Source organism: Apodemus sylvaticus, chromosome 4 (assembly GCF_947179515.1).
Source record: "Apodemus sylvaticus chromosome 4, mApoSyl1.1, whole genome shotgun sequence".
Lineage (NCBI taxonomy): Eukaryota > Metazoa > Chordata > Mammalia > Rodentia > Muridae > Apodemus > Apodemus sylvaticus.
The window spans coordinates 166,575,250-166,863,607 of record NC_067475.1 but is presented as its reverse complement, the minus strand read 5'-3'; positions in this window follow the sequence as shown (position 1 = coordinate 166,863,607).

The following is a 288,358-nucleotide window of genomic DNA, read 5'->3' as shown; positions in this document are numbered from 1 at the left end:
TAGGTGGATCAATGGAACAGGATTGAAGAATCAGAAATGATGCCACACACCTATGGCCACTTGATCTTCAACAAAGGAGCTGAAAACATCCAATGGAAAAAAGATAGCCTTTTTAACAAATGGTGCTGGTTCAACTGGAGGTCAATATGCAGAAGAATGCGAATTGATCCATCCTTGTCTGTTTGTATTAAGCTCAACTCCAAATGGATCAAGGACCTCCACATAAAGCCAGCCACTCTAAAGGTAATAGAGAAGAAACTGGGGAAGACCCTTGAGGACATCAGTACAGGGAGAAAGTTTCTGAACAGATCACCAATAGTCTATGCTCTAAGGTCAAGAATTGACAAATGGGGCCTCATAAAATTACAGTTTCTCATCCAATGGAAAAAAGATAGCCTTTTCAACAAATGGTGATGGTTCAACTGGAGGTCAGCATGCAGAAGAATTCGAATTGATCCATCCTTGTCTCCTTGTACTAAGCTCAAATCCAAATGGATCAAGGACCTCCACATAAAGCCAGACACTCTGAAGCTAATAGAAAAGAAACTGGGGAAGACCCTTGCGGACATTGGTACAGGGAGAAAGTTTCTGAACAGAACACCAATAGCGTATGCTCTAAGAGCAAGAATTGACAAATGGGACCTCATAAGGTTACAGAGTTTCTGTAAGGCAAAGGACACCATCAAGAGGACAGACCGGCAACCAACAAATTGGGAAAAGATCTTCACCAATCCTACATCAGATAGAGGGCTAATATCCAATATATATAAAGAACTCAAGAAGTTAGACTCCAGAAAACCGAACAACCCTATTAAAAAATGGGGTACAGAGTTAAACAAAGAATTCTCACCTGAAGAACTTCGGATGGCAGAGAAGCATCTTAAAAAATGCTCAACTTCATTAGTCATTAGGGAAATGCAAATCAAAACAACCCTAAGATTTCATCTTACACCAGTCAGAATGGCTAAGATTAAAAATTCAGGAGACAGCAGGTGTTGGAGAGGGTGTGGAGAAAGAGGAACACTCCTCCACTGCTGGTGGGGTTGCAAATTGGTACAACCACTCTGGAAATCAGTCTGGCGGTTCCTCCGAAAACTGGGCACCTCACTTCCAGAAGATCCTGCTATACCACTCCTGGGCATATATCCAGAGGATTCCCCACCATGTAATAAGGATACATGCTCTACTATGTTCATAGCAGCCCTATTTATAATTGCCAAATGCTGGAAAGAACCCAGGTATCCCTCAACAGAAGAGTGGATGCAAAAAATGTGGTATATCTACACAATGGAGTACTATTCAGCCATTAGAAACAATGAATTCATGAAATTCTTAGGCAAATGGATGGAGCTAGAGAACATCATACTAAGTGAGGTAACCCAGACTCAAAAGGTGAATCATAGTATGCACTCACTAATAAGTGGTTATTAACCTAGAAAACTGGAATACCCAAAACATAATCCACACATCAAATGAGATACAAGAAGAAAGGAGGAGTGGCTCCTGGTTCTGGAAAGACTCAGTGAAACAGTATTCGGCAAAACCAGAACGGGGAAGTGGGAAGGGGTGGGAGGGAGGACAGGGGAAGAGAAGGGGGCTTACAGGACTTTCGGGGAGTGGGGGGGCTAGAAAAGGGCAAATCATTTGAAATGTAAATAAATTATATCGAATAAAAAAAATTAAAAAAAATTACAGTTTCTGTAAGGCAAAGGACACCATCAAAAGGACAAATCGGCAACCAACAAATTGGGAATAGATCTTCACCAACGCTACATCAGATAGAGGGCTAATGTCCAATATATACAAAGAACTCAATAATATAGACCCCAGAAAACCAAATAACCCTATTAAAAATTGGGTACAGAGTTAAACAAAAAAAATTTCACCTGAAAAACTTCAGATGGTGGAGATACATCTTAAAAAATGCTCAACTTCATTAGTCATTACAGAAATGCAAATCAAAACAACCCTGAGATTTTACCTTACACAAGTCAGAATGGCTAAGATTAAAAATTCAGGAGACAGCAGGTGTTGGTGAGGATGTGGAGAAAGAAGAGCACTCCTCCACTGCTGGTGGGGTTGCAAATTGGTACAACCACTCTGGGAATCAGTCTGGTGGTTCCTCAGAAAACTGGGCAAGTCACTTCTGGTAGATCCTGCTATACCACTCCGGGCATATACCCAGAGGATTCCCTAGCATGTAATAAGGATACATGCTCCACTATGTTCATAGCAGCCATATTTATGATATCCAGAAGCTGGAAAGAACCCAGGTATCCCTCACCAGAAGAATAGATGCAAAAAAAAAATGTGGTATAAATACACAATGGAGTACTATTCAGACATTCGAAACAATTAATTCATGAAATTCTTAGGCAAATGGATGGAGCTGGAGAACATCATACTAAGTTAGGTAACCCAGTCTCAAAAGATCAATCATGGTATGCACTCACTAATAAGTGGATATTTACCTAGGAAACTAGAATACCCAAAACATAATCCACACATCAAATGAGGTACAAGAAGAATGGAGGAGTGGGCCCTTGTTCTGGAAAGACTCAGTGTAGCAGTATAGGGCAAAACCAGAACTGGGAAGTGGGTAGTGGTGGGTGGGAGAACAGGGGGAGGGAAGGGGGCTTATGGGACTTTCGGGGAATGGGGTGCTAGAAAGAGGGAAATCATTTGAAATATAAATAGAAAATATATCGAATAAAAAAAACTAAAAAGAAAAAAGAGATGTATCCACTAATTGTAGTTATTTACAGTACAGTCACTGAGTTTGATGTTTTTCTTTCCCTACATTTCTCACTGTATTTATTATAGTGCTGGTGTGATACAAGAAGTCAGAAGTATCATTGGTGGACACGTTTTGTGAAACAAGATTGGTATGTGGTTTATTGTAGCCAAGGAAAGAGCATGGCTTTTGGGGGTTTTCCAGTCTTCTGTATGAGGAATAGATCTTCTGAGTTATAAAATTTCGGAATATACATAGTGCTTCTACTGGACTCAAATAGAAAAAGGGTTCATGTCCTAGCTGGGATATTTTAGCTACATTTTTGTTTATTTTGTTTAGCTAACCACATATGATTTCACAGAATAGGTATCTCTTATGAATGCTCAAGGGCGTAGGGGAAAAAAACTACTTATTAACAAAGATCCAGGAAAAATAGAACACAGTTGTTTTTAATTTCTCATACTATTGACCTAGCTTCCCCATTTCTCCCAGCTTTGAACAATGGAATGGGACACTCAATAATACTTGTCGATGACCCTTCTTTGTTGTTGGAGGTTGAGTAACAAGCTCGTTATTTCTGAAGAGCATCAATTGATGTTTCCTCTCTATTTCCATGTAACCCCTGATAGTACCATTTGATTGACAGCTATAAGTAATGGGCTATTTCCATTTCCGTACTGATTAATTCCATCCTCCCATTTAAGTTTCTATTTGCCACCAATTCAGTCTTATTCTTTTCTTGCTTTTCTCTTGGTAAACGTTTAGCATAGGGAAGGTACCAATTTTTCTGAGTGATTTAAAAAAAATAATCAATCAGAATAGCATTTCATAATCTACAGATCTTACGTGCTTAGGATAAACTTCTCATTGAGTAATTCTGGGTTCCAAGCTTGTCAGTGAATCTGTAACCCTGTTAGTAACACTGTGTCACAGCTGATGGGCTTAGGCTTTTTCCAAGGTGAATGTTTTGCTTTGGGGATCATTATAATTTTATGGTTTAGTACAAAGTTATTGGTATTCAAACTATGAAAGAATTCTAAAGATGCTTTACAGTGTGCTTCAAATTCTTTGGAAAGCCAAAAGAGTGAGTATTAAATATTTGATAAGGTACAATCATTTAAAGAACCCCAATAAGCCCTTTAAGTCAAAGACTACAGAACTGTGATGGGTATTGCTTATTACTGGCTGACAGCATGTGTATACTCACATACTGGCTATTTTGTTGGAAACTTAAGCAGCAAGCACAGCTGTGCATATTGATGTTATTATACAAATCAAATATGTTTTAAGAAACTGGCTTAAAAGATCCTCAATATTAAAAGGCTAGGGTTGGCTTTTTCTCTTGGTCTTAATTTCTGTATCTCTTTATAACTGATTAATGCTCATTGGCATAGTATGTATGAATAATTAATAATTCACATAGCTGCTGGCTTATTAATTGTTTAATTTCAGAGAAAGTAACTATATATTAAGGAAATTCAAGTTGTCACTATGAGTAGCCAAGTGAATTATATACTTCGTTACTGCACATTTCAGATGTAGAGTATATCAAATACCCTGGGTTTCCTATTGTGCTTATAAAGAAATGCATTAACGAAATGTTGGCATCATTTTATAGGGACAGCAAGGGTAACTTGCTATACTTTGAGAAGGACAGTGGACTCTAGGGTTCATTCCCATTTTCACCCCCTTTTACAGTTCTTCTGTCTCAGTGATTCTATGTAATTTACCAATTAGAGAATGATGTTAATTGAATGAACTATGTTTATTCTTTGGAATGAAACATAATTAAATATGGAAAAGAAAGTTATAATTAGATATGTTATAATCTCTTTGGAGGATTTGTTAAGAGTTTAAATTCCGAGAAATAAAAGTAGAATACATGGTCTATCCACTTTCTGTCCTACAAAAATATGTATTTTTCTCATCAGAGTTTTGTACCAATATTCTTCATCTTTATGCTTTTGTACTGAAAGCTGATATACATATATATAAATATATGAATGTAACTTTCTACTACTCTTTGGCAACATGTTTCAATTCTTTTACAGTGAAGAATTAAAGGCATAGTTTTGCATAGGTTAAGTTGTATTTGATTTTGGGGTGAGGAGGGTGTATAATATCAACATCAACCTCCTTAGTTGTCAATTTGTTTAGTTTACACCATCCCATAGCCATTTACCCATGGTAATGGCAACCTACAGTGCTAATCTATGGGAGCAGCCCTGGCTTCACCATAGATGTGTTGTAAATATTGTTACTTTCCTGTGTTTTTTTTCTAGAGAAGTGGTGAGAAAAAAATCAAAACTCATAAAACACACGATCTTAGAAAATAGGATGATAAAAGACATGACCAGTATTTCTCTGTTAACAACAGGATCCATTATATGCTTGTGTCTCTGTCATCCTTCCTGGTCTGCCTTTAAGCTCCTCATAGGCATGGTGACCATATTTAATTCAACAATACAAAGTCCATATTATCACTTGAAAATGGAGTTGTGGATGACATTCTTCAATCTTTACAGTAATCTATCAACCTGATTCCTCTTTAGCTGGTGTCACATTCACTATCTTTATTGCTATTTTGTATCAATAGGCCTCTCAAAATCATTTATGTACCATGTCTTCTTGTGTACAGTAGTTCAAAGATGATCCCCTATGCAACTGAACTTATTTTTAAAAATATATGAAGGAGCCTCAAGCAATTTCTTAGTACTGCTTCCCTCTTTCTATTCATCCTACCCCTTTTAGTCTTGTGAGATTTTGATTAGATATTTGGTTTAAACTTTGGTAGATTACTATGATTTGATTATTTTCAGTTTCTTTAAGTTTTGAACATATTTGTCATTCTACTTTTCTCTAATATATATATATATTCTCTAATATATTCTCTAATATATTTCTCTAATAATATTCTCTAATATATTTCTATATATTTCTCTAATATATATATTATTTACTCATATTATATATATATATATATATATATAGAGGTTTTCCTAAACAGCCACAACAAACCAAACCAAACCAAAAAACTGACCATAAACTTTTGTTGAATTTTACTATCTCCAGGTTTTTTTTTTTTTGCTATTTTTCTACTTTCATTATGTAAGGATTTAGTATTCATGTATTTATTATTGTGTACTTGTGTATGAGAGATTCATGCCTATGTATGCCTGTGTACAGGTGTGTGTGTGTGTGTGTGTGTGTGTGTGTGTGTCAGAGGACAGTTTGTGTTAGGTCATCCTCTCCCCACTCTGTGTGGATTCCACTCAGGTCATGAACTTTGTTGACAAACATTATTTCTGCTGAGTCATCGTAATAGCTAACTTTGGTGCTAATCCCCTCCTTAGGCTTCATGTTCCAACTTGGTCTTTATGAATTTATCTTTTAAGTTCCTTATTTGCAGTACAATATTATTTGCCTAATAGCTCTCTGGATGCTATGAATGTTACTGTCCAATAAGCTGAGTGTACAGTGGAAGCTCAGGAACTAGTAGCTAATAGCATTACTGCAGTATCAACAAGGGGACCATGAACAATATTTTCTCCATTGCATCTACTAAACAATATCCTTATCATCTCAAACCCTTTGCAAATAATATGTGGAGGAAAATTACCCAATATGCACTCAGTGATATTTAAATTCAAGTTTTTCTTCTAAAATCTTGTAGTCTATAATACATGGTGATGAAATACATTTGCTAAGTTTAGAATATCTTGTGGTTATACTGTTAGAAGAACCACTCAGGCATTCATAGAAGTTTGATAATGATGGGTAGCTTTTCGTTTCTCTTCATTTCTTTTCTTTTTCTTTTTTTTTTTTCGAGACAGGGTTTCTCTGTGTAGCCCTGGCTGTCCTGGAGCTCACTCTGTAGACCAGGCTGGCCCCAAATTCAGAAATCCACCTGCCTCTCCTCCCAGAGTGCTGAGATTACCAGTGTGCACTGCCACTGCCTGGCTGCTTTTCTTTATTAATGTATTTTTAATGTATTCATCTATGGATGAATTATTTACTCATATTATATCAGTGAAATATACTTAAATATACAATAAATAAATAGATAGTAATTATAAAGGATCTGAGAGTTTATAAAGAAAACCATAGGTATAGATATGTTAATGAACATGTTCTAAACAAGGTCAACCTTATGAAGCTTATCTTTATTTTTGCCTATATATTTATAAATATTTGTTCATCTTGTTGATGTTTAAGTGTTTTATTTTATTATTAAGTGTGCATGTGTGTGTATGTATGTATGTATGTATGTGTATGTGTGTATGTGTGTGTGTGTTGTGTGTGTGTGTGTGTGTATTGTGTTTATGCACATGATTAGAGGTGGCTGCAGAGGTCAGGAGAAGGCCTCAGAAACTGTAGCTATAGGAGGGGTGAGCTGCCTGATATATGTGCTCAGAACAAACCTTGGGTCCTCAACAAAATAAATAATAAAAATAATAATGTGTGCTCTTAACTGCTAAACCATTTTGAGACCCTAGACTTTTGTTTTGTACTCAGGCTTATTACTTGGCAATGATTTCTCAATTTGCTTTGTCCATTCTATTTTGTTTCTGAGATTTATAGTCACATTGAATGGATACATATGTACATAGGTACAATTCAAGAAAAATATATATTATGGTTAAGCAAAATTTTTGTTTTAAAAAAATTTTTTGTCCCTGAAAGTCAGTCTCTACTATTTTCAACTGTCACTTCTGGAATCAGATGTATGTTAGAGGTGTAGAGAGGCATGAACTCTTTCTTTTTCATACAATGAAATAGAATTTTGCCTATATATTTATAAATATTTGTTCATCTTTGCAGCCACCTCTAATCATGTGCATAAACACAATACACACACACACACACACACACACACACACATACACATACATACATACATACACACACATGCATACTTAATAATAAAATAAAACACTTAAACATCAACAAGATAAACAAATATTTATAAATATATAGGCAAAATATATGAACAAATGAAATATAGTGACTGACTGGCTACCATGAGGTTGACTTTGAATCTAGGATGTGTCCATAGAGAATCAAGATCATTTACATACAAATCTAAGCCTTTAGTATAGTCCTCCAGCTATCCGTCCTGCCTGCTGCATTGTGTGAACTTTCTAGTCCTTTAGAGCAGTTTCTCAACTCAATATCTCCATTATTTATGCTATTTGTCTTCAAGGCCAAGTTGGAATTCCATATTTTTTATTACAGTACAGTATAAAGGCAGAATATCTTAATTAGGTCATCTAACATTTGTAAACACTTATATCCACATTTATACATTTTCCCAGATTATTTCTTCTTACAAGCATTATAAATTAATTCTAAAATAGATAAAAGACTAATACATATGTATATGCAGATTCCAAAGTTTTATTGTTTTTTAATATGCCTAAAATTAATTCAAAAATCTTAAGGATATATAAATTTTCAGTAGTTTAAGAAAAATTAGTTAACAAGGAGTGCTATGTTACAATATTACCATGAGTACTATATTATTATGAAAATGTGCACAACATTTTTATTTTCTCTCTTATGTTGCCTGTAAGAAAAACATGAATGAAGTAATCTCTTCTTTCACCAAACCTAAAACAATTAGTATGGAAATAATCCACATGGAAGTCATGCCCATGGGCTTAGTGATATGCTTATTTGAAAGCAAACTTTAATGAGTCCTGTGGCTTCTCTCAAGGCCTTCCAAAACCATCATGGAGCACAAAGAGATCTAAGAATAATAAAGGTTAAAAACTACAATTAGAAGCATATTTTAATAAAAATGGTATAGGGGAGCCCTGGGAGAGAAAAAAGGAAATAAAGATATGTTATAATTATAATTTCAAAAATAGGCAAATAACATATAGTTTATCTATATGTACTATGTACTGTCTGTAATAACAAACAAGGATGCATTTCTAAACTAAGTCAGTTTTCCCCATTATAATACATTTTAAATATATATATTAAACATTATATTACATTATAATACATCCTTATTAGATTCCAAAAAAATTTTATCTTGACACAATTTTTAAACTAAGAAATTGGGTTACTTTTAAAATGGCTTTTTATGAATTTTCAAGTATTGATTAGACAGCTTCTGTTAACTAAAATACCATTTGCTAGGTTCCAAGTTGATTTAACCTCATTAAATGTTATTTTTAAATCATCTTCTGTATTTGAGTCCTTATTTGGATATTCTGTTCCCTTACTGGGTTATTTTCCTATTTTATCAAACCATTTAAAAATGACTTCCTACTTGGCTAATAACCTGTTATTAGGGGCAATTTTCATGCAAATGAAAATCTGTAAAAGAAAATATAATTGCCTATAAAAGGACATTTTCATATTTAATGAGGATACTTCTGAAACTTTAAAAACTGATGAAAATGAATTAATATTCTTGCAGATCAGTCTGAATTTTTACCATCACAGTTGTACTATTCTTTGAGAAGTTAATAGCTTCCCCCACATCATGTTTTGTTGCCATGGGCATATTCTGTGATTCTTCTCATCAATATTCTCTCAGTGTGGGGGGACAAGGAGCTGAGTGACCCTGAGGGAAAGAGGCGACCTGGTGAGCTCTTCAGTCCTTGGAGCACCTGTTATCCATAGATTTCAAAGCACTTAATCCGGTTTGATGGCCCTGTGAGTTAAGAAGTGCTCTGCTACTAGGCTGTGAACTTGTCATAGGTCTACAGTAGATTATTGGAAAATATAACCTCTGGGCTATTTTCGTGACTCCCAGGTCAATGTTCAGCTCAAGAAACCATACTTAAGCTGTGGCTGACAGGGGGATTGGGTGCTGATAGCTAACACTGCTGGTAATTGATCTTATTTCCTGTTTACAAGCAGATACCTTGCAAAATTAAGCATCCTACACTACAGGATTTTTGTGAGTGGAGAATTATGATATTTCATAGAAATCTAAATAATTAAAGAAGCAAATGATTGTGCCATGAACAATTGAAGTCCACGAAAAGAAAAATGAAACTTTAAAAGCCTTCTCATAAGACATAATTTAGAAGAGTTGTATTAAGAGGTAGTCACTTGTGAGACATTTATCGACTTTGGCTTTGTAATGGAATTTTAGAATTGACCATGTTTATTAGTGAATAAGAATTCATTTTCCTGTGTTGAATGAACATTTCTTGGCAGGCTCTGTGCACAGCTACAATGAGCTTCAGTTGGAAGGTTTTTGAGTTCCCTTTCCACTGTGTTGAAAGCCTTCTTATGGTCTCTCAAGTGTGTTTCTTTCCCCACTGAGGTTAGTTTTGTTGAAAATTGCTTTCTCTGCTCTTGATTATTGAGTCAGGTTTCATACTGAGTTCTTCAATAATTCATTAAGTATTTTTAAAATTAAATATAATAAGTATGATTCTCTACTCATTTGATGTCCATACAGAATCCATTGTGTCTGAACTTGGGTTGGAAATTAGATGTTAGTTAACTAATCTTTCTCTTTTCCCTACAATATCTATAGCAATACCATCATCATTATCACACTTTTTCTTCCAATATTAACTTTTTATCTCAGTAGCCAGTCATCCCCATATCTTCTTTGAGTAAGGCAGATTTTGCATCCTAGAATCTTTTAGACCAAATGTAATTTTCTACAATTATCAGATAGCCCCATGTCCAATAGGATAAAAATTTAATCTTCTCTTCTTTCTTTACTCATAATTCAAATTAATATGTCCTTGTAATATTTATAAATTTTTAAGTTGATGTGTACTATAAATATGAAACCAAACACAGTATGCCATCCCATGTTTTAAATTCAAACTGTCTACACTGCATGAAATCCTAAACTTGCAATGCACTTCTATCTTCTATTTTTGTGATTTAGAAATATACAGTTCATTGGAAAAATGGACAAAATGCATCATACTAATACTTTTGTCAAATTGGACTCTCCTATTAAATTTTCCATCTTCTCAAAAAAAATTAAATGTAGTTATTAGATCATAAATTTAAAACAAAAGTCTTAAAAATATGTCTGTCTGTTTCTGTGTCCTCTCAGTTCCTAAGATTTGCTATCTGTAAAATGAAGACAAAGGTTATTGTCTTAAAAGAGTTTATCTTTGTTATGTATAGCCTACCCAGAAGTCTTATATTACTATTACTGAGAGATTATCAAAAATTGTTGAGCTCTTATATGTCACAAAATTTCTATTCTAAGAGATGTTGTGAAAGAGAGTGATATTCAAGTGGTACAGGGAGGTAGCTAACCACCCAGGAGTGTGGAGAGTATTAAAAGCATAGATAAGACCACCCCTACTGCTCAGAGAAACCTGTCCAGAACCCTCAGGTGGGAGCCTTCTGGTTTCTGTCTCTAGCAGACCATCTTCTTCCACAGAGCACCATATCCAGGTAGCACAGGGAGATAGATAAGCTCCCAGGATTGCAGAGAGGCCTGAGAGTGGAAGTAGGACCAGCCCTGTTGTTCAGAGAAACCAGCCTGAAATCCTGAGGACACAAGCGCCCAGGATCAGACTAGAACAGGAGTCTTCTGATTTCCACTTGGACCCAGAGCTAATCTGGGCCACAGAGCTACATACACAAATATCACCATAAGAGAGCTGGTTTCCCAGGAGTGCCTACATACCTGTATGTCCAAGTAAAACCACCAGCTCTCTTCAAATTCCTGGCTCAAGAGGAACCTACCCAGAGCCATAGGACACAAGAACCAAGGATCAGCTGGGGATAGGATCCTTCTGGGTTCTGTCTGCACACCTGAGTTGAGTCTCAGTCACAGCTCTTCATACTTAAATTCCTCTCAGAGAGAATGGGTCTTCTAGGAGTACACAGGCTTGTAGGACAGATAAGCCACAGTTAGAGACAGCAAGACCTGCTAAAACCAGAGATAACCAGATGGCAAAAGGCAAGTGCAAGAACATTACCAACAGAAACCAAGGTGATATGGCATCATCTAAACCCAGTTCTCACAAAACAAAACATGAGTCCTGGTTACACCAAAATACTGGAAAAGCAAGATTTGGATAAAAAATCACATCTCATGATGATGATAGAGGACTTCACGAAGGGCATAAATAACTCCCTTGAAGAAAAACAGGAGAAAATAGTTAAACAGGTAGAAGCCCTTAAAGAGGAAACAGAAAAATCCCTTAAAGAACTACAGGAAAACACAAACAAGTGAAGGAACTGAACAAAACTATCCAGGATGTAAAAATACAAGTAGAAACAATAAGGAAATCACAAAGGGAGAAACTCTGGAGATAGAAAACCTACAAAGGAAATCAGGAGTGATAGATGCAAGCATTAACAACAGGATACAAGAGATCTCAGGTACTGAAAATACGATAAAAAAAATTGACCCAACAGTCAAAGAAAATGCAAAATGCAAAAAGCTTCTAACCCAAATCATCCAGGAAATACTGGATACAATGAGAAGACAAAACCTAATGATTATGTGTAGAAGAGAGTGAAGATTTCCAACTTAAATGGCCAGTAAATAGCTTCTACAAAATTATAGAAGCAAACTTCCCTAACCTAAAGAAAGAGATGACTATGAGCATACAAGACGCCTACAGAACACCAAATAGGCTGGACCAGAAGAAAAATTCCTACCATCAAAAAAATAATCAAAACAACAAATGACTAAACAAAGAAAGAATATTAAAAGCAGTAAGGCGAAAAGGTCAAGTAACATAAAAATGAAGACTAATCAGAATTACACCAGACTTCACCCCAGAGACCACGAAAGCTAAACGTTTCTGGGAAGATATCATCCACACCCTAAGAGAACAGAAATGCCAGCCCAGACTACTATACTAAAGTGCTCAATCACCATAGATGGAGAAACCAAGATATTCCATGATAAAATCAAATTTACACAACATCTTTCTATATACATCCATCCCTACAAAGGATAATAGATGGAAAACACCAACACAAGGAGGGAAACTACACACTAGAAAAATCAAGAAAGTAATCTTTCAAGAAACCCAAAAGAAGATAACCACACAAACATTAAAATAACATTTAAAAATCCAGGAAGCAGCAATCACTATTCCTTAATTTCTCTTAACATTAATGGACTCAATTCCCTAATAAAAAGACATAGACTTACAGACTGGATACATAAACAGGGCCCAGCATTTTGCTTCATACAAGAAACACACCTCAGTGTCAACGACAAACACTACCTCAGAATAAAAGGCTGGAAAATAATTTTCTAAGCAAGTGGTCCCAGGAACAAGTTGGAGTTGCCATTCTAATATCAGATAAAATTGACTTTGAACCACAAGTCATCAAAAAAGACACAAAAAGACACTTCATACCTATCAAAGGAAAAATCAGCCAAGAGGAACTCTTAATTCTGCACATTTATGCTCCAAATGGAAGGGCACCCACATTTGTAAAAAAAAAAAAATTACTAAAGGCCAAAGCACCTATTGCACCTTAGATGATAACTGTTGGTGACTTCAGCACCCCACTCTCATCAAAGGACAGATCAGGGAAACAGACTAAACAGAAATACAGTGAAACTAACAGAGGTTATCGACCAAATGGATATAACATATCTGTAGAACATTTCATCCTAAATCAAAAGAATATACGTTCTTCTCAGCACCTCATGGAACCTTCTTCAAAATTGACCACATAATTGGTAACAAAATAGATGTAAACAGATATAAGAAGGCTGAAATAATCCCATGCCTCCTATCAGATTACTAAGACAAAAGACTGGTATTCTATACCAACAAAAATGACAGAAAGCCCACAAATACATGGAAGCTGGACAATGCTCTACTCAATGATACCTTGGTCAAAGAAGAAATAAGAGATGAAATCAAAGACTTTTCAGAATTTACTGAAAATGATGGGACAACATACCCAAACTTTTGAGACACCATGAAAACAGTGCTAAAAGGAAAACTCATAAATCTGGGTGTCTCCAAAAAGAAAATGGAGAGAGGATACACTAGCAGCTTAAGAGCACACTTGAAAGCTCTAGAACAGTAAAAAGCTAATACACCCAAGTGGAGTAGATGGCAGGAAATCATCAAACTCAGATGTGAAATCAACTAAGTAGAAATAAAAAGAACCATTCAAAAAATCAACAAAACCAGGAGCTAGTTCTTTGAGAAAATCAGCAACGTAGATAAACACGTAGTCAGAATAATCAGAGGGCACAGAGACAGTATCCAAATTAACAAAATCAGAAATGATGAGGGAGATACAACAATAGAAACTGAGGAAATAAAAAGAAAATCAGATCCTACTACAAAAGCCTATAGCGAACACAACTGGAAAATCTGGATGAAATGGACAATTTTCTAGTTACCAAAAATACCAAAGTTAAATCAAGATCAGATAGACCATCTAAATGGTCCCATAACCCCTAAAGAAGTAGAAGCAGTCACTGAAAGTCTCCAAACAACAAAAAAAAGGCATGCAACCACATGGTTTTAGTGCAGAATCCTATTAGACCTTCAAAGAAGACCTAACACCAATACTCTTCAAACTATTCCACAAAATAGAAACAGAAGGAACACGACCCAATTCCTTCTGTGAAGCTACAATTACGCTGATACCAAAACCACTTAAAGATCCAACAAAGAAAGAAAACTTCAGACCAATTTCCCTTACGAATATTGATGCAAAGTACTCAATAAAATTCTAGCCAACCGATTCCAAGAAAACATCAAATGATCTTTCATCACAATCAAATAGACTTCATCTCAGGGATGCAGGCATGTTTCATCATATGGAAATCCATCAATGAAATCCACTACATAAACAAAACCAAAGGGGAAAAAAACCACATGGTCATTTCATTAGATGCTAAAAAGGCATTTGACAAAATTCTGCATCCTTCCACATTAAAAGTCTTGGAAAGACCAGGAGTTCAAGGCCCATACCTAAACACAGTAAAAGCAAACAGAAAACCAGTAGCCAACTTCAAACTAAATGGAGAGAAACCTGAAGCAACCCCACTTAAATCAGGGACTAGACAAGGCTGTCCTCTCTCTTCATATCTATTCAATATAGTACTTAAAGTTCTAGCTAGAGCAGTTAGACAACAAAAGGAAGTCAAAGGAATACAAATTGGAAAGGAAGAACTATCACTACCTGCAGATGATAGTGATAGTATATTTATGGAACCACAAAACTTCCACCAGAGAACGCCTACAGCTGATAAACAACTTCAGCAAAGTAGCCAAATATAAAACTAACTCCAACAAATCAGTAGCCTTCTTATATACTCAAAGGATGAACAGGCTGAAAAAGAAATTAGGGAAACAACACCCTTCACAATATTCACAAACTATAAAGTATCTTGGTGTGACTGTAACCAAACTAGTGAAAGATATATATATATATATATATATATATATATATATATATATATATATATATATATATATATTTAACAAGAACTTCAAGTTTTTGAACAAAAATATTGAAGACCTCAGAAGATTGCCCATGCTCATGGATTGGCAGGATTGACATAGTCAAAATGGCCATCTTGCCAAAAACCATCTACACATTCAATGCAATCCTGATCAAAATTGCAACTCATTTCTTCATTGAGTTAGAAAAAGCAATTGTCAAATTCTTCTGGAATAACAAAAAACCCAGGATAGCTAAAACTATTCTCAACAACAAAAGAACTTCTGGGGGAATCACTATCCTAGACTTTAAGCAGTACTAAAGAGCAATACTGATAAAAAATATACATGGTATTAGTACAGTGACAGGCAGGTATATCAACGGAATAAATTTGAAGACATATGAACCCACATACCTATGGTCAACTGATCTTTGACAAAGGATCTCAAATCATCCAGTGGAAAAAGACAGTATTTTCAACAAAAGGTGCTGGTTCAACTGTTGGTTATCATGCAGAAGAATGCAAATCGATCCATTCTTATCTTCTGGTATAAGCTCAAATCAAGTGGATCAAGTACCTCCACATAAAATGAGACACACTGAAACTAATAGAAAAGAAAGTGGGGAAGAGCCTAGAGCTTACGGGCATAGGGGAAAATTTCCTGAGCAGACCACCAATAGCTTATACTCTAAGATCATGAACTGACAAATCAGATCTCACAAATTACAAAGTTTCTGTAAGGCAAAGGACATTGTCAATAGTACAAAATGGTAACCAACAAATTGTGAAATGATCTTTACCAACCCTGCAATTGACAGAAGGCTAATATCTATTATGTACAAAAAAGTCAAGAAGTTAGATTCCAGAGAACCAAATAACCCTATTCAAAATGTGGAACAGAGCTAAGGAAAGACATTTCATCTGAGGAATATCAAATGGCTGAGAAGCACCTAAAGAAATGTTCGATATCTTTAGTCATCAGAAACATGCAAATGAAAACAACCCTGAGTTTTTAGCTCATAGTCAGAATTGCTAAGATCAAAAACTCAGAAGATGACATTAGAACTCTGCCTCCCACCAGTCAGTTACGAGACACTCTCCACCATCTTGGCTTTCTGATGCCAGAGAGAACCACAGCCCAAGGTACATAGACTTAGCCCAAGGCCAACATCTCATGGGGTCTAAGCCCGACAGGTGTTGGCCTGCACTCAGGCCCTGCACTGTTCAGGGGCCCATCAGTGTGCCAACCAGGCCAGGAGGTTATCTGCCCGGCAGTCTCTGCCAGCACTTGTGCGCCGCAATTTTGGCTACAGGACGCCACAGAGTTCTAGCATGCAAAGCCAGCTGAGAGACATAGCCGAGGCTAACAAGCAGGGGTGGGGGTGGGGGGCGCTAAGCCCAACAGGAGTTGGACTGCACCCAGGCCCTGGGCTGTCCAGTGGCGCCCTCTGTGTGCCAACCCGACCAGGAGGCTGTTAGCCTGGCAGACTCTCCTGGCACTTTCAGGGAGCATGCACACGCCACCATCTTGGATACCTGACAGAACCAGTTAAGAGTCATAGCCTGAGGCGAATATTGCTCAGGCCTAAGCCTGCCAGGCTTTTGCCTAGTCTCAGGGCCTGAGCAGCTAGGCTAGTCTGGGGTGCACCAACCCAGTTGGGGGAGCAGCTTCCAGGAAGAGTGGTCAGTATTCTGCTGATCCCCACAGAAAAGGTCCTCGCAGCATAGACAATCAGAACTCCCTGAAGGAGCAAATGGGCACCATCTGGTTCACAGACAGAATCTGGGGCAAGGCACACTAGGGCTCCAAGGGTACCCAAGAGGAGGACAGCACATCAGCAATCTGTGACAGGGGAAACCCAGCCATCCAGTGTTGTGGAAATAGCCCTACAACCTCACAGGAGGCTCAAACATCAGCCAGAGACAAGACCAACTAACTCCAGAGATAAAAAGATTGGCAAAGGTCAAATGTAGGAACACTACTAAGAGAAATCTAGGCAACAGAGCAGCGTCTGAAACAAACTCTCCAACATCAGCAAGTTCTGGATACAACAACACTCCAGAAAAACAAGATTTGGATTTAAAATCACTGGTCATGACGCTGCTAGAAGAACACAAAAAGGACATAAATGAATCTCTTAAAGAAATACAGGGGAACATGAAAAAGTTAGAAACCTGTATAATGGAAACACAAAAATCACTTAAAGAAATTCAGGAGAATAAGGCTCCAGAGATAGAAGCCAATAAAGAAGAAACACAAAAAAGACTTAAAGAAATGTAGGAGAAATGAGTCAAATGGCAGAAGTCATGAAAGAGGAAACACAAAGATCTCTTAAAGAATTAAAGGGAAACACAAACAAACAAATGAAGGAACTGAGCAAAACCATCCTGAATCTAAAAACAAAAGTACAAACAACTAAGAAATCACAAAGGGAGACAACTTTGGAGAGAGAAAACCTTGGGAAGAAATCAGGGGCCATAGATGCGAATATCAACAACAGAATACAAGAGATGGAAGAAAGAATCTCAGATGCCGAAGATACCATAGAAACCATTGACTCAACAGTCAAAGAAAACGCAAAATGCAAAAAGCCTGTATCCCAGAACCTCCAGGAAATCCAGGACACAATGAGAAGACCAAACCTAAGGATTATAGCTATAGATGAGAGTGAAGATTTACAATTGAAAGGGCCAGCAATTATCTTCAACAAAATGATGTAAGAAAACTTCCCTAACGTAAAGAGAGAAATGCCCATGAATATACAAGAAGCCTACAAAACTCCAAACAGACTGGACCTGAGCAGAAATACCTCCCGTCACATAATAATTAAAACCCCAAATGAACTAAACAAAGAAAGAATATTAAAGGCAATAAGAGAAAAAAGTCAAGTAACATATAAAGGAAGACCTATTAGAATCACACAAGACTTCTCATCAGAGACCATGAAAGCTAGAAGATCCTGGGCAGATCTTATGCAGACTCTAAGAGAAGAAAAATGCCAGCCAAGACTATTATACGCAGCAAAACTTTCAATCACCATAGATAGAAAAAGAAAGTTATTCTTTTTTTTAAGTTTTATTCCATATATTTTTATGTACATTTCAAATGATTTCGCCTTTCTATACCCCCACTCCCCGAAAGTCCCATCAGCCCCTTTCCCTCCCCGTTTTCCCACCCAACCCTTCTCACTTCCCTGTTCTGGTTTTGCCCTATACTGCTTCACTGAGTCTTTCCAGAACAAGGGGTCACTCCTCTGTTCTTCTTGTACCTCATTTGATGTGTAAATAATGTTTTGGGTATTTCAGTTTGCTAGGTTAACACCCACATATTAGTGAGTGCATACCATGATTCATCTTTTGAGTCTGGGTTAGCTCACTTAGTATGATGTTCTCCAGCTCCATCCATTTGCTTAAGAATTTCATGAATTCATTGTTTCTAATGGCTGAATAGTACTCCATTGTGTATACATACCACATTTTTTGCATCCACTCTTCTGTTGAGGGATACCTGGGTTCTTTCCAGCATCTGGCTATTATAAATAAGGCTGTTATGAACATAGTGGAGCATGTGTCCTTATTACATGCTGGGGAATCTTCTGGGTATATGCCCAGGAGTGGTATAGCAGGGTCTTCTGGAAGTGAGGTGCCCAGTTTTCGGAGGAACCACCAGACTGATTTCCAAAGTGGTTGTACCAATTTACAACCCTACCAACAATGGAGGAGTGTTCCTCTTTCTCTACATCCTCGCCAACATCTGCTGTCTCCTGAATTTTTAATCTTAGCCATTCTGACAGGTGTAATGTGAAACCTCAGGGTTGTTTTGATTTGCATTTCCCTAATGGCTAATGAAGTTGAGCATTTTTTTTAAGATGCTTCTCCACCATCCGAAGTTCTTCAGGTGAATATTCTTTGTTTAACTCTGTACTCCATTTTTAAATAGGGTTATTTGGTTTTCTGGAGTCTTACTTCTTGAGTTCTTATATATATGGTATATTAGCCCTTTTTCTGATGTAGGGTTGGTGAAGATTTTTCCCAATTTGTTGGTTGCCGATTTGCCCTTTTGATGGTGTCCTTTGCCTTACAGAAACTTTCTAATTATATGAGGTCCCATTTGTCAATTCTTGATCTTAGAGCATAAGCTATTGGTGTTCTGTTCAGGAACTTTCCCCCTGTACCGATGTCCTCAAGGGTCTTCCCCAATTTCTTTTCTATTAGCTTCAGAGTGTCTGGCTTTGTGTGGAGGTCCTTGATCCATTTGGAGTTGAGCTTAGTACAAGGAGACAAGGATGGATCAATTCGCATTCTTCTGCATGCTGACCTCCAGTTGAACCAGCACCATTTGTTGAAAAGGCTATCTTTTTTCCATTGGATGTTTTCAGCTCTTTTGTCGAGGATCAAGTGGCTATAGGTGTGTTGGTTCATTTCTGGATCTTCAATCCTGTTCCATTGATCTGCCTACCTGTCACTGTACCAATACCATGCAGTTTTTAACACTATTGCTCTGTAGTATTGCTTGAGGTCAGGGATACTGATACCCCCAGAATTTCTTTTATTGTTGAGAATAGTTTTATCTATCCTGGGTTTTTTGTTATTCCAGATGAATTTGATAATTGCTCTTTCTAACTCTGTGAAGAATTGTGTTGGGATTTTGATGGGTATTGCGTTGAATCTGTATATTACTTTTGGTAAAATGGCCATTTTAACTATATTAATCCTGCCAATCCATGAGCATGGGAGGTTTTTCCATTTTTTGAGGTCTTTTTCCATTTCCTTCTTCATAGTCTTGAAGTTCTTGTCATACAGATCTTTCACATGTTTGGTAAGAGTCACCCCAAGGTATTTTATACTGTTGGTGGCTATTGTGAAGGGCGTCATTTCCCTAATTTCTTTCTCAGCCTGCTTATCCTTTGAGTATAGGAGGGCTACTGATTTGCTTGAGTTGATTTTATAACCTGCCACTTTTCTGAAGTTGTTTATCAGCTGTAGGAGTTCTCTAGTGGAGTTTTTTGGGTCACTTAGGTAGACTATCATGTCATCTGCAAATAATGATAGTTTGACTTCTTTTCAAATTTGTATCCCTTTGACCTCTTTATGTTGTCTAATTGCCTGAGCTAGTACCTCAAGTACAATATTGAAAAGATAAGGAGAAAGTGGGCAGCCCTGTCTAGTCCCAGATTTTAGTGGGATTGCTTCAAGTTTCTCTCCATTTATTTTGATGGTGGCTACCGGTTTGCTGTATATTGCTTTTACTATGTTTAGGTATGGGCCTTGAATTCCTGTTCTTTCCAAGACTTTAAGCATGAAAGGATGCTGAATTTTGTCAAATGAAAGCAAGATATTCTATAACAAAACCAAGTTTACACAATATATTTCGACAAACCCACCTTGACAAAGAATAATAGGAGGAAAACTCCAATACAAGGAGGGAAATTACATCCTGGAAAAAACAAGATAGTAATCTTTCATCAAACGCAAAAGAAGATAACCACTCAAATATAAAAATAACATCAAAATAACAGGAAATAATAATTACCATTCCTTAATATCTCAGCATCAATGGACTCAATTCCCAATAAAAAGACATAGACTAACAGACTGGATAAGGAAACAGGACCCTACATTTTGCTGCATACAGGAAACACACCTCAGTATCAAAGACAAAAACTACCTTAGAGTAAAAGGCTGGAAGAAAATTTTACAAGCCAATGGTCTCAGGAAATGAGCCGGAGTAGCCAGACTAATATCAGATAAAATTGACTTTCAACCTAAAGTCATCAAAAGAGACATGGAAGGACACTTTTTGCTGGTCAAAGGAAAAATCCACCAAAAAGAACTTCCAATTCTGAACATATATGTGCCAAATGCAAGGGCACCCTCATTTGTAAAAGAAACTTTACTAAAGCTCAAAGTACACATTGCACCTAACACAATAATTGTGGGTGACTTCAACACTCCACTCTCCTCAATGGACCAATCAGGAAAACAGAAACTAAGCAGGGACACAGTAAAACTAATGGAAGCTTTGGACCAATTGGATTTGACTGATATTTATAGAACATTTCACCCTAAAGCAAAAGAATATACCTTTTTCTCGGCACCTTATTGTACCTTCTCCAAAATCGACCATATAATTGGTCACAAGAGAGACCTCAACAAATATAAGAAGATCGAACTAATCCCATGCCTCCTATCAGATCACTATGGAATATGAGTGGTCTTCAATAGCAACAAAAACAGCAGAAAGCCCACATGCACATGAAGGCTGAACAATGCTCTACCCAATGACACCTTGGCCAAAGAAGAATTAAAGAAAGAAATCAGAGACTTTTTGAATTTAATGAAAATGAAGGCACTGTTGACAAGAGACGGGCAGCAGTAGCAGCAGCAGATGCGGCAGCAGCAGTGGCTGGTCCAGCTGAAGGGCCATCAGCAGTGGAATCAAGGTAACAGGGTCCAGGCAGGCCCTGTGCCCATGACCACTGGCTATCACTGGCCAGCCGGGCTGCAAGCAGAGGTGGATTTACGGTGCCTTTCACCACACAGAAGCTACTTCAGAACTCTGCCTCCTGCCAGTCACAGGAGACTCACCTCCATCTTGCTTCTTGGACACCAGAGAGATCAGACAGATTGAGGTATGCAAATATAACCCAAGGCCAACATCACAGGGGTCAAAGCCCGATGGGCGTTGGCCTGTATGCAAGCCCTGGGCTGTTCGGGGGACCATCGTGGTGTCAACCCAGTCAGGAGTTTTTTTTTTGCCCGGGCCCGGAGCTCTCGCCACCATTTTTCCTATAGGACACCAGAGAGTTCGAGCAGGCAAATCAGCAAACAGGCATAGCCCAAGGCTAACATAGCGGGGGTCTAGGCCCCAACAGGCCCTGGACTGACCCCAAGAACTGGGCTGCTCAGTGGGCCATCTGTGTGTCAACTCGCCCAGGAGGTTGTTAGCCCAGCAGACTCTCCTAGCACTTTCAGGGAGCGCGCACGCACGCTCACCATCCTGGCCACCTGACAGACCCAATTAACAGTCATAGCCCAAGGGGAACTTTGCTGGGACCTTGGCCTCCCAGGCTTTTGCCTAGACTCAGGACCTGAGCAGCCAGGCTAACCTTGTGTACAACAACCCGGTTGGGAGATCGGCTGCCCAGCAGAGTGATCAGCACGCAGAAAAGGTCTCTGTAGCATACACCCTTCAGCACTCCCTGAAGGAACAAACAGAAACCATCTGGTTCACAGAAACAATCTGGGGCAAAGCACACTAGGGCTGCAAGGGCACCCAAGAGGAGAACAGCACATCAGCAATCTGCTACAGGGGAAACCCAGCCATCCAGTGTTGCAGAAATAGCCCCAGATCCCCTAAGGAGGCTCAAACATCAGCCAGAGACAAGACCAACTAACTCCAGAGAACAAGATGGCAAAGGGCAAACACAGGAACACTAATAACAGAAATCTAGGCAATATGGCAGCATTGGAACCAAACTCTCCAAAATCAGCAAGTCCTGGTTATGCCACCACACCAGAGAAACAAGATTTGGATTTAAAATCACTGGACATGATGCTGCTAGAAGAACACAAAAAGGACATAAATGAATCTCTTAAAGAAATACAGGGGATATACCACATTTTTTGCATCCACTAGTACTATTCAGCCATTAGAAACAATGAATTCATGAAATTCTTAGGCAAATGGATGGAACTAAAGAACATCATACTAAGTGAGGTAACCCAGACTAAAAAGGTGAATCATGGTATGCACTCACTAATAAGTGGATATTAACCTAGAAAACTGGAATACCCAAAACATAATCCACACATCAAATGAGGTACAAGAAGAAAGGAGGAGTGGCCCCTTGTTCTGGAAAGACTCAGTGAAGCAGTATTCAGCAAAACCAGAACGGGGAAGTGGGAAGGCATGGGTGGGAGGACAGTGGAAGAGAAGGGGGCTTATGTGACTTTTGGGGAGTGGAGGGCCAGAAAAGGGGAAATCATTTGAAATGTAAATATAAAATATATTGAATAAAAAAAAAAACTCAGAAGACAGCAGTTGCTGCCAATTAAGTTGAAAAAGTGGAACACTCCTCCACTCCTGGTGCTATTGCAAGTTTGTACAACCACTCTGGAAATTAGTTTGGTGGTTCCTTAGAAAATTGGTCATAATACTGCTGGAGAACCCTGTTATACTTCTCATGGGGATATACCCAGAGTATTCTCCAGCTTGTAATATGGACACATGCTCCACTATGTTCATAGCAGCCTTATTTATATTAGCCAGAAACTGGGAAGAACCCAGATGTCCCTCTACAGATGAATGGCTACAGAAAATGTTGCATATTTGCACAATGGAGTACTACTCATCTTTTAAAAACAATTAATTCATGTAATTCTTAGGTAAATGGATGGAACTAGAAAAAATCATCCTGAGTGAGGGAACCCAATCAGAAAAGAACATACATACTATGCACTGAGTGATAAGTGGATATTAGCCTAGACGCTCAAAATACCCAAGATACAATTCACAGACAACATGAAACTCAAGAAGAAGGAAGAACAAAGTATGGATACTCTGGTCCTACTTAGAAGAGGTACCAAAATACCCACAGGAGGAAATTCAGAGACAAAGTGTGGAACAGGAACTGATGGAAAGACCATCCAGTGCCTGCCCCATATAGGGATCCATCCCATATACATTTACCAAACCCAGACACTATTGTGTATGCCAACAAGTGCTTGCTGACAGGAGCCTGATATAGGTGTCACCTGGGAGGCTTTGCCAGTGCATCACAATTACAGAAGGGGACATTCTCAGCTAACCACTGAACTGAGCACAGAGTTCTCAATGGAGGAGCTAGAGAAAGGACCCAAGAGGGTGAAGGGGTTTGCAGAGCCATAGGAGGAACAACAATATGAGTCACCCAGTACTCCCAGAGCTCCCAGGGACAAAACCACCAACCAAAGTGTATGCATGGAAGGACTCATGGCTCCAGATGCATTTGCAGCAGAGGATGGCCTTGTTGGACATCAAAGGGAAGCGAGGACCTTTGTCCTGGGAAGGCTAGATACCCCAGTATAGGGTTATGCCAGGACATGGAAGCAGGAGTGGGTAGTAAGTGAGCAGGGGCAGGGGCAATGGGTTGTTTGAATTGGAGGGGGGGGGGCAGGACCAGGAAAGAGGACAACATTTGAAATGTAAATAAAGAATATATCTCATTAAAAAGAGAAAAAAAAGTAATAAAAGAGTTTTTTGTCTTAGAAGACATCAGTTCAGCAGTCACTTGACTAAGTACTATTCTAGAGTCAGGAATGATAATGTACTCTGTAATCCTAGGATTTAGGAGGCAGTATAAGACAGGTAGGAAGATTGTGATTTCAAGCCGAGCATGTACTATATTGTAAGTCCAAATCTGGAAATAAAACAAGCATATAATCAATTTTATATTATAAAATTGATTAAAACACAGAGAAATATAGTTAATGGAAAATAAGGTGTAAGTTGGGCATGTGGTATGTTTTGTAGTCAATTCTTAGTCTTTAGTGAAGGAGAAACTTTTGATCAGAGATGGAAAGAATGATAAGATTAATCATTTTAGGAGTGAGGATGGCTAAATATAGAGAAAGAGCTCTTGATATTCAGGCACCTAAGAGAAAGTATGAAAATAGATCTAAAGGGCTAATGAAAAACATGGATTTAAACAAAAAATGCTAGAAATTGGAACAAGAGTTGGTAGACATTGACTTAATTCTCCTATCACTGAAGTGTATTTTCTCTCACTGTATCATTTTACCCTATTGTAGTATATGAATGAAGCAAAGGCTGGGCTTTCTCTGGTTTGAAGACAGTACAAAAGGTTTGAAAATGCGTTTGGAGACGAGCAAAGTTGGATGATCAATGAGTGTGATATGATTGCTACACAAGAATCAGCTTACCATCAATATTGGAAATTTGATTTAGGAATCAATATTTGCTCATTTCTGGGTATGCATGAGTGTGTGTATTTGTGTGTGTGTGTGTGTGTGTGTGTGTGTGTGTGTGTATGTGTGTGTGTTTGTGTGTGTGTATGTGTGTGTATGTGTGTGTGTATGTGTGTGTGTTTGTGTGTGTATGTGTGTGTATGTGTGTATGTGTGTGTGTGTGTTTGTGTGTGTATGTGTGTGTGTTTGTGTGTGTGTATGTGTGTGTGTATGTGTGTGTGTGTTTGTGTTTGTGTGTGTATGTGTGTGTATGTGTGTATGTGTATGTGTGTGTGTGTGTGTGTGTGTGTGTGTGTGTATACTCGTATTTGCATGTAAGTGTATAGGTGTGAAGACTAAATGTCCACTGTTGCCCTCCTTCCACTTTACTTTCTGAGACAGCTTCTCTCACTGAACCTGATGCTCCCTGGACTGCTTGAAGAGCAAACCCCAGTGATCCTCTTGTTGGTGTCTCTTCAGCTCTAGGCTTACAAGCACAAGCCAGCATATGCTATTGCATCTCACTTTTTATGTGGGTTCTGGAAATGGACTTACGTCCTCATGCTTACCTGACCAGCACCTTACCTTCAGAGGTTTCTCCATAGCCCACCACTGTTGTCTTTTAATATTTAACAGGGCCTAGCTGCCTGGAACTAGAGTGAGAAGAGAAAGATAATAGGGGTCATTCAAATTGTGATATTTTTTCAAGTAAATAAAGTGCCAAGGCAGAGAGGAAAAATATTTATGTTATAAATTCAGTGGTTGCAATCCTTTTATTTAAAAGTAGCTCTGGAGAGAGGAAGGAGTGAGATAGTGAAGTTACTAATTAAATAGTAGATAGCCCAACAAATTTGTGCTTCACATTGGGAACATTTTAAGGTATAGGCAGTGTGGTTAAATAATAGTAAAAATAGCAAGAACTGAAAGTAAACAAGAAAAAATGCAGAATCTTTGCAATAATAAAGGACCAGCTTGAACAGTTTGGAGGATAGCAAAATTCTGTGTTTGGGCAAGTATAAAAGCAAGAATTAGGTGGGGGGGGGATGGGCTGAGGGCTGGGTTGTGCGATGCACAGTGACGGTGGCTTTAACAGTCTCCTAGGGTGACTGAAGAAATTGTTCTTCAGGACAATTCCTGAGGAAAAAAATGTGATCTGAGTGCCAAGATTTTCAACAAATGTAACAGCTGGGTAGCTGGGCTCTTGACAGACATGATTGTGAGAATCGGAGTGGAATAGATCAGGCTCAAGAAAGAAGAGTTTCATTATAAAAGCATAAGGGAAAGATTGTCTGCAGATACTGACAGGAACAGTTCATAAAGGGAAAAGCAATTTTGTAATTCTTGCTTTTAAAAGAAAGTATGGTTTTCATGATCTTCTCATAATTTGTCATTAAAATACATTATTTTGATTTCCACATAATTAAAGGTAGAATGTCAGTTTTGGCTTCAGGCCTAAAATGTTCTTTTAAAACTTGCTTGCCTTTGGAAATTTTATTATGGAAAGAGCTTTATGTATAAATGCACACATATATATTTTCTGTAGGTATGAAAACCATCATTATATCATTATATGTCAAAATATATCAGTGTTTTGAAAGTACACTAAAACCTGAAACCAGTTAAAGATGAAGGAAGCATATTAAGACCTATATTGCTAATACAGAAATGTAATCTTAGGGCCTCAGAAGCTCAGACAGGAGGATTGAAAGTGTGGGGACTTATCTACATAGAAACTCCCTGTCTTCAGAAAAAAACATCCAGAGTAATATGTGATAACTGCAATGTTTTTGAAAATATAACAATTATGATGAGCTACATTGTCTATTTTCCTGTATTTGAGAGGTAGGTTGAGCATCCATTCCATGAATACTAACTTCTTTGATTGTGAAGCCAATAAGGGAATTGCCTGAAATGACTAAAATAGTCTGCTTTCTGGAAAGCATCAAGACCAAGGTTACTATGGTGATCTGTTTCTGTACAACAAAGGTCAAGGCAGGGGGACTTGTCAATTCTTAAACATTGTTTCACCTAGTATGAAAATGCTTGTAAGATATTTAGTTGCCTTTTTTATTTAATAGTAAAAAGGACACTCCTCCATACCTATTCTAATTATTTAACTTTAAAATATTTATGTTATAATTAAGTTTGTAATCTAAACTGAAATCCACATTAAGAATGGTCAGGATGAATGTTGCTGTTTCTTAGAGACTAGCTTCTGGTTGAGAGCCATATAATCTTTTCCTGAAAGCACAGGCAGGTGAGGAAGTGTATACACATTTTCATTCTAACTTAAGAGAGATTGAAGCTGTAATATGGTTTTAATTTTAAGAAGAATCATTCTGACTGGAAATCTTATTTTTATTCCACAGAGAAAAAGAGAAAAACAGGCATTGCATTTGTATAATAAAGTATCTCATAAATAATTAATCCCTTAAAATATGTCCAAAATTTGAGGGAATTCATATATTGCATTCCTCAGATAAATTTTGTTGATGCATAAAAGAAGACTGTACTAATAAATGTCTCTTCCATTACAAATGGTGTAAGAAAATGAAAACCTTTGGGTTATGAATCTTCAATTTAAAGAGGCAATCATCAAATATTTAACATGAAAATGCAGTAACACATGCTAGCTGTCATGTGTAAGTTTGGTGAATGTTGTGACAAGGATTTTTAAACATTCATAGTTGGAGTATTTTATGAAAATATTCATTAGTTCACACAGGCATTTATTTCTGGCAGACTGAAGCATGGTAAAACCATGAAAAAATGAGTGAAATATATAGCAATAATGTTTAAATTATATATTATACGACACACATATCTGTGTATATCATATTTTGTGTTGACTTTAATGCATAAATCAGATTTTTACATTAAAGATGTTGCCAAGAGTCACAAAGTATGACAAATAGGAATGGGCTCGTACAGATTATTTTGTTCAATAAATATGAGCATTTGTTTTATGTAAATTACTATTTTACTGATAAAATTTATATTCCTTTATTATACTACCTTCACATGATAATTAAAAAGTACCATATATTTTCCTAAAAAACATTATAAAGTGTAAATAATGCAACTTTAATATCTATAGAAAGATTTTATCATCATATTAGTTTTCAAAATGAAAGCATTATTGATTTCTGCAATAATTTTTATAATAGTGACATACTGAAGTTCTGTAACCACTAATCTCACTTTCTGCAGAAATCTCTGTGCATCCGAGCAGCATTTAAGCTTTGAAAAGGTTAAAGAATGAATTTTTGTAAACTGGGTTATGTATTTGCAGCAAGTATACTTTTGAATTAAAAGGCATATGTTATAAATTTAGAAGAAAAATTGTAAAGTTACTTCTCTTACTTAATTCAATTAAAAATTAAAATGACTTCACAAGTTAATTCACTCAAACTTGGTATTTTAATATTTAAATTAAGATCATTTAAAGTCCCTTGAGAATGATTGGGTTACAAGCAGTGTCTTGAATAATCACTTTCTTTGACAACAAATTATGATATCAGAAATGCTCTTTTCACAATTCTTTGTGATGTAGTTTGATACTAAAACTACAGTGTACTATGCTGTCATCAATAGAGATCGGGAAAGTACTTTCATGTTTCATCCATCTGTGAGAGATTGCTGGTGGTTGTTTGCTGGAGGGTTGTCATTTCCGTCAGTGGTATAGCTACTGTAAATTATCCTTGTTTGGATAAATAATAGCTTTGCCCCCACTCTCAGGCAAGAGATTCTAACTGAAAGCAGTAGATCATGTGAACAAAGACAATATGAAATCGGAGGAGTGCATTTTGAGAAGGGTTCCAGTGCAAGAGGGAGATGAAATAGAAATGAGGTTTGATGATCAGTAAAACTCATTATCTACATGTGTAAGGCATCACTGGTCACATCTGTCTAGCGCCAACCCATACTCTCTACAAGAGATGTGTCTCTTAGTTTTGCTGCACTGTCGTATTCTGGTGCTTGATGCAGATCATGATTTTTGTGCATGAAGCTCTTTCTCATGTGGAGAAGGCCTTAATTTCTGATTGAATTGTAAAGAAAACAAAGAAGTATGTCTTTCAGATGCTGAAAGATTGTCAGCGGAATGTATTTTATAGGTAGATATGTGTATAGACTTTTAGACCTGTTTTATCCAAAGGCCTATGAAGATAATGTCTAGCAAAACAAAAAAAGTGCCATTGTAAACATTAGGCAGCAGATTTAGGAATCATATTAGGAACCTGTGGAATCTTATCTAAACGAATGGTTCTGTGAAGCAGGCCTTATATCGTGCCACTTTTGTATTAATGGTGTATATTTTCATGACAGTTGTCGCTCTTACAATTTATCTCTCATGGCATCATTGCTTAATTTTCTCCCTTGGCACTGTACATAGAACATTATAGTACATGGAAGGTTACCAGTACAGGTGAGGTTTCCAGGTTAGTACAAGGTAGATTTCTTATGGCCCAGGGCTCCCTTATGTGGTGTCTTTACCAAGAGTGTAACTATTGGTTACTATTGTTACTAGTGTAGCTATTATGTTCTGGAAGTAAACAGGAACAATGGCAATAGTTTTCAATTTTTGTGGGGTGTTTTTCCAGCCTCTGCTCCTTTCCTTGGGATATCTGGGCACTGCAGTACACTGGGCTGGGGAGGGTGAAGTAGAGGGGTCAGCAGGATCTCAGGGCAGCTGTGATGAATGTGTAGGGGGGTGAGAGGGCGCGATTCTGCAAAGATTACAGTGTTGCACTTCTGCTTTATTTTCAGGAGAGTGAAACAATTCTTAAGGCTGTTTCTGTGAAACAGCAACTCTCTTTATGGGGTGGGGGTAACAAGGGCTATACAAACCTTGGGGAGTGGGTAAGGTTTTCTAAAGATAGTGTACTTTATTGGCTGAGGTGGTGGTGCTGGGAACGCCCTTTTTACATTAAGAGGAATCCCAAGTACATAAACCTGTAATTTAGCTCCGAGGCTAAGGGACTTCCTCAAGAAGGACTGGGAGAGAGGGGGCAGAGGGCAGAGGCAGGGGAGAGAGTCGTGAGCATGAAGTCTGAGAATAGGAGAACAGGGAGGGAACAATCTTTACTATTGCAGGTGTCAAGCTGAGATTTTGGTCTCAAGGTCAGGGTTTGGGTTCTTCTTGGCACTGCCTTTGTTCCTGGCCAGTTCCCTCTTGGCACTTGCCCCACAATGGGGTTCTTCAGGACCTCAGTGACAAACAGATGAAGAAAAGGTAGCACATACCTAACATAGGAATTTATGAACTGATAGCCTATGGTATCTGTGACAGGCACTGTCCTCTGCAATTACCAGATAACTCCACTAAATTCATTGGACATATGAATATGTGTATGTGTATAAGTATTTTAGGAATTTTCTACACTACTGTTTCCAGAAGACTTTTTTCAAGGTCTTTATTGTTTCTCCCATGCCATTCTCCCGTTTCTATCTGCACCTCCTATCTCATTTAACCTCCCTTATTCTATTGTTCCTCTTTCCCTTTCATATTATCTGTGCTCTTTTTTTATTGGATGTTTTATTTATTTAAATTTCAAGTGTTGTCCCCTTTCCATGTTTCACCACCAGCAACCCCATATGCCATCCCCTTCTTCCTGCTTCTGTGAGGGTGCTCACAAACCCATCTTCCTCCTGCCTCCCCGCCCTGGCATCCTCCTCAACTGGGGCATTAAAGACTTCCCAGGACACAGGGCTTCTCCTCTCATTGATGTCTGCCAAGGTCATTCTCTGCTATATATACAGCTGGAGCCATGGGTCCCTCCACGTGTACTCTTTGGTTGATAGTTTAGTCCTGGGAAGATCTGGGGTGTCTGGTTGGTTGATAGTGCTGTTTTTCCTATGGGGTTGCCAATCCCTTCAGCTCTTTCAGTCCTTTCTCTAACTCCTCCATTGGGAACCACATGCTCAGTCCAATGGTTGACTTTGAGTATCCACCTCTGTATTTGCCAGGCTCTGGTAAAGCCTCTCAGGATACAGCTATATCAGGCTCCTGTCACCAAATACTTCATGGTATCTGTAAGAATGTCTGGGTTTGGTGTCTGTTGTTATTATTATCATTGTTATTATTATTATTACTACTACTAAATCTTTTTTTTACAGTCCAGTCATTATCCCTTCCTGGTCCATCCTCTGACAGTTCCACATCCCATTCTTTCTTCCCTTTCCCTAAGAGGATGTTCCCTACCCCCATTACACCAGACTTCCGCATTCCATGGGCCCTCAAATCTCAGGAAAGTTAGGTGCTTCTTCTCTCACTGAGACCAGAATAGGCAGTCCTCTGCTGTATATGTGTTGGGATCTAATATCAGCTAGTGTATGCTGCCTGGTTGGTGGCTCAGCGCCTGAGGGATCTTAGAGGTCCGGGTCTTCCTGTGTGGTCACCCTCCTCTTCAGTTTCTTCCAGCCTTTCCCTAAACCAACCACAGGTGTCCCCAGCTTCTGTCCGTTGCTTGGGTGTAGGTATCTGCATCTGGCTCTTTCAGCTGTTTGTTGGACCTCTCAGAGGGAGCCATGCTAGGCTCCTGTCTGTAAGCACGGCGTAGTATTAACAATACTTGGAGTTTATCCCTTTAGCTGGATACCAGTTTGGGCCAGACACTGAACCTCCTTTCCCTTAGTTTCTTCTTCATTTTTGTTCCTGTTCTTTAGACAGGGACAATTCTGTGTCAGAGCACATCCCTCCACTTGATGTCCTGTCACATGCCCTCTCCCAGTGTAGGGCATTTCATTTAAGGTCCCTCCTTCTGAGTCCTGAGCATCTATCACCTCCTTTTGAATTCTTTGTATATTTTAAATACTAATGCTTTCTTGGGTATATACTGACTTTTATCGGGTTTTTACCAATTTGTAGCCTGCCTCTTCATTTGAATGATAGTGCCCTTCAGGAACTTGGTGGCATACTGGCTGCTTTGGACCATCTCATTTGTGGAAAGGGCAACATTTCTCCTTAGTTGAATAGATACTTGTTCAGGTTATGGATTTGCCACCATATATGTTTCTGCCATTCCACCATCCAAGACCTTGTAGAATGCCTTATCCACCATATATTTCACACAGCATTGATGTGACTAAGAAACTCACAGACAAAGAAGTGCAATGGTGGACCCAAACTCATAATTCACTGGCCACTCATAATTCACTTGTAACTCATAATTCATTTCACCCACCCCACCAACCTGAAACAGTTTTGAAGAAAATATCAGCAGTTATCTTAGTTAAGGTCTCATGCACTAAAAGAATATTCCCTAGCGGCCATTGTTACCTAAAATATATATTGCATTTTCAGTTCTTCATGTGATACTTATGACCTTGTTATTTTTTCTTTGAAAATTAATCATAACATAAGGAATTTGATTGTATGTCCGGTTAATAGAGGTAGAATTGTGATGACTAATCTTGTTTCTCATCTTACTACAAGTAAAATCAATGGAACTTTAAGAAGTTGGTCATGTCCTTGTGTGATTTTCTTGAGTGGATCATTTCAGGTCAGAAAATTCATCCTAAATCTGGGCCTTGACTTCTGGTGAAAGCCCATATAAAGAGACATGGGAGACAAAAAAATGTACTTCTTGCCCTCACTCTAACTGGTAAGTTCGTCTAATCCCTTCCTGAGACAGTCTTCTCCAGGCTTCCAAAACAGCCTGAAGAAAGGCATCTCACTAGAATTTCCCTGATACTTCAGCACCAGTTTCGTATTGCAGAAACATCAAATATTGTGGCTAGCAGGCCTACCAGATCATTAACCCTTTAGTTAGTTGCTGAATTACTCAGTCTACAGAGTATAAGGCGCGCACACACACACACACACACACACACACACACACACATACACACACACAAACACACACAAAATTTCTGTCAATTCTATTTCTTGAAAACCCTGACTAATTTAAGTTACTAGTCACAAGGTTTTTCCCCATTATCTTTAATATTTATTTTTATTTTATTAGATGTTTACTTTATTTACACTTCAAATGTTATCTCCTTTCCCAGTCTCCCCTCCAGAAACACCCTATCCCCTGCCCCCTCCCCCTGCCTCTATCAGGATGCTCTTCTACCCATCCACCCACTCCTACTTTCCAGCCTGGCATTCCCCTACACTGGGGCATTGAAGTCCCTCAGGCCCAAGGGCTGTTCCTCCTACCGATGTTCAATAAGGCCATCCTTGCCACATAAGTGGCTGGAGCCATGGGCTCCTCCATGTGTACTCTTTGGTTGGTAGTCCAGTTCCTAGGAGCTCCAAGAATCTGTCTGGTTGACTCTGTGCTCTGCACATGGGGCTGTAAATCCCTTCAGCTCCTTCAGTCCCTTCTCCAACTCCTCCATCCAGGACCCCACTCAGTCCAAAGGTTGGCTGCAAGCATCTGCTTCTGTATTTGTCAGGCTATGGCAGAACCTTCTTGGAGAAAGCCGTATCAAGCTCCTGTCAGCAAGCACTATCCAGCATCCTTAATAGTGTCTGGGTTTGGCAACTGTATATGGGATGGATCCACAGGTGGACCAGTCTCTGGATGGCCTTTCCTTCAGTCTCTGTTCCATACTTTGTCTTTATATTTCCTACTGTGATTATTTTGTTCCCCCTTCTAAGAGGCACCCAGGTATCCACACTTTGGTCTTCCTTCTTCATGAGCTTCTTGTGGTCTGTGAACTGTATCTTGGGTATTTTGAACTTTTGCACTAATATCTACTTATCAGTGAGTGCATACCATGTAGTCACAAGTTTTAATTGAGTTTTTTCTTGGTGTTTAGTTTTTGGATTATACTCTAGATATTAGCCCCTTATCATATAGAGAGCATGTAAAGATCTTTCCCATTCTCTTGGGTGCCTGTTTTCTTGAATGATGGTGTCCTTTTCCATACAGAAGCCTTTTAGTTTCATAAGATATTGGGTCAATTATGACTGGCTTGGTCTTAGGTCCTTAATAGTATTATTATGCTAAATAGATAAGGTAATAAGCTTCCTTCAAAATTCTCACTTTTATTACCCAGACATTAGTTTGTCTCTCAACCCTCATTAGAGAAGACTGCATTTGCAATAGATGGTTGCTAATGAAGAGATCCCCAAAGGTTAATGTGCAGAGAATAAAATATTATGGGGTATTCATCTCTTAATATGTTTTTTCACATACATCCTTCAAAACATGATAATTATGAAAGAGAAACCTAAAAGATTATAATAGTGAGAGTTATATATATTTCTGAAATTTCAGAAATACATCAGTGTTTAACAGGCACAACAGGGCCACTGAACATATAAACTCAAGACAGATATCCTAAACAGGATTAAGATAACCAAAACTCGATCATACATGGAGGAGAGGCCTATCAAAAATAATCTTAAAAATATTAAATAGAATGTATAGAAATAGACAAGTATAAATTTTAGTTGTGAAATGGGAACTAAGTAATAAAGAAAGCATGGCATCACATGTCTGTAACTCCAGAGCCGGTAGTGATAGGTGATTTGAGTTAGACATAGTAGGATTTCCTGCAGCTTCAGTGAGATTGATGGTATCAACAAATTAAAATAGGAGCCATCTTCCATTGACTCCCTCACCTCCATTTGCAAACATATGTGTGCACATGTAAGTGTATTTTCACATACACTTATGTAAACCAACACTCATGCCACAAACATAAGAATAAAATTAAACAAATTATGACATTAAACAAAACAAAACATTAAACAAAACACAATGTAGACTGTTTCCACATCTCTCCTGTAGAGAAGACATAGCTCGTCTGCACAGTCGTTAGGATTTCATATAATATTGAAATGATGAAGATGAAGAATGATGAAGTTATACAGTTATAGCAAACATTACTTGCGTATGTTTTCATTATAATTTGCAGCACTTTACACAGTATCCTTTTACATAACAAGCTGCTAATCAGTGGTTTGCTTAAGCTCCCATCCTGAGGAAAGACTTCACAATGTCTGAGAAAAGTTGCTGAAATAGCAGTTTGTCTTCAGGCCCAGTGTCTACCATTTTTGCACAGATTTCCTTTAAGTCAGATTCCTAATTTCTAATTTCACTTCCTTATTTGCATTATAGATGTTACATAATTAAATTGCTTCAGGCTGCAAACAGCTGTGTCCTCTCCATATGGACTCAAATACAAGGGACTGCATTCTCCAGAGATGCAAATCTGGAAAAGCTAGAGGTTGGTTTCATGTGTTCAAGAGTGTTCTTATCCCAGAACTTTTCTGTCATTCTTTTCTATGATTTTCTTAGCCATGAGCAGAGGATCTTCTGCTTTATTTGCCAAAGAATTATGGCAGCATCATTTCCTCACAATTCAATATTGAAAGGATACATACCCATCTGTTTTGTACACATAAAGTACAAAAACATAAGTAAATATGCTGAAGTTCTTTAACCATGTCTAAAGAGGAATTTGTCCACATACAGTGACAATTATATTCCCTGTAATTTAAGCCCCTTTGTTGATTGTTTATCACATTAAATGCTAATTAAAGCACAACTGGGTCTGTTAAGTGACTCCTCCCTTTATTTAACTTGCTATAAAGTAAAATATTAACATAAATGTATTGTTTAAGAACATTTAGCTAATTGACCCTATTTTCCATTTATATCAAGTATTACAGAAATTGTTCGTTTGAAATTAGACTAAATCTCAGAATGTAAGTCTCAAACAAAAAAAAAACATATAGAACATATAGATCACAAACATAAGTAAATATCTCCTTCACAGCAAGACCCTGTTATAAGTACCTCAAGTCACCTCCATTTTCAGAATTTTATCAGTTGGTGATTAGTAAGCTAACTACACATAAGAAAATTCCATCATCTTCATCCACAATGGAATAAAGCACCTTCTTTGAGCGCATATAGACAGAGTATGAACATTTTCACACAAAGAAATTTGCTGATGAGAAAGAAGGTATATGATGACCTGAACCCAATTTATTCTCTTCTATACCAACTTGTGCAACAGACAAGTGATGAATAAAAAGAGTACAAAACTGGGGAAAATGAACCTGATTTAAAATAGTTTTTGATTATGTTTCACCATGTAATGAAAGAGCTTAGTAGGTCCATGAAGAGATTAGAATACAGACCTAATTACTCTGTAGGTGCAAGCATTTAAATAACCCCCAGTCACTTAAATAAGTAATCAAAGTTAGAAACAATGATGATTGAGATATAGGAAAATTAAAAGTTCATGTGGGAAGTATGTAGAAAACAGAAATAGCTTAAGAACATTTGGCTAATTGACCCTATTTTCCATTATATCAAATATTACAGAAAATTTTCATTTGAAGTTAAACTAAATCTTAAAATGTAAGTCTCAAAATTCATTAACTTTGACGATGTCTATCTTACAGAAACTTCTATAGAAATTCAATCTTAAAGTATTTAAATCACAGACATACTGAAGATGATGAGTTGAAAACTGTTTAAGTTTTCTTTCAGTATTTGATTCCAAGGACACCAAAGACAAGTTTCTCAGAAACTCTGGGGAAATGCAATTTCTAAATTACATGTATTACTTGTTCCTCTATAATACCTCAATGCAAAAACCAAACCAACCACAATAAAGATATTAAGAAACAAAATACCAACTTACAACAGTATGAGTCAAACAATCATTTACTGTGAATTTACTTTGCAAAGTGCAATACCTTTATGCTAATATCTTATTTTGTAGCAAATTAAATAAAGGGAGGAGTCACTTAACAGGCCCAGTTATGCTTTAATTAGCATTTAATGTGATAAACAATCAACAAAGGGGCTTAAATTACAGGGAATATAATTGTCACTGTATGTGGACAAATTCCTCTTTAGACATGGTTAAAGAACTTCAATAGCTATTGAAACAGTTTTTAAGAAAAAATGACTTTGTTGTAATATAATACAGTATATTTACAGAAAACTTATTTTAAAATATAATATACTGAGATCATGTTACTTTACTTGGTATACTTTTTTCTTCGCAATGAACTTGATTCATTCATTTTAACGAAGATGGGCATATGAAATTCCTCATTTGATGTAGCCCTATATATTTTAGCTGGATATTTTCATACTGGTGCGTGAATAAGTTTTGTATAATGAAATGAATGAACTCTTGACGGATGAAGGGTTAAGGAAAACAGAGTAACTGTTGACAGTATGAGGGGAACAGCTCTGGACATGGATGTGAGTGTCCCTGCCTGGTTGGGTATAGATCCTTTGTTTCTACTCCTACGAATGTTGTTATTCTGTAGCAAAACTATTTTTATTTTCTGAGAAACCTGCACACTGATTTCCATGGTTTACAAGTCTATCAGTAGTAAATGACCTCTCCTTTTACCCCACACTGATATCAGCTGTATGCAAATGTTATGTAATGCCTTAATGAAATCAATTAATTTATACACTGACAAAAATTGAGCATAAAACCTACTCCATACCCATAATTTTACAGAAGAACAAGCAAAAATAAAACCATCAAAGACCAAATAAATGAAGCAAAGATAAAAGAAAACAGGGTCCTTAGAGATAGTCTTAGGTAAAGGCTAAGTGGAGTACAGCAGAGTCCTGACAGGAGAATGACACGTGCATGTTACCTGTGCTGCATTTCCACAAGTTCAGAATGAAATGAAGAAAATGTATCACCATTGAAATACTGTTGAAAACCAAGGCTATAAATGTCTAAGTTTAGAAAATTAAATTTACATGAAATCATGAATCTTCTGTGGTCAAGAGAGATTAGGAATATTTTCAATTTTTTATAACATATTTTTATTGATTATTTAGAAATTTCACATGATCTATCTTGGTCATATTCATGTTCCAATCTTCCCTATTCTACTCTCAACCTTGTGACCTTCCCCAACATAAAAGTTCTTCTTTTTGAAAAAGAAAAAGAAAACATAAAAAAATTACCAATTCCAACTTATTTCCAGTTTTCTTATGTCATATGCTGTCTTACACCCAACCTTTGGAATAGAATGGTCTCCCAGGTAGTGGAAGTAAGGATGTGCATGCAAAATCTGCATATGTCTAAGGGTTAAAGCTGAATGGGCATGGGGAGAGTCTTAGTACTATGGTTTTAATTACAAATTGCCAGTTTTCATGAAAAGGAAATATAATAGATCTCAAGGCAGCTTGGGACGATGCTTTCCAAACTGTATTTGGTCACTACCTTCAGGCATCAAGTAGACCCAGACATTGCTTGTGATCTTTGTCGTTATCTTTGGTGTCTGTGTAAAGTGACATTTATGCTTTCTTGCTTAAACATTTGTTTTTACTGTTTTTAATTAAATCTACTTGTGTCTTTTTGGGGTATGTGCATGTACGTGCACATGCCCATGAGGGGCAAAGAAAAAGATCCAGTTTATGTGGAGGTAAATGGAGTTACCAGTTATTCTCCCAGTGGTTAAGAAAGGAATCCAGGTCCTCTACAAACAGAGCAGACACCACCATTTAGGCCCCAATGTGTCTAACTTTAAAACACAGAGTATCCAGGCTTCATGAGATAGGAGTTGTTACCACAAAAACTTCAAAGTTTCCCCAGAAAGTCAGAGAGGAGTTTACATCAGGAGTACTGGTTTGAGAGCTTTCCATTGGACATGTATGGAAGAATTTAGCAATGGGGATACCAGGAAAACAGTGTAACTGCAGCTCACTAGTTCACTTGGAGAAGAGCAACTGCATAGCTTCAGTGAACACCCATTTGCATGACCAACAGCAAAACATACAATCTAAAAGCCCAGGGTTTCAGTATTCCTTTCTCCCTTATAGTATATCATAGAAGCTCAACTTCTGGAATTTAATATCTTCCTGTTTAGTTTTTATTTTGCTTTAGGTAAATCACATCTTGTTTCATGCCTTTGGAGTGGAGTGGTTTTCCTTGTACTTAAAGTAGATTATTTGGACCTCACAGAGTCACAGCTTTAAGGATGTTTCCTCAAGTCCTGACACTTGATATGGGGGTATCAGACACTTTGATTTTGACTTAAGGCTGGATTGCAATTTTCATGTTAGAACTCATGGGGATGGACTGCTTTACCACTTACCTATGAAAAGAATAGGAAATATACAGCCTGGGGACCATAGATATGTTGATGTCAGTGACTGTAATATGGCCAAATTTAGAGTCACCTAAGAGGGAATCCACTGAGCATGCTTGCAAGAATGTTTCCAGAGAGTTTTACTAGAGATGTGTAGTACCATCCTAGGCTGGGGCCCATAAGCAAGGAAGTGATTGAAACAACAGCATTCATCATTCTGTGATTACTAACTGCTGATGTACAATGACCAGCTGACCACACACCTAGTGTCGGGCATGCTTGTCCTGATACACTGCACTCTCAAACTGTGAACCAGAATAAACTCCCCTTTGCCTCTTATTTTTTCAATAATTTTGTAGTAATGATAACAAAAGTAGCTAAAAGAGATGACAAATGTTGGACATAATTTCTTTAACTCCATGCCAAAATGTTGAAATTCAACCCACATTGTGAATTAGTAGGAGAGGAAAGTCTTATTCTAAATATGGTATTTAGTATCACAGTTTTATACTATGATCAGAATTACATAATAGAATGATAGTGGAGTCTGCCTAATAGATCCTTGATAGCTTTATCAGCAAAGGAAGAAAGACTAGAGAAATGCACATATGTCAGGGGGTGATTGTACACTATGAAGTGATATGTTCTAGAGGGGCATTGACTAGATCCTATACCATTCTGCTAAAACATGCAAACTCCTTACCTGTGAATCACATTATCTTCTTTCTTTATACAGTACACCGTCTTGAGTATTTTATTATAGGTCAAAAACTAGTACCAAGAAAATTTAATTGGGATCTGAAATGACTACTGAATCTGTTATCTCAATATCATCTCAAATTAACAATTCATAGCTACGTTAATATAAGGAGAATCACCTGTCATTTGCTCCATTGAATGTGTCTTGAAAATTTCAGATGGTAATATTATTTTTAAAGGACAATATGTTTAGCATTCAGTAAAAAGCTCCCATTGATTTATTAATTAAAAACAGCACAATGTTATACACAAAGTATCTACACAGTTCCTCATCATTGGTTAACCTGCTGTATATATTTTAATGAATGTATGCATATTTAATCTTGAATAAAATAACTTTTGTGTTCTGCATACAATTCTGCCCTGGGTGATATATTTTTAAGGATAATTAGTGAGTGAATGCAATGTCAGATTAGAGAGAGGAAAACTGAGTCTGATGACAGAATAGTGAAACAACTTAAAACACATCAAATTCATAATCATTGCTATCAATATGACGACAATATATTTTATTTATCAAAGAAATGAATTTTAAGCACTTTGAATTGAGCTTGTGTTAAGGGTAATGTGAAGCTAAGTGGCATTTTAAAAAAATAAAAAGAAATCATAGTTTATCTCCATGATGAGAAAGATTATATGGTCTGTGATAGGCACCTGTAAGTCAGACTTGTAATGTTTCAAAGGTCTATGAAGCACGGAATGTATTTATGTTTTACTTTTTGTTTTAAGTAGTGCTTAACTTTTTCATGGTATAATTGTTTTCTTTAAATATGTTAGTTTAGCTAAATATTTTGTGTATTACAATAAAATTCAAATGAAACTCCCTGTTCTTGAAATGGAGAGAACACACATGGTTAACAAATTTGTTCAAATTTCTGGATTGTTTACAAATTGCAATGCAGAGAAATAATTTCTAGCCCACAGAGAGAAATATAGGATATTAATTCTTCAAAATATTACAGTGAAAAGTATTAAATACTACTGAATTCATTACTAGAAGAACACAGTCTTACTTTAATTTGGTTATGGAGTGACAGAAAATGAATGTCTATCTTCAGGCTGTAGACAGACAAGAACAGTGTATAACTGTGGAAACAAAAAAGAAAAAGAAAGGGAAAGGTACTTAATATTAAAGCTCACCCTGCTAAGCTCATTCTGCTTCTCTTTTATGTAGAATGAATCATCCATGGAGACGAGTTGTTCTATCCTTTTGACAAATGGAAATCCTGGGTTTTAATATTAATGTGCAAGCAAGTCTTCTGAAAGCTTTAGGAGCTATGACCACACTTCAACATTAATCAATTCCTGTGATTTAGGCCAGAAGACTTGAAGAAGTAATAGGTGCCCAGCCATGAACTTTGACATGTGAGTATGGATTCTGTTCCCTCCAAAAACTATGCCAATATTGCATTTGGAAATGTACATGTGTCTGAAGGACAGATATCACCTGTTCTATCTCTTATACAGTTCCTAGCTTCTAATTGTTAATTATGTGTTTCTAGGAAGAAGTACATAGGAATAAAAAGCGGGAAAGTAGAAATAGATCTATGAGAGAGATAAGAGAAAACATGACTTTAGAGGAAAATGGGAATAATACCAGAACATAGGAAGTATAAAAGAGGAGTGGGTATAATGGAGTAAAGGTACAGCTGTGAGGCATATGGGAAATGTTTCAGGGAGTAGCTGGAGGAGAAGAATAAATCAAAAGAAGCATGTATGAAAATGTCATAAGGAAAGATGTTACTTTGCAAGCTAATTAGAAAGGGATAATTGTACATAGACTTTTGCCTAGTTTCTCTCAGAAGATTATCAAAGTCTTCAGAGACAGAGATTGCTCCTCTGGCAATGCTTGAGTGCTCTTTGGAGACATCCAATGCCAATTTTCTCCTCTTTAAGAATCTTCCTCTTATCTCAATGCCTACCTAAGCCATTGTGTAAGTTTATTCCCCACCTCCTCTTCCCTCCAAATTCACTGTCCTTCTGTCTCTTATTAAAATGAAGTGTATTCTAAGAAATAGCAAGCAAATATGACAAAATAAAATATGAGATAAAGCAAAAACTTTCATATTGAAGTTGGACATAGCAACTTAACCAGAGGAAAAGAGCCTCAGAGCAGGCAAAAGAGAAACAGACTCACTTGTTCTCACAGTCAGAAGTCCCATAAAATTACTAAGTTAATAGCTATCATATATACACAGAGGACCTGGTACAGACCTATACCAGGCCTGTGCTTGCTGCTCTGGTCCTGTGGGTTCATATGCACTGTGCTAAGCTGATTCAGAGGGCATTTGTCCTCCTGGTTTTTTTTTTAATCCCTTCTAAGTGTTAAAAATCTTTCTGCCTCCTCATTTACAGGATTTTCTGAACTCTGAGGTTTTGATGGAGACCTCCAATTTAGATTCTCTTTGCATAATGCTTGGCTGTGGCATCTGTTCCCATCTGTTGTGGAATAAACCTCTCTGATCTACAAGTATAGCAAAATAGCACTAGGAATCATTTTATTGATATTTTAAACTTGGCCAGTCTTTCTTGCTTTTACCCTAGGTCTCTGGGATATCTCATCTCTGGTCCTTGTGTTGTTTGGGCTCCCTCTCATGGAATCAAATCTGATGTTGTGTGATTGCTTACACAAGCTCTATGCTACCACTTCCCTAAAATATTTTGCAGACAGGAGAGATTTTCGGTCAAAAGTATGGTGGATTGGTTAGTATACATGTTTCTCTTTTGATAGCCTGCAGAGTACCTTCCCTAACCAAAGAGACTAGATCTCCATGTAGGCACCAACTCAATTTCTCCATATTCGATGAGTTGTGTGTATGTTGTCCTCTGTAATGGGTCTTTGCTGTTAGTTTTCAGAAAGCAACACTTAGTCTCAGCATCAGTCTGAGTTGTTTGGAAATGTCAATGGGACCCTATTGGCCAACAACTTCATTGAATGCAACCCAGATCCACCTTTGGAATTCTTGTCTGGCTATAAGAGATGCCCCGTTGGCACTCCATATCCCTCATTACTAGAAATCCTCATTAGGAGTACCTTTGTAGGTTCCAGGAAATTTCCACTGAACTAAGTTTACACAGCACTCTCCAAATGTCCCAAATTCCAGGCAAAATTTCCAGGAATCTCTCCCTCAATTCTTCCACCCGATCCCTTCAATTTTCATCCCAAATCACCTGAGTCCACCCATAAAATCACTTCTATTTCCCTTTCCTATGGAGACTCATACACCCCCTTCTCTTTACCTCACCTTTATGAGTCTGTAGATCATATCTTCTACCTGTATCTTTTATATATCTCTCTGACAATGATTTTTGCTTCCCTCTATCTGATACTATATAGTTAATCCACAATATTCTATTATCTTATTTTGTATATATGCCCATTTTTCTTTGAATATCTAAACATTAAAGATAACTATGCTGCTTTCATGATATAATAGTTTAAATGAATGGAAATATTACTGTTATAGTGAGTTAAATTATGTCAGACCTCTTTTCATGCATCATGGGGGAAATAGCTATTGTCCATATTTCAGAATAATGTCTTTAAACGTTTTTTTAATATTTTTATTTTCCATATTCTTTGTTTACATTCCAAATGATTTCCCCTTTCCCGGATCCCCCTCCCCATATGTACCATAAGCCTTCTTTTCTCCATCCATTCTCCAATCACCTCCCTCCTTTTCCTCTGTCCTTATAGTCCCCTCCAATGCTAGATCAACTCTTTCCAGGATCAGGACCCTCTCCTTACTTCTTCATGGGAGTCATGTGTTTTGCCAATTGTACCTTGGGTATTCAGAGCTTCTGGGCTAATTAATATCCACTCATCAGAGATTGCATTCCATGTGTATTCTTTTGTGACTTGGTTACCTCACTTAGGATGATATTTTCCAGATCAAACCATTTGCCTAAAAATTTTGTGAATTCATTGTTTCTAATTGCTGAGTAGTATTCCATTGTGTAAATATACCACATTTTCTGTATCCATTCCTCCTTTGAGGGGCATCTGGGTTCTTTCTAGTTGTTTTTTTATTGAATACATTTTTCCTTTTCATTTCAAATGCTAAAACCTTTCCCAGTTTCTCCCCTCCCTGAAAATTCCCAATCCCTCCTCCCACCCTCTGCCTCCAAGTATTTGCTTCTCACCCCTCCCCCCCATTTCCCTTTGTTGGGGCATCTATTGAGCCTTCATAGGACCAAGGACCTCTCCTCCCATTGATGCCCAACAAGGCATTCCTCTGCCACACTTTTGGCTGGAATCATGTGTACCCTTCAGTTAATGGTTTAGTCTCTGGAAGTCCTGGGGTGTCTGTGTAGCCGACATCATTGGTATTCCCATGGGACTGCTCCTCCAGCCTACCCTCCAACTCCTCCACTGGGGACCCACGCTTAGTCCAAAGGTTGGCTCCTAGCATCTGCCTCTGTATGTGTAAGGCTCTGGCAGGGCCCCTGGAGACAACCGTAATAGGCTCCATTTGGTATGCACTTCTTGTAGTCCATAACAGTGTCAGGGTTTGGTGACTGTTTATAGGACACATGCTCCATTATGTTCATAGCAGCCTTATTTATAATAGCCAGAACCTGGAAAGAACCCAGATGTCCTTTAACAAAGGAATGAATGCAGAAATTTTGATATATATCCACAATGGCGTACTATTCAGCTATTAAAACAATGAATTCATGAAATTCTTAGGCAAATGGATGGAACTAGAAAGTATTATTCTGACTGCGGTAACCCAATCACAAAAGGACAAACATGGAATGCATGCATGGTATGCATAAATAGATATTAGCCCAAAAGCTCAAAATGAACAAGTTAAAATCCACAGAGCACAGGAATCTCAGGAAGGAGGAGGAAGGAGGAGGACTGAAGTGAGGGTGCTTTGGTTCCTCTGAGAAAGGGAATAAAATACTCACAGGAGCAATAAGGGAGACAAAGTGTGGAGCAGAGACTGAAGTAAAAGGCCACCCAGAGACTACCCTACCTGGGGATTCATCCTAAAAGTTATTTTAATGAGTAAAATAAACAAACAAATTAAGACAATGTTGCATATTTCCAGTCTCCTCCAAATTATTTCCTTCCTTTTAATTTTCCTCCTTATTGACATGCAAATTTGATAGTCTTTTGTGTGTACATATTTGAGTAGTAGATACACATGTACTTACTTAGGTTTCTATTGCTGTAATGAAACACCATGACCAAAAAGCAAGTTGAGGAGGAAAAGATTTATTCAGCTTATATTTTTCACATTGCTGTTCATTATTAAAGGTAATTGGTCCAGAAACTCATACAGGGCAAGACCCAGGAGGCAGAAGCAAAGCTGCTGTAGTGCCCGTGGAGAGGTGCTGCTCTCTGGTTTGCTTCACATGTCTTACTCATCATACGTTTTCATAGGACACGGGAGCACCAGCCTAGGAAAGGTACCATCTATAACAGGTTGGGTCCTCCCCCATTGATCACTGATTGAGAAAATACCTTACAATTTAATTTCATGGATGCATTTCCTCAGTTGAGGCTCCTTTTCCTTTGATGATTTTAGCTTGTGTCATGTTAACACAAAATCTACCAATATGTCATATGTCTTAAGTATTGGTTTCCTTTTTCAAAAAAAGATATAAATGTCATTTAATTGAGTAAAAAATTAACTTCATATAGTATTTCAAATTATAATTTTGAGATTCATAGCTTATAAATTTTACCTATAATTTTAATTTTCTGTACCTTTTAATGTGTATGTGTGTGTGTGTGTGTGTGTGTGTATGTGTGTGTGTGATATATATACCATAGAATATACATGGAAGTCAGAGGATAACTAGAGTGAATCAAGTCAGTTCTCTCTTTTCCCAATACTGGCTCCAGGAATCAAAATTACCTCTTGATTCTTTGTTTCAAAGGCCAGTAACTAGTGTGCCATTATTGTGACCATAACTTCTTTGGAAAAATTAAATTTTAAAAGTAGGAGAGGCTTCATTTACTTCCAAAATGCTTAATACCACCTTAGTAGCAGGACTATAGCTTAACATTATGGTAGTATGGTGTCAGTATAAACAAATTGATTTTTAGAAGGTTTTCCTTAACAATTGAAAAGCATGTCCTGAACAATTGATAATTGTCCATATATTGCATATTGTTCCTTAAATTCTGAATTAAAAATAGGTTCATTTTCTTATTGTAAATGAAGATTTAAATGAATAAAAACCAAATTTAGACCAAGATGGAAGTTAGAGTGGTTAGAATGTATAACCTAATAAATGATCTAAATTTTAGTAATTCCATGGGCTCTTTGACTTCTTTGTATCCCATTGAAAGTTCATCTGGGTGTGAGTGTAAAGAAATAACAACTATGTAAACAATTGCAGTAGCTGGCTTGGATGTACATGTTTATGCACCCATACTCACAGACACTGAGTATGCATATTGTTTTATGGAAAAACAGTGAGCTCAAGTAAGGCATATCTAATTAAATTGAAGTTCCCCAAAGAAATCTGCATAGTATTAAATTCTAGTTTTTCATATGTGCAATGAAAATTAAATAACTAAATTAGTATACATACTCTAGAGTTTATCCATCAAAATAAATGTTTTTCTTCCTTTTTATTACATTACTAATTAGTCTCTAGTAAGCAACTGACCTACGCTCAGCAGCATGTATGCATGGAGTGTTTCATTTTCCTTCCATCAAACATGGGATTTTTATGCTAATTCAGTGTTCATCACCTAGTCAAACCAATTAATATATTGATATTACAGAAGACTTTGGTAAATTCTGGGATTAGTATTAGTTGTCAAGGACACAGGTTCTTGGATAAAGTTCAAAATGAATCTCTTTAAAAAATTCATCAGCTCCATTCTCTTTATCCATGTAATAATAACTCTATTAACAAAACATTATCTTCTGTTTGAATGCAGTGTTGCCTGCCTAGGCAATGTGAAGATTATGGGCAGGAAGCTTATGGTTTTATACTGCACATATCTAGTTAAGCCTTGGTATCCAATGGCCTTGGCACAGTACTGTAGGCATTTTGGAAGGCATGGCTGGTTGTTGTGGGCCATCCTTAGGAGTTTGGAATGTTTAACACAGAATCCTTTCTTTTTTTATTGGAGGATACCAGTAACCCCTCTTCAACCTATTATGACCAATAAAATCAGCACATACACTGTTGCAGTGAATCATTCCTGCATGTGAAGCATTTTCCCAATTGAGAGTTACTGACACAGATAACAGACAGCATCATCTGCCACCATTTCTCTTACTGTCTGGTCAGAATTTTTATTTGTTAAACACTTTATGTTCTTTTTGGCCATGTCACCATGTATTAACTTGGGTCACAAATATACATGACATATATACAAATATACACATATATAAATGTGTATTTTTATGATGCTTAATTAAAAGTAAAACAGAAAGCCAAGTAGATTTTTATAATCCAAAGTCCCATTTCAAAACAATTAACTTCTTTTTCTCTCACTTTTCATATTTCTCTTCATATTTCTGAACACAGAACAATGGTTAATTCTAACGATATAGCTAAGAAACTGCTATAAAATTCTGCAAAGATATATATATATATATATATATATATATATCTTTACAGAATATATATATATACATATGTATATATATATGTATGTATATATGATATTAGAGATTAGTCTCTTCATAAAGGTGTTTCTGCTTGCTGCTTTTACTAAGTTGGCAGGGAACTGTATATTTTGGGTTCCTAAATGTATAAAACAAACAAAACCAACTGATTCAGTTTCACTGATTGAAAGAAGCTGATTCCTTAGCCAGTGGTATTTGTTGAATGGGCTAAATTTTCACCCAAACTTGCTGTTTCTCTGGTAGGGGCATAGGCAGAGATTAAAAGCTAGGACTTAAAAAGATCTAAATTTCCAGGTTTATAAACTATGCATAGAGTAGTTATGGTTCGTGTTTATGCCAACCTGGAATTGATCAGCACCAAAGTCACTGAATTCCCATTAAGTATGAGAAGCGATTAGATTAGCAGTGAAACCACAAGTTTGATTTACAGAGGATGTGATCAGATTGCCCCCCTCTCAAGGACTCTTAGTTTGCAAGAAAGATTGTTGGAAAGCAATGCATCTCTCTTCAGTGCTCACTCCAGTCCAGGTGCCAATAGCCATGCAACAGCTTTCAACATTGTGGAGGAATGGGGTTTTTGTGGTTCCCTATCAAGCAAAACATAAAAACCACAGTGACGCACCATATTATTACATTTTCCAAAGAGGAAAATAAATGCCAGCAATTTTTCATGTTGAACTCTCTATAATGGGCACACAGACTGGATGGAAGTTTTTCCTTATGTGTCATTAGCTCATAAAGATATACAGACAGAGCTAACAGTTCTGCCTACTGAACAGAAATCCTGCATCCTGTGTGAACCAACAGGATTGAATTTGAGAACACATAACAATGAATACTTCAGAGAACAAAATGACAGTCTCCAGTTATCTCTAATTCTGGACATGTCAGCAGGACATCTGGCCTTTGTAATGCTGGCTGTTCAATGAGCTATACTGAATGAGGATTAGAAGTCACATGGGCACTTTCTAGGATGTGCTCTCAAAGCCCCAACTGAGCTGCGTCTCCCAGCTTCCCTCTGGTTGAAAGGAAGATGAAGCAAAGAGTCAGGCTATGCAAGTGGAATGAGGACAGATCCCAAAGAGAACAGAGCAAGAGACTGAGAAGCCTTGACCTTGGTGACATTCTGAGTATCATGGGGAAGATAAATCACTTCCCTCTTAGAGACACTACTGTTAAATTTCTCTCTGTCATACTCAGCTAAATGATTTTTTAAAAATTCTCTGGATTATGAAAGGTTTTTTTTATGGTCCAGAGTTTGGCATATCAGTTTGTACCTCAGAATCATAAGCCAAAACTCCAATGGCCAGATCTTTGGGAGCTGTACTTCTGGTGGATACACACAAGTTTACCTTGAAAGGACTCTTCAGTCTTTTCCTGAAATCTGTGTATGGGGCTCCAGGCAGGAAATGTGACCACTAGCATTTGTGGCTTTTTGTGAAAACAAAGCTGGAAGCAGGCTGGCTAGTTTTTGTTTTCATTTTTTTTTCACATTTCTTTCAGTTTTAGTCTTCTATCTGAATGTAGTATTCTTCAGGCCATACCATCCCATTCTGTTCCTTCAGTTTTGCAATTTTTTTCTTATGTTGTTTGAAGAATGGAATTTTATATGATGCAGAGATTTGAAGCCATTCAAAGGACTTTCCTATTTTTGATAAGCCTAAGCATTCAGCTTCAGCATACGAGACTTCTCTAAATGGAAACATACAAGAAGAATGCCGGGAAATGTAGTTCAGCCTATCACGTTGACAGATTACAAATCCGCAATGGCAGATCAAAGAAAGCTAAATCTGTTATGTCTTGGGTGCTGGTTACTGTCTGTCATTCTCTGCATCTTTCTTTTCTCTAGGAAAACAGAAGACAGACACTACCATTGTGTCATGCAAATTGTCCTACTTTCCAGCTACTAGCTGGGCTCTGGCCAGGGGAGTGCTGCCACGAAGAACGAGCAAGCAGTAAGTCAGGCAGCAGAAGTTATTTCCCATGGTTTTTCTGCCTGCCTGTGATCTCTGCAGGACTGTGGTTCACAATATGTCTGCCACTGCTATCCAGATGATCTTTGTTCAAGTCCCCAGTTCTTTGCAAGCTAGGCAGATCATTATTTGAGTTGCCATTCAAGATGAGGATGATCAAGATCTACTACTAGAGCCACTTGAAGCCCATAAACCCTTGCTGTGCTGAGTTAAAGAGTGCAAATATCTGCTTTAATAAATTTGTAATAAAAACGTTTATAGAGGCAGGACAATCACTATTTATTTTGACTTCTTTCATTCTATTTTATGGTAACTTTCAATATGATAGGTTAAGTATATGATCTGAAAATTCTAGAAAACTTAATAAAGTATTTTTGGCAGTCACATATTTGAACTTTATCTCCCATTCCTGTTATGTTTTGTGTTATTTATCTGGTTTTAGATATATTTTATCTTAATCTATTTCCCACATTTTTAAATGTAGAAGATAATAAATCTTACCGATGTGCTTTGCATTGGTCCCAATTTTTAGAAAGCCAACAATTTTACACCCCTGTGGATCTTCAGGCTGCAGCTGTCCTTCTTTCCCAACCACCTTGATCAGTTCAAAACCTCAAATTATCCTCCTTCTGCATCACACACTTTCAAGGACTAGCATGCTTTGTTTATTGCTAATATTCTTTCCCCTGTTTCTTTCTTTTCCTTCCTTCCTTCCTTCCTTCCTTCCTTCCTTCCTTCCTTCCTTCCTTCCTTCCGTCCTTCCTTCCTTCCGTCCTTCCTTCCTTTCTTTTATTAACTGCATTTTCTCATGCTAAGGACTTTGTGTTATGTTTTCCATTTCTGTTTGAGACACTATGTATTTAATCAGTGAAGAAATGGAATTGAAACCTACTTTTTATTTCAGTTGTAAGATTTGAGGAGTTAGGATATCTATGCCCTTGGTCTTTGCTTTTATTTTGTTTTCCAAAAATTTATCAAACTGATTCACATGTTATGATCAAAGGAAAGTATGTCAGGCAAAGCAAAGGTCATGGAACACACACAAAATGTAAGGAAAGTAAAAAAGTGTCGTGAAATCTTTTGAAATAGTTTCTCATTCATTCCATGTGTCTGGGTTATAGCTGTTCTATCCTGGTTTGTTTGTTTGTTTTTGTTTTTTTATTTTTGCTTTTTTTCTGAATCCCTTTTACCCCACTCAGTGACACTCACTACACGTTTTATTGATAGATACCAGGTCTAGACAAATTAACCTCTATTTGTTCATTTCCAGGATGGAAGTATTTTGAGTAATTGAGACTTAAAATTGTTTTAAACAAATCAAGGACAATTATTAGTGTGTCACAGATTATTTTTTCTCTTTTACTTTTTCTAATTCACCCATTTGATTTCCTTTTATTCTAAGTATCATTACAATTGTTAAATGAGATTTAATGGCTAAATTTGACTCCATTCATTAAATGTACTGGCTGGTTTTGTGTGTTATCTTGACAGAGGCTGGAGTTATCACAGAGAAAGCAGCTTCACTTGGGGAAGTGCCTCCATGAGATCCAGCTGTGGGGCATTTTTTCAATTAGTGATCAAGTGAGGAGGGTCCCTTGAGGGTGATGCCCTCCTGGGCTGGTAGTCTTGGGTTCTACCCAATAGAGCAGGCTGAGCAAGCCAGGGGAAGCAAGTCAGTAAGTAACACCCTTCCTATGGCCTCTGCATCAGCTCCTGCTTCCTGACCTGTTTGAGTTCCAGTCCTGACTTCCTTTGGTGATGAATAGCTGTGTTGAAGTGTAAGTGGAATAAACCCTCCCCCCCCCAACTTGCGTCTTGGTCATGATGTTTGTGCAGAAATAGAAACCCTGACTAAAACAACTAGCAACATCTAGATTACTTTGGGTCATACTTTTTCTCTAATTAATATGATGGCTTGTCAATTTGACACACAGACATTAATGTTAAGTTATAAAGTTTTCCATTCTTGTTCTTTCTCCAAGATTATTAGTATAAACATTACAATATAAAAAATTCTCAAACTTTAAAAGGCCCCAAATCTTTAAAAATTCAAACATTAAAAAAAAACCAGTTGTTCAACATAGTCTCTGTAAAATCCTTTTATTTTTTCCATTTATTATTTATTTATTTTTTCCCTTTATATCCCAATCGCAGCCTTCACACTCCCAGTCCCCGCCATACGTCGTATATCCCCTTCTTTTTTGAGAAGAACTTCCCTCCCAATTTCAACCAGACATGGCATATCAAGTTGCAGTAAGACTAGGCACAACCCCTCTTATCAAGTCTGGATAAAGCAACCCATTAGGAGTAAAAAGTTCCTAAGAACAAGCAAAAGAGTGAGAGACACACTTCACTCTTGATGTTAGGAATCCCACGAGCAGACCAAGCCCCATAACCATAACATACAGTCAGAAGACCTCGTGCTGACCAGGATCTATGTAGGTTCTGTGATTTCCACTTACGTCTTGATGAGCCTCTATGAGTCCTACTTAGCTGATTTTGTGGGTTTTATTGTGTCATCCTTTTACCTTCTTCCCACTCATTCATTCACATCCCCAGGCTCTGCTTAGTTTAGCTGTGTGTCTCTTTGTATGCTCCCATCAGTTGTTGGATGAAGTGTCTCTGAAGAGGATTGGGTTAGGCTCTGGTCTGTAAATATAACAGTATATCAATCTAGAAATTATGTATAAATTCATGATTATATGCTAAAGATATACTACTAGGTTATTTTAAGAGTATGCCTAAAACCCGTCTGCAGGATGTGCATGTGTATATATTTATCTATAGATTAAGTTCAAGATCTGTGACAATCTGGAAAGCAAAGACTTTTTTTTCTTTTTAAATTTCTGTACTTGTTGGAAAATATGGAAAAATTATGAGGAATTTCAAAGAAATTGAGAAGTAAATCCAAGATTTGAGCTCTACCAAATTCTTATTATGAATCATTTATTCCATTAAAACATGTAAGTAATTTCTTATGTAGATATTAAGATTACCAATGTGATTTGTTCAACTTGCCTAAAAATACCTTAATTTCTTTTCTGATAATCTTGTATGTGAAATTGTTTGACTATGAAAGTCTGAATGAAATGTGAAACCCTTCATTAATTTTGAAAGCTTATACAATTATGTTATTCTAGTGCCTAAATTATTGACTGAGATCTCACCTCAGGGTTAGACTGTGTATATAAACCCTTCCTATTTTATTCTTTCACTAATGTTATCTAAAACAGGTGGTGTTTATACTAGTGTGATTTCAAAGACATCAAAACCAAGCAGAGCCTATGTTCTATCTAAGGCCTCAATAGATTGGTAAGGATCTTCTAGAGAGTACCATCCTTGCTAAGAACTCAACAAACTCAATGATTATCTCATATAGAACTTCTAATCAAATATGAAGAACAAACTAAAGTTTATCTAAATATCTGATCATCAGGTGACTCATGAAATAAACACATGAAAATGAATACCACACTGTACAGAACCATTACCTACCATACTACGATTGGATATTATCTGATTAGCCTGATATTTTAATCAGTATTAAAACATTCTGATTTTTTCTCCTTTTGAAATGCTAGATTTCCTGTTCATTTTTCTACAATTTTCTATAGGTTAAGAGGAGGAAGTCAAATATCACTGTATGCAGATGACATGATAGAATACTTAAGTGACCCCAAAAATTCCACCAGAGAACTGCTAAAGCTGATAGACAACTTCTGCAAAGTGGCTGGATATAAAATTATCTCAAACAAATCAGTAGCCTTCCTATACAGGCTGAGAAAGAAATTAGGAAAATGACACCCTCCACAATAGTCAAAAAAACAATATAAAATATCTTGGTGTGACTCTAACCAAACAAGTGAAAGATATGCACAACAAGAACTTCAAGTTTCTGGACAAAGAAATTGAAGAAATTCTCAAGTTGGAAAGATCTCCCATACTCATATATTGGCAGGATTAATACAGAAAAATGGCAATCTTGCCTAAAGTAATCTGCAGATTCAATGCAATCCCCACCAAAATTCCAACTCAATTCTTCATAGAGTTAGAACGAGCAATTGGCAAATTCATTTGGAATAACAAAAAAACCAGGATAGTGGAAACTATTCTCAACAATAAAAGGCCATCTGGCAGAATCACCATCACTGACCTCAGGCTATACTACAGATCAATAGTGATAAAAACTGCATGGTATTGGTATAGTGACAGTCAGGTAGATCAGTGGAATAGAATTGAAGACTCAGAAATGAATCCATTCAATTATGGTCACTTGGACAAAGGAGCTAAAACCCTCCAGTGGAAACAAGACAGCATTTTCAACAAATGATATGGTTCAAGTGGTGGTCACTTTGTAGAAGAATGCAAATCCATCCATTCTTATCTCTTTGTACAAAGGTCAAGTCCAAGTAGATCAAGGACCTCCACATAAAACCAGATGCACTGAATCAAATAGAAGGGAAAGTGGGGGAAAGCCTCAAACACATGAGCAAAGGCGAAATTGTCCTGAATAGAATACCAATAGCTTGTGCTCTAAGATCATGAATCTACAAATAGGACCTCATAAAATTGCAAAGCTTCTGTAAGGCAAAGAACACTGCCAACAGGACAAAATGGCAACCAACAGACTGGGAAAATTTCTTTACCAATCCTTCATCTGATAGAGGGGTAATATACATTATATACAAAGAATTTAAGAATCTAGACTCCAGAGAACCAAATAATCCTATAAAAAATGGGGAACTGAGCTAAACAGAGAATTCTCAACTGATGAAACACAAATGGATGAGAAGCACCTAAAGAAATGTTCAGCATCCTTAGTTATCAGGGAAATGCAAATTAAAAAACCCTAAGATTTTAACTCACACCAGTTACAATGGCTAACTCAGGTGACAGCAGATATTGGTGAAGATGTGCCAATAGAGGGACACCCCTCCATTGCTGGTGGGATTACAAGCTGATACAACCATTCTGGAAATTAGTCTAGTGGTTCCTCAGAAAATTGGACATAGTACTACCTGAGGACCCAGCTATACCACTCCTGGGCATATACCCAGTAAATGGTCTAACATTTAATAAGGAGACATGCTCCACTATGTTCATAGCAGCCATATTTATAATAGTCAGAAGCTAGAAAGAACCCAGCTGTCCCTAAACAGAGGAATTGATATGAAAATGTGGTATACTTACACAATGGAACATCCATTGTGTAAGTTACTCATCCATTAAAACCAATGACTTCATGAAATTAGCAGGCAAATGGATGGATCTAGAAAATATCATCCTGAGTGAGGAATCTCTGTCACAAAAGAAAGTAACATATGGTATGTACTCACCGATAAGTGGATATTAGGCAAAGAGCATGGAATACCTATGATACAACTCGAGGACCACATGAAGATTGAGAGAAAGGAAGACCAAACAGTACTACTTATAAGGGGGAGCAAAATAATCAAGGGAAGCCGGCAGTGGGAGGGACTAGGGCAGAAGAAAAGAAGGGGAGAGACGAAAGAGGGGAAGAAACTGGGATGGGAGGAGATGGAAGAGATTTACAGAGAGGGTCAGAAAATAGAACAGAGGTGGTTAGCAATAGAGGATTGGGAACTAGCTGTAGCAACCAGAAAGTCCCAGATTCTAGGAAAGCAATAGCTTCCCAGGACACACAGGGATGACATTGGCTGAAATAACCCACCAAGCGGAGGGAGACCATATTGAGAGGTTAAGTATGGCCTCCCCAGTTGAGGGATGGGGCCACCCACACATTTCCAAATTTTTAAGCCAGAATTGCTCCTGTCTAAAGGAAATACAGAGACAAAGAATGGCGCAGAGACTGAAAGAAAGGCCATCTAGAGACTGTCACAAACTTGTAAGGATGATGTCTTAGTTATGCTGTTGTTGTTCTTATCAAATCTAACCACACAACAATTGAAGATTAGAAAAGTCTTAAATAACTTAAAGATCACAGTCCATCTCTTAGGGAAGCCTATGCAAGGCTCATTGCTGGAAACTGGAGGCAGGAATTTAAGGGTGACCACAGAGGAATACTGTTTATTTGTATGGCTTGCTCATTTGGGTTTCTTATGCAAATTAGAACCACTGTCCAGGAGTGGCAACACCCACAGTGGGTTTGTCCTTCTTACAGCAATTTAAAAAAAAAAAGCCCAATAGACCTCTCTGCAGCCAACCTGATGGAGGTGATATCTCAGGTTGAGGTACTTGTACTTTCTTCTCAGATGTCTGTAGTTTGTGTCCGGTTGGCAAAAGTAGCAAACGGAGATTGTTAAATTAGGAGGTTTTTTTTAAAAACTAATTATTTCATTTATTTACATGAGAACTGTTCTCCCCCTTCTCAGTCTCCCCTCCATGACTTCCCAGCCCATCCCTGATCCCCTTTACCTCTAGGAGCGTGTTCTCCCACCCACCAACCCCCTCCATTACCCTCTAGCAACTCTCTTCTCTGGAGCATCAAGCCTCCACAGGACCAAGCACATACCCTCTCACTGAGGTCAGACAAGGCTATGTATGTAGCAGGGCCACTGACTGGTCCATGTATGCTCTTCACTACTCCTGACCTTAGGCTGTACTACAGAACAATAGTGATAAAAAATTGCATGGTATTGTTACAGAGACAGTTGTGTCGATCAATGGAATAGAATTGAAAACCCAAAAATAAACCCACATACCTATATTCACTTAATCTTTGACAAAGAAGCCAAAAGACATGCAATCAAAAAAAGAAACCATCAACAAATGGTGCTAGTTGAACTAAAAGTCTGCATGCAGAAAAATACAAATTGATCCATTTTTATCTTCTTGTACATAGTTTAAGTCCAAGTGGATCAAGGACCTCCACATAAAACCAGAAAACATGAACCTAATGGAAGAGAAAGTAGGAAATATCCTCAAACACATTGGCACAGGAGAACATTTCCTGAACAGAATTCGAATGGCTCAAACTCTAAAATGAACAATTGACAAATGGGATCACATGAAACTGAAAATCTTCTGTAAGGCAAAGGACACTGTCAATAGGACAAAATGACAACCTACAGACTGGGAAAAGATTTTTACAAACCTTATCTCTGATAGAGGGTTAATATTCAAAATATTCAAAGGACTCAAATAGTTAGACTCTAGAAAACGAACCCCGCTTAGGATGATAGTTTTCAGTTCCATCCATTTGCCTAAAAAATTCATGAATTCATTGGTTTTAATTGCGGAATAGTACACCATTGTGTATATATACCACATTTTCTGTATCCATTCCTCCTTTGAGGGATATCTGGGTTCTTTCCAGCTTCTGGCTATTATAAATAAGGCTGCTATGAACATAGTGGCATGTGTCCTTATTGCATGCTGGGGAATCCTCTGGGTATATGCCCAGGAGAGGTATAGCAGGGTCCTCCAGAAGTGTCACGTCCAGTTTTCTTAGGAACCACCAGACTGATTTCCATAGTGGTTGTACCATCTTACAATCCCACCAGCAGTGAAGGAGTGTTCCTCTTTCTCCACATCCTCGCCAACACCTGCTGTCTCCTGAGTTTTAACCTTAGCCATTCTGACTGGTGTGAGGTGAAATCTCAGAGTTCCTTTGATTTGCATTTCCCTAGAGACTAATGATGTTGAGCATTTCTTAAGGTCCTTCTTGTCTATCTGAATTTTTTCAGGTGAAAATTTTTGTTTAGGTTTGTACCCCATTTTTAATATGGTTAATTGGTTCCCTGGGGTCTAACTTCTTGAGTTCTTTGTATATATTGGATATTAGCCCTCTATTGGATGTAGGGTTGGTAAAGATCTTTTCCCAATTTGTTGGTTGCCATTTTGTCCTTTTGACAGTGTCCTTTGCCTTACAGAAACTTTGTAATTTTATGAGACCCCATTTGTCAATTCTTGATCTTAGAGCATAAGCTATTGGTGTTCTGTTCAGAAACTTTTCCCCTGTGCCTATGTCCTCAAGGGTTTTCATCAGTTTCTTTTCTATTAGTGTCAGTGTGTCTGGTTTTATGTGGAGGTCCTTGATCCATTTGGAGTTGAGCTTAGTAAAAGGAGATAAAAATGGATAAATTCACATTCTCCTACATGCTGACCTCCAGTTGACCCAGCACCATTTGTTGAAAAGGCTATCTTTTTTCCACTGGATGTTTTCAGCTCTTTTGTCGAAGATAAAGTGACCATAGGTGTGTGGATTCATTTCTGGGTCCACTTGCCTGTCCCTGTGCCTATACCATGCAGTTTTTAACACTATTGCTCTGTAGTATTGCTTGAGGTCTGGGATACTAATTCCCCCAGAAGTTCATTTACAGTTGAGAAGAGTTTTAGCTATCCTAGGTTTTTTTGTTATTCCAGGTAAATTTGAGAATTGCTTTTTCTAACTGTGAAGAACTGAGTTGGGATTTTGATGGGGATTGCATTGAATCTGTAGATTGCTTCTGGCAAGATGGCCATTTTAACTATATTAACCCTGAAAATCCATGAGCATGGCAGATTTTTCCATTTTCTGAGGTCTTCTTCGATTTCCTTCTTCAGAGACCTGAAGTTCTTGTCATATAGATCTTTCACTTGTTTGGTTAGAGTCACACCAAGATACTTTATATTGTTTGTGGCTATTGTGAAGGGTGTCCTTTCCCTAACTTCTTTCTCAGCCTGCTTATTCTTTGAGTATAGGAAGGCAACTGATTTGCTTGAGTTGATTTTATAACCTGCCACTTTGTTGAAGTTGCTTATCAGCTGTAGTAGTTCTCTGGTAGAGTTTTTTGGGTCACTTAAGTATATTATCATGTCATCTGCAAATAGTGATAATTTGACTTCTTCCTTTCTAATTTGTATCCCTTTGACCTCCTTATATTGTCTAATTGCTCTGGTTAGAACTTCAAGTACTATATTGATGAGATATGGAGAGACAGGGCAGCCTTGTCTAATCCCTGATATTAGTGGTATTGCTTCAAGTTTCTCTCCATTTAGTCTGATACTGGCTACTGGTTTGCTGTATATTGCTTTAACTATGTTTAGGTATGGGCCTTGAATTCCTGTTCTTTCCAAGACTTTTAGCATGAAAGGATACTGAATTTTGTCAAATGCTTTTTCAGCATCACAAAAGAATACACATGGAATGCAAACATTGATAAGTGGATAGTAATTATCCCTGAAGCTCTGAATACTGAAGATACAATTATCAAATGATTCCCATGAAGAAGGAAGAAGAGGGTCCTAATCCTAGAAAGGCTTAATCCAGCATTGTAGGGGAGTACCAGGACAGAGAAAAGGGAGGGGGAAAGATAGGAGAATGGATGGAGAGAATAGGACTTATGGGGGGGGGGACTGGGAAAGGGGAAAGCTTTTAGAATGTAAACAAAGAATATAGAAAATACATTAAAAAGAGACTATAGAAAAAAAAAGGAATCCTGTCAGAAATATCCCCAGAGTTCCATTTTAGTACTCAAGATATTCCAGAGGAAGGCAAAACCTTAAATCAGTTGAACAAAACCTTTGTTCTTAGGAGTTTTTGAGGGCTGAAACTAAGTCATTCATTTCCTTTTATTACAATGTTCGGTGGAGCCTTAAAATACCTGTTTAACCAAGCCTATCCAGGACCAGAGGCCTCTCCACTTTTTGAGGGAAACAGGAAAGGGAAAATAATTTGAAATGTAAATAAAGAATATATCTAATTTTTAAAAAAGAAAAAAAAATACTTGTTTAAGCAGGAAATGAGAAGAACTTCATTTCCTTTGAATTGACTAGTATATAGCGTAAACGCAGAGGAAGATAAGACAGGGCTGAGTGTGACGCAGGGTGTGTGGAAAAGCTTCAATCGCTATTTCAGACTATTAAGCTTTAGCTACCATGATGAACTAACAAAGGATCCCAACCAGGTTTGGTCATTCTTTTCCCACGACAAACTTACAATAATTTCTCTAGACAGAAGTTTCTAGAACTAGGTACTTACAGTGGAAAAATAAAAGGGCAAGAACTCCATCTTTCATTGTTTTCTGTCACAGAAAAATTAAGTATTATACCAAAACCCCACTAATATGTATATTAGTGTATTTGAGTTCAGTGAGTAAATTAACAGTATTTGTAACAGGTCCAGATGAGGTTAAATATTCTGGATGAGTGTTCCCTCAGTTTGGTAAGAATAAAGTGAAACTTTAAAATGACTGGATTAATGTTGAAAGATGAGACTCATCACTTTCATTGTCTTAGTATTTGATAACTTTTCAAATTGTATATTGTCTATTTTTCTAAGTTATAATTTTGAAGTAGACAAGCATGCCTGTTCTTTCAGTAGAAAACAAAAAAACACAATCAATCAAAAAAAGTAAACCAACCCAATTAAAAATTGGGGTACAGAGCTAAAGAGAGAATTACCAACTGAGTAATCTCAAATGACCTAGAAGCACCTATCAAAATTCTCAAAATCCTTAGTACTCAGGATTCCATCTTACACCAATCAGAATGGCAAAGAGCAAAAACTCAGGCAATAGCAGATGCTGCAGAGGATGTGGAGAAAGAAGAAGACTCTTCCATTGCTTGTAGGATTGCAAGCTGGTACAACAACTTTGAAAAGCAATCTGGAGGTTCTTTGGAAAATTGGAAATATATATATAAATTAATCAGGTTATATTCAGGAATACCTGAATATATATACACATTAATACCAATTAAATCAAGAGTCCATGAATTTGGAGGGAGGAAAGAGAAGGAACAAATAGTGTAATTAGATATTAAAGAAAAATAAATTGGTAGAAGATTTTGAATGAACTTTGCAGAATAAATTCCAAAGGTTATGATAGTTTGGAGACTATGCCAACAATAAAGAAGTTAGATGGGTAGAAAGATTCTTAATATGTAAAGATACTTTTGACTCAATCTGATGATTTCTGTTCACTTCTCAGAAGCAACAATTTAGTTCTTGAAAGTTCATTATTTTGTTTCTATTTTCTCGAAAGCAAAGTTGTTAGCTGAATTTTAAGAATTGTAAGTTTGGGGGATTGACAAGGTCCTGGGTGGGAAAATAAGTAGGCTTAGGGTCTTTGTAACATTTTGATTATAATAAACAAGCAAACAGGTCTTAATTTTTTCTTATCACATTCATCTTTAGAGAGATTGAATTAGACCTGATTGTTCATTAAACATATAGGAGAATATTTACTATCGTTAATTGTTATTGACCAGGTGAGCTCTTAACAATGAGAGTACTTAGAAGCAGTGATTCATTTATAGGATAAATTAATACAAGATAAATTGAGCTGGAAAGGTTGATGTTTCTGAATATAGTAAGGTAAGGTTGTTATTGGGTGGATGATAAGATTGTGGACAAATAAATTAAAGAATTAAAAAAATAAGCATGTTAATTTCTATGTGAGAATTGAAGTTATCAGTAAGTATAACAGGTATGGAATTTAGTGCTTATAAAGAGAAGTTTATAGATGGGTGTTACATAAGTTCAAATAGATACATATTATTAGATAGTGTCAATGATCTACCTTTTTCTAGGTCAAGAAGCAAAAGAGGCCAAAGAAGAATAGTACTACATAAACAAATCAATGTCCTGGAAAAAGCTTCAGGTAGATAAGCACATTTATGAAACTAGCAGGTACCAATTTGAAATGATTTTTGTTGATGGTTGGCCTTTCAAGGGTGCATCATTTTAGAAGGGAAGGGCTGGGAGATGAGGCTTGGAGAAGCACTGGGCGGGGGCAAGACAGTGCTAGTAGTCGATCAGTCAAGCAATTTGGTAAAGAAACATCATGGCACTTCTTCATAGTGTTCTAAAAGCAATGATAATTAGGCTAGGACTCATGGTGAGTTTGAAGAACATCTTAGAGGAGTTAAGAGAGAAGAGAATTAGCCACACTAGATTGCTACTGCTACTGGTACATGTTGTCTTGCAAGGAAAGGAAGAACCAGTTTTCTAAATTTTGTTGATGATGTTATACATAAATAATAAATAATATGGTTAACACCTAGAACTGTCTCTTGACTAGGTTGTCACGAGCCCAAACCTTCTGATAAACTAATTCAGTAGGGGACATTCCTTGGAGTTTAGGTTTAGATGTCATTCCTTTCCTATGAACTTTGTGACCTAGAAAACTTGTCAGAGTGACTTACTAGAGATGGGAATCCTGAAAACATATGTGTAGAGCAAACACAAGAAGGCAAAGCATTCCTTGAATAATAAATTTTGAATAAGGTTAGAAGTAGAAAGATAGAAGTGATTTTCAAACCATATACCTGCTGAGTCATGGTCCTTGTCCTATCTGCCTCTGCAGTTTAATTTTAATTGATATTGTTACCTCTGAAGCTCTCATGGGTACTAATCATACTTTCCTTGCTATGCCTTAGTTTTAAATTTAGTTCTTGAATAATTTTATGTTTTCCCTATTAATTTTCCATCATTATTTTAATTTTTAGGATGTATTTCCTGCTAAAACACTATGCTACTGAGGACTAATAATTTTAGGTGTACTACTTTTATTTTGTTTATATGTTCACTATAGTATGATTCTGTCTGGTGGCATACAGTATATAAGTTTTAGTCATTGTATACAAACATACAAACACCACTGAAAATATATCAAAGAATAGTTTTATTTATTGTATAAAACAAAGCAAAATAAAATGAACAACCTCCCCCCCCCAAAAACAAACAAAACAAAACAAAACTGAACCTGTCTCAAGGTGCCCTTTGTTTTATATCTCTTTCTACCTGGAACCCTTGGAAACCACTGATCTCCTCTTTGTCCATTTAACTTTGACTTTTCTACAATGAAAATCTAATCAGAGTGTCATAGGTATTTAGTCATGACATAAATTACATTTGCTCAATTATTCAAGACTGGCATTTGAGAATCATCCTGAACAATTTCTTCCTCGTACAGTATACATAATCAATTGTGTCCTCCTTAATATTTCTAGAGGGTTATTCTGTATTTCAGTCTGTAGGAGAAATTTAAAAAAATCTAGAAGAGTTTAACATTTATTCATCATGACTTAGAGATTTGAAGTTACTATGCCTGGGTTTTAATTGAGATATTACCATAGAAGAAGGCTTTGTACCAATAAATTCTTTAGGTTTATGCTTGTGTTAGGACAAAGAACTGTGAAGGCTTAAACATTTAAATGAAAATCACAATGTACAAAAGAAATTCTACACAAGGTAATTACATTTTCTTGAGATGAATAGAGACTTTAAGATGAGAGAACTATTAGAATTGGAAATGAGATAAAGTAGCTCAATCCATTCAGGTTTAAAACTCCAATACCCTATTTGCCTACTCGCCATTTGTTTAACATTGGATTACACTGTTGAGCATTTCCTTCACAAACATGCTACTTTACATCCTTTTAACTTCCCTCTTGAGCACCAAAGTTTAAATTTATCTAGTCAACTAACTTTATTATGTATTATATTTTCTATGGAATATCTTTTCACCTTCAAACTTTATATATGTAAATGTGAAACACTTATAAGGAACAATTGAATCATCTTTCTGTATTGAGAACTGTTTAGGGTTTTTAATAATATCTATATATAATATATTTTATTTGTATGCACTTCTCACTTGGGAATAATAAGAATCCCTAGCAATGTACCCAGGCTTTGTGCTATTGTCCAGACTGATTTAACCTTCATGTGTTTAATAGAACTTCATACAGTATTAATCTTACAGTGAGCATTTGAGTATCTAAATATTAAACATTTTAAAATATAACTACTATGTTATTATTGTGACACTTAGAGAATAGTAATTTCTCAGGAAAAGGGAATAAAATTGTAAAAACTAACAAGTAAGACTAGAAAACACACATACACACATATACATATATATCAAATTATAAAATTATAGTAAGCATTGAGATTTTACTTGTAAGTAAATAACAGGCCTATAGAATGAAATAATTTTGTCCAATGGAGAAATTAAAATGACTAAAGTTGGTTGGTACTATATTGAAAAATGAGTCCCTTTGTGAGCTGGGCAGTGACATGACAGAGTAAATATGATTTGGTAAATACTGAGTGTTGGTATCAGGATCAGCTCTGAACCCAGTGACATCACACCTAGGTGACAGTGACCCACACATCTGTTACCAAGACAACTGCCACACATTCCCAGAATCCACTACCTGTGAGTGTCTGTGTTACTATCCAAATGCATAGGCAGACCCCTCTGACCTCTCTTTCTCTTCCTCCCCTTCTTTGCCACTACCTGTGCCCTTTTCTCCTACAGTAAACCACACATGGAACTGTTTGGCCTGCTGTGGTCTGTCTAGACCTGAGCCACACTTCTAACAAAACACTGAGAGCATACGGCCCTGGAGTGGCCACGCCCTCTATGGATGCTTTTTCACTCAGAGCACTATATTGCTTAGTTTCAAAAGTAGACTGTCAACTTCACTTAAGCTTTCCTGATTTGAATGTTCCATTCTATCTTATAATTGAGCACAATGAACTCTAAGTGCCAACCTGCCCACCTCCACTTAACTTTTTCTTGCATTAAGTATTGTTATTCACCTTTACTAATATTTACTTGACACATTTGAGAAATTACTTCTGCCTTGTTGCAGCAGTTCATCCCATATAGGACATCCCATATAGTTCTCACATAAGCCTCATTTCTTACAATAAAATAACCCTTAGTAGACATTATCTTAGTGTCTTATCTATTGTTATTTATCTTGCTGCTATAACTTGGGTTTCTACAGCTGTGATAAAAGAACATGGCCAAGAGCAACTTGTGGAGGAAAGAGTTGCTTTCATCTTCCAACATATAGTCATCATCCAAATCATTGAAGGAATTTAAGACAAGCACCTGAAGGGAGAAACTAATGCAGCTACAAGGAAGGACTGATGGTTAATGGCTTGTACTAATGATATGGCTTGTACTAATATGCCTATACCATAGGCATATTTTTAGTTGAAGTTTTCTCTACCAAAATGATTGTAGCTTGTGACAGGTTCACATAAAACACTTGCCTAATAATTTTCCATCCAGTTATGAGCTTCTGAACCCGGTGTCTGAAACACATGGTGTCTTCAATAGTAGGGACTTACTTTCCACCTGGGGGCAATTAAGGGCAACAGCAATACCCTGCACTATTTTGGAAGTCTCTTAGGCAAACGGTGACCAACACCTCAAAGGAGAGATTGTCATGCCTGGTGTCAGAGGTTTTGTTAGATGGTTTCCATATCTTAGACTGAATGCTGCCATCCAAGATGGGAAATTTTCATTTAAATTGAACATTTATTTTATATACTGACTTACAATTATTTTAGGTACTTTTTAGGAGATTAATAGTTTAGGAGAAACATAGTTCCTTATGTTTTCAGGCATTCTTTGTGTTATTTCCCCCTTCTTATTGTGAGTCTTTCTACTTTCTCCCTAATTAGAGCCCCTTCAAGTTCATTTTCCTCATTTTCCCTATTGAAGTACTCATACTCTGTCTCCCTCACCCCCCCATCACCACTCTGGCAATAGTCCCTTTTTACTTTCCTAGTATTTGCAGAGACTCCAGTATGGATACTCACAGCTGAAGACTTGGGGCAAAGAGCCCTAAATGAAGCTTTTTGTCTTTCTGGGTCTGGGCTACCTCAATTAATACAATCTTTTCATGTCAGTCTCTAGGATCTCACCATGTAAGCTTCCAAAGAAGGGAAATAATCAAGTCACACTCAGCTAAAATGCCTATGAATGATATAATAACTAGCACAGCACAATAACCCTTATGATACAATAGTCACTTGTTTAACTTTGTGGTAATCAACAGCTTTCTAATTAGATTTAAGACTTGCTCAACAAGGGAGGAATCATGCCTTGTACTGGAAAACATGTCAACTCTTCACTGAAGTCATAGATCTTAGAGATCAATGTGTGATGGTGAGCTGTGATAGAAAGCCTGGTCCCTGGTGGAGCTCAGGCTTAAAACCCCAGTGACCCAGCAGGTGACTGTCTCCTGCAAGGAACATCAGGCATTTGGCCATGCCACTTGGGACCCTGGTTCCTGTCACATAGCTACAGCCTCCCACAATCCCCTGCAGAGAGATCTGTGCCCATCAGTCATGTAGGAGCAGCACCAAGCCCTCCTATATGCAGATAAGTTATGTCCACGCTCTCAGAGCAAGCCAATGGGAAGTAACTGTTGTCAGACCCTGACCTACCCCAAAAATGTATATAAGAATCCTATCTGGAAGGAATAAAGATGTGTGAAAACTACTCCGTTGTCTGGGAGCTACCATCATAAGAGCTGTAACAATGCTGCTTGGGAAGAGGGCTGTTCTCCTGAAACACCACCTGAAGCTCCCCCACACTCCTCACTGGCTAGTTGGCTTCTTGTCAGCCCAACCCACCTGACTCAGCACAGGGCTACATGGAGTAACTGAGAGGGCAACTGCAAAGACAGAGCTGCAGCAGGGGTGTGGGGAGGCAGCAGAGACCACGCCCCCTTCCTGCTCTCACTCTCATCCCTTTGCCTGAGCCCTCACACCTGGCTGGGCCAAAGATCCCCAACGAAAGCCTCCAGTACACAGGCCCAGGGATGATCCTACAACCTCCACTTAACTAAACCAAGATAATCCCCAACTACATAATACATACTTGTCCTTATACCCACAGGTAAGTATAGTCCTCATTCCTCATCAAGGAAACTATGGAGACTGCCCTTTCCAACAGTCAGAAATCATTAGAACAAATAATAGCCAACCAAAATTCAGTTTGTGGAGTCCAGTCCCAAGAGATGCATAGTACAATTGCCACACCCAAGTATCTGGGCTCATTACTGAAGAGGAGACAGAAAGATTTTAACAGCCAGAGGAACAGGAAGTTTGCTATGACATTATGTCTCCTAGTGTTGTCAGAAATTATACCCATAGAGTTTTTTCAACATGAATGCCTCAGCATGAACTGAATGAGCTTAACAACAATAGGCATGCTAGGGTTGATTGGAGAAAGCCCTGGAGGCCCTAGCTCTGCACAAAGAGCTACAGCTAACAAAGGAACAAAGGAATGCTGCTAGTGGAGAAATACTATCACCAGGGAAGGACACACCCATTGGTTATATAGTACCAAATATCTGCATTCAAATTATATGTAGGGTAAAGTTATATAGACTTAGTAGTGGTATAATTGTATTTATAACTGTCTTACACACACACACACACACACACACACACACACACTGGAAGTAAAAAGGGACTATTGCCAGAATGATGATGTGAGGGAACAATACAACAGAGAAGAATGGGGTTCATCCGACTTGATAGGAAAAGTGAGGAAATATCCTTGGATGTTTTCATACCAATAGGATACAACAATGATTAAAAAAAGAGGCATCGATTTGAATGGGAGACAGGACAATTTTATCAGAGGATTGGAGGAAGGAAAGGGAAAGGGGGAATGATTTAAATAACTTAATTATATTATAATAACATACAAAAAGAAATAACAAAAATTTCAATCAATCAGCCATTTCTTACAATCAAACAAAGTAGACCAGAGCAAGTATGCTTGTAGCAGCTAGAAGACCATGAAGATCATATTAGTGCTTGAATTCTGCCTCTGTCTTCAGGTTACTTTTCATGTGTCCTGATTGATGCTATCTCTTCTGACCTTATTCAGATATATATATCAAGTCAGGTTTTTGATGCCAACTTACAGATAGCAACATCTTCTTTTCTCAAAAATAAAAATGTTCAAGAAAGTTAAAAAAATAGCTAAATCTTCTGTAAGTTAAAGTGAAGGAATTTGGGGGATGCTTAGCCACTTAAAGGCGTCTGCACATTGTCTAGTCATGCGTCTCTATTTCTCCCTTCAATTTTTGCAGGAAGGAGTTTCTCTGATGATGGCTGAGAAGAACACTGATCTACAGGTAAAGTGGAATGGTATTCGGAGTCAATATGTTGTTGCATTTATTTAGTAGAAAAATAGTATTTGTTTTTTCCCAAGTCTATCTAATCCCAAGTTGTTGGACACCTGGGCAATGTGAGGCATGGGTTCTATCTCAGGAAGTATGTCTAAAATCTAGTTAGAAATTGTTTCTACCAACAGTTGTTGTGCTACTACTGCACCAGCATTTCATGTAGGCACGTTGATGCATGCTAACCTGTAGATTGCAGATGGATGCTTTTATAGCGAAGTTGGTGTTTAACTTTCTCTTCTGACAGACTACCTTCCAGTACCATGGCTAGGGGTTTAACTTAGACTATTCTAAGCACTGAATGTTACAGAAAAATATGCATTAAAGATCAGTTGATGGTTCTTTTAGCTGTGTTTCATATGGATCATCCTTTGCATAGGGACCAACACCATGCAAGGTATTACAGCTTTGGCTATGTCAATGGTACTCTGACTGTAGTCACTTGCTTGAGACTTAGAAGAAATGCCTTGGTTAGATAAGAAAAGGTGACTGCTGGAGCAAGGGAGAGCTCATACAAGATTCGTTTATGAGTACTGACTCTTGGCCATATAGAGCTCTGCACTTCTTACCTGGCTACTGGTGAAAAAAAAATCTCTTCAGTTTAAAAGTTTCCTCTCCCATCAAGTATCACCTCTACTTGCCTCAGACCAAATTCCTCAGCACTCAGTGTCCATCTACACTGTGGTAATCATTGGACTGATTAGCAGAGATACCAAGACAAATCCCAGACACCCTTAAGTCCCTTGAAAAACTTATTTCCAATGCAGTTTAGAGAAATTGCAGGTGATAGAGAAGAGAAAGATTAAAAATTAGTAGATGTTACTCATACCTCTTAGAATATTAGTTTAGTATAGAATGAAAAAGTCTTGGGAAAAGTGGGTATGTAAGTATGCTGATTTCAAGTATGTAACTGAGTCATACTGTTTTCCTATCTATGAGACTTTATTTTTTTGTTCATTTTATAGAGGATTGAGCTTTTCTCCTCACATCTATTATATTAGGAAGGAAATGAGAGATGAATGTGCCAGATTGGAAGTAAAGAGGAGATAGCAAGTGTGTATATTAAAGGTTAATGGGAAAGAAGATAGGACATTAAATTGGATTTGAGAGGAAGTTTTAGTGTAGTAGTGAGAAGAAAATTGAATGAGACTAACATTCTTCTTTCAGAAGGAAAGAAAAGGAGAGAAAATATGTCAGGAACAACCACAAGAAAAGTAATATCAATACATATTAATGGAATTTTTGAAGATGACATTCTAAATCAATTTTAGTAGCTAATTTAAATTTGATTTTTTTTTCAATCAGGCATATAGTCCATATCATATAAAAAGGCACATTTTGGGAAGGGCTAAAATGAATGGTGATAAAATTTTATTTTTGAATGCAGCATAAATACATTATGAATAAAAACATAAGTATTTACATAATCCTCATTTAAAATAAGCTATATATGAATTACACATATATTTTTCTCAAAAACACTTCTGCCTTTGGTCACACTATATATATCAATGCATTGTTGACCTCTAAAAGTAAAACTCAACTCTATGAAACATTTAATATTAAAATATTATTTTTGATTTGTGTTTATGCAATCTTTGTAGCCAAAGACAATAAGCCCTATTCTGCTAAAGATAAAAATTTTAGAATAATCTGATCATTTAAACATGAAACAAAAATTATTTCCTCTATCCTTAAAAACATAGTAGGAGGGCTATTTCTTAATTTCAGATAACAAATTTATACAAACATGTAGCTACAATTGCACTATATGGAATATTCATGGTAATGGTGCTTCTGTAGAAGAATATAAAGGTTATTGGCAATCTCCTCTCAATCAAACAAAGCCTATTCCATGAAAAAACATGCTATCAGTGAAAGGAAGCTCTGGGTTACCAGCAGCCCTGGTTCTCTGATAGCATCAGTAACACACTGTCAGATTGTATAAAGTGATTGACTAACATGGTTTCCTTGCCTTGAAGTCAAGTTCATTGCCAAGGATCTTGCTTTGTATTTGAGTTCATCCTTTCCAGCCATCATAATATTTTTATTAATTATTTGGGAATTTCATACAATGTACCCAATCACACTCACATCCCTTTCCTCCCAGGTGCATCTTCTCACCCTTGTGCACCCCCTCCTCTGTATATATATCCACAAGATGTATTGCCCTTATAGTCATTGGAGCCTGGTCTGGTAAAACTCCCAGCGGTTATCTTCTTAAAGAACTCTGAGTACCATATGTCCTCCCCACACTAAGTCTGTGAAGAGCTACAGTTCAACATCTTTATTATAATTTTTAAGGACCTTCTCAATATATTCTTGTCCAGACTGTTTCTATTTGATGGGGTTGCATGGAAGCCCTTAGTGTCTATCATTCTTAGGTATGTAATCACTGATGCCATTGCAGAAGATGGGTCCCTGCCCATAGAACCATGGGCAGGCTCCAGGCTCCTAGACACCACCTTGTCCTCAGTGTCTGACTCTCTACCATTATCCTTGCTATGACCATCATGTTTGTAGGCTGTGGGCATCTTATGGCCCCGATACTCTCCTACCCCATGGCAAGATAAGCAGCTCTCCAGCAGCAGCAGCTGTGGCTGTGGGCCAGGCAGGCCTGGTGATTACCCAGTACTCTCAGTGCCTAGAAGACTGGTTGTTCTTGGCAATATCATGCACAGTCAGGAGACCTCTAATTTTACTTCTCTCTGTTCTGCTCCTTCGCAGCTCCTCTCTGCCGTCTGTTTATTTAGCCACTGAATTCATCTTTTAAAGTCATAAGTGTTATTTGACTTCTGTTTACCCTAGTGTGCATATCTGTAAAAATAGAATAATAATAATAGAAACCTTATAGAACAGGATTTAAAACAATGCTTATAATTGTGCCTGGCACATAGTAGGTGTCATGTAAAATTGAGGTAAAATGCAAAACCCTATAAATATGTTTTCAGACCTTTAGTTTCTTTATCTCAAACACATGTTGTAATGTTTGCTTAGAAATATTTGTTAAACAGATTAACAAATTTAATATTTCTGTGGCTCTTTAAACATTAAAGAATAAAATATTTAAAATGATATGTAGGTTACAGAGTATTTATCTATATTATTGTGATTTAAGAAAATAGGAATCAGTGATAGTAATTTAGAAGGTTAAGTTACATTATATCAGCAAACTAGGACCCAGTCATCTCTAAAATTGAGTTTTAATATTTCTCACTGGCAATTAGTGTAAAGACTGAAAAATTTTACAATCTCAGATCTATCAGTTCCCATCAGTGTGATCTGGGCCATGACCTTAATCTATATTATTTGAATAGGAATTTTATAATCCAAGTAATCTGAGTTCTCTTTGGAACAAAAAGAGATAAAATATAAAGTGATTTACATTATGTGCAGCATCCAGTAGTTAAATCTTGCTCCCAACATATGATACTATTTAATATTAGTATAATAAAAGTACCAACAGCATCAAAAATGCACACAAACCAGTAACATTTCACTTGCTAGAAATTTTGATTCTGGAAATTAAAGTAAAGAGGTAAAGCAAAAATCAGTTAACACATGGGGTTGCATAGTGGGAAAACTGGGATTTTAGAAGTTCTCAGGAATAGAGGTAAAGTTCATATTAAGTGGAAGTAACATCAAGGAAGAGTTCATAAAACAAGGCCTGCCTATGCATGTTTTAAACCAGGAGAAAGTTTAGGAGCAGAAGCAGGAACTCTACCAGAACAACAGATGTAGAAGAGACATTTCAGACAGCTCTTCATCAACTTTCAAGGTTCTCAGCATAGATCTGGGAATACAAATAAGCCCCTCATATATTCTATCTGAAATTATAATCACAACATCTTAGCATACATTTTTAAAAATTACAGAATACTGTTAATGTGTATTTTTCATCTTTAATTCTAATGTCAGATTGTAAGAATGCATATCCGCAGTTTAAAAAGGCTATTTCTGTATTCTGTGCTTTATATATGGGGACTCAATCTAATTTTTAGAGACTGGCTTATGATGACATTATTTTGTTTTGAAATGTTACTCTGTATTTCTTTTTCTGTTTATTTTCTGAAGAGCTCTGAGCCAGAGAAGAAACAAAAGGCTGAGTAACTATTGTCAGGATAAGTATTATTGATGCCATATAGTTTAACATGTATTATTTTGGACTTTAGTCTGACTTCTTGTGATAAATAAAACAGTTCTGATAATGCTATATTTAAATTTTTTGTATGTGAAGCTTAGTTTAATAATGAGTGATGGAAATAGTTACCCGATTTCTGATTGCCAGGTTATTCCATGTATAATTTTCTGTGTGTTCAACTGTACTTCTGCCCACAATATGTTATTGCACTTGAGTATGTTGGTGGTATATCTGTATTTAAGTTGTGAGCATGTAGGGGTCAAAGAACGATGTGGTATGTCACCCCGCAGGCTCTAACCCTCATTTTGGCAGAGATCATAGGTTTCTTTTACCACTACTCACTAAGTAGACTAAACTGGCAAACTTGTATGCCACATACTGTGTTTTTAATATGTATCCTGGATATGAAAATTGGTTTGAATTGTGAAGTGATCCTTTCCAAAGTAAGCTATTTTTCCAAGCCCCTCCACAAACAATTTTTGTTGTTCTTTCAGTATTTTACAGAATGTATTTTGGTTTATTTATCTCCCTTCTTCCACATCTTTCTATTCACTTCAATTTCTTACCCACCCAAGTTTGTGTCTTCTTTATTTTTGAACTCACAGAGTTAAACTTGTAGTGCACATATAATCTTGGATGTTTGACTTTCTAATGGAGTATGACTTACCAGGAGCTTTATTTTAAGGAAAATTAACTCTCCATCTCTATGAAGTTAAGAATTGTAAATAGCACCTTACCTATTGTCGAGGTGGGACTTCATGTATATCCTTCCTCTCCTTGCTGTGATCTGGTCTGGCTTGAGTTCTCACAGATCATATATCTGCTCTCATAACAGAATGCATATGTCTAGCTTATCCACTGTGTCTGAAAAACAGTTTGTTTAATTGTAACCATCCACTGCCTCTAACTCTAACAGTAACTTTGCCAGCTCCTCTACAATGACCTCTAGTCCTTGAGAAGAACATTGTCGTCTATATGTCTAGTTGGGATTGAGAATTCTGTAGTCTCTTATTTTCTTTATATTGACAGGATATGGATGTCTATGTGAATTGATATCATTTTTCTCTGATGAATGTTGAGAGAAGAAATCTGTGGTTTTATGGTAAGACAGGAAAAACTGTTTTAAAACTATGTTCATTTAGCAAATAATAGTAATAGGTTCTGCCATAGGGCCTAATACCTGTCTAGCCTCAGGTTTTTGGTTCAAAACTGTATCCAGGATGGGTTTCATATTGTGAAGTTGGATTTAATTCTAATCAGAAAGTAATTAGTTGCTTTGATGATCTTGCCATGCTTGAACCAATGAGTGTATCTTTCCAGGTTAGTCATTATTAGAGCTTGCAGCTAAAGAAGCTACCCACAGTGTCCATAGCACTTTATAACACTATGAAAACCAACCAATAGGGATGAACTTCCAGCTCAGTGCAGTGGGAGTCATAAGCCGTGTGACTCAAACATCTGCATACTTTCAGATTATAGGCTAGAGGATCTAATCTCCAACACTCACATCAAATCTGTGTGTGGTAGCATGTACCTGGAAGCCCTATGTTACAGATACAGAGACATGCTGATTCTGGGGGCTCAGGGCGTCCAGTGGAGTCCAGACAGATCATTTTAGAAAGGAAACAGATCCTGTCCTCCAGCCTGTCATAAAAAGGAAAGGAAAGAGAACAAGAAAGAAAAAGAGCAATGAGGAAGAAGCCTGAAGTTGACATCTGGCTTTAACCATCTACACAAACAACATAGCACACTGTGAATATATGTAAATACAAGGATACACCACAGACACACACACACACACACACACACACACACACAAACACAAACACAGACATACACACATTTTCTCATTATTTTTAATACATTTACACATTAATGCCATGCAATGCTATTTTTAAAGAAGTTTTACACTGTGTTATAAATCTTATGCCTATTAAGGGAAAACTTAATTAGCTTTTGAGTAAGAACAATTCCTTACAGGTCTGCTATATATTAGACCCTGTTCCAGGCGTGACATATGCCATCTGATCAATTTCTCACAGTGACAGTGTTCTGTATTATTATCTTCTCATAGATAAAGGGAGATAATAAATTTTATCAAACTCATCATAGCTAACAAATAACAGACATGGGATTTTAAGCCAGAATCCATCTGCTCTGATTCCAGTTAATTTTGTGTAGTCTAATTACTCATTAAAATCATACATCTCCATTTTGTTCAAAATGCATGTACTTTTCTTTAAATCAACAAAGTTTTCAACTAGAAACTTCTTTCCCCTACATCGGGAGTATAGAATGACTTATGGGATGTTTAGCACACTAGTTTATTTCAGCTTGCTCCTATTTTCTCATTGTATATGTGTATTCTTAGATTTCTGTGCAAAATGCCACTCAAATTATCTCTCATCAGAATTCCTCTGAACCACTTAACAGTCCACATTTTTTCTTATATTTTATTTACTTTTGGTACTTTCTTTGCTGTGTTTGTTTCTTCCTTTTCCTTTTGTGATTATGGTATAGTTACACCATTTCTCCTCTATTTTTCTTCCTCCAAACTCTCCCATATACTTCTCCTGATTCTCTTTCAAATTTATTTTTTCATTAATTATTGCTACATGTATTTGTGCATATGTATATACATATACATTTGTAAACTGAATGGGTTCAATCTGTATAACCCAAATGTATGTTTTCAAGGATGACCAGGCACTAGGTAAACAATTGTGTGCAGTTCCCTAGAGAAGATGGAATTATCCCACTCTCTGAGCAATTAGTTTATTACGTGCATGTCTTTGGGTTAGGTTGAGGCATCACAGGCTCTTCCCCACATACTGTGGCATATTCATGCTATCATCCTTTTTAATCACAAATTTGAACAGGCATATTAGTGAGACTTTATGAAATTAGCTTTATGACATTACTAGAAGACACAGTTTCACAGCAAAGTTCCTAATCCTCTGGCTTCTACAATCATTCTGTTTCATCTTCTGCCATGTTCCCTGATACTTAAATGTGGGACTGTCATATGGATGTGTCCTACACAACCACTCAATATGAGTGAAACAAGTTTTGTGGTTTATACATATGAATAATTTGTATTTTATTACTAATACTAATAATGATCAAAATTTTTGAGGAAATAAAATTTTTCTAATCAAAACAATTTTTATTATCTAAGAATAATTTCATTTTGGATTTTTGGGGATAGTGGGGAATACCTGTGGGCTTTTTCTTTTAGTCTAGGTGACAAGGGTTAAACAATGAAAAATCACTGAGCTATGGCAATTGAGGAAATTGCCCAATTGGCTTTTAAACAAATGGAGGTGGCTTCTGTGATTTCAGCTTAGTGAGACCAAAGTGAATCTTTGTTTAGAATAAGGAGAACGATTTGAGATACAATAGAACCATATGTCAAATTCTGTTCCAGAATATTGTTTGCCATTCTTGCACTAGCTCTGCAGCTTCCTTGTAAGTGTTAGGCACTTAAATTGGAAAGAACTTTTAATTTTACATTGTTCTTTTTGTGTAACACATGACGTTCTAATAGTTTTCTGTCTCTTCATGGAGTATGGTCTCCAGAGAAATACATTATGGACCATAGTTCCCTGATGGTTATATCTCAGATTTTAATGACTGTGACGGCTCTATACACAGCCCTGAGTAAAGGGTGAGGTTGGCAAAAACTCTTATCATGTTCTTTGTACAATAAAAATTTTTTAACAATTTTTTTTGTTACTAGACTTTGATTAACACCATCGGTGTGCTGATGGCCTATTTCATATCCCAAATATTGGGGGAAATATGCTTCATGCTGTAAAGACTATGATTAGCTTAGCAGTGACAGTAAAAGCCTGGAGGATCCCTTATCTGACAAGAAGGAAAGGCTGGCTATGTAATACCAGTTGCATATATTACTGATCTGCTACAGAGGAGAGGAAATTACCCAGTCAGAATAGATCTGTCTCTGTAGCCTCCTATCCACAGTCTAATAGAGACAGAGTTTATCTTAGTCCAAATGAAGCTCTAAGTTATTAATTGTTTTAATGATTTCATTGATTTCTGTTACTCTAGGTAATGTGCCTTACCTAACTTGGTAGTTTATTTTGCTTTTCAATTAACCTTTTACTTTTGTTATATCATTTTTATTAAAAACAAAGATTTTATCTGCATTTTAATGATATGCCCATCTTAGTGTATTATGAATAGTTTGGCTGAACAGAAATTTCCCTGAACACTTAAGGGTAATGGCCAATCACAGTAAGTATTTCAGGTTATTGTCTATATGAAATATTTGTATAATGTCCTTTGAGTAAATGCTAGAATCTTTTCCATAGAACCAAAATATTTGTAAAGAATTTCAAAGAATATAGCCATGAAGATAAAGTTCCTATTTAACTTGTGCTCCATTTCTTTATATTTAAGAATCATAAAATTACTTGAGTTTAAGTATGATTTATTTTGATTTTAATAAATAATTGTAAAATATCAAAATTTTGGAAATCTAGTTAAAATAATTCACTTTAAAAGAAAAAGTGCACTATGTATATTTTCTGGTAATTAAATCTTACTATTATATGTTAATTTAATATTGAATTGATTATGCCTAATTAAGGCATCAGTTTACTTTCAGTGATATGAGATTGTATATCCACAAAGCATTAATGAGATGACTAAAAATGATACTGAAGATTCTTTATTCTTCCGTTCTGAAGAGGCATATTCACATACAACTTTTATACCAATTAAAACTTGTTAATGACTAAACGCTGCAATTGAATAGTCTTTGTATGTTTACAGCTCACTTTAATTGCTGAAAAACTCCATTTGTCAGCTTCATGTTCTATTGACAATGCTATTGACTTATCCGAATTTGGCTTTGTCTTGTCTCTCGTACATAGAACTCACATATGCAGTTCAAATGGGAAATGACTGTATTGATTTCCTTAACTTGAGCCCAAATGCTAAAGATTTTTGGATAAGCTTTCTCATTACTTAAGCCAAAATCAATAAGAAAGAGCATCTTTTAATGAAAGAGCAGTTTGAGCAGCGTACTTCAGAAATAGGGTCCTGTTCATTCTTTGCTTTACAAATCGATCTCCTAGGTTCCTTAAGTGAGGTCCAATTGGTTGACATTGTGGTTTGTCTTTGTGTATAAACTTGGAGCTTCAGAAAAGAGAAGCTGAGCTATGCAGACAGTGGAAAGAACACACTCCCTGGGAAAGAAGGTATCTGCTACCAGGTGAAAAACAGAAATGGCAATATAACTTACGAACAGCAGCAAGTGTGCTCACATTTCTTCATTGGGTTCTCTTTTTAACAATTCTCTGTGCATGTGATATGCATTTATTTCATGTAATTCAATATTATTTCAACATTAGTTTGTATTTAAGTATATCTTTCTAAATGTTGGTACCATTTTCATAAAGGAAAATAAGTAATGAAAATATCAAAGCGTTTAAAAATACATTTTTGTTTGTGTGTATGCACATGGGCTTATGTGTTTTCATCCGTGTGTGTGTGTGTGTGTGTGTGTGTGTGTGTGTGAAATATCCCAATTTCCTCAGGAAGACAAGCATAAAAATGCACTGAACAAGAAATGTGCCTGTTCTGAGGAGCAGCAGGAAGAACTGAGCACATAAAACACATTGTGTGGACAGGTCAGATATCAGGTTCTGTACAATGATACCATTAACTCTATGAACTACATAAATTAAGCTGATTATGCCTGCACTTCATTAACTGACAATGACCTATTGATGCATATGCCATGTGAGCTAGAGACCGCCTGCTGCACTGTACTTAATTTATTGGCTTTCAATTAGTTCTTCTCTTGCCTGTGATTGTTGAAGAAAAAAGGTTCATTTACCTCTCTGTCTTGTGGTATGCTTATACACACAGAGAATTTATATTAAACCTGTGTTGTCAGTCATTATTATTATTAAAAATCCTAAGGTTGTTGTGATACTTGCATTTAAATTGCTTCATATAATTTCTTTTCTGGATGGAATAAATATGTGGATTAATTATCTTGGTACAGGGACAAGATATAAAATACCATAAATGAGATTCATAATACTCTTCATAAGTGATCTTATATTCACTTCAAGTGTCTTGCTGTGGCAAATTTTAAATTATTTTTACTGTAATTGCATATATATATGTATATATAAAGTTCTTAGGCATATATATGTGTGTGTATTTTAATGTTTTATTCTTAATATTAACTATATTCTTAGTTACATCTCTGAAAGTTTTTCAGGATTAAGGCTAATATATTCAATATAATTCCTTCACATCACATTACAGGTACAGGAAAAATAATGGCGGTTATACCTTACTATATTGCCATCTGCTCTGTAATCTATTAATGTGAAGGTGATTATTGATCATTTTTAATATCGACAGACTCTTTTACATCACAAGATACCACTTGTCTGTAGGTATTATAATTATTTGTGATTACCTATTATATGAATTATTAATGTATAAGGTCAGTCCAAGCATGAAACTAATGAAAATATGAATATAGCATGCTAGCTTGCTTTGTTAAGTCATATAATCTTCACAATTTCCAGTTTGCTTTTGGGATGAGAGGTATCAGGGAAACTTGGCCTCAGAACTCTTCTTAGAACTTTCAGTCCTATCTGTATTTGGTGTACACATTACCTGTTTTGGAAGTTCAGAAGAGATAAATGTTTCTGTGAACTGGGGAAGTCAAGAATGGATTAACGACTCAATTGGCCATATAATACATGGATAGTACTGTATTGTATGCAACCATAAATTTAGTGTTGAATAGTCTATGCATAAACCCTAGTATTAGCCAGGAAGTTTTGTAGCCATTTTCAATGAAATACTTTTTTAAAAAATTTGGTTTTATTTTCCTACTTTAACTGTTTTTCCTAGGGGAGGTAAAATTACAGCAAGGATATCTAAAAAGTAATTAAGAATTATATTATTATGTAACTACCTAAAATTAGATATGATGCATATATGTATGGAAATAAACATAAAGTATAAACAGAAGCTTATGATCCATGCTATCCAGTACTCACCAAATATCCATTGACAATCTAACAGAAAACCCAACACTAGGCTTGCAAGCCTCCATTTACATTGTTGGTCAGAGTGGATCAGGAGACTACCCAATCAACATTTGCTATTGCCCTTGCTTGCATTCCAGAGGCCAAAGGTAGATTCATATTGCTGAAAATATCGTGTACTTTGAATATAGAACCTGAAGGAACTGAAATGTTCTGAACTGAATGTCTCTTCCATGAGGACTAGCTTACATAGTACTGGAAAGCATCATGAAAGCTTTCAAGAGAGGGAGGCTACCAAAAGTCCTGTCCAAGTATTACAGCTATGAATGGAAAAATAACCAGCATGGAGTGACATCCTTAAGGTCACAAAAGTGTCACACATGCCATTGAGGTAATCAATAACTCTCCAAATGGACTCAAACCTGCTCAATAAGAGGGAACTGATACCTAGTACTACATACCTAAGTATCATGGGCTATTGCAGTTATGATCTTGGAGGGGAACATAAAATTACCACTTTACTAAACCAGCATAATACAAAGCTATATTTTAAATATTTGTCCACATATCTGCTGATAAATGTATTCTACACCCTCATCAAAAAAGCAGTGTCTTCAACTAGAAAACTATAACTAATCAAAATAGAGAGATCAAGGGATCGCTCATGCCTTGCCCACCCTCATCAATATAACTACAATTCAACTTCTAAACATAAGACACAGGATTCATAGTCAAAGTGCAGAATGAAAGTATTTCAGAACAAAAATAGAAAATTAATTGTGAGATTGTGTCTTCTAGAAATGTCCAAGAAGCTAAGCCCAAGAAGTCTCATCAACATGGATGTCTAAACAAGACCTGAACAAGAAAGACACCTGTAAAAATGTAGATGTCAAAAGGGTAAATCTCACTGGGCTTCAATCTTATACAATTAAATACTGGCAATTTAAAAATGTGGGAAAACTCTCTTGTCCAGGAAGAAGTCCAAAGGTTAGGTATCCAATACCAAGTAGTCAGCTCTGGAATCTATCATGTACCATATAGTGTATACCATATAGCATATACCGTATTCCATATCCATCTCATATACCATATATCATATTTCACATATCATCATATATCATATATCATATATATGAAACACACATACATATATATGACCTATGTATATAATATATATGTGTGTATGCATACATACACATATAAACATTAAACAAGATATGTTTAAGAATATCTATAAATTTTCCCCAAATTAACAAGCTAGTATTGTTAAGCACTTCTCTTTAGAATTTGTTTTGAAACAATGTCTCACATAGTCCAAATTGGCCTCCAAATTTCTATGTAACAGAAGGTAACACTGACCCTCATTTTCCTGCCAGCAACTTCTTCAGTTCTGGTACAATGGTCATATATCACCACACTAAATTCAAGTGGTATTGAGACTCAGAGCTTCACATAGATCTCATGAGCCCTTAAGAAAATGATCCACACTACCAACCCAGGTATAAGATTCCCAATACAGAAGTTCTATTCTTCATAAGCCTATGTGCATGTGCACATGCATGCATACGTGTGTGTGTGTGTGTGTGTGTGTGTGCATTTATGAGTATGTATCTTTGTGTGCACAGAGGATTGGTATATTTTAGAGAATGCTTTTTAACTTCAAATTTGAAAGCTGTCCAACATGGAGAGAAGAGTGGAAATCAAAGAAGGAAATGTGAGAGAAATGTGAAATGTGAATAATAGAAATAGAAAATGTCAGAGATTTAGGAATGGCTTTGTTCACATGTCAGCACTGAGTAGTCAGAGATGAGAAGTCAGAAAAGCAACCAAACACATTATGAAGTTAGAAGACACTTTGACATAAGACAATCATGGAAGCCAACTGCAGGTGAGTTCTAGGAGAAATGATTATTCAGACCTGGTAAATGCTGCTGATAGTCAGGTGAGAGTAGAGATAAATGTTTAAATTAGCAATGCAGAGGGAATTCTGATAATGTTGAGTGTAGTGTAGTGGGTATAGCATGACCATGGCTTGAAAGGCCAGCATGGGCAAACAGAAGAACTCTAAAGGTCATCTGCACTTGGATTCAACACAGGAGTCTATTAATGGTCATTTTCATACTGAATCTAAGCAGAAGGCCCTTACTTTGTCCAGGAATATATTTTGTGTGTTCTCAACTTCTAAAGACCTTTTAGCCACATTAATGTTTTCATGAAGAATTAACTTGTACAGATATTTAAGAGAGAAATTTTTTATGAATATGAAAATTTTCACTGTTGAAAACTTTGAGTATGTTACCAAAGTGCAAGTGTTTGGACATTTTAATATTATCTATTAATTTAATCTTGTACAATTTGTATTTATTTTCTTGAAGTTTCAATCTGGAAGGGACTTGTTAAGGTTAATTTAATCAAATCTTTGTTCAAAAAACCAAAAAATGAGGCCAGATATAACAGAGCTTTCACAAATATAGTATATGTCTAATCGTGTGTTGGTTAATAGGACTCTATATTAAAGTGAATGTGGTTGGCCATACATCTTTCAATGACTTTTAAATGAATAAATAAAATATTAATAATTTAATGTCCTTGAACTTTGAGAAAGATGAGTAAATATTTTTATATTCCTTCAACTTGCCAACAGTTGTATTCTATTAATCATAAAACATTATCTCAAAAACCATTATAATTCTCCTAAACTTGAAGTGTAGTACTCATTGGCTTGAATATTCTTGTTGGCTGAAAACTTTGCAGTAAGTGGTTCATACTTATTAATTTTATACTCTCAGTAAAGCAACATAATACTTACATATATTCTATTCATAATAATTTAATCAGACACATTTCAGAAGATTCTAAAGTTCTTGATATTTTCCTCACATTAATGGCTATACTCTATGTATCTCTTTGGGTTAGCATCCTTTTGCAATAGAGTATGGGCATTCTCCCACAGGAACAAGCAACCAGCTTAGCAAACAGAATAATTGGTCCTATTCTTTTCATACACACAAAAGTGAGTAAAAACAGGAGAGAGCTTTCATCATCAATTGATTCTTAGAAGTCTTTTCTTGATATTTCAGCCCCAAGGCTTATATCAAAGTTGTTTCCTTCAATGTAGAAACTTCAAGCTTCCAATTCAGCAGTCTGCAAACCCTGAGCATCAAAGCAAACCTGTCCTGTGATCCACAGCTAAACACTTACTTTCTTCAAGTGATGCTCAGTTCTCTGATTCAGCAATCAAGATCTAAGGTTGCTGCTATGACAAGATAAATTAGGAAGCCCTACGATTAGACCCTTTGGCCTCCACTGAGATCTTCCTTAACAGAAGCACTTGTCTCTGATTCCTCTTTGACACTTTATTGTTTCCATATGGCAGCATTGCTGAGAATTCACACTTGACCAGTATAACACACTTTCCTGAGAGATTGACATTTGTAGTGTCTGTCTGCTGCTTCACAGGTCAGCTGCTGGGAGTTCATAGGAACTAAACCAGCTGGAAGTGCACATCATCTTTTTTTGCTATGATTTTATTTGGCACTAGAACACATTATATATACATATATATATATCTCAAATATATGTACATATTATCTCTCTATCTCTATCATCTCTATCTCTATCTCTATCTCTATCTCTGTCTCTGTCTCTATCTCTATCTCTATCTTTATCTATATATCTATATCTATATCTATATATCTCAAATCACAGAAGCTTAAAATCATTGTTTTAAAGAACTCTCTGGTATTCCTTTACTGGTCTATCAGTGTGATTATTTTATAATATCTTCTTTTTATTTAAAGAAACTGTAGTTTTAAAATCATCATATTCACAATCATTGTCACCACCAGTCTTTTTATTTGCCAAGTGAATATAAACAAGTGGAAGACTAAAAAAAAATTATAATTTTTAAAATGTTGCCTGGTCATCTAACATCTGCATGTTTGCTATTTGCCATTTGCTATATTTCATTCTGATGTGTTCAAAAAATGTTCTTTTTTTTCATCATGCTGGTGATGAGACTCAAACCCTCACATATGCCATGCAGGCTATTGCCACTGAGATTCATTGATGCTCTATCCTCAGCCATGACATCCTGACACCTGCAAAAAGCAGCAGAAGCAGGAAAACTATTTCCACCTCCCCACTGTGTTTCTTAAGGAAACTTGTAAGACTTCCATTTCAAAGATATCTTCTTATATGCAGAAAGGGGCATCCTTACTCCTGAAGATAAAAGACCACAGAAGAATATGAAGAAACAGTTGTTGATACCTGACTCTTTTTTATCATTAGCTGGTAGTTCCTTTCCCCATCAGACTTCTCTATGCCTATTCATTTCATTGAACCTTGTGAAAACAAGCCCACCAGGAGCTATTTTTCATGATTCCTTTTCTTTCACAGGAATGCTTTCACAGAAATGCTTGTTACATGCTTTATGTGTTAAACAGATTTTTATATTAGGAGTGCTAGACATGATGATGGGAAAGCAATAAGTGAGTGAAATAATGGTTTTTTTCTTTATAGTGTCTACTCTCCATTGTGAAATGCAAAATAGATGCTTATAACCCATTTGATTTTCTACCACATAATATTTAAAAGAGAAGCAATAATTTTGAAATATTGTGTCTGTGCTACTTTTTTGGTTATTTATTTATTTATTTATTTATTTATTTAATACTTCATATTTTATTGCTCTGCCCCTGGTCCACCTTCCAACTCTTCCACATCCCATACCTCCTCCATACCTCCCTGTCTCCAAGAGGATGTCCCCACACCCCTACCCTATGAGACCTCCTTACTCCCGGGAGCCTCAAGTCTCTTGAGGGTTTGATGCATCTTCTCTGACTGAGTACAGACCTGCAGTCCTCTGCTGTATATGTGTTGGGGGGAGCTCATATACAGCTGGTGTGTGCTGCCTGGTTGGTGGTCCAGTGTTTGAGAGATCTTAGCAGTCCAGACTAATTGACACTTCCTACAGGGTTGCCCTCCTTAACTTCTTCCAGCCTTTCCCTAATTCAACCACAGGGCTCAGCAGCTTCTGTCTATTGGGTGGGTGCAAATATCTGCATCTGACTCTTTCAGCTGTTTGTTGGGTCTTCCAGAGTGCAGTCATGCTAGGTCCCTTTTTGTGATTACTCCATAGCCTCAGTAATACTGTCAGGCCTTGGACCCTGCACTTGAGCTGGATCCCACTTTGGGCCTGTCACTGGTGCTTCTTTTCCTTAGGCTCCTCTCCATTTCCATCTCTGCAGTTCTTTCAGCAAGGAACAATTATAGGTCAGAGTTTTGACTGTGGGATCTTAAACCCCTCCCTCACTTGATGATCTGTCTTTCTCCTGAAGGTGGGCTCTATAAGCTCCTTCTCCCTACTGTCAGGTGTTTCATCTAAGGTCCCTCCATTTGATTCCTGAGAGTCTCTCACCTTCCAGGTCTCTGGTGCATCCTGGAGGGTCCCCCCCAAACTTTTACCTCCAGAGTTTCCTGTTTCCACTCATTCTGCTGGCCCTCAGGGCTTCAGTCCTTTTTCCTTACCCAGTACCAGATCAGGTTCAACTCTTTTCCCCCACCCCTCATCCACTTTCCCTCCTAGATCCCTCCCTTCCTCCCTCCCGACTCATGATTGTTTTCTTCTCCCTCCCAAGTGGGACTGAGGCATCCTCACTTGGGCCCTTCAGCTTGCTGACCTTTTTGAGTTCTGTGGTCTATATCTTGGGTAATTCCTAAACAGAACTTCAACGGCTCATTCTCTAAGATCAAAAATTGGTAAATGGGACCTCATGAAACTGGAAGCTTCTGTAAGGCAAAGGACACAGTCAATAAGAGAAATTGGCAACCTACAGTTTAGAAAAAATACTTCACTGACCTCATATCTGATAGAGGGCTAACATCCAAAATATATAAAGAAATCAAGAAGATGACCAACAAAAAACCCAAACAACCCAATCAAACTGGGGTATAGAACTAAAGTGAGATTTCAAAACAGATTAATCTCAAATGGCTGAGAAACACCTAAAGAAATGTTCAAAGTTCTTAGTGATCAAAGAAATGCAAATCAAAATGACCCTGAGATTTCACCTTATACCAATCAGAAGGCCTAAGATCAAAACCTCATGAGACAACACATGTTGGCATGTATGTAGAGAAAGAGGAACAGCAATCATCCATTGCTGGTGAGATTGCAAACTGATATCACCATACTGGAAATCAATTTGGAAGTTCCTCAGAAAATTGGAAATAGGTCTAGTTGAAGATCCAGCAATACCACTCTTAGGACTATACCCAAAAGGTACCCCACCATGCCACATGGGCACGTGTTCCATTATGTTCATAGCAATCTTATTTGTGATAACCAAAAGCTGGAAACAACCCAGATGTCCCATGACAGAAGAATGGATACAAAAAATGTGGTTCATTTACACAATGGAATACTACTCAGCCTTTAAGAATGAGACCATCCTGAGTTTTTCAGGCAAAGGGATGGAACTAGAAAATATCCTCAGTGTCTGTACTACTTAAAGGTACCAACAGCAATTAAAAAATTGAGAATAAATAACATTTAGCAAAATAGAGTATGGATACTTTTAACTTTTAAAATTTAGGTTTATTGTATGCATATGAAAATGTTGCCTGCAGGTGTGTCTGTGCACTATATGTTTCTGGGAAAGTATGTACAGAGCCAAGGAGACAGTGTCAGAAATCATGAAATGGTTGTTAATTATGGTCATGTGTCATCATGTCATGCTGGGAACTGAACATGTGTCCTTGGGAAGAATACTAAATACTCTTAACCACCAAACTTGTTTCCTAGTCCTACATAGATATTTTAAATTTTATTCTGCTTCAAAAAGTGAGCCAGAATTTATGATCTACCAGTTCTTAATTATTGCTAGTTTTACAGTCTCCTCACTCATCTGAGTTAAATTTCAGATATCTCTGCTTTTAAGAACATTATCCTCTCCTATATTCTGAGTGAATCCCCTGGTATTCTGTGCTGAGCTCTGATTAACTTATTACTTTATACAGTTTCCACCCAAATAAGGCATCTTCTTGACTAAAATATAAAAACACTCTAAATCTCAAAATCCAGTGACTCATATAGACATAGGTACATTTATTTCTTGCATGCAAAAACAAATCATATTAAAACAAAGTCTATAATAAATGCTGCTGAGACCGTCTTTATCAATTCTGGCTCAAGAATGTTGATTAAAGTCTTTAGGCTGGATTTGCTTATCTAAATTTCTAATAGCATGTATTCAAAGAGGAGGTGCATCATGGTAAGATTGGTATCATGTGTACAATTCATAAATAAAATAAATAGTAACTGGTTTAAGTAAACAGTTATGTCTCTTTATCATGATAAAACTATTAAACACCAGGGCCTTGTGTGGATTGTTATGAATTTTCCATTGCTATCTCATCCCTCCAGCACTTGCATGTAGCCCAGACTGTTCTTTTTCATCTTTATTCTTGAGAATTTCATGTATGTGTTCATTCTCCACTTATTTCATCTCATTCCCATATTAACAGCCTTCCCTCCAACTTCATGCCTTTAAAAATAATCCTCTAAATCCAATTCATGGGGCCCCTATGTGTATGAGTCTAGTTTTTTTTTCCACTGGAGCATGGGAAAGCTACCAGGAAACAAGACCCCAAAGAAGATTTGTTCTCATACTCCCATTCACTATCCAATTCCAATAGCTGCTCAGTACTGAATACCACTTGGATGATCTATCACATCTATGCTGACTTGATAGTGTTCCAGTAACCACAGCTGTAGTGAGTTCATGAGTGATACCATATTTCAGTTGGTACCATTTCACAGCATTCTCCCCATCCTCCAACTCTGTCTGTATCCTATTCAGTAATAATCTCTTTGCTCTGTGGGGAAGGGTTTGATATATACGTCTCCTTTAGGGTGTAGCATTTATTCTTTGCTTCTAGACTTTTAGTAGTTATGTATATTTCTGTTGACTGCTGTACAGAGCACAGAGAAGCTTCTCTGAACAATGTTGAGAAGAATGTATGTTTAGCCTTTTTGACTTTATGACTAACAAAATAATAGCAGGTTTCACCCTTGACCTGTGGACTTCTCAGCTATAGGATTTTGCCAGGATTAAAAAGCCTCCTATAACATTCCTTCTTGTTCATTCAGGAAATTGGATGGCAGTTTTCTGACTGTTCTGTATTACAACATTGTAGTGGCTATTCCTGGCTGTCAACTTGACAATATCTGGAATGAACTACAATCAAGAATTGGAAGGCTCACCTAAGATCCTAATCTGACGGCTCAGAGATACAAGTTTCTTACCTGGATCTAGGCATGGAGATCTTGAAGCATAGTGGCTGTGAATTTCAGAAGATTAAGACAAGGAGATCTCTGAGTTCAAGGTCATCTGGGATTAAAGGCTCAGTGGTACAGGCCTTTAATCTGGGCCACACCCTCTGCTGGAGACCTATAGAAAGACATTGGAAGAAGACTCTATCACACTTCTTCCTTTCCTGCTTGCCTCTTGGGACTGAGCAACTGCTAGATCCTTGCACTTCCATCCACAGCTGCTGCTGACCATTGTTGGAGAGTTGGACTGCAAACTGTAAGTTATTGACAAATTCCCCAACTATATAGAGACTGCCCATCCATTCTGTGACTCTGAAGAACCGTGACTAATAAAGAAGTTGGTACGAGGAGTGGTTCTATAGGAGCAGAAGTATAAGGATGAGTTCTCAATCTGGAATTGGTTGGTTAATCCACTACTACCTTCAACTATTGAAACCTCTCCATATTTTCTCTCTCCTGGGAGCTCGGAGAATATTGAAGACCCATGGTTGAAACTATATTTCAAGCTTAAAAAAGGTAATGCCTTTTATTATCTTGATGAATTATGTGATTCAGTGTTATACAACACTTTCTACAAGTTGGGAAAAAATCAGAAAATGATTTTGCTGGCTGGTTGCTCTTAGCATCTCAGAAAAAAACAATGAAGGAAAGGAAGGAGTTATGTGATAAAAATCAAACAGTTCCAGATGCAAGTAAACAATCTAAAAATTGCTAAGTGTGCCCTTAAAGAGAATCTTCTCTAATAGCCATAGAGCTCAAGTTGCAGAAAATCAAACTGAAACCCTCATTATGAGGTTGGCTGAGTTACAGTGAAAATTCTGCTCTCAACCTCAGAGGGAGCCAACAGTTAAATTCAGGGCATTAATTGGCAAAGAATGAGATCCTATAACTTGGGATGAAAATGTGTGGGAACACCCTGTTGAAATTGAGAATTCTAAATCTTCAGATTTTCAAGGGTTCGCCCCAACTGAGGAAGTAGTACCCTTAGCCCCACCCTTTGAAATAATGCCTTCTCCACATGAGAAAATTAATCCCTCAGAGCCTGATAAATCAGCAGTGACTTTGGATGAAGAAAATGCCAGACAAGACAATACTGATTTTTCTCAAGGCACACCAATAATTTCTTCTGGACCTATAACCAGACTCAAGGCAAAACAGGCCCCTATAGGGGAGGTAGAAAGTGTAGTACATGAGGAAATACACTGTGCTACTAAGGAGCTTAATGAGTTTGCTAATTCATTAAAGCAGAAGTCTGGAGAATATGTGTGGGAATGGATTTTAAAGGTGTGGGACAATGGTGGAAGGAACATAAAACTAGAGCAGGCTGAGTTTATTGGCATAGGCCCTCTGAGTGGAGATTCTAGGTTTAATATGGAAGCTCGCACAGTTAAAAAAAAGGTATCATAAGTTTGTTTGAATGGTTTGCTGAAGTGTTCATCCAAAGATGGCCTACTGGAAAAGAGTTGGAGATGCCTAATATCACTTGGCTTAGTGTTGATGAAGGGATTTTAAGACTCAGGGAAATTGCAATGCTAGAGTGGATACTTTGTGTAAAGCCTAATCCTCCACAATGGGATGGTCCAGAATCTATGCCCTTCATTAGTCCTATAAGAAACTGGTGAGAGGGGCACCAGCACATTTGAAGAGTTTTGTTCTTGCCTTTTTCCTTGAGTCAGACCATAGGGTTGGAGATGCTGCTGCTCAATTAGATGAATTAAACTCAATGGGTTTAACAAGGTAACAAGGGCCAAGTGGCAGCATTGAATCACCAGAGACAAGGTGATCATAGTTATAATGGACAGGGTAGACAAAACAGTGTTAATAACGACATACTCCCTAATAACACAAGAGAAATGGAATTTATAATGGCATGACTCATTTGGACTTTGGTACTGGCTAATCAATCATGGTGTTTCCAGGCATGAAATAGATAGGAAACCTACTGCATATCTGTTTGATCAGTATAAGCAGAAAAATTATCAAACAAATGAAAGAAAAGCTACATTGGATCATGGCAAAAGGCAGTCTCAGCCAGTGAATCAATTTCCAAACTTGAGCCAGTTTGCAAATCTAGAACCCCTTGAGTGAAGGTGTGGACAGTTCCCCTGAAGAAGGATCTTGATAAGACCCCTAAAAGTTTTACTGTTAGTCTTTCTCCAATTCTTCCGCAGAGGGACCTACAGCCTTTTACAAGGTTAACTGTACACTGGAGGAAAGGAAATGATCAAGCTTTCTGGGTCTATTGGATACTGGTTCTGAATTGACACTGATCCCAGGAGATCCAAAGAAGCATTGTGGCCCTCCAGTTAGAGTAGGGGCTTATGGAGGACAGGTGATTAATAGAGTTTTGACTGATAGATATAGTCAGAAGTTGGCAGAATTCTCACATTGGTTCCCTGACCTGTGGAGTGAGCACTATTATGGTTGGGAAGACAAAATGGAAGCCTTTAGAGTTGCCTCTGTCAAAGAAAATAGTGAATCAAAAACTATTGTATTCCGGGAGGAATTGCAAAAATTACTGCCACTATCAAGGACTTCAAAGATGCAGGGGTGGTGGTTCCCTCTCCCTTTAACCCTCCTATCTGGCCAGTGCAGAAGACAGATGGATCATGGAGAATGACAGTTGACTATCGAAAACTAAATCAGGTAGTAACTCCAATTGCAGCTGCTGTATCAGATGTAGTTTCATTACGTGAGCAAATTAACACATCTCCTGGAACCTGGTATGCAGCTATTGACCTGGCAAATGCCTTCTTCTCAGTGCCTGTCCATAAGGACCACCTGAGGCAATTTGTTTTCAGTTAGTAAGACCAGCAGTATACCTTTACAGTTTTCCCTCAAGGATATATTAACTCTCCTGCCCTGTGTCATAACTTAGTTACAAGGGATCTTGATTGTTTGTCTCTTCCACAAAATATCACCTTGGTGCACTATATTGATGGCCTTATGCTAATTGGACCAAGTGAGCAGGAAGTAGCAGTCAATTTGGATTCATTGGTAACACTTATGTGTATCAGAGAATGGGAAATAAATCCAACAAAACTTCAAGGACCATCTACCTCAGTGAAATTCTTAGGAGTACAGAGGTGGGGGCATGCAGAGATATTCCTTCTAAGGTGAAAGATAAATTATTTCCCCTGGCCCCTCCCACCACCAAGAAAGAAGCTCAATGTTTAGTGGGTCTATTTGGATTCTGGAACAGCACATTCCTCACTTGGTTAGTACATTTCCCAGCTCCATCCTGAAAATTTTATTTTTCTTTAAGTCTGAGTAGTATTTAATAGGGCATATGTTCCTTATGTTCATTATGCATTTATCTTTTAAATAATCAGATATTATGATGGGTCTGCCTTTATCAATGATTCCCACTTATAACCTTTAGGACCAGGGTCTTCTTGAACTAATAGAGAACTACCTGCCTCAGTCTCCTCAGTGCTCAGAATAAAAATATCTACAAACATTCCTGGTCCTCTAAATGCTGTGTATGGAACTTATTCCAAATAATCATTAAGGGCCATACAATTAATAATTTCTTTGGAAGTCACGTAATTTTTGATCTTTCAATTCCCCTCCTCCCCTCCACACACTGGGACTTTTACAACCATGGTTAGTTTACTGGTTGAGGTTTTCTTTCCTTCTTTTGTATTTTCATATTTTCAACTTCAAAACCTCCTTTTAATTTTAGAGTCAGTGTTTGCAGTGGTTAGCAGAAGACTAAGTCAAAGCAAGACTAAGGTGCCGTTTCCACTGTGGAACTAGTATTTAAGGGCAGATGCTGTAACTCTAATCTTTCCCTATGGGTTAAGTATTACCCTGTGTCAGTTTTGAACCCCTGTCTTTGTCTCTAGCCTGTCTTTCCTGTGATTTGTAATCCCCCCCCCCCCCGACACACACACACAATAGAAATGTAGTCCTTACCTAGAGTCATATCCAGTTCTTGCCCTGGGTCTCTGGGCTCCATTGAAGCTATAGTCAGATGTAGAACTTCCCACACAACTGTGGGCCTAACCTGGAGTAAGACCCCATTCCAACCATGGGTCAATTAATTACGCATAACTGTGGCTACTCAGACTCTTCTGGTTTAATCATGTCATTGCCTTGTAGGTGACAGATTAGTCAAAGAGAAGTTACTATGTGCTCACAAAGAACTTCAGTGGTAGGCCAAAGCATTACAAAGGCAGAGATGTCCTTAAGCCAGATGCATTGGATTATAAAAATCACGGTTTTGGCACTCTTTCCTGTTATTTGTTTGGAGATATAGACAACAAATGCTAAACTTGTTCAAGTGTCATGGAAACTGGCAAACACTTTTTTTTTATTATTGAATATAATCTTCATTTGCATTTCAAATGTTAAAACCTTTCCCAGTTTCTCCCCTCCCCCCAAAACCTCAGCCTCTACCCCTACCTCTTACCTCCTATATGCCCCTCCACCCAACCCACTCCCATCTCCCCCTACCTCGATTTCCCTTTGTTGGAGCACCTATTGTTCCTTCATGTGACCAAGGACCACTTCTCTCACTGATGCCAGACAAGGTATTTCTTTGCCACATTTTTGGCTGGAACCATGTGTACCCTTTGGTTGATGGTTTAGTCCCTGGAAGTCCTGGCGTCTGGGTGGCCTACATCCTTGTAATTCTCATGGGGCTGTAAACCCCTTCAGTTCCTCCAGACTACCCTCTCACTCCTCCATTGGTGACCTATGTCCAGTCCAATTGTTGGCTGCTAGCATCTGCCTCTGTATGTGTAAGGCCCTGGCAGGGATCCTCTGGAGACAATCATGGAATGCTCCTCTTGGTATGTACTTCTCATCATCCATAATAGTGTCAGGGGTTTTTTGACAATTGATAGGATGAATCACCAGGAAAGGCAGTCTCTGGGGGGCCTTTACTTCAGTCTCTGTTCCACACTTTGTCTCCTTTATTGCTTCTGTGAGTATTTTATTCCCTTTCTCAGAGGAATCAAAGCACCCTCACTTCAGTACTACTTCTTGAGCCTCCTGTGGTCTGTGAATTGTAGTGTGTTTATTTTGAGCTTTTGGGCTGACATCCACTTATCAGTGAGTGTATATCATTCTTTTGTGATTGGCTTACCTCGCCAAGGATGACACTTTCTAGTTTCATTCATTTGCCTAAGAATTTCATGAATTCATTGTTTTTAATAGCTGACTAGTACTCCATTGTGTATATATACCACAGTTTTTGTATCCATTCCCCTGTTGAAGGACATCTGGGTTCATTCCATATTCTGGCTATTATAAATAAGGCTGCTATGAACATCATGGAACATGTGTCCTTATTATATGTAGGAACATCTTCTGGGTATATGCCCAGGAGTGGTAGAGCTGGGTCCTCAGGTAGTACTATGTCTAATTTTCTGAGGAATTTCCAAGCTGATTTCCAGAGTGATTGTATCACTTGCAAGGCCAGCAGCAATGGAGAAGTGTTCCTTTTTCTCCGCATCCTATTCAGCCCTGAGTTTGATTATTTCATGCTGTGTAATTGCTCCTTTTCATTCTAGACCTTTGAAGTACACTGTCAGAGAGAACTTCAGGCCAGTTTACCTTATGAATATCGATGCAAAAATACTAAATAAAATTCTTGTCAACCAAATCAAAGAACATATCAAAATCATCATCCACCATGATCAAGTAGGCTTCATCCCAGGGATGCAGGGATGGTTCAATATATGGAAATCCATCAATGCAATACACTACTAAACATACTCAATAAACAAATACACAATAAACAAACTCAAAGAAAAAAAGCACATGGTAATTTCATTAGATGCTGAAAAAGCATTTGACAAAATTCAGCATCTTTTCATGCTAAAAGTCTTGGAAAGAACAGGAATTCAACGCCCATACCTAATGGGTATGAAAGATCTGTATGAAAAGAACTTCAGGTCTCTGAAGAAGGAAATCAAAGAAGACCTCAAAAAATGGAAAAATCTTCCATGCTCTTGGATTGACAGGATTAATATAGTTAAAATGGCCATCTTGCCAAAATCAATATACAGATTCAATGCAATCTCCATCAAAATCCCAATTCAATTCTTCATAGATTTAGAAAGAGCAATTCTCAAATTCATCTGGAATAAGAAAAAACACAGGATAGCTAAAACTATTCTCAACAGCAAAAGAACTTCTGGGGAAATCAGTATCTCAGACCTCAAGCAATACTACAGAGCAATAGTGTTAAAAAATGCATGATATTGGTACAGTGACAAGCAATTGGACCAATGGAATAGGATTGAAGACCCAGAACTGAACCCACACATCTATGGCCACTTGATCTTCAACAAAGGAGCTAAAAACATCCAGTGGAAAAAAGAAAACCTTTTCAACAAATGGTGCTGGTTCAATTGGAGGTCAGCATGCAGAAGAATGCAAATTGATCCATTCTTATCTCCTCTTATTAAACTCAACTCCAAGTGGATCAAGGACCTCCACATAAAAGCAGACACACTGAAACTAATAGAAAAGAAACTGGGGAAGACCCTTGAGGACTTGGGCACAGGGGAAAAGTTCCTGAACAGAACATCAATAGCTTATGCTCTAAGATCAAGAATTGACAAATGGGACCTCATAGAATTACTGTTTCTGTAAGGCAAAGGACACCATCAAAAGGATAAAACATCAACCTCGGGCGGCAGCAGCAGTGGCAACAGCAGCAGCAGCTTGTCCAGAGGAAGGGCCATCAGCAGTAGAACCAAGATGACAGGGTCCAGGCAGGCCCTATGCCCACTACCACTGACCATTGCTGGCCAGCCGGGCTGCAAGCAGCGGGGGATTTACAGTGCCTTTCACCACACAGAAGCCACATCAGAAATCTGCCTCCCGCCAGTCAGTTATGAGAGAGTCTCCTCCATCTTGGTTCTCTGATGCCAGAGAGATCAGACAGCCTGAGGTACGCAAGCATAACCCAAGGCCGACATCGCGGGGCTTTAAGCCTGATGGGCTTTGGCCTGCACCCAGGTCCTGAGCTGTTCGGGGGTCCATCTGTGTGCCAACCCGGCCAGGAGGTTGTTTGCCCAGCCTGGCGCACTCGTCACCATTTTGGCTATGGGACTCCAGAGAGTTCTAGCAGGCAAAGCTGGCTAACAGTAATAGCCCAAGGCTAAAATAGCAGGAGTCTAGGCCCGACAGACCCTGGACTGCCCCCAGGACCTGGGTTGCTCGATGGGACATCTGTGTGCCAACCCGGCCAGGAGGTTGTTAGCCCAGAAGACTCTCCCAGCACTTTCAGGGAGCACATCCTGGCCACCTGACAGAACCAGTTAACACTCATAGCCGCAGGGGAACTTTGCTCCAGCCTTGGCCTGCCAGGCTTTTGCCTAGACTCAAGGCCTGAGCAGCTAGGCTAGCCTTGTGTGCACCAACACTGTTGGGAGAGCGTCTGCCCAGCAGAGTGATCATCACTCAGAAAAGGTCCCAGAGCATACAATATCAGCACGCCCTGAAGGAGCAAACAGGCACCTTTTGCTCTTCATCAAGGAGAACTTGAGTCAACAGGCAGATGTCATGAAAGAGGAAACACAGAAATCTCTTAAAGAATTAAAGAAAAACACAAACAAACAAATGAAAAAACTGAGCAAAACCATTCTGGATCTAAAAACAGAAGTAAAAACAGCTAAGAAATCACAAAGGGAGACAACTTTGGAGATAGAAAACCTTGAGAAAAAAATCAGAGGCCATAGATGCAAATATCAACAACAGAATACAAGAGATGGAAGAAGGAATCTCAGATGCTGAAGATACCATAGAAACCGTTGACTCAACAGTCAAAGAAAATGCAAAATGCAAAAAGCTGGTATCCCAGGACATCCAGGAAAGCCAGGACACAATGAGAAGACCAAACCTAAGGATTATAGGCATAGATGAGAGTGAAGATTTATAACTGAAAGGGCCAGCAAATATCTTCAAAAAAATTATGGAAGAAAACTTTCCCAACTTAAAGAGAGAGATGCCCATGAATATGCAAGAAGCCTACAGAACTCCAAACAGACTGTACATGAGCAGAAATACCTCCTGTCACATAATAATCAAAACTCCAAATGCACTAAACAAAGAAAGAATATTAAAGGCAGTAAGAGAAAAAGGCCAAGTAACATATAAAGGAAGACCTATCAGAATCACACCAGACTTCTCACCAGAGACCATGAGAGCTAGAAGATCCTGGGCAGATCTCATGAAGACTCTAAGAGAACACAAATGTCAGCCAAGACTACTATACAAAGCAAAATTCTCAATCACCATAGATGGAGAAACCAAGATATTCCATGACAAAACCAAATTTACACAATATCTTTCCACAAACCCAGCTCTACAAAGAATAATAGGAAGAAAACTCCAATACAAGGAGGGGAACTACACTCTGGAAAAAGCAAGATAGTTACCTTCTTTCATCAAACCCAAAAGAGGATAACCACTCAATTATAAAAATGACATTAAAAATGACAGGAAGTAATTATCACTATTCCTTAATATCTCCTAACATCAAAGGACTCAATTCCCCAATAAAAAGACATAGAATAAAAGACTGGATAAGGAAACAGGGCCCTACATTTTGCTAAATACAGGAAACACACCTCAGTGACAAAGACAAAAACTACCTTAGGGTAAAAGGCTGGAAGACAATTTTACACGCCAATGGTCTCGGGAAGAGAAGTCATTCTAATATCAGATAAAATTGACTTTCAACCCTAAAGTCATCGAAAGAGACACAGAAAGACACTTCTTGCTGGTCAAAGGAAAAATCCACCAAGAAGAACTTTCAATTCTGACCATTTATGCGCCAAATGCCAGGGGACCCTCATTCATAAAAGAAACTTTACTAAAGCTCAAAGTACACATTGCACCTAACACAATAATTGTGGGTGACTTCAACACTCCACTCTCCCCAATGGACCGATCAGGAAAACAGAAACTAAACAGGGACACAGTAAAAGTAATTGAAGCTTTGGACCAATTGGATTTGACTGATATTTATAGAACATTTCACCCTAAAGCAAAAGAATATACCTTTTTCTCAGCAGCTCATGGTACCTTCTCCAAAATCGACCATATAATTGGTCACTAGGCAGACCTCAACAAATATAAGAAGATCGAACTAATCCCATGCCTCCTATCAGATCACTATGGAGTAAGAGTGGTATTCAATAGCAACAACAACAACAACAACAACAAAAAACAAACAAACAAACAAACAAACAAAAACAGAAAAGCCACATACACATGGAGGCTGAACAATACTCTACTCAACGATACATTGGCCAAAGAAGAAATAAAGAAAGAAATCAGAGACTTTTTAGAATTTAATGAAAATGAAGGCATAACATATCCAAAATCGAGAGTGCCTCCAAAATCGAGAGTGCATACACTAGCAACTTAACGATACATCTTCCATATTCTTTAATCCCTGCTTGATGGAATCAGAAATATAGGTCCTTTATTTATAAAACTGACTACAGTCATTAAAAATTGTGGATAATATATTGAGAATTCAAAAGAGCCCTTCAACTGGAGAATCTGGAGAAAATGGACAATTTCCTAGACAGATACCAAATACCAAAATAAATCAGGACCAAATATATCATTTAAACAGTCCCATAAACTCTAAGGAATTAGAAGGGGTCATAGAAAGTCTTCCAACCAAAAATAGCACAGGACCAGATGGTTTCAGTGCCGAATTTTATCATACCTTCAAAGAAGACCTAACATCAATACTCTTCAAATTATTCCACAAAATAGAAACAGAAGGAGCACTACCCAATTCCTTTTATGAAGCCACAATTTTGCTGATACCAAAACCACACAGAGAACTTCAGACCAATTTCCCTTATGAACATCGATGCAAAAATACTCAATAAAATTCTTGCCAACCGATTCCAAGAACACATAAAAAATATCATCCACCATGATTAAGTAGGCTTTATCCTGGGGATGCAGGGTTGGTTCAATATATGGAAATCCATCAATGCAATCCACTACATAAAAAAACTCACAGAAAAAAACCACATGGTCATTTCATTGGATGCTGAAAAAGCATTTGACAAAATTCACTATCCTTTCATGCTTAAAGTCTTGGAAAGAACAGGAATTCAAGGCCCATACCTAAACATAGTAAAAGCAATATACAGCAAACCTGTAGCCAGTATCAAACTAAATGGAGAGAAACTTCAAGCAATCCCACTAAAATCAGGGACTAGACAGGGCTGCCTCCTTTCTCATTCTCTTTTCAATATTGTACTTGAGGTACTAGCTCGGTCAATTAGACAACATAAGGAGGTCAAAGGGATACAAATTGGAAAGGAAGAAGTCAAACTATCATTATTTGCAGATGACATGATAGTCTTCCTACGTGGCCCAAAAAGCTCCACTAGAGAACTCCTACAGCTGATAAACAACTTCAGCAAAGTGACAGGTTATAAAATCAACTCAAGCAAATCAGCAGCCTTCCTATACTCAAAGGATAAGCAGGCTGAGAAAGAAATTAGGGAAATGACACCCTTCACAATAGCCACAATCAGTATAAAGTTCCTTGGGGTGACTCTTACCAAACATGTGAAACATCTGTATGACAAGAACTTCAAGAGTCTGAAGAAGGAAATGGAAGAAAACCTCAAAAAATGGAAAAACCTCCCATGCTCATGGATAGGCAGGTTTAATATAGTTAAAATGGCCATTTTGCCAAAAGCAATATACAGATTCAATGCAATACGCATAGCTAAAACTCTTCTCAAAAACAAAAGAAATTCTGGGGGAATCAGTATCCCTGACCTCAAGCAATACTACAGAGCAATAGTGCTAAAAACTGCATGGTATTGGTACAGTGACAGGCTGGCAGATCAGTGGAACAAGATTGAAGATCCAGAAATGAACCCACATATCTATGGCCACTTGATCCTAGACAAAGGGGCTGAAAACATCCAGTAGAAAAAAGATAGCCTTTTCAACAAATGGTGCTGGTTCAACTGGAGGTCAGCATGCAGAAGAATGTGAAATGATCCATCCTTGTCTCCTTGTACTAAGCTCAACTCCAAATGGATCAAGGACCTACACATTAAGCCAGACACTGTGAAGGTAATAGAAAAGAAACTGGGGAAGACTCTTGAGGATATTGTTACAGGGGGAATGTTTCTGAACAGATCACCAATAGCCTATGCTCTAAGATCAAGAATTGAGAAGTGGGACCTCATAAAATTACAAAGTTTCTGTAAGGCAAAGGAAACCATCAAAAGGACAAATCAGCAAACAACAAATTGGGAAAAGATCTTCACCAATCCTACATCAGATAGAGGGTTAATATCCAATATATACAAAGAACTCAAGAAGTTAGACCCCAGAAAACCAAATAACCCTATTAAAAATGGGGTACAGAGGTAAACAATGAATTTTCACCTGAAGAACTTCGGATGGCTGAGAAACATCTTAAAAAATGCTCCACTTCATTAGTCATTAGGGAAATGCAAATCAAAACAACCCTGAGATTTCACCTTACACCAGTCAGAATGGCTAAGATTAAAAATTCAGGAGACACCAGGTGTTGGCAAGGATGTGGAAAAGAGGAACACTCCTCTACTGCTGGTGGGGTTGCAAATTGGTACAACCACACTGGAAATCAGTCTGGTGTTTCCTCAGAAAACTGGGCACCTCACTTCTGGAAGATCCTTCTATACCACTCGTGGGCATATACCCAGAGGATTTCTAAGCATGTAATAAGGATACATGCTCTACTATGTTCATAGCAGCCCTATTTATAATAGCCAGAAGATGGAAAGAACCCAGGTATCCCTCAACAGAAAAATGATGCAAAAATTGTGGTGTATATACACAATGGAGTAGTATTCAGCCATTAGAAACAATGAATTCATGAATTACTTAAGCAAGTGGATGGAGCTGGAGAACATCATACTAAGTGAGGTAACCCTCAAAAGATTAATCATGGTGTGCACTCACTAATAAGTGGATATTAACCTAGAAAACTGGAATACCCAAAACATTATCCACACATCAAATGATGTACAAGAAGAATGGAGGAGTGGCCCCTTGCTCTGGAAAGACTCTGTGTAACAGTATAGGGCCTAACCAGAACAGGGAAGAGGGAAGGGGTGAATCGGAAAACAGGGGGAGGGAAGGGGGCTTATGTGACTTTAGGGGAGTGGGGGCCAGAAAATGGGAAATCATTTGAAATGTAAATAAAAAAATATATCGGATAAAAAAAACATCAAACAACAAATGGGTTAAAGATTTTCACCAACCCTATATCCAACAGAAGCCTAATTTCCAATATATACAAAGAACTCAAAAAGTTAGATCCCAGAGAACCAACTAACCCTATTAAAAATGGGGTACAGAGCTAAACAAAGAATTTTCACCTGAAGAAATTCAGATGGCTGAGAAGCACCTTAAGAAATGTTCAACATCTTTAGTCATTAAGGAAATGTGAATCAAAACAACCCTGAGATTTTACCTCACACCAGTCAGAATGGCTTAGGTTAAAAACACAGGAGACAGCAGGTGTTGGTGAGGTTGTGGAGAAAGAGGAACACTCCTCCATTGCTGGTGGGATTGCACGATGGTACAACCACTCTGGAAATCAGTCTGTTGGTTCCTCAGAAAACTGGGCATTACACTTCCGGAGGACCCTGCTATACCACTACTTGGCATATACCCAGAGGATTCCCCTGCATGCAATAAGGACACATGCTCCACTATGTTCATAGCCTTATTTATAATAGCCAGAAGCTGGAAAGAACCCAGATGTTCCTCAGTGGAGGAATGGATACAGAAGATGTGTTATGTTTACACAATGGAATACTCCTCAGCATTTAAAAACAATGAATTCATGAAATATTTAGGCAAATGTTTGGAACTGGAAAATATCATCCTAAGGGATGTAACCCAAGCATGAAAGAATCACTGATAAGTGGATATTAATTAGCCCAGAAGCTCTGAATACTCAAGACACAATTAGCATATCAAATGATTCCCAAGAAGAAGGAAGGAGAGGGTCCTGGTCCTAGAAAAGCTTGATCCAGCATTGTAGGGGAGTACCAGGAGAGCGAAATGGGATGGTGGTGATTGGGGGGAGGGGTGGAGAGAAAAGGGCTTATGGACCATATGGAGAGGGTTGAAGTGGGAAAGGGGAAAGCATTTGGCATGTAATCAAAGAATTTGGAAAATAAAAAAAAAAAAACAGAAAAACTTAAAGTAAGAGCAGACTGTTTCTGTCACTAGACTTACATAAATTCAAGCCTCTAAATTAGACTGTCTTTTCTGCATCCTTTCATATGGTTCAGTCTCTAATATAATTCTAATTCCATATGTTTGATGACATGTTACCACTTCTTTCTCAACAATCAAAAGAACTTAGGAAATAAATGTTTATCAAAAATCAGAAAACAAATTATTTAAGTACAAAACATTATTGTCAATACTTTGACCAAACCATAATCAAAGGCTGTGGTTCAAAGCATTGAGATGCCTCTTTCTGACTCATATTCTGATTCTAAGACCTGATTACATGTGTTGAGTAAAAAAATACCTAAGTCAACAACTTAGGTACACTGATGCAAGTATGTGAGGACTATCTGTCAAAATGTAAATATAAGTTTTACTAGTGCAAAGAAGCTAAAACATCTGGGGCAATAGGAAATACCAGCTAACTGCAAGGCAAGATAAAGCTATAAAAAGGTATACTGGAGTCAGTGAAGTACAGAAATATGAAGAACGTGACAGAGATTTAAAATTAAGATCATAAAATTGACCAATGAGGTCAGAGGAATGATATATGAAAAATGAGAATTTCAACAAAGACAGAAATTTAAGTATCAAACAAGAATAAAATAACTAAAAATGTTATATAATGACTACCATTTAATAAAGGAGTAGAATAGACAAGACTGAGCAGAAAATGATACTTTGAAGATAGGTCTTTTAAAAATACTCTAGTCACAGGATCAAAAGGAAAATAAGTATGATAAATAAAGATACCTTAAAGGAGTTATGGGACATCTTGTAAAAGACCAAAATGTACACAGAGTTCTATAAGAGAAAGAGGTAGGGAGAGGAAAGTGAAGGTGGGAAGGAGGAGGAGGAGGAAGGGGAAGGGGAAAGGAGAAGAGAAGGAGGAGAAGGACGAGGAGGAGGAGGAGGAGGAGGAGGAGGAGGAGGAGGAGGAGGAGGAGGAGGAGGAAGAGGAGGAGGAGGAGGAGGAGGAGGAGGAGGAGGAGGAGGAGGAGGAGGAGAAGGAGAAGAAGAAGAAGAAGAAGAAGAAGAAGAAGAAGAAGAAGAAGAAGAAGAAGAAGAAGAAGAAGAAGAAGAAGAAGAAGAAGAAGAAGAAGATCCATATTTAATAAAATAATGGCTGATAAATCCTCACAAGTTTGGAAGCAGAAGTATGTATTCAGATAAAAAACAAACAAACAAAAACCAAAACCACAAAGGACATCATATGAGATCACACCAAAGACACTCACATCCAGGCACAGTAAAATTGAGTCAGGTGAAATTAAAGGCACAAAGAATTTGGAAGCCACTAAAGGAAGTGGTTTGTAAACTGATTTCTGAGCAATCATAATACAAGCTTGAAGGACATGTGTTATGATATTTAAAATTCTAACTAATAAACTACCAGAGTAAATCTTAAACTCCATAAAAATCACAGAGACAAGTCAGATAGAGGTTATTCTCAGACAAACAAGACTGAAGAGAATTAAGCCCTGGCCTTGTTTCACAAACATTGCCATGTTGCCTATGTTGAATAGTTGTACAAGTATTTTTTGTTCTTTTTTTATTATGTGTTTTTTTATATGGATGGTTAACATGATTTTAATTTCTAAATCAAAAGATTTTGCAGTGTATTAAATAAAAAATCACCTGTGCGTGTTCTGTGCCTACTAAAATCAAATGATAGTAACCTGTGTTTTCTTTCAAATAATTTTTGAATAAAATATTTGAAGAATATTTAAGGTACATTTATAAGTAATTAATTCAACAAGTTTCTGCAGTATAAAACACATATGAATTTATATTGTTTATTCACAGTAACAATAAAATATCTTAAAAAGGAAACAATACCATATTCAATTACATTAACATAAAATATGAATAAATATGTCTGAGGGTGTGAAACATCATATATTGGGTATTATGAAATGTAGATGAAAGAAACTGAATAAGACATAGATAACGGAAGAAAATTTTTTGTTTATTACTGGTAGGATTATAGTAGTGGGTACCCAGCCTGCCTAACACATTCTGAACACATAATATTTTTTGGTACTTTTTCATATAAATAGAAAACCAGATAGTAAGAAAATATTATGAAGCCACACAATCTCCCAATATCATGAGAATTTAGGCCAAAGTTGAAGACATGATACTCTAATAAAAGGACATTTAAATCAAGTTAAAATTCAAATCAAAAAACAAAAAACAATCCCATATGTCTTCAGCTAATTATGTGTTGGCAGGGATTCTGCGAATATTCTTCAATAAGTATTACTGAACTGAAGAAATTAGATGTCCATGTCAATAAGAATAAAAACTAACCCTTATCATACATCACACAAAAATATCCAAGGTAAAATGAATTAAAGATTGTATTACCCTGGCGGTGGTGGTGCACGCCTGTAATTCCAGCACTCTGGGAGGCAGAGGCAGGTGATTTCTGAGTTCAAGGCCAGCTTGGTCTACAGAGTGAGTTCCAGGACAGCCAGGGCTATACAGAGAAACCCTGTCTTGAAAAAACCAAATCAAAGAAAAAGAAAAGATTTTATTAAAGCTTAAACTATAATATTATTTGTAAAAACACAGGGAGTGACTTTTTGAAATTATAATTAACCATCATTAAAAAACATTGAGAACAAATGCAGAGGCAATAAAAGCAAAAAATAGACAAATGAAATTCCATTAAATGCAAAAACTTCCCTATGCCCAAAGAAAGAAAAACAAAGAGGCTGAGTGGAAAAACTTTAACAGTCTTGTGCCTGATAAATGGCGAGTACACAAAATGAATAATAATTAAAAAGAATGCTACACAACCAAAGCATAAAAGTACATATTACCAAAATTAAAATTCTGTAAAGGACTTGAATAAAAATTAGGTTTTCCAAAGAAAAATTAAAATGTCTACCAGGTGCTTGAAGTTCTGAATGAAGAGGAAAATGCCAAATAAAGTGCTAGCAGTTGCCAGCTATGGTGATTATTATAAAAAATGATAGCAAATGAGGGGGCCTCAAGAGGCAGCGGGCATAAAAACCGCTGGTGCTCTGATGCTAGGAATGTAAATGTATACAGATTATAGGAAAATCTATTTGTATGTTTTTTAAATCATTAGAAATGGAACTCTCAACATGAGCCAGTTAACTCTAGTATGTTTATATCTAAAATAAGTTGATTATTGCTTTAATCAAATATCAACACTAATTAAGTTATTAAACACAATATAATTTAGACATTCTCCAATATTATCTATTTTTTGCTTTTACAGTTTATATTTATATTTTTAGTTTTGAAATAATAATACACTGACATAATTTTTTTTTTCTGTTACAGCTTCCACATACATGATTGTTAACCAGGAGACCATGTTGATTGTGATGCTAAACTCCACCTTGGTCACACCAACATTGTGCTGGTTATCTCAGTTTCCACTATGGCCACTTCCTTGTCCAAGCCCAAAATCTTGCCTGAAGCCTACTTCCTTTGTTCCACCTTGAGATTAAAATTCCTGCCTTAATGTACTTTCCTATTATAGACTAAAGTTAGATTCTTGCCTGATCTTACTTCCCTGTCTTCTCCTAATGTCAGATTCCTGCTTAGTGTCACCCCTAAAAGGTTCTCTACATTAGATTAATGTTTGGTTACTTGCAAGAATTAGAGATTACTATAGAGAATTTAAAAACACCCTTAAATAATTAGTGAGTGTAACTTGGCTAAGTAGTTTTTGGAGTTCTTTTATTTATTTAATTAGTTTACTTTAGCAGTTATGGGATATTTGCTACAATAACAGAGTCAACTGATGATTATAAAGGATTTGGCCCATGTCTTTTTATGTTACAAAGTTTGTATGCATGCATATTTATAATAGTGATTCACTATCTTCTTTTATAATTTTTTTTATTCGATGTATTCTTTATTTACATTTCAAATGATTTCCCCTTTTCTGGGTCCCCACTCCCTGCAAGTCCCATAAGCCCTCTTCTCTCCCCCTGTTCCTCCATCTTTTCCTTCCCACTTCCCTGTTCTTGTATTCCCCTATACTTTTGCATTGAGTCTTTCCAGAACCAGGGGCCACTCCTCCATTCTTTTAGTGATACAATATCTTTAACTACACATGTTTTGACTTTAATTTGTGACATAAGTTCATGTTCATTTTATTTTCATCCATGTCTCCATAAAGACTATTTTATTATGTATTAACAAAGAACCAGCTTTTGATTTTGTTGATTGCTCTATAGATTTCCTGCTTCCAATTTCATAATATCTATCCTAGTTTTTATCTTCTTTTTACTTACTTTGGATATAATTTAGTTTTCCCTTCCTATTTTTCTACAATTAAATATTGGATCATTTATTTGTGATTTTCCTTTTCTGACATTTGTGATATTTCCTTTTCAATACATGCATTGAAGTTTATCTACCCCTTCCCCCAGGCATTGCTTTCTTTGCATATTATTACTTTTGAATGGTTTTCATTTCATTTTCACAATTTGACTCATGGGTAAAGTTTACCTAGAAATATATGCATTGATGTGTGTATCATTTTAATATTTTATTTTTTGTCTCGAAGTTTCAGACATTCTATTCATTGTTGTACTATTGATTTCTAATTCAATTCAATGGTTGTCTAAGAGCAGATATTTTATGATTCTATGCTTTTACATTAATTAACATCTGTTTAATGGCCTCAGGTATATCTTGGTGAATGGTCCACAATTGCTTGAGATAAATTTTTATTCTGCCTTGGATAAATTAGTGTGTAGATGTCAATTATATCTAGTTGATTTATTATACTGCTCAGTTCAACTATGTTCTTACTGATTTTCTGTCTGCTGGTCTGTCTGTTTTTTGATAGAGGAATGTTAAAGTCTCTAGCTGTAGTAATAGATACATTTGTTTGTTCTTAGACATCTATCAGTTCCCAGCTCCAATGTCTCATGAGATATAAATAAATACCTGTAACTGCAGTTCAGGCTAACTCTATATGTCTCTGGCCTTTGCATCTACCTGTTATACCTGTGCTCTCTCTCTCTCTCTCTCTCTCTCTCTCTCTCTCTCTCTCTCTCTCTCTCTCTCTCTCTCTCTTTCTCTCTCTCTGTCTTTCACACACACACACACACACACACACACACACATACACACACACACACACACATACACACACACAAAGTATTAAAGGTAAAATTATCTAAAATAAAGAATGAATAGAAAGCATTTATCCAGAAAGTGTGTTAAGAGTAGGAATCAGTAAATTACATTGGGCATTGAAATGAGCAGAATCAGCTGCTGGATAACAGCACCTGCTCCTTAGGTCTGCAGACCTCATTTCAATCTCCATAACCTCATGGAAGGAGAGAACAGTCTCCTGCAAGCTGTCCTCTGATCTCAACATGCAAACCATGGCATGATTGACTCCCTCTCCACCAGTATTTATTAAAGTATGAGAAAAAACATTTAAAAGTATTCTACTTCTTTTTATAATTCTTTCCCATAACTTGCATACATTGTAAACAACTATTTAATAATTTTCTGCAAATTTCTCCCACGAAAATACATTTATTTGAAGGGGGATGAGCTTTAGATCACATTAGATAAATACAGCCATATACATGGCATCTTCTAGGCAACAAACGGGCATGGTAATATATAACTGGGAGCTCCGTGGGTCCCCTTCAACAGCTAGCAGGACAGTGGTTTCCTTTCTGGTTTGTAGACTAACCTGGAGCTGAAAGGGGCATAGCAAGAAAAAGACATCTTAGAACCTAACATATTATACACTTGAACGAGAAAGATGGTGAGGTTGTGATCAGGGTGTATTATGTATAGAAAAATAATTCTTCTTGAGTTGAGTGTCCCCTTTCACATTTTCCTTATAGAAAAATAATCAAATGAAGAATTATTGAGAAAAGATGTATCAAATGGCATTTTTTTAAATTCGATATATTTTTTATTTACATTTCAAATGATTTCCCCTTTTCTAGCCCCCCCCCCACTCCCCGAAAGTCCCATCAGCCCCCTTCTCTCCTCCTGTCCTCCCACCCACCCCTTCCCACTTCCCCGTTCTGGTTTTGCCAAATACTGCTTCACTGAGTCTTTCCAGAACAAGGGGCCACTCTTCCTTTCTTCTTGTACCTCATTTGATGTGTGGATTATGTTTTCGGTATTCCAGTTTTCTAGGTTAATATTCACTTATTAGTGAGTACATACCATGATTCACCTTTTGAGTCTGGGTTACCTCACTTAGTTTGATGTTCTCTAGCTCCATCCATTTGCCTAAGATTTTCATGAATTCATTGCTTCTAATGGCTGAATAGTACTCCATTGTGTAGATATACCACATTTTTTGCATCCACTCTTCTGTTGAGGGATACCTGGGTTCTTTCCAGCATCTGGCAATTATAAATAGGGCTGCTATGAACATAGTAGAGCATGTATCCTTATTACATGGTGGGGAATCCTCTGGGTATATGCCCAGGAGTGGTATAGCAGGATCTTCTGGAAGTGAGGTGCCCAGTTTTCGGAGGAACTGCCAGACTGATTTCCAGAGTGGTTGTACCAATTTGCAACCCCACCAGCAGTGGAGGAGTGTTCCTCTTTTCCCACACCCTCTCCAATACCTGCAGTCTCCTGAATTTTTAATCTTAGCCCTTCTGACTGGCGTAAGGTGAAATCTCAGGGTTGTTTTGATTTGCATTTCCCTAATGACTAATGAAGTTGAGCATTTTTTATGAAATTATAAGATATAGTTCTTTCTTGTGATTTCCAGGACACAGAAAATTACTTCTTTAGAAAATGATACTTCACTTCTTCTTGAGAAACAAAGGCATTTTATAAAAAAATTATGGGAAACATTTTTATTCATTTTACCTTCTCCTGTGTTTATTCTTCCAGTTTGATAAAGTGACTCCTCAATTTTTAAGTTTCTAATTAATATAGTATGTAACAACAATTTTAATGTTCATAAATGATCTGCTTGCTATTATTCAATATTAACCATAAAATTTTACTTTCATTCAGATTAACGATAGCAATTCCACTTATTCTGAAGCAGGATAAATCTATATTATTTCAGTATTTCAATAAAGCTAGAACACAATAACTTTTCAATTGCTGTAAATGCCTGTATTAAAATACTAAATAACATCAGCTGAAACTTAAATAGGTATCACAACTTGTGAGAATAAAAATCTATCTACTATACTTCCCAATTTGTAGCATAAAATTATAATCCTATGGTCTAATATTGTTCTTGAGAGGCATTTACATGGCTGAATTGATACACTTCTTTATGGATTTCTTCTGAAACTATAGTTGGGGTGGTAAAATTATATTTAGACAATTATAGCAACCATTCAACCTCAACATGCACAGTTTCCTTGAATTATAGAGTAGTATTTTAAAAATCTACTACTGTTAGTACCCATAAGTGGGGCCTTTATTTCTTGTCTTTTTCCAGAGCATCCAACCAATTTTGTGCAGCAAGTTCAGGCCAGGAATTTTCACTAGAGTAACTTGTGTTCTATGAGAGTAAGTTTGGCCAACTACTAGGCTAGACAAGATAAATGGCAGATTAGCATTAGTGTTTTTTCTGTCTCTCTTTCTCTCTGTCTCTGTCTCTCTCTCACACTCTCATGTATGTGTGTGTGTGTGTGTGTGTGTGTGTGTGTGTGTGCATGTGTATGCACACACACACGTGGTTGTGTTTAGAGGCAAGTGGATAACATCAGGTAGCATTTCTATGTTGTCCTTGCTAGGGTTATCAATCCTGTGATAAAACATCAGGACCAAAGGCAAGTTTGGGAAGAAAGGTTTTATTTGGCTCATACTTCCACATCTTAGTTCATCACTGAAAGAAGTCAGGACAGAAGCTCAAAAGCAGGCTAAGAAAGTGGAGGCAGGAGCTGATGGAGAGGGCATGGAGGCATGTTGCTTATTGGCTTGCTTTCATTGCTTCCTTTTAGACCAGGACCACCAACACAGCATGGGCTCCCTTACAGTGCTGTAGGCTCTCCCATACTAATTACAAATTAGGAATATGTCCTATAGCCTGATCCTGTGGAGGCATTTTCTCAGTTGAGTTTTCCTGAGTCAAGTGACTCTAGCTTGTATCAAGTTGGCATAAAAGTAGCCAAGACAATTGAGTCCTTTTCTACTTGACACACAAAAACATCACTGTTATTCACATCCTTTCTTTTCTTGTTCATTCCTGAGTTACATCTTAATAAAGTCATCACAATGTAAAACATTTAGAAACTTAAAATGCCCCACAGTCCTTAAAAATTCAAAAAGTTTAAATGTTTAGTCTCTTTAAAAATGTAGGCTTTTTCTTTCTTTCTTTCTTTCTTTCTTTCTTTCTTTCTTTCTTTCTTTCTTTCTTTCTTTCTTTCTTTCTTTCTTTCTTTCTTCTTTCTTTCTTTCTTTCTTTCTTTCTTTCTTTATTGATATATTTTTTATTTACATTTCAAATGATTTCCCCTTTTCTAGACCTCCACTCCACGAAAGTCCCATCAGCACCCTCCCCTCCCCCTCTTTTCCAACCCAACCCTTCCCACTTCCCTGTTCTGGTTTTGCCCTATACTGCTTCACTGAGTCTTTCCAGAACAAGGGGCCACTCCTCCGTTCTTCTTGTACCTCATTTGATGTGTGGATTATGTTTTGGGTATTCCAGTTTTCTAGATTAACACCCACGTATTAGTGAGTGCATACCATGATTCATCTTTTGAGTCTGTGTTACCTCACTTAGTATGATGTTCTCTAGCTCCATCCATCTGCCTAAGAATTTCATGAATTCATTCTTTCTAATGGCTGAATAGTACTCCATTGTGTATATATACCACATTTTTTTGCATCCACTCTTCTGTTGAGGGATATCTGGGTTCTTTCCAGCTTCTGGCAATTATAAATAGGGCTGCTATGAACATAGTGGAGCATGTGTCCTTATTACATGCTGGGGAATCTTCTGGGTATATGCCCAGGAGTGGTATAGCAGGATCTTCTGGAAGTGAGGTGCCCAGTTTTCGGAGGAACTGCCAGACTGATTTCCAGAGTGGTTGTACCAATTTTCAACCCCACCAGCAGTGGAGGAGTGTTCCTCTTTCTCCACATCCTCTCCAATACCTGCAGTCTCCTGAATTTTTAATCTTAGACCTTCTGACTGGTGTAAGGTGAAATCTCAGGGTTGTTTTGATTTGCATTTCCTTAATGACTAATGAAGTTGAGCATTTTTTAAGATGCTTCTCCACCATCCGAAGTTCTTCAGGTGAAAATTCTTTGTTTAACTCTGTACTCCATTTTTTAATAGGGTTATTTGGTTTTCTGGAGTCTTACTTCTTGAGTTCTTTATATATATTGGATATTAGCCCTCTATCTGATGTAGGGTTGGTGAAGATCTTTTCCCAATTTGTTGGTGGCCGATTTGCCCTTTTGATGGTGTCCTTTGCCTTACGGAAACTTTGTAATTTTATGAGGTCCCATTTGTCAATTCTTGATCTTAGAGCATAAGCTATAGGTGTTCTGTTCAGGAACTTTCCCCCTGTACCAATGTCCTCAAGGGTCTTCCCCAGTTTCTTTTCTATTAGCTTCAGAGTGTCTGGCTTTATGTGTAGGTCCTTGATCCATTTGGAGTTGAGCTTAGTACAAGGAGACAAATATAGATCAATTCCCATTCTTCTGCATGCTGACCTCCAGTTGAACCAGCACCATTTGTTGAAAAGGCTATCTTTTTTCCTTTGGATGCTTTCAGCCCCTTTGTCGAGGATCAAGTGGACATAGGTGTGTGGGTTCATTTCTGGATCTTCAATCCTGTTCCATTGATCTGCCTGCCTGTCACTGTACCAATACTATGCAGTTTTTAACACTATTGCTCTGTAGTATTGCTTGAGGTCAGGGATACTGATACCCCCAGAATTTCTTTTATTGTTGAGAATAGTTTTAGCTATCCTGGGTTTTTTTGTTATTCCAGATGAATTTGAGGATTGCTCTTTCTAACTCTTTGAAGAATTGAGTTGGGATTTTAATGGTTATTGCATAGCCACAAACAGTATAAAGTACCTTGGGGTGACTCTTACCAAACATGTAAAAGATCTGTATGACAAGAACTTCAAGTCTATGAAGAAGGAAATGAAAGAAGACCTCAAAAAATGGAAAAACCTCCCATGCTCATGGATCGGCAGGATTGATATAGTTAAAATGGCCATTTTGACAAATGTAGCCTTTTTCAATATCCAAAATCTCTTAAAAGTACAAGGTCTCCAATGGGGATGACCTTCCTGAAATTCCCAACAGTGGAGTGATGGAACCTAAAGAGACGGCCTCCAAAATATAGACATGGCCCTAATTGAGACATAGGGCCACCCACTCATCTTCTAAATTCTTGACACAAAATTGTTGTCTAAAGGAAATTCAGAAACAAAAATAGAGTAGAGACCCAAGGAAAGGCCATCCAGAGACTGGGCCAACTAGGGATCCATCCCATGCCCAGACACCAAATTTCAACACTGTTCCAGATGCTATGTGTGCCTAGCATGACTGTTCTCTGAGGGGCTCTACTAGCAGCTGACTGAGACAGAGATACTTACAACCAACCATTGAACTGCATTTGTTGATCCATATGGACAAGTTAGAGGAAGGCCTGAAAGAGCTGAAAAGGATTGCGATCCCATAGAAAGAACTACAATACCAATTAACCCGAACCCTCAGAAAACCCAGAGACTAAGCCACCAACCAAAGAGCTTATATTGGCTGGTCCATGTCCTGTAGAAACTTGATACCACTGGGAACGAAGAAGTTAGCAGGGTCTGGTGAGAGTATGTGGGAGCACCCTCTCAGAAGCAAAGGGGAGGTAGGATAGGGTGGAGAATTCATGGAAGGGGAACCAGAGATAGGGACAGCATTTGGATTGTAAATAAATAAGCTGGTTTCTTCTTCCCTCCCTGCCCTCCATGACACTTTTAATAATTCTCTGGGAGTTTCACATCAGTACACCCCAATCAGAACCACTTCCCTATCTCACTTTGTCCATGCTATCTTTTGACTTCCCATCCCCAAACGAAGTTAAGAAATAAAAATAAGAGAAAACACAACAAGCAAACAGCATGTCTGCTTTGTGTCATCGATATGCTCACTTGAGCATGGTCGAACTCTCAGTGGCCTACCCCTTAGAAAGAATAGAGTCCACCTCTCCCACACCTCCCACAGAAGCTATCAGTTGTGGAGCTGTACTCTTCACCATCTCCATTACACTTTGAACAAGGTCTGTTTGGTGGCTTCATGTCTAGGCTGTTACTTTAAGGGCTAGTGTTGGGGTGATGGGAAGGATTGTCACTTATGCTTTCCATGTTCTTCTTTCAACTGTGAATTTATAGTACATCACTACAAAAGTATCCTTGCTCATCACAGTGAGTGGGAATATGGATCTTCTTAATCAAAGTTGATTCTATAACCCCCAACTGAACAGCTTCTGTTCTACTAACAAAGCAAAGGTTTCTTGCAAAACTGATTCTCTTTTGCCTATAGCCTCATATGTAGGCATTTTCTTAATTGAGGCTCAGTTTCCTGCTTGGCTCAAGTTGACATAGAAACAGACAACACATTTGCCTACCTAGATTATCATGACACATAGTTTCTCATTGAGCAGGAGCTTGTCATGTATGCTAGGTTAGTTAATCTGCTTCTTAACAATGAGATTACAAACATGCAACTAAATTTGGATCCTTACACTGCAAAGGCTAACTTTGTCAAATGAATTCTCTCTCCTACCTACCTGATGTGATTTCCTAAGATATACTGATGTGAGCTTGGTTGTTTCTTTGTTTGTTTTGCAACTTAGACACTTCACATTTCTTCATTAGATTCAAAGTTTTCCTGGCCTCTATAGAATATCACCATAGCCTCTTCCCTGTGCGAGTCTGGCCAACCACTCAGAAGTCATGATTTGGGTCTTTATGATCATGGCATCCTTACCAACCTGTGATAATGCCATACAAAGACACGTATGGTGGTTTTTAATGACTCAGATTGGCTATTTAACTTTTTGTTAAAACTTTTTTGAAGAAAAAAATTCTTTAATTTTGTATTTAAAACTGTTATTCAGATATGTATGGTTTTTAAAAAACAGAATCCCCCCCCCTTTTTATTCAAAGGCATTTTGTTGTTAACTAAATGGAAAGAAGAGGCATGTAGTGGTTTTATTGTCTTTTAATTGTTTATTTAAATTGCAGGTAATATTGTAAAATCTGTAAGTTAATATATTTTAGGTATACATCTTTTTTTTATTCGATATAATTTTTTATTTACATTTCAAATGATTTCCCCTTTTCTAGCCCCCCCCCCACTCCCCGAAAGTCCCGTAAGCCCCCTTTCTCTTCCCCCGTCCTCCCACCCACCCCTTCCCACTTCCCTGTTCTGGTTTTGCCAAATACTGCTTCACTGAGTCTTTCCAGAACAAGGGGCCACTCCTCCTTTCTTCTTGTACCTCATTTGATGTGTGGGTTATGTTTTGGGTATTTCAGTTTTCTAGGTTAATATCCACTTATTAGTGAGTGCATACCATGATTCACCTTTTGAGTCTGGGTTACCTCACTTAGTATGATGTTCTCTAGCTCCATCCATTTGCCTAAGAATTTCATGAATTCATTGTTTCTAATGGCTGAATAGTACTCCATTGTGTAGATATACTACATTTTTTGCAACCACTCTTTTGTTGAGGGATACCTGGGTTCTTTCCAGCATCTGGCAATTATAAATAGGGCTGCTATGAACATAATAGAGAATGTATCCTTATTACATGGTGGGGAATCCTCTGGGTATATGCCCAGGAGTGGTATAGCAGGATCTTCTGGAAGTGAGGTGCCCAGTTTTTGGAGGAACCGCCAGACTGATTTCCAGAGTGGTTGTACCAATTTGCAACCCCACCAGCAGTGGAGGAGTGTTCCTCTTTCTCCACACCTTCTCCAACACCTGCTGGCTCCTGAGTTTTTAATCTTAGCCATTCTGACTGGAGTAAGGTGAAATTTCAGGGTTGTTTTCTTAATGTGTTCTACTAATAAAACTTGCTTAAGCCAGGCAGTGGTGGCACACACCTTTAATCCCACTTGAGAGGCAGAGGGGGGTGGATTTCTGAGTTTGAGGCCAGCCTGGTCTGCAGAGTGAGTTCAAAGACAGCCAGGGCTACACAGAGAACCCTGTCTCAAAACAAACAAACAAACAAACAAAAAAACCTCAAAACAAAACTTGCTTTCATTATTGACTTCCAGAGCCATGTAAGAGGCAACAGACCCTAAAATTGTCAATTTAGATAGTAATTAGATATCTTACTATACTTTCTAATTAGGAAGTAATTAGGTATGAGATTATATCAGTGGGGCATGTATTAATTATTTGTGACCAGATTTTAAAATGACAATATAATTACATATCTAAAATAAAAATAGGCCATTTATGAAATAAATTTCTCACAATATCTCCCAATTCTACAAGTATGTCAAAACTTATGTAAAGGAATGCCCATTCTTTTTATTCATTTTTATGTAAGTTTTTTAAAATATCAAAGCTTGAAAAAATCCAATTCCAAAGTAGAGTGCTGTTTAAATAATGATTGTGTATTCAGTCTGTGGCAACCACTTAGCACCATGTAGACCTCTGAATCTTGACAGAAGGTCTATCATAAGCAATTAAGGAAATTAGGTTTTGAATAGCAATAACTGATTTCAATAATTATTGGATTTGCAAAACAAATAGTAAATTCTTACTGCAAGGCCGGTTAGTTTTGTAGTTGTTTTGTGGACATTGCTTCATTTAATATTCGTAATTTTGTTAATTATATACAAGCTACAAGTAATAATTTTTCAAAAGTCAGATGAAGAAAATGGTAGTGCCTGTCTCTCAGTCATTTTGTCTTATATTCTAACTGAAGGAATAGTATTGAAGAATGTATTTCATTTGGGAAAACCAGAGACACTTCCACATGAGGATAAATCATACACCCACTTAAATAAACATGTATATAATTGCATAAATATAATACAAATATGTCCATCTATATACAGCTATACTTACAGACACACAGATGGGATGTCAAGAGGTTAGGAATTAGACTCATAAAAATTTTACATTAATTTTTCTTGGGCAAAGTGCTTGGGTGAGTAAGATAATTGAATTCTATTAAGAAAAAGGTATCTCTGTTATGATGATACTTCCTTATCAGATACAAGGCAACTTCATGATACTTCCATATATTTTAGCAAGTATATTTCAGGCTTCCAACTGAGATTAATTACATATCTTTGCATTTCAGTTAGAATAATATTTCCTTTTATGTTCTCAGTATAAAAATTAGTTCATTTGTCCTAGTTTTACTTTTGAAAATAAGTTTAAAAATAAACTAGTGAATTAGATTATAATGCATTTTCTTTGTATATTTTCTTTAATTTTATTGGTTATATTAAAATGAGAGTGAAAGAGTTAATAGATGTTTAAGTAAATAATCAACAAGGAAAAGATACCGGTTTTTGAGAAGGAAAAAAGAAGGTTCAATTTGCAAAATGATAATATGAAAATTAAATCATTTTAAATCCAATTAGAGAGATTTTGAGTTTACTGTGGTTTTTGTCACTGGCTTGATGGAGATACTGTATCCTACGGTGTTGTTTTTCAGGTTTGCCTATGTATTTTTATCACCTTTGAGATTTGCTTTGTAATTCCTTCCTTGAAACAAAGCGATGATAAACTGCTTCCTATGTTCCAAATGTGGAGACCTAGGCTTGGGCAGCAACACATTTAGAGGTTGTTCAAGGTCATGGCTTCTCAATGACAATGATCATGCAGAAGAGACATGCCAAAGGGAGGCTTATCAAAATCAGCAAAAGCTAATTAAAGTGCAAGATATTCTTAATGTAAAATTTGATAGCAATTTGTTTTAACAGCAAGCTGCAGGTAATTTTGCAGCTACATACATGGCTTTTATTTCTGAAACTGTGCTGTGCAACTTCTATTTTCTTACTCTTTGCATTCTTTGTCATTTTTAATATCTTTACTGATTTTGAAATATTTGCTGCTGGATCATTCTGCTGCAAATATGACCTGTCATTCTAACAAATGGACTGATTGAATCTGTCACACTGGTGGGATTTATAGTAAATTCACCACAGCACAAGTAAAGCCATTAGAAATTGCACTGGTTTAAATGACTGAATAGAAGAGGCACTGATTTTTATCAGCAGCCCGGCTTATATTTTCTCTCTAAATAACCACGGAGAATCTTAAAATTTCGTTTAATTTTAATGTGCATATGTTACTGTGTTGATTTGTATTTCAGATCTACAACATGATTTTTGCCTCTAAAAATCTCCATATTGAAATAATATATGGGAAGAATTAATGAGATTTTATACTGTGTTTGTTTTGAGGATCATAAGTAAACTTTAAATATTTTCTTTTAGCATTAATTGTGATATATGTATGCATTAATATGGATAAACTACTTTATAGTATACATACTAAAAATTTTACAATCTTTTATACTAGCTTTTGGACTAATCCCCATCTAAAGTGGAAAAATAATTAACTTAATAAGTCAGCAGAATCTATGTCTTTAAGTAGGCATTCTGGTTTTAGTAGTATAGAAAAGACTAAAATAGTTTGAGTGTTGTCTTTGTTCACAGAAATCTTGTTATTCCTAATATTGTACCTTGATTCATTTTAAGTAATAAGGAAGAAAACACATTTCACTTTGCAGCACACAGCAAACATTCGGCTAATGATGTATATCTTTTATTAAAATTATTATCGATAAAATCTTTTGTTATATTATATAGTTAGAGTAATTTTTATTTTCTGCTGATCATCTTTATTTAAAATCCTTGATTTTGTAGATTTTTTAAAAAATATTTTATGTCATTTCAGTTTGTTTTATTTTGTTAACCTAATAGTTCTATTTGGTACTATCCCTATCGGAACATTAACACCATAATAAAAAACTACCTTAATAGTCTTGTAAAACAGAGCACATAAAACACGAACATTTATTTTTGGTGAAGACATGTGCTAATTTTTTTATTGAGAAATGCATTAAACATTGATGCCTCCAACCTCTGATTGAACTACTAGACTTGTCACATGTAAGGGCTGGGAAAATTTATTGCACAATATAAAATTAGGCAGATATAGTAAACTTGATAGTAAATGGCCTTTGCAAACAAGAGACTGCCACAGAGAATACTTACACAATAGAAGGAAATTTGAAGAAGACATCTTAAAGACATTTAACATTAAGTAGTTGAAACTAAAAACATAAGTATTAAAAAATACTCTGATGAAACAGATACATAGAAAATACGTTTTCCAAAAAATTGGTATTTCAAAACATATAATTTCTCAACTGAAATCTATTTTAAACAGCATATGCTTAACTTGATACAGAAACATACCTCATTAGCATTCTGATTTGAATGTACTTTTAAAACACAAGTTGAAAATATGAAGTTTAATATATAAAATGCAAACTAATAGAGCAAAGATTTGCTTTGTGACTATCATGTGTCAAAAAGGATGCATGTGACCTGAAGAACTGATTTCATTTTAAATTGAATTTAGATCAACTCCATTCTATTATACGCTTACTCCTCTTTCCTTCCCTTCTCTTATTTTAGTTTCTAGTGTTTCTGTCTCTCTGACTGCCTTTTTCTTTCTCCCAGTTGATGCAGATTCTCCATCAGGCATTTGGTAGAGATTTGTAAATGTGTTTCCTGGGCTTAAATTTACTGCCCTGATGTGCTAATGGTTATATATTATAATTCATCAAAATTACCATGAAAGAAATGAAATTTTAATATTGCTTACTCAAAATGTACTGTTATAAGCATCATTCAGTTTAAAAAAGTAACGAAAAGTTTTTTAAGATGCTCTAATTTATTTCCTACAAATGGGATAAGTATGATGTTTTTTTGAAAAAATAAAAGATGCTCTGAGTTAAGAGTGCTAATATTTTACCATCTCAGAGATTTTGAGAATCAGTAATTCTGAAAATCGTTGAGCACAATTCAGGGTTATATGAATTTCTCAATTATATTTTTATTTGATAAGAAATATTTCAGTGGAATTTTTCAAAAATTATAAAGTAACACTTTCTTGATTTTATGCCATCGTAACTCATTTATGAGGACCTGTAAAATATATACATATAATTGACCCTATGAAAATGGACAGAATATTGAGAGTATTCAAGATTCATTTTGTTTTCTAAAATAATGACAAATATTACCTTTTAAAAAGAAACTACCACAAAAGAAATATAAAACAAAGTACTAGTGGTTATTCATTTTTCTAAAACGTGGGTTTTAAAACAAATAACATATGCAATACTTTATATTGATATGACCTTGTTTACAAAAAATTCAGTGTACAATTTTGAAAAATGTGATACAAGTTTGTTTCAGTGGTTTTTTTTTTATTAGTTATTTTTTTTAACATTTTTTTTATTATTCGATATAATTTATTTACATTTCAAATGATTTCCCCTCTTCTAGCCCCCCCACTCCCCGAAAGTCCCGCAAGCCCCCTTCTCTTCCCCTGTCCTCCCACCCACCCCTTCCCACTTCCCCGTTCTGGTTTTGCCGAATACTGTTTCACTGAGTCTTTCCAGAACCAGGGGTCACTCCTCCTTTCTTCTTGTACCTCATTTGATGTGTGGATTATGTTTTGGGTATTCCAGCTTTCTAGGTTAATATCCACTTATTAGTGAGTGCATACCATGATTCACCTTTTGAGTCTGGGTTACCTCACTTAGTATGATATTCTCTAGCTCCATCCATTTGCCTAAGAATTTCATGAATTCATTGTTTCTAATGGCTGAATAGTACTCCATTGTGTAGATATACCACATTTTTTGCATCCACTCTTCTGTTGAGGGATACCTGGGTTCTTTCCAGCATCTGGCAATTACAAATAGGGCTGCTATGAACATAGTAGAACATGTATCCTTATTACATGGTGGGGAGTCTTCTGGGTATATGCCCAGGAGTGGTATAGCAGGATCTTCTGGAAGTAAGGTGCCCAGTTTTCGGAGGAACCGCCAGACTGATTTCCAGAGTGGTTGTACCAATTTGCAATCCCACCAGCAGTGGAGGAGTGTTCCTCTTTCTCCACACCCTCTCCAACACCTGCTGTCTCCTGAATTTTTAATCTTAGCCATTCTGACTGGTGTAAGATGAAATCTTAGGGTTGTTTTGATTTGCATTTCCCTAATGACTAATGAAGTTGAGCATTTTTTAAGATGCTTCTCCGCCATCCGAAGTTCTTCAGGTGAGAATTCTTTGTTTAACTCTGTACCCCCATTTTTTAATAGGGTTGTTTGGTTTTCTGGAGTCTAACTTCTTGAGTTCTTTATATATATTGGATATTAGCCCTCTATCTGATGTAGGATTGGTGAAGATCTTTTCCCAATTTGTTGGTTGCCGATTTGTCCTCTTGATGGTGTCCTTTGCCTTACAGAAACTTTGTAATTTTATGAGGTCCCATTTGTCAATTCTTGCTCTTAGAGCATACGCTATTGGTGTTCTGTTCAGAAACTTTCTCCCTGTACCGATGTCCTCAAGGGTCTTCCCCAATTTCTTTTCTATTAGCTTCAGAGTGTCTGGCTTTATGTGGAGGTCTTGATCCATTTGGATTTGAGCTTAGTACAAGGAGACAAGGATGGATCAATTCGCATTCTTCTGCATGCTGACCTCCAGTTGAACCAGCACCATTTGTTGAAAAGGCTATCTTTTTTCCATTGGATGTTTTCAGCCTCTTTGTCGAGGATCAAGTGGCCATAGGTGTGTGGGTTCATTTCTGGATCTTCAATCCTGTTCCATTGATCCTCCTGCCTGTCACTGTACCAATACCATGCAGTTTTTAACACTATTGCTCTGTAGTATTGCTTGAGGTCAGGGATACTGATTCCCCCAGATTTCCTTTTGTTGCTGAGAATAGTTTTAGCTATCCTGGGTTTTTTGTTGTTCCAGATGAATTTGATAATTGCTCTTTCTAACTCTGTGAAGAATTGAGTTGGGATTTTGATGGGTATTGCATTGAATCTGTATAGTGCTTTAGGCAAAATGGCCATTTTAACTATATTGATTCTACCGATCCATGAGCATGGGAGGTTTTCCCATTTTTTGAGGTCTTCTTCCATTTCCTTCTTCAGAGTCTTGAAGTTCTTGTCATACAGATCTTTCACATGTTTGGTAAGAGTCACCCCAAGATACTTTACACTGTTTGTGGCTATTGTGAAGGGGGTCATTTCCCTAATTTCTTTCTCAGCCTGCTTATCCTTTGAGTATAGGAAGGCCACTGATTTGCTTGAGTTGACTTTATAACCTGCCACTTTGCTGAAGTTGTTTATCAGCTGTAGGAGCTCTCTAGTGGAGTTCTTTGGGTCACTTAGGTAGACGATCATGTCGTCTGCAAATAATGATAGTTTGACTTCTTCCTTTCCAATTTGTATCCCTTTGACCTCCTTATGTTGTCGAATTGCCCGAGCTAGTACCTTAAATACAATATTCAAAAGATAATGAGAAAGGGGGCAGCCCTGTCTAGTCCCTAATTTTAGTGGGATTGCTTCAAGTTTCTCTCCATTTAGTTTGATGCTGGCTACAGGTTTGCTGTATATTGCTTTTACTATGTTTAGGTATGGGCCTTGAATTCCTGTTCTTTCCAAGACTTTAAGCATGAAAGGATGCTGAATTTTGTCAAATGCTTTTTTTCAGCATCCAATGAAATGACCATGTGTTTTTTTTCCTTTGAGTTTGTTTATGTAGTGGATTGCATTGATGGATTTCCATATATTGAATGAACCCTGCATGCCTGGAATAAAGCCTACTTGATCATGGTAGATGATCATTTTTATGTGTTCTTGGAATCGGTTGGCAAGAATTTTATTGAGTATTTTTGCATCGATGTTCATAAGGGAAATTGGTCTGAAGTTCTCTTTCTTTGTTGGATCTTTGTGTGGTTTTTGATATCAAGGCAATTGTGGCTTCGTAGAAGGAATTGGGTAATGTTCCTTCTGTTTCTACTTTGTGGAATAGTTTGAAGAGTATTGGTTTTAGGTTTTCTTTGAAGGCCTAATAGAATTCTGCACTGAATCCATCTGTCTTGTGCTTTTCTTGGTTGGAAGGCTTTCTATGACCGCTTCTATTTCTTTAGGGGTTACGGGACTGTTTATATGATCTATTTGGTCCTGATTAACTCTGAAGAAGGAAATGGAAGAAGACCTCAAGAAATGGATAAACCTCCCATGCTCATGAATCAGCAGGATTAATATAGTTAAAATGGCCGTTTTGCCAAAAGCAATATACAGATTCAACACAATACCCATCAAAATCCCAACTCAATTCTTCATAGAGTTAGAAAGAGAAATTATCAAATTCATCTGAAATAACAAAAAACCCAGGATAGCTAAAACTATTCTCAACAACAAAAGAAATTCTTGGGGAATCAGTATCCCTGACCTCAAACAATACTACAGAGCAATAGTGTTAAAACCTGCATGGTATTGGTACAGTGACAGGCAGGCGGATCAATGGAACAGGATTGAAGATCCTGAAATGAACACACACATCTATGGCCACTTGACAAAGGGGCTGAAAACATCCAATAGAAAAAAGATAGCCTTTTCAACAAATGGTGCTGGTTCAACTGGAGGTCAGCATGCAGAAGATTGCGAATTGATCCATCCTTGTCTCCTTGTACTAAGCTCAACTCCAAATGGATCAAGGACCTCCACATAAAGCCAGACACTCTGAAGCTAATAGAAAAGAAACTGGGGAAGACCCTTGAGGACATCGGTACAGGGGAAAAGTTCCTGAACAGATCACCAATAGCGTATACTCTAAGATCAATAATTGACAAATGGAACCTCATAAATTACAAAGTTTCTGTAAAGCAAAGGACACCATCAAAAGGACAAATCGGCAATCAACTATTTGGGAAAAGATCTTCACCAACCCTACATCAGATAGAGGGCTAATATCCAATATATACAAAGAACTCAAGAAGTTAGACTCCAGAAAACCAAATAACCCTATTAATAAATGGGGTACAGGCTTAAACAAAGAATTTTCACCTGAAGAACTTCGGATGGCTGAGAAGCATCTTAAAAAATGCAAATCAAAACAACCCTGAGATTTCATCTTACATCAGTCAGAATGACTAAGATTAAAAACTCAGGAGACAGCAGGTGTTGGTGAGTATGTGGAGAAAGAGGAACACTCCTCCACTGCTGGTGGGGTTGCAAATTGCTACAACCACTCTGGAAATCAGTCTGGTGGTTCCTCAGAAAACTTGGCATGTCACTTCCCAAAGATCCTGCTATACCACTCCTGGGCATATACCCAGAGGATTCCCCAGCATGTAATAAGGATATATGCTCCACTATGTTCTTATCAGCCCTATTTATAATAGCCAGAAGCTGGACAGAACCCAGGTATCCCTCAACAGAAGAAGGGATGCAAAAAAATGTGGTATATATACACAATGGAGTACTATTCAGCCATAAGAAACAATGAATTCATGAAATTCTTAGGCAAATGGATGGAGCTGGAGAACATCATACTAAGTGAGGTAACCCAGTCTCAAAAGATCAATCATGGTATGAACTCACTAATAAGTGGATATCAGCCTGGAAAACTGGAATACCCAAAACATAGTCCACACATTAAATGAGGTACAAGTACGGAGGAGTGGCCCCTGTTCTGGAAAGTCTCAGTGTAGCAGTCTAAGGCAAAACCAGAACAGGGAAGTGGGAAGGGGTGGGTGGGAGAACAGGGGGAGGGAAGGGTGCTTATGTGACTTTCAGGGAGTGGGGGACCAGAAAAGGGGAAATCATTTGAAATGTAAATAAAAAATATATCGAATAAAAAAAAAAGAATAAAACTCAAACTTGGGTATGTAGCAAAGTGAGAGTAGAAATGATAGACCTGGGAGCAAATGGAGAAAGAGTCAAAATGTTTAAAATTCATTGTACAAAATTCTCAAAGAACTCAGAAACATTGATTTTAAATAATTTATTGAATTAGTTTAACCAATTTGAGCTTACATTAAGATTATTGTCATTGGCAAATGGGAACCCACTTCAGAATACTTATTAGTACTATCTATTTTTTATCAGACACTTGTAATGATGATGATGATGACAGATCATATATAGTAGATAGTATATATCATATATATATATAATATAGTATATATCATATATATAGACAAAGTATATTTTTGATACATGATGATATTTAGATGATGGTATTTATATATCTATAACTAGGTCTACATATCAATAGCTAAAAACATATAAAGAGTAACTCTTACCTGTTTCACTGTGGAATGATCTAGCCTTCACAAGGATGAACTGTCCATTTTTTTCATGTGTTTTCATTTCCTTACATCCTCAGAAGTTTGATTACAGTGTTAGAAATCACTTCCACTGCTTTACCTTCCTGACCCTTTTTCCTTCATGTTATATTCTCAACTGTTAGGATTTCCTCATACTTCTTAGCTTGCAGAGATTATTTCTATGGTCATTTAATTTTGCCAAGGCCACGTTCAATGGTGTCCTAAAAATTTCGATTACCCTAGACATTTTACAAATGGATGTGTATACAATAATCCTTAAATAATATAATACCTTTATTGCTTATTCCTTTCCAAGTCATAAGCAACTCTTATTTTGTAAAAGTATGTAAGAGTGATTGTGCAACTGTTCTTATAATCAATAGACAAATGCAATTTGCTGAGTAGAAATAAGGAAACATAATATTTGTTGATCAACCAGAACACAGTTTATATCATTACCCATTCATGAAAAAGGATGAATACAATTATAAATATAACTTTTACAATTTCCATGTCATTATTTCCTTGATCACATTTTTCTTTCTTATGCCTAATGTAAGTAAATGATGTTTTATAAGAAAAGTCAAAAATTCAACCCAACATTTATCTCTTTTACCAATTGTCTCTTTTTGGATCACCCTTGTCCAGTTTTATAGATTTTAGTTGAAATCTGTCATTTCAATGGATCTTCTCTGTCTGTTCTTACAAATTAATTTATTTATTTCATCCAGAATTCTGTGCTTTTACTTCAGGTTTCCTCTCAAATTTGTAAGTATATGTATTTTATTCTATAAACTTGTTTAAGCATTATGTGTCATTACAATGTTAATAAACTGATATATTAGCCCAGATGTTGCAGAAATAAAGTTATGCTACTTTAATTTTCAACTATATCAGCACCTAGCAAACTACTTGGAATCCAAAAATTTGAAGAATGAATATTTCAAAAAGGCAAAGTAGAAATGATAAGGTTTTTATCCAGATATTTTGACCTTCTAACTCTGTAATTTATTCTGCTTCTGTGATACTTAACTCGCTCAAACCGAATTAATTTTCAACTGTCATTAATTTAAATAGCCACTTGATTTTTCCCTTAGGCCTTTACTGCCAGATAGGATGGTTCATCACTGCTGAATGCCAGAGGTGCTTTGTAATTGGACTAAGTGAAAACTGGAATTTGGTTACATTTTGTTAAAGAACAATTAATTACATGATATGTGGACAAAGAATTGACACCTAAAATTAAATGCTAAAGATGCTAGAAATTATCTAACCAAAATATGCCAAGTTAATTTCCTTTAAGGGCCAACAGCTGCTAGTTGATAGTGACTTTTAGAGGCACTAAAATGTGCTTTGTCTGGGCATTCACTTAAAGAGCAATGAACTTCTGCACTGATTATTACAGAGGCAGAATGGGACTTTCGGCTTTGAAACATCAGCTCATTTACAGAACTTTCTCATTTGTTTTTTATTAAATATTCATCTACAAATTATTGTACATACATTCATTATGCTATTGTGGCTTTTAGAATAGAATAAAACCCAACAAACTTAACATACTATGTTAAGGCAGTGAGGCATACTGGCAAGTACTGCTAATTCTAGTACTCAGAACTCTTCAGTGAGAGGATAGCAAGTTTAAGGCCAGACAGGGTGTGTGATGAGTCCTTGGCTATAATAAGCATCTAAGTAAATAGGTATCGGGGATTGTTTTATTCAGACATCTAAGCAATATTGACAGTGATGTCATTTAAGTTGTTTAGTATTTGTAAATGTGCAGGTTCCATAGCTGATTTGGTGTATTATCTGCACTTGATTAGTGAATATTCAGCTGGTAAGCCCTTAGTTGTACTCAGTGCATCCTCAATACTGAGCTCATCCTACACCTGCTGAAATTAATATTGCTAAGTGGTATGGAGTTTAATTAAAATGTTTTGTGTGCCAGGTGTGAGAGTTTGCCATTTGATCCAGTTGGGAAGGTGTACCTTCAAAATCCTCTGCTCTACTGAAACAGTTGGGCCTAACTCTGGAAAGCAGTCTGGCGGTTCCTCCGAAAACTGGGCACCTCACTTCCAGAAGATCCTGCTATACCACTACTGGGAATATACCCAGAGGATTCCCCACCATGTAATAAGGATACATGCTCTACTATGTTCATAGCAGCCCTATTTATAATTGCCAGAAGCTGGAAAGAACCCAGGTATCCCTCAACAGAAGAGTGGATGCAAAAAATGTGGTATATCTACTCAATGGAGTACTATTCAGCCATTAGAAACAATGAATTCATGAAATTCTTAGGCAAATGGATGGAGCTAGAGAACATCATACTAAGTGAGGTAACCCAGACTCAAAAGGTGAATCATGGTATGCACTCACTAATAAGTGGATATTAACCTAGAAAACTGGAATACCCAAAACATAATCCACACATCAAATGAGGTACAAGAAGAACGGAGGAGTGGCCCCTTGTTCTGAAAAGACTCAGTGAAGCAGTATAGAGCAAAATCAGAACAGGGAAGTGGGAAGGGTTGGGTGGGAAAACAGGAGGAGGGAAGGGGACTGATGGGAATTTTGGGGAGTGGGGGTCCAGAAAAGGGGAAATCATTTGAAATGTAAATAAATATATCAATAAATTAAAAAAAAACTAACACAAATGCAAAAACCGAGTCTTTCCTCTAGTTTAAAAAATACAACCTCTCTTGCCCTGCTCTTACAATTTTGGGTCTGGAGAAGTGACTTAAGGGTTATGAACACTTGCTTCTTTTGCAAAAGACCTGAGGGTTGACACCTGGCACCATGGCCATCTAAGAACTAATTATGACTCCAATTCCTGGGGGCTTTATTCCATCTTCTGATCTACCTGTGGCATATATACATATATGAGGATTAACACATGCATGAAAATTAATAAATCTTTTAAATATGAAGAACTGATTGTTAGGTATTCATCCATATGGCCCTACGATATAGACATGGCCCCCAATTCTTTCAGATCTCCTGGATCCCTGGTTTCTAGGCATGAAGACTTATACTGTGTCATGATGCCCAATTTCTTGGTACCGCATTGCCCATTACCTATGATACGACTCCTTGGCATCCATGATCATGTGACCCAATCCATCCAATAAATTATTTCTCCATCTGTCTGTCTTTCTCTGTCTCTGTATTCCTCTAATTCTCTGACTCTCTGTCTTTCTATTGTGTGTGTGTGTGCCTATGCATAATATAAAGCATTATCTATTAATTGTATATTTATGGATATTTACAACTGAAATAATTGATACTGACAATATTTAGAGCTATGTCTATTTCAAATACATTGCAAATTAAATTATACTTTTAATTAAAAATATTTAAAAACAAAGAGCTTCTATTTAAACTATGCACTACTAAGTGTGGTAAATGAGATTTGTGTTAGTTCTTAGTGACATGTTTCTGATAGCTTGGTGGTAACAGAAATCAGAGAGTGATTCTCAATTGGGAAAATAATCCTTGCATTAAAGAATAAAACTTATAAAAATGTACAATAGCAGCAGGATCAAAAACAATATCCTCAAGCATTCAATAATAGGATAGAAGCATTTTAAATATGGAATATGGAAAGGTATTAACAAAAATAATTTCAGTGTCTCTGCTTTGCTAGTATACACTTTTAATATGTGGTAATGAACATAGATGTGTGTGGTGTTAAGAATAAAACTCCATGTGATATTTCATATTACAGGAAGTAGAGCAACAAGTATACAGTCTTATGCTGGAGAAGCCTATATAAATCTCTTTAATCTTGTATTCTAGAGGTTTTCTTGTCTCCTAACAGTTCTACAATAATTTGAGAAATTCAAGGTGTCACACTAACATGATTCTGAATTATCTGCCTGTGACAGAGAAATAATTTAGTTTTGTTCATAAGGGACTGCCAGCCTGACCCACTAAGGTGTGTAAATAGACAGGTAGGTGAACAGATAGATAGGTTGATGGATAGATGAGAATGGATTTATCATAAGACCTTACTCATATGGTTATGGAAACAGAAAGATTCTGTTATCTATCAAGTAAGAAATACAGAGTGGGTAGTGTGGCCTAGAAGAACCCTTGACTTCTTGAACCCAGAAGGGTTAGCAGTTTTCATCCCAGCACTGGGCTAGAGTCCTCAGTGTCAAGGAAACTTGCAGTGTACCTTGGAATCTTTGTGAGCAGAAAGTTGATGTGGCAGGTCTTTGCAGATAAAGACCTGATATCCAAGATGTCCAGTGTTATACTCAGCCTAAAGTCTATAAACATATATAGTAGGCAAAAAAAGGAAAGAATAGCATCAGAAAGGATACAAAAGGACAACTTTCACCTACCTTTGTTTTGTCAGAACTTTTGGTAGAACATGGAGTGACAGAGCCTTTTGTCCACCAGCTCACAGGTTATTTCCTTTTTTTACTTAGATATTTTCTTTATTTACATTTCCAATGTTATTCCATTTCCTGGTTTCTCCATCCTCTACACTTGCTTCTATGAGGGTTTCCCTTCACCCATTAACCCACTCCTGCTTCTCCATCCTGCCATTCCTATACTGGGGCATCGAGCTTTCACATGACCAAGGGCCTCTCCTCCGATAGATGTCCAACAATGCCATCCTCTGCTACCTGTTGGCTGCCCTGACTTTTTCTATGTATTTGCTCATGAAAGTATTTTGTTACCCTTTCTAAGAAGGACAGAAGGACCCACACTTTTCTCTTCCTTCTTGAGCTTCATGTGGTCTGTGAATTGTATCATGGGTATTCTGAGCTTTTGGACTAATATACACTTACTACTGACTGCATACCATGTGTGTTCTCTGGTGATTGGGTTACCTCACTCAGGATATTTTCTAGTTTCATGCATTTACCTAAGAATTTCATGAAGTCATTGTTTTTAATAGCTGAGTAGTACTCCATTGTGTACATGTATCACATTTTCTGTATCCATTCCTCTGTTGAGGGACATATGGGTTCCTTTTAGCTCCTGGCTATTATAAATAAAGCTGCTGTGAACATAGTGGAGCATGTGTTGGAGCATCTTTTGGGTATATGCCCAGGAGTGGTATAGCTGGGACCTCAGGTAGTACTATTTCCAATTTTCTGAGAAACTTCCAGACTCACAATAGATGGAAAACTCCAACACAAGGTAAGGAAAGTACACCCTAGAACAACCAATAAAGCAATCTTCCAACAAACCCTAAAGAAGATAACCAAACAAACATAATTGAAAAGTCAATTTTATACGTATTAGAATGCCTACTCGTGTTTTCTGGAACCATTTGCTTGGAAAATTGTTTTCCAGCTTTTTACTCTGAGGTAGTGTTTGTCTTTGACACTGAGGTGATTTTTCTGGATGCAGCAAAATGTTGGGTCCTGTTTAAGCATCCAGTCTGTTATTCTATTCCTTTTTATTAGGGAATTGAGTCCATTGATGTTAGGAGATATTAAGAAATAGTGATTGATACTTGTTATTTTTGATGTAATTTTTATGTTTGTGTGGCTATCTTCATTTGGGTTTGTTGAAAGATTAATTTCTTGCTTTTTCTACTGTGTATTTTCCCTTCTTTTGTTGGTGTGTGCCATTCATTTTCCATTGAAGGACTAGATTTATGGAAAGATAATGTGTAAATTTGTTTTTGTCACAGAATACCTTGGTTTCTCCATCTATGGTAGTTGAGAGATTTGCTAAGTATAGCAGCCTGGGTTGGCATTTGTGTTCTGCTAGGGTCTGTATGATATCTGCCCAGGCTCTTCTGGCTTTCATAGTCTCTGGTGAGAAGTCTGGTATAATTCTGATAGATCTACCTTTATATGTTACTTGACCTTTCCCCCTTCCTGCTTTTAATATTCTTTCTTTGTTTAGCTCATTTGGTGTTTTAATTATCATGTGACAGGAGGAATTTCTTTTTTGGTCAAATCTATTTGGAGTTCTGTAGGCTTCTTGTTTGTTCATGGGCGTCTCTTTCTTTATGTTAGAGAAGCTTTCATCTATAATTTTGTTGAAGACATTTATTGGCCCATTTACCTGGAAATCTTCACTTTCTTCCTTAGGCTTGATCTTCTCATTTTGTCCTGGATTTCATGGATGATTTGGGTCAGGAGCTTTTTGCATTTTGCATTTTCTTTGACTGTTGTGTCAATGCTTTCTATGTTATCTTGTGCATCTGAGATTCTCTCTTCTGTGTCTTGTATTCCGTTATTGATGCTTGCATCCATGACTCCTGACTTTTTTCCTAGCTTTTTTATGTCCAGAGTTGTTTCCCTTTGTGATTGCTTTATTGTTTCTACCTCTATTTTTAGATCCCGGATGGTTTTGGGCAAATTGCTTCTCCTGTTTGATTGTGCTTTCCTGTAATTCTTTAAGGGATTTTATGTTTACCTGTGTTCTACTGTTCTTCTTTTTTTTTGTTCTTTCTTTCTTTTTTTCGTTGAGGCATGTGCTTTATTTTTTTTTTTTAGTTTTATTTATTTATTTTTTTATTTATTCTTTATATTCTTTGTTTACATTCCAAATGATTTCCCCTTTCCCAGTTCTTCCCTCCCCATAAGTCCCATAAGCCCACTTCCATCCACCCATTCCCCAATCAAACCCCTCCCACTTCTCTGTTCTGGTAATCCCCTACATTGTTGCAGCATGCCTTTCCAGGACCAGGGTCCTCTCTTTCCTTCTTCTTGGGAATGATTTGATATATGAATTGTGTCTTGGGTATTCAGAGCTTCTGGGCTAATATCCATTTATCGGTGACTGCATTCCATGTGTGTTCTTTTATGAATGGGTTACCTCACTTAGAATGATATTTTCCAGTTCCAACCATTTGCCTAAAAATTTCATGAATTCATTGTTTTTAATTGCTGAATAATATTCCATTGTGTAAATATACCACATTTTCTTTTTCCATTTCTCCACTGAGGAACATCTGGGTTCTTTCCAGCTTCTGGCTATTATAAATAAGGCTGCTATGAACATAGTGGAGCATGTGTCCTTACTGCATGCTGAGGAATTCTCTGGGTATATGCCCAGGATTGTTATAGCAGGGTCCTCCGGAAGTGTCATGCGCAGTTTTCTGAGGAACCGCCAGACTGATTTCCAGAGTGGTTGTAACAGCTTGCAATCCTACTAGAGGAGTGTTAGCCATTTTGACTGGTGTGAGGTCAAATCTACTGTTTTTCTTTAAGGAAGTTATTTATGTCCTTCTTGAAGCCCTCTATCAGCATCATTAGTTGTGATTTTAAATTCAAATCTTGCTTTTCTGGTGTGTTGGTGTGTCCAGGACTTGCTGTTGTGGGAGAATTGGGTTCAGATGGTGCCATATTGCCTTGATTTCTATTAGTAAAGTTCCTACATTTAACTTTTGTCATTTGGTTATGTCTGGTGTTAGTCAGTTCTGCTCTCTCCGGCTGGTGCTTGTCCCTCCTGTGTGCGTGCAAGCCTGTCTCTTCTCCCCTGGGTAACTGTCTCTCCCCTGACACAGTGTACTGAGGGGCTGCCCAGCTCCTGGGTGAAGGTGGGGCCCTGGCAACTGTTTCCCAAGTGTTCAGTCACAGGAATAAACATGGTGGCCTCACCTCTAAAGGCATGACTCCCTCTAAATATGGGACACCCTGCAGAGCAGATGTCCCCTGGCAAGATAGGTGCATAGACAGCTGTGGCCCAGCCCAACTCCTCGGTGCAGGTGGGGCCCTGAAAGAATGAGTACCAACTCATCTGACACTTGGGTGTTTCCTGTATTCCTGTCTGTAACAGCCTGTTCAGTTTCAGGAGTCCATTTGTCAACTCTTGATCTCAGAGCATAAGACATTTTTGTTCTGATCATGATATTTTCCCCTGTGTCCATGTGCTCAATGATTTTCCCCACTTAATATATTAGTTTTAGTGTATCTGATTTTTTTTTTTTGTGGAGGTCCTTGGTCCACTTGGACTTGAGCTTTGAACTAGGAGATAATAATGGATTGATTTGCAGTATTCTACATGCTGACCACCAGTTGAAAGAGCACCATTTCTTGATAATGCTGTCTTTTCTCCACTGAATGGTTTTAGCTCTTTGTCAAAGTTCAAGTGGCCATAGTTGTGTGGGTTCATTTCTGGCTCTTCATTTCTATTCCATTGATTTTCCAGCCTGTCTCTGTACCAATACAATGCAGTTTTCTTTTTCACTGTCTATTTTTATATTCACAGATATTCATAAATATATGTATATTGTATATAAGAATATATATAAAATATGAAAATATATACTGTTCAAAATCTGCTACTAGGACTATTCCCTAATGGTCTTCTGTATATTTACTTCTTTGTTTTTACATATTTGCTTTACTTACATTTCAAATGGTATCCCCTTTCCTCATTACCCCCCCCCCCCCCAAAAAAAACCTTTATACTTCCTCTTCCGTTGCTTAATTTACCCTCCCCTGCCTCCCACTTTTCTGACCTGGCATTCCCCTACACTGGGACATTGAACATTCACAAGACAAATGCCCTCTCCTCTCACTGATGTCTGGCAGGGCCTTTCTCTGCTACACATCCAGCTGGAGACAAGGGTCCTTCCATGTGTACTCTTTGGTTGCTTGTTTAGTCCCTGGGAGCTCTGGGGGTTCTGGTTTGTATATATTATTCTTCCTCCTATGGGGCTGCAAACCTGTTCAGCTCTTTAGGTCCTTTCTCTGTCTCCTTCATTGGGGTTCTATGCTTAATATATTGGTTGGCAGTAAGCCATGGATCTTTTGATCCCCCTTCTTTGAATGATCAAAGTATCCACCCTTTGGTCTTCCTTCTTGAGCTTCATGTTATCTGTGAATTGTATCTTGGATATTCCAAGCTTCTGGTCTAATATTGATTTATCAGTGAGTGTATACCATGTGTGTTCTTTTGAAATTGGGTTACATCACTCAGGATAATATTTTCTAGCTTAATCCATTTTCCTAGGAATTTCATGGTTTCATTTTTTATAGCTGAATAGTACTCCATTGCGTAAATGTACCACATTTTCTGTATACATTCCTCTGTTGAGGAACATCTACGTTCTTTCCAGGTTCTGGCTATTGTAACTAAACTTGCTATGCACATAGTGGAACATGTGTCCTTATTACAGTTGGAGCATCTTCTTGATATATGCCCAGGAGTCGATAGCTAGGTCTTCAAGGAATACTATGTCCAATTTACTGAAGAACTGCCAAACTGATTTCCAGGGTGGTTTTACCAGTTTGCAATGCCACCAGCAATAGTGGAGTGTTCCTCTTTCTCCACATCCTCTCCAGAATCTGTTGTCCCCTATGTTTTTGATCTTAGCCATTCTGACTGGTGTGAGGTAGAATCTCAAGGTTGTTGTGATTTGCTTTTCCCTGATGATTAAGGATGCTGAACATTTCTAAATGTTCAGCTGAAAAACATTTAGGTTTTTCTCAGCCATCTTGTATTCCTCAGGTGAAAAATCTTTGTTTAGCTCTGTTCCACATTTTTAAATAAGGTTATTTGTTTCTCTGAAGTCTAACTTCTTAAGTTCTTTGTATACATTAGATATTAGCCCTCTACCAGATATAGGATTGGTAAAGTTTTTTCCCAACCTGTTGGTTGCCATTTTGTCCTATTGACTGTGTCCTTTGCTTGAAGGAGGCTTTGTAATTTTGTGAGCCCCCAATTGTCAATTCTTGATCTCAGAGCATAAGCTATTAATATTCTGTTTAGGAAATATTCCCCTGTGCCCATATGCTCCAGGTTCTTCCCCACTTTCTCTTCCACTAGGTTCAGCATATCTGGCTTTATGTGGAAGTTCTTGATCCACATGAACGCGAGCTTAATACAAGAAGATAACAATTTGCACCGTACATGCTGACTGCCAGTTGAATCAGCACGCTTCCTTTTTTCCACTGGATGGTTTTAACTCCTTTTTCTAAGATCAAGTGACCATAGATGCATGGGTTCGATTCTGGGTCATAAATTCTATTCCATTCATATACATGCCTTTCATTGTACTTGAATACCATGCAGTTGTTATCACTATTGTTCCTTAGTATAGCGTGAGGTCAGGGATGGTGATTGTGCCAGAGGTTCATTCATTGTTGAGAAAGGTTTTTTTTTTTGTTTTTTTTTTTGTTGTTGTTATTCCAGATAAATTTTGAACTTGCTCTTTCTAACTCTATGAAGAATTATGTTGAAATTTTGATGGGTTTTCATTAAATCTATAGATTGCTTTAGGAAAGATGGCCATTTTTACTGTATTAGCCCTGCCAATCCATGAGCATAGATAATCTTTCTATCTACTGAGATCTTCTTTAATTTCTTTCTTCAGAGACTTGAAGTTATTGTCATACATATCTTTTACCTTCTTAGTTAGAGTCATACTAAAGTATTTTATATTATTTGTGACTATTGTGATGGATATCGTTTCCTAATTTCCTTCTCAGCCTCTTTATCCTTTGAATACTAGAAGGCTACTAATTTTTTTTTTGAGTTAATTTTATATCCAGCCACTTTGCTGAAGTTGTTTATCAGCATTAGGAGTTCTCTGGTGCAAGTTTTGGGGTCACTTGAGTATACTAGTATATGATCTGCAAATAGTGATATTTTGACTTATTCCTTTCCACTTTGTATTCCTTTGACCTCCTTTTGTTGTCTAATGGCTCTGACTAGGACTTCAAGTACTACCTTGAACAGGTAGGGAGAGAGTAGACATCCTTGTCTAGTCTCTGATTTCAATGGGATTGCTTCAAGTTTCTCTCCATTTAGTTTGATGTTGGCTACTGGTTTGCGGTATATTGCTTTTACTGTATTTAGGGATGGGCCTTGAATTCCTGATCTTTTCAAGACTTTGATCATGAAGGGGTGTTGGATTTTGTCAAATGCTTTCTCAGCATTTCACATCACGAAATGATCATGTGTTTTTTTTTTCCTTTGAGTTTGCTTATATAATGGATTACATTGATGGATTTCCATATATTGAACCATCCCTGCATCCCTGGGATAAAGTCTAATTGATCATGGTGGATAATCATTTTGATGTGTTCCTTGATTCAGCTGACAAGAATTTTATTAGATATTTTTCCATTAATATTCATAAGGGAAATTGGTCTGAAGTTTTCTTCCTTTGTTGGGTCTTTGTGTGGTTTAGTATAAAAGTAATTTTGGCTTCATACAATGAATTGGGTAGTGTTCCTTCTGTTTCTGTTTTGTGGAATAGTTTGAAAAGTAATGGTATTAAGTCTTCTTTGAAGGTTTGATAAAACTATGCACTAAACCCATCTGGTTCTGAGATTTATTTGTTTGGGAGATTATTAATGACTGCTTCTATTTATTTAGGGAATATGGAACTGTTTAGATCATTTATCTGATCCTGATTTAACTTTGGCACCTGGTATCTGTCTGGAAAATTGTTCATTTCATCCAGATTTTCCAATTCTGCTGAGTGTAGGCTTTTGTAATACAATCTGATTAATTTTTGGATTTCCTTGGTTTCTATTGTTAAATCTCCTTTTTCATTTCCGATTTTGCTAATTTGGATACTGTCTCTGTGCCCTTTGGTAAGACTGGCTAAGGGTTTACCTATCTTCTTGATTTACTCAAGGAACCAGTTCCTGGTTTTGCTGATTCTTTGTATGGTTCTCTTTGTTTCTAGTTCACTGATTTTAGCCCTGGGTTTGAAGATTTCTGCCTTCTACTACTCTTGGGTGTTTCTGTTCTAAAACTTTAAGGTGTGCGGTTAAGCTGCTAGTGTATGCTCTCTCCAGATTATTTTTGGAGGCACTCAGAGATATGTGTTTTCCTCTTAGCACTGCTTTCCTTGTGTTCCAGAAGTTTGGGTATATTGTGGCTTCAATTTCATTTAATTCTAAAAAGTATTTAATTTCTTTCTTTTTCCTTTCTTGACCAAGTCATCATTGAGTAGCACATGGTTCAGCCTCCATGTGTATGTGGGCATTCTATTGCTTTTGTTGTTATTGAAGACCAAATTTAGTTCACTGATCTGATAGGGTGCACAAAAAGATTATGTCCATCTTCTTGTATCTGTTGAGTCCTGTTTTGTGACCAATTGTATGGTCAGTTTTGGAGAAGGTACCATGAGATGCTGAGAAGGAACATTCTTTTGTTTTAGGATGATATGTTTTATAGATATTTGTCAAATCCATTTGTTTCATAAATTCTGCTAGTTTCACTGTGTCTCTGTTTAGTTTCTGTTTCCATGGTCTGTCTATTGATGAGGCAGGGTAGTGAAGTCTCCTACTATTATTTTCTAAGGGGCAATGTGTGCTTTGAGCTTTTGTAAAGTTTCTTTTATGAATGTGATGCCCTTGAATTTGGAGCATAGATGTTCAGAACTGAAAGTTCAACTTGCTAGATTTTTTTCATGAGTATGAAGTATCATTCCTTACTTTCTTGATAAGCTTAAGCTGAAATTTGTTTCAATCAATATTGGAATGACTACTCCAGCTTGTTTCTTGAGACCATTTCATTGAAAAATTGTTTTCTAGCCATTTATTCTGAGTTAGTGTCTGTTTTTGTTACTGAGGTGCATTTCCTGTATGCACCAAAATGTTGGGGTCTGTTAACATATGCTGTCTGATAATCTGTGTCTTTTTATTTGGGAATTGAATCCATTTATATTAAGAGATATTTAAAAAAAGTGAGTATTGCTTCTTTTTTGTTGTTAGTGGTGAAAATATTTTTATGTGGCTATATTCTTTTTTGTTAGTTAAAAAAAGATTAAAAGAGAATTTTTTTTCTTGTTTTTCCTGAGGTTTAATTTTTCTCCTAGTTTTGGACTTTTCTATTTATTATACTTTGTAAGGCTATATTTGTGGAAAGATATTGTATTAATTTCTTTTTGTAATGGAATATCTTTTTTTAATTCGATATATTTTATTTACATTTCAAATGATTTCCCCTTTTCTAGACCCCCACTCCCCAAAAGTCCCATCAGCCTCCTTCCTTCCCCCTGTTTTCCCACCCAACCCTTCCCACTTCCCTGTTCTAGTTTTGCCCTATACTGCTTCACTGAGTCTTTCCAGAACAAGGGGCCACTCCTCCATTCTTCTTGTACCTCATTTGATGTATGGATTATGTTTTTGGTATTCCAGTTTTCTAGGTTAATATCCACTTATTAGTGAGTGCATACCATGATTCATCTTTTGAGTCTGGGTTACCTCACTTAGTATGATGTTCTCTAGCTCCATCCATTTGCCTAAGAATTTCATGAATTCATTGTTTCTAATGGCTGAATAGTACTCCATTGTGTATATATACCACATTTTTTTGCATCCACTCTTCTGTTGAGGGATACCTGGGTTCTTTCCAGCTTCTGGCAATTATAAATAGGGCTGCTATGAACATAGTGGAACATGTATCCTTATTACATGCTGGGGAATCTTCTGGGTATATGCCCAGGAGTGGTATAGCAGGATCTTCTAGAAGTGAGGTGCCCAGAATATCTTGCTTTCTCCATCTATGGTAATTGAGAGTTTTGCTGTGTATATTATCCTGGGCTGCCATTTCTGTTCTCTTATGATCTGTATAGCATTGATCCAGGATCTTCTGGCTTTGATAGTCTCTGGTGTAATTTTGATAGGTCTGCCTTTATATGTTACTTGACTTTTTTCTGTTACTGATTAATATTTTTTCTTTGTTTTTTGCATTTGGTATTTTAATTATTATGTGACAGGAGGAATTTCTTTTCTGGTCCAATCTATTTGGAGTTCTGTAGGCCTCTTTTGTGTTCATGGACATCTCTTTCTTAAAAGTAGGGAAGTTTTCTTCTATAATTTTCTTAAAGTTATTTACAGGCCCTTTAAATTGGGAATCTTCACTCTCTTCTATACCTATTATCCTCAGTTTCTTTCTTCTCATTGTGTCCTGGATTTCCTGGATGTTTTGGGTTAGGAGCTTTTTGCATTTTGCATTTTCTTTGACTGCTGTGTCAATGTTTTCTTTGGTATCTTCTGTACCTGAGATTCTCTGTTCTATCTCTTGTATTCTGTTGGCGATTCTTGCATCTATGACTTCTGATTTTTTTTCCAAGGTTTTCTTTCTTTTTTAATTTTTTTATTCGATATAATTTATTTACATTTCAAATGATTTCCCCTTTTCTAGCCCCCCACTCCCTGAAAGTCCTGTAAGCCCCCTTCTCTTCCCCTGTCCTCCCACACACCCCTTCCCACTTCCCCGTTCTGGTTTTGTCAAATACTGCTTCACTGAGTCTTTCCAGAACCAGGGGCCACTCCTCCTTTCTTCTTGTACCTCATTTGATGTGTGGATTATGTTTTGGGTATTCCAGTTTTCTAGGTTAATATCCACTTATTAGTGAGTGCATACCATGATTCACCGTTTGAGTCTGGGTTACCTCACTTAGTATGATGTTCTCTAGCTCCATCCATTTGCCTAAGAATTTCATGAATTCATTGTTTCTAATGGCTGAATAGTACTCCATTGTGTAGATATACCACATTTTTTGCATCCACTCTTCTGTTGCAGGATACCTGGGTTCTTTCCAGCTTCTGGCAATTATAAATAGGGCTGCTATGAACATAGTAGAGCATGTATCCTTATTACATGGTGGGGAATCCTCTGGGTATATGCCCAGGAGTGGTATAGCAGGATCCTCTGGAAGTGAGGTGCCCAGTTTTCGGAGGAACCGCCAGACTGATTTCCAGAGTGGTTGTACCAATTTGCAACCCCACCAGCAGTGGAGGAGTGTTCCTCTTTCTCCACACCCTCTCCAACACCTGCTGTCTCCTGAATTTTTAATCTTAGCCATTCTGACTGGTGTAAGATGAAATCTCAGGGTTGTTTTGATTTGCATTTCCCTAATGACTAATGAAGTTGAGCATTTTTTAAGATGCTTCTCTGCCATCCGAAGTTCTTCAGGTGAGAATTCTTTGTTTAACTCTGTACCCCATTTTTTAATAGGGTTGTTCGGTTTTCTGGAGTCTAACTTCTTGAGTTCTTTATATATATTGGATATTAGCCCTCTATCTGATGTAGGATTGGTGAAGATCTTTTCCCAATTTGTTGGTTGCCGATTTGTCCTCTTGATGGTGTCCTTTGCCTTATAGAAACTTTGCGAATTGGTCTATCCTTGTCTCCTTGTACTAAGCTCAAATCCAAATGGATCAAGGACCTCCACATAAAGCCAGACACTCTGAAGCTAATAGAAAAGAAACTGGGGAAGACCCTTGAGGACATCGGTACAGGGAGAAAGTTTCTGAACAGAACACCAATAGTGTATGCTCAAGAGCAAGAATTGACAAATGGGACCTCATAAAATCACAAAGTTTCCAAGGTTTTCTATCTCTAGGCTTGTTTCCCTTTGTTATTTCTTTATTGTTTCTGTTTCCATTTTTAGATACTGGATGGTTTTCTTCAATTTCTTTAGTTTGGGTTATGTTTAAGAGATTTTTTTGTCTTTTCTTTGTAAGTGCTTCTACTGGTTTAGCTGTGTTCTCCTATATTTCTTTATGGGTGTTATTTATGTCCTTAAAGTCCTCTATCATTATCATGAAATGTGATTTTTAAATCCAGATCTTGCTTTTCCAGTGTATTGTGGTATCCAGCACTTGCTGTAATGGTGGAACTTGGTTCTGATGATGCTATGTAGCCTTGGTTTCTGTTGGTAAGGTTCATGTGCTTGTCTCTTGCCATCTAGTAATCTCTGGTGTTAATTGATCTTGGTATCTCTTACTGGATCTTGTCTCTATTGGGGTCCTATGGGTCTGTGAGCCTGTGATCTTGGGTGTTTCAACACTTCTGGGAGAGTAGCTCTCTCCTGTGTAGGGTTTGGTCCAGAGATCTGTGCTAGATCCTTAGCTCCAGGGTCTAGATTGAGACTGGAATGCTCCTTTCCCCAGCTGTTCCACAGTTCCTATTCTGAAGATGCTTCACACATGTAGAGAAAAATTACAGTTAGTTATAAGAAGACATTCTTTGATCAAGTCAGTATCATACTTACAATCAACTCTCATGGCCCTGTTTTACTTGTTTGCCTCAACTCCCTTTCCCCTCCTTAAAATATCATTTTCCTTAGCTTGCAGTTCTCATATAAAGAATCAACATTCTAATCCTTGCCTTAGGCACTATGTTTAATAAAATTCATGTGCTAAAAGAGTATTCTGTTGGGGGTAATATTATTAGATACGGGTTATAAAACATGATTTTCTCAAAAGCAATAACTAGTCCAATTTTGCATGAACATTGGAATGTGTATACACGTATATGCATATTTAGAATACATATAAAATACCCGATAAAATGTATTCTGTTATATAATTAAATGCTTCAGAACACTAGAGTCACTAGAGTTTGGGGCAAAGGAAATAACTAGCACAAACAATTGTTAGCATTTCCTCCATAAAATTCATTTTAAGAAGAGAACTGACTTGGCAGTGCAAGTTAAAAATAACTCACCAAAAATGAAGGGTCCAGTAACATGGGATTCTGCATATTTATTGACATGAAGAAAGTGATAATATGAAACTGCTATATGAAGATCTCTCAACACTTCGAGTAAGAAGCCAACTACAAAACACCAACTGTTTCTGATAAAATAATTGTTCTTTAAGTTTCATAGAACATTTTAATTGCAATACTGTTTCACATATGAATTTGTCTTATTATTTAACTGTAGTACATTTATTATTTTAACATTTAAATATCATGTCCTTAAATATTTATCTTTTCAATAAAGGTCCTAAGGCTTTACTGAATCTTTATTCAAAATAATATCTGGTCTTTGGTTAATCCATCTGTGTTGAGCATGCTAAAATGTTCTTGATTCACTCAACTCAATAAGTTGTCATTTTCCTGAATTAAGACATTAAACCATTTTGTATGATTGGGATAGCTCCTGATTTTAAAATGCCTACTGTTTTTTTTTTTTTTTACAAATGTGTAGTCAGTTTTATTTTCTTTTTCCCCTACTATTTTAAAGTATAACATTGCTTGCTTTTTCTTTCTTTCTAAATGGAACTTCAGAAGGTGCTACATGATTTAAAGTATTTTTTTTTTACTATTTCTGGTGGCCCTTTCTTTCTTTTTTTTTTTTTATGTTTTTGGACAGGTATCTGCATGCCAGTTTTCAGTAATATTCATTAAATACAGAATTTGTTTCCATTTATTTACAAAACAAAAAACAAAAAAATTTTTCCCCATTCCTACAGATGTGTTCTTTAAAATCATGCTTAGGAAGAACTGTAGAAACATGATCCTTTGTTTGAAAATGAGGCTTTTGGGGATGGAGAGACAGCTCAGCAGTTAAGAGTACCAACTGGTCTTCTGATGGTCCTGAGTTCAAATCCCAGCACCCACATGGTGGTCCACAACCATCTGTAATAAGATTGGCTGCCCCCTTCTGAGGTGTTTGAAGACAGCTACAGTGTACTTACATCTATTAATAAAATAAATAAATCTTTCAAAAAAGAAAGTGATGCTTTTGAAGTTCTTTCATCAGAAATATCAAGTTGTTTATTTCTTGCATAGTTTTTTTTTCTTTTATGGTGAAAAGTTCCATAGATTTACTTAAGCATGAAGATCTGAATTAAGTATACTGTGGAGATAAAATTTCTACTCAGAAGCTTTTTCTTAGTACATAGTACTTAGTACTTAGTTTCGTAATACTTAGGACTTTTTCTGCTGATCCAGGAGAGCAATTTTGTATTTTATTTGGAGAGCTATAAAAGTCTTTGAAGACTTTCAACTGTAAATGATGGAATTAAAAGACTAACTTCAGCCCAGTGGTGGTGGCACATGCCTTTAATCCCAGCACTTGGGAGGCAGAGGCAAGTGGATTTCTGAGTTTGAGGCCAGCCTGGTTTACAAAGTGAGCTTCAGGACAGCCAGGGCTACAAAGAGAAACCCTGTCTTGAAAAAAACAAACAAAAACAAAACAAAACAAAAAACAAAACAAAAAAAACGAAAAAGACTAACTTCAATGTACTTATAAAGCTAAATTACTCTACATCACAGAGTGATAATTGCTATAATAACATGAATCAAATTTTATTCAAATTTAATTAATAGTCTTCCCTGTGCACTTCCAGCTGTTCCCCTGGGAGGAACAGCTGGAAGTGCACAGGGCAGACTATCAGTGGCACAGCTGGGACAAAGGTCATCAGGCTGCCATTTGCACGAGGGAGCCAGCTGGCTTCACAGCCTTCTGTGCACAGATCTTGCCAGAAGAGAGATGGTTTCACAGAAGTATGGACACAGGCTTATAGGTCCAGAGGAGAGACAAGCTACAGCCAAAGACAGAAATACCAAGTAACACCAGAGATAACCAGATGGTGAAAAGCAAGTACAAGAATCATACCAACAGAAACCAAGTCTACTTGGCAACATCAGAACCCAGTTCTCCCACCACAGCAAGTCTCTGATACCCCAACACACAAGAAAACAAGAGTTGGATTTACAATCACACATTATGATGCTGATAGAGGGGAAATGCAAATCAAAACAACCCTAAGATTTCATCTTACACCAGTCAGAATGGCTAAGATTAAAAATTCAGGAGACAGCAGGTGTTGGAGAGGGTGTGGAGAAAGAGGAACACTCCTCCATTGCTGGTGGGGTTGCAAATTGGTACAACCACTCTGGAAATCAGTCTGGCAGTTCCTCCGAAAACTGGGCACCTCACTTCCAGAAGATCCTGCTATACCACTCCTGGGCATATATCCAGAGGATTCCCCACCATGTAATAAGGATACATGCTCTACTATATTCATAGCAGCCCTATTTATAATTGCCAGATGCTGGAAAGAACCCAGGTATCCCTCAACAGAAGAGTGGATGCAAAAAATGTGGTATATCTACACAATGGAGTACTATTCAGCCATTAGAAACAATGAATTCATGAAATTCTTAGGCAAATGGATGGAGCTAGAGAACATCATACTAAGTGAGGTAACCCAGACTCAAAAGGTGAATCATGGTATGCACTCACTAATAAGTGGTTCTTAACCTAGAAAACTGGAATACCCAAAACATAATCCACACATCAAATGAGATACAAGTAGAAAGGAGGAGTGGCCCCTGGTTCTGGAAAGACTCAGTGAAACAGTATTTGGCAAAACCAGAACGGGAAAGTGGGAAGGGGTGGGAGGGAGGACAGGGGAAGAGAAGGGGGCTTACGGGACTATCGGGGAGTGGGGGGGCTAGAAAAGGGGAAATCATTTGAAATGTAAATAAATTATATCGAATAAAAAAATAACAATAAAAAAAAAAGAATGCACATCAAATCCTGACACTATTACGGAGGCCATATTGTCCATGCAGACAGGAGCCAGGCATGGCTGTCCTCTAAGAAGTTTTATCAGCAACTGTCTGAGATAGATACAGATATGTACAGTCAAATTCATCCTTTTTTGTATATCCATTTGTGTCATCCTTGTTTTTTTCATAATTTTTTATTCGATATATTTTTTTTACATTTCAAATGATTTCCCCTTTTCTGGCTCCCCAATCCCCAAAGTCCTATAAGCCCTCTTCCCTTCCCCTGTCCCCCCCATCCATCCCTTCCCACTTCCTTGTTCTGGTATTGCCCTATACAGCTGCACTGAGCCTTTCCAGAACCAAGCCTTACTGCTTTTAATATTCTTTCTTTGTTTAGTGAATTTGGTATTTTGATTATTATGTGCTTTGCCAACTTTCTGTTCTGGTCCAGTCTGTTTGGAGTTTTGAAGGCTTCTTGTATTTTCATGGGCATCGCTTTCTCTAGGTTGGGGAAGTTTTCTTCCACAATTTTGTTGATGATATTTACTGGACCTTTAAGATGTAAATCCCCACTCTGGTCTATACCTGTAGTTTTCAGGTTTGGTCTTCTCATTGTGTCCTGGAGTTCCTTCATGTTTTGGGTGACCAGCTTTATGCATTTTGCATTTTCTTTGACTGTTGAGTCAATGGTTTCCATGGTATCTTCAGCACCTGAAGTTCTTTCTTCTATCTCTTGTATTCTGTTATTGATGCTTACATCTATGACTCCTAAATTCTTTTCAAGGTTTTTTTTTTTTTTTTTTTATCTCCAGAGATATCTTGCATTGTGATTTCTTTATTGTTTATACTTCCACTTTTAGATCCTGGATGGTTTTGTTGAGTTCCTTCACTTGATTGTGTTTTCCTATAATTCTTTAAGGAATTTTTGTGTTTCTTCTTTAGAAACTTCTGCTTGTTGAACCATGATCTTCTGTATTTCTTTAAAGGATTTTTGTGTTTCCTCTTTAAGGGCTTTTGCCTGTTGACCGATGTTCTCCCGTATTTCTTTAAGGGAGTTATTTAAGTCTTTCTATCAGCATCATAAAATATGATTTTAAATCCAAGTCATGCTTTTCTGGTGTGTTGGGGGTATCTGGGACTTGCTGTGGTGGGAGAACTGGGTTCTGAATTTGCCATGTAGCCTTGGTTTTTGTTGATAGGATTCTTGTGCTTGCCTTTTGCCATCTGGTGCTAGTTGGTATTCTTGTCTCTGGCTGGAGTTTATTCCTCCTGTGGGCCTGTCAGCCTGTGTCCTTACTCCTCTGAGCTCAAAAGTGAAAGCACTCCTGAGATCTCTCTCTCTCTCTCTCTCTCTCTCTCTCTCTCTCTCTCTCTCTCTCTCTCTCTTGGCAGGCTATGAATAGAAGACTGTTGAGTTTCCAGGCTCCCTGGTGCAAATGGCGGCAGGAAGATTTCTGTCCCAGCTGCTTTACTGATCTGAGGCTCTGTGTGCTCCTAGCATGTCTCTCCAAAGAGAAGGTGGAGATCTCACCTCCGTGCTTAGAAGCACTGCTGGGAGATCACTCTCTCCAAGCAGGCTATACACAGAATGCTGCGTAGTCACCCAGCTCCCTGGTGCAAATGGAGGCAGGAACCTCTAATTTCTTTCTCAGCCTCTTTATCCTTTGAGTAGAGGAAGACCACTGATTTTTTTTTATTAATTTAATTTTATATCCATCCACTTTGCTGAAGTTGTTTATCAGGCTTAGGAATTCTCTGGTGGAATATTTTGAGGCACTTAAGTATACTATCATATCGTCTGCAAATAGTGATATTTTGACTTCTTCCTTTCCAATTTGCATTCCTTTTATGGTCTAATTGCTCTGGCTAGGATTTGGAGTACTATATGGAATAGGTAGGGAGAGAGTGGACGTCCTTGTCTAGTCCCTGATTTTAGTGGGATTGCCTCAAGTTTATCTACATTTAGTTTGATGGTGACTACTGGTTTGCTGTATATCACTTTTACTATGTTTAAGTATGGACCTTGAATACCTGACATTTCCACCACATTTTTTTCATGAAGTGGGTTTTGGTTTTAATATAGTGCATTACATTGGTGGACTTCCATACTTTGACCCATCCCTGCATCTCTGGGATGAAGCCTACTTAATTTGGATAGATGATCATTTTGATGTGTTCTTGGATTCAGTTTATGAGAATTTTATTGAGTATTTTTGCATTGATATTCATAAGGAAAATTGGTCAGAAATTCTCTTTTTTTGTTGGGTCTTTATGTGGTTTAGGGTATCAGAGTAATTGTGGATTCATAGAATGAATTGGGTAGTGTATCTTCTGTTTCTATTTTGTAAAATAGTTTGAAGTGTATTGGTATTAGGGCTTTTTGAAGGACTGATAGAACTCTGCACTAAACCAATTTGGTTCTGGGCTTTTTCTTTTTCTTTTTCTTTTTTTCTTTTTTTGGTTGGAATGCTATTAATGAATACATCTGTTTCTTTATAGTTATGGTACTGTTTAGATGGTTTATTTGATCCTGTTTTAAGTTTAACGCCTGATATCTGTCTAGAAAGTTTTCCATTTCAACCAGATTTTCCATTTTTGTTGAGTATAGGCTTTTGTAGTAGGATCTGATTTTTTTTTTTTAATTTTCCTCAGTTTTGGTTGTTATGTCTCTCTTTTCATTTCTGATTTTTTTATTTGGATACTGTCTCTGTGCCCTCAGGTTAGTCTGGCTAAGGGTTTATCTCTCTTGTTGATTTTCTCACAGAACTAGCTCCTGGTTTGGTTGATTTTTTTTTATATAGTTCTTTTTGTTTCTAATTGGTTGATTTCAGTCCTGAGTTTAATTATGTTCTACTGTCTACTCTTCTTGGGTGTATTTGCTTCTTTTTGTTCTAGAGTTGTCAGATGTGCTGTCAAGCTGCTATTGTATGCACTTTCTTGAGTGAGGCATCTCAATCACAAAAGAACACACATAATATACACTCACTAATAAGTGGATATTAACTCAGAAAATGGGAATACCCAAGATACAATTCACATATCACATTAAGCTCAAGAAGTAGGAGGAACAAAGTGTGGATACTTTGTTCCTTCTTAGGAGGGGGAGCAAAATATCCATGGGAGGAGATACAGAGACAAAGTGTAGAGCAGTGACTGAAGGAAAGGCCATCAAAAGACTGCCCCATCTGAGAATCCATCCCATACACAGTTACCAAACCCAGACTCTATTGTGGATACCAACAAGTGCTTGCTGACAGGAGCCTGATATAGCTGTCTCCTGAGAGGCTGTTCCAGGTCCTGACAAATACAGAGGTGAATGCTCACAGCCAACCACTGGACTGAGCACAAGGTGCCCAATGAAAGGCCTGAAGGAGCTTAAAGGTTTTGCAGTCCCATAGGAGAAACTACAATGTGAACCAACCAGAACCCCCAGAGATCCTAGGTGCTAAACCACCAACCAAAGAGTACACATGGAGGGACTCATGGCTCCATCAGCATATGTATCATACTATGTCCTTGTTGGACTTCAGTGGGAAATTAGAAGCTTTGTATTCTGAAGGCTTGATGTGCCAAGTAGGGAAATGCAAAACCAGGTAAGAGGGAGTGAGTGCATAGGTTGGTGAACAAGGGGAGGGGGGATGGAACAGGAGGTTTTCAGAGGGGAAACCAGGAAAGGGGATAATGTTTGAAACAGAAATAAAGAAAATATCTACTAATATATATATATATATATATATATATATATATATATATATATATATAATTATTATATTATATTATTATATTATTTATATTATATTATATATTATTATATATTATATACTATATATAATATTATATATTATATATTGTATACTGTATATTGTATATTGTATATTATATATTATATATTGTATATTGCATATTGCATATATGTTATATGTTACATGTTACATGATACATGTTATATGTTATATGTTATTTATGTTATATATCATATATCATATATCATATATCATATATCATATATCGTATATCGTATATTGTATATCGTATATCGTATATCGTATATCGTATATCATATATCATATATCATATATATTATCTTATATCTTATATCTTATATCTTATATCTTATATCTTATATCTTATATCTTATATCTTATATCTTATATCTTATATCATATATATCATATATATCATATATATCATATATCATATATCATATATCATATATCATATATCATATATCATATATCATATATCATATGTTATATGTTATATGTTGTATATTATATATTATATAGTATATAGTATATATTATATATTATATATTATATATTATATATTATATATTAAATATTGTATATTGTATATTGTATATTGTATATTGTATATTGTATATTGTATATTGTATATTGTATATTGTATATTGTATATTGTATATTGTATATTGTATATTGTATATTATATATATTATTATATTATAAATAAAGAAAATATTCTACTAATATATATGTGTGTGTGTATGCATATATATATATATATTAAATGCAACCATACCATATAAAAGTTCATGACATATTACAACTGCTAAAATATAATAGATATTAAAGTGGTCAACTTGGGCTGTTTGAAGTTAATAGTATATCTAATAATCATTTAGAAATTTTTATAGTACCCCTTCAAGTAAAGCGATCCCAATTTATCTTTAAATTTATTAATGGGTAATACATATTTTCACTAATTTCTCCGAGTGTTCACTTCTTTGGTTCTCACCCTACTATTGTTTAATTAAAGAGAAATTAAAATTAGAATAAATATAATAGCATTAAGTTTGAAATGATAACTCATTATCAAGTAGCTTGCCAAAGTACAAGAAACATTTAAATTACCGTATGCCATCAACAGTACATGCAAATTTATATCTTCCTAACCTTTTTTTTCTGTCTTGTACTTCTGTAGTTTACTTTCATGCTTCAATGTATTGCTTTTGTTATAATTCAAGGTAAGTCATCTCAGAAATCTGTAATATTCTTAATATAAGGGATCCATAAGCAGCACAGTAGAATATAGTATAAAACTGACCTAAAGCACGGAGATAAATTGCCTTGCAAGATATATAAAGTTGCTCATTTGAAACAATTATTGGTTCTTTTTAAGTGGACAGAAGACACAACTTGTAAAATGAACTCTTATAGTCAGAAGGTGGGTCAGTGAGAACAACACTTTATTTGCATGACAAATCTTCATCACCCAGGCAAAATCCTAGTATGACTGTGTGTATCTGTAACCCTCACTCTGGTATGTGTAGCAGAATCTTGTAGATACTTAGATACTAAGCTGGCAGACCAACTAATATTCCCAACTGGTGAGCTACTGGTTCACTAAAGGCCTGTCTTAACAAAATAATCAGATCATTAACAGAAGCAGTTTTCTAAAATTGATCTCTGGTCTCTAAACACAGGATACACAATTGTACACACACACACACACACACAGAATGAAAGCACATATATGTATCACATACATTCATGTACACATGTGCATCTGTGTGTGTGTGTGTATATCAAAGTAACTGTTGTATAAATTAGTTAGCTAATTTAGTGTTTAGTTAGCTAAGATGGAGATAATTGTTTTCTTCAAACACACTATCAATTATACAATCCTTTCCCTGACATTAAGTGGCTAGATGTAATAATGAGAGTATTAAACAAAAGATTATATAAACAATATGTGAGATTGGGTGAACCAATGAAAAGCTTCAGAAATAAACATTTTTTCAAATGTTTCACTCCCGGGTTGAAATTATTCCAAGGTCCTTTTCGTTTGGGAGCTAGCTGATTCTTTAAGAAAACTTAATTGAAGGTCACAATTCTATTCTGAGTATAGAGCAGAACTGGCTTTCTATCTTAAGGCAGAATTCAGGGGAAGATTTTTTAAAATGGCAAATTTTGCAACAATATTTTTAGAGATTTCTGTTTAAAATAAACTAGCATAGATTTTGTAAGTTAGCAAGTATAAAAAACATGCTTATGAGACAAAGATACTCATGCAATTATTGTTCTCTTTAAAAGTGCTTAATTAGAGATGGTATTCAATAAATTACTGTTTTTCTCTATAGTATTTTTATATCTTGTCATAAGATCACCTAATACATGAAATTTTCTGTAAAACCTTATTATTTGCCTTATTCTTATATAAGAAGTTTTCTCCTTCTCTGGCATAGAAACTGTATATCTTTTTAAAGATCCCAAATGGTTAATGAGTACTGAAACATGTGTTTAAATAATGTAAATGTACTAAGTATAGTGAATGATCATGTGTTTAAAATGTTAGGTAGAAAGCATAGAGCCACGAGTGTTAGAAACATACAAATACACATGCGCGTATTAACCATTCAATGTAAAACATTACTTATCATCAGTGGGTTATCTTCTGACATCGCACTGGGATAGAACTATACAGTAAATAATGAATTGTGGGATGCAGCCAGGCTTGCAGAAAATAACTATTTGAGGGATGGTGCATGAACAAAAAGCTGTAATTTTGACAGGTGGCAAGGTGTCGTGTCACCAAGCCTTTCTAAAGCCTCATATCTCATACCTATTGATTAATGGCTCTAATTAAGGAATGAAATCAAGCATGTGAAGACAGGGGATCGCTGTAGGTCCTTGTTTGGGAGTTTTCTCTTCCTGGCATATGACCCATCCATCTAAATATGACCACACTTTCATTTATTACTACTGTATGGTACCAGAAAAACAGCAGAGGGGATGCATTCTGATCCTCTACTGGTTTTTCAGGAATGTGGTTTGGCAAGGAGTTAAAGAGAAGAAAATTCTGAAACATCATTTAAATGACTTCCACTATGAGAAAATGGTGTACTTGCAAACACTTTGATGGGAATTTGAGAATGCTAAATTGCCTCAAAAACAAGTGCTTGTGTTAGTTTTCATTCTGAGATTTGATCTCTCACAATTCTTACTTTTAGAGTTGAGGTCCATTTACTTAATTTAAACCTTTTTAGCTAGGTTAATAAGACTAACTCCTTTACACATTTTATTCATTTGGGTAACTGACAAGCAAAATAAAACACAATATATTATAAAAAATACAGGGTAGACATGTCCACTCTGTTTCATGACATGGCTTACTAACAAGTCCCATGTCTGACAGTGTGCTGTGTAGCTAAACAATTCCCAGAAGAAAGCCCTGGTCCTTTGACCTTGCTTGATCACATTGACTCCATAGCAAATATTCAGCTCTGGTTAGTCAAAGAGAGCCACCAGCAGGAACTTAAAATATATATCCTGAATATTACTTTCCTCTTATAAATCACAAGTTTCTCTACCATTCTTAGAATGAATTACAGTCACCAAGAAATTTTTGACTTGTTTAACAAATTTTTCATTTAATATCAGGTTCAATAAAACATATTTCATGTGAGTTTGAAATAAATATCCAGTGATTAAGAGGTAGTCATTTAGGCTGTCCTTTACCCATGTGTTATATAGACTGCAATGTATATTTCAGATTAAATGAGGCACATTTCTAGTTTTTATCAAGAGGATATTTTATTGTAAATTTTCAATTATATTCTTCTTCTACTACTTTAATTTGCTTTCTTTTAGAATAGAAGAATATGATTATCTTGTGCCAATGCATAAACATACCTTCAGCTTTAGAGAGCACAGTTTGTATGCAAGATATAACACTTTTTCTATAGTAAATACTCATGTTTTATTTACCTCAGCTACACAATGACATTCTGAAAATTAATTCAAAACATATGACAAAATCTGAAAAGGACATTTTGAAATGTATACACATCAATTTTCTAGAAGTTATATTAAACTTTTGTATTTAAGGAACAATATATTTAAGTTGCATCAAAAATTAATGCATTATTTCAAGATATATTGCTGGAATCATAAGAAAGCTCACATATGGGTATTTACTGGGAACTAAAAACTAGGATGAATACAAAATTTCAATTTTACTCATAAAATATTAATTTTAAAAATAAAATGAAATAAAATTATTAGATGCAAAATTTCATGCTTATTCCAGTGTAAAATATAAAAATAGATACTATGCAGCATGCTAAAAACAAAGTATTCCTTTCTTTTAATTATTGTGCTTATTCTGTTTTGATTGTCATGATTAAACTAGTTTTCATTTATAAATGTTAACTTCTATCTTTTCATTTTATGTATTTTATGATTTTTAAGACCAAGTAGTGATAAAATCACTGCTTATTGAAGCAAATAGACATTGAATCCAGCTATGCACATTAGAACAATGTTACACACTGCATACTTTTAATAATGATCATTTAGAAGATAATTTTAGCATCTACACAAGGGAAAAATGGATTTTTGATGAGTTCTTCTGTGACCATATGTGGTATTAGTCAGTGTGAGGTATTGCTAGCAAGCTCATTGCTTTCAAAAATCAAAGTTAAATGGTTCATCTATCATCAGAATTTGTGTCTGGGCGACTTGTCTGAACATCAGTATGATTTATGGTTTGAATTGGAGGAGTCAACCATGCATGTTTCTTAGTTTATCGTTTTATGCTGTCTTCAATTAAATGTCTATAAACACAGTGATGGCTTTATGGCATTGTCCATCAATAAAGACTATCAGATTTTGCATGAGAATATGTAATTTTCAGAAAAATAATGACCTTTTGCCTTCAATGTCCCGAAATTACTCTAACTTATACACATATTTAGTTATTCAGAGAGAAATTATTAGCTGGTCTGTCACATGATCAATGGATTTTATGAAATAACTTTAATTATTGTTTAATATTTTAAAACAAAATTATCAAATTATGATAATAACTGGCTCTGAATTCACAGCTTGCATTTTGCACACCTTATCATACGTGATTTTTATGGGAAGCAGAGAGAAGTCTATGCTACAATATTTTCTTACATGCTGATTTAAATTCTGCTTCATTTGTGGATTCAAGCAGTTTAAACAAGTCTTTGCTAGGGGAAAATAATGTATATGATAAAATTAAATTATTCCACATATAGGATGAATCCTGGAAAATCTTGTGTTTTCATTTTCCCCAGGACATTGAATAATGATACTTTCAGTCTTCATATTTATGAGTGTGGTGTACAGTTATCACACTGGCAGCTCATGGAGGCTGAATCATTTGCTCTGTTCCTCTGCTCTGATATTACTTCTGACAGGAATGCATTGTAAAAAGAATTAGTATTCTAAGCATTAAAGCCATGCTGAATGTCCTTTCAGTATATTTTAAACCAAAACACAGAATGTGAAGATTCTTAATATAACAAATCATCTCCATGTAAGGTAAGGATAGGTGAATAGAAATGAGACATTTACATAAGCTTAGATATAAATTCAAACAAATATATTTTTGTGTGTACATAGTTACCACATGTATGTGATGTTGTATCCTATTTAAAAAGTTATTTTCTACCATATTATGGCAAGTGTGCATCTGTGGCAGATATAGGAAGCAGTCACCAATTATGATCAAGGGTCATTTCTTCCTGGACAATGCACAAAGATCCGTGTATAGCCATAGATTGAATCAAATGTCATTATTTTGAGAAACACACTTTATTCCTCTATCATAAATTAATGCAGCTGAAACCATACATAAATTGGACATTGAAATCCAAAATGACCTTTGACTTCAATTATCTATGTAATTCATGCAAGTGAAAATCATATAACAAAATGAAAGTCCTAGGTATTATTCCCAGTAGTGACAGACATCTGGCCATTTAGAAGACAAATTTCACATATTTTAAATTCCTCATTATTGGAAAGTGTAAATGGTTCTGTGTGTCTCAGACAGGTATGAATGTAAGATCTTTAATATTATTTTTCTAGTTATCACAATGAGACTTTTTTAACTCATTGTTTGAATAATTATTTTCAACAGACAAGCTAACTCAGTGTGCAGATATATTGTGGAAATCATAAATAAAGAACTTCAAAAATCTTAAATTCCTATTTTTGAGCATTTCTTCAAAAATAAAATCTATACAGAGGAAAGCATGTAATGTCCTTATCAAACTCTAGTGTAAGCTGTAGACTTTCAATTCAATGCTGTCTAAAATAAGGTTTATGAATATAGTTTTTGAAGTTTAATTTCTCTAAAAGACTCCTTTAGTAATAATATGAAAAAAATAAGATAATAATGCTGGTCAATATAAAATTATTGCCATTTTTAAGAATTCTAAAAGTTATCAATTTCAAATAATGTAACTTACTAAAAACTATTTTAACTACTCATTTATAAATATTTCTTCCTCTGAGAAAGAACATGTTTCCTTCCCCCTTAATAGATAAACTTCTTTTATTTTATGTGAAATTTTTTAGATTAAAAATAAATATTTAAAAATATTGTTTTTGAGTTATGCATACTATGAGGAACAAATATTCTTACAGTAAAAATGTATTCATCCTGATTTTTATTATTTTTAAGGTTATTTCATGTACATGTATGACTGTTTCTGTGTGTGTGTGTGTGTGTGTCTCTGTGTGTGTGTGTGTGTGTGTGTCTGTCATGTGCACACGTGCATGTTCCATAAGGAGAGAAGAGAGGCTCCGTTCTCATTTCTTTAGCTTTGGAGTAATAGGAACTATGAGAAGATAAGAATGCTTCAAACAGACCCCAGATTCTTCAGATTAGAGTCTACAAATTGTTCTAGCTTATCTCCTGCAAATACTCTTGAGCCTTGATAGGAATGGAGAAGTTGCAGTGTCACAACCTGTCTTTTATTCACTGCACACCCTTTTGAATGTCTTCTTCCCCAGCCTTATGCCATCTGTAGTTACTGTTCATCTTGGTCTCTATGCATGAATAGTGTTACAACACTGTATATCTATATTTAATATTATTCTGGGAAACATAATGTCAGAAAAAATATTATGGCAATAGTATGGTAATGTGTTAAAGCAGTTCATTAAAGTTCTGAAAAAATAATTCACCCCTTGTTTTATGGAAACTTATCCTACTCAGATAATACAAAAATACATATATGTATGAATAAATGTTGAGATAACAATCTGTCCTAAATAGAATGGGTTTGCCTGGAATGATCTGACTGATTCAAAAAGAGGGCAAAATTAGAATTAGGATCCAATTTTATTTCTGAAGGAATGTTTTACATATAATAACTTCAGGTAGAATTTCAAATTAAGGAAAACCATTTTATTGTGAAAGTATTTATCTCTTAGGCATGACTAATATTTTTAAGATTAAATTTTCCAAATATTAAATTTTTCAAATATAATTTTTAGATATAGGCATGATAAAGTATGTTTTATTAGAAACTTATGACAAAAATTTAAACAATAATTTATACATGATAAAATACCTATTTTCAAAACTAGACAAAACTTTTCTCAGAAATAGACAGATAATAAAATAATGATATTTTCATTGATTTGTAAGGACATTTATTTCATTAGGAGGACTCTGATAGAATGATATTTTTAATTTGTTTTGTTTTGTGTATGTGTGTGTGTGTGGGGGGGGTTGTGTAACCCTGAAAAATTAGGTTTACAATATGTCTGCTCAGTTATATTGAGCTCTTTATTAAGTTAAATTGTTCTTAATTTGCCTCCAGTCTATTCATGACTTTTATATTAAGTATAGAATTTCAATGTGAATTTTCCAGTTGAAATTTTAATATGTAATGATATTGTAGTTGATTCAGCCATTGGGCACACAAAAACAACAAACAAATTATATGATCACAGAAGCAGAACTGAACCCTTAGGGAAGACAACTATTTAGAAAGGTTAACCATGTTCCCTCCTTTCAACTTCATTCCAAACACTTAAATATTCCCTAGTAGCTCTCAGAAAAACAAAAATTTTGAAACAATAATAACATCCTCTGTTTTCTTTTAAGAATATATTACTTCTGTGGTGGTATGCTTTCTTCTGGCCTCTTGGCTTACAGAAACAAATGTGACTTTTTTTATTTTACAGATGAGTATTCACTGTCTTGTCATTTCTTTTCACAAAGAAAGTATTGCAAGAGGTTAATTTTCATTGTCATTTTGATTGGTTGTAATATCAATAAGGAGGCATACTTCTGTGTGTGTCAGGTTTATATGAAGAAGGACTACCCTTTTTGAACATGGATAGAACCATTCCACCAGCTTGGGTCCTAGACTGTAAAACAACAACCAAAACATCTAGAGGAAAAAGTAGATAGAACACAGGCAACCTGTTTTCCTTAATTCTTCATCTAATGAAGTTTGAGCACTTAGCTTCTTACAATGACAAGACAAGAGCTACAATAAACATTTCCTTGTCTATGTTGCTTTTTCAAAATAGTTTTTTTCAGATAACACTGAGGAAAAGAACTCTAAGTAGGTATTGTTCTAACCAATAGTGTTCTGACAGGAAGTAGGTACAGAGAGTCACCCATGACATCTATAAACAGTGTGAAACCTAAAGTTCTAGAAAGTCATAGACAAACTCACCCTTATTGATTCTTGGGTACCTTCTTTGTCCCAGGTTTCCATTTCCTCATGGAGATGCCCTTCCATCTCCCCATCCCATGTCAGTTGTAGCTCTCTATTCATCCTCATAGACATCTAGTCATCTGTCCTGTCCTTCTCCACACCTGAACCCATACCATGCATGGCCTTTTGGGACTAGATTAACTCACTGAGAATGATATTCTTAAGATGCATCCATTTGCATGGCAAGCTCATGATATCTTTGGTGGAACAACCAGCCCAAGAAGCAGTGCAACTTGAGAATCATCCCATGGGCAAGCAACAGTCCATGACCCTATTAACGATACTTTGCTATGCTTGCAGAAAGTAGTCTAATATGGCTTTCCTCTGAGAGGCTTCATCCAGCAGCTGGCTCAGTCAGATGCAGACACCCACAGCCAAACAGTGGATTGGCCTTGGGGATTCTTATGGAAGAACAGGAGGAAGGACTGCAGCCTCTAAGGGAATAGGATCTTCATAGGAAAACCAGCAGAATCAATTAACATGTACCCTTGGGGCTCTTGGACACTGAACCACCAACCAAAGAACATACCTAAGTCCCCTGGAGCATATGTAGAAGATGTGCAGCTTGGTCTTCATGTGGACCAAACAACTGGACAGGAAGATCTCCCCAAAACAGTTGCCTGTTTGTGAAATATGTTCTTTTAGCTCAGCTGTCTTGTCTGACCTCGGTGGAGGGGATGTGCTTAGCTTCACAGAGACTTGATATGCCAGGGTTGTGGGGGAGATACCCAGGCAGCCTCCATCCCCTAAGAGCAGAAGGGGAACAGGGGGAAAAATTGTGGGAGAGGGTGACCAGAAGAGGAGCTGTGAATAGGATGTAAAATGAATACAGTAATAATAATAATAATAATAAAATACCCACAAAGGACAGAGTAATGGATGTTTGTGATCCACCATGTGGGTGCTAGAAACCAAACTTGGATCTCTGAAAGAAGAACTAGTGTTCTTAACCACTGAGCCATCTCTTCAGGCCTATATATCTGTATTTTCTACAGATATAAAATAAAGTCCATCACATAAATCACCTCAAAAGGTTGTCATAACTATTTGATGTCATGGTGATCTATGCTCCCTACTAGTCTAGAGCCCTAACAGAGGTGATGTTCAGTGAAAGTAGACTTAATGCCTTTTCCTAAGGAATCTTAAAGTGGCTGTGCCTGAAGCATCTGAAAGGATTAATCAGCCCTGGCTCTGGGAAAGTCTGACAGAGATTTTTAAATACACACACAGACACACAAGGACACACACACACACACACACACACACACACACATACACAAATGGTAAGGCCCAAAGTAGCTACATATATGACCCCCTTAAAGGATTCTTGTGAGAATCAAAGTAAATGAGTCCATATATGCCAACCATTCAGCACAGTTGCTGGCACACAAGGATTACTCTATGAGTTGTGGTGATCATCATATACATGAGACTGAGATTTTCTGTGTTCTTATGGGCTCTTCTAGGACATTTGGTTTGTCAGTATTTACTTGGTTTAGTTTTTGTGTTTGTGATTTTTAAACATTTTTGTATCCATTAGTTACCAGGTCTGACTATGTAATAATGTTCTACTGTAATGTTACATCTAAAAATGTTTTCAGTTAAAAGAAATATTGCCTGTAATATTAATAATAATAATAATAATATAATAAAAAACTATGGCAACTCATTTGCTTGTTTCAATTTTCTTGTTATAATTCAACAAAATGATATCAGATTTTATTAACATTGGTTAGGAATGTGAGGCCAATTTGGGTTTTTAGGGCTTTTATTTTTCCTGAATGTCCAACACTGGATAAGGTTATATGTTAAAATAGAATTTAAATGACTTTCTTTCATAAATCCTTGACCTATCTGATGGAAGACAGGCCTGTATGATTTTTCAGTGGTAGATAGCTGTGTTGCAATTAGAAAAGTTCTGTTCTTTGTTTATCAATATATCCCAAGTATCTAGAATAATATTTTCCTTATATCTGAAATAGGTCATTATTTATATAACAAATCAACTTATTACACAGTGTCTTAATAAGTTTATAATTTTCTGCATATATTGTTTCTCTCTATGAATAGAGAAGAATGTATATCAGAAATTGCAAATAAACATACTTCTGAAAAAGCATTGAATCTTTATAAAGCCCAAAGAACTACCATATCAATCTCTATCATATAAAATATAATCAAAAGCATATTAAAAATTGTGTAACAATCAAGAATCTTAAGAAATCTAATTTCATACATTCAAGATCTCATTTACTCAAAGAGCAAAATAATGAAAGACCCAATAAATATAATCCAATATTAAGCAGCAAAAAAAAATAATACTTATCAAACAATAAATCACAGTGGGATGACTTTCTCCATTTCGATTTTCAAGGAACAAAGAGCATGATAATTGATAAAAACAACTATTGGAAGGTAGACAAATACATATTTGAAAATGTTGATAGTTTAAGAAGCCTAAATAAATGTTATAGTTGAAAAGAGTGTAAATGAGCTCACTGAGTCACACTTGTTCTTGAGATGAAGATTGCACATAGGCTGATAAAGAATTGGTACTGCTAGATCTCAACTTAATACTAATTAATGAAGAACTAAGGGTTTGTACCAGCTGTTCATAACAATTAGATCAGTAAGCAGTATCCTAAGTATTACTGCTCTCAACTGCCTTTGCAAAACTGATCATGTGGGCTGCAACATTAGCTCAAAATGTACACACCCCAATACACAATTAGTATTAACTGCACAGTAGGTCATTTTGAAATTGAAGTCAGTGGGTAGTGGAAATACTCTTGAATTCAAACAGTTGACAAGTAATAGAACAGCTCTGGATCCCAGTGTTTAGAAGAAAACTATGAAAGATCTCTTGATCTTTTATTTCTTCCTAGTATTCAACACAAGTACTTATTTTATAACAATTTATAAAAACAAAGTGAGAAGATATTATTCTAAATATTTCAGGTTGCATTTTATTATGTATGCTATAACACATTAATTTTAAGGTTCTTAACCTAACTGTAAATGTTTTCACATAGAACACTTTAATAGGTACATTAAATTTTCTCATTTAGTCCTTGGTCCCATTCCATTTCTTCATTCCATCCCCTTATCCTGTGATGGGATAACTTCACTTAAAGTAAATACATACATACATACATACATACATACATACATACATACATACATACGGGAGGAAGAGAAGAGAAGAGATTGAAATAAAAAAGAGAAGAAAAAAGAGAAGGAAGTACAAACATCAGCAAAAAAGGATACTATGAATGCTCCTTGATAATCAGCTGAGACTTAACACTGCCTTTAGCTGAGGATCAGAGCTTTTGGTCAAGCCTGTCTTGATATATCCCTTATGTGCATTCAGTTATGTACACCTAACCTTGAACCATCTGGCTGATCCCATGAGATTCTATCCAACCTTCCAAAAGAAAGCAGGAAATTTCAACTGCAGCAGCATGGAGACCAGGACTCTGTCTCTCTGTCTCTCTGTCTCTCTGTCTGTCTGTCTCTCTCTCCTTTCTCCTCCCGTATGTAGATATATTTTTTATTTACATTTCAAATGATTTCCCCTTTTCTAGCCACCCACTCCCCGAAAGTCCCGTAAGCCCCCTTCTCTCCCCCTGTCCTCCCACCCACCCCTTCCCACTTCCCCGTTCTGGTTTTGCCGGAATACTGCTTCACTGAGTCTTTCCAGAGCAAGGGGCCACTCCTCCTTTCTTCTTGTACCTCATTTGATATGTGGATTATGTTTTGGGTATTCCAGATTTCTAGGTTAATATCCACTTATTAGTGAGTGCATACCATGATTCACCTTTTGAGTCTGGGTTACCTCACTTAGTATGGTGTTCTCTAGCTCCATCCATTTGCCTAAGAATTTCATGAATTCATTGTTTCTAATGGCTGAATAGTACTCCACTGTGTAGATATACCACATTTTTTTGCATCTACTCTTCTGTTGAGGGATACCTGGGTTCTTTCCAGCATCTGGCAATTATAAATAGGGCTGCTATGAACATAGTAGAGCATGTATCCTTATTACATGGTGGGGAATCCTCTGGTTATATGCCCAGGAGTGGTATAGCAGGATCTTCTGGAAGTGAGGTGCCCAGTTTCTCTTTTTAATAATCATAATTGGAAAGGATTTAAAACTCACTTTTGAGGATCATGAATCAGACAGGACTTTAGTAATCCACCACATACTGTCAACTGAGGTGTTGTATGTAGTTTTCTTGATTCAAAGACATGTCTATATCTCACAAGAATGACTTAGTGTTATATTGAAATGTGTAAGAACAAATGTTTGAAGTCCCTTACACAGAAATCATTGAAAGCATAACAATGGACAAGTCCACGGCGAACATGAAAAATGTTACTTTAAGTCACATCACTACGTCTCAGTTTAATATAAGATTAGGGATAGTTTTTGATTATTTACTATCAATTTTTAAAATTATTTTAAAAAATATTTATTTAACATAATTTGGAAGTAATAGATTTACAGTATTCAGAAACACACAGACAGAATGGAAGGTGTAAACTACACTGATTAACTTATGTTACTGAAATAAAATTATTTATTTGAGTAATACAAAATCTAATTTCTAATCAATTTTCAAGTCTAGATTATATTATTGATTATGGTTATCATGAAATAGAATTTATCCATGAAGTTTATTTAACCTCACTGAAATTTTGTTCCCTTTAACCTGCTTTTCTCAGCATTCATATCCCCCAGGCTCTGGTAGGCACCATTTTGGTCTCTGCTTCTATGCCCTTATATTTTTCAGAAGAAACTATACATTTTTATCCAACACACACACACACACACACACACACACATACACATATATATATATATTCATACAAAATTATGTTATATATATCAATTTATGGATATATCTATAGATATCCATATTTATATCTATAAATTTATAATATTGATATCCACAAATATTTTATATATTATAAATATATGTTCAAAATAGATTTATATATCTTTTTTGGACATCACAAAATATAGTATGGTTTCTTTAATCTAGAGAATACAACATATATTTTCTTGTATATCATTGGACATAACTATCTATACATCTCTTTGACCAGGTTTATTTGGGCAGCTGTGTGTTTAATCCATGTTAATCTATTTCAAGTATTATAACAGAAATGAAAAATATAGAAATACAAGACTAGTGTTTCTAAAACAAATGTAAAAAAAAATAAATTTGTATATACAGCCCCTCTCATTAATGATCTAAACTCCCACACAATTTTCTACCATAAAAATGACTTTTCCTTAGCCAACTTCTACTCACATTGTGTCTGAAGAAATAAAATTCAAAATATTTACTTTAAGCATTTTACAGGTGCATCTGTGTCAGGGTCACTTAGAACCTGCATTCCTTTAGTTCTTCATAGACAGATGTTTTGCATTATAGCCTAAGACTTGATGAGTTCATGACATATAATATTATCATATATGCTCAAAAAACAAGACCATACTGGGACAGTATCCCTGAGATAAAGTATTCTAATTTAAAATGAATATTTCCGAATAGTTTAATCATAGTGTGATCAGTATCTTACTGCCCACAATAGAAAAAAATTATTTTTCCAACAATTGCCTTTCTTGGATTTACTTTTGGTAGAAATCTCTTTTGATTTTCTTTCATGACAACAGCTAATCAGATCAGATAGAAATGCTTTTCTTTGCAGGGGGGAGTGTTTCTTCAGCTACAGAATTTAGTTGTTTTGGAGTTTTTGTTATAGTTATGATAACCAAAGTTACTGCTACCATGCTGTGGGATGAGACCATGAGTCTACTCTTAATGAAATTTTCTTTGTTTTATTTAACAAAATTTGAACATAATATTAAGACGAGTTTTGTTAGCACAGTGTATTTTGGATGTATTTTATAATCCAGATATTACTTTGAAGTAGTAAATCATATTTCTATTCTTTTAAAAGGGCATTTGTGTTTTATAGCCTCTCTTAAATTTTTACTCTTTCCTTCCATGCAATATTATATAGTCATACTAAACATCAGAACATGTGAAAATACACAAGGAAAATATGTTTAAATGAATTCTTAAGGAATGATAATCTCAAAATATACACTGAAATAATTACAAAATTAGTATTGATATTTAAAATTTACAATCAAAATTGCACTATGGTGTTATGGATACGTAAAAACTGATACTCTGCAATTTCTCCATCTGAGTAAAATTGGATGGACAGTGTTGTTTTCAATACTAAAATAAAGCTGTTGACTGATATTGAAACTTAACAGGCTATCATTAAAAAAAGGAAAAGAAAAAGAGTATAATTCAACATCTATACTAAGAACTGGAATTAGAGTATATTATATTTTAAACCTGAGCTGACAACATTGTTATAACTTCTCAGAATGATAAGATGTAGTTTCAAATGGAAAGAATAAATCCTCAAAATCATGAAATTTTCCTAGTAACAATTTATTATTTAAGATCATTTTTAGTAAAACTTCTGAGCGGATTTCACAAAAATAAACTTTTATCTTTTCATTATTTTATATCCTTTTGTGTCTATTATAAGAATGAAGTAATTTATAAAGTAAAAAATTACAAAAATAGTAATGAAATGGGCAAGTCTATAAACAAATCTATAGGTTTATGGATATTTTTCCTATTCAATTTCTATTTTTCATTTCATTAGCTCAATTAGTCATGATAAATGTTTACCTAGAATTAGATAGGTGGAGTTTGGAGTTTTTACAGATCTCTCTCTCTCTCTCTCTCTCTCTCTCTCTCTCTCTCTCTCTCTCTCTCTCTCTCTCTTTCTCCTTCTACCTCTCTGTCTTTGTCTCTCTGTCTCTGTCCCTCTCTCTCTCACATACACATGCACACATACATATGTGTTTTAATTCTGAAGCTGAATCATGTAACCATTTGGGGGACAAATGAAGATTAACATTCTAATTTGTTACTAGTGATTCACTTCTAAGTGCTTATAGATCAATCTAGAAAAGTAAGTACTCTTGTTATCTAGGGTTAAATTGGAAATATCTGGAGAAGGCTAGCTCATAGTTGTTACAACTTGGTGTATGTGTGCATGAAGACGATTTCTTACTGGCACCGAGTGGGAGGAAGCTCAAAATTCTGCAACTTGCCAGATGATAGAAAAGACAGTTTCAGTGTGGAGCTACTCTGCCTCTCATATGGGCTTGAAAATCTATGACCCAGAGCAAAGGATTATTTCAAAGATAGTGGTATCCAAACACCCTAAATACCAACTTTTTGCCTATGTTCAAATTATTAGTACTACTAAAATATCTTTATGACTCATTAACAATATGATTTCTGTGTGACCTTAAAATCATGAATGAGAAACAATGAATTCATGAAATTCTTAGACAAATAGATGGAGCTGGAGAACACCATACTAGTGAGGTAACACAGTCTCAAAAGATCAATCATGGTATGCACTCACTGATAAGTGGATATTAGCCTAGAAACTTTGAATACCCAAGACATAATCCACATAGTAAATGAGGTCCAAAAAGAATGGAGGAGTGGCCCCTGGTTCTGGAAAGACTCAGTGCAACAGTATAGGGGAATTCCAGAACAGGGAAGTGGGAAGGGGTAAATGGAGGAACAGGGGGAGGGAAGAGGGCTTATGGGACTTGCGGGGAGTGGGGACCCAGAAAAGGGGAAATCATTTGAAATGTAAATAAAAATATATCAATAAAGAAAAAAAAGAATCAAGAATTATTTCCACATCTACATATTCTCTTTGTATCTCAGGAGTTATATAATAAATTGTAGGAATTTCTTCTTTTTTTCTGAAAGTAAGAGATTTCTGCTCTCTATATGACATAAGTAACAAAGACAGCACAGTATTTCCAATCTCAGTGGTGGAGCTCATGGAATGCCTGCTGACCAGTGCGATTCTAGATTGCACTTTCTATGGTGTTCGCAGTCCACAGTGTTTAAACCCTCTTAAAATTATATTCATAGAAGTAGTAAAATACAGGTCTCTGTTTTGAGTTTTCAAGTTGAATATCTCTGTGCAGCCTTGGTGTCCTGACACTCTGTAGACCAGACTGTCTTGACACTCAGAGATCTACCTGCCTCTGCCTTCTAAATGGTAAGATTAAAGGTGAGCATCACTACAGCCAGGTTTTACTATTAAGTTTTACATTAGCTTTATTATTTTAAAAACAGCAACAATCACAGCCTGGGATTAATCATACCTAATCTATACATCTCAATGAACTTCTACATAGAGGATGCATTCTGAAATTGTGGATTTTATGTTTCTGAAATTTTTAGATTTTATGCTTTCCTATTTTATGGTCTTATCTACCACCAAACCCAAAATTCAAGTTAGAGATAGCAGTATAACAATCATTAGCTTTATATCCTCTCATCACTTCAGTTTAGAATCTTAGGGTATTTATTACACGCAGTTAAACAGGAAGGCAGGGTTGTTGCATGGAGCTGAGCAAGGAAGTGTCTTTTTTTTTTATTTTATAGCTACACTATGATGCTGGGTAATGGTATACATCTGGATCAAGGAAACTGAGTTAGCTAATCTTAGGTGCAGTCTCTGTAGGGAAGCAGTCATCAGGTCAGGGCTCAGAAAGTTAATGTGGACATTTTCTGCACACAGTGTCAAGATTTGCACTCAAATACTTCAGGAAGTCTTTACAGTTCCTATGAGAAGTCCTCCCAGCTTTGCCACTGTGATGGAGCTGAGAGCTGAGAGTCATTGATGTGACTATCCATGTCAATAGTATGTATTCCTTCACCCAGGACACTATTTATTCAGGACTTTATTATCCTCTTCACATATAATTAATACACTGTAATATTTCTCTCTCTCTCTCTCTCTCTCTCTCTCTCTCTCTCTCTCTCTCTCTCTCTCTCTCTCTGTGTGTGTGTGTGTGTGTGTGTGTGTGTGTGTGTGTGTCCTTTATTTCAATCAGGATTTCCTTTCAGGTTCAGCTGAGCTGTTAAAGGTTATCAGAACATCTCCATTCTACAGGTATATAACACTCTTTGGTCCAGAAGTTTAACAAGGGAATCTGATGAACCACAACCAAGTTAAGGAGTTCTGCAGTTAAGAATTGTAATCTATAACTCCAAAGCAACACTCAATTTTCATCAATTAAAATGAATTTAGTTATAGTTTCTATCACTGAATTATTTATTACTCCAGCTATTGGAAATAGCAAGACTACTTAGAATTTTACAGTTATTCCTATAAGCTACATTTAGAATAAAACGTTGTTGTAATACTGATAAGCAATGCATTTCCAAAAATTCATGTACAATTTCCATCATTTTCCATTGCTATGAAATTATTTTAGAATATATAAATTGTTCATTTCTTTCCAACTACTCTTAAAAGTTCATGTGAATCAGGAAAATCAGATGTTCCAGGATGCAGCAATCTTCTGTCCTGATTCACATCAAAGTGATTCAGTCTAGTTCTCAGAAATACCTTGAGTAAGATAAGAATCACAGTGATTTTTCTATGTTTTTTTTTAGATGGCCTTATTCAGTTGCCATTTGATCAAGACTCTTTAGTTTGTTCTCCTGTTCTTTTTATAACTCTGACTCACTGGCTCTGCAGGAACAGATTTAGAAATATTTGTTCACCCAAGTACAATGTTCTTCATGCCTGCGCTCTTCCAGCCCAGTAGATAGTTTATGAAAAAAAATTTCGTTGGACATAAGACATTCTCGACCTAGCTTTTGTTCACAACATGTAGACTGAAACAGGCTAAAGTCCTGTTCACTGTGGTTCATGCTTACTCAATGCTTAAATATGTGCTAAGGAAAATCTCAAACAAACTTAATTTGGTAACATTGAAATGAATTGACTACATCAATGTTGATTGATTTATTAAAATATAAAATATAGAATTATAATTACCAATAGTCTAGTTTCAAACGCCATAGACATAAACAATGTAGTACATTTTCCTACTTTGTTCACTTATTATTTAATTTTTCCAATAAATATTATAAGATCTTTTAAAGTCTTAAACATTCTCCAAAAAATGTTTCTCACTATTATAGAGCATAATGAATAATGCTACAAAGGACCAACTGGCCCATGGCCTGTCTTAGAAATGAGATTTTATTGGAACTAATCAGGTGGATGATAGTGGTTGCCTCCTCAATAAAATACTTAAACTGAGTGGATCCCAAACAAACTGGATGGCTAATAGAGCCAGAGGTATTCAATATTTCTTGAATTTAAGAATGATAATGGTATCCTCAGTACAACTTTATAATTTTTGGATTGGGCACAATTTTATAATATTTTTCTCATACATCACCTAATTCTCTCTCTCTCTCTCTCTCTCTCTCTCTCTCTGTGTGTGTGTGTGTGTGTGTATGTGTGTGTTTGTGCGCATGCGTGTGTGTGTGTGTGTGTATGTGTCCTTTATTTCAATCAGGATTTCCTTTCAGGTTCAGCTGAGCTGTTAAAGGTTATCAGAACATCTCCATTCTACAGGTATATAACACTCTTTGGTCCAGAAGTTTAACAAGGGAATCTGAAGAATTTGTAATTTTGGAATGTTTCTCTTTCATCATATATATTACTAAATTTTTTGTTGGGTATAGTACTCCTGGAGGGCATCTGTGGGCTCTTAGAGTACGTAGACCGTCAGTTCAGATCCTTCTCAATTTGTAGTCTTCCTTGAGAAGTAGGTGTTACTGTATCAGAATTCATGTGCTGCTTGGGCATTTTTCTTTGAAGGTTTTTTTCTTTGTTCTATACATTTTTATTTTGATTATTATGTGCAATTTCATATAGTTTTTGTACCTTGATAGTCATTTCCTTCTTTTTGCTTGGGGAATTTTCTGCCAAGATTTTGTTGAACTAATGTTCTGCACCTTTGAGCTGGGCTTAGTCTCTTTCCTCTGTTCCTATTATTCACAGACTTGATGTTTTAATAGTTTCCCACATTTCTTAGATATTGTGTCTAGAGTTCTTTCTACTTAGCATTTTCTTTGACGTAAGTATCCGTTTCTATTATTTCTTCAATGTCTGAAATTTTCTCTTTCATTGCTTGAATTCTATTGGTGAGTCTTGTCTCCAGGATTTCTGTTTGATTTCCTAAGTCTTTCATTTTCGTATTATTTGAGGAAAACAAAATACTTATATGGTATTGACTTGGAGTCGTGCTGCTTTTCAACTCTCTATCGCTATGCATCTGTAAAAAGGTTAATTATTTAAGTAGTCCACAACCCAATACTGTTCCAAAGTATAAGAGATAATATTTTACACCCATGGAACACAAAGTATTTTGGGTAGATTTATAAGAAACAGTTAAGTATCAAATATGGTACATGAATACATAAAGGGGTAATACTTCATAATGCTGTGGAAAAACATTTATTTAGAGCATATCCTTTCTAGTATTCATGAAAAATATGTGGATATTGTATTGCTTACTGTTATGGTTTTAATGAAAATGGCTCCTATACTCATATATTTGAATGTTTGTTTCCCACTTGGTAAAAGTCTCTGGTTAAGATCAGTATGCATTGCTCTTCTTGGAGAAGTGTGTCATTGTAAGTTTGTATTGGGATTTCAAAAGCACACTATTTTTCCAGATAAGCCCTATTTCTTTAACTATTTAATATGAATTTGTATGGTAAAGCTATGCCTCACTACATTTCATTACTCACTAAACAGATCATACAAATACCTTCATTTCAACTTAAAAGAAACAAATAATAGAAGAGAAGTGTTCATTGAGGTCAGATTTTTAACTTCTCTTTCCTTGCAATAACTTTCTCCTTATTTTGAAGATTATGCTCTCATTTCTTCTGTATCACCCTCAAATTTTCTTCATGATGACATGTTGAATTTCTCATTCCACGATCAGAGCATTCTACAAAGAATTTTACAACGGCTTGCCTGATAGGGTTTTAGTCATGTTTAATGGTTTTCATAGAAAGTCTCTATTATCTGCTTTCAAAACAAACAAACAAACAAACACCTAACCAACCAACCACCTCATCAAATGTGCAAAAAACAAACAAACCAAGAAAACCAACCATCAAACAAACCAAACCAAATCAAACAAATATCCCACTAAATTAATTCTCAATAGTTAAGAGCACTGGTTGCTTTTTCAGAGGACCATAGTTTGATTCCCAGAACTCATGTGGAGGCACATAACCATATTTAACTCCAGTCCTAATGAATCCCATGATTTCTATGTATATCAGGCATACACATGATATACAATATGTAAACATAACACATGTACACATAAAATAAGCTAAATAACTTGAATACTGTTTGTAAATGCTGACTAATTAACACATTTGTCAGTAATATATCTTCTAACTGTATTATTTTATTGGAACTGGTTTGCTCCATTTGGGTTTCTTGCATTCTTCCTCATCATGAGCTGATCTTTTGTTATGTTTTAGTTACTTGTGTAAATATTCACATACAATAAACATTCAATAAACACACTAAAGTAGGATAATGATTACTGAATTATACTGATCAGTCACCTGAAGTTCTTAGAACCATTGCATGTTATTGCTGTTAGTAAGTGAAAGATAATGAGATTTAGAAATAAGAGAACTTTGTGTGGTTTTGGTATCAACGTAATTGTGGCTTCATAGAACGAGTTGGATAGAGTTCCTTCTGTTTCTATTTTGTGGAATAGTTTGACGAGTATTGGTGTTAGGTCTTCTATGAAGGTCTGATAGAATTCTGTACTGAAGCCATCTGGTCCCGTGCTTTTTTTGGTTGGGAGACTTTCTATGACCCTTTTTATTTCTTCTGGTGTAATGTGACTGTTAGATGATCTATTTGATCCTGATTTAGTTTTGGTGTCTGATATCTGTCTAGGAAACTGTCCATTTCCTCCAAATTCTCCAGTTGTGTTGAGTATAGGCTTTTGTAGTAGGATCTAATGATTTTTTGAATTTCCTCAGTTTCTGTTGTTATATTTCCCTTTTCATTTCTAAGTTTGTTAATCTGTATATATTAATCTCTGTGCCCTGTGGTTAGTCTGGCTAAGGGTTTATCTATCTTGTTGATTTTCTCAAAGAACCAGCTCCTGGTTTTGTTGATTCTTTATATGGTTCTTTTAGTTTCTACTTGATTGATTTCAGCCCTGAGTTTGATGATTTCCTGCCTTCTACTCCTCCTGGGTAAAATAGATTCTTTTTGTTCCAGGGCTTTAAGGTGTGTCATTAAGCTGTTAGTGTATTCTCTCTCCATTTTCTTTTTGGAGGTACTCAGGGCTATGAGTTTTCCTCTTAACACTGCTTTCATTGTGTCCCATAGATTTGGATATGTTGTGTCTTCATTTTCATTAAGTTCTAAAAAGTCTTTAATTTCGTTCTTTATTTCTTCCCTGACCAAGGTATTATTGAGTAGAATATTGTTCAGTTTCCACATTTATTTGGGTTTTCTGTTGTTTTTATTGCTATTGAAGACCACTTGACACTTCCGGAGGACCATGCTATACCTCTCCTGGGCATATACCCAAAGGATTCCCCGGCATGCAATAAAGACACATGCTCCATTATGTTCATATCAGCCTTATTTATAATAGCCAGAATCTGGAAAGAACCTAGATGTTCCTCAAAGGAGGAATGGATACAGAAAATGTGGTATATTTACACAATGGAATACTACTCAGCAATTAGAAACAATGAATTCACAAAATTTTTAGGCAAATGGTTAATCTGGAAAATATCATCCTAAGTGAGATAACCCAATCACAAAAGAATACACATGGAATGCAGTCTCTGATAAGTGGACATTAATAAGTCCAGAAGCTCTGAATACCCAAGGCACAAATCGCATAACAAACGACTCCCATGAAGAAGTATGGAGAGGATCCTGATCCTAGCATTGGAAGGGAATATAAGGATAGAGAAAAAGGAGGGAGGTGATTGGAGAATGGATGGAGAGAAGAAGGTTGATGGGACATATGGGGAGGGGGGATCTTTGAAAAGGGGAAAAATTTGTAATGTAAAAAAAGAATATAGAAAATAAAAATATTAAAAAAAAAAAGAAAGAAGAGAACTGGCCAATCAAAGGACAGAAGCTGCTGTGCACTGTGATTGAATTAGGGAAAAGCTGGAAGAATCTGAAGAGGAGGAGGAGGAGGAGGAGGAGGAGGAGGAGGAGGAGGAGGAGGAGGAGGAGGAGGACAACCCCCTAGGAGGACCAGCTGTCTCAATTCATCTGGACACCCCCCTGCCCCTGAAATCTCTCAAACACTGAAACCCCAACCAAGCAGCATACACCAGCTGAGGTTAAGCCGCAAACACATATACAGGAGAGGACTGCCAGGTCCATGTTTAGTCAGAGAACATGTACCTAACCATCAAGAGACTAGAGGCCCCAGGGAGTTTAGAATTCTGGTGGGGTGGGGACATCCTTGTGGAGAACGGGGCAGTGGGGTGGGGGCAGAGAGGTCAAAGAGTCGGAGGCTGGGTCCAGGAGGGGAATAAAATCTAGAGTGTAAAAAAATAAATAAAAGATTTTTAAAAGGGAAAAGAAATGAAATAACTGGAAACTGTGTCTAACCATATCAATCACAAAGCTTAATGTCCAGGTTTTCTATATGATAATGATACGAGGAACTAAAAATTCTTATGCTTTGTTCAGTGCAAGTGAAATTTCAAATCATGTTTTATTTGTAGATCATCAGAATAAGATCCACAAATGAAACTGTGTGGGAATTTTAAGAACTTGTGAGAAAATTCCAAGTAAACTAGTGTCTTGTAGCCTCTATTGCTCCATAACATGGGCCGTCCTTGAATGTGCTTCCATAATGTTCTCCATATGTACTCCATAGTAAATAGGAGTTGGGTTTGCTTCTGGCTACCCTCACCTTACTTTTCTTAGTAGAAATTGTATTTAAGTCTAGGTTGTCCTCATGATTATATACAGCCTAAACTCATGTGAACTTTGGAGAACTTCAGAATAAATTTGGCTTTTGCACAAGATTTTAGTCTGCCCAATTGTTATGCTCCACTCTGTGGCTCCTACCACAAATAGAGGTACCAGTAAATACTTTCGTATTAGGCATATATATAAATAGAAGCACATATATATATTTATCTATCTATGCACTTATATGCATATAATGAATGCTATTGAGTCACATTTAACATAAAAATTTTCACTTTTTTTAAATGTGCTCCTAGCATGCTCACTATAGAACATAAAATAATAATTCATTCAACTTATTATTATTCTGATAATGATAGAGTTGCTATCTGAACTCTGTTATCTTCATATTTACATGGAAATGGAATAGACTGTCATGCATTTTGTCCTATTTCACAACACTGGCTAAATTTTAACCAAGCAGCAACTTATAAATTAAGGCTTTTTACATCATTTAAGAATCATTACTACATTTTTCTGTAGTGGGGTGCTTTTAACAGAAGATTGCCCCTCAAGAAGCTTAAGCAGAAAGAAGACTAAAAATTTTAATTGATTACATAATCAGCTCTGAGTTATGGCCTAAATCACTTAGTTGAGCTGTGGAATTATTTGGTTTCCATGTACTTTAGTAACATTTACCATGATAGAAACTGTCATTTGTCGGTCACATCCTAAATTTCAAACAGGATTTACAGTGAGTTTTTTCCTTTGTTGAACTCATGGGCATAATAAATGATTAGTTCAATGTCATTAGTAGCTATTACTCTTCTCTGTCTTATAACAAAATACATGAGTAAACCAAGACTCACAGCTCATAAACAAGGCTGATTTTCTATTCACATTGAAAGAATATGTTGTTAACATTTAATTAAGAAAAACAGTTATTGCCATTATGTTGGTTCAGCTTTATTATTCTGCTTATCCATTTAGTGTATCAATATCATGTGCTAAATATTAGAACAATAAATGCTAGGGTAAAACAAAAAATTAAAATTTTTTCATGAACTTCAAAATCAGAGGTTAAAAGTCCAACCCAAATAGTTTATGAGAAAGGAATGCTATAGTGACAAGACTGTTCTACAAAATACTAAATGACTACATCAGTTGTTTTCATTTTCTATGAGATTTGAGAGGTGTCATGTATTTGACTAACAGGCAATATTGGAGCAGGGAACTTCTGAGGTGGAAGGTTATCGGTGAGGAAATGTAGAAAGTACGTGATCCAATAGTATTAAAATGTGTTCAAATAGGACACCTCAATCAATCACAGGATATGGGATCATTATTTATATCTTTTTACTTTATAGTCGGTAACACCAACAATGCATCAGAACTGTGATTTTTCTTCTGATGGGTAAGAGAGGAGCATATCTTCATTGCATGTATGCTTTCCCATGACTTTGGGTGAATCACTGATTGATCTGTAGAAAATAGAGTAAGAAGAATCAGAGAAAGACCCGAAGCTTAAGTTGAGTCAAAATAATAGAATATTCCATGTAGAGTATGAAGCTGAGCATATTTTATGATAGATTAGTGGAGGATGTTATAATATGTAGGGTTGGTCATTCCTTTTTTATTTGTTTTATTTTTAATTAGATACTTTCTTTACTTACATTTCAAATGTTTTCCCTTTCCCTCGTTTTTCCCTCCAAAAACCCCACCCCATCCCATCCCCCTGCTCACCAACCCACCTACTCCCAGCTCCCCTCCCTGGCATTCCCCTACACTGGGGCATTGAGCCTTCACAGAACCAACGGCCTCTCATCTCACTGATGTCCGACAAGGCTATCCTCTATTGCATATGTAGCTGGAGTCATTGGTCCCTCCATGTGTATTATTTGGTTGGTGGTTTAGTCCCTGGGAGTTCAGGAGGGATATACAGTTACAAAACTCAGACACTATTGCGGATGTCAACAAGTGCTCGCTGACTGGAGCCTGATATAGCTGTCCCCTATATCACTGGCAGAGGCTCTGACAGTGACTGACAGAAGTGGATGCTCACAGAAACCAATGGCCTGAGCACAGGGTCCTCAATGGAAGAGTTAGAAAGGACCCAAGGTTTGGTGATTCTTAATTGACAGAGACAGCAATATTTGCCCTGAAAAGAAATATGAAAAATAATTTAAATATAACAAGGCAGTCAATTCAAATCTTGAGCAAATAAATCAAGACAAGAAAAAGTTATGGTAGAATAATAAAGAAACTGCATTACTTAAGACATGATAATTTTAAGGCCTCTTAAAATTCTAAGTACAGATATCAATTAAATATTAAATTCAGAGGTCAAATTCTGATGTGCAGGCTATGATATCTGAGTAATCATGCAGAGACAATGGTTGATATATGTGTTGGCAATTTCTATGCCAATTTGAAAAAAGATAGCATCATCAGAGAGCAGGGTGTCTAAACTGAGTAAATGCTTCTATAAATTGGGCTGTAGGCAAGCTTGAAGGGCATATTTTCTCTTCCTTTTTATACCATAAATTAAATTATTTATTCACTTTATATCTCAAACACTGCTCCCTTTTCTCCTGCACCCTTACAAAATCCCTCCGTCTGTCCCCCCCTTCCCAAGAAGGAAGAGACCCCTGTGTATTTTCTCAATTAGAGGCTGATATAGGTGCGTTCAACCACTTTAGTGAGATCACCCTTGATCTAGTGGCTCTAAGTTCTATCAGAAAGCAAATTGAGAGATCCATGCAAAACAGTCTCCTCATTGGTTTATGTGCCATGTCTTGTATTGATATTTCTGTCCTGATTGATGTTCTGTCTTGACGTTTTTTAGTGATGGACTTCAATGTGGAATTATAAACCAAATAAACTCTTTTCTCTCCAACTTGGTGTAGGTTGTGGTATTTCATCACTGTAACAGAAACTCTCAGAAGCATTATGTAAAGCTAAAGATCCCATGGAACCTCTGTGACAACTGAATGAATGAAGACAAGAAGAAGAGATCTAAATACACAAAACTGAAACAACACAGTTTTCAGAGCCAGGGAGGTGGGAAAGAGCGTAAAGAAGACACAAGAGGTATCTGTCAGACAGAACCTGTATTTTTCTTGAAGGTTTTGAGAAAAATGAGAGAATGATGTACTAACTTTGTAAACAGTGATAAATATAGAGGTAAATGGATGTAGATGAGAATGATCATTCTGGGTGAGGTGAATCAGATACAGAAAGACAAACATCAGCTGTTCCTTCTCATGTGTTAATGCTACCTTTGAACTTTTAGGTATATATGCTTTAAGCTGAGTACCCATATAAGGTAGGGAACTATTATGGGGCCATGGGGCTAGAATTTAAGGATAATAGGGAGCAGATAGAGAGGTTTATAGCCAAATATTAGATTGATCTTGGGAGCTCTTGTGAGAGAGGGGAAGCAAGGATTGCAGAAGCCTCAGGAGTGAAGGACACCACAAAAATACAGCACACAGGTACCAATATCTCGTTGGGAGAGAGCAGGTATCCCAGGAGTGCTAACACACCTGAGAACACAGGTAAGACCATGGATGGCTTCTGCTCAAATACCTGGCGCAAGAGGGCCTTGCCCAGAGGCCCGAGGACACAGGAACTCGGTAGCAGCCTGGAACAGGATCCTTCCTGTTTTTATCTGTGCTCTGAGCTGACCCTGTGCTCTCCACAAGTGGGTCACACCCGGGAAGAGCTGGTCTCCCAGGAGTGCTGACATACCTGTGAGCACAGTAGGACCACTAATTCTGTCACCAGGGACCTGCCCTGAGCAAGCAGGACACAAGAACTGTGGATTGGCCCGGGGCAGAATCCTTCCAGTTTCTATTTATGCCTGGAGCAGACCCTGTGCCATGGCTCTCCATACCCAGATCTCACCTGGAAAGAGCAGGTATCCCTGGAGTGGTAACACACCTGAGAGCACAGCTCTTCATACTCAGGCTCCACTGGGACATTGTGCGGAAAAACCTGAGAGTACAGGTGAAACCACAACTTCTGCTCAAATTTCTGGCCCAAGAGGAACCTGCCTGGAGCCTTCAGAACACTGGGACTAAGGAACAGCCACTAATAGGATCCTTCCTGGTTTCCATCATCTTCACACCAGAGCTGACCCTGTGACAGAGCCATACATACCCAAATTCATCCCACAGAGAACTGGTCTCCCAGGAGTGCTGATACACATGCTTGCGAGAAGGACAAGCCACAGTCAGAGACAGCAAAAACAGCTAATGCCACAGATAACCAGACTCAAATAAGCAACATAATCCAAGGGTATGTGGCATCATCAGAACCCAGTTCTCCAACCAGAGCAAGCCCTGGATAACCCATCACATTAGAAAAGAAAAGACTATGATTTAAAATTGCATCACATGATGATGATAGAGGACTTTAAGAAGGACATACATAACTCCCTTAAAGATACAGGAGAAAACAGGTAAACGGGTAGAAGGTGTTAAAGAAGAAATACAAAAATCCCTTAAAGATCTTTGCTCCTGTGACTAAGCAGATAGGTGCAGCCAGGAACACGGGGAACACCCAAGTGTAAGATCACTTGTAACATGGTGCGCCAGGGCCCCACTTACACGCAGGAGCTGGACTGTGCCACAGCTCACAGCGGTCGGTGCACCTATCCTGCCAAGGGGCATCTGCTCTGCAGGGAAAGGCCACCATCTTTTCTCTTGCAACTGAGTAAGCTGTTACAGTCAGGAATACAGAAAACACCTATGTAAGATAACTTGGGACATGGACCTCCAGGGCCCTACCTGCACCCAGGAGCTCTGCAGCACCATAGCCCACAGCCTTCTGTGCACTTATCTTGCCAGGGGACATCTGGTCTACAGGGAGACCCACAATTAGAGGTGAGGCCACCATCTCCACTCCAGCCACTGAGAGGGCTGTTACAGTCAGGAATACAGGGTAAACCCAAGTATAAGATCACTTGGGACTCAGTCCACCAGGGCTCCACCTGCACCCAGGAGCTGGGCAGCACCATAGAACTCTGTGCCATGGGAGAGCTGGTGACCCATGGGTGCTAAGACAGACTTGAATGAACACAGGAGGAATAAGCACCAGCCAGAGACAGAAGGACCAACTGACACCAAAGATAACCATGTGGCAAAAGGCAAATGTAGAAATGTTACTAACAGAAATCAAGGCAACATGGTACCATCTGAACCCAATTCTCCCACAAAAACAAGTCCTTGATACCTCAACACACCAGAAAAGTAAGATTTGGATTTAAAAATCACAGCTCAAGATGCTGGTACAGGGCTTTAAGAAGGACATAGATAACTCCCTTAAAGAAATACAGGAGAACACAAGTAAACAGGGAGAAGTCCTTAAAGAACTACAAGGAAACAGGTGAAGGAATTGAACAAAACCATAAAGGATCTAAAAATAGAGGTAGAAACAATAAAGAAATCACAAAGGGAAACAACTCTGGACATAGAAAACTGTGGGAGACCAAACTCTGGGAAACCAGATCCTCAACAGCTCTCACCTTGAGAGTTCACTGACCTTACAGTTTACAGCTGAATCACCCCCTTCTTCACACAAGGGTGATCAACTGGTTCTCATCCTGGTTGAACACCTGGGGTTGTCTAGGATGAACCAGCATTCCAGAAAAGCTGCTGGATGCCACAGGTCCTGGATGACCTTTCCTCTTTCTGTGCTTTTAGCATCCCCCTCAGTCCCTTCCTACTTCCTCTTACGGAGTGTTCAAAACCAGGAGTTTTGCTTTTCATTAAAGAGGCTTTGACAAGACACTGCTTTTTGCTTGGCCTCGCTATGTCTTTCCCTTCCATTTCTCTCTTTCAGGCTTGGGTTCTCCTCGGCTCCCTGAATAACTAGGTCCCGTGGGTCAGGACAGAAAATCTAGGAAAGAAATCTGGAGTCATGGAGGAAAGCATGAACAATAGAATACAGAATATAGACTAAAAGACTGGATACCTAAACAGGACCCAACATTTTGCTGCATACAGGAAACACATCTCAATGTCAAAGAAAAACACTACTTAAGAGTAAAAGGCTGGAAAACAGTTTTCCAAGCAAATTGTCCCAGGAAGCAAGCTGGAGTAGCCATTCTAATATCCAATAAACTACACTTCCAATCAAAAGTCATCAAAAAAGACAGAGAACGACACTTGATACTAATCAAAGGAAAAATCTACCAGGAAGAACTCTCAATTCTGAACATCTATGCTCCAAATACAAGGGCACCCTTATTCATAAAAGAAGCTTTACTAAAGCTTAAAGCACACAAAAGAACCTATTTTTCCCTCAATGGAGGAATGGATACAGAAAGTGTGGTATATTTATATAATGGAATACTACTCAGCTATTAAAAACAATGAATTCATGAAATTCTTAGACAAATGGATAGATCTGGAAAATATCATCCTTAGTGAGGTAACCCAATTACAAAAGAACACACATGGTATGCACTCACTGATAAGTGATTATTAGCCCAGAAACTAGGAATACCCAAGACACAATTCACAGAACAAATTTTGCCCAAGAAGAAGGAAGAACAAAGTATGGATTTTCTGTCCTTTTTAGAAGGAGAAACAAAATACTTACAAAAGGCAATAAAGAGACAATGTGTGGAGCAGAGTCTGAGGGAAAGACCACCCAGAGACTACCCCACATAGTGATCCATCCTATAAACAGTTACAAAACCCAGACACTATTATTGATGCCCACAAGTACTTGCTGATTGGAGCTGAATATAGATGTCACATGGGAGGTTCTGCTAGTGCATGACAAATGCAGAGGGGGACACTCTCAGCTAGCCATTGAACTGAGTACAGGGTCCTCAATGGTGGTGCTAGAGAAATGACCCAAGGAGCTGAAGGGGTTTTGTGATATCATAGAAAGTACAACTATGGGAGCCACCCAGTACTCCCAGACCTTCCAGGGACAAAGAAATCAACCAGATAGTACACATGGTGTTACCCATGGCTCCAGAAGCATAGGCAGCAGAGGATGGGCTTGTAGGACATCAAAGGGAGGAGAGGCCACTGGTCCTGGAGAGGGGAATACCAGGATAGGGAAGCAGGAGGGGGTTGATTTGGGAACAGGGGGAAGGGGAGGTGGCTTATAGGATTTTCAGGGAACCAGGAAAGGGGACAACATTTGAAATGTTAATAAAGAATATATCTAATAAAAAGAAGGGAATAAATAAATAAAAATAACCCCTTAAAGATTTAAAGGGAAGGACAAACACACAGGTGAAGTAATTGAACAAAACCATCCAGGATCTAAAACTAGAAATAGAAACAATAAAGAAATCACACAGGGAGACAACACTGGAGATAGAAAACCTAGGAAAGAAGTCAGGAATCATTGATGCCAGCATCACCCACAGAATACAAAAAAATAGAAGAGAGAATCTCAGGTGCAGAAGATACCATAGAAAATATTGATCCAACAGACAAAGAAAATGCAAAACACATAAAGCTCCTAACCCAAAACATCCAAAAAATCCTGGACACAATGGGAAGACTAACCCTATGGAAAATAGTTATAGAAGAGAGTTAATATTCCCAACTTAAAGGGCCAGTAAATATTTTCAACACAATTATAGAAGAAAACTTCCCTAAGCCATAGAAAATGATGCTCATAAACATACAAGAAGCCTTCAGAACTCCAAATTGATTAGACCTAAAAAGAAATTCTTCCCATCACACAATAACTGAAACAACAAATGCACCAAACAAAGAAAATATTAAAAGCAGTAAGGGAAAAAGGTTAAGTAACATGTAAAGGCAGACCTACAAGAATTACTCCAGACTTCTCATCAGAGACTATGAAAACTAGAAGTTCCTGGGCCAATGTCATACAGACCTTAAGAGAACACAAATGCCAGTTCAGGCTACTCTACCCAGCAAAACTCTCAATTAACATAGATGGAAAAACCAAGATATTCCATGATTAAACCAAATTTACACAATATCTTTCTACAAATTCAGCCCTTCAAATGATAATAAATGGAAAACACCAATTCAGGGAGGGAAGCTACACCCTAGAAAAAGTAAGAAAATAATCTTTTAACAAACCAAAAAGAATATGGCCACACAAACATAAATCCACCTCTAAAAACAAAAATAACAGGAAGTAACAATCACTATTCCTTAATATTTCTTAACATCAAAGGACTCAATTCCAAAATAAAAAAGATAGACTAATAGGATCAAGAATTTTGCTGCATACAGTAAAAGTACCTCAGAGACAAAGACAGACACTACCTCAAAGTAACAGGCTGGAAAACAAATTTGTAAGCAAATGATCCGAAGAAACAAAATGTACTAGCCATCAAAATATCAAATAAAATATTCTTTGAAGGAAACTTATCAAAAAACATAAGGAAGGATGCTTCATACTCATCAAACAAAAAAACCTACCAAGAAGATCTCTCATTTCTAAACATCTGTGCTCCAAAGGCAAGGGCATCCACATTCATAAAAGAAAATTTACTGAAGCTCAAAGCACACATTGTACTTCAAACAATAATGGAGGTAGACTTGAACACCCAACTCTCAACAAAGGACAAATCATGAAAGAGAAGGTAAACAGAGTCACATTGAAAGTAACAGAAGTTAGAGACCAAATGGAATTTACAGATATCTGTAGGATATTTCATTCTAAAACAAAAGAATATACCTTCTTCTCAGTTCCTCATGGTCCTTTTTCCAAAACTGATCATATAATCAGTCACAAAACAGGCCTCAAGTGATACAGGAAGATTGAAATAATCCCATGTATACTAACAGATCACAATGGACTAAGGCTTATCTTCAATTAACAACAAAAACACAGAAAGCACATATATACAAAGAAGCTAAACAACAGTCTACTCAATGATTACTTGGTCAAGGAAGAAATAAAGAAAAAAACTAAAAACTTTTTAGAATTTAGTGAAAATGAAGCCACAACATACACAAACTTATGGGGCATAATGAAAACTCATAGCTCCGAGTACCTCCAAAAAGAAACTGGACAGAGCATACACTAGGAGCTTAGCAGCATACCTGAAAGTTCTAGAATGAAAAGAAGCAAATATACCCAAGAAGATGAGACAGACAGTAAAATCAAACTCAGGGATGAAACCAACCAAGTAGAAACAAAAATAACTATACAAACAATCAATAAAACCAGGAGATGGTTCTTGGAGAAAATAAAAATGATAGACAGACACTTTTCCAGACTAACGAGAGGGCACAAAGACAGTACCCAAATTAAGTCAGAAATGAAAAGGGTAATATAACAAAAAATGGGAAAATTAACAAAATCATCAGATCCTACTACAAAAACCTATACTCAACACAACTGGAAATCTGGATGAAATGGACCATTTCCTAGACAGATACCAAATACCAACGTTAAATCATGATCAGATAAACCATGTAACCAGTCCCATAACACCCCTAAAGAAATACAAGCAGTCATTAAGAGTTTCCCAACAAAAACAACAACAAAAAGCAAGCCCTGGGCCAGATGGGTTTAGTGCAGAATTCTATCAGATCATTAAAGAAGACCTAATAGCAATACTCTTCAAACTATTCCACAAAATAGCAACACTCAATTTGTTCTATAAAGTCATAGTTACACTATTACTAAAGCCACACAAAAACCCAACAAAGAAAAAGAACTTCAGAACAATTTCCCTTATAAATATAGATGCAAAAATTAGTCAATAAAAATCTCACAAACCAAATCTACTAACACATCAAAATGATCATTCCCAACAATCAAGTAGTGTTCATCCCAGGTATACAGGGATGGTTCAATATATGGAAATTCATCAACGTAATCCACTGTATAAACAAACTCAAAAAAGAAAACACATAATAATTTATTTTGATGCTGAAAAAGCATTTGACAAACTTCAACATCCTTTGTTAAAAGTCCTGTAAAAATCAGGAAATCAAGGCCCATACCCAAACATAGCAAAAGCAATATGCAGCAAACCTGTATCCAATATCAAACCAAATGGAGATAAACTTGGAGCAATACCACTAAACTCAGAGATGAGACAAGGCTAACCACTCTCTTCCTGTCTATTCAATATAGTACTTGAAGTTCTAGCTAGATCAATTAGACAACAAAAGGAGGTCAAAATGATACAAATTGGAAAGGAAGAAGTCAAAATGTCCCTATTTGCAAATGATAGGATAGAATACTTAAGTGACCCTATAAATCACCAGAGAACTCCTAAACCTGATAAACAACTTCACCAATGTGGTTGGATATAAAATTACCTCAGACAAATCAGTAGCCTTCCTCTATTCAAAGAAAAGATTGGATGAAATAAATTAGGGAAATGATACCCTTCACGATAGTCACAAAGAATATTAAATATCTTGGTGTGACTCCAACCAAACAAGTGAAAGATCTGTATGACCAGAACTTCAAGTCTGTAACGAAAAATATCGAAGAAGACCTCAGAACATGGAAAGATCTCCGATGCTTATGCATTGGCAAGGTTAATATAGTAAAAATGGCCATCTACTAAAAGCTATCTACAGATTCAATGCAATTCCAATCAAAATTCCAACTCAAATCTTTATAAAGTTAGAACAAACAATTCTCAAATTCATTAGGAATAACAAAACAAAACAAAAAACCTAAAGCAAAACAAAAGAACCCAGGATAGCAAAAACTAATCTCAACAATAAAAGACCATCTGGGGAAATTACCATTCCTGACCTCAAGCTGTACTGCAGAGCAATAGGGGGAAACAATCTAATCAAGGGAAATAGATAGTGGGAGGGACATGGGAGGAAAAGAGGAGGCAGAGCAGGAAAAGAGGGCAGAATCAGGTATGGGAGGAGCTAGAGGAGATGTACAGAGTGTCCCAATATTGAATAGAGGTGTGCAGCAATAGAGTATGAGGAACTGGGGGTAGCAACCGGAAAGTCCAAGATGCCAGGAAGGGAAGAGCATCCCCGGACCCCACGATGATGACGTTCGCTCAAATACCTCACAAAGAGAAGGGAGAGCCTTTGGGTACCATGTCCAGAGATTAGCATGCCCCCCCCAATTGAGGGATATGGCCAACCACTCATTTCCAAAATTTTAACCCAGAATTGCTCCTGTCTATAGGAAATACCTCAATCAAGAGTGTTACAGAGACTGAAGGAAAGGCCATCCACAGACTGCCCCACTTGCGGATTCATCCCACATGCAGACACCAAACCCAGACACTATTGTGGATACCAAGAAGTGCTTGCGGACATGAGCCTTATACAGCTGTATCCTGAGAGGCTATGCCAGATCTTGACCAATACAGATGTGGCTACCTACAGCCAACCATTGGACTGAGCACAGTGACCCCATTGGAGGAGTTAGGGGATGGACTGAAGGAACTGAAGGGATCTTGTCTGGTATCAGTGGGAGGGGAGGCTCTTGGTCCTGTGAAGGCTTGATACCTCAATGTAGAGGAATGCTAGGGCAGTGAGGGAGGAGTAGATATGTGCATGAGGGAGCATCCTCATAGAAGCATGGAAATGAGTGATTGGATAGTGGTTTTGCAGAGGAAAAATTGGGAAAGGGGAAAACATTTGAAATTTAAATGAATACGCAAAACCAACTAAACATGGCTCATAGGGAATCACAAAGAAGCAACAACCACTGACCCTGTATGGTTTATGTTTTTATAGCTTTGTCATCTTGTGGAATTCATAATAGTGTGAGTGGAAATGGTATCACTGACTGTTTCACCTGATATTATGACCCTTTTCCTCATCCAGCCTTGGTATGAGACTTTATGACTAGTCTTACTGAAACTTGTTAGGACATGTTCATAGCAAGACTGAATTCCTGAAGATACCATAAAAGTGAGTGAGAGAACATGGAGACATCTAGCTGATATAAACCTGGAAGTTTTATCCCTACTTGTTAGCTCTTATAGTTTTGTAAGGTGCTAGTTATACTACCAGGGAAGGTAAGTATTTAACAGTTTTGTCTATTTGTGAACCTTGAGTGCTACAATAGTGACTGAAATGCTCAGCAGTGCCCAAAGTGATATTAATGCTATGGGAATTATCAACCACATTCTGACTGGACTTAAAGCCTTCTCCAATGTCTGAATATGGGTAGATGATTGTTCTATGAAGTTCCTCTCTTAGCGCAGCAGTTGGTGGCTTTGGTGGAAAGGAGAATCACTTTCTTTCAAGGATGTGTAATCAGAAAATTGACCCATGCTCCAGTGCCATGTGCACCATGGCAGTAATAATGAGATTCAGTCAGCTAAAAGCAATGAATGCATGATTTGGGAAGGAAAAGTAGTGGAGGGACAGATCGTGGAGGAAAGGGAAAGAGGGTGAATTTTACAAGAATGTATTATATGCATGAATGAATTTTCAATAAAAAACAGAATTATGGAGTTCCTCTTCACTAGGTAAAACAAATCTTTAGAAAAGTGGAACACAACAGATTTAAAATAAAGTACATAAAGTTTAGATAAATGTTTTAGTTTTCACAACCTTCTAGGTATATTAATCCCACAAAGAGACAGAGAAAGATAATAGTGTTAAATTTTGATATAAATGGGAACACAAAATTGAAGAAGTTACTAGAATAGAATAAATGGTGTGAGTTTTTTAACTTATCAATGTTTTAAGATAGGAAATAAAAAATGAAGAGGTGATGCGAATGATACTAGCCATGTAAGGAGGAATGGATAGGTGCTAGCCCGATGGGAGGAAAAGGTACCAATTGTCAATTTAAATGTGTATGTGCAAATAACAATATAAAATAATTCACAGGAATAAGATTAACTAAGAAATAATGAGTGGGGAACATCAACTGCACATCAGAAGGTAGATGTCACAAGTACAAAATCAATTAATTAGCACTGTTAGATTGTCCTCCAGTTGGAATTAGAATTACAGATATAGATTGAGAGTAGCTACAGGGTTTAAAGTAACTTTCTAGGGATTTAAGTATGAGCTTGCTGCAGTTACATAATATATCAGAGAGGAACAGAGAATCTTAGTACATTTTGATGCTTAAAATAAGGCCAACAAAGAAAGATAAATGCTGATTTTTCAAGTGAAACAAATAATAATTATCTCATGAAATCAGAAAATGAAATGAGGATCTGTATTGACTATTAGAGCTGGGGGTAAGTCATGGAGAAATGTTAGGAAAAAGATATGAAAGTAAAATGGGAAGAGTATTGTTAGAGAGCAATAATCCAGCACAGTGACTACAAGTATTAATGCTCTACCCATGAAAGGGGATGTAAACGTCTTATCATCAACATTATACCTGTTACATATGAACTTATACTTTCAACTGATACATCATATCAATGCATATAGTGTGTGTATGGGTATCTATGGGTATATGTGGTGAAAACTTTAGAATATTGAGCTGTAAATAATGTGTATTCATTTCTATCAATATAAAATAATTTGGGAACAAGTCAGTATGAGACAGTCTCCGAAGCAGTGATTAAGTTAATAATCATGGACAAATGCTGAGTATTGGATCGAGACAAGGAGGAACTGGGCAAAGTTTAAAGAACAGTGGCTAAAATACTGATGAGGTCAACTTTGTTCATACAGATCTCCTAAAAATATGAAAAATATAAAAATATGGTTTTCAGGTCAATCAAGGATATCTTTTAGCGATTGAGTTTTTAATCCTTCTAATGTCTGTTAAGCAATTTCCTTTATTCCTTCTAATGTTTGTTAACCAATTTACTTTAGTCACTAGGTAAAGATATTTTCTTGTTGCATAAATGCTATTTTTATTTGATTTCAGGAGAGTGTGCCTATTTAGTTCATATACAGGAAATTGGTTTTAAAAAATCTTTCAAAAATTAGCATGTGTTGGAAAAGATGTTTGGAGCCATGGATCTTACCATGGTTATTTTCAATAGTGTGGAACAGCAAGTTCAGAATTTGTATGGCAGGGACTTTGAGCTTGAATGAGTTAAAGATTTTGGACTTGAAAACCTGTTTCTTAATACAATCAGATATGTGAGTCTCTATAAACTGTCTTTGCTTTCAAAGGCAAACATAACTAAAAATTTCTGTAAAGGTCTTGAATCATTCCAACATCTGTTCTTGGTTTACTATAAAAACGCTGCCTCTGATCTCATGTGTTGAACTACTGTATATTTGCCACTGTCTGTTTCCTGTGAAAAAATACATAGAACAATAATAGCTTTTGTTCCTTAGGTCCAACCACTAAAACAGCTGAACAAATAACATCCATGCTTCATTTTTTTTCATGCTTTCATTTGAAATAATTTATTCCATGTACATGTTTATGCAGAGTCATTTGGCTTATTGGATGTTTCATCATTTAAAAATCAAATCTTAGAATTTTAGACTACTGAAAACTCAGCTTTAATAGTTTCCTCATGCTTACAGTAATTCTCTTAACAGCATTTCCTTCTTAATTCATCATATTATTTTGTGTACAGCTTGGTATATATGAGTATAAGTAGTTAAAATTTTTCTTTATTAACAAAGTTAGTGGAATTTTCCATCTGATGACACACATTTTGCAAATAACATTAAAACATTGAATAATTAGCCATTTAAACCATAAAAGTAACTAGTTTTGCTCTTTTGTTGCCTAAAGAAATAATAACTGTAGATCAGTAATAATAGAAATTATAAAAATTATAATTCATTTTTCCTAGTTCAACACAGTCCAGATGGCTTCATGGTAGGCTCCAGCACACAGCAAGACTAACTTGCATTCCACAGAATATCTTGTTACATAATTTTTTCTGTTCAAGACATGCAATAAGACATGTGATAATTAAGGAACATTAAAAAAAGTCTTAAAGGTCAAATAAACAGGTTTCTTCAAAAACAGTTTTAAATACTTTATGGGAGAAAATTTGAAATATTTAACATGCAAAACTCTTCTATTTTTAAAACACTTCAGAATCATAGCTTATAATATCTTCTCTACAGTAGCCTCTTATAAAACAAAACTTGTATCCTGGCATTTACCCAAGGCAGACATCTTGAACTCTGAGAGAAAATAGACGATTTGAGCTTATGTCAGATGTGGGAAGATGTACAAACAGTACAATGTCAGTACTAATTATTGTTTTGAGTACCAGTATTTAAGTGGTTAAGGTTTTATCAGAATCCAGTCATTTAAGAACTCATCACATTCTTCTTGGTAGTGTATTCCACTTCTGGATGCAATCTTGATATCAAGGTGTCACTGAGTACATGTTTCTTCAGAGCGAATATTTTCCAGGGCTTTCAATAAGTCTTTGCTAGCTTTTTGCTTTTAGCAACAGAACTTTAACTTTCTCCAGATATTTTCTTGCTTCAGTGTGCCTTATGCTTTCCAAGTTCATTAAAAGAGCATCCTGTGCTCAAACATATAACAAGAACACATGCTCTACTATATTCATAGCAGCCTTATTTATAATAGCCAGAAGCTGGAAAAAACCCAGATGTCCTTCAGTAGAGGAATGGATACAGAAAATGTGGTATATTTACATAATGGAGTACTATTCAGCTACTAAGAACAATGAATTCATGAAATTCTTAGGCAAATTGATGGAGCTAGAAAATATCATCCTTGATGAGGTAACCCAATCACAAAAGAACACACATGGTATGTACTCATTGATAAGTGGATATGAGCCCAGAAGCTCCGAATAACCAAGATACAATTCATAGATCACATGAAACTCAATAAGAAGGAAGACCAAAGTATGGATGCTTAGGTCCTTTTTAGTAGGGGGAACAAAATTCTCCCAGGAGGAAATACGGAGACGAAGTGTGGAGCAGAGACTGAAGAAAAGGCCATCCTGAGACTGTCCCATCTGGGGATCCATCCTGTATACAATCACCAAACCCAGACACTATTGTGGATGCCAGCAAGTGCTTGCTGACAGGATCTGGATATCGTTATCTCCTGAGAGGCTCTGCCAGAGCCTGGCAAATATAGGGGTGGATGCTCGCAGCCAACCATTGGACTGAGCATTGGGTCCCCAATGGAGGAGTTAGAGAAAGAACTGAAGGAGCTGAAGGGGTTTGCAACCCCATAGGAAGAACAACAACATCAACCAACCAGACCCCCAGAGCTTCCATGGCCCAAGCGGCCATGTAGCAGTTGAACTTGTTTCAATGGAAAGACCCTTGATCCATTGAAGGTTTGATATCTCTGTGCAGGGGAATGCGAGGGCAGGGAGTCAGGAATGGGTGTGTGGCAGGGCACCCTCATAGAAGCAGGGGAGGGGGCATGGAAAAGATCCTTAGAAGGGCGATCCAGGAAAGAGGATAACATGAAATATAAATAAAAAAATCCAATTTAAAAAAAAGAACATCCTGTTGGTTTCGAACTTATACTAATGACCCCATTTTAACTGGATTGCTTTCATGGCTCTTATCTCAGAAAAAAAAAGGACTTTGGCAATACAATGAGATTTGTGCTCTACTTTATTTAGGCTAAACACAGTTTAACCCAAAATAATTGATTTTGTCAGACAGCTTTCACTTAGATATGACAATAGGTATGCTCTGAAACAGTAACTTTCTCAACAACATTGTACTGAAATTCTCAATCGCCATATATTTAGTGTAAATAATATTATTTAAAATTAGATAAATATTATTCACAATTATGATATTAAGTTTAGAATCTTGCAGCTAGTTTACAAATTCTGATCGATCTAACTTGGCATATCTTGATGGATGCTTTCGTCTTCTTGATTTAATGGATTTTTATGAATTATGTCTTTGATTTATCAATAAATCTCTATTGGAATCTACCCTTCACCAATAAAGATGGATATAGACCCAATTTACTCTTGGGACAATAACAAAAGTTCTTGGGTTTCCACACAAGAAATCTCTGATGGTTTTTCTAGTAGCCTGCTAATAAACTATTTCTTATTCCTTGTCTTGAAAGGAGACTAAAGAAGCAGATACAAACATTAAACATCATTTTAATATATCACATATTTTCCTTCTATTCTTTCTCCAGGAACAAATGTTTGCCTTAGAGCCAGGGATGGAGCTTGATGATTGAGTGCCTTCCTAATATTCTTAAACCTTTGGTTCTATTCCCAGTAGATATAAAACATGTCCCCTAAAATTTTATTTTATATTACATATATTTTAAATTATAAATTAGTTTTTCTCATATAGAATAATTTAAAATTGATATTTAACTGTACCTGTACTTCTATATCTTGTTAATTCTTATGTTTACCTAGAGAAGCTTAACCTTTAATAATGATACTCTTTTTAATGTTTCTTTCCAAGGTTAGATCTATTGGGAAGAATGGTGCAATTTTACAGCATTACTCAGGCATAATTAACAAATAAAAAGTACATATATCTGCAATGAACAAAATAACCTGATATTTTGAGATTACTTATACATTTTGAAAGGGTCACAAAGCTAAGATCATTAAATATTCATAAACTCATGTTATTTATTTTGAGATCTGTTTTCTGCTAAGAATAATTCATGACATGTGTACCTCAGTTACAGTGACCAAGACTGTAATGCTTATGAAATTGACGATATCTGTTTGCAGATTGAATTTTATTTCCATTGAAGGTTCTCACGTAAACCCTCATAGTCAAGGATGAAAAGCTTTGGTCGTTTCCTCTGTTATTACTAAGAAAGCATGTTCATTTGACTTAGTGCTGGGGATCCTAAGACAAAAAATTAAAAAATAAAGATGACTTTGAATTATCAATATTAATTGTTAATTAAATTAAGAAATACATAGGTATTTGTAAGAACACCTAGACAAGGAGATTTTACAATATTTATTTTTATCATATTCTGATTGTTTTCTTTTCTAGCCTGTGGTCTACCTTAATCTACAAGAGTGATCTTCCATATCCAAAGACAAATATTCATGATCCTTTACAAATATATGAAATATATATATATATATATATATATATATATATACACACACACACACACATGATAAAGTTCAACTGCAAATTAAGCACAAAATATGATCAGTGATAATAGGAAGAGAATAATTATATTAATAGACCTTAATAAAGTTTGATTGTAGTCTGTTTTAAATTACTTTATAATATGTTAAAGTTTTCATTTACAAAGAAACATTCCTTGGATTCTTTCTGGCAAGTCACCATTGCTAGCATCATTGTTCTTGTGCTCTAGAGATGCCATCGACTAAACAAGGGGTGCTTGATCACAAGCATTTGGTTTATACAATTACTCAGTCAACCAAGATAGTATGAGATGAGAAGCTAGCAGGTAATATACATGTCTTTGATGGGCAAAGGGATTAACTACGTCTAGGCTGGAACAGCACAGGATGTTGTGAGATTTGTCAGGATACCCAGACTTTAAACATTAGGAAGTATTTGATGAATGAATTATCCATTTACTATTTTCAGACAGTAGGTGACCAAGGCCAATTGCAGCTCCAGAAAGAAAAATCACAAGTGAGGGAAAATTACCATATTTTTATTTTTAAAAACCTATTTATAACTCATTAAAGCTATCTTGAAAATCATACAGTGGAAAATCACCCACAGGATGAAATTTCATTGTACCTAGAAAATGCTGCATTCAATGCCATCCACACATTCACATATATTCTTAATCTGAAGACCATTGTGCCTCAGTCCTCATCTGCTCTCTGGACGTACATTTGCTGTTGTGTATCCTAACTTCTGCAGTCTATTTTCACATGCCACTTGAAGGGTGAGACTAGAACTGCAAATGTGCAAAGTACTATGCGGGTCAGTGTGATCCCTTCAACAAATCTATGCAGAGATCAGCTCTCACAGAAATTATTTTGGCGAGGCAAATATACATAACATTTATGTTTATATTTATTTTTACATAATAAAGACAAAGGACTAAACTTGATAAGATACATCTCACAGATTTCTCGAGTTTATAAAGCCCTTCTTTCTATTATTTTCAACTCCTCTTCATTTACTAATGAATATTGTGGATGAAACAATTTCTGGGAGTGATATGTAGTGAAGCCTCTCAAGTTTTCACTCCATATAAAAAAATAACAAAGGTAGTGTGATAGCAGCTATGTGTATACATACATGCAAGAATGCATGTGTACAATTACACAAATGAGACAGTGACAGAAGATACACACATACACACACACACACACACACACACAGAGAGAGAGAGAGAGAGAGAGAGAGAGAGAGAGAGAGAGAGAGAGAGAGAGTCATACATACAGATATAGGGAGGACAAATTTACTGTCCTTAATGGAAATAAAGAGTAAGAAAAGGGAAAGAAAAAGATTAAGAATATACTTATTCCAGGGACGTACGTAGAATACAATTAATTTAGATTTCGGGAATTGTTGCTAGGTTGTTTGTCAAAACCTAAGAGAAATGACCACATTTTCATCAATTGGATTTTTTTAAATGTTACTAATGTTTTGTAGGTCAGATATCTGCACCCTCCCCTTTCGTTGGGCAGTTAGGGCATCACAGGTGCAAAGGACAAAACAGATTTGCTCCCTTGTTCTTTCATGTTAACCGATTAGGCCTTATTAAAATAGATTCTCCCTATGTTCAAGCCTGATTTCCAGTCAGGGTTGTTTTTCCTGAGTGGTATTGGCAGTAGTCTCTGACTTTCATTGGAATTTTGAATTTCCGTGTCAGGTTCAGTAAGGGGTTGATTGAATTATTCTATTTTGTTCCTAGCATACCATTTTTAAATGTCAAATCATTGCTAGATATTAGACCTTTTTTGGGGGGGGGGCTACTTTTAAAGAAAAAATACTCTGTAAGATAGAATTCAAGAATCAATAGAATCCAAGTGATAGATGTATGTAGTTATCCACAGTCCTATAGAAAAGAAAAGCTACATTGCCGATGTCCTGGAGAATCTCCTGGCTAGATATGTGGAACACTGCCATAGACATTGCTCCAGGAATCAGGACCTTCACTTTTGACATCTTCAAATGTTTGCTAAACATAATACCAGTCTAGAAAGAAGAGAGGCATATGATGCTTATCCATGCAGCAGACAGCTTCCTTCATTATTAGTATTTTGTGTTCTTAATAGGGTGGGGCAAGGCTTTTGGACTATTGGCTTTGGGCTAATAAAATTTTGTTCTCTGGCACTAAGTATACATGCCTTGAGTAAATTATTGAGTAAAGTATTGAGCTTCCTCTCATCAAAGTTATGTCAAAAAATGAAATAAGTTTTATAACAGTAGACTGTAATAATTAACAGGCATTAAATTAAAGAATTTGCCCAGACTATTTTCTCTATTTTCTGGCTTTCAATAAAAATGGAATAAATATAATCATTTTGTACATTTTTGAGAGATTGTTTCTTGTTTAACTTTTCAATTTTAGTCAAATGTGGAATCCAGAAGAACCATGGATAGTACTAATTACCCCTCTCTACTCTCCAGTTTCTGCTCTTTGTGAAAACACAATCTCTTCCCTTTCCCCTATGTGCTTGTACATGAGGGCTCTGAAAATCTAATATGTGTCTTATTCCTATAGCAGCCTCAATCCCCCTGGGCCAGGGTTACCAAGCGCCCTCCAGGAATGATGTATTGCTCCAAGTTATATTTCAACAAGTTCTTATAAGGTTTCAGGCTTCCTGTGACTTCAGTTTGCTCCCCGGAATCTTATTAGCTGTTCCTCTGTCATCAGTTTTCTCTTGGAATCCAGTTCGGTGGATCTTTTTAATATCACATAATGTTTAAACACTACTGAACTGATCAAATTTATAAGAGGCATTCATCTTGCCATTTGATATTAATAAATGCCTCTAAGGAATTGTTTTCTACTTGGCTGGTTTTCTCAATCTCACAGTAAACATTATCCTGGACTTGGAGATCTACAGATATTATCCAGTATATCCAGATTGGTGCAATAAGTTCTTAGATCCTATTGTTATGGACTCACTGAATAGAACATTGAAAGTTCTTTAAATAGCCCAATGATATTCCTGGAAAGTCCAAATTCAGTGAGCATTAAGAATTGGCTAGGAACAGACTTAGACATTATATGGTTCAGAGGATCATTGGCCCCTTGAATTAGATTAAAAAATGCTTCTCCTCACATCCATGACATCAGTGGTAAAGACCTTTTAAAGCAAACTTATTTTGAATGTACTTATGGAGTACACCAGAGAGCTGATATTAAATGATCAAAGGGATAATGTGATGATACTAATAATCTGAAGAAGAGGAGAAACAGGGAGATGTGAGTTTGTCATGTAAAGATGTAGTGAGGAAACTGCTGTAGGCCAGTAGGAAAAAAACATGCCACAAACAGCACTGCTGAGAATGAGATCCTAAGAAGTAAGAAACATAAATAATTAAAAGAAAATAAAGTAAAAGGGTGGACTTTGAACATTAGTGGGAGCTCAGGGAATCCTGTGGAAGAGGGGGGTGGAAGGACTGAAGAAACCAGAGATGTCTAGAACACCAGCAGAAAGCATAATCGACTAAACAGTCCACAGGGGCACACAGAGACAGAACCACCACATAGTAGACATGGGACGGACCTATTCTCTCGGGACATAGGTAACAATCATGCAGCTTGGTCTTCCCACGGAGCAGCAGCAGGATCAGGGGCTGTCTCTGACTCTCGCCTGTCTTTGGGGCTCTCCCCTAACTGGGCTTCTTTGCCGAGTGAAAATATGAGAAAATGTGCTTAGTCCTACTACCAAGGCAGGTTGATATCTATGACAGGCCTCCCTTTCTCTGGGCCTGTATGTAGGAAGAAGGGGAAGATTGGAGGATAGTGGGGAGGAGAGGAGAGAGGAAGAAGTATAGTATGCTGACAGGAGGGAGGGGAAGCTCTGATTAGCATGTAACAAATTGATGATGATGATTGTGGCGGTGGGTTTTATATGTGATCACAATGGCTGTGGTTTTTCTGTGGTTTTTATATTGCCTTTTGGTGTCAACAAAATGCATATATGTGTAATGCATGTACGTATTACTTATTTTTCAGTAAATCCAGTCACTGAATAAATTTGAGTGTCATTAAATTCCCATATGGTAAAGATAATTTAACTCTAAAATTGAGCCCTGGAATTTGTTTATGGAAATGTTTTAAGATACAACACCTGACAGATCCTGAAAGTTAGAAACAATAAAAGGATTTGAAATCTTAGTCCTTCTTAGAAGCAGGAACAAAACATCGATGGGAGGCAATATAGAGATAAAGTGTGGAGCTGAGACCAAAGGCACGGCCATCCAGAGACTGCCCCACCTGGGACAGTTACCAAAATCCAGACACTATCATGAATGCCAAGAAGTGCTTGCTGACAGGATCTGGATATCATTGTCTCCTGAGAGGCTCTGCCAGAGCCTGGCAAATATAGGGGCAGATATTCAAAGTCAACCATTGGACTGAGCATGAGGTCCCTAATGGAGGAGTTAGAGAAAGGTCTGAAGGAGCTAAAGGGGTTTGCCACCCCATAAGAGGAACAACAATATCAGCCAAACAGACACCTCAGAGCCTCCATGTATGAAACCACTAACCAAAGAGTACACATGGAGAGAGCAGTAGCTCCAGTCACATATATAGCAGAGGATGGCCTCTTCAGATATTTATGAAAGGAGAGGCCATTGGTCCTCGACGCTCGATGCTCAAGCATAAGGGAATGCCAGGAGAGGGAATCGGGAGTGTGTGGGTGGGTGAAGGAACACCCTCATAGAAGCAGGGAGAGGGGTATGGTATAGGGAGTTTTCGAAGTGGAAACCAGAAAAGGGGCTAATATTTGAAATGTAAAGAAAGACAATATATAATAAAAATTTGAAAACAAAGGAAAATAATAAAACAGAGCATCTATACAGGTCAATTCTAAACACAGCTAAAGAATATCTCTTGAAATGATAGTAAATTTTATGTAAGATAGTTTCTACGTATATTTTATTAGCAGTAAAACAGAAGATCAGTGACATGTATAACCACTGATAAATTTTTTAATCAAGTTCAAAAAATTATTCTCATGAAACAAGTGGGCAAACATGTAAGTAATATTAACTTGTCTCTGAGTGACTGACTATCTCCATTTTAACTACATTATGGAAATATTCTAAAGACAATGTGATACAAAATGTTTTTAAGACAATGTGATACAAAATGTTTTTAAGCAATCCCAAGGGTAACAAAGTCACTGTTACATCATATTTTTATAAAATGCATATTGTCATATCAAGAGGAATACAAGTGGAATTTAATTTCAAATTCCAAAATTGCTAGGAAAATTTAGTTGTCACTTTTTATTATATATCAGCAATAATTTGACTATAATAGCAAACAAAAGTTGCAATTTCCATAAAACAATACAAATAATTTAATTACATTGATTATTAAAATTTAAAGTAATACTGGCTGATTTATATATAAATTATATATATAATGTATTTTATATATATAACATAATGTGTATATATAATGTATATATAATACATAATATATATAACATATATTATTTATATATAAATTATATATATAATGTATGTATTTAAATAAATATTCATATGTAAATACACATCATAAAATAGAATAATTTTTGCTAGATGATTTTTTAGTGACAGTTTGAAAACAGAATTATAGTTAAGCCCCACTCAAGCACACCTACACCATAAGCTTCCGTAAATTTGTATTGTGTAATTTTAACAACTCCTCTATGATATCCTATTCACAGCAAATGAATGGATGAGTCAGCAAATAACATAGATTTTGAGATAATTGTGGATTGACTCAAATAATACCATATTACCTAATCTTCCAAATCATAATATATTATACAAATATAATTCTGATGTCATATAAGGAAGGACATTTGTTTTAAAAATATGTAACATTGTTAGAATTATACTAGATAGTTATAGTTCCAGGTTTGTATGTTAGTTATGCTTGACTATAGAATTCATACTTTGTGTGGTTAATTTTCTGTGTAGCAGAATATGTTTCAATGTGTAAGGCATTCTGGCACTAGAGCAATGCATGTGTGTGTTCGTCAACATCATTTGCCCTTAACAGTTTATTCTTTTTGATGAAAAGTTCAAGATTCTTATGTTAAAAATGTGGTTCATTTACCTGATGGCTGAGTTTTGCAGGCAAATGGATGGAACTAGAAAATTTCACCCTGAATGAGGTAACTCAGACAAAAAGGACATGTATAGTATGTATTCCACAGAACAGTGACATGTAGAACCATTGACATATTTTATAATCAAGTTCAAAAAAATTATTCTCATGAAACAACTGGGCACACATGTAAGTAATATTAACTTGACTCTGAGTGACTGACTGTATCTCCATCTTAACTACTTGTAATTTTAACAACTCTATGAAGCTTAGGAGGAGGGCAACCCTGTAGGAGGACCAGCAGTCTCTGATAAGTGGATATTAGCCAAAAAAATTAAAAAATAAATAAAAATTACAGAATACTCAAGATACAGTCTACAGAACTCAAAAATTTTAATAAGCTGAAGGGCCTAAGTGAGGACGTTTTAATTCCACAAGGGAGGGAGAAGAAAGCAATCATAGGAGGGGGTAAGGGTCCTGGGTGGGAAAAGGGACAGATGGTAAGAAGGGAACATTATCAGGTATTGTGTGGGGGAAAAGGACTGAAACCCCAAGGGGCAGAAGAAAGAATGGAAACAGGCAACCTTGGGAGGTAGGAGGTTGGGAGGACCCTCTAGAATGTACCAAAGACTTGAGAAGTGAGAGACTCTCAGGACTCAAAGGGAGGGATCTTAGATGAAGTGATCTAGAGTGGGTAGAGGAAACTTGTAGAGTCCAACTCCAAAAGAAAGACAGGACATCAAGCGAAAGAGGGGGTTGTCATCCCACAGTCAAAAACTCTGGCCCATAATTGTTCCTGTCTGAAAGAATTGCAGGGAGGGAAATGCAGAAGAGCCTGAGGAAAAGGAAGTCCAACAAAAGCCCAAAATGGAATCCAGTTCAAGAGGCCTCAAGGCCTGACATTATTACTGAGGCTATGGAGTGCTCACAAAGAGAGACCCAGCATGACTGCCCTCCAAAAGATCCAACAAGCAGCTGAAAGAGTCAGATGTAGATATTTGCACCCAACCAATGGACAGAAGCTGCTGACCCCTGTGGTTGAATTAGGGAAAGCTGAAAGAAGCTGAGGAGGAGGGCGACCCTGTAGGAGGACCTGCATTCAATCAATCTGAATTGTCAAGATCTCTCTAATACTGGGAGACCAACCGGGCAACATACACCAGCTCATATGAGACCCCCAACACATATATACCAGAGGACTGCTGGGTCTGGGTTCAGTCAGTGAAGGTGCTCCTAACCTTAAAATCACTGAAGGTCCCAGGGAGTTTAGAGGTCTGGTGATGTCAGGCATGGGGGTAGAGTGTGGAGACATCCTCATGGAGATGAGGTGGGGAGGTAGTACAGGATGTGGAACAGTCAGAGGGTGGGTGGACTGGGAGGGGGATAAAATCTCAAGTGTAAAAAAGATTAAATAAAATAAAAAACAATATCCAATGAAAATTTAGTCATCTGTATGAAATAATTAAATAATATGTCCAAACTAAAAAAACTTTATGCTCTTTCTGTATATATTATTCTTTTATTACTACAAGTAGATAATTGATTTTCTAATTCTATCCTTCTCATGGGCTTTTTCTTACATCTGTACGTGCTTATGGCACTTTGATAATCTGAGATGAACAAAAAATTTGGGGAATTGGTGGGAAAGCAGGCACATTTGTTATTCCCGTCTAATCTCTCTCTGACTCTGTTTCTGTCTGTCTCTGTCTCTCTCTCTGTATTATGTATATTCTTAAGACACAAAGCATACACACTTAAGTCTGAACTAACTTTTAATATATACACTTCTCAGCATTTTGTAAATGAAGACAACTATTGTCATAGTTTTCTATTTGCTACTGTGTTAAAAGACCCTAAGAAAATGCAGAACACGGGAACAAAGGTTGATTTCACAATTTGATTCACAATTCAAGGTAATATTGCAGGAAAGTCAGGGCAGTCAGAAGAAACACCATGTCACATCCACAATCAAGATACTGAGCATGCATGCTCAGTGCCAGAAAATCTAGGAACTGAGTCCGGAGAATGGCTGTGCAAATCCAAGATGGTTCACCCTTCCAAGATTATCTCAATTAGGAAAATATCTTTCAAACACACTTATATGTTAACCCAATTCAAAGAGTCTCTTGTTGAAGTTCTCTTCTTAGGTGACTCTAGCTCCTGTAAAAATATAATTAATAATAGCATTACACCTAGTAATTTTACTTTGACTAATTCTATTTTTCTCAGGAAAGGCAAATATGTTCTCTTTGTGATTGATAAAACCATGTCATTATTGATGTTTCTGATAATACAGAACTAAACCAAACTCAGATGTGGACTCATTAGTTGCTTTAAATGTAGCATTCTTTTCAACACTTTAAAAACTAAGAATAATAGTTTATTCACAAAGCATTGCTTTAAGAATAAATTTAATCATTTCCTGTCTGATTTCATTTGAAAAAGATGTACTACGATAAACTGTATAAACACATTATGCATTACTAAATCTTAAAATTATATTCTTGACAGATAGCACATATAATTCTGTGATGTTCCTGCCATCTGTGAAACTTATTAGTGGTGATTTCTTTGCCAGTGGCAAAACATAGAATATTATATAGAGTAGAACACTTGGCTGCGGGTGTAGGACTTCATGGAGAGCAGAGTCTGGGTTGGTGGTAGAAAATAAGCTTAAAGGTGCTGATCCACAAACCAAAGCGAAACAAAACAAAATGCACTTCAATGTGTGCTGAACTTGCTCACAGTCTGTTTATCTCAAGGATTACACTTTCTAAACAATGCAGGAATTGTAGTAATTTTAGAAGAAGTACAGAAAAATTATGAGACAAACTAAAAGATTTAGAAAATAATGTGGACAGCCATCTACCTTCCTCATTCCAGATGCTAGCAATCTGGGCAGCAGGCTGTCAATTAAAGTGGACAGTCACCTGGCCCTTCCTCATGCTCACTCACTGTTGCCAAATCCTTCAGGGTTTTTTTAAATAACATCAATCTCCTATTTCCTGTCATCATAAACTTTATTATCCTTCCTGTGTCCAAATGGATTATTTTATTGGAAAGAACAAATGTATTTTCCATTAAGGGTGCATGAAATGCAAACCATTATAATTTTTTAAAAATGGAATACATTTTTTAAAAATGGAATACATTTTCCATAAGAACTGGCTCCAGACTCATTTTATTATAATAAAAAATTGGAACTTTGATATGCCATGAAACACACATATACTTATATGTGTTTTATATATATATATATATATATATATATATATATATATAGAGAGAGAGAGAGAGAGAGAGAGAGAGAGAGAGAGTTAAAATACTATATTTAACAAAATATATAAAATACTACATATACACACATATATAGTTTAAATGCAATATTTACATATAGGATAAAAATACCAAGATTACATAATTGTGATAATGTATTTTCAATGCATAAATAAGAAGAGGAACAACTGACAACTCATTAATTAAACTTGTCAAATAATTAGAGTTATTGTGACTCTCACCAGTTATATAGTGGTAACATTTGAGTCAATAGAACCTGTATAAATTTTCACTTGTTTGAAACATCCATAAACTGTGGTGAATATTTGTAATGCACAGTACTAACAGCATTATGCAAGATTTGAAACTGTTCAAACTGTATTCTCATTTTCCTTCATAAACTGCAACATTTCTGTTTTCTTTGTCCTTATTTCCTTATCTTCCCCTTAGGAGGACAATACTTATTAGAATTTTAAAAATAGCACGTGATTCATGTTAGTCTGTCAAATTCTGAACAAAAATCTCCTATATGTTTGAGTGTAGTGTACATGCATGCATCTAGTTTATTATTTAAATTCAATATTAAACAATCATAATATTTCTGTTCATTATTCAGACCATGAAAGAGTTGCATATTTGTTAAATCCCTTGATTTCCCTGAGATAGCCTTAATGTATCTGATGCCATGAATTTATTTGCCAAAGAATTCTTTCAAGTGTTAATGTTTGTATGTGGGAACTGCATACCCTGATACCCACCAGCTCCTCCTTGTTCTTTCTAAAATAATACAGGAATGTAAATTAGGACAAATGAAAGTAAATAGTTGGGTGATTGTGATCACTCAGACACTTTCTCCACTGAATGGAGTTGTAGCAATTGGAATCATTTTTTTTTTTATTTGATATAATTTATTTACATTTCAAATGATTTCCCCTTTTCTAGCCCCCCCCCACTCCCCGAAAGTCCCGTAAGCCCCCTTCTCTTCCCCTGTCCTCCCTCCCACCCCTTCCCAGTTCCCCGTTCTGGTTTTGCCAAATACTGTTTCACTGAGTCTTTCCAGAACCAGGGACCACTCCTGCTTTCTTCTTGTATCTCATTTGATGTGTGGATTATGTTTTGGGTATTCCAGTTTTCTAGGTTAATAACCACTTATTAGTGAGTGCATACCATGATTCACCTTTTGAGTCTGGGTTACCTCACTTAGTATGATGTTCTCTAGCTCCATCCATTTGCCTAAGAATTTCATGAATTCATTGTTTCTAATGGCTGAATAGTACTCCATTGTGTAGATATACCACATTTTTTGTATCCACTCTTCTGTTGAGGGATACCTGGGTTCTTTCCAGCATCTGGCAATTATAAATAGGGCTGCTATGAACATAGTAGAGCATGTATCCTTATTACATGGTGGGGAATCCTCTGGGTATATGCCCAGGAGTGGTATAGCAGGATCTTCTGGAAGTGAGGTGCCCAGTTTTCGGAGGAACCGCCAGACTGCTTTCCAGAGTGGTTGTACCAATTTGCAACCCCACCAGCAGTGGAGGAGTGTTCCTCTTTCTCCGCACCCTCTCCAACACCTGCTGTCTCCTGAATTTTTAATCTTAGCCATTCTGACTGGTGTAAGATGAAATCTTAGGGTTGTTTTGATTTGCATTTCCCTAATGACTAATGAAGTGGAGCATTTTTTAAGATGCTTCTCCGCCATCCGAAGTTCTTCAGGTGAGAATTCTTTGTTTAACTCTGTACCCCATTTTTTAATAGGGTTGTTCGGTTTTCTGGAGTCTAACTTCTTGAGTTCTTTATATATATTGGATATTAGCCCTCTATCTGATGTAGGATTGGTGAAGATCTTTTCCCAATTTGTTGGTTGCCGATCTGTCCTCTTGATGGTGTCCTTTGCCTTACAGAAACTCTGTAACCTTATGAGGTCCCATTTGTCAATTCTTGCTCTTAGAGCATACGCTATTGGTGTTCTGTTCAGAAACTTTCTCCCTGTACCGATGTCCTCAAGGGTCTTCCCCAGTTTCTTTTCTATTAGCTTCAGAGTGTCTGGCTTTATGTGGAGGTCCTTGATCCATTTGGATTTGAGCTTAGTACAAGGAGACAAGGATGGATCAATTCGCATTCTTCTGCATGCTGACCTCCAGTTGAACCAGCACCATTTGTTGAAAAGGCTATCTTTTTTCCATTGGATGTTTTCAGCCTCTTTGTCGAGGATCAAGTGGCCATAGGTGTGTGGGTTCATTTCTGGATCTTCAATCCTGTTCCATTGATCCTCCTGCCTGTCACTGTACCAATACCATGCAGTTTTTAACACTATTGCTCTGTAGTATTGCTTGAGGTCAGGGATACTGATTCCCCCAGATTTTCTTTTGTTGCTGAGAATAGTTTTAGCTATCCTGGGTTTTTTGTTGTTCCAGATGAATTTGATAATTGCTCTTTCTAACTCTGTGAAGAATTGAGTTGGGATTTTGATGGGTATTGCATTGAATCTGTATAGTGCTTTAGGCAAAATGGCCATTTTAACTATATTGATTCTACCGATCCATGAGCATGGGAGGTTTTCCCATTTTTTGAGGTCTTCTTCCATTTCCTTCTTCAGAGTCTTGAAGTTCTTGCCATACAGATCTTTCGCATGTTTGGTAAGAGTCACCCCAAGATACTTTATACTGTTTGTGGCTATTGTGAAGGGGGTCATTTCCCTAATTTCTTTCTCAGCCTGCTTATCCTTTGAGTATAGGAAGGCCACTGATTTGCTTGAGTTGATTTTGTAACCTGCCACTTTGCTGAAATTGTTTATCAGCTGTAGGAGCTCTCTAGTGGAGTTCTTTGGGTCACTTAGGTAGACGATCATGTCGTCTGCAAATAATGATAGTTTGACTTCCTCCTTTCCAATTCGTATCCCTTTGACCTCCTTATGTTGTCGAATTGCCCGAGCTAGTACCTCAAGTACAATATTGAAAAGATAAGGAGAAAGGGGGCAGCCTTGTCTGGTCCCTGATTTCAGTGGGATTGCTTCAAGTTTCTCTCCGTTTAGTTTGATGCTGGCTACCGGTTTGCTGTATATTGCTTTTACTATGTTTAGGTATGGGCCTTGAATTCCTGTTCTCTCCAAGACTTTAAGCATGAAAGGATGCTGAATTTTGTCAAATGCTTTTTCAGCATCCAATGAAATGACCATGTGGTTTTGTTCTTTGAGTTTGTTTATGTAGTGGATTGTATTGATGGATTTCCGTATATTGAACCAACCCTGCATTCCCGGGATAAAGCCTACTTGATCATGGTGGATGATCGTTTTGATGTGTTCTTGGATTCGGTTGGCAAGAATTTTGTTGAGTATTTTTGCATCGATGTTCATAAGGGAAATTGGTCTGAAGTTCTCTTTCTTTGTTGGATCTTTGTGTGGCTTTGGTATCAGCGTAATTGTGGCTTCGTAGAAGGAATTGGGTAGTGTTCCTTCTGTTTCTATTTTGTGGAATAGTTTGAAGAGTATTGGTGTTAACTCTTCTTTGAAGGTCGGGTAGAATTCTGCACTGAAACCATCTGGTCCTGTGCTTTTTTTGGTTGGAAGACTTTCTATGACTCCTTCTATTTCTTTAGGCTTTATGGGACTGTTTAGATGGTCTAGTTGGTCCTGATTTAATTTTGGTATTTGGTATCTGTCAAGGAAATTGTCCATTTCCTCCAGATTCTCCAGTTGTGTTGAGTACAGGCTCTTGTAGTAGGATCTGATGATTTTTTGGATTTCCTCAGTTTCCGTTGTTATGTCTCCCTTTTCATTTCTAAGTTTGTTAATTTGGATACTTTCTCTGTGCCCTTTGGTCAGTCTGGCTAAGGGTTTATCTATCTTGTTGATTTTCTCAAAGAACCAGCTCCTAGTTTTGTTGATTTTTTGTATGGTTCTCTTTGTTTCTACTTGATTGATTTCGGCCCTGAGTTTGATGATTTCCTGCCTTCTACTCCTCCTGGGTGAAATAGCTTCTTTTTGTTCTAGGGCTTTCAGGTGTGTCATTAAGTTGGTAATGTATGCTCTCTCCATTTTCTTTTTGGAGGCACTCAGGGCTATGAGTTTTCCTCTTAGCACTGCTTTCATTGTGTCCCATAGATTTGGGTATGTTGTGTTTTCATTTTCATTGTGTTCTAAAAAGTCTTTAATTTCTTTCTTTATTTCTTCCTTGACCAAGGTGTCATTGAGTAGAGTATTGTTCAATCTCCATGTGTTTGTGGGTTTTCTGTTGTTTCTGTTGCTATTGAAGACCACTTTTATTCCATAGTGATCAGATAGGAGGCATGGGATTAGTTCTATCTTTTTATATTTGTTGAGGTCTGTCTTGTGACCAATTATATGGTCGATTTTGGAGAAGGTACCATGAGGTGCTGAAAAAAAGGTATATTCTTTTGTTTTAGGATAGAATGTTCTATATATATCAGTTAAATCTAATTGGTCCAAAGCTTCAATTAGTTTCATTGTGTCCTTGTTTAGTTTCTGTTTTCCTGATCGGTCCATTGAGGAAAGTGCAGTGTTGAAGTCACCCACAATTATTGTGTTAGGTGCAATGTGTGCTTTGAGTTTTAATAAAGTTTCTTTTATGAAAGAGGGTGCCCTTGCATTTGGAGCATAGATGTTCAGGATTGAGAGTTCTTCTTGTTGTATTTTTCCTTTGACCAGCAAGAAGTGTCCCTCAGAGTCTCTTTTGATGACTTTGGGTTGAAAGTCAATTTTATCTGATATTAAAATGGCTACTCCAGCTTGTTTCCTGAGACCATTTGCTTGTAAAATTGTCTTCCAGCCTTTTACTCTAAGGTAGTGTTTGTCTTTGACCCTGAGGTGTGTTTCCTGTAAGCAGCAAAATGTAGGGTCCTGTTTACGTATCCAGTCAGTTAGTCTGTGTCTTTTTATTGGGGCATTGAGTCCATTGATGTTAAGAGATATTAAGGAATAGTGATTGTTACTTCCTATCATTTTTGACATTATTTTTTAAATTTGATTGCTTAACTTATTTGGGTTTGATGAAAGGTTACTATCTTGCTTTTTTCAGGGTGGAGTTTCCCTCCTTGTATTGGTGTTGTCCTCCTATTATCCTTTTTAGGGCTGGGTTTGTGGATAGATATTGGGTGAACTTGGTTTTGTCGTGAAATATCTTAGTTTCTCCATCTATGGTGATTGAGAGTTTTGCTGGATATAGTAGTTTTGGTTGGCATTTGTGTTCTCTTAGAGTCTGCATGAGATCTGCCCAGGACCTTCTAGCCTTCATAGTCTCAGGTGAAAAGTCTGCTGTGATTCTGATAGGTCTTCCTTTATATGTTACTTGGCCTTTTTCTCTTACTGCCTTTAGTATTCTTTCTTTGTTTAGAACATTTGGTGTTTTGATTATTATGTGACGGGAAGTATTTCTGTTCTGGTCCAGTCTGTTTGGAGTTCTGTAGGCTTCTTGTATATTCATGGGCATCTCTCTCTTTAGGTTAGGGAAGTTTTCTTCCATAATTTTATTGAAGATATTTGCTGGCCCTCTAAGTTGTAAATCTTCACTCTCATCTATGCCTATAATCCTTAGGTTTGGTCTTCTCATTGTGTCCTGGATTTCCTGGATATTTTGGGTTACAAGCTTTTTGCACTTTGCATTTTCTTTAACTGTTGAGTCCATGGTTTCTATGGAATCTTCAGCATCTGAGATTCTTTCTTCTATCTCTTGTATTCTGTTGTTGATATTTGCATCTCTGTCCCCTGATTTCTTCCCAAGGCTTTCTATCTCCAAAGTTGTCTCCCTTTGAGTTTTCTTAGTTGTTTCTACTTCTGATTTTAGATCCTGGATGGTTTTGCTTAGCTCCTTCCCTTGCATGTTTGTGTTTTCCTGTAATTCTTTAAGAGATTTTTGTGTTTCCTCTTTCATGAGCTCAGCCTGTTGACCAAAGTTCTCCTGTATTTCTTTAAGAGATTTTTGTGTTTCGTCTTTCATGACCTCAGCCTGTTGAGCAAAGTTCTCCTGTATTTCTTTAAGTGTTTTTTGCATTTCCTCCTTGTTGGCTTTTGTATTCTCCTGGATTTCTTTCAATGATTTTTGTGTTTCCCTTGCAAGGGCTTCTAACTTTTGATCCATTTTCTCCTCAATGTCCTTCATGTGTTCCTGTACCAGCATCATGACCAGTGATTTTAAATCCAAATCTTGTTTTACTGGTGTGATGGGGTATCCAGGACTTGCTGGTAGAGGAGAATTTGGTTCAGATGTTGCCATATTGCCTTGATTTCTGTTAGTGACGTTTCTGCGTTTGCCTTTTGCCATCTAGCTCTCACTGGTGTTACTTGGTCTTGTCAGTGCTGGACTCACCAGTGCAAGCTGCCCCTTCCCCGTTGGCCTCTGGTGCACAGCTTACACTCTGCACTGCCTATAGACAGGGTGCTGTTGTCCAGGCTGTTCAGATCCCGAAGCAGGCACCTGAAGGCTCCCGCTGGGGCCCGCAGGATTTATTGGAGCACACCGACTTCTCCCAGCTGGCCGCCCGGAAGCCCCCACTAGCCTCTTGAGGGACCTGGAGATGTGGCGGCCACCCAGGCTGATCTGAAGCGGAGAGAGTTGAGCTGGGGGCTTCTGCCTGAGGCCTTGCCCCAGATTGTGTCTGTGGACCAGGTGGAACCCGTGTGCACCCCCAGGGAGCTCCGAAGGTGAATGTTGCTGTGACCTCCCCTGTGCTCCGCTCACACCGCTGGGCAGCCGATTTCCCCAACCGGGCTGGCGCACACTAGGTTAGCCTTGTCGCCTGGGCCCTGAGTCCAGGCAAACGCCTGGGAGGCCAAGGTCCGAGCAAAGTTCCCCTAGGGCTATGTCTGTTATTTGGGTCCGCCAGGTGACCCGGATGGCGGGCGTGCACGTCCGCGCTCCGCGAAAGCACCGGGAGAGTCTGTTGTGCTAATAACCTCCTGGGCTGGTTGACACACAGATGGCCCACCAAGCCGCCCAGTTCTTGGGGTCAGTCCTGTGCCTTTTGGGGCCTAGACCCCCGTTTTGTTAGCCTCAGGCTACGCTTGTTAGCAGTCTCTGCCCTCCCGAGCACTCTGGCTCCTGTAGGCAAAATGGCGGCGCGTGCACCGGCCGGGGCAAAAAAAAAAAACTCCTGGCTGGGTTGGCGCCCCGATGGCCACTCGAACAGCCCAGGGCCTGGGTGCAGGCCAACGCCCGTCTGGCTCAGACCCCTGCGGTGTTGGGCCTAGGATTATGTTTGTGTACCTCAGTCTGACCGATCTCTGGAGCCCGGGATCAAGATGGCGGTGAGTCTCTCCTGACTGGCGGGCAGCCGAGTTCTGAAGTGGCTTCCGTGCAGCGAAAGGCTCCGCAGAACCGCAGTTGCTTGCCGCCCGGCTGGTCAGCGAAGGTCAGTGGTCGTGGGCGCAGGGCCTAACTGGACCCTGTGTCGCCTTGGTTCCACTGCTGATGGCCCTTCAGCTGGAGCAGCCACTGCTACCGCCGCCGCCGCCCAATTGGAATCATTTTAAATCTGAATTGTAACTTACAATTTGGAAATTATAGTTAAAGCAGAAACAAAAACTAAAGGGATTAAATATAATTTTTTACTATTATATTGCTGGCCTTAGAAAGGTTTTTATTGTGTCATGTCCAGTTTTCTGAGGAACCGCCAGACTGATTTCTATAGTGGTTGCACCATCTTACAATCCCACCAGCCGGAGGACCCTGCTATACCTCTCCTGGGCATATACCCAGAAAATTCCCCAGTATGCAATAAGGACACATGCTCCACTATGCTCATAGCAGCCTTATTTATAATAGCCAGAAGCTGGAAAGAACCCAGATGCCCCTCTGTGGAGGAATGGATACAGAGAATGTGGTATATTTACACAATGGAATACTATTCAGCAATTAAAAAGAATGAATTCGTGATTTTTTTAGGCAAATGTTTGGAACTGGAAAATATCATCCTAAGCGAGGTAACCCAATCACAAAAGAATACAGATGGAATGCAATCATTGGTAAGTGGGTATTAATTAGCTCAGAAGCTCTGAATACTGAAAACACAATTAGCATATCTAATGATTGCCATGAAAAAGGAAGAAGAGGACCCTGATCCTATAAAGGCTCGATCTGGCATTGTAGGGGAGTACCAGGACAGAGAAAAGAGAGGGGGGAATGATTGGAGAATGGATGGAGAAAAGAGGACTTATGGGACATATGGGGTGGGGGGAACAGGGAAAGGGGAAAGCATTTGGAATGTAAACAAAGAATATAGAAAATAAAAAATATATACACAAAAAGAAAGGTTTTTATTATGTGGCTTTAATGTGAAATAACTTAACGTTTTAAGAAATATCCTGTACTTATTAGATTAAGTAAGTTTTAAGTAGTTGTATCATTAAAATAATTAAGCCAGGTTATTGTGAATTGATTCCTGCACATTGTCTCTCTGAGCTTTAAACAGATGCAGTGGCATGAAGGCACATGTAAATATACGCACAGACATACATATGTGCATGCATACACACACAAACACATACACATACCATATAAATGTAAAACTAATGAAACTAGTGGAAGTATTGGCAACTCACAAATTGGGAAAAGATCATTACAACCTTACATCTGATAGAGGACCAATGTCCAATATAGGCAAAGAACTCAAAAAGTTAAGACTCCAGAGAACCAAATAACCATATTAAAAATGGGGTACAGAGCTAAACAAAGAATTCTAAACTGAGAACTCTCAAATAGCTGAGAAGCTCCTAAAGAAATGTTCAACATCATTAGTTATAAGGGAAATGCAAACTAAAACAACCCTGAGATTCTACCACACACCAGTCAGAATGGCTAAGATCAAATATTCAGGTGACAGCAGGTGCTGGTGAGGATGTGGAGAAAGAGGAACACTCCTCCACTGCTGGTGGAATGGCAAGCTGGTGCTACCACTCCAGAAACTAGTCTGGTGGTTCCTCAGAAAATTGAGCATAGTACTAACTGAGGATTCAGCTATACTACTCCTGGGCATATACCCAAATGATGCTCCAACATAAAACAAGGATACATGCTCCACTATGTTCTTAGCAGCCTCATTTATAATAGACAGAAGCTGGAAACAGCCCAGATGTGCGTCTACAAAGAAATAGATACAGAGAATGTGGTATATTTACACAATGTAGTACTACTCAGATTTTAAAAACAATGACTTCATAAAATTTGCTGGCAAATGGATTCATCTAGGAAATATCATCCTGAGTGAGGAAACCCAATCGTAAAAGAACACACATATGTCATGTACTCACTGATAAATGGATATTAGCCCAAATGCTTAGAATACCGAAGATACAACTTACAGACCATATAAAGTTCAAGAAGGGAGATCACAGTATGGATGCTTCATTCCTACTTATAGGTGCAAACAAAATAATCATGGGGAGGAAGACTGAGGGAGGGATCTGGAAAGGAGAGGGGAGTGGGAGGAAAAAGGGGGACAGGATCATGTGTGGGAGGGCAGAAGTACAAAGGATCAGGAAATTGAACAGAGGTGTGTAGTAGCTGAGGATGGGGAACCTGTGGTAGCCACTAGAAACTCTCACAGGCCAGGAAAGCAAGAGTCTCTGAAGATCCCCAACAAGGATGACATTCATGGAAATAAAACCAATACAGACCATATCCAGTGGATAGACACAGCTCCCAGTTGAGGGATGGGGTCATCTACCTATCTTAAAAATATTAACCCAGAATTGTGCCTCTCTTATGGAAATGCAGGGCCAAAGAGTGGAGCAGAGGCAGAAGGAAAGGCTATCCAGAGACCGTCCTATTTCATCTCATATGCAGACACCAAACTCAGACATTATTGCTGATGCAATGAAGTGCTTGCTGACAGGATCCTGGAATAGCTGGCCACTGAGAGGCTCTCCAAGAGCCTGATCTATACAGATGTGAATGCTTGCAGTCAACAATAGCACTGAGCATGGGGATTCCAATGGAAGAGTTACAGGAAGGATTAAAGGAGCTGAAGGGATTTACAACCCATAGGAAGAACAATATCAAAAAAACAGACTCTCTGTCCACCATCCCACCCCCCACCCCCCGACCCCGAGCTCCCAGGGACTAAACCATCAACCAAAGAGTGCACATGGAGGGACCCATATCTGCAATTGCATATGTAGCAGAGGATGGCCTTATCTGATATCTATGGGAGGGGATGCCCTTAGTCCTGTGGACACTCAATGCCCTATCATAGAGGGATGCTAAGGAGGTGAGGCTGGAGTGGTTGGGGGGTGGGTGGGGCATTCTCATAGAAGCTAGGAGAGGGGGATTTAATGGGGGTATTGAGGAAGGAAACCCAGGAAGGAGGGACAACATTTGAAATGTAAATAAATAAAATAACCAATAATAAGAAAAAATAGAAAAAAGAATGTGTGAGGCAGAACAATGGGAGCAGATGGTCTGAACTTTTAGCTCCTTCTAAATAGGAGTTGTTTGAAGGCTTTATTTATTTATTTATTTATTTATTTATTTGCTTTGGAAGTAACCATACTACCAAAGTGTGTTATCTTTTCAAATTCTTAATCATTATTCCAGATTATACAAGCATCCTCAGACAGGTTGAGTGATACTTGTTTTTACCTAGTTTATGATCTGCTCAACTAATTAGGTAGCTAATTATTAATGTTACCTGTAGACCCATTTCCGGACTGGCAAATCAGTGATCCTTGCACAGAAGCATGCTGCTATGGGCCTGATGGATGTGTAATGTTTGTAATAGAATGGCTATCATTAAAATTACTACATGTGAGTGGAATAAGAAATGGATTAAGGTAATAGGAATGCCTGAGATGACATACTGTGACCTTTGCCATTTACTAACAAGAAACTTAATTCTAAGACCAGTTTATACATGTGTAAAATTTAAATTGCATCTCTCTTGAAATGCTAAAATGAATATAATTAACAAATAATATCTTTCATGTGAAAAAGAAATCTACAGTGTGTTTTTTAAATGGAATAGGTTTAAGTTTATATAATATAAAAACAAATCCATCAAAGCCAGTTTGTGTGACTACTCACTCAAACCTGCTCTTGCTTTGCAGATGTGTGTGCTCACATGTAGTGCACATATGTGCATATGTATGCACATAAATGCTTTGTCTTTTTAGTGCATATGTGTCTCTTTTGCATATCCATGTTGTGTGTATGTGCATATATATATATATGTTTGCATGTGTGTGCATATTCACCTGTTTGTCCATGTGTGTGTTCATATGTATGTGCATGCCTATGCATGTGTGTACACTCAAATGCACCCAGATAGTTCGTGTGCACATATATTTATAGAAAACCTCAGTTGCTGCTTTTTAATTGCTGTCTAATATGTTTATTGAGATTGGGTTTCATACGTGCCTTCTGTGTACTAGACAGAAGAAGCTAACTGACTAGTAAGACCCAGGATCTACCAGTTTCTGTCTCCAAATCTTTTGATTCAAACTGCATGTCATCGTTCAGAGCCTTTTATATGAGGGTTCTAAAGGATCAGACCCAGATCTATACTTTTAAGGTAAATACTTTGCAGCTGTCCTAACTACCAAGTTCCCAAATACAAACATTTAAATATTGCTTTAGTTGGACATTTCTCTTATCTAACATAAAATATTTCATTGATAAATATTTATTAAAGAAATTTATAAACCAAACTCAATAAGATACAAGCTGTACAAATGAAGAACCATTCAATTAGTGCTTCAACTTTATTTTATTTTGTCAGAATATTTTCAAACTTTTAAAATATATATATATGAGATTTGGGAAGGAATTACCATACTACCTGCATTTTCTTAAAACTCACAGGTAATCCTTAGCCAAACTCCATTGGCTCTAAATTCCAAACAAATTAATCATCATTTCTCTACAAGGTCTTTCAGTTGAGTTAAACTAATGCTCTCTTTTATCAGGGTATTATTCAACAGTATTCAAAATGCCATTGTCTCTTTAAACACTGGTTCCTACTATTCCTTCAGCACCAAGGTAATCATCCAGATTATCAGCAAACTACTTTGCAGTCCTAAAATATCCTAGTGGTTATTACTACAATAACAGTGGATTTTAAGCTCTCTACATGTAGTGTCATGTGCAGCCTGGCAGCTATGTATCCTTCAAATTCATTTTATATCCTATACTTTCAGCATTAAAAGAAATTTTTCTATTATATAGATTTCATTGCTTTGTATGGCACCATCTACAAATTTGCATTTTGTTTTGCCTAAGTGATGCTTCAGAGGGGAGGGTGGTAGAGAGAGAGGGAGAAAGAGAGGGAGAGTTGGGGATTTGGAGTTAATTTCTAGATTTTTAGCTCAACACTTATATTTGGCCCATTAGAAAATCCTTTCTTTATACCAGAGAATGTAATCATTGTCCACTAGTCAATAAAGTTATTTAATTACATTTGAACTTGGTCCTAGTCAGTTACTCTCCATCACTAAGCTATGTCTTAGCATAAGTGTTACTTTTAGGTAAGTGTTACTTTTCCTATTTATGTATTTATTTACATAATTATTCTGTCACTGCAGAAGTCTTAGATTTCTATTGACAAGATTTTTCTTGTTACTCAAAGAAGTATGTTTAGGTTAAATGTAGAGTCATCATTATAAGAATTCAACTAATATTTTAAATGAATGAATGATATCATAATATTTTTAAAGAAACCATCTGTGTCATATGCTGATGGTTTCTTAGTACACCATTTTTAACATTAAGGTTGAGAGGGAACTAACTAAAAAGAATCAGTTCATTCAACAAACATTTTAAAACGTCAAATAAGTGCCAGCTCCTATCTATGTTGGATCCAAAGCTATAACTTTGAAAAAAGATTAAATTACAGCTTCAGGACAACTCACAGATCATATGAAGCTCAAGAAAAAGGAAGACCAAAGTATGAATGATTCAGTCCTATATTGAAGGGCTAAGAAACTAATCATGGGAAGGACATGGGAGGGAGAAAGGAGGGGAACGGGGAGAGGAGGGGGAGGGAAAAGGAGTGCAGGATCAGATGGAGAAGGAGACAGTGCAGAAGTACAGAGGGTCAGGAAATGGAATTGAGGTTTGTAGCATTTGGGGAACTGAAGGTAACCACTAGAAAGTCTCAGATTCTAGGAAAGCAAGAAGTTATCAGAACCCAACCAGGATGGCATTAGCTGAAATATCCAACAAAGGGAAAAGAGAACCTACAGAGCCCATATCCAGACATTATGGCCAGTTGAGTGAAGGGGCCACCCACCCATCTCAAAAACATTAACACAGAATTGAAAGATTCACTTCTAATGGTTAATATCATAATAGTCTCCTAAATTAACTTTTATTGGGATCTTTTAAATGTGAACAACTTGGGGGGGGGGGTTAATCAACTTCCATCTTGTTTTAAAATAAAGGAAGGGTTAATTTTTACTACTTTAATTTCTCTCATTCTGCTATAATTTCATGTCCCAAACGGGAAACACTGCACAGAAATAATATATATACCAACAGTGACTTTTTAAATTCTTTCATTATAGGCATTATCAAATGAATTTCAACCTTAGAGTCTAAACTTAGTAATATGTAATTGATTCTTTTCATGTACCTTAGTTTCATAATGGAATCAAATTGAAACATATTCATAGGAATCTTTAAATTTCTAGCATTATCTATTTTGCTTCTAAAATTACTATATTATGCTATACACTCACCCAAATATATGAAAACCTGGAATTATGTTCCAATTATCATGAATATTTTCTTTCAAAATATAACACTATGTGAGCTTTAATATTTAAATATTAAATATTTAAATAATTTAATATTTAATAGTTAATGTGATTTTTAAAAATTTTCAAAGGTACTAAATGTTCTATTTTAAAATCTTATTTTGCCTGGATAATTCGAAAGAAAAATTACAGTTGAGTAACCTTGCAAACAACAGGTAAGTGGCCACAACATTTATGAGCCGGAATGTAAAGGGAGACACGGTAACAACCCATGTTGGAGGAGTGGCTCAAATTCAAATATATCAGCATGAAAATTAGATGTTACTTGTCCACAAAGAGATTCCAGAGCCATCACACTGCATAAGACACACCCTATAAATAATACTATATTTTTATGCAAGATAAAACCATTCTAGGTTGGAGATATTTCACAAGTGACAAATGTGTTAAACGTACACACACTCATGCAATAATCTAATAGCTTTACCTATTACTTTAATGTTACATTCCACTTATATTTTATTTCCGGTAGTTGCACTGAGAATTTCATTAAAGCCTTGTAGATAGGTCATAGCTAGAGAAATCCTTTGAACTATCAAAAAAAAACTTAGTGCTTTCAGAATCTGTATTCTTTAAAGACTATAACTAATTGGGATGTGCATGTGTTGGTGATGTTGCCGCTTGTGTTTGTAAGGAATGACCTTGGCATAGTTTGTGAGTCACCAAAGCAATTATAGAAGAAACTGATATGGGAACAATGGCAAGAAGCAGAAAGAACTGCTAGAAACAGACTGATTCACAGATTTAGTTCGGTAGCATTAGATGACAGTTAAGTTCTAATGAGGAAAGGTACAATGTAATTAAATTTTGACATACAATTATGAAAGAAAATATCAGGTAGCAATTTTGCTATACCATATAAAGGAAGAAAAGACATTTTTTGAGAACTTGCCTGATGCTCTGTCATCTGAAACTATTCTTTATGAACGCAGGGTGAAGGTCAAGAAGGTAGCTCAACTCCATCAATCCTTTGGACAGTTACAAATGACCTTTCGCTTTCCATAAGACATTCAATATTCTGAATTGGAGGGACACATTTTTCTGTGTTTAGAAAATGGCAAAACTGAAACCTTTTATACTGCAGGAGACACACTTTTGTTGACTCTTGGACAGCCTCTTCATCCCCAAAGCTTGTTGAGGCTGTGATCTCATTTACATGAATTGCTAACACAGAGTAAAACAACAGTTTTATTCTGGGTGCCAAAATTGTTCTACTTTCTTACACTGCAGCTTTTTTTTTCCCATTTAAATGCAATATTGGCCTCATGAGAATAATACCTCCCTTTAAGTAGTAGAGTGATCAGTAAGATTTTCTGAAGTAAACAATTTTACGTTTGCATTATAAGCTAACAAGGAGGATAGAGCAACTGATTTCACTTTCTGATATTTCTATTATTTCTTAATAATCAATATTTTGGTAACAAGCATAGAAGAAAACAATTCAATTTTAAAATAATATATGTCTTGCTTTAATGAATTAAAATTAATATATTATATAATATTTCATTATTAAATAAAGTTGACATCAACATATGAAATGCAGAAGAGCTACTACCTAAAATTACATTTATCATTACCTTAAGAGAACATGCAATTTATACCCACTTCTGAATAAGTGTATTGTGACACATTGTCATACAGTTATAAGCATTACAAATGCATCTGATACCAGTTGAAAAGAAAGCTGTTTTCATATTCACTTATTTAATTATTCATTTAACATGAGAGTAGTGGCGTTCTGTAATGTGGTAAGATTCTCTAAGCAGTGAGAACACTATACAGCCACAAAATAGATGATGTTCCTGCCAATATATCATTTTCATCCTGAAGAGACAAAATGCATACAGGTAAATATGGAAATAAATTAAATTTGTGAGTCCACTGAAAGTAATGAAGCAGATGGATCTAGGTTGCAGCAAAGGAATATATGTTATGTTGATGTTAAGCTTTGAATAAATGTATAATTTTGTCTATGAGACTATTAGAATTAAACAACAAGCACCTGCCATTGGACAAGTAATTGATTTACATTGTATCCACTGATGACATTTTTCCCAACCAATTTCCCAACCTGAATCACTCACGTTGATTTTTAGCTAGTTTAATTATCTATTTGCTTAAATATAAAAGCGAGATTTCATATTGTCTAATCTTATAGAGATTATAACATGCACTTTTTATAGCAGCAAGAATTGAATTGTAAATGAGTCTTTTGTTTTGCAGACTATTGTTCAATGTCAAATTTGAAAGAAGATATTGATGGCAATTTTTCCATTTTCTATATGTTGTCTTTATGCTATTTTAGAAATTTCAGAATTTGGTAGAATATAAATATAAACTTATACATTTGATCATATATTTTATAAAGGGATATTTGATTCCTCTCATGTATTTTAATATAACAGTTTTATTTCTAGGTGAAAAACAATAACTTTTGTTGAATTGTAAAGATATGTATACCACTAACTTGGAAAGAACTGACATTGCTGGATAAAAACAATATATATGTATATAATATTATAATAGAAATACACATTACATTTATAGTAAATATAATATGCATGTATATATAATATGTGTGAATATATACTATTATACAGTAAAAATCATTTGAAATTTAGTTGAGATATGAAAGGATGAATGTATTTTTATTGATTGCTTCTTCTGAAAACAAATTGTCAGTTAAAAGTTTGATCTAATTAAGAAAAACAATAAGCTGCAAGAATTATATTTATTCTGCATAATCTACCTTAACAGAAAAGAGATTTTAGTTTTAAACTTAAAATTGCTTACTTGCACAACTAGCTGACTTTCAACTTAAAAACCAATGAAAATTTTTTTTGCACATTGTAACATTCCCTAGTTTAAAGTAATATTCATAACACTTAGAAAATGTGTATGGTATTAAGTTTTTCAACTGATTTTAGAAGAAATATTATGGATCCAAGTTACACTAGAGAAGTTAGGGTCTCCAACATATCCTGAATGCTCTATATCTGCTCACTCTGTCTCTAACAGACCCATGAGACCTTCGGTAATGCTGGAGAAAGTTACTTATAAGGGAGTAGGTTTTTAGCCACTGATATTTTTATTGTATACCTAGTGAGCTACATAATTTAGATCTATAATTAAAAAATTAAGATTTAAGGATCATGTATATTTATGCCGATAAACCATCTGCTACCCTAGTTAGCTACAGATGAAGCAGTGCAACCACAGATGGTCTCAACAGAGAAATTATCAATTTTATGTACTTGGTTCTATTTGGTGTTTGTGTGTGTGTGTGTGTGTGTGTGTGTGTAAACATGTATGATGATGGAGTACTTGTAAAGGAAAGAAGACAATCTTGGCTGTTGGACAGAGATAGTACCTGTTGTTTGCTACTACATAAACCAAACTGGACTGAAAGGTTTAGAGATTCCCTGTTTCAGCCTTTGGCTTGCAGTGACTTCTGGAATTATAGATGGGTAACCTTGTCTGGTTTTTATGTACGTTCTGGTCCTTATGCATATGGGCTCATGGAGACACAGAGAGGTATTTCTCCAGCTCCCAATATTACATTAACAGGGAGTTGACACTGGGCTATTTAGAAAACTTTATTGTGACCAATTTTGTCTATGATACACTATCTTGAGAGTCTCTATAGCCAGAAAGAAAATGGGGGTGGAGGAAACTTCTTTTCAACTGTCTATTTTCAATAAGCAGAAGTGGTAAACTCCTATTAAGTGATCTATTTCATATTCTTATACAATGATTGATGAACCATTAGGTAATGGAGTATTTAGGAATGTTACGTAAACAGACATCTGCAACAAAAGAAACTTCCAAATAGGAATTGTAAATTAATTAAAATATTGAATTGTACAAAATGAATAATGTAGCTTTCTTAGTGATCCTATTGTCTTAGGGATCCTATTGCTTTAAAGAGATTCTAAGATCAAGGCAACTCTTATGAAGAAAATCATTTAATTGGAGCTTGCTTCTAGATTCAAATGTTTAGTCCATTATCATCTTTGTCAGAAGCATGGCAGCTTCCAGGCAGATATGGTGCTGAAAGAACCAAGAGTTATGCAATTTGATCAGAAGGCAGCCAGGAGGAGGCTGGATTCCACACTGGTTTTAGCTTGAACCTAGGAGACCTCAAAGCCTACCCATATAGTGACATACTTCTTCCAAGAAGGCCGTACTATTCAAAAAAGGCAAAACCTTCTAATAGTTCCACTTCCTATGGATCAAGTATTCAAACACATGAATCAATTGGTGAAAAACCTATTCATACTATACCAAGATCTGGATTCAAGGTGTGTATTGATTTAGATCAAAATCATGTTTCATCCCATGTCAAGATCATGATCAAAAACCTATGTATTTCAGCCTCAAGGTATGGATCAAAGGCATGTTGCCTTCCTGCTGGAAGATACAGATCATATATGTCCTCCATTTCTGGATTGTAGTTTATTTCAGATATAGTCAAACTAAAAATCAGAATAGCCATCACAGTAGTTTGCATATTTTGAGTATGTTGGCAAAAATTAGTTACATTTTCATTCTCATAGCACTCTTACTGGGAATCTGACTGATATATAATAGAATGATTGAATATTCTATATTAAAAGGATATTTTCCATATTATCAAAAATAGATTAGAGACATTGGCAATATTGGATTATTTTTTATTTATTTTTATTTATTTTATTTATTTTAATTTTTTATTTTCTATATTCTTTGTTTACATTCCAAATAATTTCCCTTTTCCCAGTTCCCCTCTCCACATAAGTTCCATTAGCCCTCTTCCCTCCGCCCATTCCCCAATCACCCCCCTCCCATTTCTCTGTCCTGGTACTCCCCTACAATGCTGCATCAAGCCTTTCCAGGACTCTGGCCCTCTCGTTCCTTTTTCTTGGGAATCATTTGATATGTTAATTTTGTCTTGAGTATTCAGAGAGTCTAGGCTAATTAATATCCACTTATCAGTAACTGCATTCCATGTGTGTTCTTTTGTGATTGGGTTACCTCACTTAGGATGATATTTTCCAGTTCCAACCATTTGCCTAAAAATTCATGAATTCATTGCTTTTATTTGCTGAGTAGTATTCCATTGTGTAAATATACCACATTTTCTGTATCCATTCCTCCATTGAGGGACATCTGAGTTCTTTCCAGCTTCTGGCTATTATAAATAAGGCTGCTATGAACATAGTGGAGCATGTGTCCTTATTGCATTTCAGTGAATCCTCTAGGTATATGCCCAGGAATGGTATAGTAGTGTCCTCCAGAAGTGTCCTGACCAGTTTTCTGAGGAACCTCCAGACTGATTTCCAGAGTGGTTGTACCAGCCTGCAATCCCACCAGCAGTGTTTCTCTTTCTCTACATCCTCTCCAACACCTACTGTCTCTTGAGTTTTTAATCTTAGCCATTCTGAGTGGTGTGAGGTGAAATCTCAAGGTTGTTTTGATTTGCATTTCCCTAATGATTAATGATGTTGAACATTTTTTAAGGTGCTTCTCAGCCATTTGAAATTCATCAGGTAAAAATTCTTTGTTTAGCTCTGTACCTTTTTTTTTTTTAATATTTTGCTCTCTGGAGTCTACCTTCTTGAGTTTACATATATTGGCTATTTGTTCTCTCTTGGATATGGGGTTGGTGAAGATCTTTTCCCAATTTTTTGGATGCCGATTTGTCCTTTTGACAGGTGTCCTTTGCCTTACAGAAACTTTGTAATTTTATGAGGTCCCATTTGTCGATTCTTGATCTTAAAGCATAAGCTATTGGTATTCTGTTCAAGAACTTTTCCCAGGTGACCATGTCTTCAAAGGTCTTCCCCAGTTTTGTTTTTATTAGTTTCAGTGTGGCTGGTTTTATGTGGAGGTCCTTGATCCACTTGGAGTTGAGCTTTGTACAAGGAGATAAGAATGGAATGATTTACATTCTTCTGCATGCTGACCTTCAGTTGAATCAGCACTATTTCTTGAAAAGGCTATCTTTTTTCCACTGGATGGTTTTAGCTCCTTTGTCAAGGAGCAACTTACCAGAAATTTGTGCGTTCAGTTCTGGGTCTTCAATTTTATTCCCTTGATCTACCTGCCTGTCACTGTACCAATACCATGAAGTTTTTAACACTATTGCTCTATAGTACTGCTTGAGGTATGGGAATCTGATTTCCTCAGAAGTTCTTTTGCTATTGAGAATAGTTTTTGCTATCCTGGGTTTTTTGTTATTACAGATGAATTTGAGAATTGCTCTCTCTAACTCTATAAAGAACTGAGTTGGGATTTTGATGGGGATTGCGTTGAATCTGTATATTGCTTTTGGCAGGATGGCTATTTTAACTATATTAATTCTGCCAATCCATGAGCATGGAAGATTTTTCCATTTTCTGAGGTCTTCTTCAATTTCCTCCTTCAGAGACCTGAAGTTCTTATTGTATAGATCTTTCACTTGTTTAGTGAGAGTCACACCAAGATACTTTATATTGTTTGTGGCTATTGTGAAAGCTGTTATTTCTCAAATTTTTTTCTCAGCCTGCTTATCCTTTGAGTATGGGAAGGCTACTGATTTGCTTGAGTTGATATTATAAATAGCCACTTTGCTGAAGTTGTTTATCAGCTGTAGGAGTTCTTTGGTAGAGTTTTTTCAGTCACCGAAGTATACTATCAAGTCATCTGCAAATAGTAATAGATTGATTTCTTCCTTTCCAATTTGTATCCCTTTGACCTCCTTATGTTGTCTAATTGCTCTAGCTAGAACTGCAAGTACTATATTGAAAAGATATGGAGAGAGGGGGTAGCCTTGTCTAGTCCCAGATTTTAGTAGGATTGCTTAAAGCTTCTCTCCATTTAGTTTATAGTTGCCTACAAGTTTTCTGAATATTGCTTTTACTATGTTTAGGTATGGGCCTTGAATTCCTGTTCTTTCCAAGACTTTTAGCATGAAAGGATGCTAAATTTCATCAAAAGCTTTTTAAGCATCTAATGAAATGACCATGTGTTTTTTTTCTTTGAGTTTGCTTATATAGTGGATTGAATTGATGGATTTCCATACATTGAAACATCTCTGCATCCCTAGGATGAAGCCTACCTGTTCATGGTAAATAATTGTTTTGATGTGTTATTGGATTCAGGTGGCAAGAGCTTTATTGAATATTTTTGCATCGATATTCATTAGAGAAATTGGACAGAATTTCTCTTTCTTTGTTGGATCTTTGTGTGGTTAGTAACGTAGGAATGTTACTAACAGAAATCAAGGCAATATGGCAGCATCTGAATGCAGTTCTCCAACAACAGCAAGTCCTAGACACCCCAACACACCAGAAAAACAAGATTTGGATTTAAAATAACTGATCATGGTGCTGTTAGAGGAACACATGAAGGTCATAAATAAATCTCTTAAAGAAATTCAGGAGAAAACAGATCAAAAGTTAGAATCCCTTACAGGGAAACACAGAAATCATTTAAAGAAATTCAGAAGAATATGGGTCAAAAGATAGAAACCAATAAGAAGGAAATGCAAATATCACTTAAAGAAATACAGGAGAACTTTGGACAACAGGCAGAAGTCATGAAAGAGAAAACATAAAAATCTCTTAAAGAATTACAGGAAAACACAAACAAACAAGTGAAGCAACTAAGCAAAACCATCTAGAATCTAAAAACAGAACAAGAAACAACTAAGAAATCGCAAAGGGAGAAAACATTGGAGATAGAAAACTTGGGAAGAAAACAGAGGCCATAGATGCAAATATCAACAACAGAATACAAGAGATAGAAGAAAGAATTTCAGATGCTGAAGATACCATAGAAACCATGGACTCAACAGTTAAAGAAAATGCAAAATGCAAAAAGCTTGTAACCCAAAACATCCAGGAAATCCATGACACAATGAGAAGTCCAAACCTAAGGATTATAGGCATAGATGAGAGTGAAGATTTACAACTTAAAGGGCCAGCAAATATCTTCAATAAAATTATGGAAAAAAACTTCCCTAACCTAAAGAAAGAGATGCCCATGAATATACAAGAAGCCTACAGAACTTCAAACAGACTAGACCAGAACAGAAATATCTCCTGTCACATAATAATCAAAACCACAATTTACTAAACAAAGAAAGAATATTAAAGGCAGTAAGAGAAAAGGGGCAAGTAACATATAAAGGAAGACCTATCAGAATCACACCAGACTTCTCACCAGAGACTATGAAAGCTAGAAGATCCTGGGCAGATCTCATACAGACTCTAAGAGAACACAAATGCCAGCCAAAACTACTATACCCAGCAAAACTCTCAATCACCATAGATGGAGAAACTAAGATATTCCATGACAAAACCAAGTTTACCCAATATCTATCCACAAACCCAGCTCTACAAAGGATAATAGGAGGAAAACACCAATACAAGGAGGGAAACTTCACCCTGGAAAAAGCAAGATAGTAACCTTCTTTCATCAAACCCAAAAGAAGTTAACCAATCAAATTTTAAAAATAACATCAAAAATGACAGGAAGTAATTATCACTATTCTTTAATATCTCTTAACATCAATGGGCTCAATGCCCCGATAAAAAGACATAGACTAACTGACTGGATATGTAAACAGGACCCTATATTTTTCTGCATACAGGAAACACACCTCAGTGTCAAAGACAAACACTACCTTAGAGTAAAAGGCTGGAAGACAATTTTACAAGCAAATGGTCTCAGGAAACAAGCTGGAGTAGCCATTCTAATATTGGATAAAATTGACTTTCAACCCAAAGTCATCAAAAGAGACTTTGAGGGACACTTCTTGCTGGTCAAAGGAAAAATACAACAAGGAGAACTCTCAATCCTGAACATCTATGCTCCAAATGCAAGGGCACCCTCATTCATAAAAGAAACTTTACTAAAGCTCAAAGTATACATTGCACCTAACACAATAATTGTGGGTGACTTCAACATTGCACATTCCTCAATGGACCGATCAGGAAAACAGAAACTGAATGGGGACACAGTGAAACTAATTGAAGCTTTGGAACAATTAAATTTAAGATATATATATATATATATATATATATATATATATATATATATATATATATATATATAACATTCTATACTAAAGTAAAAGAATATACCTTTTTCTCAGCACCTCATGGTACCTTCTCCAAAATCGACCATATAATTGGTCCCAAGACAGACCTCAACAAATATAAGAAGATCGAACTAATCCCATGCCTCCTATCAGATCACTATGGAGTAAAAGTGGTCTTCAATAGCAACAAAAACAACAGAAAACCCCATACACATGGGACTGAACAATATTCTACTCATGATACCTTGGTCAAGGAAGAAATAAAGAAAGAAATTAAAGACTTTTTAGAACACAATGAAAATGAAGACACAACATACCCAAATCTATGGGACACAATGAAAGCAGTGCTAAGTGGAAAACTCATAGCCCTGAGTGCCTCCAAAACGAAAATGGAGAGAGCATACACTAACAGCTTAATGAGAGGATGTGGAGAAAGAGGAATTCTCCTTTACTGCTGGTGGGATTGTAAAATGGTACAACCACTATGGAAATCAGTCTGGCGGTTCCTCAGAAAACTGGACACGACACTTCCGTAGTACCCTGCTATACCTCTCCTGGGCATATACCCAGAGAATTCCCCAGCATGCAATAAGGACACATGCTTCACTATGCTCATAGCAGCCTTACTCATAATAGCCAGAAGCTGGAAAGAACCCAGATATCCCTCAATGGAGGAATGGATACAGAAAATGTGGCATATATACACAATGGAGTACTATTCAGCAATTAAAAACAATGAATTCATGAATTTTTTAGGCAAATGATTGGAACTGGAAAAATCATCCTAAGCAATTTAACGCAATCACAAAATAATACACATGGAATGCAATCATTGATAAGTGATAAGCCCTGAAACTCTGAATACTGAAGATACAATTAGCATATCAAATGATTACCATGAAGAAGGAAGAAGAGGGCCCTAATCCTGGAAAGGCTTGATCCAGCATTGTAGGGCAGTACCAGGACAGAGAAAAGGGAGGGGGAAAGATAGGAGAATGGATGGAGAGAAGAGGACTTATGGGACATATGGGGAGGGAGGAACTGGGAAAGGGGAAAGCTTTTGTATTGTAAACAAAGAATATAGAATATATATATATATATAAATGCCAGCTCAGGCTACAATACCCAGCAAAACACTCAATCAACATAAATGAAGTAACCAAAATATTCCAGGATAAATCCAAATTCAAACAGTATCAATCCAGCCCTACAGATGATTCTAGATGGAAAACTCCAACAAAAGGAGGGTATCTACACCAATGAAGAGACAAGATATTAATAATATGACAACAAATCAAAATAAGAGAACTTCATGTAGATAATGCCACCTATAAACAAACATAACAGAAACTAACTATCATCTGTCTGTAATATCTCTCAATATTAAAGGTTTCAACTGTAAAAAGACCCAAGGTAACAGACTGGATATGCAAACAGGAGGCAGCAATTTGCTGCACACAAGAAACAAACTGTAATAAGAAAGACAAGCACTATCTCAGAGGAAAAAGTTCTTCCATGTAAATGGTTCCAGGAAACAAGCTAGAGTTCCCATTCTAGTATTCAATAAAATAGACATTTTTTTCAAATGTATCATATACTTTATTTTTTATTAGTTATATTCTTTATCTACATTTAAAATGTTGTCCTCTTTCCTGGTTCCCCTACCCCCCCCCATACATCCCATAAGTCATCTCCCCTCCCTTGTTCCCCAATTAAAGCACTCCCACTTCCATGTCCCGGTATTCCTCTACTCTGTTGCATCAAGCCTTTCCAAGACCAAGGGCCTCTCCTTCCTTTGATGTCCAACAAGACCATCCTCTGCTACCTATGTGTCTGGAACCATGGGTAAATCCATGTGTACCCTTAGTTGATGTCTTTTTTCCCTAAGAGCCCTGGGTGGCTCATATTGTTGTTCCTCCTATGGCTGCTTTTTTGGCACTTCCCTGATAACTAAGGACATTATGGTTTAAATGCAAACCCTTTCAGCACCTTGGATCCTTTCTCTAGCTCTTCCACTGGGGACCGTGGACTCAGTTCAATGGCTGGTTGACAGTGTCCCCCTCAGTGTTTGTTATACACTAGCAGAGCCTCCCAGGTGACAGCTATATCTGACTCTGGTCAGCAAGCACTTGTGGGCATCAATAATAGTGTCTGGGTTTTGTAACTGTATATGGGATTGATCCCTAGGGGTAGTCTCTGGATGGTGTTTTCCTCAGACTCTGCTCCACACTTTGTCTCTGAATCTCCTTCTGTGGTTATTTTGTTCCCCTTTCTAAGGAGGACCAGAGTATCCATATTTTGTTCTTCCTCCTTAACAGGAATAATTTGATATGTGAAATGTGTCTTGGATTTTTCAAGCTTTTGGGCTAATATCTACTTATCAGTAAGTGCATATCATGTGTGTTCTTTTGTGACTGGGTTACCTCACTTGGGATGATATTTTCCAGTTCCACCCATTTGCCTTATAATTTCATGAATTCATTGTTTTTAATAACTGAGTAGTATTCCATTGTATAAATACACCACATTTTCTGTATCCATTCCTCTAATGAGGGACACCTAGGTTCTTTCCAGCATCTAGCTATTATAAAGAGGGCTGCTATTAACATAATAGAGCATGTGTTCTTATTACATGCTGGAAAATTCTCTGGGTATATGCCCAGGAGTGGCGTAACAGAGTCCTCCTCTAGTATCATGCCCAGTTTACTGGCATGATTTACATGCCAGACTGATTTCCAGTGGTTGTACCAGTTGCAATCCCACCAGCAGTGGAGGAGTGTTCTTCTTTCTCCACATCCTCACCAGCAACCACTGTCTCCTGAGTTTTTGATCTTAGCCATTCTGACTACTATGAAGTGAAATCTTAGGGTTGTTTTGATTTGCATTTCCCTGATGACTAAGGATGTCGATCTTTTTTTTTTTTTTTTTTTTTTTTTTTTTTTTTTTTTGGTGCTTCTCAACCATTCAATATTTCTCAGGTGATAATTATTTGTTTAGCTTTGTACCCAATTTTTATAGGGTTATTTGGTTCTCTGGCATCTGACTTCTTGAGTTCTTTGTATCTATTGAATATTAACCCTCTGTTGGATATAGGGTTTGCAAAGATTTTTCCCCAATTTGTTGGTTGCTCTCTTGTCCTATTGACAGTGTCCTTTACCTTACAGAAACTTTGTAATTTTATGAGGTCCCATTTGTCAATTCTTGATCTTAGAGCATAAGCTATTGATGTTCTCTTCAGGAAATTTCCCCTTGTGCTCATGTGCTCAAGACTCTCCCCTAGTTTCTTTTCTATTAGTTTCAGTGTGTCTGTATTTATGTGGAGGTCCTTGATCCACTAGGAAATGAGCTTAGAAGATAAGAATGGACTGATTTACATTCTAGCTCCCAGTTGAACCAGCACCACTTTGTGAAAAGGCTATCTTTTATTCACTGTAGTGTTTGAGCTAATTTTTCAAAGATCAAGTGACTGTAGGTGTGTGGGTTCATTTCTGGGTCTTCAGTTCTATTCCACTGATCGACCTGCCTGTCACTGTACCAATACCATGCAGTTTTTAACAGTATTGCTCTTAGTACTGCTTGAGGTATGGGATGCTTATTCCCCCAGAAGTTCTTTTACTGTCGAGAATAGTTTCAGCTATCCTGGGTTTTTTGTATTCCAGATGAATTTGAGAATTGCTCTTTCTAACTCTATGAAGAATTGAGTTGGGATTTGCATGGGGATTGCATTGAATCTCTATATTGCTTTTGGCAAGATGGCCATTTTTACTATATTAATCTTGCCAATCCATGAGCATGGGAGACCTTTCCATCTTCTGAGGTCTTCTTTAAATTCTGTTTTCAGAGACTTGTGTTTTTGTCATACAGATATTTCACTTTAGAGTCAAACCAAGATATTTTTTATTTTTTCTGACTATTGTGAACTGTGTTTTTCCCCTAATTTTTTTCTCAACCTGTTCATCTTTTGAGCATAGGAAGTCTACTGATTTACTTGAGTTTATTTTAGATCCGGCCACTTTGCTGAAGTTGTTTATCAACTATAGGAGTTCTATGGTGCAGTTTTTTGGCTTGATTAAGCCTACTATCATATCACCTGCAAGTAGTGATAATTTGACTTCTTCCTTTACAATTTGCATTCATTTGACCTTCTTTTGTTGTCTAATTGCTCTAGCTAGAACTTCAAGTACTATATTGAATAGATATGGAGAGAGAGGGCAGCCTTGTCTATTCCCTAATTTTAGTGGGATTGCTTCATGTTTCTCTCCATTTAGTTTGATGTTGGCTACTGGTGTGCTGTATATTTCTTCTACTATGTTTGGGTACAGGCCTTGAATGACTGATCTTTCCAAGACTATTAACAAAAAAGGATGCTGAATTTTGTAAAAATGTTTTTTTCAACATCTAGTGAAATGACCATGTGGTTGTTTTTTTTTCTTTGAGTTTGTTTTCGTAGTGGATTACATTGATGCATTTCTGTATATTGAACCCCTGCATCCCTGGGATGGATCCTACTTGATTGTGATGAATGATCATTTTGATTTTTTTCTTGGGTTCAGTTGACAAGAATTTTATTGAATATTTTTACACTGATATTCATAAGGGAAATTGATCTGAAGTTCTCTTTCTTTTTTGGATCCTTGTGTGGTTTTGGTGTCGGGTTATTTGTGGGTTCATAAAACAGTTGGGTAGTGTTCCTTCTGTTTATATTTTGTGGAATAGTTTGAAGAATATTGGTGTCCGGTCTTCTTTGAAAGTCTGATAAAATTTTGCACTAACACCCTATGGTCCTGTGCTTTTTTTGTTGGGAGACTCTCAATGACTACTTCTATTTCTTCAGGGGTTATGGGTCTGTTAGATGGTCTATCTGATCCTGATTTAACATTGGTATTTGATATCTGTCTAGAAAATTGTCCATTTCATCTATATTTTCCAGTTGTGTTGAGTATATTGTTTTGTAGTAGGATCTGATGAGTATTTTAATTTCCTCAGTTTCTGTTGTTAAATCTCCCTTTTTCATTTCTGATTTTGTTAATTTGGATACTGTCTGTGTGCCCTCTGGTTAGTCTAGCTAAGGGTTTATCAATCTTGTTTATTTTTTCAAAGAATCAGCTCCTGGTTTTATTGATTCTTTGTGTCGTTCTTTTTGTTTCTACTTGTTTGATTTCAGCCCTGAGTTTGATGATTTCCTGACTTCTACTCCTCTTGGGTGAAATAGCTTCTTTCTGTTATAAAGCTTTCAGGTGTGCTGTTAAACTGCTAGTGTATGCACTCCCCAGCTTCTTTTGGAGGCACTCAGAGCTATATGAGTTTTCCTCTTCGTACTGCTTTCATTGTGTCCCATAAATTTGGGTATGTTGTGCCTCCATTTTCATTAAATTTTAATAAGCCTTTGATTTCTTTCCTTATTTCTTCGTTCAATATATTTCTTGAAGTCCTAGTCAGAGCAAGTAGACAACAATAGGAGTTCAACGGTATTCAAATTCTAAAGGAAGAAGTCGAAGTATCACTATTTGCAGATGGTATGATAGTATATTTAAGTGACTCCAAAAACTCTACCAGAGAAATTCTGAACCTGATAAACACCTTCAGCAAGTTGCTGGATATTAAATTAACTCAAACAAATCAGTAGTCTTCCTATACTCAAAGGATAAGGAGACTGAGAAAGAAATTAGGGAAATGACACCCTTCCAAATAACCACAAATTATATAAAATACCTTGGTGTGACTCTAACCAAGCAAGTGAAAGATCTGTATGAAAAGAAGTTCAAGTCTCTGAAGAAAGAAATAGAAGAATATCTGAGAAGCTGGAAATATCTCCCATGCTTATGGATTAGCAGGGTTAATATAGTTAAAATGACTCCCATGAAGAAGTAGATCTGAGAAGGTGGAAATATCTCCGAAGCTCATGGATTAGCAGGGTTAATACAGTAACACATGACTCCCATGAAGAAGTAAGGAGAGGGCCCTGATCCTGGAAAGGCTTGATCTAGCATTGTAGGGGAGTACCAGGAGAGAGAAAAAGGAGGGAGGTGACTGGAGAATGGGTGGAGAGAAGAAGGTTTATGGGACATATGGGGAAGGGGGAACTGGGAAAGAGGAAATCTTTTAGAATGTAAACAAAGAATATAAAAAAGAAAAAATATAGATAAAATGGCCATCTCGCTGAAAGCAATCTACAGATTCAATGAAATCCCCATTAAAATTCCAATTCATTTCTTCACTGAGCTGGAAAGAACAATTTCCAAATTTATCTGGTATAACAAAAACTGAGGATAATGAAAACTATTCTCTATAGTTAGAGAACTTCTGGCAAAATCACCTTCCCTGACCTCAAGCTCTACTACAGAGCAATAGTGATAAAAAAAAAAAAAGTATGGTATTGGTAAAGTGACAGGAAGGTACATCAGTAGAATAGAATTGAAGACCCAGAAATGAGCCCACACACCTATGGTCATTTGATAGTTGGCAAAGCAGCTAAAACCATCCAGTGGAATAAAGAAAGCATTTTCCACAAATGGTGCAGTGTCAAAAGGCAGTCAACATGTAGAAGGATGCAAATTGATTCATTCTTATCTCCCTGTAGAAAGCCCAAGCCTAAGTGGATAAAGAACCTTCACATAAAACCAGATACACTGAATCTAATGGATGGGAAAATGGGGAAGAACTAGGAGCAGATGGATACAGGAAAATTTCCTAAATAGAAAACTAATACCTTGTGCTATAAGATCAAGAATTGAAACATATGACCTCATAAAATTGCAAAGCAAAAGACACTGTCAATATGACAAATGGCAACCAACAGATTGGGAACAGATCTTTACCAATCCTACATCTGATAGAGGGCTAATATTGAATATATACAAAGAACTCAAGAAGTTAGACTCCTGAGTAGCAAATAATCCTATTAAAAATGGGGTACAGAACTAAACAAAGAACTCTCAACTGAGGAATACTGAATGTCTGAGAAACCCCTAAGGAAATGCTGAACATCCCTAATCATCAGGGAATGCAAATCAAAACATCCTTGAGATTCCACCTCACATTAGTGAGAATGGTCAGTATTAAAAACTCAGGGGACAGCAAATGCTCAAGAGGATGTGGAGAAAGAGGAACACTCCTCCATTGCTGGTGGTGTTGCTGGTGGTATTGCTGGTGGTATTGCTGGTGGTATTGCTGGTGGTATTATAAGACCACTCTAGAAATTAGTTTGTCGGTTTCTTAAAAAATTGGACTTGTCACTAATGGAGGACCCAGATATACTGTTCCTAGGCATATATCCAGAAGATGCTCTAACATGTAATAAGGACACATACTCCAATATGTTCATAGCAGCCATATTTATACTAGCTAGACTCTGGAAAGAACCCAAATGTCCCTCAAGCAAGGAATGGATACAGAAAAAGTGGGTCATTTACACAATGCAGTACTACTCAGCTATTAAAAACAATAAATGTTAGCCCAAAAGCTCATAAGGAAAACAAAATTGTGAATTCTTTGATCCCTACTAGAAAGTGGATCAAGACACCTGTGGCTCACAACCAACCATTAGAATGATAATAGGGTCCTCAATGGAGCAGCTGGAGAAAGGAGCCAAGGAACTGAAGAGGTTTGCAGCTCTGCAGGAGGAACAATAATATGTACCAACTAGTACCTACAGAGCTCCCAGGGACTAAACTACCAACCAAAGAATACACATGGAGGGTCCCATGGCTAAAGCTAAATATGTAGCAGAAGATAACCATGTCAGATATCAATGAAAGGAAAGGTCTTGTGAAGGCTCAATTCTCCGAAATAGAATTCAAGTCAGGAAATTGGGGGTAGGGACTTAGCAGGGGGAGGGGGGATGGTATAGGGGGTTTTCGGTTGGGTAACAAGGAAAGGGTTAACATTTGAAATGTAAATGAAGCAAATATCTAATAAAATAAATTGAATTTTTATATTTAAGCAACCTTACATCTCTGGGATGAAGCCTATTTGATCATGGTGATGATGGTTTTGAAGTGTTCCTGGATTGGGTTTGTAAGAATTAATAAAATTCTTAATAAAATTCTTGAGTAATTTTGTACTGATATTTATAAGTGACATTGGTCTGTAGTTCCAATTTTTTGGTTTTTCCTTCTGTGGTTTATGTATTAGAGTATTTATGACTTCATTAGAATGAATTAGGTAGTATTTCTTCTGTTTATATTTTGTGGAATAATTTGAGGAATATTGGTATCAGATCTTCTATAAAACTCTGGTAGAATTCTGCACTAAATCCACCTTGCTCTGGGCTTTTTTGGGGTTGGGAAGTTTTTAATGACTTCTTCTATTTCTTTAGGATATGTGGGCCTTTTTTTGAAAGTTTATATGCTCTTGATTTAACTTTGGTATGCAGTATCTGTCTAGAAATCCATCCATTTCATCTAGATTTTCCGGTTTTGTTGAGTGTAGTAGGATCTGATGATTTTTTGAATTTCCTTCTTTTCTGTTATATCTCCCTTTTCATTTCTGATTCTTTTACTTTGGATACTGCCGCTGGGCCCTTTTGCTTGTATGCATAGGGGTTTAATTTTTGTTGTTGATTCCCTTTAGGAACCAGCTTTTTGTTTTGTAGATTCTTCTTATTGTTCTATTTTTTTCTTTTCTGAATGTAGGTTCTCTTATATTTGGAGCATATATGTTCAGAATTGAGAGTTCATCTTGGTAGATTTTCATTTGATGAGTATGAAGTTTCCTTCCTCTTCTTTTTTGATTACTTTAGGTTGAAAATCAATTTTATCCAATATTAAAATGGCTACTCCACCTTGTTTCTTGGGACCATTTGCTTGGAAAATTGTTTTCCAGCCTTTTACTCTGAAGTAGTGCCACTCTTGGTCCCTGCCTCCTGGCTGTACCTGACTGTTAGGTAACCAGAGAGAAGCTGGCAGCAGCCTGACCTCCAAAGCTGGGAGTCAATTCACTCCCTCCCTGCAGAGCAGTGCTCCCCTGGCAAGATTGTTGCCCAGAGGACCTTGGAGATGCCTACCAAACTCAATTTATATAACCCTGTATATAACAATTTCAAATAAAAAAAATCACATGATCATCTCCTCAGACACAGAAACAGCATTTGACAAACCACAACACCCCTTCATATTAAAAGTATTGGGTAGATCAGGAATTCAAGGCCCATATATAAATATAATAAAATCAATATACAGCGAATAAACAGTTACTATCAAATTAAATGGATAGATACCTGAAGCAATTCTACTAAAATTGGGGACAAGACAAAGATGCCCACTCTCCCCATATCTATGAAATACAGTACTCAAAGTGCTAGCTGGAAAAATAAGACAACAAAAAGAGATAAAGCAATACAAACTGGCAAAGAAGAAATAAAGTTATCACTATTTGCAGATGATATGATTGTATAATAAGAGACTCCAAAAACTCTGCCTGAGAACTTCTTCAGCTGATAGACAACTTCAGCTAAGTGGCTGGATATAAAATTAATTCAAATAAATCAGTAGCCTTCCTTTATACAAATATAAACAGGCTGAGAAAGAAATTATGGAAACAACTCCCTTCACAATAGACACAAATAATATAAAATATCTTGGGGTAACTCTAACCAAACAAGTGAAAAATATGTATGACAATAACTTCAATTCTCTCAAGAAAGAAATCAAAGATGATCTCAGAAAATGAAGAGATCTCCCACAATCATGGATTGGCAGAATTAGCATAGTAAAAATTGCTATTCTACCAGAGGTAATCTACAGACTCAATGTAATCCCCATCAAAATCTCAATACAATTCTTCAAAGACATGGAAATCGCAATTCTCAAATTCATTTGGAAAGGCAAAAACCCAGAAGAGTGAAAATAATTCTTAATAACAAAAGAATGGCTGGGGAATCACCATCCTTGACCACAAGCTCTACTACAGAGCAATGGTGATTAAAAACTGCATGTTATTGGTACCGAAACAGAGAGTTAATCAATGGAATGGAATTGAAGACTCAAAAATAAAACAATACATTTACACACACTTAATCTTTGACAGTGAAGCCAAAAATAATACAATGGAAAAAAAGAAAGTATCTTTAATAAATTGTGCTGGTCTAACTGGATGTCTGTATCTAGAAAAATAAAAATAGACACATATTTGTCACCTTGCACAAAGTTCAAGTCGAAGTAGTTTAAGGACCTCAACGTAAAACTACATACACTGAATCTAATAGAAGAGAAAGTAAGAAAGAGTCTTGAACTCATTAATACAGGGGACAATTTCCTAAACAGAAATCCAATGGCTCATGCTCTAAATTTATGAATTGATAAGTGAGATCTCATGAAACTGGAAATCTTCTATTAGGCAAAGGATATAGTCGATAACAAAAATCAACATCCTACCGGTTGGGGAAAAAATCTTCCCTAACCCCACATCTGTTAGAGGTCTAATATCTAAAATATATAAATAACTCAATGATGTAACCATTAAAAATACCAAACAACCAAATCAAATATGGGGTATAGAACCAAACCGAGCAATCGCAGCAGAGGAATCTCGAATGGCTGAGAAGCACCTAAAGAAATGTCAATATCCTTAGTGAAAAGAGAAATGCAAATCAAAACAACCCTGAGATTCCACATTACACCAATCAGAATGCCTAAGATCATAACCTCAGGGGACAACACATGTGAAGGATGTGGAGAAAGAGGAACACACTGCTCCTTTGCTGGTGGTATTGCAGACAGAGGGGTACAACCACTCTGAAAAATCAATCTAGATATTCCTCAGAAAATTGGAATTAGATCTACCTGAAGACCCAGCAATACTATCTTGGGTATACCTAAAAGATGCCCCACCATGCCACAGGGGCACTTGTTCCACTAGTCTCATAGCAGCCTTATTTGTGATAGCCAGAATTTGGAAATAACCCAGATGTCTTATGACAAAAGAATGGATACAGAAAATTTATTTATACAATAGAATACTACTCAGCTATTAAGGACAACCTGAATTTTGCAGGCAAATGAATGGAACTAGAAAATATCATCCTGAGGTAACTCAGACCCAAAATTGCACGCATGAACTCACTAATAAATGGATATTAACCAAAAAATAAATAAAATAAAATGAAAACAAAAGTACAGAACACCCAAGATATAGTCCACAGAACTCACAAAGGTCAACAAGCTGAAGGTTCTAAATGAAGATGCCTCAGTCTACTTGGATAGGAGGAGAAAGCAACCACAAGGGCAGAGGGAGGAATGGATCTAGGACAGGAAGGAGACAGGGTCAGAGGAGAGGGATACATGTTGTGGTTTTGGATATGGCAAATGGACTGAATCCATGAAGGCCAGCAGAACGAACGGAAACAGGCAACTTTGGGAGGTAAGAGTTTGGGGAAACCCTCTAGAATGTACCAGAGACCTGGGAGTTAAGAGACTCTCTGGATTCAAAGGGAGGGACCCTAGATGAAATAGCCTACTGTGGGGAGAGGGAATTTGCAGAGCCCATCTCCAGCAGGAAGACAGGGCATCAAGTGAGGGAGGAAGGTGCTATCCAACAATCAAAACTATGACCCATAATTGTTCCTGTGTGAAAGAACTGCAGGGATAGAAATGGAGAAGAGCCTGAGGTAAAGAAGGTCTAACAACAGGTCTAAAGTGAGATCCAGCTCAAAGAGAGGTGCCAAAGCCTGACACTATTCCTGAGGCTATGGAGTGCTCACAAATAGGGACCTATCATGACTGTCCTTCAAAAGAACCACCAAACAGCTGAAAGAGTCAGATGTAGATATTTGCACCCAACCAATGGACAGAAGCTGCTGCCCTCTGTGGCTGAATTAGGGAAAGCTAGAAGAAGCTGAGGTCTAACCTGTAAGAACACAGTCTCTATTAACCTAGTTCCTGAGATCTCTCAGACACTGGATCACCAACCAGGCAACATATGGGACCCTCAATACATATACTGCTGGGTCTGGGTTCAGTCAGAGAATATGCCTGGAGAAGGTGCCTAACCCTAAAGAGACTGGGTTTAACTCCCCAATGGAGTTTATAGGTCTGGTGGGGTGGAGGTTGCAGACATCCTTGTAGAGAAAGGGAGGTAGGGAGGAAGTATGGAATGTGGAACAGTCTGAGGGTGGATCAGGAGGAGAATACTGGAATGTAAAAAAAGAAAATAATAATAAAAATTAAGGCTAATAAAGTATCACTTAAACTATCTTTGAAAGATTCCATATTTCCCTTTTCTTGTATTTCCTTAAATGTCCCATTAAATATTTTTAAATTGATTGACTTATAGGGATTGTAAGGTATGTCTGTAACATGTTCTATATCATATTACCTGGAAAATTGTTGTACTCGCACGAATTCATATGCCTGAACATCCTCAGTTTAATCTGCAAAAGTATCTCCAAGATAGCCATCATCTCCAATAGTAATTCCTTTCAGAGCTCAAGGCACAATCCTCTTAGAATTCTGAACATTTATCAACCATATGATGTACTAACAAATGTTCATATCTTAATTCTCCAATCTTATAAATAAAATATATAATCTCTTATATAGAATTGTTCTAAGTCAGCCTCAAACATAATTTGTACCCTCATTTAACATATTGTATCTCTATGGCTTCAATTTCAATTCCTGATAACCTAATGGATTTTGCTCATCTGGATTTAACTTTTCTGTTAATATAGATTCCACATTGGATTATGCTGAGGGTTCTTTATTTTGATTTAAAGATTCCTCTAACCTTTGTTCTATGGCCTGTAACCCACATCTAATTTCTCAGTCTCTTATTTTTCCAAGTATATCTTATTCTGGTATCTCCTTAAAGAGGATACAGAAAACTGTAATCATTAGTAAAAAAAAAAAATTGTAGGCCAATAAGGAAAAAAATCATATGCAATCTGGATATGCTGTGTCATTTTAACACAAGGTGTATTTCTTTTTGATGTCTAATTATCTCAAGAACTTCAGTTTACCTATTTTAAACTTAGTACCTTACCAGTTCAGAAAGTTTGGGGCTGTTTAGTCCTATCAGCTTTGGAAAAAATGTTCCTTTACAGTCTTCTTAGGCCAGTGTGTGCCAAAGTTGGCTAACTCTACTGCCTCTAGAAGGGTGTTCTTGCTGGCCCTTGGACTAGCCATTTTCCACCAGATTTCTGCAGGCCCCAGACCAAAGTGTTCTTCTCTGTCTTGGATTCCAATTAGGGTTCAGTCTTCACACGGACCTCCTAGATTCTAGCCTCCTGCTCTGCTAGGATATTGTGTGACTCCCGTTTCCTGTGCTACCTGCTGCTTATAGTCATAGCTTAAGTGCTTAGTTCTCCATGACAAGGATTAAAGCAGCTGTGCTTGCCCTTTTCATTTGCCTTTGACTTCCTGGATTTTTGGTAACAGCCTGAATCTAGTGTCCTAATCTTGGAATAGGTTACCAATAGGATTGTAGGAATCATTTCAGTTGGAACCATCCAAATATATGTGTTTTTCCACACCAGCTACTTTGTTCCCAGAAATAGAGTTTCTGAGACTGAATTATGAATAATTGCCTAGGCCAAAAGCGAGGGTGTATTCCTAATAACATAATATTCTGTATACTGCATATTCTATTCTACGAATATGACAGATTAGTTATTTGGTATTAAATTTCATGCATCTGTCTCCAGCCATCATTGTTCCCAGGCAATCTCCTGTAACTATATTCCAGAATCTCCTCTCTCTCTCTCTCTCTCTCTCTCTCTCTCTCTCTCTCTCTCTCTCTCTCTCTCTCTGTGTGTGTGTGTGTGTGTGTTGTCCTAGACTCTAATCCTACTTCAGCTCATTGGTAAAAGGTTTTTTTTTATTAATAAATGAATGTTTTTACATAGTGCACAAGATTATCTGTACATCCAGTGAATCCAAAGACCTGATTCTAATGAGTTGCATAAGAAAAATCAATGAATTATAGCTTCTATGATGATGCATTATTCTGTACAAATTTGATGTTTTAAGATGTAATAAAAGCCAAAATAAGTCACTGAGATTTATTTAATAGGTCCTCCTAAAAGCCTTAAAGCCATAAACTCAGGGTCATTTGATGACCCATGAAGAATAGTTTTTGTGGTCTCCAGAAGTTGAAAACAGTACTTGGCTGAGTGTAGCAAGGAAACATGACCTTAACCACTGCATTATAAGAATATATATTTTGCAAATAATATGTATAAGTAAATTCAAATTCATCTCTAATGAAACCTCAGATATGAGCACAGATTGACTGAGGCCACCATTAAAACTTTGTAAGATCTTTTTATTAAAGTTTTTATTTATTTATTCATTTTATTTTCTATATTCTTTGTTTAAATTCCAATGCTTTCCCCTTTCCTGGTTCTCCCATCCACATCAATCTCAAAAGCCCTCTTCCCTCTACCCATTTTCCAATCACCCTCCTTCCATTTCTCTGTCCTAGTACTCCCCTATAATGCAGGATCAATTCTTTTCATATCAGGATTTTTCAGGGCCCTCTCCTTCCCTCTTCTTGGGTATCATTTGATATGCTAATTGTGTCTTGAGAATTCAGAGCTTCTGTGCTAATTAATATCCACTTGTCAGTGATTGCATTCCATGTGTATTCTTTTGTGATTGGGTTACTTCACTTAGGATGATATTTTCCAGTTCCAAAGATCTACCTAAAAAAATTCATGAATTCATTGTTTTTAATTGTTGAATAGTACTCCATTGTGTATATATACAAAATTTTCTGTATCCATTCCTCCATTGAGAGATACCTGGGTTCTTTCCAGCTTCTGGCTATTATAAATAAGGCTGCTATGAACATAGTGGAGCATGTGTCCTTATTGCATGCTGGGGAATCCTCTGGGTATATGCCCAGGAGAGGTATAGCAGGGTCCTCCGGAATTGTCATGTCCAGTTATCTAAGGAACCACCAGACTGATTTACAAAGTGATTATAACATCATACCACCTTCTAATCCCACCAGCAGTGGAAGAGTGGTCCTGTTTCTCCACATCCTTACCAACACCTGCTGTCTCCTGAGATTTTAAACTTAGCCATTCTGACTGGTTTGAGGTGAAATCTCAGGGTTGTTTTGATTTGCATTTCCCTAACGATTAATGGTTTTGAACATTTCTTAAGGTGCTTCTCAGTCATCCGAAGCTCTTCAGGTGAACATTCTTTGTTTAGTTCTATATCCCATGTTTTAATAGGGTTATTTGGTTGTCTGGGGTCTAATTTCTTGAGTTCTTTGAAAATATTGGATATTAGCCCTCTATTGGATTTAGGGTTTATGAAGATCCTTTTCCAATCTGTTGGTTGCCATTTTGTCCTTTTGACAGTGTCCTTTGCTTTACAGAAACTTTGTAATTTTATGAGGTCCCATTTGTCAATTCTTGATCTTAGAGCATAAGCTATTGGTGTTCTGTTCAGGAACTTTTCCCCTGTGCCCATGTCCTCAAGTGTCTTCCCTAGTTTCTTTTCTGTTAGTTTCAGTGTGTCAGGTGACCTTATGTGAAGGTCCTTGATCCACTTGGAGTTGAGTTTAGTACAAGGAGATGAGAATGGATCAATTTACGTTCTTCTGCATGCTGACCTCCAATTGAACCAGCACCATTTGTTGAAAAGACTTATCTTTTTTCCCCAGGATGTTTTCAGCTCCTTTGTCAAAGATCAAGTGACCATAGGTGTGTGCGTTCATTTCTGGGTCTTCAATCCTATTCCATTGATCCACTTGCCTGTCATTGTATCAATACCATGCAGTTGTTTTCACTATTACTCTGTAGCAATGTTTGAGGTCTGGGATACTGATTCCCCCAGAAGTTCTTTCAGTGTTGAGAGTAGTTTTAGCTCTCCTGGGTTTTTTGTTATTCCAGATGAATTTGAGAATTGCTCTTTCTAACTCTTTGAAGAACTGAGTTGGGATTTTGATGGGGATTGCATTGAATCGGTAGATTACTTTTGTTAAGATCGCCATTTTAACTATATTAATCCTGCCAATCCACGAGCATGGAAAGTTTTTTCCATTTTCTGAGTTCTTCTTAGATATCCTTCTTTCGTGACCTGAAGTTCTTGTCCTATAGATCTTTCACTTGTTTGCTTAGAGTCACACCAAGATACTTTGTTTTTGTGGCTATTGTGATGGGTGTCATTTCCCTAATTTCTTTCTCAGTCTGCTTATCCTTTGAGTATATAAAGGCTACTGATTTGCTTGAATTGATTTTATAACCAGCCACTTTGCTGAAGTTGTTTATCAGCTGTAGGAGTTCTCTGGTGGACGTTTTTGAGTCACTTATGTAGACTATCATGTCATTTGCAAATAGTGATAATTTGACTTCTTCCTTTCCAATTTGTATCCCCCTTGACCTCATTATGTTGTCTAATTTCTCTCGCTAGAATTTCAAGTACTATACTGAAAAGATATGGAGAGAGAGGACAGCCTTGTCTAGTCCATGATATTAGTGGGATTGCTTCAAGTTTCTCTCTATTGAGTTTGATGTTGGCTACCAGTTTGCTGTATATTTCTTTAACTATGTTTAGGTATGGACCTTGAATTTCTGTTCTTTCCAAGACTTTTAGCATGAAAGGATGCTGAGTTTGTCAAATGATTTTTCAGCATCTAATGAAATGATCATATGTTTTTTTTTCTTTGAGTTTGTTTATGTAGTGGATAGCATTGAAGGATTTCCTTATATTAAACCATCCCTGCATCCCTGGGATGAAGCCTACTTGATCATGGTGGATGATCATTTTGATGTGTTCTTGGATTCAGTGGACAAGAAATTTATTGAGTATTTTTGTGTCAATATTCATAAGGGAAATTGTCCTGAAGTTCTCTTTCTTTGTTGGGTCTTTGTGTGGTTTTGGTATCAGTGTAATTGTGGCTTTGTAGAATGAGTTGGGGAGTGTTCCTTCTGTTTCTATTTTGTGGAATAGTTTGAAAAGTATTGGTGTTAAGTCTTCTTTGAAGGTCTGATAGAATTCTACACTAAAACCATCTGGTTCTGTGCTTTTTTTTGTTTGTTTGTTTGGAAGGATTTCTATGACCCCTTCTATTTCTTTAGGGGTTATGGGAGTGTTTAGATGATCTATTTGAGTATACTCAAAGGATAAGCAGGCTGAGAAAGAGGTTATGGAAATGACACCCTTCACAACAGCCACAAACAATATAAAGTATCTTAGTGTGACTCTAACCAAACAAGTGAAAGATCTATATGACAAGAACTTCAGGTCTCTGAAGAAGGAAATCGAAGACCTCAGAAAATGGAAAAATCTCCCATGCTTGTGGATTGGCAGGATTAATATACTTAAAATGGCCATCTCGCCAAAAGCAATCTACAGATTCAATGCAATCCCCATCAAAATCCCAACACATTTCTTCAAGGAATTAGAAAAAGCAATTCTCAAAATCTTCTGGAATAACAAAAAACCCAGGATAGCTAAAATTCTCAACAGTAAAAGAACTTCTGGGGGAATCAGTATCCCAGACCTCAAGCAATACTACATAGCAATAGTATTAAAAACTGCATGGCATTGGCACAGTGTCAGGCAAGTGGACCAATGGAATAGAATTGAAGACCCAGAAATGAATCCACTAACCTATGGTCACTTTAATCTTCAACAAAGGAGCAGAAAACATCCAGTGGAAAAAAGATAGCGTTTTCAACAAATGGTGCTGTTTCAACTGGAAGTCAGCATGCAGAAGAATGCAAATTGATCCATTCTTATATCCTTGTACTAAACTCAACTTCAAGTGGATCAAGGACCTCCATGTAAAACCAGACACACCGAAACTAATAGAAAAGAAACTTGGGAAAACCCTCGAGGACATGGGCACAGGGGAAATGTTCCTGAACAGAACACCAATAGTTTATGCTCTAAGATTAAGAATTGACAAATGGGACCTCATAAAATTACAAAGTTTCTGTAAGGCAAAGGGCACTGTCAAAAGGGCAAAAATTCATCCAACAAATTGGGGAAAGATTTTCACCAACCCTATATCCGATAGAGGGCTAATATTCAATATATACAAAGAACTCAAGAAGTTAGACCCCAGGGAACCAAACAACCCTATTAAAAAATGGGGTACAGATCTAAACAAAGAATTTTCACCTGAAGAAATTTGGATGGCTGAGAAGCACCTTAAGAAATGCTCAACATTATTAGTCATTAGGGAAATGCAAATCAAAACAACCCTGAGATTTCATCTCACACCAGTCAGAATGGCTAAAGTTAAAAACTCAGGAGACAGCAGGTGTTAGCAAGGATGTGGAGTAAGAGGAACACTCCTCCACTGCTGGTGGGGCTGTAAGATGTTACAACCACTTTGGAAATCAGTCTGGTGGTTTCTCAGAAAACTGGACATGACACTTCAGGATGACCCTGCTATACCTCTCCTGGGCATATACCAAAAGGATTCCCTGGCATGCAATAAGGATACATGCTCCATTATGTTCATAGCAGCCTTATTTATAATAGCCAGAAGCTGGAAAGAACCCAGATGTCCCTCAATGGAGGAATGGATACAGAAAATGTGGTATATTTACACAATGGAATACTACTCTGGAATTAAAAACAATGAATTCATGAAATTTTTGGCAAATGGTTGGATCTGGAAAATATCATCCTAAGTGAGGAAACCTAACCACAAAAGTTAACACATGGAATGCAATCTCTGATAAGTGGACATTAATTAGCCCAGAAGCTCTGAATACCCAAGGCACAATTAGCATAACAAATGACTCCCATGAAGAAGTAAGGAGAGGGTCCTGATCCTGGAAAGGCTTGATCTAGCATTGGAGGGGAGTATCAGGACAGAGAAAAAGGAGAGAGGTGATTGGAGAATGGGTGGAGAGAAGAAGATTTTGGGGACTTTTGGGGACGGGGCAACTGGGAAAGGGGAAATCATTTGGAATGTAAACAAATAATATAGAAAATAAAAGTATATAATAAAAAAAGAAATAGCGATTGTTGAATTGTTGCTTCTTGTTATTTTTGATGCTATTTTGTGTTTCTCAGGCTATCTTTTGAGTTTGTTGAAAGATTAATTTCTTGATTTTTCTAGGGTGTAGTTTCCCTCCATGTGTTGGAATTTTCTATCTATTATCCTTTGTAGAGACAGATTTGTAGAAAAATATTTTATGAATTTGCTTACCTCATGGGATATCTTTGTTTCTCCATCTATGGTAATTGAGAGTTTTGCTGTGTATAGTAGCCTGGGCTGGCATTTGTGTTCTCTTAGAGTCTTTATGACATCTTCCCAGAAACCTCTAGCTTACATAGTCTCTGATGAGAAGTCTGGGGTAATTCTGATAGGTCTTCCCTTATATGTTACTTGACCTTTTAACCTTACTGCTTTAGGTCAGTTTTCTTCTATAGTTTTGTTTAAGATATTTACTGGCCATTTAAGTTGGGGATCTTTACTCTCTTCTATACCTATTATTCTTAAATTTGGTCTTCTCATTGTGTCCTGGATTTTCTGGATGTTTTGGGTTAGGAGCTTTTTGCGGTTTTCATTTTCTTTGACTATTGTGTCAATGTTTTCTATGGTATCTTCTGCAACTGAGATTCTCTCTTCTATATCCTGTATTTTGCTGGTGATGTTTTCATCTATGACTCCTGATCTCTTTCCTGGGTTTTCTATCTCCAGGGTTGTCTCCCTTTGTCATTTCTTTCTTTTTTCTATTTCTATTTTTAGATCCTGTATGGTTTTGTTCAATTCCTTCAACTGTTTGGTTGTGTTTCCAAAAAATTCTTTAATTTCTCTGTGTGTGTGTGTGTGTTTCCTCTTTAAGGACTTCTAGCTGTTTACATGTGTTAATATGTATTTCTTTAAGGGAGTTTTTTATTTCCTTCTTATATTCCTCATTCAGCATCATGAGATGTGATTTTTATATCAGAGTCTTGTTTTTCTGGTGTGTTAGGACATCCACATTTGGGTCATTTGGCTTGTTAAATTTCCTGAAACCAAACAGTCCAATCAAAAAAATGGAGTATAAAACTAAACAGAGAATTCACAACAGAGAAATCGGGAATGACCAAGCAGAACTTAAAAAATGTTCTTAGTGATCAGAGAAATACAAATCAAAGTGACCTAGAGATCACCAATCAGAATGGCTATGATCAAAAACTCAGGTTACATGTTGGCAAGGATGTGGAGAAAGAGGAGCACTCCTCCTTTGCTAATGTGATTGCCAACTCATACAACCACTCTGGAAATCAATGTGGAGTCTCATCAGAAAATTAGAAATAATTCTACCTGAAGACCCAGCTATCCACTCTTGAGCATATACCTAAAAGATGCCGCACTATGCCACAGGGCACTTGTTCCACGATGTCCATTGTGGCTTTATTTGTGATAGCAAGAAGGTGGAAACAACCCAGATATCCCATAACAGAAGAGTGGATATAGAAAATGTGGTTCATTTACACAATGGAATACTACTCAGCTATTAAGAATGAGGACATCCCTGGGAACTCTGGTGGTACTGAGTGGTTCATATTGTTGTTCCTATGGTGCTGCAATCCTCTTCAGCTCCTTGGGTTCTTTTTCTAGCTTCTCCAGTGGGGACCCTGTGCTCAGTTCAATGGTTGGCTGAGAGTGTCCACCTCTGTATTTGTCATGCACTTGCTGAGCCTCCAAGGTGACAGCTATATCAGGCTACTGTCAGCAAGCACTTGTTGGCATCTGCAATAGTGTCTGAGTTTTATAACTTTATATGGGATGGATTCCCAGGTGGGGCAGTCTCTGGATGGTCTTTTCCAAAGAGTACTACTCATGGAGTGACAAATGGCTCCAGATGCATATGCAGCAGAGAATGGCCTTGTTCAAATGGTGGAGAGGCCCTTGGTCCAGAGAAGGATAGATGCCCCAGTATAGGGGAATGCCAGAACAGGGAAGCAGAAGTGTGTGGATTCCTGAGCAGGGGAAGGGGTTATGGTTTAGGGGATTTTTTTTTGGGGGGGGGTCAAATCAGGAAAGGGGTCAACATTTGAAATGTAAATAAAGAATATATCTAATAAAAAATGAGAACATCATGCACTTTTCAGGCAAATGGATAGAAGTAGAAAATATCATTCTGAGTGAGATAACTCAAACCCAAAAGTACATGCATGGTATATACTCACTATTAATTGGATAGTAGCCCAAAAAAGGTACAGAATATGCAGGAAAAACAAATCTGTAAAAGATAGTTTTATTTCTTTTTCCTGTTTTGAAGATAGCATGCAGTGTAATATGTTTGACTATTCAATTTTCATACATAATATGAACATTTTATGTTTAGGTGTATGTTTCCTTTCATCTACCGTTTTCCCATTTCCCTTCTCTGCTTCACACACTTCTATCCTCAGGAGTCAATGCACAGAATAATGAATATCGAGAGCCTCCAAAAGAACACATGTATATGGTTAACAAATATTTTTAAAGTGTTCAAAATCTTTAGCAGCAATGAGAATTCAAATTAAAAGTACTTTAATTTTTTTCTTTCACTCAGTAAAAATTGGTATGATAAAAAAAAAGATGCAACTACTTGTTAGAATGTGGTGGTAAATTGTAACTTTATTTTGCCTATGTATTGGCAAGCCATATATAAATATTAGTATCCTCTTCGTCAGAATGAGTTATATGTCTATTTACAGATAGACATGTATTGTAATAATGCAAATAGAATTAAGAATGTGTCTTTAAAAGTCAATAGAATATTAGTGTTTAAACATCCTTATTAGCCATGATGTAAGTATTCATCCAGTTTTTACAACTTCAATGAATTATACAATAATTTAATTAAAAGTTTTGTGATTTTTTTTGCTTTGTACTACAAAGAAATAAATAAAAAGTAGAAATACAGTTATCAAAACAATACTATCACTGATCATGTTCAAATTTCTATTCACATTCCTTTATTTTTTTACACAATACACAATTTTTACACAATTCAATTTTATTTACTATACATAAGTTTTATTACTGGTGACAGAGTTTCACTTATTGTATCTGAGCTGACACATCTTCTAACACCACATTTATACATCAATGCAGAGTGATTCTGTGACTAAATCCCAAAAACAATTCCTCAGATTTAGAATCTGATAAATTGGGGTAAGAACAAGCAAAACTGGGACACTCACTCAACAGCTTGAGGACATATGAAACACTACCCATGACCTTAGTCCAGATGACAGTTTCATCTCAAAACTACAAACAATATTAATAAATATGACAATATATCTCTTCCAGAAATTAACAGCAAGATAGTAAGCAGGACCCCTCAATGGTTTCTCCAATTTCCAATCCTATTTGAGTTCTTATCCTGACATCAATGTTTAACAGTGATATGGAAGTGTAAACAAATAAGACTTTTTCTACCCAATTTGCTTTTTGGTCATGGTGTTTCATCATAGCAATAGAAACATAAACTAAGACAAGTTGGTACTAGCATAGCAATATTGCTGTGACAGACATGACCATGTTTTTTTGAGAATTGTGGAAGGACTTTGGAACTTTGGGCTAGAAAAGCCATTTAGTGTTGAAAGCTTAGTGAAGTGTTCTGTGGAAGCTAGGAAGATGTAAATATTGATAGCTGTGCAGAAGTTAAGAGGCCTGGTTTGTGAAATTTCAGAGAAAAGTTAATGGACTCTATTAGGGTTGATTTCTATTTTCGTTTAAGATTCAGTGGTTCTGGTTAAATAGGCATGACAAATCAGCTGTGATTACAAGATACCAGAACTACTACAGTGAAAGCATTGTATTATTGGGACAATCAATGCTTGTTTTCTGGAGCTAAGAATTTAGCAGTGATTATGAAAAGAGTAGCATCACTAAGGTGAAATTTTTTGGAGTTTCCCCAGAGCACAGAGAAGGTATGTTCCAGATGGAGCAATAGTTGTATCTTATGCTGTCACCTGGATTTAGTAATGTATAAGAGTTGCCTTGTCTTGAAAGCTTGAATGGGTCTTGGAGAGCAGTTGACACTTGTGACTGTGAGAGGTTAGGAGAAGTCATTGGTGAATCTACAGTCTCAGTGGCAGTGGAATGCTCAGGACTGAAGGGGTCATTTAAAGAAGATGATGGCACCAGGAAGAGAGCCCATTTACAGCAAGGTATCTCAGTAGTTTTGTAGGTACCAAGTGCCATGGGTTAGCCATGCAGTACAGCAGCAACAGTGGAGTAGAATCAACCAGATCCCAGAAGACAGGCAGTGTATGCTATAGAAGACAAAGCTGAAGAAGTCTCCTAAGCCCTTTGGAGAAGTCCAAAAGATTTTGTGTGGACCCCAGCAAATAGATGTTGAGTTACTTGTTCTGTTGGAATTTGGTTTTTCTTAGTTCATGTGGTGACTATGTACTGGACCTTCCCTCTGGAAGAAGTTGTTTAACTTCATTTTTATTTTTATGTTTATAAAGATAATTTTACAGAGAGTCAAATTTTAATGTGTTTGAATTTGTAAAAACTGTGGGACTTTAAAGGTTACTTACGTTTTTAATGTGAGCTCTTTTGGATGAATAAGAAAGGAAATGTGTAGCTTAATAATGATATGTTTATGTTTCAAGATGATGAGGGTCAGTTGTACTGGCTGGTTTGATATCAACATGACACTAGGTAGGTATCATCAAAGAGAAAGAAGCCTCAGTTGAAGAAATTACTCCATGAGATCAAGTTGTAAGACATTTTCTTACATAGTGTTAAATGAGAGAGAGAGCCCAGACCATTATAGGGCATACCAGTCCTGGACTGGTAGTCCTGGCTTCGATAGAAAAGCAGACAGAGCAATCCATGTGAAGCAAGTCAGCAAGCAGCACCCCTCTATGGCTTCGTCTCCACTAGAACCTACTTCCAGGATAGTTGAGACTATCTTGTTTTAGTACCTGTCCTGACTTCTTTTGATGATGAAAAGTGATATGGAAGTTTAGTCAAATAAACCCTTTTCTCCCAAACTAGATTTTTTTGGTTGTGATGCTTGGTCACAACAATATAAACCTAACTGAGACACTCCCCAAGTTGCTTTTGGTCATGGTGTTCATCACAGAAATATAAATTCTAAGTAACACAGAAATTGGTATCAGGAAGGTACTGATGGGAAAGGATCTTACCACATTTTTGAAAGAACTGTTTATGATAGCTGTGGGCACAAGGCTTGTTTGTATTATAGTGTACATACTTTCATAGTCTTCCTTCTAGGAATGTCTTCTGCCAAGGTTAATGGTTCCATAATAATCAGAGATAGCATGAGTTCAGAAGGCCAGGGTGTCTGGGTCTCAGAAAAATGGTAAATGATATGACCTTCAGGACAGCCTTTAAGGTTGTGAGAAAGAATCCTGAAAACATATGTTCAAAAATACATAATTTCTCAACTATGCAAAATATAAGAATGTAATATGAGCTGTATAAGGAGCTTCAGAGATCTAAAGGAACACAGGCAGTAGCACTATGAGCCAGCTTGTCAGAAAGCTACAAAGGCAGGCAGATTCTCAAATTCAAGGACAGACTGGGACAGAGAAAGTTCAGGTGCAGGACCAGGTGCAGTAGTAATGAAAATTTTAGGGTGGGGTCCCACCCAGCTAGCTTACTGTCTGTGCTTAACAAAGGCAGGCAGATCTCTCAGTTCTGTTGCAATGTTTGTGTGTATATATATATATATATATATATATATGTTTGAACTGTTTAGAGTGCACTTTATACACACACACACACACACACACACACACACACACATGCTTGCTGTCTCTAAGAATCAAGAGACTTAGGTCATACGTTGCCAACTCATGGGATGTGCAAGAGGGAACCTAAAGTAAATAATTGAATTTATATGTAAATAAAAATACTAGTATTTTGATATACATGAGATGAGCTAGCAGAGAGTGATAGCAGTTTTCTACTTAGAATTTTCCTAGCAAGAGCTGAGCTCTCTAGAGATTGAACACAGCTCATGTAGAATTTTTTTCTAATAGGATTTCTTACCTTGGTTTGAAATCCCAAGAATTACATAGAGAAACAACACAGCTCTTTTACAATGTTTTCTTGCAGCTATCCAGAGAGACTGCTTGCTGTCTTAACAACAAAGCTCTTCTAGAACATTTTCTGGCTTTCTGCTTTTGATCAGAAAACCCAAGGTTTACTTTTAGAATTTTTCTGACAGGATTTCTGACTTAGTCAGGAAATCCAATAATTTATTTTATGGAAGCTTTTCTGACTCTGGTTAAAAACGTCATGAGCTATTCTGAGAGCTTTTAGACTTTTACTAGCTGAAAGAGAGCTGTCTCAACCAGAGAGAGCTGTCTCAAGAGAAAGCTGTCTTGAGCAGATTATAGACCCAAAAACTATCTATAGAGACTTGTCTAGGGACCCATATCCAGGAGAACATAGGTCATCAGCTTGTAACTCATGATTTGTCTTTGAGCCCTTTGTTCCAATGCTTCCACATACCTCTTCTTCAAGACACCTGACCAAGCAGAGACTGGATTCTGACAGATGACACCTGGAACAGGGATTGAGAGAAGGCAAGTTACTTTGGGGATCGATTTCACTTATGGTATTAGCACCCCACCCTACACCCCACCCTGCCAAATTTTATTTATTTCTGGAAAGAAAAATGTGTCAAGCAAATCCAAACTGCACAAAAATGTATGTTAAGGTTTTAAAACAAGCAATTAATAAGAAAGACATCCAGATGTACAAAAGATGGCTTTTGCAAGATTTCTTTGAGTTTATACAGAAAGTTAGGAAATGGTTACTTGAAGAAGGGTCCTTGAGCTCTGATACATGGTATAAAGTCTTTAGAAAACTTTGCAGGTGGGTACAAATCCACAGAGTAAAGACATGCCTGAGCATTCTCTTTGTGGAGTACAATTAGGCAGACCTTAAAGCGTGAACTGGAAGACAAGCTGGTCAGTTCCAGCAATGCTCTCATTCTGGAAGAAGTCTTTAAGTGTCTTAAGGTGAAATGGCCTCCTCTCTTAACAAGCACTGCCTGGAAAAATCAAGGTTAGAAAGAAAAGGAAATCTAGAAAACAGTCTCATGCAAGGCTGGGAGATGCAGCCTCAGAGGCCACCCTCTGTTGACTTTACACCCTCACCGATACAGAGGCTTACAATGGAGTCAACTTTGCAGGGGCTTTCCTTACTTCAAAAAGGGGGCCCTAAAAATAATGATCCAATCTCTGGTCTTTTTCCAACTCTGGACAGCCTGGGAACATAAGCTGCTAATTCAATCATGGTAAAGTGGAAAAGCACCAGGGCAACAGAGTGCTGTAGGTTGAACAGGAGCTGCCCCTCCAGTTACGTTACCTGCCAGAAAGGATACCACGGACACAGAGAGTATAGATCTGAATTTCACAAAAATCAGCTTTAAAGGGAATTGTCCTCAGCAGGGAAACTTTCATGGGGCCCAAACCCAGGGCCCTCAAAAATTGGGATCAACATGAATCCTTTTACTCCAGTCAACCAAGGGTTTCAGTCAACTCCCTATGTCTGGCCTCCAAATGGAGTATAGTATTAATCCTTAGTTCTTCTGCTTCGGTAACATTAGCTACTGATTCTCCACCAATGACTGTGCCCACAGGTGTGCATGGTCCATTGCCCATGGATAGGCAGATGTTCTCCTCTACAAGGGATACATTTAATTTCAGAAGTTATTGTCTCTGCCTACAAAGGAAAGATAAAAACCATGTTGCAGCTGCCCTCAAATCAGTACAAATTCTTGCAGGACAGAGAGTTGTTCAATTGTTGCTGTTGCCAGTATGCATTAGGGATCAGTCAATACAAACCAGGTCTGAGGAGAGGGAAGTTTTGGCACAAGTAATCTAGTGTTTTGGGTGGAAAAAGTAAAGAAAACTGGGCCTTTCAAGGAAATAAAAATAAATGGAAAAGTTAACAAAGCCTTTTGGATACTGGAATAGATGTCTCTTGCATATCTGACAAAGTTGGTCCTGGAAATATGCCCACTCTGCCTACTCCCTCCACAAATTATGGTGCAGGACATGTCTCCAATCTTGCTCAAAGCCCAGTCATCTTGCTTTCGGAGGAACAGGTAAATAGAGGAACTTTCCAGCCTTATATGATACCCTCCCTGCCCTTTACACTATGGGGGAGAGATTTGCTCAAAGAGATTTTGTTACTGACTCCTTCAGATCTTCTTATGCTGTAGATGCTAAAGGTGGGCTAGTTTGTTTCATTGCTCCCAAACATGCCTTCCTTAGAATTCCTGACCAAGGTGAGGGTGTGTTTTGGCAGGTGGTTTTTAGGACTGTGGCCTGAATAAACCTTTGGAGTATTCAGAGTTTAGTGAATATAGACCTTTGAATATAATGATGACAGCAATGCTGATGATTGAGATCTGGCTTGGGAAATTTCAATGGGGAGAAAAGATTTCAACAAGGGTGACTGGGTGATGTGTTTCAGGTGATCAATAATGTCTAGTCAGCTGGGGATGAAGATTGGACTATGATCTAGAGGGAAACGGAAACATAAAGGTAAAACGTTTGCTTTGCTGGGGGAAACAGTGATGGTCATCTGGAGCTGAGAAGCCAGTAGTGACTAAAAGGAGGCCACCATCATTGAGATGAACTTTCTGGGGATTATTTCCTTAATGTCATCACAGAGAAGTTTTGGCTCAGTGTGGGTTGAGGGTACCTGATAAACACTGACAGCCAATGGCATTATGTGTAGGAATCATTCAGTTGGAATTGATTTTGAAGGCATATAGGGGTCTTGGAGAGCAGATGAAACTTGACATTGGGTGGTAGACCTTAAGTACCTGAATAGGGGTTTAGAAAGGCCATTGAGGATGGCCTCAGCCTCAGTAAAAGGCTTTGCTTAAAGGGGAGGTAGATACAAGTTGAGCCTTTGGCACTAAGTAGCAGTGTCAGAATCCCTGAAGAAATTCCAGGAGACATTGTTGGTAAATGTGCAGGCCAGTTACAGAGAACCCAGAATTTTTAAGTTGTCAGTACCATCATCAAGGACAGGAGCATCACAGTTGAGTCAGCCTGAGGATTCAAGAAGAGCTGTTGTAGGCTGCAAATAGCAGAGCTGGAGAAATGAAGTCCTTTGGAACCCAGAGGACCAAGAGTGGGTCAGAGATATCAAAGATGTAACTTTATACACTGAATTTTGTCCTGAGTGTATACACTGAGTGTATTGTGACTGGCTCCTTGTTATTCTCTTTTGGAATAATACATATTTAATTTATTTTGATTTTAGTTGAACCTACCGATAAACAACCAGGGATATTTCAGAGAAATATTGCAATTTCAATAAAAGCTTGAGCTTCTATGAAGACCACAGTTTTCTGGAGTCTGTGGATCTTATAGAGAGGCTTCAACTTTAAAAGATACTTTAGATGTCTCAAGGAAATTCAACTTCTAAAAATGTTTGAATTTTATATTTTAGTTTCAGTATTTAAGTGAGTTCTTGGGATGAAAATGAAAAAAGTTTCATATAACAGTGATGTGTTTGTGTGCAAAGTTTACAAGGGGTCAATTATATATAGTTTTATGTCAATATGTCAAGCTAGAGCCATTTTGGAAGATGGAATATTAGTTGAGAATATTTGACTATGAACAAGGCTGTATACTGGATTAATAACTATTGTGGGATAGCCCACCTCATTGTGGGCAGTGACATTGCAGTGCTGGTATCCCTGGACACTATAAGAAGGGAGACTGAGGAGCAATCAATAGTATTCTACAGCCTATGCATCATCTCCTGCCTCCTGCTTCCTGCTTCCTGCTTTGAGTTTTTGATTTCCCTGGAGAATTGACTGTGATGTGGACATGTGATCAAAACAGGAGGTGGTACATGCCTTTAATGCCAGCAGTCAGGAGGTAGAGGAAAGTGAATCCCTGAGTTGAGGCCAACCTAGTCTACAGAGAGAGTTCCATGAGAGCCAGGGCCACATAGAGAAACCCTGTCTCGAAAAGCAAAACAAAACAAAACAAAAACAAAAAACAGCCAACCAAACAAATGAACAAAACAAACAAAAAACAAAACAACACAAAATTACCTCTCTTTCCTCCTGTCATGCTTTTACCATGGTGTTTATCTACCAGTAGAAACCTTAACGAGGAGCTATTGGTAATATTTAGCTGCTGGAAGAAGAGATTAAGTTTACTTTTTTGATATTTTTTTATTCAATATATTTTTATTTACATTTCAAATGATTTCCCTTTTCTGGCTCCCCACTCCCCCAAAGTCCCAAAAGCCCTCTTCCTTCCCCCTTGTTCTCCCATCCACCCCTTCCCACTTCGCTATTCTGGTTTTGCCCTATACTGCTACACTGAGTCTCTCCAGAACCAGGGACCACTCCTCCTTTCTTCTTGTACATCATTTGACGTGTGGATTATGTTTTGGGTATTCCAAATTTCTAGGCTAATATCCACTTATTAGTGAGTGCATACCATGATTAATCTTTTGAGACTGGGTTACCTCACTTAGTATGATGTTCGCCAGCTCCATCCATTTATCTAAGAATTTCATGAATTCATTGTTTCTAATGGCTGAATAGTACTCCATTGTGTATATATACCAATGCATCCATTCTTCCGTTGAGGGATACCTGGGTTCTGTCCACCTTCTGGCTATTATAAATAGGACTGCTATGAACATAGTAGAGCACATATCCTTATTACCTGCTGGGGGATCCTCTGGGTATATGCCTAGGAGTGGTATAACAGGATCCTCCGGAAGTGACATGCATTGTTTTTAATTGCTGAGTATTATTCCATTTGTTTAGCTCTGTACCCCATTTTTAATAGGGTTATTTGGCTTTCTGGGGTCTAACTTCTTGAGTTCTTTGTATATATTGGATATTCACCCTCTATCAGATGTAGGGTTGGTGAAGATTTTTTCCAAATTTGTTGGTTGCAGATTTGTCCTTTAATGGTGTCCTTTGCTTTACAGAAACTTTGTAATTTTATGAGGTCCCATTTGTCAATTCTTGATCTTAGAGCATACACTATTGGTGTTCTGTTCAGGAACTTTCACCCTGTACTGATGTCCTCAAGGGTCTTTCCCAGTTTTCTTCTATTAGCTTCAGAGTGTCTGGCTTTATGTGGAGGTTCTTGATCCATTTGGAGTTGAGCTTAGTACAAGGAGATAAGGATGGAACAATTCGCATTCTTCTGCATGCTGACCTCCAGTTGAACCATTACGCTGATATCAAAGCCACACAAAGATCCAACAAAGAAAGAGAACTTCAGACCAATTTCCCTTATGAACTTCAATGCAAAAATACTCAATAAAATTCTTGCCAACCGAATTCAAGAACACATAAAAACGATCATCCACCATGATCAAGTAGGCTTTATTCCAGGGATGCAAGGTTGGTTCAATATACAGAAATCCATCAATACAATCCACTACATAAACAAAATAAAAAAAAATACCACATGGTCATTTCATTGAATGCTGAAAAAGCATTTGATAAAATTCAGCATCCTTTCATGCTTAAAGTCTTGGAAAGAACAGGAATTCAAGGCCCATACCTAAACATAGTAAAAGCAATATATAGCAAACCGGTATCAAACTAAATGGAGAGAAACTTGAAGCAATCCCACTAAAATCAGGGACTAGACAAGGCTGCCCCCTCTCTCCTTATCTTTTCAGTATTGTACTTGAGGTATGAGCTCAGGCAGCAGAATAAACATAGTAAAAATTCAAGAGTTCCTATTGCTCATTAATGTTAATTTGCTTTTTGCTACATTTGTCTCCTCGTTTTTCTATTAACGGCTATCAATGTAGCTCAGTTATACAATACTGAGCAGTGTGTGCACAACCCTGTACTGTGAAATAAGCACTTTTGGGAAGTCTTTTATTGAAAAGTTCTCTGCTTCCTCTACAGAGGTGAGCATTGGATTAACCGACAAAGTTTGATAACCTTAACCGTGGCTCCTTCTTATATTTACTTAATAAAATGACTAAACTCATGACAAAGGTATTACTAGGTTGCTTAATAAAAAACTCAAATAAATGTCATCTCATGTATCAAGCAAATGTTTAACAATAATTCTCCTCTGAGTACAATTTGAGTTGCATCAATTATAATTGTGTCCTTTTAGAAGCTGTGATGGCAAATAGTTTACCAAAGGAAAAAACAGAAGAAAACATTCTTGTCCTCATATTGTCATAAGCAAAATTTACAGACTGTATTTTAAATTCTTGTCCTACCAAACCTATAAGTATCTGACCAATTTTTGTTCATTAGTTTAAGCACAGAGAAAGAAGATTCTTAGAATGTCTCCAGGGCTTCAAGAAGAAGTAAAAATGTTCTGAACTTTTCCAGCTTGTTACATGTTAAGCTTTCTGCAGTGCTAATATATAGAACAGATTTAGGGCAAAAGTTTCAGATTACTGGCTGAGCTCTGAAATAGCACATTATTGCTACTACAGAAACAAGTTGGTGTCACTGGGGAATGTCACATCAATCAAATTACATTACAAAAGATCTCACAGAATCAGGAAGTATAGCTAAGACAAGCCTGAACCTAATAATAAAGGTGCTTCATTAAAAGAGAAATACAGAGGTAGGAAGAAATAATTGAGCTAACGTTTCATTTTTCAAGCAGAATGTACATACATACATACAACAACTCTGTCCATATATGTTTCCATTTCAAATAAAGGACATCTCAATCAGGGAAATGCATAGCGCAATGTAATGATACTGAACCTGAATTCCAATATGTGTGGAGTATTTTGTTGTTGTTGCTTGCTTGCTTTTTAGGTAAAAGGTGGTAAATATTTAGAAGTATCTAATATGCTTATTATTATATAAAAATTTGGTAAACAAGTGTTAATTTTACTATATAAAATATATAAGAATTGAATGTTTTATACATTCTGTCTTGTTCTCAACAATAATGAACAATTGTTTGTTGTTTATAATTGCTAATTTGAACATGCACAGAACTTGTGTATGCTTTCCCAACTGTTCTGAGGTTTAAGTATAGCTGCCCTGCTGTCAACATTTTTTTTCCTTTTTGCCATTAAATCCTGGAGGGTGATCAAGAGTTTGCATTACAGGCATTAGACTGTATTATTCTATGGGACCTTGTCACAGCCAACTTTAAGAAAAGAAGAAGAAACCCATTCAAGACACCAGGATTTTTGTTCAGTATCCTCTTGTATTTAGTAGGGACATGATAGCCACAATTTAAATTGAATTGCTGTGAGCCTTCTGAATTTAGGATATCTCCTGTGTATGTATGTTGCCTCCATTTCTACCCTCTCTAGGATATGAAGACATTTTGGATTTTGCCAAAGACTTTGTCTGAATCTGTTACGATATCATATGGTTTAGATGTCTACATGCCGTCATATGATTAATTACATTTGTTGACTTATGCTTGTTGGACTACCCCAGCTCCACGGTAATTATGCCAATGTGATCATTGATCATGGTAGATTATCTTTTTTGAAAGATGTCTGTACTTGGTTTGTAAGTAACTTTTAAAGATATTTGCATATGTATTCATCATAAATATTGGGCTGCAATATTGTCTTTTCATATGTCTTTATGTGGATTTAAAGAAATTTCACACAAAACTGGCTCCTTAAGGAGTTTGGACGGGTTCCTTCTGTTTTTGAAAATGAATCATGGTCTACATAATGTTATTTGTAGGTATATTTTCAGGGGTGATTATTTGGTATTGGGTATCCATTGGAATGCTCTTTTCTATTGAAGACTATTCCTCTCACCTTCAGCATTCCTTAGGACCTTTTTTGTTTCTGTCATTATTTGTGTGGATCTGAGATGTCATGGGTTTTCTCAGTCTATTTTTGCATGTTTGCAGGTTATTCTGTTCAAGTTTGGGCAATAATGTTATTGAGAATTTCTGGGTGTGATTTCTAGCATTACTAAGAGACTTGGTTATATATACATAGATAAAAATAAATGTATACATGCTATAACAATTAGTAAATCACAGGAGTAGTATATGTAAGAATTTAGAGGAAGGAAATTTTGGGGAGATATGCTGCATTTATATTATAATCTGGAAAATAAAGAAAAAAATCAAGACCTGGCCTTTGATATTTAAAAACTTTTTAAACCTTCCAGTCTCCTTCTATACCTGGGAACTGGGGCTATTCTACAGCCTTTGTACAGGTCCATCTAGGAGAGAGTTAGTCTCCAGTAGTGACCTCACTCACAGGCTTAGAGGTGAGAATTCCACTTTCATAGCAATAACTGTCTGGAATAGAACCAGCCAGGAACTCGAAGTGTACAGGAACAGTGGAGCAGCTGGAAGAGGATCCTTCCTGTTTCCATCTGCACTCAAGAGCAGGGGCTGTTCCACAGCCCTCTGTAAACAGGTGCAATCAGAATAGATCTGGTTTCCCAGGAGTGCTGAAACAGGCTTACAGGCCAACAGGTGAGGCAAATTCCAGCCAGAGACAGCAAGACCAACTAAACCAGAGATAACCAAATAACAAAAGGCAAGAACCTTACTAACAAAATCTAAGGCTACTAGGCATCATCAGAACCCAATTATCCCACCACTACAAGTCCAAAATACCCCAACACACCAGAAAAGCAAGATTTGTATTTAAATCACACCTCATGATGATGACAGAAGACTTTAAGAAGGACATAAATAGATCCCTTAAAGAAATACAAGAGAACACCAGTAAACAGCTAGAAACCCTTAAAGAGAAAACACAAAAATCCCTTAAAGAATTACAAGAAAATGCAACCAAACAGCTGATGGAATTGAACAAAACCATCCAGGATCTCAAAATGGAAGTAGAAGCAATAAATAAATCACAAAGTAAGACAACTATGGAGATAGAAAACATAGGAAAGAGATCAGGAGTCATGGATGTAAGCATCACCAACAGAATACAACAGAGAAAACAGCATATCTCGGGTGCAGAACCAGATAACATAGAAAACATTGACACAACAGTCAAAGAAAATGCAAAATGCAAAACGCATGTAACCCAAAACATTCAGGAAATCCAGGACACAATGAGAAGACCAAACTTAAGGATAAGAGGTATAGAAGAGAGCGAAGATCCCCAACTTAAAGGACCAGTAAATATCTTTTATTTTTTAAAAAGGAAACGTCCTATTATTTTTATTTATTTATTTTCTATATTCTCTGTTTACATCCCATATGATTTTCCCTTTCCTGGATCCCCCCTCCCCATAAGTCCCATATTCCCTCTTTCCTCGGCTAGTTCTCCAACCAACCCCCTCCCCTTTCTCTGTCCTGGAAATCCCCTACAATGCTGCATCAAGCCTTTCCTGAACCAGGACCCTCTCCGTCCTTCTTTTTGGGAATGATTTGATATGTGAGTTGTGTCTTGGGTATTCAGGGCTTCTGGGCTAATATCCACTTATCAGTGATTGCATTCCATGTGTGTTCTTTTGTGAATGAGTTACCTCACTTAGTATGATATTTTCCAGTTCCAACCATTTGCCTAAAAAATTCATGAATTCATTGTTTTTAACTGCTGAGTAGAATTCCATTGTGTAAATATACCACCTTTTCTGTATCCATTCCTCCATTGAGGGACATTTGGGTTCTTTCCAACTTCTGGCTATTATAAGTAAGGCTATGAACATAGTGGAGCATGTGTCCTTATTGCATGCCGGGGAATCCTCTGGGTATATGCCCAGGAGAGGTATAGCAGGGTCCTCTGGAAATGTCCTGCCCAGATTTCTGAGGAACTGCTAGACTGATTTCCAAAGGGGTTGTACCATCTTGCAATCCCACCAGCAGTGGAAGGAGTGTTCATCTTTCACCACATCCTCACCAATACCTGTTGTCTCCTGAGTTTTTAATCTTAGCCATTCTGACTGATGTGAGGTAAAATCTCAGGGTTGTTTTGATTTGCATTTCTCTAATGACTAATGATGTTGAACATTTCTTAAGGTGCTTCTCCACCATCCAAATTTCTTCAGGTGAAAATTCTTTGTTTAGCTCTGTACCCTATTTTATAATAGGGTTACTTGGTTTTCTGTTGTCTAACTTCTTGAGTTCTTTGTATATATTAGATATTAGCCCTCTGTCAGATTTAGGGTTGGTGAAGATCCTTTCCCAATCTGTTGGTTGCTGTTTTATCTTTTTGATGATGTCCTTTGCCTTACAGAAACTTTGTAATTTTATGAGGTCCCATTTGTCAATTCTTGATCTTAGAGCATAAGCTATTGGTGCTTTATTCAGGAACTTTTCCCTTGTGCCCATGTCCTCAAGGGTCTTCCCCAGTTTCTTTTCTATTAGTTTCAGTGTTCATCTGGAATAACAAAAAACCCAGGATTGCTAAAACTATTCTCAACAGTAAAAGAACTTCTGGGGGAATTAGTATCCTGGACCTCAAGCAGTACTACAGAGCAATAGTGTTAAAAACTGCATGGTATTGGTACAGTGACAAGCAGGTGGATCAATGCAATAGGATTGAAGACCCAGAAATGAACCCACACACCTATGGTCACTTGATCTTTGACAAAGGAGCTGAAAATATCCAGTGGAAAAAGATAGCCTTTTCAACAAATAGTGCTGATTCAATTGGAGGTCAGCATGCAGAAGAATGTGAATTGATCCATTCTTATCTCCTTGTACTAAGCTCAACTCCAAGTGGATCAAGGTCCTCCACATAAACCCATCCAGTTTCTTATATAGTAGAATACATTGACATATTTTTGTATGTTAAGGCACTCCTAAAACCCTGGGATGAAGACAATGGTGGATGACTTTTTGATGTGTTCTTGGATCTGGTTTGCAGGAATTTTATTAAGTATTTTGCTTCAATCTTCATGAGGTAAATTTGTCTGTAGTTCCTTTGCGTTGTTGAAATTTTTGTGTAGTTTATGTATCAGGATGACTATGACCTCATACGATGAATTTGACAGTGATCCTATTGTATTTTATAGAATTACTTAAGGAGTATTGACATAAGATCTTCTTTTAAGTCTGGTACAATTCTGCACCTAAACCATCTCCAGCCTGTAGACTCTCAGGACAGACTCCTGAGAGTGCATATGCTATTATCAGGTTTTGCACTAATTTTCTTTCTGTGGTGTCGTTAACAATAGAGCTTAAGTTCTTTCTTCAGACATTTTCCAGCCCTGATTACTACGATCCTATTTATGATATTTTATACTTAATTTTATTGTCTTATTTGATTTGTTTACTTTTAAAATGCCCTATAGTTCTTTCTTCACCCCCACCCCCAAATTTCAGATTTCTTTTCTTTCATGTTTCTGAATTCTTCATTTACATTGCTGCTTTTCTAACCCATTCTGCTGAGCAGATTTTTTCCATGTCTGACTGTGTTCTACAAGTCCTACATCTACTTTATCCGCTTGATAATACCCTCTTTAAGCTTCCTGACTATTTTTACTAATACATTTTTGAAATTTTCCTGGAACTCATTAGCTATTTTAGCATAGTCTTGATTCATTTTTCTGGTTGCTAGAATAAAACACTCAGAGAAAACAACTTAAGGGACAACAAACCAACAAAAGTACAGGACTATATTGGCCATCTTTGCAGAGGAATCTCAGTGGCTGGAGATAGCACATCACATCTGCAGTAGGGAATCAAAGATAGTACTTATGAACTAGTTCTCAGTTTGCTACCTAGCATTCAGAAAAACTAGAATGATATCATTCCACCTTCAAACACACAAAGTAGCCCTAAGAAGAAAGTTTATATTATATAGGTTTTTATTTAAAAATTCAGAAAACAAAAATGCACAAAAATCAACTACAAATGGAGTAAGACATCAGTGTCATCCTGAAAGTCTGAAACTGTTAGAAAGAAATATGGGGACTGTGATGCAAAATACAGAATGAAAGAGGGCTTCTCAGACTGGAAACTGGTTGTTCAGAAAGCAAGGCCAACAGTTGACAAGGGGGACCTCATAAAATCAAAAACTAAGGTATAAAAATCATATTGGTCAATCAAGCTAATAGGGAATCTACAGAATGGTAGAAAGTCTCTGCATGCTGGATACCTGAAAGAGGAGTAATTTTTAAGAATACAAAAATGACTCCAAAACACAAAAACAACAGCAATAAGACAAAAGAAAATAAAAGCATACTAAACACCAAGAAAGCCAAAAATAACAGGGTAGAATGTTGAACAGAGACTTCTCAGTATGTGTGAATGAGTGATATGAAAGGCTAATTATTCTTTTTATTTGCTGTCATTATACTCTGACAAAATCAACTTTATTTAGCTTACAAATTTAAGTTCACTATTGAGGGAACTCGGGACTGAAACTTAAGGCAGGGAAATGGCAGCATTAGCCCTAGGGGATAGCTGCTTGCAGGATTGTGCTCTCTTTACTAAGTCATGCTCAGCCAGCTTTCTAATACTGCCTGCTAGGTATTATGATGTCCACAGTGGGCTGGACCATCAATAACAATTAATAATCAGAAGAAACACTACCCAACTCATTCTATGAAGCCACAATTTCACTGATAACAAAACCACATAAAGATCCAACTAAGAAAGAGAATTTCAGGGTCAAAGACCTCCACATAAAACCTGAAACACTGAAACTAATAGAAAAGAAACTGGGGAAGACACTTGAGGACATGGGCACAGGGGAAATGTTCCTGAATGAAGCACCAATAGCTTATGCTCTAAGATCAAGAATTGACAAATGGGACCTCATAAAATTACAAAGTTTCTGTAAGGCAAAGGACATCATAAAAAAGACAAAACAGCAACCAACAAATTGGAAAAAGATCTTCACCAACCCTATATCAAATAGAGGGCTAATATCCAATATATAAGAACTCAAGAAGTTAGACCACAGAGAACCAAATAACCCCATTAAAAAGTGGGGGTACCGAGCTAAACAAAGAATTTTCACATGAAGAACTTCGGAGGGCTGAGAAACACCTTAAGAAATGTTCAACATTAATCATTAGGGAATTGCAAATCAAATCAACCCTGAGATTTCACCTCACACCAGTCAGAATGGCTAAGGTCAAAAACTCAGGAGACAGCAGGTGCTGGCGAGGATGTGGAGAAAGAGGAACACTCCTCCACTGCTGGTGGGATTGCAAGATGGTGCAACCACTTTGGAAATCAGTCTGGTGGTTCCTTAGAAAACTGGGCATGACAATTCCTGAGGACCCTGTTATACCACTCCTGGGCATATACCCAGAGGATTCTTCAGCATGTAATAAGGACACATGCTCTACTATGTTCATAGCAGCCATATTTGTAGTAGCCAGAAGATGGAAAGAACCCAGGTGTCCTGAAACAGAGGAATGGGTACAAAAAATGTGGTATATTTACACAATGGAGTACTATTCAGCCATTAGAAACAATGAATTCATGAAATTCTTAGACAAATGGATGGAGCTGGAGAACATCATACTAAGTGAGGTGACCCAGTCTCAAAAGATCAATCATGGTATGCACTCACTGATAAGTGGATATTAGCCTAGAAACTCTGAATACACAAGACATAATCCACATATTAAATGATCCAAAAAGAATGGAGGAGTGGCCCCTGGTTCTGGAAAGACTGAGTACAAGAGTATAAGGGAATCCCAGAACAGGGAAGTGGGAAGGGGTAGATGGAGTTACAGGGGGAGGGAAGAGGGCTTATGGGACTTGCGGTGAGTGGGGACCCAGAAAAGGGGAAATCATTTGAAATGTATATAAAAAATATATCAATAAAAAAATAAATTAAAAAAAAAGCATGAATACTGAAAAAAAGAGGTTTCTTCTTTCAGTTCACCTTATTTAATTATTTAACAACAATGGGAAATAAATAGTATTAAAATAACTACTTTAGAGATGATTAAATCATTATAAATAGAAATTAATAATATGTTCAATATAAAATAACTACAAATATATAGAAAATTAGGAATATGTAGATAATTATGAAGTTCTATCCTTAATTAATGCTTTATTCATTCTTTTACATCAAATAAAAAAAGAAAAGAAAATATGTTAAAATTCATAAAAAAAAAAAGATAACTCCCAGGGACTAAACCACCAACCAAAGAGTACACATTGAGGAACCCACGGCTCCAGCTGCATATGTAGCAGAGGACGGCCTTGTCAGGCATCAATGGAAGGAGAGGCCTTGGTCATGCGAAGGCTTGATGCCCCAGTGTAAGGTGAGAAACAGGAGTCAGTGAATGGGTGGGGGAGCACCTTCAGAGAAGCAGGGGGATGAGTGATGGGATAGGGAGTTTTCAGAAGGGAAACCAGGAAAGGATAACATTTACAATGTAAATAAAGAAATTATATATATAAATATAAAGAATGTACATCTGCTCTACCACCCATATAGAGCAATCAGAATGTCATGCCAGTCTTACTGGTTTATAACCATGAGGAACAACTGACTAGCAAACTGTCCCCTAAAGTTTGTTAATAAGGGTGTGATGAGTTTTATTTCATGGATGTACTTGTTCTGTTGTCTCTGTGTTGGACTGAATTGACACTATCACACACATTGGCCCTTTTAATGCCATTTCAATGTATGTGACATTCACAGTCTTACTCTAGAACACAGCTCTAGAACACAGTTCATTTCTGAACATCTTGCAACGCAGCTTCTCAGCAGTCAATGGTTCATAAAATGGACTGGTCTCAAGCAGACTGCTTCCAAGAGCCCCCAAACATTCTGCTGTCATCGACTCCTTTGCCTTTTTCTACAGGGGTGGGGGGTAAGAGTGGGTAGATGGGTAGTGCGTACACTTTCAGAAGCAAATGGGTGGAGGGATGGGGTAAAGGACTCTGGGATGGCAGACAGGGAAGTGGGGCAACCTTTGCAATGTAAATAAATGAAATAAATTAATAAAGCCCAGCTCACATTTGTTTAATGTTCAGGTGAGGAGACTGAAATTTTGAGGTTTTCCTTTGTTTGTTTTGACTTTTTTCACCAAGTACAACATATCCAATATACAATGAGCACTTAGATTTAAACACAATTGCTATTTTAGTGCTTACTTTTAGAAGTAACATATAGATAGGCAACTCTGCATTAAAAACAACAAGTTTGAGTATATTATCAAGAATAATCAAAGTAATTATGAAAGTTAAAATATACAAAAAGCAACACACTCAAACAAAAGACCGATATTATATCCAAATATACCATTTTTTGAAGTTGAGGATTAAACCTTTAAAAATGATGATTCAGTTAATGATGAAACCCAGAAGAGATTCCACTAAAATCAGCACATTCCAGGATGTAGCTTGTTTTTCTCATTGTCAACTTCTTCCATATTGTGGTCACCTTGGTATAGTGTCAGTCTCTCACTGTGGTCCTATTATACAACCAATTTCTGAAATCTTAAAGTCCTCCTCTCATACAGACTAAAACGGGCTATAGGGGAAAACTAGATAGTTAGGTTTCCTTCAAAGGATGCTAGACAGTGTCATCTTTCCTTAATGATAAAGTAAATGAATATCCTGATTGAAGGGGAAATGCTACAGAATCTTACACTTCCTAGTTTTAATGCAAGAAGTAACAAGATTGGAGTTGGTGCTTTAGAAAGGGAGTAGAAATAAGGGAATTGTCTTTGGGTTTTGCCTTGACAAACATAAAGAGGCCAAGATAAGGTGTGAGACAAGATGTTGAAAAAAATACCCAATTAAAGGTAGATTGACAGTTGGGAGAGAAAAGAGACACTGGGGTTTTAGATTTGCAAAGTTGCAAGTCTAGACTTACAGGATTCCTTACACCTGAGTTATGGAGCAGGCAAACCAGCTTGAGGCCATCTATCACCATAGCAGTTATCGGCTGCAGGGGATGTTTGAACACTAGGTTCCTGGAGAGAGTACAGTACCACAGTGACTACATCACAGAGCTCCGGGCCCTGAGATCCAGTAAGTAGATGCCCATACAGTAAGGATCAAGAGGCTTGGCTCTCCCTGGGCTCTTAGCTCCGCTGGGGACCAGACATTCATTAGAGAGATAAGGCTCAAGTTTGAGAGAGAGAGTTCTTAAGTATTAGCAAGAGTCTATCTAAAACTCCCCAAAGAAAAACAGCAGGCCACTCATCACAGCAGAGAGGGTTCAGAGAAGATACAGCTGTGGCCATCATAGGCGGCTCAGACCTAGTACATAATTTTATCATAAATTATGGACTCACCAAGAAAAGCAAAAGTCATGAGGAGGGATAAAGACTAAGGATCGTAGTCCTAATTAATACTTCTGTCTACTTAAAGCTGATTTGAGGGATATTTTATTTCATATGTATAAATAACTATCCATTATTTAAGTGATATTTTAAATAAAATTTAGAAATGGAGACAATGATAGAGGCAATTTTTTCTGCTTCTTAAAAAAGAATCTCTAAATTAGGAATGAACTCACTTATTCTAGTTTTTTTTCTAGCTTGTTTAGGATCATTCATATGCTGTGTGGTAATGAATGAATGAATGAATGAATGAATGAATATAGTATGATGTTCATAACATAATTTATTTTCATTATATCACAGATAATCAGTTTCTTCTTAATAAAAACTCTGTGGGAATCAGCACTTGGTGAGTACCTACTGGGGATTGATTTTTTTTGCATTAAAACTAGGAAGTGTAAGAAATTTATTTCATGTACTAGGAAGTACATGAAATTACAAATAAATTTCATGTACTTTCATTTTTCAGAATCAACAGAAACAACCATCAGCTAGATATATTATGCTTTCAATAAATGAAAGAACAGATTATGTACAAGATAAATAGTCAATTGGGTATATCACCTTGCATGTCTTTAAATGTTGCATATATAGGAACACAAACATAAGTGAAGAGAGGGATATATATATATATATATATATATATATATATATATATATATATATATAAATATGTGAATCTATGTCTAAATATAAAGATATATGCAGATATACATAAATATACTTAGTGTTGATTTGTAACTGTTTTTGCACGTGTGGTTAATGGATGCATGGTATATTGCTAAATAAACTAAATGAGACTCAGTAACTTTTTAAAGTAGCATTTAATTAACTTACAACATGTTGCTAACTTTGGTCCCTGCTCCTATAAGCTTTAGCAAGAGAGGGTATGCAAGGAGAGATCACATGGCAAACCAGGGAATCAAAGAAAAAATGAGGATCAGACTGATGTTAAAAATCAATCCCCAGTAGGTACTCACCAAGTTCTGATTCCCACATTCCGCATTAATTTCTTCCCAAGGAAGTGATTCAGCATCTCACTCATTTGTAATCAGTGACTACGAAATACTCACTGCTGTTTAACTTTATAACAGTGAGGCCAACTCCCCAACAGGCTCCCTCGGGAGAAACTCCCAAACCAACCATATCCAAGCCAAATAAATGGACAACATGTCCTCCTTTGAGTTAGTTCAGCTATAGAAAACTTTATTGTCTCTATAGTTTAAATGCTCTTTGCAGAATAAATACCATGAAAGACAGAAGGATGCAAAACTATTGATTTTCTTTGAACAAAATTTGAATGAAAACCATCACCCTTTATGCCCTTTTTTATTCTTTCTTTTTTCTTTTTTTTTTAACTTTCATCACCACATCACTTTTTTACGCTTTTTAATTATTTTATTTTCGGACAATAAACCACAACCACACGGCGTCCCCTCCCTCCACTCCATCCTCTTCCCACAGCTCTGCTTCTCCCATATCCACTGCTCATCAGTTTTCCTTCAGAAACTTGTAGGCCTCCCAAGGATATCAAGAGAAAACAGCACAAGGAGATGCAATAAAACTAGGAACAGACCCTTATATCAAAGCTGGTTGTAGCAAATCAGGATTTAAAAGGTCCTTAAAGTAGGCAAAAATTCAGAGATGCCACTGCTCCCACGACAGTCTTTTCTTAATGCTTACAATGAAAATATTAGTTATATGAGCATATTCCTTAATGTTACATATACCTATTTTGCTAAAAATTCTTTGTCTCTGTCTTGATCTCTCTCTCTTTTCCTTCTCTCTCTCTCTCTCTCTCTCTCTCTCACACACACACACACACACACACACACACTGTATGTGTGTCTGTGTGTATAAATAAGTGGAAGAGCAAAAGGAAGGAGGGAGAGAAATAAAATAAAATAAAATAATATTTTAAGAACCCAGAAAAGTAGTTTTGATTTTATGATTGACAGGTGGTAAGAATTGTTATAGAGCTGCATAAAGTACAAATTTCTAAAGCTGACAAACTAAGACATGCCTTTTATGGGATTGTATTGTTTTACACATACATAGCATAGTTGGTTAGATGTGACTTTATTCTTAACAATGTCTTAACTGATATAATATGTCATTTAAAATAATAGAACAAACTTGGGAAACACATGACCAATATATTAAATAGTTCTTTTTATATGTCAACCAAAAATTGATATATTTTTGAAACTTTCTCAGAAATTTAATAACATATTTTTGTAGATGTTAATGATACATTCTATTGATATTTGGTTTTATTGGATTATTATAGAATTTCATGATTCTTGTTTTATTTTCCTACTTTATAAATGGTATAATGGTTATTATAGCAAGACTAGGTCAGTTCCTGCCAATACTGTGTCTTGCTATTTGCAAAAGGAGCAGAGTCCTCTCAACCCCCTCAGGGGCCTGAAGCATCTTCCAGATTCATCTACCACACCAGAACAGAAGTTTTCCAGCCAACATAATGCTCCTGAGTCAAAAGTGAAAGCAGAAGACAGAGGCAGAAGACACTGATGAGGTTACAGCCCCATGGGAAGAACAATGACTTCGGCCACTCAGACACCCCAAGACTCCCAGGGACTGAACCATCAAGCAAGGGGTACACATGGTTCCAGACAAAAATGTGGCAGAGAAGGCCTTGTTCGGCATCAGTGGGAGGAGTGGTCCTTGGTCAGGTAAAGGCTCAATAGATGCCCCAATAAAGGGAAACTGAGGTGGGGAGAGGTGGGAGTGTGTTGAGTGGGGGCATATATGTGGAGGCAGGGGGCGGTAAGAGGAGGGGTTGGGGTCTTTGGGGAGTGGGGAAATCGGGAAAGTCTTTACTATTGGCAATGTAAATGAAGAAGACATCTATAAAAAAGACCCTTAGGCGCCTGTTGCTTTGCGGAGCTTGCTCTTTTTTTCTCTGATCAGCCTAGTTGCTGGTCGCTCGAGGGTCTCCTCAAATCCAGATGAAGCCCCTAAATGTAAGACCCCGACCCTTGGTTACTAGCACTTACTTTGAGATGCCCCGAGTGTGATACCAAGATGCTGATCACTGCAAAAGCAAGAGGCTTATTTTCTGGTGCATTGAGGTCAACCCTCAATGAGCCCCTCTAGGTGAGTGTCAGGAAGGTGACCCCAAATGGCTTTTTTTTTACATTTTTTTATTCTATATATTTTTTATTTACATTTCAAATGATATCCCCTTTCCTAGCCCCCCCTCCCCGAAAGTCCCCTAAGCCCCCTTCTCTCCCCCTGTCCTCCCACCCACCCCTTCCCACTTCCCCGTTCTGGTTTTGCCGAATACTGCTTCACTGAGTCTTTCCAGAACAAGGGGCCACTCTTCCTTTCTTCTTGTACCTCATTTGATGTGTAGATTATGTTTTGGGTATTCCAGGTTTCTAGGTTAATATCCACTTATTAGTGAGTGCATACCATGATTCACCTTTTGAGTCTGGGTTACCTCACTTAGTATGATGTTCTCTAGCTCCATCCATTTGCCTAAGAATTTCATGAATTCATTGTTTCTAATGGCTGAATAGTACTCCATTGTGTAGAGATACCACATTTTTTGCATCCACTCTTCTGTTGAGGGATACCTGGGTTCTTTCCAGCATCTGGCAATTATAAATAGGGCTGCTATGAACATAGTAGAGCATGTATCCTTATTAGATGGTGGGGAATCCTCTGGGTATATGCCCAGGAGTGGTATAGCAGGATCTTCTGGAAGTGAGGTGCCCAGTTTTCGGAGGAACCGCCAGACTGATTTCCAGAGTGGTTGTACCAATTTGCAACCCCACCAGCAGTGGAGGAGTGTTCCTCTTTCTCCACACCCTCTCCAACACCTTCTGTCTCCTGAATTTTTAATCTTAGCCATTCTGACTGGTGTAAGGTGAAATCTCAGGGTTGTTTTGATTTGCATTTCCCTAATGACTAATGAAGTTGAGCATTTTTAAAGATGCTTCTCCGCCATCCGATGTTCTTCAGGTGAGAATTCTTTGTTTAACTCTGTACCCCATTTTTTTAATAGGGTTGTTTGGTTTTCTGGAGTCTAACTTCTTGAGTTCTTTATATATATTGGATATTAGCCCTCTATCTGATGTAGGATTGGTGAAGATCTTTTCCCAATTTGTTGGTTGCCGATTCTTGCCAACCGAATCCAAGAACACATCAAAACGATCATCCACCATGATCAAATAGGCTTTATCCTGGGAATGCAGGGTTGGTTCAATATACGGAAATCCATCAATGCAATCCACTACATAAACAAACTCAAAGAAAAAAAAACACATGGTCATTTCATTGGATGCTGAAAAAGCATTTGACAAAATTCAGCATCCTTTCATGCTTAAAGTCTTGGAAAGAACAGGAATCCAAGGCCCATACCTAAACATAGTAAAACAATATACAGCAAACCGGTAGCCAGCATCAAAGTAAATGGAGAGAAACTTGAAGCAATCCCTCTAAAATCAGGGACTAGACAGGGTTGCCCCCTTTCTCCTTATCTTTTCAATATGGTACTTAAGGTACTAGCTCGGGCAATTAGACAACATAAGGAGGTCAAAGGGATACAAATTGGAAAGGAAGAAGTCAAACTATCATTATTTGCAGATGACATGATAGTCTACCTAAGTGACCCAAAAAACTCCACTAGAGAGCTCCTACAGCTGATAAACAACTTCAGCAAAGTGGCAGGTTATAAAATCAACTCAAGCAAATCAGTGGCCTTCCTATACTCAAAGGATAAGCAGGCTGAGAAAGAAATTAGGGAAATGACCCCTTCACAATAGCCACAAACAGTATAAAGTATCTTGGGGTGACTCTTACCAAACACGTGAAAGATCTGTATGACAAGAACTTCAAGACTCTGAAGAAGGAAATGGAAGAAGACCTCAAAAAATGGGAAAACCTCCCATGCTCATGGATCGGTAGAATCAATATAGTTAAAATGGCCATTTTGCCAAAAGTAATCTACAGATTCAATGCAATACCCATCAAAATCCCAACTCAATTCTTCACAGAGTTAGAAAGAGAAATTCTCAAATTCATCTGGAATAACAAAAAACCCAGGATAGCTGAAACTATTCTCAGCAACAAAAGAAAGTCTGGGGGAATCAGTATCCCTGACCTCAAGTAATACTACAGAGCAATAGTGTTAAAAACTGCATGGTATTGGTACAGTGACAGGCAGGAGGATCAATGGAACAGGATTGAAGATCCAGAAATGAACCCACACACCTATGGCCACTTGATCCTCAACAAAGAGGCTGAAAACATCCAATGGAAAAAACATAGCCTTTTCAACAAATGGTGCTGGTTCCCCTGGAGGTCAGCATGCAGAAGAATGCTAATTGATCCATCCTTGTCTCCTTGTACTAAGCTCAAATCCAAATGGATCAAGGACCTCGACATAAAGCCAGACACTCTGAAGCTAATAGAAAACAAACTGGGGAAGACCCTTGAGGACATCGGTACAGGGAGAAAATTTCTGAACAGAACACTAATAGCGTATGCTCTAAGAGCAAGAATTGACAAATGGGACCTCATAAAATTACAGAGTTTCTGTAAGGCAAAGGACCCCAAATGGCTTTTACAAGCAGTTTTTATACATTTTAGGGGCATAGGTTGCATCAGCAAGGTTTTTATTCAAACTTACTCGTTAAGCACATTGACCTTTAAATGTACTGGCTAGAAAGCATGACACACATTTGAACTCTACCTGGGACTTTCTAGAGAGTCAGGTGACTATTAGTACATTCTGAGAATTTTTTACTCAAGAATGTTCCTGTGGTTGGAGAATGGAACTTTGCCAAGCCTTGACCCCAGGCAGGAGGGGAAGCTGTAAGGAGGGTGTGGCACTGGAAAAGCCCTAAAGTTCTTCACTTCCTCTTTGCATTACACTGGTGGCTGACCTTTATTTTCTCCTGCCTTTATCCTTACCGTATTCCATTCCATTTATTTTTCTACCGTATTTGTATTTTCCTCCAACTTTGGTAGTAATTGCTTGTCTTATTCTTATTAGTTTTTCTATTCCTATATTTAGTAATAAACATCTTAGTATACTCTCTCCTCTTTACTTTCCCAAGGTTAATAAAAGAAACGAGTAAAATTTTTAAAATTATTTTTATTTTTGAGATTTTCATATGTGAGTACTATAATTACATCATTATTCCTAGGGTTTTCTTCCACCCAATTTTTTTCTAGCCCATCAGGGGACTCATCCTTGGAAAATAGTGACATTTTCATCTCTCAGCAACTTTTTTTTTTTAGGGGTGAACACTTGTAAGAATTACTCCAGCCACATTAGCATATATATGAGCAGAAGGCAAGGCTGACTCTATGACAGGCTTCAAATGGCAGTTTAGAAGACTAAGTGTAAGAACTGATCAAGTCCAGGTAAGCCCAGGTAAGTCAGTTACTACAAAAATATCCCAGGTTCAGGTAGTTAGTCAGAAACTGCTGTGGCCTGAGAAGCCACCTTGGCCTGTGGAAAGGGCAATGGATCACCAACAGTTTCCAGACTGCCACAGCTACTTCCTCAGCAACAATTTCCAGACTTCAGTTTCCAGACCCCACACCCAGGTAATGGAATATCCCTAGAGATAGAGTAAGACATATATCACCAGAATTCCCTAATGCACTTTAAATCAGGCCTGTGAGCTCACTCAGTTGTTTTTCTATTCTGGTAATAAGAGATCCCAACATGCTAGATCTCTACAGAATAAACATTCTGAGTTTATATGTTATGTCTGTATGGAATGTCATTCTTAGGAGAATCATGGGACCTTACATTAGTTACTTTTCTAAAACTGTAATAAGTCATTATGAATAAAGAAACATTATGAATAAAGACAAAAAAGTTTATTTGGACTTAAAATGTCAGAGTTGTAGCGTTCACAACAGTCATGAAGACAGCATGATGGCAGGCAGCCACAGGGTTGGCACAGTGGGTGAGAGGTTAAATTTTGATTGACAAGCATGAGGCAGAAAGAGCTAAGTAGGAATGGTGTGGGATTTTTGAAACCTCAAAACTTGCCCCCTGTGACACACCTCCTACTCTTTGCACCAACTGGGGACCAAGAATTGAAATTCATGTGTTTGTGGGTGGAGGAAACCATTCTAAGGGAAACCATCACAGCATGTAAATTGGTTTCCTTAGTGCAGTTCATCTGTATTGTATAGCTAATATCTGTGGAAGGATTTTCCCTGTCCAATTACACTAAAATATTAGTGCAGCAGGAGTCCTGTGATTGGACAAGGAAAAGGGAGGCAGAGTGAAGAGTTTGTAGAGACAGAAATTGACTCAGAGGAGGAAGGAGGAGAAGCCAATATGGTAGTAGACAGACAGGAAGAAGATCCTGATCGCTCATGGTTTTAATAGCTACAAATAGTTATGATATCCTATAGGGGATAGAATAATTGAGATAACTTGTATGACCTAGGTGGGCAGCTTGTATCATTATCAATTGGCTCTGAAATTATTGTGTGGCCATCTTGTGAATTGAGAATTTATTGATATATAAATGTGACTTGTTAATTATAAGCTTCTAGAGTTTTGTTTCTACTGGGTTGCTGGGTGTTGTGGCGGCTTGCCGCATGGTGGATGGTCATTGCATGGGGCTGGCATGGAAGTGAAGGGAATTCAGGAGAGCTGGTGGGTAGATAGTAGCTGGATGGAGTGTAGGGACTTGGCAGTTCTTTTTTAATATTTCTCACAACCAATATTTTATCTGGTTCTCTGATTTTGATAATCTGTCTTCTCTTTCACAAAGTTCCCTTAGTCTTAGATGTGGGGATTGGGCTGTAGATGTATCATTTGGAGACCTTCAATTGTTCTTTCCATTTTGACTAGTTGTGGCTTTCTATTGTCATCTCTCTATGCTGCAGAAAGAGTCCTCCTTGCTAACAGGTAAGAATTATTCCTCCTGTTGGTTTAGAATTGAGAATTTAGAATGCAGTGGAAATTGTAGACCCTAAAGGAGAACCTATGATTTTTCACTTATTTCTTTTATTTCTTAAAAGGGCTGTTATCAACTATGGTTGCTTCTATTTATCAATTAATGCTGGAGGGAGAATAAGTCTTATTCCTTAAGGATGTGACCTGAGTATTTTACTAAAGGGACACAGTTTACCAGAAAGAACATACATAAATAAATATTTTACCAAATAATCCAATCTCTAAAACAGACAACAAAAATTAAGGAAAGGATCATAACCCTTCCAAAAAATGATATTATTAATTGTGCAGTAGCTAGCTCCAAATGATAATAAATTAGATGATGTCACAAAGTATTCAAAATGATGACTATGGGTTTGTCCAATTAAATCAAAGACCACACACCATTGTCTTCTTATACCTGTGCTCACACAGTAAGCTCATGAATGAATTTAAAGAGAATATAAATAATCAGCTGAATGAAAGAAGTCAATATAGAATATGAAAATAAATTCAATAAAGAGATACAATACTAAAAAAATAAAGTTATTTCTTTAGAAACTAAGATAAAATATCAGGAAATAATAAATGTAAGAGAAAAACTTGACCAAAAAATGAATAAGTTAGAAGACAGAGCAATAGAGGTTGAACAAAAAGGTAGATAAATTTGAACATTTGGACAATGACATAATAAAATAGAAAAAAAATATCAGACACCACTTAAATATCAATTATGTATCATGGGCATAGAAGAATTTGAAGTGCATGCTGAAATCATAGAAAATATATTCAACAAAATCTTAGAAAAAAATGTCAAGCTATTGGTGTTCTAGTCAGGAACTTTTCCCCTGTGCCCATGTCCTCCAGGGTCTTCCCCAGTTTTTTTTTTTTCAATTAGTTTTAGTGTGTCAGGTTTTATGTGGAGGTCCTTGATCCATTTGGAGTTGAGCTTGGTACAAGGAGATAAGAATGGATCGATGCGCATTCTTCTGCATGCTGACCTCCAATTGAACCAGCACCATTTGTTGAAAGACTATCTTTTTTCCACTGGATGCTTTCCGCCCCTTTGTCGAAGACCAAGTGACCATAGGTGTGTTGGTTCATTTCTGGGTCTTCAATCCTATTCTATTGATCCGCTTGCCTGATATTGTACCAATACCATGCAATTTTTATCACTATTGCTCTGTAGTAGAGTTTGGAATTGACAAATGGGACCTCATAAAACTACAAAATTTCTGTAAGGCAAAGGACACCATCAAAAGGACAAAACATCAACCAACAGACCGGGAAAGAATCTTCACCAACCCTAAATCCGACAGAGGGCTAATATCTAATATATACAAAGAGCTCAAGAAAGTAGAACCCAGAGATCCAAATAACCCCATTAAAAAGTGGGGTACGGAGCTAAACAAAGAATTTTCACATGAAGAACTTCGGAGAGCTGAGAAATACCTTAAGAAATGTTCAACATCATTAATCATTAGAGAAATGCAAATCAAAACAACCCTGAGATTTCACCTCACACCAGTCAGAATGGCTAAGGTCAAAAACTCAGGAGACAGCAGGTGTTGGTGAGGATGTGGAGAAAGAGGAACACTCCTCCACTGCTGGTGGGATTGCAAGATGGTGCAACCACTTTGGAAATCAGTCTGGCAGTTCCTCAGAAAACTGGACATGTCACTTCCTAAGGACCCTGTTATACCACTACTGGGCATATATTCAGCGGATTCTTCAGTATGCAATAAGGACACATGCTCCACTATGTTCATATCAGCCCTATTTGTAGTAGCCAGAAGCTGGAAAGAATCCAGGTGTCCCTCAACGGAGGAATGGATACAAAAAATGTGGTATATTTACACAATGGAGTACTATTCAGCCATTAAAAAAAAGGAATTCATGAAATTCTTAGACAAATGGATGGAGCTGGAGAACATCATACTAAGTGAAGTAACCCAGACTCAAAGATCAGTCATGGTATGCACTCACTGATAAGTGGATATTAGCCTAGAAACTTTGAATACCCAGGACATAATCCACAAATTAAATGATGTCCAAAAAGAATGGCGGAGTGGCCCCTGGTTCTGGAAAGACTCAGTGCAAGAGTATAGGGGAATTCCAAAACAGGGAAGTGGGAAGGGGTGGATGGAAGAATAGGGGGAGGGAAGAGGGCTTATGGGACTTGCGGGGAGTGGGGACCCAAAAAAGGGGAAATCATTTGCAATGTAAATAAAAAAATAAAATAAAATAAAATGTCAAAATCTCAGAAACAAGAAGACTATTCTGTTACAAGAAGGCAAATTGACATTAGGAGAAAATAACTGCCCCATATAAAATTATAGTTCAAAAGTAAGAATACAGCACAAAAGAAGAACATTGAATGCTAGAGAAATGAAACGGTAAGTTATATATTAGAGAAAACCTATCAAGAAACAAAAAATTTCCATGTATAATCACTACAATTCAGAAGGTTGTAAAATAAGGCATTTCACATTCTGTAAAACAATACCTTCCAATTCAGATGATTCTATCTTGCAAAGCTATCCTTCATAGGTGAAAGAAAAAAAACTTTCTATTTATGAACATAAACTAAAGGAAATTGCTGACTACTCCCTGACACTGTGAAACATATTTGAAGAATCCTATTAATTGAAGTGAAAATTAAATATGTCCTGTGGCTCACAGGAATGGACACAATGCATGGGCTAGCAGAAAAGTAAGCCAGCCAAGAAATTCTAGGAAAATACCAAACACCACAAAGGAACAAAATGAAAGAAATTAATGTATTTTATTAAATAATAATTCTCTGCTTTAACAGTTACAATGCTACAATTGAAAAATACAGACTAGCAAAAATTAACATTAAAGAAAAGATAAAGTCTAGCAGTAAGATGAAAGTATGGGAAATGATGTTCCAAGGAAGGGAAACTAGAAAGTATATGACTATGAGCCTGTGATTTCTTTTTTGAGAAAGATCATTTCAAACCAAAATTAACCAGACGAAAGTCACTTCATACTGATCACAGGAACAATACAGGAATATATTGTCATAATTATAGCTATAACTGTATATAAATATACTTATGCAGTAAACACAGGCATGCCCAATATTATAAAAAAACAACAAAAACAGTTTAAAAAACAAAGTGTCATGAACAAAATAATAGTAACCTCAACACTTCACTCTCATCAATAAATTATTCTATAAAACAGAACATGTAGGAATTCTATCAAACTCATATATGAAGTCCATATCATCCTGACAATATTTTGAATAAAAGCATAAAAATAAAAGAAAATTATAAAACAATATGTCTCATAAAAGTAGATACAAAATTTTCGATATTACATTGCAAGCCAAATTAAAAACATATTAGTAGATCATTGACCATGGCCTTCAGGGTCTCTTTGAGGAAAACAAGAATGGTTTAGCAGGGTTAAATCAATAAATGTATTATCTCACAAGGACAGATACCATGTAATCACCATTGAGATAAAAGAAAGGAATTTGTCAGCATTTCAAGATTCTGTTATGATAAAACATGTTACTAAACTACTAATTTGAATTATTTACTAAATATGTAGAAACCTTGGGAAATAGATTTGTGTATCTATATTATGTATATATACATATACACATAATTTGTGTAGGCATTTAAATTGCTTCATATACCTAAAGTATATATTAAGGTTTAGTGGTCATAAGTAGATGCATACATATGAGATAAGAAGACTATTACTCAAAATAATCAGTGGTACATGTAAGGATGCTATAGGCCACATTGTGCTAAAAGACAAAAATTCTAAAAAATCAGAAATGAGATAATGATGGTCATTCCCAATGCTTTTATTAAATATAGTGCTTGACATTTTAATTCTAGGAATAGAACAAGATAAAATATAAATATAAAAAGGATATAATGGGGAAATAAGATATAAACCTAGCCATAACAGATTTAAAGACCCTACCAAAGCTTGTCTAGGTATTCTAAATACTTTAACAATTATAAAACATTAATGTGCTGAAAATCATTAAGTCTCCAATAGACAAACAAAAGTCATGTAGAAGATAAGTAACAGTAACAATCGTGCTTGCAATGTCTTTAGAAACATAATTCTTTGGTCTTTCAAAGAAGTGAAAGACTCCCTTCATTGAAAATATTAGGATGCCTAAGTCAGAATTTTAAAAAGACACTGGGACATGGAAAGACCTCAGTGCCCATGAATTCGCAGAATAATATCGTGAATGTATCCATGCTTCCAAAAGGAATACAGAGATTTAATAAAATATCAAATTCCAATAAAATCCTTCACAGAAAAAAAGTTAAATAATATTTTTAGAATCTATTTTTATTATTATTTTATTTATCTATAACCCAAATGTTTCCCCTTTTTAAGCCCGATTCCCAGAGTTCTTCATGACATCCTCCCCTTCCCCCATTCGCCTCTGAGAGGGTGCTCCTCCCCTCTCCCTGAGGCATCAAGTCTCTTCTGGATTAGGTTCATCCTCTCCCACTGAGGCCAGACAAGGCAGTTTTCTGCTACCTATGTGCCAGGCCCTAGGACCAGCTCCCCTATGCTTTTTGATTGGCGGCTTAATCTCTGGGAGCTACCTGGGATCCATGTTAGTTAATGCCGTTTGTCTTCCTATGGAACTGCCCTTCCCTTCAGCTCCTTCAATCCTTCCTCTCTCCTTCAGTCTAATGGTTGACTGTAAGTATCTGCAACTGTCTGTCAGTTGCCAGTAAAGCCTCTCAGAGGAAAGCCAAGTCAAGTTCCTGTCTGCAAGCACAACATGGCAGCAGGAATAGTTTCAGGATTTGGTGCCCGTCCATGGAACGGATCCCAAGTTGGGTTGCTCATTCTTCGGCATTTCTTTAGGCTCTGCTCCATTTTTGCCTCTGGAATTATTTTAGACTGGAACAATTCTGGGTTAAAAATTTTGAAGGTGGGTTTGTGTCTCCATGCCTCCACTAGGGATCTAAGTACCAGGAGATGGTCTCCTCAGTTTCCATCTCCCTACTGCAGGCCATTTTGGTAAAGGTCTCCACCATTGAGCCCTGGAAACTCTCACATTCCAGGTCTCTGGGACTTTGAGAGGTTCCTCTCCCAACCCCTGCTACCTTACCCCTATCACCCCATCTCCACCCCTGGCAGCCACATGTTTCCATTCATTCTGCTGGCCCTCTGTCCTTCTCTCCTGTCACCTACCATGCCTGACTTTGCTCCCTTTTCCCCTCTTCCTCTCTTCTCCCACCCAGGCCTCTTCCTCTCTCTGCCTCCCATGATTTTTTGGTTCCCCTCTTAAGTAAGATTGAAGATCTTTCCTTCTTGTTAAACTTCTTATGGTCTGTGGATTGTATCCTGAATATTCTGTACTTTGTGGCCAATATCCTCTTATCAGTAAGTACATACCATCCATGTCCCTTTGGGTCTGGGTTACCTCACTCAGGATATTATCTAGTTCCATCCATTTGCCTGGAAAATTCATGATGTCCTTGTTTATAATAACCAAATAATATTCCACTGTTTAAAAGAACCACGTTTTCTGTATACATTCATGAATTGAGGGACATTTTTGTTACTTCCAGTTTCTGGCTATTATGAATAAGGCTTCTATGAACATAGTGGAACATGTATCCTTGTAGTATGGGAGAGTATTTTTTGGCAATATGCCCAAAAGTTATATAACTGGGTCTTCAGGTAGAATGATTTCCAATTTTCTGAGGAACCAGCATATTGATTTCCAGAGTAGTTGTACCAGTTTCCAATCCCACCAGCAATGGAGGTGTGTGTTTCCTCCACATCCGCACCAGCATGTGCTATCATTTAGTTTTTATCTTAGCCTATGATTGGTGTTAAGAGTCATTTTGACTGATGACAAAGGATGTTGAACATTTCTTTAAGTGCTTCTCAGATATTTGAGATTCCTCTGTTAAGAATTCTCTAATTAGTTCTGTGCCCCATTTTTTTTTAAATTGGGCTATTTGGGTTGTTGGAGTCTAACTTCTTAAGTTCTGTATATATTTTGGGTATTAGACCTCTATCAGAAAAATAATAGTGGGGTGTGGTGGCACACGCCTTTAATCCCAGCACTTGGGAGGCAGAGGCAGGCACATTTCTGAGTTCCAGGCCAGCCTGGTCTACAGAGTGAGTTCCAGGACAGCCAGGGCTATACAGAGAAACCCTGTCTCAAAAAACAAAAAGAAAAAAAAAACCTTTTAAAGGCTTAAGATTCATATACAATTACAGACTTTTCCATGTAGTCAATGCAATCCTGAACATGGACATGTTAAAACCCTCAAATTATGATATAGCTCCATGGAAATAAATATATGAAGCATGTTACTGGTACAAAGCAGTTATATAAAATCAAAGAAATAGAACAGAAGATACGAAAATATACTTATACAGCCTTGATTGTCTTGATTGTTGATGAAGACACCAAAAGCACATATTGGAGAAAAAGCAGCCTCTTCAAGAAATTGTGCAGGGAAACCTGGATATTCTCATGAGAAAAAATGAAACTTGGTCTTTATCTTTCACGCAGCACAAAAAAATCAATTCAGAATGGATCAAAGGACTTAATGTAAGATATGAAACTCTGAAATTGTTAGCCCAAATCACTTCAAGATAAAGGTATGAGCAAAGAATTTCTAAAAAGGGGCCAGGGTAGTCCAGGAAGTAAAGCAAAGACAAGGCAGGTGGGATTGCACAAAATTACAAAGCTTCTGCCCCATAAAGGAAACAGCAGGGTGAAAGGACAACCTGAAAACAGGAGGAATCCTTTTGAAAGTCTGAGCTAAGCATTTGTCACAGGATTGATCCCGGAAAATAGTAAAAAACTCAACTATCAAATCAAAACAATCATAACAAAATCAATCAAAAATTGATTCCAAAAGATGAATTAAAGCAGGAAAATAAACAGAATTAACATATTTCACCATCAGGAGAATGTAAATTAAAGTGACAAATGAAAATCAATTTTAGTCCATTCAGGAGGATAAAGATTAGGGAAATAAACAACAAATTCTGGAGATGATGTAGGAATACAGGAATTCTTACACACTGACTGTGAGAATATAAACTGGACCATTTCTCTGGAGATCTCTGGACAGTCCACAACAACTGAAAAGAGATATTCCTACCATATAATCTAGATATAATAATCTTGATATATACTAAAGTATAGTAAATCAATATCCAACAAAAAAAAAGACCCATCTGTGTTTACTGATGCAATACTCACAAGGGCCAAATGTCTGATAGCTGATCTGTTACTGTGATAAACAACATGACCAAAAGCAATGTGGGAAGGAAAAGATTTACTTTACTTTACAGGTTACAGTCAATGGCAAGGGACATGACTCAACCATCTACCTAGGATGGTACCAACACAGTTAGATGAGCTCTCTTCCATTAATTAGCTGTCTAAAAAATGTCCCACAGACATGTTCACCAGCCAGTTTGATGAGACAAATGCTTTAATTGTAAGTCCTTTTCCAGGTATGCCTGAGTGTGTGCCAAATTGCAAAAAATCTAAGCAGCATCTAAAGATATAGAGACAGTGTAGGTGTTATCAACAGTGAGTGGTATTCTGGTTAGTTTCCTGACAATTTGACACAAGATAGGGACATGTGGGAGAAGGGAATCTCAATTGAGAGAATTCCTCCATAAATTGGTCTGTAGGAAAGTTTGCAGGACATTTTCTTGCTTAATGATTGATGTGAGAATATCTGGCCACTCTGTGAGGAGCTTTCCTGAAAAAACAAAAAAAAAAAAAAAAAAGATAGAAAACAACAACAAAAAACAAAAACAAACAAACAAACAAAAAAACAAGTAGCTTTACCTTATCTTGGGAAAGAAGGAATTAGACTATATTCTTCTTTATCCTCTTTTATAGCTGTTGACTCTAGAATTGAACTGTGCCTATTTCCCTCCTTCCTTGGCTTCTCTGATGACGAACTGAAAACTAAATGAGGAAATGAAGACTTTCCTCATCCTGCTGCCTTTGTTCTCTGTGTTTATCACAGAAATAGAAAGCAAATTGATAGAAAAAAAGATATTGCACAGTTATAATGATTTTTATTCAGCCATAAAGAACAATTACTTTTTCTGGACAATGAAGTAATTAGAGATAACCTTATCAAAAAAATATGCCAGACTTTAAAATAAAAATACAACTTATCGCATTTCTGGAATCTGGACATGTGTGTATGCATTTGTGTGTGTGTGTGTGTGTGTGTGTGTGTGTGTGTGTGTGTGTGTATGAGAGAGAGGGAGAAAGAGAGAGGGAGAGAGAAAATGTGGTTATCACATATGTATATATAAGATGAAAGAAATGAGACTTGGGAAACATTGGGAACTTAATAGGAGTTGGTAACAGAAGAAAGGGAAGAATATAGGGGCTGAATATGGTCAAAGTATATGATATACATTAATGAAAATATGTTTATAAAACATATGACTATGTATAATGACTATGCATCAGCAATTATAAACATATAATCTATTAATTAATAAAGAACTGAGATTTATTTCTTGACAGGATTTGCTTTATTAGCACAAAGAAATAGGAGCATGAAATGCACTAAAAGTTTGAATCACTTCAAAATTGTTATGTTAATGTGAGTATGAGAATAGATCTTGTTGAATCATGGCTATGTCTTTAGGAATGTTCCCTGTTTATGAAGAAGACCCCTCTCTTCTCCAGCCAGATGAAGATAAAACAAAATATTATACTGAATGAACCGGAAAGGATGTTGTGCATGCTTCATCAGGCTCTGAGTCTTCTGGCACACAGATCCTTAACCTCTAGACTTGATAACACTGAAATAAAATACTCTGAATAAAACACTGAAATAAAATAAAAATAAATAGTTATGATATTATTATAAAGCTGGAATGAAGCAAAAATAGCAAACATTAAACTTAATTTTATAAGAATGTTGCTCTAAACAAATCAATGAACCAGAATAAAAAAAAAAGATTCCTTTCAGAGAGAAAATGAGAGTTTTAAGAAGAGAATTTAGAACATTTCTTATCTTTAATTTTCATAACTTCTAACATTTGCCTTGACAGCTGAGGTGAAGGAATTAGTTGTCTTAGAATTAAGTGCCTGCAACAACTCTGTGCAGCAAACTTGCATCCCGAAAGTGGAGAACATTTTATTGGTGTGTGTGTGTGTGTGTGTGTGTGTGTGTGTGTGTACCTGAAGGAGGAAGAAAGGGAGGAAAGGAGAGAAACAGAGACAGAGACAGAGCAATGTACAAATGTATGCATCAGTTTTCCACATTCAACCATGTGGGTTCCTGGGATCAAACTCAGATCATCAGGTTCCATGGCAAGCTCTCAGTGATGCCTAAGACATAATAATTAGTTGATTCATTAATCAATGAGTGCCAAAGCTGCGATGCTAACTCATGTCTGTGTGAAAGCTTTGCTTTGAGTCTTTGGTCACTGTGAGGAAATATGAGTTTTTCATCATGGATTCTATTCTGGCTACTATATTAAATGATTTAAGAACATGTGAAATGCCATAGAAATGCCAGTGATAATTAGTCTCACTGAGGCTGACAATCACATTGTGAGTGCAGTCAAGTAGGAAAAACAAACAAACAAACAAAAAAACCTGACCAATAAACAAGAAACTCCCATTTACACACAGTTAAATAACAATACATTTTTCCATTCGTATTAAGGGACTGTCTGCTATGATGCACATGATCAGTTTTCCCAATTTTCCTTGAAATTAACACAGCTCCTTATTTCTGCTAAATTTACTTTTTGGGGTCAGGGAGTATTATCATCATAACTACAAAGATCTTCTTCCTCATTTTACAATTATTGGAAACTAGAATTATTTGTTTTCTTCAGTACTAAATCTCCACATTCACAGGGGCTGGAGAGATGACAGTTAAAAGCAACTGTCACTCTTACAGAGTCTGTTTTTCAGATCCACAAAGCATCTCAAAACCATCTGAAGCTCTAGTCCAGGACATTCAGTTGCTCTTCTAGCCTCCACTTCCAGTCCATATCACACAGTTCTGTAGGCAAAACACCCATACACCGAAAATACAGACTGAAAAATCAAGATTAATATCTTTCAGATTTCACAATTTTGTCTTTCTATGTTCATTGTCCACCAAATTAAAGTTCAGAGTATGTTTAATTTGTTGCCTTTGCTGCTATTGCATAGGTAAACTTTAGTATTTACACAATCCAACATTCATGAACTTTCTAATATGTCATGAGCAGGCACAGGGTCACAGAATGGAAAAGCAAACAGCAACAGAAACTCAGAAAATCATGAGACAGTTCCTCATTGTCAGTACATTTATTACCTAACTCAGTATATTGTATAGAGTGAGTATAAAAAGGTATTTGCTAAACTCTCAAGAGTCAATCATGATGAACTGAGCTTCTGTGATAGGACTGGATGAAGTTTAACTTCCTTATATTGTGTAGTTTAAGTAGCATCAGATGATGATTATGCCCCTCAGTAAAGGGAAACAGAAAGACAACATCCCTTTCCTCCCTTTCTTATGGTACTTGTCCACTAGTTCCTGGTAATATTTCTTGATCTTAACTCCAAGTATTATTTGTTTGTGCAGTTCAACATCTTCCAATGGTATGTGATTTTCTGCCTGTGGACTTTGTGCTATGAGGATGGTTTTTCTGACTCCGTTGATGTTACACAGGACTGACTGGAAATCATAGAGTTTTTTCAAATTCCTTATGTTGGTTTTCTTTGCTATCTATAATTATGCACATTTCAACTTCTCATCTCCTAACCAACAGGTCTATGATGATGGAGCCAAATTATTCATTCCTAAGCAACAGTCTTATTTACAGTTCAGTTATGTTTCCATTTTGATAATGAGGACACCTTCCACCAAACTCATGTTTCTTGTCCATATGCAAGTAAGAAAAATACAGTACTGGGAGAGAACAGGAGAGAGAAAGATTTACTTTATTTTCTTCAATGTTTGTTTTATTTACATTTCAAATGGTATTCCCTTTCCAAGTTACCCCTCCAAAAACCCCTATTCCATATCCCCTCCCCCTGCTTACCTTCACCTCCCCCCCAGTTTCCTGACTTGCATTTCCCAATTTTGGGGAATCTAGCCTTCAGAGGACCGATGGCCTCACCTCTCATTGATTTCTGAAATGGTCAACTTCTATTACATATGTAGCTAGAGCCATGGGTCCCTCCATGTGCCCTGATGGCCCCTGTACCAGCTGCTCTGCCACTCCTGTGCTCCCTGTGCTCCTGACTGTACCTGCCTGCTCAGTCGCTGGAGAGAAGATGGAGGTGCCACCTCTAAAGCCGGAAGTCAATTCATTCCCTGCAGACCAGTTCTCCCCTGGCATGATTGGTGCTCAGATGGCTGTAGTGCTGGCCAACTCCTGGTGCAGGTGGAGCCCGGACAGACCCTATCCCAGCTGCTCTGCTGCTCCTGACTGTACCTGCTTGCTCAGGCTGCCTGAGAGAAGATTGAAAGATTTTCTTTTTATTGCTCAGAATTTTAATTTCAAACACAATAGGTAGAAATTTCAAATCACTAGAAATGAAAAGGGAGACATAACAACGGAAACTGAGGAAATCCAAAAAATCATCAGATCCTACTACAAGAGCCTGTACTCAACACAACTGGAGAATCTGGAGGAAATGGACAATTTCCTTGACAGATACCAAATACCAAAATTAAATCAGGACCAACTAGACCATCTGAACAGTCCCATAAAGCCTAAAGAAATAGAAGGAGTCATAGAAAGTCTTCCAACCAAAAAAAGCACAGGACCAGATGGTTTCAGTGCAGAATTCTACCAGACCTTCAAAGAAGAGTTAACACCAATACTCTTCAAACTATTCCACAAAATAGAAACAGAAGGAACACTACCCAATTCCTTCTACGAAGCCACAATTACGCTGATACCAAAGCCGCACAAAGATCCAACAAAGAAAGAGAACTTCAGACCAATTTCCCTTATGAACATCGATGCAAAAATACTCAATAAAATTCTTGCCAACCGAATCCAAGAACACATCAAAACGATCATCCACCATGATCAAGTAGGCTTTATCCCGGGAATGCAGGGTTGGTTCAATATACGGAAATCCATCAATGCAATCCACTACATAAACAAACTCAAAGAACAAAACCACATGGTCATTTCATTGGATGCTGAAAAAGCATTTGACAAAATTCAGCATCCTTTCATGCTTAAAGTCTTGGAGAGAACAGGAATTCAAGGCCCATACCTAAACATAGTCAAAGCAATATACAGCAAACCGGTAGCCAGCATCAAACTAAACGGAGAGAAACTTGAAGCAATCCCACTGAAATCAGGGACCAGACAAGGCTGCCCCGTTTCTCCTTATCTTTTCAATATTGTACTTGAGGTACTAGCTCGGGCAATTCAACAACATAAGGAGGTCAAAGGGATACAAATTGGAAAGGAGGAAGTCAAACTATCATTATTTGCAGACGACATGATCGTCTACCTAAGTGACCCAAAGAACTCCACTAGAGAGCTCCTACAGCTGATAAACAACTTCAGCAAAGTGGCAGGTTATAAAATCAACTCAAGCAAATCAGTGGCCTTCCTATACTCAAAGGATAAGCAGGCTGAGAATGAAATTAGGGAAATGACCCCCTTCACAATAGCCACAAACTGTATAAAGTATCTTGGGGTGACTCTTACCAAACATGCGAAAGATCTGTATGACAAGAACTTCAAGACTCTGAAGAAGGAAATGGAAGAAGACCTCAAAAAATGGGAAAACCTCCCATGCTCATGGATCGGTAGAATCAATATAGTTAAAATGGCCATTTTGCCTAAAGCACTATACAGATTCAATGCAATACCCATCAAAATCCCAACTCAATTCTTCACAGAGTTAGAAAGAGCAATTATCAAATTCATCTGGAACAACAAAAAAACCCAGGATAGCTAAAACTATTCTCAGCAACAAAAGGAAATCTGGGGGAATCAGTATCCCTGACCTCAAGCAATACTACAGAGCAATAGTGTTAAAAACTGCATGGTATTGGTACAGTGACAGGCAGGAGGATCAATGGAACAGGATTGAAGATCCAGAAATGAACCCACACACCTATGGCCACTTGATCCTCGACAAAGAGGCTGAAAACATCCAATGGAAAAAAGATAGCCTTTTCAACAAATGGTGCTGGTTCAACTGGAGGGCAGCATGCAGAAGAATGCGAATTGATCCATCCTTGTCTCCTTGTACTAAGCTCAAATCCAAATGGATCAAGGACCTCCACATAAAGCCAGACACTCTGAAGCTAATAGAAAAGAAACTGGGGAAGACCCTTGAGGACATCGGTACAGGGAGAAAGTTTCTGAACAGAACACCAATAGCGTATGCTCTAAGAGCAAGAATTGACAAATGGGACCTCATAAGGTTACAGAGTTTCTGTAAGGCAAAGGACACCATCAAGAGGACAGATCGGCAACCAACAAATTGGGAAAAGATCTTCACCAATCCTACATCAGATAGAGGGCTAATATCCAATATATATAAAGAACTCAAGAAGTTAGACTCCAGAAAACCGAACAACCCTATTAAAAATGGGGTACAGAGTTAAACAAAGAATTCTCACCTGAAGAACTTCGGATGGCGGAGAAGCATCTTAAAAAATGCTCAACTTCATTAGTCATTAGGGAAATGCAAATCAAAACAACCCTAAGATTTCATCTTACACCAGTCAGAATGGCTAAGATTAAAAATTCAGGAGACAGCAGGTGTTGGAGAGGGTGCGGAGAAAGAGGAACACTCCTCCACTGCTGGTGGGGTTGCAAATTGGTACAACCACTCTGGAAAGCAGTCTGGCGGTTCCTCCGAAAACTGGGCACCTCACTTCCAGAAGATCCTGCTATACCACTCCTGGGCATATACCCAGAGGATTCCCCACCATGTAATAAGGATACATGCTCTACTATGTTCATAGCAGCCCTATTTATAATTGCCAGATGCTGGAAAGAACCCAGGTATCCCTCAACAGAAGAGTGGATACAAAAAATGTGGTATATCTACACAATGGAGTACTATTCAGCCATTAGAAACAATGAATTCATGAAATTCTTAGGCAAATGGATGGAGCTAGAGAACATCATACTAAGTGAGGTAACCCAGACTCAAAAGGTGAATCATGGTATGCACTCACTAATAAGTGGTTATTAACCTAGAAAACTGGAATACCCAAAACATAATCCACACATCAAATGAGATACAAGAAGAAAGCAGGAGTGGTCCCTGGTTCTGGAAAGACTCAGTGAAACAGTATTTGGCAAAACCAGAACGGGGAACTGGGAAGGGGTGGGAGGGAGGACAGGGGAAGAGAAGGGGGCTTACAGGACTTTCGGGGAGTGGGGGGGGGCTAGAAAAGGGGAAATCATTTGAAATGTAAATAAATTATATCGAATAAAAAAAAGAATGGAAAAAAAGAAAAAAAAAAAGAAATTTCAAATCACAATTTTAATTGGAGAATAGACATCCTTGAAAGATTTCCAAACACCGTGACTTCAGTTGAGATTCTTGTGAAAAATACCATATTTTCAGTTAAATATCGTTATTAATGTGTTGTCTTCACAAATAGCAATTCTGTTAACAAAACATAGCATAATGTAAAATTTTAGTCATCTAATAAATTCATCTGAATGAAACACTTTTGGAAAGTGAACTATATCTTCTTTAATTTAGTAAGCATTAATTCATTGCAAAGGTTAAGTCAAATTGCTACTGCATATTGAAACAATCTTTAAAAGAGTAATATCTTTGTTATATAAAACAAGAGCACAGGCACCTTGATTTTAGGCTTGTTGCAGAAATCATATTTGTTTTGTAGACTACATAACCAGTGTATATGGCTTTATAATCAGGCATAGATGATTGGGCTGTCTTTGGTATGCCTTGACTTCTATATTTACATTAGCTGTGTTACCAGAAAGCCTTGCCTGTTTTTTTTAAAGAGTCTATGGTAATAATTAGAGACTATAATGAATAGAATATAACTAACATCATGCACATTAATTTCCCATTTTGGTCATGTCTTAAATGCAACTCAAACATCAGCCAAAGTATACAAATGTGAAGAGAACAGAGAGCAAGAAGCAGCTGAAACAGCTAATGAATGGTCTATATGTTGGGGATAAAGCTGTTCCTGCGACTGAAAATCTAGGGAAGACCTAGCAGACATGGCTCTTGGGTTTCAGCTCTATCCAACAAAACCGCAAAGTAGAGCTTCTTCACCCGGGACGGCTGAGAGGTCAGCTGGAAAAGCATGTTCCAGTGTCCAGGGAATGGGCTCGAGACTTTGAAGAAACAGAAATAGGAGATATCGTTTTAGAAATTATATTTTAATAATAAGAAAAAGAAAACAGAATCTCATCATTCACAGCATGATCCAAGGTACTGAGGAAAATTTTGCTTTCTGAATTTACCTTTCTCTTGTCATCCATCTCTAAATTAAAAGCTACATATAGATTTACAAATTAATAAAATTATTACTTATAATATCATGCCTAAGTATGTCTTGGAGATAAATACGCCAACATTATAAGCCTAAACCTTCCCATAACTATTTTGTATTTTAGAGGCAAATATTTGTTTTTTCTTATTGAAAAAGATGATGCCTCTGATAAGAGAAATTAGCGACTTATATTCACTTCTACAGAGGAGTCGTTATAGAGTCTACACTTGATGTTTTCAACACAGACAGATAACTTGGACACAGTTCTGGGCTGCAGAGTTTGTATTTTGGAAGAAGCTCCCAGGGTAGACCACTATGAAATACAGATCTCACTATGCAGTTTCCTTCTAACTCTATTAAATTTTTATAAGTTTGGAAATTGGTCATATATACTTCATAAGAATCTGCACGACATTCAATTAGCTGAAACATGGTCGACAGTTGTAATTCCAAGTCATAAGAGTCTTCTAGTTCCCAAGTTTAAACATGCATTCACAGAATTTCTAATGAATTCTAGGTTAGACTTTTCAAACATGTTTTTTTTTTTACAAGTACATTCTTCGTACTTAATATGAACTTTTGTAGACTTGTTGTAAATTCGGGAGTAAATGAGCTAGCAACGTGAGCTCTTGGGCATTTTAGATTCCATAGCAAAATACACATAAATAATCCTTAATATTGTAGGGACTTTTGAAATCCAGTCTTATATTTCTGCATATTTAATAAGGAAACATCACTCAATCCACATTATATTTGACATTCCTTATAGAAGAGACATTTGAAAGTAAAGAGGAATAATAATAACCCATGAAGAAATGATACGTGGGTTGATGCATATCTACACAAAGTTGTTGCGTGGCATGCTATGTGCTGATTTGTGCACACCTGAAAAAGTTGGTTAATGTAAATAATTGTTGTGTTAAAATTATAAGCAAACATATCCGTGGGCTTCAAGCTGTCTAAAGTAATTTTATGTTCTCTATGAATAATGTTAAACATTTGAACCAAAAACAGTTCGGCAGGAATAATTAAAGGCTTAAGTTAAATACATAGACAGTCATTTAAATTTAGATCTGCAATAACATTTACTATTATTCTCCAAGGCTTTGACTGCTTGACAGAAACAAAGTACTCTGGGATTAATTTCAAGAAATGGTGCCAACTGTGCAGCAATTTGCTGTAATTAAGACATGAAAGAACACTAAATATTCAGATTAAAGGAAGCATGCTGGAACATGGCAGACAGTCGAGGTATGGCAGGCAGGGAGCCAATAAAAAAGTCAGAAGTACCATATCGATGGATACGAAAACAGAACCAGCATCATGTAGTGAATCTCCTTTAAGGAATCACATTCGTTTACCATTTCTATCTTTGATCATATCCTCTGTATTTCTTCACACAGACTCATGATAAAGCTATCATGTGCTAGAAAAATAATAAAGCTGAAAAGGAAAATGGCAAACAAAGTGTTCTCATAAAGCTAATGAGTTTAAGTGGTATGGAGAACTCATTAGGAGGGCGTCATAATTATCTTTATGGGGGAGGAATTTTCTCGTGTGTCACATTAATGTAGTTTCTTTGGAGCTAAATGAAAGCACTACATGGGTGTTAACTCAAAGAGATTAAATACACCTTTTGTATTCATTAAATCCTTTTCATATTTTAAAGAGAAAAGATTCATTTTGATCCAACTAGTCTCTAAGAATTCTCTAAGAATTATGGGAAATATTTTATTTGCCTTTGAACCTTTATGTATTGATTAATAGTGTATTGGAGCTAATGGTGAATCTTCCCTCCAACTGGCTTTTTTTTAAGAGAGACTCTTAGGTTTTGATCTTAGGTATAATGTGGATACTTGACCCAGTTGCTAATGAGAGGTTGTATAATCCCCACAATCGTATAGCTCAAAATAGCTGGATGCAGTATAAAAAGTACATCATAAAAGGCACTATTGGAATTCTCTTTGTCTTCACAGGCAGTATGCAAAAGATATGACTTGCTAAGAAAGTCAGAAGCTGGGCTCCCACAGGCACACAGAGCTATCAAAGCCAAAGGTGGGACAGAGTAGTAACCTTGTCAGTGTGGCCAGGAGACTGGAAGCAAGCACCTAGTGTGTCCAGGGAGGAAAACGTCTAGAAAGAAAGCCTGTTAGATGAGAGCTGCTAGATCTTCACGGAGCTAGACTGTGGTCTGGCTACAGTGCATTTTACATTGTGGGCAAAGCCCAAGTGTGAATGTATTCTAGCCTGACTAAAGAGAATTTTGCATTCAGGATATTTGATTAGAAGCTCAAGATAGAAAACAGAGGTTGTTTCAGGCTATGATGTAGAAGCTGCAAAGAATCGGCATCTTTAAGAAAAAACATAAAAGCAAAACTGAGTTGTTTACAAGCACCGAATTCTTCACAGAAAAATGTATCTAATGCTTCATAGATACAGAATTCATCTCAAGTATTAGATTGAAGTTTTGAATCTTCACTAAGGAAGAAAGCAGCTTATAGTATAGTGCTGTTTACAAATTCAAAGTAACGAAGTTTAGAATTTAACCATTTAAGTAAAAATACAGAATAGTTGAAGAGATGTCTGAGTCTACACAATTTATGCTATTGAAAATAATGTTTTACATGTTAGATAGTGCTTGCAATTTGCTTTGTATCTTTGTATTTTTCAAAGGATTCATTACCTAAATAGAAATTAACATTAATCCTACTACAGTTATGTTATTGTCCGATTCAACTTTATGGTATAACACTTTTTTGAAGTAAATATTAATGTAATTGTTGAGAGTACAATAGGCAGGCTTTTTCAATCCCTTAATTTTTCCTTCCTCTGTTCACAATGTTGCCAGATACATGTTTCCTGATAAAACCCCCTAGAGGTCCCCTGCAAATTCTTTTTCAATACAACCAGATCATTGCAGATAATTGTATTACACAGGGTATCGATCCAAAATCGTTGTGCACCGGAAACATCTGAAAAAAACACGATTATAGCTTTCTGTTTATTGTTCGTACATCATATAAGCAGGCTTTTGTGTGAATCACCTGTAAGAAAGGCAAGGTGGAAACATCAGAGAAATTACCTCTTTACAAGAATCTATTGATCACTTTAAATCAAAGAAGTATGTTTGACATAAGATTCCCTGCCAGTTTGAACATTAGGTACACTGTGTTATAGCCTGGGGCAGTTGTAAGTCTGACAAAGGGACTGTAAATAAAGCGTGCAACTGTGAGCGCCTCTGGCTTGGGATCAACTCAGGCTCAAATCCAAGGCATAGGTAAACTTAAAATAATTTACTCCCCTTTTAACCAGCACATAAAGACTTAGAGTAGACTCTTAGGAGAACTCAGAAACATAAATCACTTCATTACTTCAAAATAGCAAATTTCATAGAAAAGTCACATCATACATGGTTGATGAGACACATTTAAAAAAAACATCTATCTCAAGTTGTCTTTTGTAATCTTAAGTCTATTTGTAGGTATAAGGAACATCTTCAAACACCAGACCTTTCAGCTTCGTGTCTGAAAATTCTTATCAGCTCACTTAAAAATTGATGGTGTAGTTTTCCTTTCAAAAAGAAAGTTGGATTCTTGAAAGATGAAAAAGCATAAAATCAACTATAGCACTTAAATTGTTTATACGACGATCTGAGCAATGCTAGAATCACATCAGCACAAAAACACTGATTTTTTTCACCTGCATTTTCTTATTGGTCAAGAGAAGGAATTAGTGACAAGCTATGCTCTAAGCATGAAGAATCCTTTTTAGCCATTTTAATTTTGAGAAAACACTGTTGTTACAAGATCTTTGTTGGATTTTTTTACTCTTACATTTTAACATGTGTTGAAATTATTAAGCATTTAACTGATTTGTCCAAGGGAGCCTGATGGATTTGGAATTTAATAAACACGAGCTCAGGGTGATGCATTCTTCCTTGTTAAATATTTAGCTGCTTGCGTTAGCTGTACACTTAATGTGGGCACAATTTTAAACTGTTAATATATAGCAGGTTTAAGCTATAAAAATGTTAGAAGCTGTAATTTCTTCTAAGGCAAGCTGGCCATTTTGCACTCTTGCAAGAAAATAATGCAAACATGCATGTACATATCTAGTGAAATATAAGCTCTCTTCAGCTCAGTCTATAAATGAGAAACTGACAGCCACATATTTTTAGAACTGCATTTCAGAGCCATCCTTTAACTTCAACGATGAGTGATAAATGCAGAATATTTACATGTAGTAGCTTTTTTTATGAGGTTGCCTGTAAGTGATACCTCTGATGTGAGATTATAATATCTTGGTTCATAACTTTATTGTTCCTTAAAATAAACACTACTCTTTGAACATGAACACAATATACGAATCACTGAAAGTGAAGATACTCCTTTAATGAAAATTGTGGCAGCATTTACTACTTTCTGTGTTGATTTGTCGATCTTAAAATTAGTTCTTATTTTCTTCATTTCAGATTGCAATATTGAAATTATTGATTTTCATAAATATTCTGTTCATTGCAAAGCATTAGATTTAAATTTAATTCAAGATAGTTCAAAACTATACCACATAACACAATGTATTAATATATACTTAAAATATAATATTAAGAAGTCTATAATGT